Source organism: Sciurus vulgaris (assembly GCF_902686455.1).
Source record: "Sciurus vulgaris genome assembly, chromosome: 14".
Taxonomy (NCBI): Eukaryota; Metazoa; Chordata; class Mammalia; order Rodentia; family Sciuridae; genus Sciurus; species Sciurus vulgaris.
Window position 1 is genome coordinate 43235885 of NC_136475.1, and position 288358 is coordinate 43524242.

Sequence of the window (288358 nt, forward strand, 5' to 3'; positions counted from 1 at the left end):
TGTTCTTTTGGAAGATGTATGACTCTATGGCTTAGACCTGGGAAGTAATAACTGTGAAATCCTCCCATTGCCAAAGTAAATATCTACATGTTTTCCTGTCAAAATGCTCAGCATGTGAGTTCACTGTGCCTCAGTGAGGATGTTACTGCTACAGAAGCACTTATGCTATTCTTTCTTGATTTGCAGTCTCTTTTTTTCTCAATAGTATTCAAGTGTGTCAATATAAAGGATGTTTTCTAGTGTACTCAAGGCCTGATATTTGTAACATCAGGAAGCTATTCTTTTCCTTATCCTGAAGTCACTACATTAAGGATAGCAAGAGTTTCACCAGAGAGTGGGTGATGGGCTCTTTGCAGGACTAGCCTTGACCCTTTGGCTTTATTTCATGTAGATAGATAGATAGAGGAGAGATAGATAGATAGATAGATAGATAGATAGATAGATAGATAGATAGATAGATAGATATGATGATAGATAGATGATAGATAGATGATAGATAGATAGATAGAGATAGATAGATGATAAGAGATAGCAGAGGTATGGAATAAAGACCACATTTTTCAACCTCTCTTGCAACTAACTGTGTGATGGAATGTAAGTGATACTGCCGTAGGGTCTTTCAAGGATTTAAAGGAACTGAATCTGCTGGTATGCTCCCTTTTCATCCTTTGGGGCTTGAGAGCCTGTGTTAGCATGCTGGAATCATACAGAGATCAAGAAGACATGGTCCTAGCTGGGTATGGTGGTACATGTCTATAGTTCAGGACGGAACCCAAGAGATCAAGGTCAGACTGAGCAATGGCGCAAGTCCCATTTACAAGTAAATAAATGAATAGAGAAAAGAAAAAAGCAATGTGGCCCCCATCCTTGAGACATTTACTGTACAGTCACACTTTAGAGGTATAGAACTGCCAGAATGCTGAAGAAAAAGGAATGGGCCCTGAGTGAAGGACACTCAGAAGTCTTCACAAAGAAGGTATACCTAGGTTGGGCTTTAAAGAATGAATTGTAACAATACAAATTCAGATTTATTGGGGACTGTGTTAGTCAGCTTTTCATGGCTGGGATTGCAACACCCAACAAGAACAATTCAGAAGAGGAAAGTTTATTTTGGGTTATAGTTTCAGAGGCTCGGTCTATGATCAGCTGACTCCGTTGCTCTGAGCTCAAGGTGAGGCAGAACATCATGGTGGAGGTGAGTGGAAGAACTCTGCTCTTCCAGGGAGCAGAGGGAGGGAGGAGCCAGGGGGACAAGACACGATTCCCAAGGGCATGCCCCAGTGACCCATCTCCTCCAGCCACACACCCACCTGCCCACAGTTACCACCCAGCACAGAAATCCACTAAAATTGGGACAGACTGATCAGGTTACAGCTCTCATATTCTAATCATTTTACCTCTGAATACTCCTGCCTTAGCCCAGAAGTTTTTAGGAGACAGCTCATATCCAAACCATAACAGAAACTTACCATGTTCCAGGCTATGTGCAAATGCTTTACAGGCACTCTCTCATTTATTCTATGTGATAGCCCTGCAAGGTAGATACTACTGTTATCCCATTTTACAGATGAAGAAACTGAAGGACACAGAAGTTAAATGACTTGTCTGAGATTAGAGAGCTAGGAAGTGGCTGAGTAAAGGTCTGTGCCTTGAAGAATCTGGCCTCCCTAAACCTTCAGGGCTGGGAGGCTTGTATTGAGACAGAGAGATGAAAAGAAAAATGCAGTTACTAGATGTGAGCATGTCATCATCAGCAGTGGTCAGTGCTGCGACTCAATCCAACCTGGCTGTGAGGTAAAATTTAGGTCAGTATTTCCTGAAGGGTGTTTGCATATTTCATAGTGTATCAACCTTTTGATATACTGAACAAAGCAAAAAATTAAAAGATTTACATAGCTAGTTTTACTAATACATAAAGGTCCTGAGGAGATATTTGGTAAAGAAATGTGGTTAGTAATTTAACGGAAGCCGGGGTTTCTCAAACCTATCCAACACAGAATTCTTTTTTTTTTTTTTACTTTCTCTTACAAAAATTGAATGTAGTGGAGAAACTAAGAACATTGAGGCACTTATCTCCTCGCTTCAACAACCACCAGTATTCCAGCTTATGTATTTCATCTTTGCCCAGTTTTTTCCCCTTTCTTTTCTTGCTGAAGTATTTTAAAGGAAGAGCTAGATAGCATGTTATTCTACACTTATATATGCTGCTATGCATTATCAAAAAAGGGAGATATTTTCTTATGTAAAGTATCATTATCACTCCTATCGTAATTAAAGTATTTCCTTAATATACTTTAATACCCCACTTATAGTGCATGTCCATGATTACATAAAAAAACAGAGTTCCTTATTTATTTATTTGTTTTTTGATACTGAGGATTTAGCTCAGAGGTGCTAACTGAGCTACAACCCCATGTCTTTTTATTTTGAGACAGGGTCTTACTAAATTGCTGAGGCTGGCCTCAAACTTGCAATCCTTTGGCCTTGGCCTTCCAAATCACTGGGATTACAGGGGTGCACCACTACCCCCAGTTCAGACAGTTCAGAGGCCCTTTTAAAAATAAAGACCATGGAAATTCTTTCCTTTTTTTTTCTTGCACGGTACTGGAGATCAAACTTACAGCCTTGTGCTTGCGAGGAAAGCACTCTACCAGCTGAGCTATCTCCCCAGCCCTTCTTTTCTTATTATGTTGATTCAATTTCACAAGTAATCATGTACTAGAAAAACTTCCAATAGTTGATAGTTCTTTCCTGGGGCATAGTTAAGAAGTTAAAACTCTTCTAATAATTCAATTTGAAACATACAGGACATAGTTTGTATACCTTCAACCTCAAGATGTTTTTAGGCTCGCGAAAAGACTAAAAACTGACTCATACAACCTTTCTTTTTTTTATTTGATTTTCCAAACAGAAACAAAGTAGAATCCTTTTAGCATTCCAGGAACACATTCTGAGGCACACAGTTTGGGAAACTGATTTAGTTGAAAGAAAGCTTCACTGTACATGGATGCTATTATGGTTTGAATATGAGGTGTCCCCCAATAGCTCCTATGTTAATTCAGGAATAGTCATAGGTGCAATATTTAGATTATGAGAGCTGTAACCTAACTGATACATCCTAAACTGAATGGATTAACTGAGTAACTACAGGCAGGTGGGGCATGACTAGAGGAGGTAGGTCACTGGGGTAAGCCTTGGAAGGGTCCATCTTCCCTGCAGCCCTTTCCCCTCTCTCTTTGCTGCATGGATGCCATATGCTGAGCTGCTTTTCTCTGCCATACTCTTCCATTTTGATGCTCTGCCTTATTTCAGGCCCAGAGCCATGGAATCAGACAATCACAGACTGAAATCTCTGAAACCATGAACCCAAAATAATTTGTTCTTCCTCTAAGTAGTTCTTGTCAGGTATTTTGGTCACAGCAACAAAAAGCTGACTAACACAGAAATTGGTAAGAGAAAGTAGGGACACTGCTGTGACTAATCTGACCATATGGTTCAGAAGCCTTTGGGAATTGGTTTGCATAAGGACTTTGGAAAAGTCTGGAGATGCAGGCTGGAGAAGTCTTAGAACATTTTAAACAGAACTTAATGGGTGACTCTTGGGGGAACTCAGAAAACCAAAATGACAATAGAAATGCAGACAGCAAAGATTATGCTGATGTTTCAGAGGGAAATGAGGATTCTATTTGGAATGGATTAGAGGCCATTTGTGTTATACTCTGGCAAAAAAACTTGTCTGCATTTTGCCATGTTCTAAGACTTTATGTGAGGCTGAATTTAAAGGTGTTGTGGAGGCAATTTCAAGGCAGCACAGTATTCAGACAGTGGCATGGATATTGCTGGTAGTTTTTAGCTAGGTTTACTGTGAGATTTGGGAGCTGAAGAATGTTAAAAATTTGCAGTTTGGCCAGAAAAGGGCATGTAAAATTGGGACCAAGGAAGGTATGGTAGTTAAAGAGATTGCATCCACTACAAGGATGCTAAGTACTTTGCGCAGAGTCAATAAGCAAGATACCTCCAGGACATCTCAGGAATTTGCAAGACCACACCCATTGCAGGCTCAAGGGTACAGAAGTGAAAACTTTTAAGGGAACATGGGGGCACTCTTCTCACATAGGGGTGCCCAAAAAGTTGTTTCCCCAGGATTTATTTCACTATATTCAGCCATCCAAGCACTCAGAGATCATCACAACCTTGGTCCAAGGCATCCTGACACTGAGCTGGTTGCAGAACTTGGCATTGTCTATATGGTGCTGGTTGTGCAGGAATGCAGGATGCTGGAGTTAGGGAGTCATGGAGTCTCCCACGAAGATTTCAAATGAAGGCCTTGGAGGCCAGGCAAAATGTGGCAAGGTCAGAATCCCTGTGGGCTGACCCTGAAAGGGTAATTGGTGAAGCTATGAGGAGGAAAATAAACTACAGTGGAGTACCTCAGGATTAAGAGATACCAGTAATATGGACTGTCTACTGAGAAAAGCTGCTGATTGTGGATAGAAACAGGCTAAGAAAGAGACCATGGGCTCTGCAATTGGCAAGGCCAAAGGGGCAGGACTACCCAAACTCTTTGAAGAGAACATCTTGCCACCATGTGCCCAGAAACCAGAAATGGAGCCATAGGACTTGTTTGCCCCAGTGGGTTTTAGTTTTGTTTTGGTCCAATCCCTTCTTTGTAGGCCTCTATTCCTTCCTTTCAGAATGGTAATCTTTACTCTGTTTCATTGTATATTGATATATGTAATTTGATTTTTCCAGAGGTTCATCACTGAGAATTTGCCTTGAGTCTCAGATGAGATCTTAAACTTGGACTTTTGAACAATGCTGGAGCTGTTAAGACTGTGGGAACTCTTGGAGATGGACTGAATGCACTTAACATTATGAGATGGACATGAGCTTTTGAGGACCAGGAACAGAATGTTATGGTTTGGATATGAAGTGTCTCCCAAAATCTTCTGTGTTAATGCAGGAACAGTCAGAGGTGCAATGATTAGATTATAAGAACTGTGACCTAATCAGTAATGCTAGTTTGAATGGACTGTGTGGTAACTATATGTAGGTTGGGTGTGGCTGGAGAGGGTATGTCACTGGGGACAAGCCCTGAAAGGGTTCGTTTTTTTCAAGACCTCTTCCCCTCTCTCTCTGTTTCATGCCATCATGTCCTGTGCTACTTTCCTCTGCCACATTCTTCTGCCATTATGTTCTGCCTCACCTCTGGCCCACAGCAATGGAGTCTGTTCATCATGGACTGAAACCTCTGAAACTATGAACCCAAAATAAACTCTTCCTACTACAAGTTGTTCTCGTTGGGTATTTTGGTAGTAATGAAAAGCTGACTAACATAGGTGCTTTGGTATTTGATATTTATAGCTCTGGACTCTGTTTATGTAGGTTTTTCTTTTTTAAAGTCATCGCCTTCTAAAAAGAAGTCCTAGGACATCTGTAAAATTCACACACACACACACACACACACACACACACACACACTATTGAAAAATTTTTTAAAATATTTTTTTAGATGTTGATAGACCTTTATTTTATTCACTTATTTATATGTGGTGCAGAGAATCAAACCCAGTGCCTCAAACATGCTAGGCAAGCATTCTACCACTGAGCCATAACCCTAGCCCCACTAATTGCACATCTGAAAAACAGAAATACAGTTCTATAGTTAAAATCAGATCAAAACCATCTGAGGCAAGTGACTAGATTATTCTAGATCTATTTGAAGGAGATTAATCTAAAAGAAATACTTACAATATGGATCTTTAAAGTGACATAGTAATAAACCACACAGCACAGTAGCAATTTGGTTTCCCAGTAAATGAAAGCAACTAAAATAAACACATCATACCAGCACAGTGCCACCATAGTCTTCTAAATTAAAGAACAGGAGAAATGATTTTATTAATTGATGCTTCAATGGAAAGCTAAATATTTATATACCCCACTAGCACTGTATTCAAAACTTACAACAGCAAAACAGCCTATAGCAACCAAAATATTGATTGAGTCATAAAAACTTAAGGTTATTAACCCAAATATCTTCTTGCTTTGTATAAAACTAATTGTGAGGCCAGGGAATGAAATTTCTAAGACAATTAGCAGGAATAGGAACTTTAATGATTTTGTCTTATTGTATTGCATAAATAAATAGTAGCTGCCCAATCCAAGATAGTGAATGAGCTTCCTGTCAAGTCTCAGCTAATCAATTGCATTTCTCACTGTGAGCCCAGGTGATCCTTTACCTGAGGTTAGACCTGTGCATATCCAAATTTGATATTTTTGTTCCTAAAGTAGTATACATCCTCTGGCAAACATGGATATCTGATGATACATTGTTAGCAATAAAGTTTTGAGAAGGGAAACAAACAAAGTGTAAGTCATCAAACAATGAAATGTAACTCTAGTACCAGAGTCCTGTGTAGCCATTGGCTGGTTGACCCTGCAAGTCAAAGTCAAGTCAGTTTCCAGGTTAGCAAGGGAAGGTATGTTTGGAGGTGGAGTGGATTCTGTACTTACATGGTTTGTCTTCAGTGAGGATCCAGAAAACACTTCCCCACCTAAATCAGGACATATCCAGGTATGGTCTCATTAATTACTGTTGGACAAGATGAACAAGGAGGAGTTAGGGCTTCCAAGCAGACTTTCAACCTTGATTAGAGAGATTCCAGAAAGACAAATCATCAGAAATGGCAGTGAAGGAGGTGTCATCTGGAGGGTATGGTGACAAGCAAATGTTGGTAGTGCTAGCAGTCAGCAATAGGAAGCTCCGCACAGAACACAACAGACAAGTTATAGCAATCCAGAATCCTGGAATTGGTACCATTAAGAAATTCAGGAAAATAGTGGTGGGTTAGTAGGATCAAGGACTCATGCACAAGCCACAGAGAGGATTTACAGGTGTGTAGAGACCCAGATCACCAGAACAAGACACAAGTCCAATGTTTTAGCTAAGGTATAAACTAGGTGCTATAACAAAGAGGCCCACTATAACATGAATTTAATTATATAGTATTTTACCCAACACTCTCTTGGCTCTATGAGGTTCTCTGGGGCCACAGGAACCCATCCCCTGCATATAGCTTCTATCTTTGTAATCAAGATTATTGGCCCCAGCACTTGACCACAGCTGACTTACTGGTATCACAATGTGGGACAGAGATTATGAAGATAGCAAGAAACTTTATGCTATGGTCTAAATGTTTGTGTCGCTCCCTTATTTCATATGTTGAAATCTTAGCCCTCAAAGTAATGGTGCCAAAAGGTTGATTAGGGAACGGGGATGGGACCCTCATGAATGCCATTAGTGTCCTTACACAAGAGCCTGGAAAGAGACATCTTGCCCCCACCCCTGCATGAGGACACACTAGACACAGAATCTGTGGGCACTGTTCAGCTTCCAGAACTGTGTTGTTTATAAGCTATCCAGTTTATGGTATTTTGTTACAGGAGCCTGAATGGATTAAGATAGTTTATTTTGGTGAGAGTGTAGCTGCTGGTAGATCCTGTACTGCACATGTGTGAGGCTCTGGGATCAATACACAGACACACACTCACAAAAAAGGACATGAAGCAGAACCGTGTGAAACTGCACAGAAGAGTTCCTCCTTACCTCTTTCAACTTCTAGTGGCTGCTGCATTCCTTGGTTTGTGGCTCCTTGACTCCAGTCTCTGCCTCTGTGATCATATTGCCTGCTCCTCTTCTGTCTGTATATTCTCCCTTTACCTCTCTCTAATAATATTGTATTTTAGAGCCCATCCAGATATTCAGGATAATCTCCTCATCTAGAGAACCTTAACTTAATCATACCTGCAGAAATTCTTTTTACCAATTAAGGTAACATTTCAGGTTCCAGAGATTGGGACCTGAAATTTGGGGATGTCACTCTTCAGTCTACTAGGGTTACTCAGTTCCTAAGAGGAAGGACAAAATGGCTTCTGCAATACCCAATATAGAGAACTCTGCTTAACAGGTCCAGCCTCACCCCATGCTGAGGACCAAAGACAGTCTCCAGTGCTGCACTTTCCCTGTTGGTTTCTGAATTGGCATATGCCCTGGCTGCGGGGCAGAGTGAAGCAGGTGACCCTACCATAGGGAAAGGAGGGTCACTAAGCAAAGGCAATGGCAGCCAGGCATTCTGAACCATGAACAGTATCTGCTGCAGTGAGAAAACTCAGTGAATTACCCAGGATGTGCATGAGGTTCTTAGACAAATATGGAAGTTTCAAGGCCTTGGCCTTGAGAGAGATGATTTTTTTTTTTTTTTTTTTTTTTTGGTGCCAGAGATTGAACCCAGAGGTGCATAACCACTGAGTCACATCCCGCAGTCCTTTTTTGTATTTTATTAACAGACAGGGTCTCACAGAGTTGCTCAGGGCCTCACTAAATTGCTGAGGCTGGCTTTGAACTCTCAATCCTCCTGCCCCAGCCACCTGAGGCACTGGGATTATAGGCATGTGCCACCATACCTGGCTTGGCCTTGAGATAGAAAAGATGTCTTCCACCCCCAGGTCACTTACCCTCCTCACTCCTAACCCCCCAAAATACCAAGAAGTCTTGATGCCTGTTAGTGAAATAAGAAATCCCCTGTCACACTCTTCTCCAATTCTACTTCCCAGAATTAACCTCTCTTAAGTTGGATCCTTCCTGATTTGTCTTTTGTTTATAAACACACACACACACACACACACACACACACACACACACAGAAATAAAGGGCTTCTTTTTGCATGAATAGGATTATGCTGCATGTGTGTTTGATTTATTCACTTCATTTCACAGGCACTGTTGTTTGTCAATAATAATAAATTCAGTGCTCACAACACTCCAGGCAAAGTGTTGAGCCCTTTATACCTTTAGTTCATGTCACTGTCCCAACCACCTTATTTGGAGGTATTGTTTTTCTCTCTTAAAAGTGATGAAACAGTCACAGAGTACATAAATGACTTGCCCAAGGTCACACGGTGGGTGGCAGAGCTAGAACTGGAACTCAGATCACTGCTACCTAGATCTCAATTCTTGCTATATTCCTTTGTTATTTATTACATTTTCACCATAAACATCCTTGTAAGTCCTTGTCATTCAGTTCTCCCACTGGGGACCTGTTGAACCAGGTAAGTTCAACTTTTTAAAATAACTCGTTAATTAATTAATTAATTGTTGGTACAGGGGATTGAACTCAGGGTGCTTTGCCACTGAGCCACATTCCCAGTCCTATTTATTTATTTATTTACTTATTTATTTATTTATACCAGCGGTTGAACTCAGGGGCACTTGACCACTGAGCCATATCCCCAGCCCTATTTTGTATTATTATTTAGAGATAGGGTCTCACTGAGTTGCTTAGTACCTTGCTTGCGAACTCAAGATACTCCTGCCTCAGCCTTCTAAGCCACTGGGATTACAGGCATAAATTTTTATTTAAAATTTTAAGACAGGGTCTCACTAAGTTTCCTAGGCTGGTCTCAGATTTACAATCCTCCTGTCTCTGTCTCCCAAGCTGCTGTGCCTAACAAGTTCAACTTTTGTGTCACCACCTTTTAGACTTACTTGGAAACCAGCATAGTCTCACAGCTTCTGTGCTGCTGGCTATTTCCTGGAGCCCTGGGCCTCACTGCTCCAGCTGGCTTGTCCTGGGAAGGAACCCTCACTTCCATTCCTATGGATGTTCCTGCTCTGGTCTGGGCCCCTTGCCTACTCTTCTGCCACCAGATCTGTGTTCTAGTGAGTTTGGTCCCTGCTTAGATAAACTGGGTTAAAGACCTCAATTACTTCTTATTTCCTTGGTGCCGCTGCTTCTGGCACCTTTTTCCTGATAGCAGGTTGGAGGACTTTGGTTGTGGTTGGGGTTTTTTTGTTTTTGTTTTTGTTTTTTGTTTTTTGTTTTTTGTTTTCTGGTGCTGTTAGGAATTGAACCCTGGGCTTGACACAAACTAGGCAAGCATTCACTCACTGAGCTATATTCCCAGGACCCCTGATAGTGTTTTTTGACTTCTCCCTGGGCTTCTGGGTAGGCACTGTTTCCCTTCGGTGCTGCACCAAATAGAAAGTCTTTGGGTGATCAGCAGTAGTTAGTGTCAACCTTTCCTCCTATGTCACTTCCTCACCCCAGTTGACCTGGAGAAGGTAGCCAGGGCCTGCTATCAATGAGAATTCTGCTCCCCTTGTGGGCAGTCACTGTAGAAACAGATGAAATAGAGGGGCTACGTCCCCTTTCTGTCTGCTCCCATTCCTTAATGGAGCACTCAGAAGTGCTCAACTTCTGAGTGGCTCTGTCCCTCTCACTGTTCCTCTTGCCTCCCTTCCTACCATTAAAACTTTCTCTTGTGCAAGTGCAGGTAAAAATGGCTGATAATGTGACTCCAAGCCCAGTCTTCTGTCACCTCAAGGAGCACAAAGACCTGATGTGAGAATGAATGGCCCTGCTGACCAGTGTCATACACAGAAACTGACTGAGAACTTGAAGCTGGTGGGGCCTGACCCTTGGACTTTTGGAAGCTCAAGACTCTGCCCAGGGCAGGCTCAGATGAATGACTTGTAGGTGCGAGAGTTAAAGGCCTCAGCTGGCTCATTTCTCCTTCATGCAGCTGCTCCCGGGAAGCTTTGCTCGTGTGCCACACCCTCACCGGAGCCTGCCTCCCTGGTCAGTCTGGTTGCAGTCTTACTCTCTGACCTAGTTGCAACAGGCAGTTCCTCAGGCTCCACCAGCCTTAGGGCAAAAGATGCAAAGAAAATAAAGGGGTCCCCACGACAGTGGCCACAGACACTCATCCCAGGAGGAAGTCCAGGCAAGGTTCCTGGTGGCTCCTCATGGGCCTGTGGACCTTTATACATGCTCCCTCCATGAGTCTGGGCCCTGCTGCTTTGACCATTACAATCACTTGCATCCTTCTGCTCTATCCAGGGCTCTGCCCATGCTGCAGTCTCCCTAACTTGGTGGAGAGGCCGTTAATAGCAGGCAGCAGGGAGAGTGCCCCCAGGTCCTTGGTAAGTGGAGCTACCCACTCCAGCTGTCCTTCCTGCTTCTGCTTACCCCCCTGGGGACTTGCAGGGCTACACATCTGGCTGAGGGCCCAGCCCAGACTCCTCCTGCTCCTCCCACAAGCCAGCAATAATCTGTCTGTCTTCTGGTGTCTCCCTGCCTCTCAGAGGCTTTCATGCACTTGGCTTAAACCCCCTCTCAACACCCAGGTAACTCAAAGCATGGCCAGGATTGCCAAGAATTCTCATGACTGATATTTTCATGATTCCCTCCAGGTCCAGTTCCTGTAGTGCATGCCTTTGTTTCAACCACACTGGTCCAACCAGAAGCAAAGCTCAGACCTTCACTCGAGTCCACAAAGGCCTCTCACACCAAGCATTTTGGGAGCTTAGGTGCCTTTTCTGGGAATGTTGGCACCATGGGCAATGTTATCCTTGTTAGCACAAAATGACCAAGCAAGGTGCAAACTTCATAGATCAGCAAAGCCTTTATTCAGCAGTAGAGTCATGCATCTGGTGGACACACTTTCCTGATGGAAAATGAGCCACTGGATAAAGGAGGAATCTGTGCTTATATATGCTACACTGAGAGGTGATTAATTATTGACAGAGCTTGTCAGTTTGGGCACTCAGGAAATAGGTTGTGAGAATTTGAAATTTGTTTTTACTGGGCAATGTTTTTACTTGGGGAAGAATGGAGGGTCTGGGGGTCAGCATTCTGTGCTTATCTATTTCCCTTCAGAGTCCCATTGTACTATCACTAGGACACTGGGAAAGGATTTATTTGGGAAAGGATCAATGCTTTTGCTTCCTCCCAGAGACTGCCATTTTAGATTTGATGGATATCTCCTTCCCAGGGATTGTCTTGTCACTGGGTGGTGTTTGCTTCCCTCACAGGGATTGTCCTGTCACTGGGAAAGGATGTATTGGGAAAGGATCAATGCTATCAATGTTTTGGACTTCTTCCTCCCTCCCTCTTCCCAGGCCACACTATTTTGGGGTTTTTCATTTTCCATATCTTACAGTCTTGGCTTACCTTCTTTCTCTCTTCCTTTCAGACCCAAATGAGTCCCACTCCTTGTAGGAAAGCCATTTATTCTACATTTCTGGTAGATAAAACTATTGGGGTCACCTTCCACCCCAAGGGTTTATCAAAGGATTTGTCCTAAACAAATGGCAAACTCTCCCCAAGAATAGTGGTAAGTGAATATTCCATGACCCAGCCCTGGGCTTCAGAGATAAGGAAGTTCTTGCTCCCTCCACCCAGGGCTATAGCTCCCTGTTACAGTCCCAGGAGCAGCCATTCTGCAAGTCCGAAGAAACTGCAGTGTCACCTGGGCACTTGGGAAGGAGGAGAATTCTCAGATCCCACCCTCCAAGGCCTTCTGTCCCCATCTTTGGGGTGAGGACAAAGCCCTCTAGGTGAGCTTAACATGGGATCAAATTTGAGAACCATTGTCCTTGGACTCCCTGTGAGTCTTTCTCTCCCAGGATGAAACAGGTCCACTCTACCCATCACAGGACCAAGGGTGTTGTAGCTTGTCACTTTATACAAAATACTGTGGTCAACACCTATAAGTCCATGCCCAGTTTTGTATTGAGCCATGAACCAAACTGTTCTGTAAGTTGTCATGAGGAGCCAGCTATCCACACAAAATAGGTAACAGAAGTCCCTCCCAGTGGAAGTATTGTTTTAAGAGACCAAAAAAACTAAATGTAACAGCTCAGGCTTTGGGTAGGAGAGGGATTTTGGAGAGGCAGCATGGTTCCCCTGGCTATCTTGAAACCGTCATGTTGAGAGGGTTCCCTTGTTGCCAGAAAGGGGGTCCAGGCTGCCTGATGCTTCATGTGTCCAGTTTTGATCAATACATGCTAAATTCAGACTTCACTCACCACAAGTTTCCAGAACACAGACAGGGCTGGAGTGGGAGATAGATACTGTCATAAAGTAGCTTGAGAATAATTTCTAAAAGCTAGAATTTATCCTAAGAACAATGAGGTGCCATGGAAGACTTTTAGGCATAAGAGAGACATACCCAGATTTTAATGTGGGAGACAGGTCTGGCCTCTTTGCAAAACACAAATTGGGATTGGGATGGAACTGGGTGGGGTCAGAAAGAATGAATGCTGGGACATCAGATAGGGGAGCAGGTGAGAGGAATTCAGCAGTAGCTCAAATTGGGGTGTTGGCAGTGGTGAGAGGGAGAAGCATATGGATTACTGAAGACATTTAATAGGGAGGGAGAAGGAAAAAGAATCCACATGTAACAGTGTGCTAGCTGGGACATACACACTTGAAATTTAAAACAAAATAGCAACTTTATGAAGTCTATACTTTTATAGTTCTTATTTTTTATTTTTTAATTTTGACGCAGGGTCTCACTAAATTGCCCACGCTGGCCTTGAACTTGTAATCCTCCTGCCTCAGCCTCCAGAGTCACTGGGATTACAGACTTGTCACCATATCTTGCTATAGTTCACATGCTGCTAATAAGGAACGTAAGGTATACAGAAGCTAAATAATGTGCCCAAATAGTTCCTGAGTGGGTGAAGGTATGAGAAAGAAGGAGGAGGAGTGAAAGGTGACAATTTGGTGTCTGGCATGAGTATAGGGTGGATATTGGTGCCACTTCTTGAGATGGGAATGTAGGAGGAGAAGCAGGTTTTTCTGGGAGGGAGATAATGAGTTCTCCCTGGACTTGTTGGGTTCTAGAAGTGGAGATGTTCAGCCATAGTTCCTTAATGTTCTTGTTTAAAAAGCCCAGTGTGATGCAATTTAAACTTTTTTTTTTTTTTAGAAAGGGCTGTGGTGATAAAATGTTCAGGTACTGGAAGGGTGGGGTTTCAGTGATGTGGAATTCAGTGATGTGGATGATTTTTAGGGCTTTAGGATTGAGTCCAGCTTTGGGATTTTTTTTTAATCCCTGCATCAAGGAAGATAAAGCCTTTGTCTTTACATGAGTGCCACTTGGTGCATTTAATTGTCTTATTTTTCACATAAAACCCCTTCTTTGGAAAAGGATTCTTTACCCAAGAGACCAAAATGAATCAAGTAAATGTCTGTTTAGACAGTTTCTAAAAATCTGTAGTTTAACCCAAGAGACCCGAAAGTTTCCTGTCTCCTAGGTAAACAGCAATTAAATGGTATATTAAAATGTATATTATGTACCTGATTGGTCCACAGGGTAATTATGTATTTTAGGAATATTTTAAAACATGTGTCCTGCATCCCTCAGCACCATTTCAATTCATCAAGTAACTGTATACTTAGAACATATGTTCTGCATAGTAAGAGTCATTTTATAAACCCTCATTAAAGGGAACTAAACTAAAAGGCATCAGCTTTTCCAAAGTGTTTATGCCAACCAAATGTAGATACAGAGAAGCAGACCACAGAGGTAAATTGTCCACCATGGTGCCTCCCTACCTTTCCAGATGGTGCCTCAAGGGTGATACCAGACCAGGAAGAGCAAGCTTTGGAGCTCACTTGGACACCTTCTAAAGATAGCTTAGATGTTAGAAAAAGGAAAAAGGGAGAAGGGTTACAGCTCAAGCACAGGTTATAGCCCCCAGGGAAAAATTCACACTTCCCTAAAGAGAATGGAAAGCAGGTGTTCTGGCAGCTGGCTGGCAACTGAGAAGGAGAGGGCTAGGGTGCAGCATTCTCTGGCATGTTGTACAGCAGAGGTGCCCTGAGTTGAGAACTCGAGGGGGTACCCAGAAAAAGGAGTGGCAGGATCCCCTTGCAAGTCTCAAAGAGGATGTGTGGCTGCTGGCCGGAAGCTATTGGGCGCTCCTGGGCTCCCTGCGTGGGTCATTAACACCTGCCATGGCCTCCGAGCTCTCTTGGCCTCGCTGCTGTTCTCAGGAAGGTAACAATTTACAAAGCTCTTATTTTCCTAGTATTTCATCCTCTCAGTATTCAGAAAGTGCTGTTGGTATGTTAACTCTTGCAGCTCTAAGGGAACAGGGATCCACTAAGCATTCATTTTTCCCAGCCTGAGCATCTCTCGAAGTTGTTGGCCATTAAATAGAAGGAACTGACACCGCTTCAAAACTGAATGGAAAGGGAGGTTAGGCGCTTTCTGAGCCAGGGTAGGCATGACTGCATCATAACCATTTTGTCCCATTGTCCCAGGTGTGGGACACCTAGAAAAACTTAAACTTAGCAAGAAAATACCAGTTAGGGTAACTTTGAAATAATGATCATGTTTTTAGAGTTCTGTTCTTTTGAGAAGAGTAATAAGTAAATGATTAGAACACTTGAGGGGCTGGGGATATAGCTCAGTTTGTAGAGTGCTTGCCTGTCAAGCATCAAGGCCCTGGGTTCAATATCCAGCACTGCAAACACACATACACACACGCATGCACACACACACACACACACACACACACACACACACTTGAATATGTATATATTTCCATGTGTATATGAAAAAATATGTAAAGGATATGTAAGCTCTAGATTATGATTTCCAAACTATTTTAGTGCACCCATGTCAATTTCTTTGAAATAGTCACAGGATTAAAAACTTAGAACTGGATGGGTTAAAGGCCTGAAGAACTACCCAGGAGAAAGAAGTGCTTAGGAACTTATGATCCCACTTGGAAGCCTGTGGGGTGGGCAGGTGAAGAACTTAAGTGATTGGACAAAGACCACACCAGGCGAAGATGAGAAAGAAGCAAATCAGGAAAGAAAGAAAGAAAAGTAGGCAAACCGTAAGGTGAATAATAAGGAGGAACAAAGAGGAAGTAAGACCTGGAGAGGAATTTTTGAAAAAGGGAAGAAAGGAAAAGTAAAACTTTCAGAGGAAAAGCCAGGGCATGTCAAAGTCTGGGCTTTCCTGGGGTTAATCAACGATGTGCTCACTTCTGCCAGACATGGTGGGGTATGCCTGTAATCCCAGTGATTTGGGAGGCTGAGGCAGGAAGATCCCAGGTTCAAAGCTAATCTCAGCAATTTAGCAAGGCCTGAAGCAACTTAGTGAGATCTTGCCTCAACATAAAATAAAAAGGACTGGGGATGTGGTTCAGCAGTTAAGCACCCCTGGGTTCAATCCCCAGTTAAAAAATTTAAAAACAATATAATCCCTTCAGACCATTCTTTTTTCTCCATATCCAAAGAAGAAGAATTCACTCTGCCAGAAAAGATGGCGTTCCCCACTCCTTGTTTAATTGTGGTATAAGAACAGCTCCAGCAGTGGCTATTATCTGGGAACTGGGGAATTCTTTTGATGTTAGTTTTGGACACAGTCCTAATCAGTTTTAAAGTATGACACAGATACATTCTTCCAATGTTTAATGTCTGAAGTCATCGATGCTGCTGGACAAGGAAGGAAATGAGCTGTGTGATATGTCTAAGTGGGTTTTGGCACCGCCTTACAGACTTAAAAAATAACTCTGACCTCCAAACCTGATCAGGTCAGGCTGCCAAGTGGTCTTGGACTTTATAGTGGATCACATATTTATTATCAGCAGTGTTGTGACTATATTCGATGGGGAGCTAGAGGCTGACCTCACTTCATCATCTAATAATTATCATTTAATGAGCACATACTACATGTAAGCATTTCCATGGATGCTTTGCACTTATCATTCCTGATCCTTCCAATAACCTCACAAAGTAGGCTTTATCTGCATTATTTCACCAAGAGGGAATTCAGCTTAGCTTGGCCCCATAAGCACCTTTACTTTTTAGCACCTATGGAGCCACTTTAAAGTGAACTAAATTATGAGCTCATTCTTTGCAGGACATCAGTCCAATATCCATCCAGACAGTATTCCTCTCAGGAGATAAGCAGGTCAGCAGATGTGGGTAAATAGGTGAGGTGAAAGACCCTAGAAAGGCAATCCCGTTCCCAAGGTGCACCTGGTCATCTGCCATATACCTGAACTGCCAGATACTTTATGGAGTATGAGGGAATCCCTGTGTTCAAGGGGCTTATGGTTTTACTCAGGCAACAGTTATGAAACATCAGTCAGTTGAATGACAACTGTGTTTTGAGCATCCGTTCAGTGATATATTGGATAAAACCTATTCTAGCCCAGGATAGAGCAGAGAGTGACCAAAGCAGACCTAAGTTTTCACACTTGGGAGCTTACAGACAAACAAGACAGAGAGAAAAAAAACTAAAATATATAGCATGTCAGACAGTGACAGGGTAAAGAGACATGCAGAGAGGGTAAGGTGGACAGGAATTGAGGAGGTGTTTGCACTTTTACACAAGGTGGCCCGGGAAGGCTTTCATGAGGCTGTGATGCTGAGTAAAGCCCTGAGGCATGATCTGGGGAGAAGATTCCAGGCCCTAGAAATAGGAAGTGCAAAGAACCCGGGATAGGAGTGCTAGGGTGCTGTGGCAGTTGGAACAGGGGGAGCTAAGGAGAGGAGAGGAGAGACTGAGCTCAGAAAGGAGAGGTGGGGGAGGGCCAGGGCATGTAGGACCTTAGAGATCATGGAAAGGACTGTGGCTTTCCCAGAAAGAAATGAGAAGCCATCTAAAGGTTTTGAATGGAGGGGAAGATGATTTTAAATTTTTAATCAGCACACTCTGGCCATTGTGTTGAGAACAGACTTTATATAATTTTAGAAGAGAGTGAAGTCTGATACAGAAAGACCAGTTAAAAAATTCTAGAAGTGTATTGTCAGGGTTCTCCAGAGAAATGGAACCATTGGGAGATAACAACTAGCTAGCTTGCTAACTATAATTCATTATTCAGGACTGACTCACACTATTAAAGACTGAGAAGTTCCATGACCTGAATCTGCAAGCTGGAGACCCAGGAAAGCTAAGGTATAGTTTAGTCCAAGGCCAAAGGCCCAAGAACCAGGAGTACTGATGTCTAACGGCAGGAGGAGATGGATGTCCCAGTTCAAACATGTTCTATTCATGTTCTCAATGGATTGAATAATGTCCACCTACATTGCTGCAAGTGATCTGTTGGCTCAGTTCGCGTATTCAAATGCTAAACCATATGGTAACTCCCCCATAGACATACCCAGAAATGCCTCACCAGATATCTTGGCATTCCTTGACCCAGGCAGGTTGTCACAAAGAACTAACCATCACAGAAAGTAATCCAGGTCTCCAGTCCTTCTTCCCCTCCCATCTAACCCATTACTAAGACTTAATTGTTCCACCTTCATTCTCTTCTTGCCAATCTTTTTATTACCAACTTGCAGAACCTCTTCATCTTTCAGTATAAACATTGCCAGACATGTGGGAAGAGCCACCTCAGACCTGCCACTCATCCACCAAGAGTTCCTCCTCATCACTGCTAGGGGAATTACCTAAACAGGCTGAATATTATCTCTTTAGACAATACAGCTATATCGGATGCTGGGGAGATCAAAATATGGTAGTGAGGTAATTCCTGCCCTTGAGGCACTCACAGTCCAGTAGGAGAAATACCCAGAAGCAATGAGGTAGGATCAGGTGATATGTGCCACTCTGCTACTCCCTGAGGACAGAGGAAACCCTTAGTAAGGCCAAGAACAAAGAAGTTGGTTATATGATACTTGAAACTTAATGGATGAGAAACAATTTCTTGGTGGAAAAGACAGACATTAGAGATGAGAACAACTATTTGGGTACATTCATCCCAGTCCAGGAAGAGGGCTGACCTTCCTTTGGTAAAGTAGAAAGGACTAATCTCTGAGCACTGGATTCATATTAGCCCAAGTCACAATGATTGATACTTGAAATGATACTTGAAATTAAAAAAAAAAAAAACCTAGTTTTTTAAGAGCAGTTTCAAGTTCATGGCAAAATTGAGTGGGTACAGAGATTTTCCCATTTATACCTATCCTTACACATGCACATTCTCCACCCCATCCCCCATCAATATCCTGTACTACAGTGGTACTTTCATTACAAATAGTGTAGTTTTGATTTGCATTTCTCTTATTACTAAAGATTTTGAACATTTTTTCATATGTTTGTTGATTGCTTGTAGATCTTCTGTGAAGCATCTGTTCATTTCCTTAGCCCATTTGTTGATTGGATTATTTGTATTCTTCATGTAGAGTTTTTTGAGTTCTTTATAGATTCTGGAAATTAGTGCTCTATCTGAAGTATGAGTGACAAAGATATTCTCCCACTCTGTAGGCTCTCTCTTCACATTGCTGATAGTTTCCTTTGCTGAGAGAAAGCTATTTAGTTTGATTCTATCCCAGTTATTGATTCTTGCTTTTATTTCTTGTGCTAAGGGAGTCCTGTTAAGGAAGTCTGATCCTAAGCCAACAAGTTGAAGATTTGGACCTACTTTTTCTTCTATAACATGCAGGGTCTCTGGTCTGATTTCAAGGTCCTTGATCCATTTTGAGATGATTTTTGTGCAGGGTGAGAGATAGGGGTTTAGTTTCATTCTGTTGCATATGGATTTCCAGTTTTGCCAGCACCATGTGTTGAAGAGGCTATCTTTTCTCCATTGCACATTTTTGGCCCCTTTGTCTAGTATTAGAAAATTGTATTTATTTGGGTTCATGTCCACGTCCTCTATTCTGTACCATTGATCTTCCTGTCTATTTTGGTGCCAATACCATGCCGTTTTTGTTACTATTGCTTTGTAGTATAGTTGAAGTTCTGGTATTGTGATACCCCCTGTTTCATTCTTCCTGCTAAGGATTGCTTTAGCTATTCTGGGTTTCTTATTCTTCCAGATGAATTTCATGATTGCTTGCTCTATTTCTGTAAGGTACATCATTGGGATTTTAATTGGAATTGCATTGAATCTGTATAGCACTTTTGGTAGTATGGCCATTTTGACAATATTAATTCTGCCTATCCAAGAACATGGGAGATCTTTCCATCTTCCAAGGTCTTCCTCAATTTCTTTCTTCAATGTTTTGAAGTTTTCATTGTAGAGATCTATTACCTCTTTGGTTAGATTGATTCCCAAGTATTTTATTTTATTTGAGGCTATTGCAAATGGAGTTGTTTTCCTCATTTCCCTTTCAGCTGTTTCATCACTTGCATATAAAAATGCTGTAGATTTATGCGTGTTGATTTTATAGCCTGCTATTTTGCTGAATTCATTGATGAGGTCTAGAAGTTTTCTGGAAGAGTTTTTTGGATCCTCTAAATATAGAATCATGTCATCAGCAAATAGTGACAGCTTAAGTTCCTCTTTTCCTATTTGTATCTCTTTAATTTCTTTAGTCTGCCTAATTGCTCTGGCTAGAGTTTTGAGGACAATGTTGAATAGAAGTGGTGAAAGAGGACATCCCGGTCTTGTTCCCGTTTTTAAAGGGAATGCTTTCAGTTTTTCTCCATTAAGAATGATGTTGGCCATGGGCTTAGCATAAATAGCCTTTACAATATTCAGGTACATTCCTACTATTCCTATTTTTTCTAGTGTTTTGAGCATGAAGGGGTGTTGTATTTTTTTGAATGCTTTTTCTGCGTCAATTGAAATAACCATATGATTCTTATCCTTAAGTCTATTGACATGATGGATTATGTTTATTGATTTACAGATGTTAAACCATCCTTGCATTCCAGGGATGAACCCCACTTGATTGTGGTGAATGATTTTCTTAAGATGTTTTTGGATACGGTTTGCCAATATTTTGTTAAGTATCTTTGCATCTATATTCCTCAAGGATATTGGTCTAAAATTTTCTTTTCTTGATGTGTCTTTTCCTGGTTTGGGTATGTGGGTGATATTAGCTTCATAGAATGAGTTTGATAGGGTACCCTTCTTTTCTATTTCCTGGAATACTTTGAGAAGTATTGGAATGAGTTCTTCTTTGAAGGTCTTGTAGAACCCGGCTGAAAATCCATCTGGTCCTGGGCTTTTCTTGGATGGTAAGTTTTTAATGGCTTCTTCTATTTCATTGCTTGATATTGATCTGTTTAAATCGTGTATGTCCTCCTGGTTCAGTTTGGGAGGAGCATATGTCTCTAGAGATTTGTCAATGTCTTCGGTAGTTTCTATTTTGTTGGAATACAGATTTTCAAAGTAGCTTCTCATTATGTTATGTATCTCAGAGGTGTCTGTCGTGATATTTCCTTTTTCATCATGAATTTTAGTAATTTGAGTTTTCTCTTTCCTTCTCTTTGTTAGTGTGGCTAAGGGTTTGTCTATTTTGTTTAATTTCTCAAAGAACCAACTTTTAGTTTTGTCAATTTTTTGAATTGTTTCTTTTGTTTCAATTTCATTAATTTCAGCTCTGATTTTAATTATTTCCTGTCTTCTACTACTTTTGCTGTTTTTCTGTTCTTCTTTTTCTAGGGCATGTGTTTAGTTTTATAAGAAAATATTAAACCATCTTCCAAAATGGCTGTGCTAGTTTGCATTCACACCAGCAATGAATGAGAGGTCCCTCTGCTGCTCTACATCCTCACCAGCATTTGCTGTTGTTCAACTTGACTCTGTGTGTGTGTGTGTGTGTGTGTGTGTGTGTGTGTGTGTGTGTGTTGGTGATACTGGGGATTTAGCCCAGGGGTGCTCTTCCACTGAGCTATCCTCCCAGCCCTTTTTTATTTTTCATTCTGAGACAGGGTCACACTAAACTACTGAGGTTGGCCTTGAGCCTGCCATCCTCCTGCTTCAGCCTTCTGAGGAGCTGAGATTATAGGCACACACCACTGGGCCTGGATCAATGAATTTTAAATAAGAAATACCTCTGATGTTTTAAGATCAATTGCACAGTGTGGTGAATATAGCTAATAACTGAGTACATTTCAATATCAGTAACAAAGTAAAATACAAAAAAAATGCTAAATGTTTGGGGTGATGGATATGTTGATTAACTTGATTTTTTTCCAGTGCCAGGGATTGAACCTGGGGCCTCATGCATGCTAAATACCTGCTCTACCACTTAGCTAAGCCCCAACATAGTTAGGTTGATTTAATAATTCCACATTGTATTTTAAAAAATCATAACACCACTTTGTATCCATAAATATACACCAATATAATTTAATATGTGATAAAAATGTTTAATGTTTAAAAAAATAAGAAATGTTTATCCCTCATAAGCTGACCACAGTCTCAGTTTTGCTGGTCACTGGACATCTTTTCTCTGTGTTAACCTGCCTGGAAGCCACACAAAACCCAGCAGGTTGCTTGGCAAGCAGGGTGTCTGAGCAAGAGGGTACTCCTCCCCATTCACCCACATACTGGGACTTGAACCTGGGGCTCACACATGCAAGTACTTTACTACTGAGCTACATCTGAAGCCCTTTTTACTTTTTGAGACAACATCTTGATAAGTTGCCCCAGCTGGCCTCAAACTTGAAATCCTCCTGCTTTAGTCTCCCAATTGGCTGAGATTATAGGCATGTATCACTGCAAACGGCATTACATGAATACTTTCAATAGCTAGTATTGGTCTTGGTGGCCTGTGATCACCAAGTTTGACTGTGGCTGGCACTAAAAAAAAAAAAAAAAGACACTACTTTACTCCTTTCTAAACTTACCTTTGCTTCATCAATTCTCCTATGAGTCACTATTTTCTATGCAATGTACCATCAGATCTGGGCCTATTCCTGCTCTCTAAGGCAAAGATGCTTAGTCATTTTTGAACCATGAGCCTCTTTGTCAATCAAATGAAGAATTTCAGAACCCCCTTTTTGGATCACTTTTTAGAATAATATTTCAAGTGTTATGTATAAAGTTAAATTCATGAAATTACAAAGAAAGTAAAAAAAATAGATATTACCATGTAAAGTATGATATAGTAATATATTTGTTTCTTTACTAAAACATTAATTAAAATGACCAAATGGGAGCTGGGGGTGTGACTCAGTGGTAGAGCACTTGCCTAGCATATGTGGGGCCCTAGGTTTAACCCCTAGTAACACATATACACACACATAAGATTCTAATGAGCTGAAAAATTTCTATCACCTAGATATATTGCAGTAGTGATAACATCGTAGTGCACCACATTACTCACATTTGTGATGACGCTGGTGTAAACAAGTCTACCATGCTGACAGTCATACACAAGAATAGCATATGCAATTATATATAGTACATAATACTTAGTAATGATAATAAATGTTTGCTACCAGCTTATATATTTACTATGCTATATTTTTATCATTATTCTAGAGTGTACTCCTTCTGCTTATACATATTTTTTAGTAGCCTTGTATGTCTTGTATTTGCTGCTTCAAGAGGGCACATGAAGAGATTGACCTACATTATCTAGATTGTATATTGTGCTGTGAACAGAGGGATCCAAATGGCGGACTAGAGGGAAGCTGAGTTCCTTGTCACTCCATAACTATGGTTTCAAGCAGAGGATATCTGTTTCTCAGTGCGGCAGTCTTTGCTGCTTATCAATCCCCTGCTGTTTACTCTATTTGCCCACTGCGATCACCTGTAGTCTGCCAGCATATCAACTACTTTTCGAGTGCAGATTGCTCACTGGCACCTATCATTTGCCATTTGCCTACCTCTTACCTGCCCATCACCTGCCTTTCACCTACCCATTACCCACCACCCAAGGTCCACCTGCCGATCATCTGCCCGTAGCCAGCAGACCGAGCACAGACCACCAGGGGGTCTTCAGCTGTCTACTATTGCCTGGAAGTCCACTGTCACAAAACTTGCAGGTGTGATTACATGTGGCTGCCACCATTTTGAGACAATAGCCAGGACCTGCAGGACCGCCAGCCGGACTGACTGAGCCCCATCTCCAGGACCCCTCAACCAGACTAACCACACCCCGCCTCCAGGACTCCCAGCTGACCATGCCCACACCCCAAGCTGCAGCTCCCCATTTGCCAACACATTTGGAAGCTAGAACAGTCATCTTGGATTATCAGGTGGGGCAAATCCCATCCTGAGACACCTGCTGGAGACTGGAAGCTCATTGTCAGGTACCTCTCATGCATCAGGCTACTGAAGACTGTGAGATTTGAATACTGTATGACTCTTATAGTGTAGATATTTTTTTCTTTTCTTTTTTTTCTCCTTTTTGAAAAATTTTGTTTTTATTTCATTACTTTTCTTGTTCTATTTTCCTTTTGTTTACCTGTTTCCTCAGAGTCTCTTTCTCCCTTTTCTCATGCTAACAATCAACTTCTTTTGATTACATGTTCACTCTTTCTATGATCTAGAACTTCTATATATTCTTTTCCTATCCCACTAAGTTACATCCTACACACCTCCCCATCCTCTTTGTCCTCCATTAGAAACTGCAGACTTTATTGCAAATCTATTTGTTACACTATAGATAATAATTGAACTCTTTCTGATTATTATGACAATACTGTTAATATCTTCATAGGGGCTATTTGGTTCAGGGTTGCATATTGTCTGTACTAGGTGCTGCTAATATTGATCTCCCCCTTAAAGAAGAGTTTTTGGAAATCTACAGGGTCACTATAAGCCTACAGGGGGGAAACTGCAGTACCCCAGATTTGCCCTGCTAGAGGGGGAGAAGTGTGAAAAACATGAAAAAACAAGGGAAGAAAATGATCCAAAAAACCTAAATTCTATATTAATAGAATCCAGTGACAGCATGGTAGAAGAAATGTCAGAAAAGGAGTTCAGAATATACATAATTAAAATGATTCATGAAGCAAAGGATGAGATAAGAGAGCAAATGCAGGCAATGAATGATCACTCCAATAAACAGTTGAAAGAGCAACTGCAGGAAGCAAAAGATCATTTCAACAAAGACATAGAGATTCTAAAAAAAAGAAAGAAAGAAAGAAAGAAAGAAAAAAAGAAAGAAAGAAAACAGAAATCCTCAAAATGAAGGAAACAATAAACCAAATAAAAAACTCAATGGAAAACATTACCAACAGACAAGATCACTTGGAAGACAGAACCTTAGACAATGAAGACAAATTATTTAATCTTGTAAATAAAGTTGACCAAACAGAGAAGATGGTAAGAAATCATGAACAAAACCTCCAAGAACTATGGGACATCATGAAAAGACCAAATTTAAGAATTATCGGGATTGAGGAAGGCACAGAGATACAAACCAAAGGAATGAACAACTTATTCAATGAAATAATATCAGAAATTTTCCCAGATCTGAAGAATGAAATGGAAAATCAAATACAAGAGGCTTACAGAACACCAAATGCACAAAATCACAACAGATTTACATCAAGGCACATTATATTGAAAATGCCTAACATCCAAAATAAAGATAGGATTTTGAAGGCTGTGACAGAAAAGCATTATATTACATATAGGGGGAAACTAATACAGATATCAGCAGATTTCTCAGCCCAGACCTTAAAAACTAGAAGGGCTGGAACAACATATTTCAAGCTCTGAAAGAATGTGGTTGCCAACTAAGAATCCTATACCCAGCAAAACTAACCTTCAGATTTGAAGACAAAATAAAATCCTTCCATGATAAACAGAAGTTAAAAGAATCTACAAATAGAAAGCCAGCACTACAGAGTATTCTCAGCAAAATATTCCATGAGGAGGAAATGAAAAACAACAATGTAGGTCAACAAAGGGAGGAACTACCTTAAAGGAAGAACCAATCAAAGGAGAAACCAAGTCAAGTTAAAAAACAAAAATAAGCCCAAATGACTGGGAATACAAATCACACCTCAATAATAACCCTGAATGTTAATGGCCTAAGCTCATCAATCAAAAGACATAGACTGCCAGAATGGATTAAAAAGAAAGACCCAACAATATGCTGCCTTCAAAAGACTCATCTCATAGAAAATGACATCCACAGACAAAAGGTGGAAGGATGGGAAAAAATCTACCACACACACACACTCCATAAAAAAGTTTTCCATCCTTATTTCAGATAAAGTGGATGTCAAGCCAAAGTTAGTCAGAAGGGATAAAGAAGAACACTTCATACTGCTTAAGGGAACCATAAATCAGGAAGACATAAGGATCATAAATATTTATGCCCTCAACAATGGTGCATCCATGTACATCAAACAAATCCTTCTCGATTCCAGGAATCAAATAGACAACAACGCAATAATTCTGGGTGACTTTAACACACCACTATGTGTTGGATAGGTCTTCCAAACAAAAATTAAACAAAGAAACCATAGAACTTAATAACACAATCAATAACTTAGACTTAACAGATATATATAGAATATTCCATCCATCAATGAGTGAATATACTTTCTTCTCAGCAGCACATGGATCCTTCTCTAAAATAGACCATATGTTATGCCACAAAGCAGCCCTTGGTAAATGCAAAAAAATAGATACTACTTTGTGTTCTATCAGATCATAATGGAATGAAATTAGAAATCAATGACAAAATAAAAAGCAGAAATTACTCCAACACCTGGAGACTAAATAATATGTTATTGAATGAACAATGGATACTAGATCATATATTGTGATGTTTGCATAATGACAACATTACCTAGATTTGCGGGTTCTTTGTTTTCTTGTTTTTTTGTTTTTTTTGTACCAGGGATTGAACTCAGGGGCACTTGACCACTGAGTTACATCCCCAGCCCTATTTTGTATTTTATTTAGAGACAGAGTCTCACTGAGTTGCTTAGAGCCTCACTTTTGCTGAGGCTGGCTTTGAACTCATGATCCTCCTGCCTTAGCCTCCTTAGCAACTGGGATTACAGGCATGCACCACTGTGCCCAGTGTATGGCTATATTTCTATATGTAAAGTAGAGCTGGTATTTGTAACTGAGGGAGTAGGTAAAATGAAACAGAGTGTGGGCTAAACTGTCCCAGACCAAAGCAGAAGCTGGACCAAGAATAAGCAGACTAATGGGCACTATTGGCTGCACACAATAATCAAAGTGAAAGAAGATCAGAAGCCAAGATCAGATAAGAGTCCAAAAGGGCTCCTTGCACAAACCCAGCCTCCTTCAACTGTCTCCTGGGAAACCCAGATCCCCTGTACTTAAAAGAGGATGGTACCAACACCAGAGAAAAGAAATAGTCACTGGAGGTCAGATATTCTATGGCTAAGATGTGATGAACACCAGGGCAGAGTGAGAAGGTTCCCAAGCAGGAGTTCAAAGTGGGAAGGACAAAGGGTAAAGTAGAAAACAGGAGGCTGGGGTATAGTTCAGTCGTAGAGTGTGTGCTTAGCATGGGTCAGGCCCTAGGTTCAATCCCCAGAACCAGGGGGAAAAAAGTATAGAGCAGGGTTGTACTCTAGAAAGAGTAGACTACATACCACATCGCAAAGTTCAGTCACTGGGGTAAGAGTTCCCTGACAGGCAGGATTAGACAAGGGTTAAGCAGGAAGAAAGTGAAAGTTGTTTCAGATAACATGGTTTCCAACTTTTATCAAGGATGATGTGGACAGCTGGGTTTCTTTGCAGTTCCAGGTGAGGAGCAAGGGAGTCAGATGCCAGTTTACAGGTGGCACTGATATTCGGGTCTATCCCATATCACCAATTTTTTGTTATTCAAATGTATTAATAACTTAGTGAAGATTTATCCAAGTTCCACTTCCTCCCCCTCTTCCCACTTATTCTCACTTACCTACATTTTATACTTAGGAGCTCAGCCACTAAGAAAAGTGAGCTAGGAAAGTCTGTGAAACTCAAAATAGTTCATTTTACTACTATGCATATAAGCTGTGGATTAAAGCATCCCCTCCCAGGAGATTAAAATTCCAATAATAGCAAGAAATAAGATCTCATGATTTTCTTTAAGTTTCAATTGACATAATCTATGAAAGCATCATACCTAATACTGTTAATTATCAAGAATTAATAATTATAGAATAAAAGGATTGAAATACAATTACACATATAAATATAAACATATGCATGCATTTCAAATTTAGTATTATAGAAAGGGCATTAGAAATAGAAAGGTTTATTGTTGCCACATATTCCTATGGGTAAAAATGGAAAATATTATACATTGAAATCCACAAATGCTCAAAAGTCTAAATAAAAAATCATCATTTTATCTATTAAAAGCTAAAATGTAAGTTATTTTAAATAATAGACAAACAGATGGACAGATTAGTGTGGAAACCAAAGAAAAGCACTTAGATAGCTATTTATACTATCTATTTAAGCCAAAAGAAAGAAAATATTTCACTTACTCATTGCTAATTGGGTAGTATAAACAGTCAAATAGGGAATTTAGGCCAAAATTACCACACTGTAACCCAGGCTTTTTAATCTACTGGTCTTCATCAAACCAAAGTTACTAATTTCTCTCTCATATTATGCTGGGCAAATTGATTCAATTTCAAAACCAGGTCACCACGTCAACAGTTTTGAAATCAATTTTTATAATTTAATGGCTGATTTCTTCATAGTTCACCAAAACGCCAGCTCTTGACCTATTTATGTCTTTCACTTAAATACAATAAAAAGTTATAGAGAATTTAGAACCTATTGTCTTTTAAGTGCGTTAAATGAGGGTTAAAAAAAAATCTTTGATTATTCTACTCACTATCCACTGTTCAGAGACATAGCCCTATTGAAATGCCATTCATTCGTTTTTTCTTTTTTCTTTAATTTTTTTGTTTTGTTTTTGTTGTATAAAAGCATAAACGCTTAGAATTAAAGGGATTTAAAAAGTAAACTAGTCAGTACCAAAAAGGATTTTGGGGGTTGCAAGTGACAGAAAACAAACTTAAACCAGTTTAGGTTAAAAGGGGCAATCATTTGGAAGGACATCAATTAGAGTGTCTCATTTAACTGCAATCAAAGTAAGGAAACGTGGGTCTCAGAAAGACCTGCTCCAAATGCTACTAGAATGAACTTTTTTCTCTGCTTTACATTGCATGTTAGTGTCTTTGACTTTACTTAGTAAAAACGGGGATGTTAAATGGTCCCAAGCCCCAGTCTACAAAGACTCACCAAACCAGAGGTGCTGACCCTCTTTCTCTAATACCCCTTATGAGGAAGGACTCTGATTGTCCCAGCTTAGGTCAGGTGCAAGCAGGAAGGCAGAGTCATGTAAGGAAATGATGGTCCCAATAGTTGAGTTGCTGGAGAGAAACACTTCTCAGAAAAAACAGAGATGATAGAAAGCCCCCCTCTCCAAAAAAATGCTGTCTAATTCGTGCTATTCATTCTATGGATGTGGATATTTAGGCTCAAAGAACTTAAGTGACTTACTCAAGGCTACTGCTTGTATTTAAACTCAACTCTTCTGGCACCTAGTCCAATGCTTGGCTCTCTTCCCTATACTACTGTCCATTTTGGAATATTCATTTCAGGTCCTTTAGCCATAGGAAAGGCAGAGGGTAGGGTGGAGTGAGGTGCTGTGCTTAAACTTGTACCCAGTCTTTAGCTGGAGTTGTGAGTCTACCAGTCTTCCTGTTGTCTGATTTTGCTTTGCGGGGGAATGTACATCTGAAGTGGGAATCCCCCTGTTGCTCTCCTCCCTATCAGTCCCAGGAGGCTCACCCCATGTAAAGTTGGATGATTATCACAGCAACACCTTACACTGAAAGAAGCCTTAAGTGTGTCCCTGACTGTTCAAAGGCTTTGTGTTCATTTGCTCATTTAACCAGTAAAACAGCCATATGAGGGGGTGCTAACAGTATTATCATTCCCATTTTGCAGGTAAGAAGCTGAGGTCAACAGACAGGTTATGTCTAAAGTCATTGATTTGGGAAGGCAGGACTTGAACCCAGGGAGTCTCAATACAAGTCCTTGCTGTTAAATCCTGCAATTCTACTGCTTCCTCCTGGACAAACACCTCCCGCCTGTGGCTGCAGAGGCTGGGGCTACCCCAATGCCTGTGGATCTAAGTATTGCCTCCTCTCTGATGCTATTGCCAACCTGTTTCTGATCAAATGCACTCTCGAGTGCACCCTGTCTCTCGTTGGTGCTACAGTGTCTTACCCTGGGTCTGCCTCACCACTGCTGCTGCTGTGTCTGCCCCTGGTAGTGAACCTACCTCTTGCATCTGTAAAGAACCAACTATTCTGCTCCACATGGATGGAGGCTTTGCTCCCCAAACTTGATGGCACAGTTGAGAGTGCTATCAAGGAAACCCTGCTCTTCCTGGTTGACAGGTTTTCCTTAGAAGAACCTGAATTAAGTTCCACAGAGACAAAAGTAATTGTCATAGCACTCCCTGTGCCGGAGTGTAGAACTCCATAAAATAGACCTGGGTCCCTCTGATACCAGGGAGGGCACTTCAACTTTCCCTACCTCAGGAAAGTTTCCAGGCCCTCATGGTTGGGGGCAATGGTCATTTCCTGTTCAGAGGGGTCTGTAGTGTAGGCTTTGGAGCCAGATAAAGGTTTGGGTCCTGTTTGACTGCTCATTAGCCCTGTAACCTTAAGCAAGTAAGTTTGAGTCACTGCTATGTGCTTTGGTTTTTCTCATGTGTAGAATAAGGGTAGAAATATCTACTCAAAGTCTTATCATGAAGTTTAATGAGATACTATGTTAAAAAATTCATAACAGTGCCTAGCATCAAATAAATTTCAACAAGTGATAATTATTATCTTAGTCTTATCCCTCTTGCCTGGGTTCCTGATCTTTGAGCTCCCAGATCTTCACAATTATTTGAGGGGCTTGAGGGTGGCTTGTGGGAATAGGATTTCTTATGACATAGAGCTTGCTCTTGTAGCCCCTTTAATCTAAGCCCTGGCTAAAAAAGAACATTGGTAACTCACAAAGGCAGGTGAAAGTGGTGGCAGGGAGAGAGACCCTCCTCCTCAGTTGATGCCTACAAAGATATACCAGCCAGTACCCTGTCCTCCCATCTCTTGAGCAGGTGACTCTTCCTGTCCTGTTGCTACTGCTGTTTGTCTTCCTGTCATGGCTGCACTGCTTCATTTCTATCTGCTACCGCCTGCAGAGAAATGTGATTTGTGCTGTACAGGCCTTGCCCAGCCTGAGGGTCATCTCTGGCAAAGCAAAGTGCCTCCTGGAAAGGCATGCTGATTGCATAGCTCCCACTCCCAGCTCACCTCAGCCTTCACATCCATTCTCACATCTGAATATTTTAGTTACAAAAGGTATGCATTGGGTTAAAAATTTAACCATTCGTTTACCTGCTTTGCTTCAAGTCCCAAATCTAGGAACTATTTCTGATGTGTGTGGTTAATAAGGGGCTGTACTTGGTACTTTAGACCACACTCAGAGCAAAGTGGCCAATCATTCCACAGATGGGAACAATACAAAAAGATGACAAGAAGCCAGCACTTCATGGTTGAATGTATGATGCCAATATCCTGACTCAAACATTGTAAGATCAAAATGTTGTTTTAAAATAAGTGGAGGTTGTCAGATCCCTAGGAAGAGACCTCAGGTGACAATACTTACCCTCCCTGCTTTTCTTGCAAGTCTTTTTTTTTTTTTTTTTTTTTTTTTTTTTTTTTTGTAAGCAAGTACCTAAGTACCCAAGACAGTACAGAGGTTTGTGACTTCTTCAGCTAAGATGGCTTGACCTAAATATCTGTACAAAATCCAGCATGTCCTGGTTCCTTCCAAGTGAAACTACAGCACGTTTTGCTGAGACAGAATGCCATGAAATCTCTTCCCCACCCCCCTCCCCCGCCAAACCGTTGTGTCCTTAAGGAGACAGGACATATGGGCAGTAGTTTAAAAAAAAAAAAAATGCAGATGCGGTTACCTGTAACAGAAAAATATGGGAAGGAGGAATCGGAGGGTACAAATTATGAGAGATGGAAATTAAACTACTACATAGGAAAGGGCAGGGCGAACCCAAAGGAAGCGCCGATCAGAGGGAAGAAAGAATTGCAGGACCAAAAATAAAGAAAGAAAAAGTGCAAAGGGGAACAAAATGGCCCGTGGGATGGGGAGAGAGAGGACCGCAGAAAGAGTGGCCGCCGGGGTCAAGCTGGAAGGGCAGGCAGAGTGAGGCTGGAGCCTGGGTGGGGGAATCCCAGTACAATCTGTTTTTGAAAAGACGGGCCCGTGGAAATTCCAACAGTGACTTTACAGATGCAGATCTGAAATAGAAAAGAGCCCGAGTATACAGACGGAGTGCGTGTGTTTTAATCAACTGCTTCTGTCTCAACCAGAGGAAATTCTCCCGGCCTTGAGTTTAGACCTCAGTGATCTTCCACGTGGCTTCGGTAGTGCGGGCCGGCTGGCAGCCCCAGGCGGAGCCCTAGGGCGCGGCGAGAGGCGCGGGCACGCGCCGCGCGGGCCGCCCCTTGCGCTCCCTCGCATTGTCTGCGGGCCTGGGTGCAGCGGCTTCCCAGGAGCGCTCGGGTTATTGTTCTCCCTTCGCGGGCAGGGAGGAGGGTGGGACCCGGTGGCGGAAGCAGCCGGCGGATGCGGGCGGCGGCGGCCAGCTACCTTCCGAGCCCGGCGCCTCTGTCCTCGGCGCCCCGCCTCTCAGCTGTAGGCGGTGCGCCCCGAGTGGCTCTAAGGCCACCTCGAGGCTGGGTTCTGCAGGGCCGATGCTACCGCCCGACCCGCCGATCCCTTTCCCTAGGGAGGGAGTGGGCCGCGGCCGGGAACAGGAAGGCGGGACCAGCGTACCAGTACCGCGGTGTGGCTCCAGCGGACCGCCCTGGCGCTTTCAGCTCGGGGGAGGGACGCTGTGACGCACCCTCTAGGTATTAGAACACTTCACCTTCTATTTATAGGCACTCCTCCGACCTCAGACCTAGCTCGCCCTGGCGCTCCTTGCCTTCATCGTGAAGGAAAAATCCTACCTAGCATGGAAGAGCCTAATGCACAATGATAAGGAAGAATTCTGTTTTGTGCACCCCTGTGCAATCCCAAAGATTACTTGCAGGTCTAATGATCTCTCTTTGGCACAGGAATCCCTCAATTTTCTAAAGCTTTAAAACCTATACGATTTTATTTTACGTGCCTCCTAAATATGTCAAGTAAATTCGTCTCTTTTGAGTTCATGAAATAATTCTCCAAGAATTTCTTCAAGCTGGATAAGATGTAAACATTGAATTCAGGATATTTCCATCTAGCTTTCTGTCTGGTAGAATTCGGCAATTCTAAATGTAGAATTGATTCGGGAGAGGGAGTATATAAAGGGGAAGATCACACATTTCAAACAAAAGCAAAGTTTGTCAGGATTTTTTTTTTAAATATGCCTCTTAGATACTGACTTTATGCTTTTAGATGTACACTATTGATTTAATTATAGGAGGTTAAAAATAATTTTTATCTAGTCACAACATTTGCGGTAATTAAAACAGGAATTTTTTTAACTGTAATTTATTCTTTATAATGTGGTTGTTTGTACTGCACTCAACATAAAGAGGAAGGCTGATGATCATCTTTCATCTTGGTTTCCATTAGTTTCACTTTCCAAACGCCAGAAACTCCCGAGTCAACTGCCCTTTAGATTTAAGAAAAGGATTAAATATACATCCCTAGATACCGGCTTGTTTTTAAAAGTCTAGCTAACCATGGCTTGGTTCCCATGCGGGTAAATCTATAACCACAAAATGCAAGCAGAATAATATACAACATTCCTTTCTTGCTAACACCTCATCTAAAGGCTGGGGCCTGGGGTTGGGGAGGACGTTATTGGAGGTGTCTGTAATAACATGGTTTTGCTGTGGAGAGCAGTGTGCCCTAGCATCATATAAGTACTTAGAGAAGACCACTATAACAATTGTTACAGTACATTATAAATACCCATTTGATACTAGTACCCCATTAAGAACAATTTGGCAATTGCCATCATGTTTTAAAATGTACATACCCTAAAACCCAGAAATTTTGCTCCTTAGTTTATGCTACAGATGCAATATACACATGTAAAGTCTCTGGTTGTTATAATGCTTGTACTAGCAAAATGCTAGAAACAATATAAATGCCCTACAATTGTAGTACATCTTTATAATGAACTATTTTGTACGTAACCTTGAAGATTAAAGCAACTCCTTTTGTACCAACAGGGAAGTAACTGCAAGATTCACTGTTAAGTGGAAGAAGGAAAGTGCAGAAACAGCTGGCTTTGCCTGTAGTCCAGGTTACTGAGGAGGAGGAGAAAGGAGGATCTCTTGGGTTCAGTTCCAGGCCAGCCTGGACAATACAGCCAGATCATTATCTGAAAAAAAGAAAAAAGAAAAGTGCAGTAACAATATACACTACTATCATTTACTTTAGAAAAATAAGTACACATGTATATTTTAATTTGTAAATATATATACATATATATGTGTATACATATATACATATGAATGAAAATGGCAATAATATTTGCCTCATAGGAAGTAACTAGCCTGGTAGTAATGGAGGGAAACATTCTGTTTTCTATCTTTTTATATTTTAAAATGTTTCATAAGCATGCATCATCTATTAAAAATGTTAACTAAAAATACCTTTACATTTCTAAATTTTCCCATATATGATAGATCACTTTAATTTGTAGATGAATTAATCTTTGGAGGAAAATCTTTTGATTTCTTTTGCTTGACTATGATGGCCTGAGGGCACATTGTAGACACTCAGTGTAGAAATTTTGTTAGGTTTACTGTTATGTCAATGAAGTTTATTGGGAAAACAAAACCAAAACAAGCCAAGCTCTCTTCCTCAGTGCTCCTTGAAGAAGCCAGACCAAAACTACAAATCATCATAGAAAAGCTTTGCCCAAAGATTGCTAGAACTGTCTATCAGCATTTTAAAAAGAGGCCTGTTTCTCATATTTTTTCCTCTCTTCTTGTGGCATGTTTTGAATGGGAATAATGGTAGACTGAATATCCATTATAAAATGGTTACTTAAAGAGATTTATAACTCATCCATTTTACATTGCACCAGACTGCAACTTAAAGTCCTGCTTATCAGAATTATATTTCCTATAACAGCTTTCGGTACTATAAATCAAGCAGTGAGATTTCAAAATATTCCAGTGAGATTAGGTGTACAGAGTGTTTTTGCCTGTATCGCAAAAGGGAAAAAACACAAACATTGAGGTAGACAGATAGAAAAGGAGTGGGCATTGCCAGAGTTATGCTAATTATGAGCCAAATGGTTTGTTCTCAGTTCCATTATAGATGTTTCTTAAGTTTCTGCTGTTACTGGTCAGCAAAGCAACAGGAATAAGTACAGGATTGATGTTGCTGGAGTGGTTTCCTTCAGAGGACTCAGCAAGGATGTGATAAAAATGATGAAGAAGAGGAGGACCAGAGAGATCTTTGAACCACTGGAAATATTTTGGGTTCACCTATATATGAGCTAATTTTCACAGAAGACTTTTCCAGAGCTCAAAATAGAATTCTTATTGGAATGAGAAGAGGCTTACAGTGATCTCTTGAGTCACAGCTTGTGTTTGGGGTTGGGGTGTAAGGCTGTGCAATGCTTTTATCCCACTTTCTTAAGAACCATAAAGTTCCTGTGTGATGTTTCCCATCTTTGTATATCAACAGAGTGAACCACTTTCACGGTTTGTATGCTCTCAATGCACAGCTATACTATTATTTATAGAGAGCTTTTAAAAACATCAAGCCAGGATAACTTTGCTTTCTACTTTAGCTCAGCTGCTCTTTAAGCCACAACCTGGGAGGGGAGATATGATGTCCATATAATATTAAATGAAAATATATTATGAACATAATATTAGAATAAAACTGTCTGAATCTGCTGAATTGATCTCATGTAGTATGGTACTCACATGGGATATAGGGAAGAAGAAATCACAATGTTACTGTCCTTGGGGTATTGCTGCAATCTGAAGAGGACCCTGTGAGATACTCAGTAGCTACTTCTCCCTTCTCCCCTTCAACACCCTAGGCTTGATTGGAGGCATTAGTCCTGAAAGCTGGAAAAGTGTGCTGTCTACCTGCTGCTCAGGCTACTGGTGGACACTTTCAGAACAGAATGCTTCTCCAGCCCCTGGCTATGCATGGTTAGATGTATTGGCATCTCAATGCATTCTGCATTGCTGCTGGACTCAGTCCAGAAATAACCTTTCAGATAAATGTACTCCAGCAAGCTACTATAGAGCACAAGATTAAATTCTATAGGGAGTGAAGAAATCCAGTATTTTCCAAGAAGAACCTGTGTGTATTCCCTGTCTGCAAAACCTCAGACTAGAATGAGGTTAGGCAAAATTTCTTTTGGAATTGGCCAAAGATATATAGGCCTATATAATTTCTTGCATATGAAAAAGTATATAAAATCATGTACACAGTTTATAAAATCACAAATTTACACTTAAATGCCTACCACCCACTTTAAGAAATAGAATACTGCTATCCTTGAATAAGCCACTGTGTGCCCATTTCTAAACACATTTGCCTCCCAGACCCCACCCAGAACTATCTTCCTGTACTTTTCCTTATAGTTTTAATGCCCATACCTATATTGTAGAATAACATGGTGTTTAGTTTTGTCTACTTTTGAACTATGTATGGATTGAAACTTTGGTGACTTGCTTTTTAAATCATTTATTTATTTATTTATTTATTTATTTATTTATTTATTTATTTATTTATTTATGTGGCGCTGAGGTTTGAACCCAGAGATGCTCTACTACTGAGCTACACCCTCAGGCCTTTCTAGTTTTTATTTGGAGACAGGGTCTTGCTCAGTTGCCCAGGCTGGTCTCAAACTTTTTATCTTCCTGCCTTAGCTCCCAAGTAGCTGGGATTACGGCATGCACCACTGCCCGATGGTGACCTGCTTTCTTCATTCAACATTATTTTTTTTGAGCTCATCCAATCCCTTCCTTTCTCTTCCCATTATAATCCTCAAATGTAGATCTTTCTTAGATTCTTAAATTTATCTTCTGACTGGCTCTATTCACAAAATCTTTTCTACAGAACTCATTGTTCAAACTGCCACCAAATATTCACTGTATAAAGCAAAATTGAATTAAAAATTATTTTCTAGAACCATATGCAGTGATGAGAAGTGGTTACCATATATTGTTAAGTTTACATATATTTCAAATTGATTATGGACCTCATTTTTCTTCTTTCTTTCTTTCTTTCTTTCTTTCTTTTCTTTCTTTCTTTCTTGTGTGTGGTGCTGGAAATGGACTTATACATCCTAGGCAAGTGCTCTACCACTGAACTATATCCCCAGTCTCACCAAAATTGTAATGGTAGGGGTCTCTGGACAGTAGGATTATAGATAGTTTCTTTTTTTTTTTCTTTGTGATATTCTGTATTTTCCAAATTTACAACAGATTACATGAAGCTTTGTAAATGAGGTACAGGTCTTCCCTGATTTTATTTTCTCACCTCCCAGCTGTTTCTTGGATATGACCTTGTGGGGAGGCAGGAGTGTCAGGCACAGGCACAGGCACAGGCTTCAGAGTCTTTTTTCTCAGCGCCACATTCATTTCCAGAGCTCCTGGTTTTCTCACTCATCTCCAGTCTTGGGCTTCATTATCGAATCTGTGGCAGGGCAGCCTCTCCCTTCATCTCTTCTTTACAAAAACAGGGCCAGTGTCATAGGAGCATCCCTATGCCATTAGTCATACAGGGGGTCTCGTACTCAGAAAGGTACAGATTTTGTTTTATGCTCTGCTTGTGCTGACTTGAAAGTCTTAATTTCATTTTCACCTATGGTTTGTAGGTGTAGCCCACTGAGTCAGTAGAAAACAGGTGAGGGTTATGCATCAGATGTATACCTACTGTCCCTTGCTGTGTCGCCTGTGAGCACAGAATTCCAGTAGAGAGCTCCTCGTTGTTCCAAGTGTGCTTCATCTTGGAGTAAGTGGGGTGCTGTCACTTGAGTGGCCACACTCTCCATTCAAACTAGAGCTTGTTTTAGACATACACAAAGAAGGCAATGGCATTCAAAAAATGTGAATGACTGAGGAATCCTATCATATTCTCCCTCTCTCTGTCTCTCTTTTTTTTTTTTTTTTTTTTTTTTTTTTTTTGGCAGTGTTAGGGATCAAACTCAAGGCCTCATGCATACCAGGCAAGTGCTCTACCACTGAGCCATGTCCCCATAAATATCTTATGGTGATATTTCACTGTATTAACCAAAAACAAATTCTGGACATGAAGACATAGAAAGAAAGGGAAATATAGAGCAACCCCCAGTTCTTTTTCCTTTCAGGCCTTCCTTTCTCATCAGTAAATTGAAGGTAGTGGGTTAGGAGAATGCATATATATAAAGAAGTGAAATAAAAACCATAGAGTTAGTTATGAAGAATTTCCACTGCTCTGGCAAGAATAAAATATATAGGCACACACAAACTATGAAATATAAACTGGATAATACAGTGATTCTGCATATAAGTTAATGTTCTTATATTTACATTTAGTGGTATAGCACAATATAAAAATTTTATAGTATGTTCAATCAGAAAAATGAGAAATTATACTTCATTTATGTATGATTTTTCAAAATGCATAAATGTGTTCTACTTTCATATATAACTAATGAGAACAAATTTAAGTTTAAAAAAACAAAATTCAGGCTAATCATTTACAATTTCAATTTTTGTTTACTTAGAATGACAATAAACAATATTAAAGAACAAATGAAAAAACACACTGTGGAAAGTTGAGAGACAGATTGGAAGAAAACTTATGCATTCTAGTACTTAAAAGCATTTTTTGGGGGTCGGAGGCCTGGGCTACCTAAATTATATCTCTGGCAATGTCTCTAAATCTATTATTCTCATTGCGTTGTACCTCATGAAAACCTGTCTCTTTTCCCTAAAGTAATCATCTCTGCAGTGAATTCTTAAAGTCCATTTTGAAAATTGAAAGTCAAGAATCGACTTTAAATTTTACTATGGAATATCTTTAAGGAAATGGATAGGAGTATAAGAAATTCAGAGAAAACCACATTGGTTAATACCTTAAAATACTACCCCCAAATTAATTTTTTTTAAACTCTAGCAACTATAAATCCCTTGAAGGCCAGTGCTATCACTCTTCCCTATCCTCTTACCATGGTACTGTCCTTATTTCTTGAAATCAAGACTTGTCCTTTACCTCAATGAGTGTTTGTTCAAAGTTGAAAAAATAATTTTTTTTTTCTGGTACAGGGGATGGAACCCAGGCCACTCTACCACCTACTACATGCTCAGCCCTTTTTGTGTTATTTTGAGACAGAATCTTATTGAGTTGCCCAGGCTGGCCTTGAGCTTGTGATCCTCTTGCCTCAACCTTCTGAGTGACTGGAATTGTAGTTATGTACCACTGTACCAGGCTATTTAATCAAATTTTAAAAACTCTTTTTAACAGGCTATTGCAGTTCTCAAAGACCATCAAAAACTCCCTATTCTCTTATTCTATAAACTGAAATTTGTACCAAACATTTAAGGTTCTGTAATCTAGACTCAGTCTACTTTCCAAATACATCTTCCAAGTCTCTCTAGAACTCAGTAAGTAATTATTGATCAACTGTGGAATAACTGGTTACACAGCTCCCAGTAGTTTCAGAAACCACTTTATTATACTTTTGTCCCATGCCCCTGTGATGCTGGGAATCTAACCTCAGTCATGCTATTGAGCTATATCACCAGTCCTAGAAACTAGAGATAAATAAATCATCAGTCTTTGGGGGTTGTGTTTATGAAACTGATGGGGTTTTGTTGTTGTTGTTGTTGTTGCTTTATTTTGTTTTGTTTTTGACTTTGGGTACTAGGGATTGAACCCAGGGGCACTTAACCACTGAGTCACATCCCCAGCCCTTTTTTATATTTTATTTAGAGACAGGGTCTCACTAAGTTGCTTAGGACATCACTAAGTTGCCGAAGATGGCTTTGAACTCATGATCCTCCTGCCTCAACCTCCCAAGCCGCTGGGATTACAGTCATGTGCACGCTGGCTAAATTGATGTGGTTAATGCCCCAAACCGGAAGCTAAACCTAAGTGGCAATCATAAGAAATGTGACTCTGAGAGCAGCCATCTTTGCAGGATCACATCCAGGTTTCTATGGAATTTAGGGACCAAAAGCTAGTAGGAGGGTTGCCCAGAGCTGCTGCTTAGTCCACCAGGAAGGGGTCCAGGCAGCCACACCTCACTTACACCAGGTGCCTTCCTGCAGAAATCCCTACCTGGGTTCAGGCCTGTGCCTGCATATGGAAGTTTGAGGACCATGAAATCATAGCCATTACTAAGGGTTAGAATTTAGCATGCTAGTAATGAGCCATTAAAGAAAGCTCTGGGCAGACTCAGGCTTTTAAAGCAGTATAATCCAAGCAGGGGTTTTTGTGAGTATACCTTTGTGGGAAACGATTGTTATTTCAACATGTGGGCTGCAGAGCGACTCATAACCTAACAGGGCTGCAAGAAACTTGGAAAACCATCTGGTCCATATCCCTGTCTTTAGCTGGAAAATCCCTGAATCCTTTCAGAAAACTACCCATTTATTCCCAAACCTTTAAGTAACACCTTCCTGTGTTTATCAATCCTGATTTCAGGGAACTGCTTCTGATGTTCAGCCTGAATCTCTACAGATAATTCTTTTCATTTCATTCTCTTAATCAACTTAAAAGGACTTTGTGTCCACTGCTTGCTTATTGATACAAAGCTGATATTACAATTACGGGTACTGCTTCATCATTATGGTTATTATTAGCCCTGATGGCACACTAAGAGGTGTATAAAAAGATACAAGCAAACATATTTTTAGGTCAGTCTTGAAATAAATTTGTTTCCCCCGGCACCCCCACCCTCAGCTAGTGCTAGGGAGCAAATCCAGGGCCTAGTGCATGCCATGTAAGTGCTCTACCACTGAGCTGTATCCTTCCCAAGCCCAAACATAAAGCTTTCCAAAAATCCAGAAATTTCTAATTTGGAAATGGGGTAGTGGGAAGACAGGAGTGGCAGAGAGGCAAGACTGTTCCATATCTTGGTTTGTGACCCACTCATCAAGAACCTCACTCACAGTTCAGTTCAAAGCCAACCTCAGCAACTAAGCGATGCTCTAAGCAACTTAGTAGGACCCTGTCTCTAAATAAAATACAAAATAGGGCTGGGGATGTGGCTCAGTGGTTAAGTGCCCTGGGTTCAATCCCCAATACCAAAACAAAACAAAACAAAACAAAACAAAAAACCCACTCATTTCCCACCCAACCTGTGAAGGAAACTTAAAATCTGTTATTACCTGCTAAACTTGTGAAGAGGGCACAGGGAGCTGATGGCGATGCCATGCTGGTTGCATGAAAACCTGCCACAATTTCATGTGAGAAATAGAAGGAAATATTTGTCAGAATGAGTTGTAACAGTACCTTCCTTATCCTTTCCTGAAAATGTCCCTGCTAAGAGCAGAAATGAATAACACAGAAATGCAGCCTATAACAACAGGCAACCCAAGGCCTGGGGTTTATGTGATCTTTTCTTTTTTTCATTCAAAACATTTTGAAGATTTATCTATACTGCAAAATGTACACTTAGTACAGCACTTCCAGCAGCTGTGTTATTCCATGACACCCCTTCATTTTACTTACCCAGTGACTTGGTGACCTTAAGGTTGCCCTGATTGTGCTGCGACCTCAAGTGCTACTGCAAAGAACACCATAGATTGTGTCTGTTTATAGACCTGTGCAAGAGTTTCTTAGGGTTGTATATTTCTAGAAGTGGAACTGCTGGGTCATCAGCAAAAGACCTTCTACTTTTCATTAAGTATTGCCAGATAACGCTCCAAAATGACTTTACCAGAACTTAACCCTCAATAACAAAGCATGAGGCCTCTCTTCCTTCCTAGGCAACCCTTGGTATTTTCCAACTTTCACATTTCCGCCTATTTAATGGATATATAGAGGTGTCTTGTTTTAATATGCATTTATCTGATTATAAGTGAGGTTGGATATTTCTTCATCTCCTTGTTAGTCTCTCAAGGTTCCCTTCTATAAATTTGCCTGTTCATATGCTTTGGCAAGTTTTCTACTGCATTTCCTGGTTTTTGTTTTGTTTTGTTTTCTAAGGAATTTATAGGAATTCATCATTTAGTATGGATATTAGTCTTTTTTTGGTTTTAGCTTTTGGAAAATATCTTACTATCAACTTTCTCTTAATTTGTCTATGATGTTCTTTATTGAGCAGAAAACTGATTTTTGTGTCTTTCAATTTCATCATTCTTTTGGTTTTATAGTTTATGCTTTTAGAGACTTGTTTAAAACATTTTCCTATCCTAAGATTATAAAACTATTTTTCTATTTTTAAATTTCTACTAGCTTTAGAATTTTACTTTTTACTTTCTTTTGGCAGTACTGGAGATGAAAACCAAGACCTTGTGCATGCTAGGCAAGCACTGTACCACTGAGCTATACCACTAAGCCATCATTATTTTTATTTTATTCTTATTCATCATTATTTTTATTTTACTGGGTTCAATCCCCAGTACCAAGGTATGAGATGTGGATGCAAAAAACAAAAAAAATTTTTTTACAGTGAACCAATTTCTCCAACATTATTGTGAAACCAAACTTTTGTTAGATTGAATTATTATTCCCAATCCTTCCTATGCTGCTGACTACAGATTTACACACCTGTGCCTTTGCTATGGGATTTTGCACTATTGATGTTTGACTTGGCTGTATCTTACCTGGACAATGGAACATTAGTGAATATGACAGGAGCAGAGACATTAAATGTGTTTGAATGACTTGGCTTCACCTTTTGAGCTTCTGTTATTGCCAGAATGAGATATGGTGAAGACTTGAGCCTGACCTGCATCTTGGAGCCAAGCTCAGATAAACTCAGTGAGCCTAACTAAGCCTTGAAGAGCCCAGCTGAGATCAGCTGGATCTCAGTTCATATACAAATCCATCAGGGGTGGAGGGAGACAAGTGGTGGCAGTAAGCCACTGACATTTGAGGATTGTTTGTTATATAATATTATTATTGCAGTAAGCAATAACTGTCTATCTCAAATGATTTCCACATGGGTTTGTGGTGTCACTGTTACTGCATATCAAGTTCTTATAGGTAAACGGGTTGTTGCCAAGTTCTCTATTTTTGTTCTACTCTTCCATGTGTCTGTTACTGTAACTTATAGTATGTCTTAATATCTGGAGATCAAATCTCCTTTCTCTGATTTTTTTTTTTCAAAAATGGTCTGGTTGTGATGGAATTTATTCTTCCATATACATTGTAGAGTAAGTATAAATTGTTGGGCACAGTGTCACACACCTGTAATCCCCACAACTTGGGAGGCTAAGGCAGGAAGATTGCAAGTTCAAGGCCAGCCTCGGCAACCTAAGTAACTTTTGAGACCCTGTCTCAAAATAAAAAATAAAAAGGACTGGGGATGTAGCAGTAAAGCACCCTGGGTTCACTCTCCAGCAACACCCTGTCCCCCGAAAAGAATAAGTATAAATTCCCAAAATCTTGCTACAAGTTTGTTTTGCATTGAGTTTATGATTAAATTAATAGATAATTGATTTTTTTTTTTTTTCAGCTAGGCGGGTTGAACCTAGGGATGCTCTACCTCTGAGCTATATCTCCAATCCTTTTAATTTTTAAAATTTTGAGACAGGGTCTCACTAAGTTGCCAGGGCTGTCCTCAAACTTGTGATCCCCCTACCTCAGTCTCCTAAATCTATGGAATTACAAGTGTGCAACATCATACCTAACTCTTGTTATTTCTGATAACTTATTTTGGATACATTGGGTGTTTTCTATGGTTGATCATATTACAGCAAACAATCCTAGTTTTGTTTCCTTCTTTATACTTCTTTTATTTACTTTCTTCCTCCTTTAAAAAACATTATTCTCTTAGCTAGAACTTTCAGTAGTTTTATGTTAAACAACACTATTGTGATCTCACACTTAAATGCAATGTGTTTAAAGTTAACCCATTAAGTAATATCCTTGCTGTACATTTTGTTCCTTTATAAAGTTAATTTCCTTCTATTCCTACTTTTCAGAAAAAAAAGTCATAATTAATAAGAGATATACTTTCTCAAATGCTTTTTCTCTTAGTATTTTCTAGATAAATTACACTGATATTCTAGTGTTAAATCACAATTGCATTTCTAGAATAAACCCTATTTGATTGATTGTTTTTATGAGAGATGGCTAAATAGGTGGTGCATTAGTCACCTTCCCATCACTGTGATAAAATACCTGAGACAATCAACTTATAAGGAAGAAAAGTTCATTTTGACTCATATTTTCAGAAGTTTAAATCCATCGTCAGTTGGCCCATTTTGTGGGGGGATGACTTGAAGTGAGGCAGTAAGCACGGTGGGAGTACATGACAGAGCAAAGCAGTGCACATCATGGCCTTTGGAAAGCAAAAGAAAGAAAGAAGAGGGGCGGGGTTCTAATATTCCCTTCTAGGGCATGCCTTCAATGACTTTATTTCCTTTCACTGGCCCTTACCTCTAATGGTTCTACCATTTCCCAATAGTGCTATAAGCTAGGGACCCGGTTGTCAACACATGGGCTTTGCAGGGGATAGTAAAGATCTAAACCATAGAAGGTAGCTAGACGACAAATGCATTCTAATCTGAAGACAGGGAAATGAGTTTCAAAGTTTTTCCAAGCTCAATAGAGCAAGCATGTTTGATTCAGTTGGTTAATATTTTATTTATAATTTTTGCAACCATGTTCACAAGCAAAGTGGGACTATTCTTCTTTCCTTTTTCTTTTCTTTTTTCTTTTTTGGTACCAGGGATTGAACCTAGTGGTGCTTACCCACTGAGCAACATTCCTAGCCGGTTTTCATTTTTTATTTTGAGACAGGGTCTCAGTAAGTTACTTAGGGCCTCACTAAATTGCTGAGATTGGCTTTGAATTTGTGATCCCTCCTGTCTCATCCTTTCGAGTTGCTGGGATTACAGGTATGTGCCACTGTGTGTAGCTAAGCCTATTCCTTTCTTGAACTTTTTTTCAGATTCTGAGTCAAATTCTGCTGTGTGAGTGTGTGTGTGTGTGTGTGTGTGTGTGTGTGTGTGTGTGTTCCCCTGTGCTTCCTCTTTTTTACAATGGTTTTTTTCCTCATTTGTTTTGTAATTCAAATTGTGAGCTCATGTTTGCCCAGCATTTATATGTGGGAATTCTGTGAAGTTTGAGATGAATCCTTTATCTGTGATAAAGGATTTGCTTCTGCTTCCTGGTTCATAGGGTAGTACATATTCAAACCTGTTTGTAAGGAGCTTAAATAATCTAATTGAGGAGATCAGTTACAACCCTATAAGTTAAATAATAGTAAAGAGGAAAACTTTTATCACATCACTTTCATTTTATTTTAGATTCTATAAAATTTTACATGTAACTCACAATCACAATAGGTTAGAAAGTACAGATAAGCAAAAGGAAAAGTAGATAAAGTTGAATTGAATCCATCTTTTTTTTCTGACAAACACACTTAAGGTTCCTAGACTTTTCCTCAAGTTCCTATTTAAATGTCGTATGTGCATACTTTTGAGTCTCTCAATCAGATTGTAAGGTATTTGAGACAAAACAGATCTCATATAGTGCAAACGAGGCTTACAATCTTAGTATATCACTAGTTCTCACTCCACTGTTCAAAAGAAAAATTACAGTAACAATAGAAATTTAGTATTTGCATGGAGAAATTTACATTTTGAAATGCAGATCACATGTAGGGAAATTTTTACCTATGTGAACTTTGAGATCATAAACTAATTCACACACACACACACACTGAATCATACATAAAAATCAGCTGCAGTGATTCTTTTTAGGCTTATAATATTTTTATTTGACTTCCCTATACTTTTCAGTGTTATAGTTCCAAGGTATGCCCATGTCACTTGTGAAAGACAGTTTTCCAGCTTCATCCTCTTTTTTAGGAATCATCCCCCCCCACCACCTACTAGGCTTGTGTACAAGAAACATAGAGAAGGAAGTGATCACAAAAATGAGAAATAGAAGACACATGGAAACAAGGAGATAGAACAGAAGAGGAAGAAAAGAAGGAATAAATAGGTGTTCTCAAATAAAATATGTATTGTAGTATTTAAATATTTAAAATTTCAATATTTATTCAAGTCCCCTGGGTTATAGGTTAAGAAAGATGTCCAGGTACAATCTAAAGAAATGGATGACTCAGTAGGTCTGAGATCAGGCCCATAAACCTGGGTGGGTCTTACACATAATTTAAGAAATACTGGAATAGGGAGAGCACAGAATTAGAAAGTGACTCATGGTGGATTGGATTGACAAAGGGGCAACTTTTGCCACAAGATGCTAATTCTGGGTATTTGAGGATCCTCTGAAATATAATAGTGAATGTCTAGACTCAAAATTTTCTGTTATTACAGTACCCACCACAGTATATAAAATAATTCTTTCGCCAATTACTTTCCCTTGTCTACAAATGACCTCACAGAGGAAGAAATAAGAAAAGGACTTTCTAACTTGTATCATTAGCACATTCTCAAATGTAATACAGCAACCTACATTAGAAATGCTGCAGATTTTCCCCACATGAGGGATCTAGTTTGTTGTTATCACAGCACCCTGGCCAGAGGAACACTGTGCACCTTCTGTGGATCATCATGTTTTGGGGAGAGGACACTGGACTCTGCCCTGCAGAACTCCAGAGGAGTTTTAATACATGGAGGGACAATGTACACATAATCTGTGTGCTACAAGAAGTTTGTGCTATAGCTCACTTTCATAAGTGGATTTAGGACACAGAAATCTTAGTGCAGGGCTTAAATCAGAAGGTGGAGAGGTAAGGGTATCAGGTTTTGTGTCACAGCTAAGCCTGGAGGAAGGATCTGATCCTAAAGTGACATAATCGAGGCAAGCCCCCAAATGACTAGAGGAAAATCTTTTTAATACATCTCCTTTGAATTCCAGACCACTATAGGTTTCAGTTATATGGAAAAAAAATTACCTCACTCTCCTCAAGACCCTATATTAATCCTCCATCTCTCTAGTAGACTAGTATATGGAAAATGAATGTTGGGTATTCTGAGTAGATGGAAATAGGAATGCAATATCTGATTTGCCTTTCCTTAGTTTCTTGACAGAAAGCAATTATTTTTAAGCCTCGGGAGTGCACCTTGTAGCAAAGAAAGTGAGCTCTTGCCAGTGCTTTTGTGGGCATCTCTATTCGCCGTTTATTGGTGGTTGCATTTACTTCCAAGTACAAGTGTATGGAAAGGGTTAAGGTATGTGAAATAATTACTGGACAGTAACCAAGATATTGAGAAAGCCCACAGATCCTGGGAATGAGCAGTGAGACCTAGGAGTGGGTGCACCTGAGCATTGCCATCAGGGTTCAAGGTAAGGAAGTGGGAGAAAGCGGTGAGGGCGGGGGTAGGGAGGAAACTAAGGTACACGCATGCATTGAAAAATCAAAGCCCATACAGCTTCACTCATGCCAGGTTAAGGGCCTTTTCCAGAAACTCAATAAAGAAACAGTATGTTTTCAGGAGCTGTTTCAACCTGTCTACACCCTACTCTGACTTTTCCAGAAAACAGGCGAGGGACAAATGCCATTGCCAAGCTTCCCGTCTCCTCTGGTTTCCAGGCTCCTCAGATCCCAGAACACATCCCCACCGACTTCAGAGTTGTTTCCAAGAGTGGGCACGGCGTGGACATGGGGCCAACTTTGGATGTGATTCACTCCAAATCGGGTTATCCCCCGGGAGTGGGGTTTGGCCTCAGGGGCTCCGGGGCAGCGCCAGGCAGAGGCTGAGCAGCAGCAGCCAGCAGCAGCCTGCAAGCTGAGGAGCCAGCCTCCGCTGCCGCCTCCTGCTGCCGGCACGGAGTCGGCAGCACAGCCAGTCCCTATCGCTGTCACGCAGCCAGCAGCGCTGCCCCCCCCCCCCCCCCCCCGCGCGGCCCCAGCCCTCACACTGTTATTTGCGTGACTGACCCGAGCGGGGTGGGAGGGAGGACCTGGCTGGGGAGAGAGGGAGGGCGTGGGCCCGCCCGCTCCTTCCCTCTGGTTCCCTGAGGCAGCCCTCTCCTCCTCATTGGCCACGGGCGTACGTCCATCACCCCCACCGGCTCTCGGATTGGTAGAAGGAGCACTTCTGGAGCGAGGAGGGCAGAGTGACTCCACTGGTCTCCCGCGCCTTGTCTTTCCCTCCACCCCCCACTTCAACGTCCACCCACCTCTCCCCACCCCCCACTCCACTTCCCCCGCCCGGTTCGCGGCAGTGTCCTTAGAAGACTCATTGGGCCAGGGGCGAAGCCAGCCGCCTATCTAGCCGCACCATCATTGGTCGGTACCCATGCCTGTCGGAATGGTGGGCCTCGCCATTGGGCCGCTCTGCTCCGCTCCCCGCCCCGCAACGCCTCGCCCTCCCTGTAGCCTCCTCCCCTCGCGGTTCTCCCTCGGCCCCCTTACCCCGCCCGTCCCCGCCGCATCTCCCCTGTCCAGCTGGGCGGGGACTGCTGTACGACTCTGTAAAGTCTGTGAGTCACTGCACAACCCATCAATCCAATTAAATGTCTTGAGCGAGCTGAGCAGGCGGTGCTGCCGCCCGCTGCCGCTCGCCTCGCCGCGGCCGCCCCTGCTCGCAGCGCCCCTCTGATCCATGGCTGTCTGTCTGTACTTGTTACGGTGTAACATCCTCCTCCTCCTCCTTCTCCTCCTTCTCCTCCTTCTCCTCCTCCTCCTTGGGAGCCGCTGCAACTTCCCCTCAGCCAGTCTCCTCCTCTGCTTGGGGACTGCAAAGGCATGGGATAGACCCAGAGCCACTTCTCTCCTTCTCCCCACCAGCCCTTGCTCAGTTTCGCCCCTTTAAATTAAAGTCCGTTCCTCGCTCCTCGTCGTTTTAGAGATTTATTTGTCAGTCTATTATTTCCCCTGGTTTTCCTTTTCCTCGGCGGGGGCAAGGGTCGTCGGGGCCGGTGGGTTTATGCTAGGGAGGGGCGCTTCCCCACCCCACGCCCTCGATTTTTCCTCCTCCCTTTTCGGCCGTGACTTGGTTTCCCTGCTCCTTTCCGTTCCCACCCGTCGAACTCACCGTCCTGCACTCGAGTGACGCACCGACACCCCCCGCCCACAGCCCAGACGTCCCCTCCCTCGCTGCCACCCCGACCCGTCTCGGAGCTGGACAGGGTGCCGACTTCTTCGCGGAAGGGTGAGTACCGTGTAGGGGTTTTGGGGGGGAGGGGTGAGAATAAAACGTGGTAGCCGGTCCATTCTTGGGGAGGGCAGGGATCAGGTTGTGGGCTGGAGGCTCCTGGTCCGGCGTGGATTTGAGGTGGCGACTCCCTCCTTCCCTCGCTCCCTCTTCCCCCGCCCCTCGAGTCCTTATTCACTAGCCTTGCTGTATTTCTAGGTATTGCCAGACTTCCACCATCGGGGCATTATAATGCTTATACAATGATTGGTGGTGGCATGCTTTCTGTCTTTTGGATGCCTACTGAGTAGTAATAGCGATGTGATCCGATAGACTGTGACCTGCAAAAAGTGTAAAATGGCTAGTGGGTACATTTTCCTGTAAATCAAAGTTAACTTTTGTTCAGTAAAGGCAAAGCAAAGGTATTATTCATTTGAATGTGTGGTGATAGAGCAAGGAAAGACAGATTGCCTAGTGGCATCACTCACTTTTATTATTTTAAGATAATTTCGTGGTTCCCTTTTGAGAAAATATTAATTCAGTACTAAAGGTTATGAAGTCTTTGAACCTGTTGGAGGAAAGCAAGGTAAGATGGAAATTCTGTGTAACACTCCGTCTTTAGCTCCTTTCTATTCTAGGGAGGCATCACAGTACAGAATTTTGTATTTCCCAGTTATTGGATACAACGGAGTGTGTTAAGGAGAGATGAGAAATATGGATTGTTTCCTTTGATATCTATCTTTTGGTACTTGATTACTCTTTAAACAATGTTATTCTACAGATTTTTGTAAAATTTTAATTTGGCCTCTTGGTTATCAGCAGCTCAAAAGTACGAATACCTACCCATATGTGCTTTATGACAACCTTGTCCTATGTATCTTTAATATTTAGTGTGAGATAAAAGTATAAATTATGAGAATAGTTACTCTGAATTGGCTTCTGTGGTCACTGTTTAGAATTCAGCTGTTTTAAATTGGTATTCCTCTTTTTGAATCAAGTTCTGGGCTAGTTGTCCACAAGAGTCAAATTAGGCCAAACTAAACATGTTTTGAAATATTAAAGTACAGGAAAGGCCACTTAGTAGTTAATTCTCTCATTCTCTTTCAGACTAACCAGAATAAGTTGTTGCTAAATTTAATTTTAAAGAATAGACTGTTCCTGTACTGAAATCTGCCAAGTTGCTACAGAAAGATTTCTTTTTAAAGAGCAGAAATGTGTTTATGATCAGTCCAAAGTAGTAAAGTTGAAAAGTGACTTTCATGTAAATGCTGTCTTAAAGAAATGCTTGTCATAAACTCCAAATCTTTCAATGTGTTTCAGGAAGACTTATACAAAGCCTTTTTGAATTGTTTAATAAATTTCAGCATGTGACATTTTTCATGAGGGTAAGACTGAATCTTTGAAAGACCAGATAGCACAGGGGAGGTATGCTGCCTGAATTTGAATTCAGCCATCTCTCACTGGCTCTGTGACCTCGGACAAATTTCTAACATGATCTGTGCTGGTTTTTTCCTCTAAATAAGAGGGGAGACTCCTCTTTAAAGGGTTGCTATAAGAATTAATCAGAGTGGACAACATAGAGCACTGTGTTAGCTGCCTCATAAACATTATCATTCTCAGAGAGGGAGTCTAGTGTAGTGGCTAAGAATAGGGCCTTTGGAACCAGATTCTGCAGGTTCAAATCCCAGCATTTCTGCTTGACCTTGGTCAAATTAACCTTAGATTCTTCATCTGTAAAATGAGAATAATAGTAGCACCTGTTTCATAGGGTTATGGAGAGAGGTGTGGGCAGATTGAGTTAATATGTACAGATTTTAATAGCATTTGGTATATGTATCTTGCCCCATTTAGTTTTTTTTTTTTTTTTTTTTTTTTTCCCCCAGCACTGGGAATTGAACCCAGGGGGCTCTACTACTGACCCCAACCCTATTTTTTCTTTCTTTTCTTTTTTTTTTTTTTTTTTTTTTTGAAACAGGGTCTTGCTAAGTTCCTGGGGTTGGCCTCGAACTTTAGATACTCCTGCCTCAGTCTCCCAAGTAGCTGGGATTACAAGTACATGCCACTATGCCGGCCCAAATTTAGCTTTTTCATGTTCCTCAGTATATCTTGAAATATGAATGACTTTATTTTTTACAAGTAATTTTCTTGCAAAGATAAAGTATCATTGCTGTTAATAAAATAAGCAAAATTTAATCAATATGCCTGATGTTTGAACTAGAGTTTATCAGAGCCTTTAAGAAGTCTGATTATTGAATGAGTTGAGTTGATCACTAATTCATTTGAACTTGCATAATATAATGTACTACCTCTATTAAAATTATTGTATAGATCACACACTTGCTGTTATCTATAGTTTTCACCCCTACTAAACAGAAAGCTTTTTGAGGGTAACAGTAGTGTTTCAATCATGAGTTAATCTCTGTTGCCTAGCAAAGCTACTAGCACATAAAGAAGCTTAATGAATACTTGTGGAATTAAACAATGTTATTCTCAAATCATTTATGAGTAGCTGAATGAACATTATATGTGATATTGTGAAGAATACTGTTATTTATATTGTTAAATGGAATTTTCACTTTCTCAATTATTATTTTTGTAACTGTAAAATAAATGAGGGGATTCACAGTGTAATTTGTCCTTTACTAACCAACAGTTTTGGCTGGGCATGGTGGTCCACACCTGCAATCCCAGTGACTCTCAAGGCAGGAGGATGTAAAGTTGGAGGCCAGCCTCTGCAATTTAGTGAGATTCTGTCTCAGAGTAAAAATAAAAAGGTCTTCAGTATAATTCTGTGGCAGAGCATCCCTGGGTTCAATCCCCAGCATCACAAAAAATATAAACAAAATTTCATTTTGAAAAGTAAATTAAAAATTAGCTGAAAAGCACATCTACTATTTTTCTTTGTTGCCTGACATGACCATTTTTTAATTATGATTCTCTGATTCCCAAACTTTCTGTCATTAAGTTGAATGTTATTATTAATGTGAATTATACAAATTAGATTTTGAATGTCTAAACAGATGATATGATGTTATTTTCTCTGCTTCAGTCTCTTTAATAATAGAGACTTTTCAACCTAACACTAAAATAAAATACTATCATTTCCTTAAGTACTAGAGCCTTATTTTTCTTTCCATTCAAGAATTAAATTCTTTCTTTTGAATAGTCTTAATAGATAATTAGCTATTGGAATAGCTGAAATAAATAGTGTGATAGGATCATAAAAGAGGTGTATGTAATTAGTAAATAAAACACTTAAACTTTAAACTTTACCACACACTTAATACGCATTACACAATTGTGGAATATGCATTTTTTAAATAAGCAAAATTGATGGGGCCTACCACCTGCTTCCTTTATAGAATCATCCCGTTTTACTTGTCAATAAAATTCATTTTAATTACTGTGCCCTCAAAAGTTATAAAATATAAGAATTGTCTTTAATGAGAGAAAGGATCCTCAGGAACAAAATCTGAATACTTATCTACTCAGAAGTGTTATAGTGTTTCTTAACATTGTTAAAACTTCTAATATGTGAAACATTTGTTACAATGCTTGTAATTTTGAGCACATAGACCCTTGTTTATCCAAATCTTGTTATCCAGTTGAGTTGAATATATTGTATTTTCATTGTCTAAAACAATTGATTTTTAGAAAGCTTGCCCCTTTTTTGTTTGAATACTTTTAAAGCAGTTAATCAAAAGCAAAACTTAAAAAAAATAATTTATAGGCACTTAGAAACAACACTTAAGGATCTGGTCTGCAAAATGGAAAGTCTCATCTCAAGTTTTTCACTTGACACATTTTAGCATGACATTGTTTCCACAGCTCACCTCTCTTTCATTTAACTGTTTTAGTAAAGACATTTGGCTATTTATTAGGATTTTACAGACATTTATGATGTTTCCAACTTTATTGGGTTTGAGTGGGGTCTCACTGTGTTACCCAGGCAGGCCTGAGCTTCTGTGCTCAAGTGATCCTCTGTGCTCAAGTTATCCTCCTGCCTGGGTCTCCTGAGTAGCTGGCTAATGTTCCCAACTTTTAAAAATGCAGTATTCGTTGTGAAGCATTCTTTGGAAAGAAAAGAGGAGTAGAAATAATCTTTAGGGTTTGTGATTTCTATGCTGATAGTAGGAAAATGGATAGCTGTGTCAGATAGTGATGTAAAGGAGAGAAAAATAACATATGCATTGTCTAATGACATAGGCACATTGGCCTTCTACATTGAGTGACACTACGGATTATCATGTAACCTTGAGCATTACATTTCACCTCCTACATTCTCAATGATATTGTCCTGTCAGTGGGAAGAAGAAAGGTGGTTAATCCTGCTCTCACTCACAGAGGAAGTTATAGGAGTAAATTGTTTTTCTTAAAAAACATTTGGGAAGGACAAAATTCTTGTAAACACAAAGTAAACTTCATTTAGAAAATAGGTGCTTGTTCAGCATTATGTGAAAATTGTGATCTCTCAGATATTTATCTTCAGGGCATTCCTTTTGAGTTTAGATTTGAAGAGACTTCTTACTGATATGCTTAAGGTACCATTTAAAGAAGTAAGGAACTTTGCTTTAGTTGAATGGGGTATTAAATTTTAACACTCAGTTTTGGTGTATCCCAATTTTTAGCTGATGCTGATATTTTAAAAACATACTTTAGGTATCTGGGAAATAATACATTTTATCAAGTTAAAGTTTGTAAAATTTGTACTTTCATTGCAGGGGGAAAATGTGTAGATTTACTGGATTCCATTAGAAGTACATCCAAAGAGAAAAATTAATCGTCTTGTTTACTTTGTACCCTGAATACTTGAATACAGTGAAATATGCACATTTAAGAATATAGTAATTTGGAGGATTTAATTTATTCCAGTTAATTTTTTTTATTTAGAAAGGCAAGTGAAGGCACATGCAGAAAGCTTGCATTTTAAGAAATCATTTTTTTTTCTTTTATTCCTAAAAATGAGTGAGGAGTCTTTAAAATTTAAAAGTCTAAGACTTAGAGTTAGCACATTTATATAAATTCCTTTGAATTAAGCTTTACTTCTCTACAATTATTCACAAAATTATCACAACTTCATGATGTTATTCACTTTTTAAAGAGGAAATATAATTCTAGGGTACTCAGAGAAGGATGTATTAAAACAAGGCATATAAAATATTATTTATTCTAATATTAAGGATAGCAAATAGTGAGCCTCACATGTGAAATTTCTAAGCAGAGAACATTTTTTTTTTTTCTTTTTTTGGCAGGGGGTTGTTGCTGGAGCATGCTAAGCACACACTATACCACTGAACTCTCCCCTCAGCCTCCAGAAAGCAACTTTTAAAAATACTGTTCTTTTGTCCTTTTTGTTCAACAGTCAACCAACTGAGGCAGAACAATCTGATTTCTTCCCCACCTTTGGATCTAACATCCACATTATAATGTTTTGCACTGAATATTGACTTTTAACATATTAAATAAAATGACTAAAATAATCCACCCTCTTTCCTTTGTTCTAATGTCATTTTTCATTCTTCTTAATATTTCCATATGAGTTTGTCTTTTATTTTTATGTGACATCTCTCTTACTTTATTCTTGTTTTTTCCAAGAGTCATTTGGATTCTTTTTCATTGATGATATCAGGTTTATTTTGTCTTTGTTTTTTTTTGTTTGTTTGTTTGTTTGTTTTTGTGTGTGTGTGTGTGTGTGTGTTTAAGCTGTGGAGGGGCTTTTGTTTTATTTAAATCTATTTTATAAGATTGATGGAAAGCCTTCTATGTAGAAAAATTTTCTTTGCCTTATTTCAAAAGAAGGGTTCTAGTTCTCTCCTTTTGTCTGCACAAAATTTAAGGATCTACTTCATAAACCTAAAACCAAGTTTTAGCAATGCAAGGTGGTGTCAAGGGAAAACTCTAACATGTTTATTAATGACTGATTTTCTATTCATCCATTGTGTCTGAGGGGAAACCTACAGAATTTTTTCTGTCCAGGTTATCGTGAAATGTCTCAGACATCCAAGCTGTTTTTGCTCCATGCCAGGTGCCCTGGTGAGCTTCGGAGACTGTTTGTGATAACCATGGCCACCTGACCTCATGGGGGGTGGGCAGGGGAGGCTGACTGAGACCATCACATCAGACAGGATGAGCAGCTCCTTTTGTTTGTTTGTTTTGTTTTTAACTCTCTAAGCCAGACAGAACTTCAGACCATGTCCACTGTGAAGTTTTCCAGGGCTCTCCATTGTTGCTTGATTAATGGTTCCTTGTGAAGTAACCATCAGCTTTATTGTCTTCCATGGCTTCAACTCAAATGAAATGTATTCCTTTGGGTTAACTTTTGTGTTGATTTTAAGGGTTCTTTTTACACAGAAAATAAGAGTTTGGAAGTGTTTTTTGTTTTGTTTTGTTTTGTTTTGTTTGTCATGTGGGGATTGATGAGGGCCTCATACATGCCAGGCAAGTACACTACTGCTGAGCTACATCCTCAGTCCTGAATATATACCTTTTAAGCCAAAAAGATTTGTATAAAAATTCTGTGAGTCAAAAGTTTTTCTAAGGACCAAATCCTTTGATTTTTTTTTTTTTTTTTTTCCTGATACCAGGTATTGAACCTAGACACTTGACCACTGAACCACATGTCCAGCCCTTTTTACCTTGAGACAGAGTCTCACTAATGTGCTTTAGGACCTTGATAAATTGCTGAGGCTGGCTTTCAACTTGCAATCCTCCTGACTCAGTCTCCGGAGTCACTGGGATTACAGGCGTGCCCCAACAGGTCCTGCCTAAGATCATTTGATCTGGAGAATGTCTAGTAGTTTTTCAAAGTACATGATGTTATTCAAATATCTGTAGTAGAAAACCTTAAATTCCACTAAACATGGGCTGGGAATGTAGCTCAGTGGAAGAGTGCCTACCCAGCATTCCTAAGGTTGTGGGTTCTATCCCCAGTACTACACAAAAAAATTAATAATTTTTTTTCAGACAAATTGAAGCCTCCCTTTTTTTTTTTTTTTTTTTTTTTTGTGGTGGGTGGTGGTGGTGCCAGGGATTGAACTCAGGGGCACTCGACTATTGAGCCACATCCCCAGCCCTATTTCATATTTCATTTAGAGACAGGGTCCCACTGAGTTGCTTAGTACCTTGCTGTTGCTGAGGCTGACTTTAAACTCTCTATCCTCCTGTCTCAGCCTCCCAAGCTGCTGGGATTACAGGCATGTACCACCATGCCTGGCTGAATCCTCCTTTTGATTTAACTGTTCAGTTCTAATTTTTATTTTAACAACTCAAATATAAAATTAGATAAACTGCATTTTGGGGTTGATTAAGAGATTTTCTAGAAATCACACTTTATACATCCTGTGCCTCAGGGGAAAAGCTTGGTCTTTTGTGGCCCTGTATTTATTTTTGGCTTCTGTTCATTCACTCACTCAGTTAATTCAACAGATATTTATCAAGCATTTCCTACTATGTGCCAACTAGTCTTCCTAGGCACATGCAGTATCAGTGAGGAAAAGAAATGAATATTCCTGCCCTTTTGTGGTAATTATTTCCAAACTATTTCAGTGTGTGCAGAACTCGTTATCTACTTTTTGGAGTAGTCTTAATTAAACATTATATAATAATGATCTGAAAAAACATAAGAATTCTTTATATGGATTTTATGCTCTTTGACTTTTTATAAAAGGAATTCTAAATCCTTAAACAAAATTCCAATTGAGTGGATATTTTTAAAATTTGAATTTGAGTTGATATGTTAATATTGTCTACAGTTTCCACCAGAAATCATTAATCTTTACTTATGAACCTTGGAAAACCACACAGTGGTCATGGTCTGAAGTTTCTCCTAGGTTTTCTTTACACTTTTCAAATTGTTTTCTCCTGTTGCTTTGTTTCCTTTGCGACAGAGCCTAAAAAAAAAAAAAAAAAAAAAAAGTTAACCCTGAAAGTTGCACAATGGAAATGTAGTCATTTCTCCTACATTGCACAATTGACAAGGAAACCTTAACTTTGCTTTGTCTGTTGCACATGAAGAACTGATTTTTTGTTTCAGTGATTATACACATGTCCACAAATACAACCTTCAGTGTTCATTTCCAACTCAGACACTAAAGTGGATATACCTAAGTGTTTTTTTTAATGCAGTGCAAATACCATCAATATATTATCAAAGGATGATTTTCAATGTTTCATTTTTATTCATAAATACTTAATTCATGTCCCAAGTACTTAAGAGTATCAGAAATTAATAATAATACATGAAATTTGCTCATAATTTTACTCATGGTCCAGTTGGAGACAAAAGATCCCCATATGGAAATTAAATCTCTGACACTGGGCAGTATGTGATGTGGGAAGTCCAGTGTAGGCCACTACAATGAGCCAAGTCCTAGGTCAAGTGGACCTGCCTTCTAGAAGTTCTGGATGGACTTTAAAATCCTTCTTTTTAAATCTGAGAAAAGATGGAGCAGGAGATACCTAAGAATAGAATAGTCTTTAGCTACTGCAGTGGTTCAGCAGAGAAAGCAAGGAAAAGGGGATGGAGCAGACATCATGGCCATTTATTGCATTCACTACCTCCACTGGAAGCAGAACTGTACCTTTGAATAGATTATATAGACACAGTGTGAATACATTTTAGATTCTTGAGAAAAAAAAATTTATAGTTGGAGAAACCTCATCAATGAGGGCACTATGAACAAAGGGAGTTCTCTGAAAAATGAAAGGAACACTGGAAGAGGAGGAAAGAATTGGAGATAGGGACTTAACAGTTGCTGAAGTCACTTTCTTCCTCAGTTTCACCTAGAGCAGCCCTGCCTGCAAGATGGATATACTCTGGGCCTAATATAACACATTTTAGGAAGTCTGCATATATTACTGCAATATGTAGATACTCTCTTTCTAAATTGTTTTACCTTGGGATTAGCTGAAATTTCTACTACTGATATGTTTAAAATCTCAAACATAGTATTGTAGACTATGGCTTTTATTTATTTATTTATTTATTTTAGTATTCAGAAATGTTAAGGGTACATATGTTTTATATTTAAACCTACATCTTAGATAGGATAATGCAATATATGTTTGTCTCTTATATTTAAATCCAGGGAGAAAATATCTAAAGCCTCATGTTAATTTTATTTTTTAATGAAAGTATTTGTACTTTTACATAGAGACTTTTTGTTTTCTCTTCTTTTAATAACAACCTCTGTGAAGAGTTTCCTTTCCTAAAAACCATCTCTGCTAGGACCATCACTCAATCCATTAACTCACAAGATCACTTAGGATACTTTTGGAAATTATCTTGATTGCTATGATGGTTTCAAGGGTGTATATATATTACCCAAAGTTACCAAATTGTACAATATAAATGCATGCACTTATTGTATACCAATAAAACTTTTATAAAATCCACATATGTTGTAAGGTCTATTTTCATGATTAAAAATTTTTTTTCTATTACAAGAATTATGGTTTTTTTTAATTTTATTGTTTATTTCTTATTTTATTTAATTTTATCAAATCTTTATTCACCTACATCCCATACCCCATACACATTTATACATTTCAAGTAAGAAAGATAAATAGTACTGAGGAGGCCCATGTGCTGGCTGAAATTCAGATATTGGACCTTAGAGAGCTTTTTTCCATATGTAAGACTCACTAGAGTATCTTTAAGTAATCTGCACAGATTTGAATTTGGAGAATTAGAGTTGTATATTTATTCTTCATGGATTCCTTTCCTTATAGTTTAGCAGATTATGGCTCATTTTTAACATGGAGTAAAGAGCTTGATTTTAGTAAGACTTTTCTTTTTAAATGAGGACAGATGGCTTAATGCTTCTCTTTAAATATTGTTCCATTTTCTTTTTCTTTTTTTTTTTTTTTTTGGCATTTTTATAAATTAAGTTTTGGGCTGCTGGGTTCAGTGTCACATGTCACATGCATGTAAGCAGAAAGATTTTGAATTCAAGGCCAGCCTGGGCAATTTAGCAAGACCCTTTCTCAAAACAAACCAACCCCCTACATAAACAGTTTTGGCAAGTAAACTCTCTGAATAGATTTGTTTAGGGAAGAACTAAGTCTGATCCATTCTTCCTGCCCCTATGGTCTTTGAGCACAGCACAGAAGGCTTAATTTAAGTTTGTGATGGTTTAATATTAATTGAATATTTCTTATGTTACCCAATATACATTTCAGGTAAATTTCTTTATTGTTGGAATTAATGCCAATGTTAAGTTTAAAACATCGGCAATTTTTCATAAAAAAATGGTAGTCTAGAAAAATGATCTGAGTTGTGTTTCTAGAGTTGGAACTATCAGAATTTTAATGAGCTGTGACTCTAAAGCTCAACCTCTTTCTGCCATACCAGCAGGACACCTTAGAATTAGCAGTACCCAGGCCACAACTCAAGGATGAGGCTGTAGCTTCAGTACTTTAAAAAGTCCCCAAGTTTTTTAATGTGCAACCCACACTATACAGTGCTGTCTCCCACATCGTATTCCCCAACACAGAGACTTTTAAAATGTGAAGAAAACCTGAAAGAATAATTCAACAAACACCCATATTCCCTCTGCCTGGATTCAGTAATTATTAACCTTTTGCCATATTTGCTTTACAACTCGATCTTTCTCTTTCTCCATACATATACTTTTTGAAAGTACCAAGTGAAAGTAAGTTTCAGACATCATGACTCTTTACCATTGAATATTTCAGTGTGCAATTCCTGAGCCTAAGGACATTCTCCTATATAACCACAATACCATTTTGTATCTAAGAAAATTAATAATAATTTGGAATGCTTTTTTGAAAGTTCACTTTCATTTATTAAAGCCTAAGAGTCTATGCTGTACTAAAAATTAAATACATACAAAGTGAGAAGTTCTGCAGAATATGTAATTCTGAGAATCTTTGCTGAGATATGTGTTCGTGTTTGCAAGAAATGCCATTGCTTCAAGCATTCTGATGAGTCAGTGTGTTTTCTTACGGATGGTGAGGTAAGAGCCTTCTAGTTCTAATGTTATGTGATAATATCACAGGGAGATACATTGATCTGAGTTCACACCACACAGTGGTTTAGTGGAAAAGCCCAGTTTCAAGCCAGACCATGTTGGGTCAAATACTTGCTTGGTCACTTGCTGCAGGACACATTGGGGAAGTTAAATTCTTGTATCAGTTAAGAGGCTTTCAGAAACTGCCCTCACATTCACTGAAATCTTTAGGAAATTTATTCTGTTACAACAAATTCAGAGATATGATAGGCTCTAGGCTGGGTTAGTTCTATAGCTCAGGTTCTTAGCATCTTTCTGTCAATTCTGACTCCTTGTTGTCTCCAGATTCTGTTTTGGTTCCTTCTCCAGCTGGTTCATATCCATCCAGTAAGTATTCTAAGGAAATCAGAAATCTCTACACAGAGGATGACCATCTATCTTTCTGTCTAGGAATCTCTGCCCATCTCTGGACTGGTGACTGTCCTCAGAGGAGCATTCTGCCCTGCCCTAGTGTAGACTTGCCTGGATCCTCCCTAGAGCTGGGTTCTCTTAGGGAGAGGGGGAAATGGATGTGAGTATGCCAGTAAAAGTGCTGGTCCCTCCTCTCTCAGCCTATTTTCTTTGCTATAAAATGGGAACAGTGATATCTACCTCTATGACTATTACTAACATAAAATAGGTAACACAACAAAACAAAGCTTATGTTTAATAAATGCTAATTCCTATTCTTTCTTTTCTCCTTTCCATCTTATAGAAAATTCCATCTTCCTTTGACACACCTTGCACACTCCATACTGTAACCACCTGTAAATGACTCTTCCTCAAAGATGTCTCTTACCTGTCTTCTCCCCTTAGTATCTAGGGGATAGCATGTCATGTGAACTTTGCAGATTGGTCTGATACCTTCCATTAATCTTTCTTGGTCTACCATATTTTTTCTTGTGCATTTCAGCTTGGTAATATATCATTCCAAACCTGGGGAAGGGAAACTGTTAACTGTGTGTATGTATTTATCAGATCAAGTATGAGCAGAAATCTCTCCAATTTTACTATCCATAAAAACAGCAGACTTAATAGATTTCCCATCTATTAAAAGAAAAGCTCCACAACCCATGATAAAGTCAGCAGAACAGAATGCTGTTTGAAATATAGTAGCTTATCTGTCAGGATCAATCAGATCTTTGATATTTTGGGGAAGTCCAGGCTATTATCATGGTTTAGTTGCACTGGTTTCTCCAGAACTTCCTTTCTAAAAAGAATTGTGCCTAATTTTCCAGTGAGTCTTTTTTGAATGGTTTGATCTTGAACCTCCTCACGCTCACTGCAAGAGTCATCTTCCAAAGACATGTTTTTTAGAATGTGTGAACAATGGAGGGTCTTTGTTCAGGCTTGCCCTTTTCAAAACAGGTAAAGTGGATAGTCAGATCGTTTTTTTCCCCTGTGGTATTTCTAACCACTTCTGGAACACTTGTGATGTCCTATAAAATTGTCACAACCCAATTACATGGGACCATCTCCCCCAACCCTTTTTTTTTTTTTTTTTTTTTAATTTTCTTCTAAAACAATAAGATGCCTACACAACTCTAAGTAGAATATTTAGTTCCTGCCACCATCCATAGCAAGGGAATAGAAGAGTAAAAAGCCTGGTTCCTTTCTTGGCTTAGAAGATGCCCAATCCTGGCTTGTCCCTCTTCAGTTGCAGTTATTTTCACTTTGTCTTTAATTTTTAGATTTAGTATTGATGAAGTATGTATGAATCTCTTAAGCTCTGTGAAGACTGAAAATACGCAGATTTTGAGTGGTTCCAGCCATAATTCAACGCTCTGCTGACATGAATTGTTTCACTAGAGGAATGTTTTTAAGTGTGTGTTGATGTTTCTTATGTATCTCAAATGAAGGTTCTAGGTATGTTAAATTATAAAGCAGCACAATGAAAGCAAAACTCTGAAATAAATTGTTATTTTATGAAAGAAGCCAGAGAAGGAACATTTTGGCTATAATTTTAGTTAAAAGTCCTGGAGTTTTGAGAAGAAAAAAAGTTTGAAATTTGTATTGCATGTCCTTGAAGTACTATTAGTTACTTTTAAGAAGGATGAAACATGATTTTTAACTTGAGAAGCTTTGTTTCATTTGGGCAGATTTTTAATTTTAGTGCCTTGCAGAAAAGATTTGTGGGCAAGATTCCCTTTGCTATGTAACAAATGCTTTCACTGTTTAGCTGCGGCTTGCTAACAGAGGTTGAAATGAAAAGTGAAATGGTCGTTGTTTCTCATCTAATAACTGGATTTTATTTTTATTTCCATTCCCCAGTGTTAAAAAAAGAAATGAGGAAAAAAAAGCAAGGATCGAGATCCAAAAGCTCAAACTAAAATTTAATTTCCTAACTAGAATGAGGCTAGCTTTACCATGATGTGAAAGGCATATGTAGGAAACATTTGTTCATAGCCACACAGTTGACTATATGATTGCTGGGCTTCGTTCTTGGATCAGGTTGTATTCCTGTCTTCAGTCAAGCAGGTAGGAACCAAGTCTAAACTGTTGAAATGACTCAACTTCTTTCTTTCCTCCCTCTTAAGAAATATTTTGACTGTGCTTCTTGCCCCACTTCTTAGTCCACCTGAGAGAATAGAACATAGGTCTAAATGATACTGGGCCGGATAGCAATGAAGAGTTAAAATGTATTATCTGCCCATTAATACTGAGGGCTTTAATGATAAGTAGTTGTTGGGACTTTGTCTTTGCTTCTTTCTTCTTCCTTATTCTTCACTAGGAATTGAATCCAGGGCCACACACATGATAGGCAAGCACTCTGCCACTGAGCTACATCCCTAGCCCTATTTTTTTTATTTCATTTTGAGACAGGGTCTTGCTCAGTTGCCCAGACTGCCCTTAAACTGGTTATTCTCCTGTCTCAGCCTCCTAAGCAGCTGGGATTACAGGTCTGAGTCACTACCTCAGGCTTTTTGTTTGTTTGTTTGTTTGTTTTTATTCATTTGTTGGATTGCCATGCTGGGGATGGAACCCAGAGCTTTGCAATGTGCTAGGCAAGTGCTCTGTGACTGCCACACCCCATTCTATCTTTGCTTCTTTCTTAATTCTGTCATTTCTGGATTCTGTCTTGGAGCTTCTTCTGGGCAAGTTCTACAGCCTTAAGTTGTGTGCAGTGGATTCTAAGGAAAAACTGATTCTGTACCAGGTCCTTCATGGTTTTTATTTTTCTCCAAGGAGTTCTTTCTTTGGTTGAAAATCTCAGTGTGATTAATGAAAAACTGTTGAACAGCTAAGAAAAATATCAAATACAGTATCTTTAAAAAGTATTCAGAAAAGGAGCCAGGCACAGTGTTGCATGCCTGTAATCCCAGTGGTATGGGAGGCTGAGGCAGGAGGATCATGAGTTCAAAGCCAGCCTCAGCAATTTAGCAAGGTCCTATGCAACTCAGGGAGACCCTGTCTCTAAATAAAATACAAAAGAGGCCTGGGGATGTGGCTCAGCGATTAAGTGCCCCTGAGTTCAATCCCAGTTACAAAAAAAAAAAAAAAAAAAAAGTATTTGGAAAAGGGATTATATTTGGAGAATTATATTTGTTACTATTTCTGCAAGATCCAAATAACCTGGTGAAATATTCGGACTACAGTTCCATTTTGCTGTATTAAGCATTTTTCCATGCAGTATGCACATCTTCAGTGTGTTCTGTGACTGGCACTTGAGTTTTGAGAATGCTTTTATTGTTTTTAAATTAATTTGCAGCTGACCAAAAACAAAGGCTAGTTTGAGGATAATATTGAAATTGTGGTATGTTTGAGAAATTTGATTGTCAGAAAATATGTCTGTAATTTGTTGAGGTGCCTAGATATAAACTTAGCTTTACTGGGGATCAAGTCACAGATCCACCTCTCCTACCTTAGCATGAAGACAGGGGTACTTCTGTCTTCTTATCTCTATTGTGTTCCATTGCAACTAACTTCATATGTTGTCACTGAATGGTAAGTACACTAGCTTAACATGGGTTATGAATTTTTTATATTTTATATTTTTTATAATTTATTATATTTTGTAGTGTTTATGCATCCTAAGAACAGTATGATGAAAAATGAAGCCTTTTCTGTGAGCTAATTTAGGATTACTAACAGTTATAAAGGCACTTGGAGGGCTGGAGATACAGCTTGTGGTAGAGTGCATGCTTAGTATGTGTGAGGCCTGAACCATAAAAGAAGAAGGCATTTGACCACTCTTCTTTCTGTTTTGCTCACACATGATGATGAATAAAGGATGGGCCAAGAATTTTGTACTGGGGATCCTCTAGGAGACGTGCTTGTTGTTACCGCATTTTGTTTTGTGTGATCTACATCACTTCATATGATATTTGATGTGACGTGGGCTTCACATCTTTTAGGGAAACTGTAACATTTTAATATGGAATGCTTATACAAATAAGATTTTTAAAAGAATTTTTTTTGAGATGGGGTTCTTACTATGTTGCCCAGCCTGACCTTGAACTCTGGGGCTCAAGGGATTCTCCTGCCTTAGAGTCCAGAGTAGCTAGAACTATATAGTTCATGCCACTGTGCCTCTAAAAAAAAATAATAAATAATAAATAAATAGATAGATAGATTTCCTATATCTTAAAATAGAGGACTTTTCTTTGATTCTTCTGCTTCATCATATGTTAGTCATTTGTACACTTAACAGGTGTTGGTGTGAGAATTACTCTCTTAAAAGCTTTCGAGTTATTTTTCAGCCTAAATTGTGCACTATCCCTCCCTCTTACTCAGGAATACAAAATAAGATGCACTTTGGAATACTTATCCTTTAACTCTGAATACTGGATGCAGTATCATCGGTGCAAACTAGTATGTACCATTATGTGATGAGGAAAAAAAAACTGACATTTTTATGACTAAGAAAAAGTTTTTGGCAAAAAGAGGTTCTGTCCTGTTCAGTCAGTTGCTGAAATGGAACTAAGTCTTCTTTTATTAGGTGTGTCTTTGAAGTTGAAATGATTTAATGCTTATAGTCACCTGTGAGTGTTAGCTCAGGGAGTCTCTGGAACCCTTTGTGCTCCCAAAGAGGCTGTTTATGTAGCAAATGTGCAGTGAGCAAGTGTATTATGACTTTTCTAAATAGCATGCCATAGAGCAGGTGATATTTTGGTATACTGGAGTGCAGCAACTCAGCCAGGAGGTGTCAAGTGGAGACTCAGGCACTTAGTCAATGCAGTTATAAATTTCTACCCTTCACTTGCCCTATTTTCTCTATGTGAGTGTATAATTGCTTTATAACAATCCTGTCAATTTGACGAACAGAAAGGTCAACAAAAATAAAATCCAAGTGGTCAATTCCAGAGGGTTTTTTTTTTTTTTTTTTTCTTGCAGACTTTTTTTTTTTTTCTTTTGCGGTACTGGGGTTGGAATCCAGAGGCACTCTACCACCATGCTACATCCCCAATCTCCAGTGCTTCAATTTTAGAATTTTAAATAAGTTAAATAAAGGGAAATATTAAGAATGAGGATTACTATCAGTTTAGTTTCTCTTACTATTCCTCCAGCGGATTGCCTTCTCTGGCAAGTTAACTGCTTTACTTTAGGCCAAGTTTTATTCCTTTTAAAGAGAAAGTTCATGAACTTTGTACCTGCTCAGTATGTGTGAAGCTCTGCTCTACAATCAGTACTCTATAATCATTGATTCAGTGAAATTCCTGCGCATTTGAGACCTCCCTGACTGTGGACTCTTAATGCTCTTGCCACCATGTTGTTGTTGTTACTTTGCCCTTTACCACATGAAGCAGAGAAGCTGGTAACAGCCACTTTCAAATCTAAAACTACATCCATATTTTTCTACAAAGGGTTTTGGCATCCTTTCTTAGCATTCATGTTAAGGATAAGCCCAGGGATGGCCCTTCTGATTTCTTGAGGTGTTTAAAAATATGTGGTCAATGCTACTTGTTGGAACCAACCCTGGAAAAGTTGACCTGGTGCCATACTTTTTGTGCTACTGTTGTGTCTGACTATAAAATGAAGGAAGTGCTAATAACACTTCCTACTTGTTTAGCACGTTTTCCTCCCCAGCTCTCAGAGGAACTGGCCAATATCAGGCTTGATCTCCAGCCTCTGTTTCTGTTCTTTTCTAATTCCTGTCTTATAATGTTGTATGAGGTTTTCACTTGTTAGTTTCTTTTTTCTTATGTTCTCCTAAAGGTTAGAAGATAATATTTGCTGTTATCATCCCTATTTCTCAGATACTGAGAACAAGGCATGTCTCTGCTAAGTATTTGACCTGGGTTTATGCTGTAATCAGTCGCAGAGCCAATAGGAGAACTGGGCTTCATTTTATTACCAAGTCAGTTTCTCTCCTTTTCAACTACCCTTATAGGACCAAAGAAAACACATTTTCAGGTACCAAAAATATTTCCTGCATCTCTTCTTCAGTGTTCCAATGTTAGGATTTACACTAGATTTATTGTCTGAAGTAAAGTTTCATTGCCAGTTATAAACATGATCTGCTCCCATATTATTGCTGATCTGACTGCTGTCCCAGAAGGTGATGGATAGTTGAAGTAAGATTATAATAAATGCAGCCCCTATTTTCTTTTTGCCCTTCTAAATTTGATTTTATAGGTTGCTTTCTGCCAGGAAATTTCATGAATGGGCAAATTTTAATAAGCCAATTTTTTTCTCTTATAATAATAAATATACCAAAATCTTCCCCAAAGTGGATTTAGCTGAGTATGCTAATACTTGAGTGAGTCCTTTCTGAATTAATGGGTAGGAACAACTCCAATCACTCTTAAAATGATTTGTTCCTATAAAATGTGATTACTACATCTGAATATAGTTTATGCTTCAAAATATGTCATTCTTAGTTCTTTTCATTAGTGAATGTTGATAGAACTTGAGGATTCTGTAAAAACTAGGAGAATTGAATTTGAATTTCCGCTTTCAGAATCCTTTTTAAAAATCAAACTGAGGATGAAATTTCTGAGAGTGACATCCACCCTTCCAAATAACAAAAGTGAAAGTTGTGTTTTGGTCAATTTTTTTCATTTTTCTTAGTGAAAAGGTAAGAATCAAAGCGAGTGTGGTGTGTACCCAACCAAGCAGTTTTGTTGTTTTAGTGCCCTCCGCATGTGAACTGGTGCATGTACACACACACCACGCATAAAGAGTCCATTCTTGCTCACATGCGGCCACAGGAGGCTGGTCCCTGTGGTCCTGGACTCAGTGGAAATTGGCAGCCTTTCTCCTCTTGCAAACAACATCTTAATATCACCTCAGGCAGTGGTGATAGTGGACCCACTTCAGAGATTCTCAAGTGGCAGAAATGTGGAAGGGCCTGGCTTTGATCATCTTCTGTCACACTTGAGTAAACACAGGGCAGAGAAATTTGTTAATGTCAGAAGTACTCGGGTGGCCCTTTAAAACTGTTTTTAAAGTACAGTACTTACCCTGAATTTTCATATGTAATCCTAACAACAAACCTGTGAGATAAGCAAGAGAAATGTGGTTATTTCTATTTTTAAAATGTGCCAACCTAAGTCCAGGGAATTAAAAAATGTGGAATGACTGAAATTCAGGCCTTCCAAGCCGTTTTGTCTCTCTCTTCACTGTTAAATAACTTCTTTAGATTAGTAATTATTAATTGTTCTGTTCTGTTACTCCCTCTTCCATCTAAACTGTGTAGGATGATGATTTATGAGGGTTTTTTTTTTTTTTTTTTCCCATTCAAGACATCTGTGCATTAGTATCAGATAGTCTTGCTGCATTGGGGAACTCCTAGTCAATGAGACACCCCATTCCCCTGCCTCTGAGAGTCTTGGAAACATTTAGCATTAAGTCTACACTTACCAGCTTAATTGGGAAGATTTATTAGCAAGATGATTCTGTTGCTCATTTGGCTTCTGAAAGCTACATAAAATTGAGAGGATGAATGATTATAATTTTTGTTGTTAACTGGAGGAGACAAAAATCAACATGAAAGGACTATTTCATTTGTTAGAAATCAGAATTTTATTGGGGGAAGAGGGGAAAGTTGAAGAGCCACTGATTAAAATATAACTCATTTGTTATATAAAATAGTTCTCTTTCTCAAGTGCCCACTTCTGGTTCATTTTTAGGTAATTACAAAAGGTGAAAAAAGAACAATTACCTTCTAGGTTTTATACAGCTGCATGTATGGTTTGGGAATACTTCAGGTTGTAGTTAGTGCTTGGTTTTCTGTTTGTGACTCCGAGTTAATTTTTCAAGGTGACATTAAGAAAAAAAAAAAAAAAAAAAAAAGAATAGGCACAAGGAGCTGGCCATGTAGCTTAGTGGTAGAATATTTGCTTGGCATACTCGAGGTCCTGGGTTTGGTCCCCAGTGCTGCTGAAAATAAAACAAAAACAATTAGGCAGCAAAGGTGTTTAGGTTAAGTGTAGATTGACCACAGTAAATTACGCAGACCTTAACTTCTTTGCTGAAAGCCCAGACTCCCAACAAGCTTACCTAATTTTGAGGCATCTGTTTAGAATATGCAAATTATATACATTAAAAAAGCAAATATGATTTTAAAAAATAAACTCTTTTATTTTATTCTGTGCAATGGCTATCACCTAGGACCTTGAGCCCAGGATCCTGTACATGCCAAGCAAGCTCTACTACTGAGCAAACCCCTTGCCCCAAATAAACTGCTTTTAAAAAATGCACTCTGGCACATTTTAGGCACTCTAAAAGGAATTTTAAATAAAGCTGTGATGATCATAAGTTAACTATATTAACAATCTCAATAAACTAGCATCTATATAATATTTGACTAAAATATACCGAGAAAAAAGTACATTTGGGTGGGAAAAAACCATACTTTATTAAGTAACTTAAACCAAAAGGATATTTGTTTTGCTTTTTATTTCATTAAATGGAAGAAAAGTTTTGTCTTCAAAAGATGATACTACCAGTTCTTAAAAATTATAGTAGGCTGAAGGAATAGAGAAGTGCATAAAACCTGCTGCAACAAAGAAAACAAGTCACTGCCTTGTGATCTTTCACTTCTTTCTGTGACAAAGAAAAAGGAGCAAGTAACAGCTGCCAGCAAAAGTCTCTCACTTCTGCTCTGCCGCGAACGTCTCTAAGTCTGGGGCTGCCACGGGAGCAGAACAGAGTAGCCGGTGCAGCGGCTGTGCAGGCTGCTCAGGGAGCTGCCTCTGAAGGGAGTGGCCATGCAGTGAGCAGCCCGAGCAGCGAGCGCCTGCCGGAGGAATGCAGTGCAGAAAGCAGCCCCAGTGCTGGGTCTTCCCCATCCTTGACCTCAGGAGCCCACACTCACTGCTTACAGGAGTGGCAGCAGGGTTCCGCTCCAACCAGTTTAAGTTAAAAAGAAAAAGGAAAGATTCCCCAAGTGCCCCCGCTTGTCATTTTACAGCAGTGGATTTTCTCAGCCTTGTGTGAGGTTGTTTGTAATTGTAAACAAATAGTAGTAAGGGCGGAGGTCAGATGCTGGCTATTGAAGTGGGGAGGGCAGAAGGAAGCCAGGTTGGGCTTTGATTGGTAAACTATCTTGCTATCCATTCCACAGTGGATGCAACAAGAGCAGAAAACAAAGTAAAATTTTAACTTTAATTCTTCATGAAAGCTCTAACTTTTTGTTTTAACACTTCAGAGTTTGTTAAAAAAATACTTTTGGGGCAGAATCCTTACAAATAATCATAGCACCGTCAATTTGTATGGCACATTGTGTTTCTAAGTGCATAATTAGCATTATCCTGTTCAGCACCCAAAGCCACAACCACCTTGTGAAGTATTTATTGTCTTTCCCATTTTAAAAATGATAAACCAAAATTCTAGAGTTTAGGACTTATCTAAGGGCACACAGCTGGCATGCAGGACCGCTGTCCTGCTCCAGTATGCCCTTAACTGTGCTAGGAAGAGCACCTCAGTAGCATCTAACTTCTTCACCGCCTCTCACAGAAAGCCACAGTCCAGAAATCCACCTGAGTGATCATTTCATGTAGTTTACCATACAAACAAGTATCATCAAAGAGCTACTCCTTGATTTATTTTGACCTTAGTAATCAAATAAAGGAAGAGGAGCTTTGTTATTTCCTAAATATAATCAGAATGGTAGTGCAAAATGAATGGTACAGATCTTTGAGTTTTAATATACTTAAAAAAAAAAAAAAAAAAAAAAAAAAAAAAAACTGGAGTAAAGCCCTTCATAAAGAAAGTGAAACTTCAGTTAGTTACAGAGACTAGGGCCCACTTCCTCAGACTAGTCCAGTATGTTCTTTCAAAGGACACCTCCTTTAAGAGATCCCCCTCTCATCCCAGGGGCTAATTTGACTTGAGCTTTTGGCAGGCATTCCTGAGAGTCTATCCTGTGCAGCCAGCTCTGCAGGCATTTAGAATCCAGTAAGAAACTTAATCCAGGAGAAAATGCACCCAGGGTTAAATGTTCAGCCATTTAAAAGACTCAGAATGTCACCAATGATCCGAATTTGGTCTCAGTACTCTAGAAACATTAATGAAGAAGCCCTTTCTTATATATTCTTATATGGCCTCCCATTTGTATGAAAAATGATGATTTTGGCCACTTTGGAACTTTTAGAATAATGCCAACCAATCCTGAGAAACTTGTTATCACCAGTTTCTTTTTAGGCATTGTCCATAGATGTTTTAACTCAGAAAAGTATTTATTGTTCATGCCTTATTATCAAAGCTTTGCTAATAACATTTAACTCCTTGGAGTAGATTTTTCAAAGAGGTGATGGTGAACAAGCCACCTGCATTGTGGTCTTCCATGAGCACTGGTCATCTGAGAACCTAGAGGACGTTTCTGGATGTACCCATAAGCTGGACAGTCTAGAAGTCTGAATTGAAAGGGAATGCAGAATGGAGCACAATAATAATTAGTTTCATCATATGTAAGAGAGCACCTTACCCACGCACACTCATAGAATGCCTTATAGACCTAACTTGCACTAAATTAAACTTAACTTCCACAACAGTCATTTCCAAAGCTGAGCAAACTGCATTGTGTAAATGGGTCACTTGGAGCAATATTCTGCAAGGCATGCTCAGGATACACAAAAGCAGCTGGACTGTAAAATTCAAGAACAAACTAGCCTCTAGTAAAGCATGTATGGGAGGAAGTTGTGTTATAGTCTTAGAGGAAAAGAAGTTTCTCTTTAATTTAAAACATAGCATTCAATTTCCTAGTCTCTTGGCTCGGATTGTACTACCTCTGTCAGTTCCAGTTTTTTGCTTTTTAGCCAACCTATCTTTTTATTCTCTTATATTTCTGCATCTAAGTCCTGGAACCATGCTCAGTAGAACTTGATTATAATCAAATGGTCCTACCTTTGCACAGTTTTTCAGGGCCTAAGAACTTGATGGCATGATTTGGGATTAACTTTAAAAAAAAAAAGACACCCTTTTGAAAAAGCCCTCTGCAGTACCTTTTCACCAATGTGTCCCACTGACTTCAAATTAGTCCAAAGACAGAGGCAAAATATATATGGTGCAAATATGAGCTTTGCTAAAGCAACTTCAAGGATACTGCCTCTGCTTGCCATGTTTATCCCCAAATGTCCTTTGTTTCATTGTAGTTGTGAAGATCAAAATTGATCTTCAACAATTTTGTTTATATTTGTAATTTTTTAGGAATTAATTTTCTCTCTTACATGATCAGGCAGGGGCTGGTCTATAGATTTTAGGGCAAGAACCTATTTGTTGTTCATTGTAATTGAAAATTGTAATTCATTTATTCTGTCCCCAAGTTTGTAAGAGAAGAACAGGCATTGCATATTTCTTTGATTTAAAGTGTCAGAAACCTCTAAAAGTAATTTGGGAGAAAACTGAGACATAAAGGGTCTAAGAACATCTTGTCACAAAACTGTGGGAAGGGCAAGAATGCAGCTGACCCCAGTGTGGCTAGAACACTCTCCATCTTTCATCCCTGCCTCTTCTACATGTTTGACTCCCCATGGTGGACCATTTCTATCTGTAGTTTTTTTGTTTTGTTTCGTTTTGTTTTTTGTACCAGGGATTGAACCCAGGGGCATTTAACCACTGAGTCACATCCCCAGTCCCTTTTTTAATATTTAGGGACAGGGTCTCACTGAGTTACTCAGGGCCTTGATAAGTTGCTGAGGCTGGCTTTGAACTCGTGATCCTCCTGCCTCAGCCTCCCAAGGCACTGGGATTACAGGTGGGCACCACTGCACCTGACTTCTATCTGTAGCTTGAAATGTGGCCACCAGCAATTTATCATATAGCTTCTGTCATTGAAAGGTACCCTGGGCATCAAGTTAGCAAATCATAAGCAAGGAACTCATGATTAATATGGGTTAGTTGTCCCTCCCTGTGTTATTCAGCAGGGGTGAAGGAGGTGGGGTTGTGTAGAAACATGGTAACGTGGGTAAAACTCTCCAGCATGTATATTCAATACAACTTACCAGCCTCTAGTGCCTTTAAAAAGTTGGGCCAGAGCCGGGCATGGGGGCCCATGCCTGTAATCCTAGTGGCTTGGGAGACTGAGTCAGGAGGATCCAGAGTTTAAAGCCAGCCTCAGCAAAAGCAAAGCACTAAGCAACTCAATGAGACCCTGTCTCTAAATAAAATACAAAGTAGGGCTGGGGATGTGGCTCAGTGGTCGAGTGCCCCTGAGTTCAATCCCCGGTACTCCCCTCCTCCAAAAAAAAAAAAAAAAAAAAAAAAAAAAAAAAAAGTTGGCCAGAAACCCAAAGGAAGAAATAGGTTTTGCATTGAGGCATACATATTCACAAGTTTAACTGGAAAAAAAAAATATGAAGCAAAATTCAACCTCACTATGTTCCAGCTATTCTGATATTTTCTTTTATATTTCATTGTAGTTCATTTTTAAGTAATGCTAATTGTAACCTATCTCTTTGATTGCATGACTCATTAATGGATAATGTGTACAGTTTGAAAAATGCCGTGCAAGACATTAAATGTAGCAATTAAATTCATGTTCAAAAGATATTTGTGCACGGATATTTATTAAGTCATCTTGAAGAAATAGCTTACATTCTAGTAAGATGCTAGGGTCTCAGAGAGTAGCAAATATGTGATATAAATGCCCTTTCCAGTTCCCATAGAGGACATGCCAGCTTTTCCTACTGAGGGGTATTCTGGAGCCAGTCCCTTGACTCTCATAAAGTCAAGTAAAACAAGTGGCATATGTTATCAGCCCTACTCCCCCCAGTTTTGATTTACCTCTCACTGAAAAACACTGAAATCCTGTGGATCTAGAAAATTTCCCAACATTCTTTCAGTTCTCTCTTAAGTAAAACATCAACATGGTTTTCTTGACTGTTTTTATGGCTGCAGAAAATGCATCTTTGCTGATCATGGTTGTGCTGTAAAAGCATGACTGATATCTTCACCTTGCCAGGAGACTGTTGAAAAACTAAGATCCCGGGATTTTTTTCTTCTGTCAAAACGTTTGAATCTGTAGTCTTCCATCTCTTCAGTTGCACTGAAAGATTCACATAGAAAATTGGTAAGGATAGTACAGAATAACTTTTGAATGAGACAAGACAATGCAGAGAGGTAAAGTTTCCTTACTGCTGATAGCCAGAAGCCCATTGAGATCCTAAATGACCAATAAGCTTATAGTGCATCAACTCTAACTGTGAAATGCAAAGGAATGCAACTTTTTAAAAGATAAAAGTTAGGAATAAGGAAGGACTTCACAAACAAAAAGTACTGGCTTTGGAGGAAAAGATTGATACATTTGACTTCTGTTAATGAAATTCTATTCACCAAAAGAATGAAAAGTATAACACATATCACAGATGGACAGTTTATACTAAGAAATATAAAGAACTACTGATGGGAGTGTACACTGGTACCACATGTGAGCCAAAAGACTGGCAGTGTCTAGTAAACTAGGAGAAGATACCCCTACCATCCAGCAGCTTCATTACTGAGTTTACACCCGAAAGCAGCAGCCCCTCAAACTTCTGATCTCACTTTATGCTTGTTTTCCTTATATTTTTAATATTTTTGTGTGTGGTGCTGGGGATTGAACAAAGGGTCTTGCACATGCCAGGCAGGCACTCTACCACTGAGCTATATCCTCAATCCCTATATATCTTTAAATGTTATTGAGGACCTCAAAGAATTTACATTAATGTGGATTATATCTATTGATTTCTACCACATTAACAAATAGAAAAAAAATTAAATATCATTCATTTGGAAAACCAATTATACATTAACATAAATTTTTAAAAATTTTTTAATCTTGTTTTGTTTTGGGTTTCTGAGTATTAAAACCCCGGACCTTGAACATGCTAGGCAAGTGATCTATCACTAAGCTACACCTCTGGCACAAATAACTTATTTTTTATGAAAAAAAAAAAAAAAAACACTAAACTTTACCAAAACATAAAAACCTTGGTGGAAAGAGTCATGTTGTTTTACTGTTTTGCAAATGTCTTTACTCCCTGCTTTGATAGAAGACAGCTGGGTACTCATATCTGCTTTTTGTTCTATCAGTTGTGATGTATTGTTTGGTTGAAGCATATAAAGAAAATGGACTTCACAGATATGTAGTTGGAAAAAAGAGGAATATTTTTTTAAAATTTTCAAATAATTATGGACATTCTTCTTTTATACTCCACTCTTAACAAATAGCAGTCTGAGAGGTTGGTGGCAGTGTGAAAACTGAACTCATCAGTGCACCTTTTTTTTGGGGGGGGGTACTGGGGATTTAACCCAGGTCACTCTTCCATTAAGCTACATGCCTGGCCCTTTTTTATTTCATTTTGAGACAGGGTCTAGCCCAGTTGCCTAGGCTATCCTGAAACTTACTATCCTCCTGCCTCAGCCTTCCAAGTCTCTGGAATTACAGACATGCGTCACCACACCCGGCATCAATGCACTTATAATTTGTTACTTTACACATTGAATAGGTTTTTACTAATGAAAGATTAAGAAAGATCATACATTGATTGTTTGGAATACATTGGTTTACTGAATTATATGATCTTTACATGGTTCACATATTTCATTGTAAAATATTAAATTATCACATTCTTTAATTTTGCCACTGATTTAATCATAAAAACATTGTAAGTATTTGGATGCTGTCAAGCTAATAATGGCAGATAGAAGTTTTCCAAAATTCTAATTTTCACTTGAAAGCATGAATTTTTTTGCTGGCATTGGAGCTGTGATGGGCTCACTGTCTGCCAGATCCTGAAATCTGAATAACCATGGTTAGTCCCACAGTCCTGCTGTCAAGCAGAAAGGGTCTTGTGTGAGCTGTGTCTGCTCAGAGGCAAATAAGGCCCTACAGCTTTTCCTCAGGGAATGTGAGCCTCACCAATCAAGAGCTCTGTGTGCACGCCCATCTCTTCACACAGTGCTACAGACATGCTCAAGGGGGGAGAATCAGTAAAATAATGTTTCTCCTGCCTCACCAGGACATTTTGGAGGACACTGACATGTCCTCTAGGTGTGGAGGTGAGGGTGTGATGACTATCGCTGTGGCACTCTTTCCTTGGCAAGAGGCATCAGCAGTTCTACCATCCCCCATGTCATTAGTGAAAAAGGCAAAATACCTCAGAATTATTATGAAAATAGTGTGGCATTTGTGTGCCCTCTGAAAGGCTCTGGAGATCTCTTAGGGGTCCCGTGCAGCCCTCAGAACCCCACTTTGAGAACTGCCCTAGAGCATACCCTGCTCTTACATGGGACGCTGGTAATGTTGTCTATTTTGACCTGAGTAGGGCACATTTGTTCTAGAATTTAAAAATCTTTTCCTTTATATTTTTGCACTTTTCTGAAAGTCTATTATCCTTTTAAGTTTTGTTTTGAAATCCCACTTGCCCTGCCCACCCACCCTATAAGGCCTATGCTTTGAGTTTTTAAGCTGCATCATTAGCTCTGGTTTAGTGATGTGAAAACCACACTAAGAAGGGAAGAGCCATCCTCTGGTGTTTCCCCTCTTTGTAGTGTACATAGGGTTTATTTGTTGAACCTTTTCTCTTTTGGAGGCTGTGGTCCCACTGGTTATATTACAATTGAAGTAGGAACTCAGATAATTTTATGTGAATTTTTTGCCCTCATAGTTACTGACATGACCAATGATGAAACTTTTTTTTTTCAATCTAAAACTTTATATGTACTTAGTTATTTGAGACTCAGGAAACTTGCCATAAAAGCTGTCTACATATCATAATTTTCTGGAAGGGAACACAGTGAAGAGTGACTTGAGCAAGGACACAAAGTGGAGAGTAAAATTCTTAATTTCATTTCATGACTTTACTTTTATTAAATAATCACACTGTGTGGCTTAGTTAATAAGAAATAGTATGATTTTAGCACAACTGTATTACCTTATGGTCATGCTTTTAAAATTTTAGGACACTGTCTCATTTTATCTCTATCACACTGTGAATTAAGCATAAAGGTACTAATATTTCCATTTCATAGATAAGAAGACTGAGGCACAGGAAAGATCAGTGACTTACATATAGCTATTTAGTAGCAGAGCCAGGACTAGTCTAGACTTCATTCTAGAATCCACTCCCCCTAACCCCCCAAAGATAGTTGTAAGTAATTTAAGATAGCAGTCAAAATCTGGACCTTTTAGTTTTTGTGTCATTGGCCATCTTGCTGCAAGCCACATGTCCCCTCTTTGGGTCTGTATATACATGCATCAGCCTCATCCATTATGCTTCCTTATAGTCTGAGGCTTGGCATGAGAACATTCAGAAGACCACAAAGATTGCATTCAATTTCCATTTCATCTTTTAGAGATTGAGTCCATTGAGGTGTGCATTCTGTTTCTAAGTATAATCTTCAACATGCATGCTGGTACCATAAGCAGAAGGAGTGTTTAGTCTCCATTTATCAGTTGTCAAGATGACTGGAAGGTAGGGCTGATTAGCTTTCAGATGGACCTGATCTCCCAATAGGCATATCCCCTTGTTCCTCAGCATTGGTTCACATACCAGGGTTTGTGCATGCAGGAGTATATATGTACTAAGAGTAAAGAATTATTCCAGCATGGTTGCAATGGTTAGGCAAAAATTGTTGAGGTTCTGCAGGGTATGTGGAATGGTGTCCTCTAGAGTTCATTGATTTAAATGGATGTGTGGTCTTCACAAAAGCAGCCAAGAATCTCTGGCAACAGAGTGAGGAAATTAGAAGTAAGGCTCTTTTTATTGTTTATCTTTTTTAAAGTAAGATTTACCTTTACTAAATGTGTAGCATCCATCCCTGAATAAGTGAAAACATTTTTTGATATTATGGGGCTCATATTCCACAACCAGAATCTAGATATTCAGTGAATATTTTTCTCATTAAATTCTGCAAGAATATTATTTGTAATCATAAGGTCTTAATCCAAGTGTTTTCCAAGTGAACTATAACAGAAATCTAATAAATGAATCTGCTAATTGTGCTTTTCCTGATGCATTTCAAATAGGGCAGTCTAATTATAAGCAATCCCTACATACAAATGGCTGCTGCTCTTGCCCCAGTTTCCCCTTCTAACCAGGCCCAGATGCTGCAGCCAGAGAGGGTCAGAGTGGAGGAAGGAGGAGGGAAAATTACCGAAACAGTCACTGGAAGCAGATCCCAAGAACACAGCTATCTGGTCCTACTGTGGTACTTTCCTGCCTTCTAGCTCACTACCAGAGTTCTTTTTCTTTTTATCCTTGTCATGTGCCACTAAACAGAATAACTCATTAGGGGGTATCATGCATCTTCTTTAACACTGGCAAAGAGGTTATATTATAAAGCATAAGCTTTGGAGCCTGATCTTTGAACTTGAAATTGGGTGTTACCACTTCCCAACTCTGTGACCTTTGGGCAGATTGCTTCACCTTTACTGTCAAGTCTGTTTTGTCTTGTGTGAATGTGGATAATTATACCTGCCTCCCAGGGTTATCCTAAAGATTAAATTAAAACCTGTGTATATGGAGTGTCCATGACTCCATGCCTACATAGCAAGCTCTCACCAAACAGTAGCTCTTATGGCCTATGTGAACCAAGAAAAGATTCATTGATGACCATATGGTGTAAATTATTTTTATGACAATGTTTTTTTTTTTTTTTTCCCAAATACTTAACTCTACTTCCTGGAGGAACTGACATGGGGCAGGGGGAACAGTAGGGAACTTTCCCCATGGAAGTGCTAGGGAAAGGGCAGGCCAGGATGGGAAACTCAGAGATTTCAAGCTTCATGTGGACCTTGAAATGGAGAATCCTAAAGGTGGGAGTGGCTGGAAGAGATTGAAAAACAAAACACCATGCTTTAAGTCCTGCTCAACCAGTCAAATCTGAATCTCTAGGGTTGAGACCCCACGGCACCTGTAGTACCTCAGGTAACAGGTGTACAACCAGAGTTGGGAAGCTCTTGAGCTATGTGTATAGTAAGTATACTATTTAGGCCATCCTGGAACTCTACCCATTTTAACTTTTACACAAGAGGAAACTTTACACACACACACACATACGCACACCCACACACGAATACCACCCCACATGTATGTAGTCTTACCTTAACCAAAACTTTTTCCTTCATTGATTCAGCAATCATGGGAGTACAGAAGAGATGATACTGTCTATGTTTTGGGGATAGAGAGAGATTTATGCAGAAACAGCTACAGAAATGTCCAAGGTAGCATGAGGTGCCACCACCAAGTAGAGATGCAAATTAGGATAACAGGAGGAAGAACACAGTATTTTGTTAGTGCTGGCAGGGAAGGTTTCTGAAGGAGGTACCATTTGAGCAAAATCTTCAAGAACAGTTAGGGTTAAGGACAGTGAAAGTGAAGAGGGGACGGGCATTCCAGAGAGAGGGAATGTTTGAGGAAAGACTTGGAGATGACATCGCTTAGGGCTTATATGGAAAGTAATGAGTGGTTCTGGGTAATGGGAGCTGAGTATGTTAAGGGGATAAATTCTAAATTTAAAGAGGGAGCAGTATACAAACCAGATGGGGAGAGACCTGAGGTTCATGCTAAAGAATTTGGCAAACTGAAGCAGGAGAAGTTGAAGAAGAAAGTGATGTGGTGAGAGGAGAAAACTGTCTTTTTTAAAAATATTTTTTAGTTGTAGATAGACACAGTACCTTTATTTTATTTATTTATTTTTACATGGTGCTGAGGATTGAACCCAGTGCCTCACATGTGCTAGGCTAGTGCTCTACCACTGAGCCACAACCACAACCCCTCGAGAGAGAGAACTGTCTTCTAGGAAACTAATTCTGATGGTAACAGAGAAAGGAGTGAAAGTGCATATATTTTGATGGACTTATGTCTTCTCTGAAGAAAAGAGGCTATGTGAAGTCATGAAGGGACAGGTGGTGAAACATGAACAGTTGTGGTTGGGGCCACATCTAGAGAATGGGCATGGGAGGCAGGTTCTCATTCTTTAATTTGACCTGCCGTTATCCAGTGTCTACAAGTTATTCTGCAAGATCTGTATTAGCCCAATTCAAACCACTAGTTTGGGTTATTTCTAGAGATGCAAAGGTTCAGGGAAAAAGCTGGACAGTTTTTTTTTTTGAAAACTACCCATTGAGTCTAGAAAATTGGAAAAATTGTTCAAGGTAAGGTGTTTCCATTGCAACTTCCTCATAACTGTGATTCTTCCTAGATTATTTCTAGAATCATCTAGGCAATCACAACATTTCTCTGGAAACCATCTGAGCTCTTAACTTTCTTGAATCTCATTCTCCCTTTATCAGGCATTCTTTATCTAATGGCTAGATAAAACCAACTCTTTGGGAGAACGTAAGTGCATTTCCCCTTAGGAGTACAGAGTAATTCTTTATTTAGAAATAGGAAGAATTTTGTTGCAAACCAATCCATGCAACTGTGGGATTCTGATATCCAGAAATCAAGGAAGGAGTGTGGGTGTTCATTTGCCCTGTTAGCCCTGGACTCGGAGTCATGGGAAAGGAGAGTGATTTATACTATTTCCATCTAATATAAATGTTGAGGATGAGAATAAAGGCTAATGTTAGTGTTGCCTTAGAAATGAGACTAATTAGGCAGAAACTATATGTGGTAGAAGCTATAATCAGTGAGATTAAGGGGAGGGAGGTGGCTCTCCCTTAGGAAGTTTCCTCTGCTTTAAAGAAAGTAATGTCAATGTAAAGACAATAAAAAAGACAATAGAACAGCATTGAAATTTTTTATTTAAAAAAAATTGTAACCATTGAAATACTTTTTAACAATTTTTGTCATTTGCTTATTCCATGTATGCATGTTTTTAAATAATATATAATGCATGATATAAATAATACTCATATAATGCTGTATCCTGGAATATGCACTTAAAATATAACAATTGTTTTCTTATATTTCCATATAATTTTATGATAGAAATTTATTTGCTATTGTAAACATTCTATTTTATTTATAAATTATAATTTATCAAGTCATTCTCTAATGTCAGATTATTATATTCTTTCTTATTTTTAGGTCCTAGAGAAACACTGCATTTTGTTTCTTTTACATATGCCTTTTAGCTTTTATCCAATTGTTTCTACAGAATAGATTCCTAGAAGTGAATTTATTGAATCAAGGTTATAATATCTTTATAGTGAGCATCCAGTTCCTTCTGAAAATAAGTATTTCATCTTCCCAACACTCTTATGATAATAAACCTAGAAACTATGAAGCTTTCTTATTTTACAGTTTTTTAGTTTTTTTAATTACAAATTCTCTTAAATTTAGCCTCTCACAAATACATCTTCATCTATAATTTAAGTTAAATAATTCAATTCATTAATTTATAGTTCTCTAAATAAGCTATAGCCTTTATTATGTTTTTAAAAACCCTATAAATTATCTTCTCTTTTCTTCAATATTTCCAAAAAGCTTATATCGCTATTTGTTAAAGCTATAAATCCCTATAAAATTCTAGATTTTCTTTTCTTCACAATGTGCTAGGTCAATTAAATCATCTACATATTTAGTATGTCTCAGAATCATTTTTTTCACTTATAAGCTTATTAAAAAACTACTGCACTATGGATATGAAGGTGAAATTCACTGATATATTTGTATAGGTACATAGGAAAGTTTGGTCAGATTCATTCCACTGTTCCTCCCTTTTCCTATTCTTCCTACTTCCTCCTCAATCCCCTTCCTCTACTCCACTAATCTCTCTTCTATTTTCATGGAATTGCCACACACACACACACACACACACACACACACATTTTTTTTTTTTTTCTCAGTTTGTTCTAGCTTCTGCATATGAGAAAAACTTTGGACCCTTGACATAGCATGATGCTCTCCAATTCCCTCCATTTCAGCAAATGTCATAATTTTATTCTTCTTTTTGATTGAGTAAAACTCCATTGTGTATATATAGCACATTTTCCTTTATCCATTTGTCTGTTGATGGACATCTAGGTTGGTTCCATAGCTTACTTTAAAATTTTTGATATTTGTACACATAAAAGTTTGTGTCTTTTATTAATTTTTAAAATTTTTGATATTTGTACACATAAAAGTTTGTGTCTTTTATTAATTTTTAAAAGGAACTGCCCAATTTTTATTTAAGCTGATAAATATTGAATATCAAAGTATATTTTTTTATAAACTGAAAGTCATTTTGTGTTCAGGTGAGTCTTTTTTCCAAGGATTATTTTCTGTGCATCTGATGCATGGCTTTGTTAAAACTAAAATAAGCTTTGCCTTCTAGCCAGTTGGTCTCTGCCACATTTTTCTTTCCCCTCCAGTCCATTCTATTCATTACTCCCAGATTAATCTTCCTAAAACACTGCTTACTGAAAAAACTCACTGGAAACCTTAATTGACTCTCCATTTCTAGATGAATTGAACATAAACTTTTCACCTTAGTATTTAAAACCTATGACAGAACACGCCTTTGCAAACTTATGAGAACCCCTGGTAAGGACATCAGTACACCAGTGACTCTTCACCAGTGTCTACTAGTCAGACACCTCAAGGGGAGGACTGGCTGAAATCCCACTCCCCTTTTAAAGCTCCCCAGTTGAAGCACCACTAGCCTGGGTTGCTGAGCTTTAGTACTGCAAACAGGTAGACCCAGACGCACATGATGCTGCCTTTGGCCGGGACAGCTCCGTGCTCTCCAACATTAGTGCGGGCCTCTCTCAGCTTAGGCTTCTTCTGGCTGTGAAATGGGATCAAACGATGTCTTGTGAGAATAACTGCAATTATGCAAACAATAATAATTGGTACAGGGTAAGCACTAAACATGCTAACTGCTACTCTTGTGTAGAAATAATAGTAGTAATAAAATCACATGCTTCATTTTCAGTCAGATGTGGGCTCAGGTCACAACTCTGTTTTTCTTCTCTCTAGATCTTATCCAAATTGCCTAATTCTTTGACCCTCATCTACAAACAGGGCTAATAATAGGGTTACCTTATTTAATTCAAGACATAAAATCTTTAGCATATTGCTACTAATAGATACAAAATTATAACAACCGTTTTAGTATGTACCAGGCAGAGTTCTAAGCTCTTTATGCTTTAACTACATTTCCTGTCAACCCCATGAGTTGGTACCACTAATATCATCATTTTATGAGGAAGAAACTAAGACACAGAGAAGTTAAGTGATTTTCTCAAGGTCCCACAGCTAAAAGCCATAGATTTCAGATTCAGCCCATAGACTCCAGAGCCTACTATTAACCCGTGATATGGTGTGACTTCTCATTATTTTGTTGAATTGCATTATTATCAACTTCCTTTATTTCCACACCATCTCTCCTGTCAACACCAGCTCCCTTAGGACTGTGGGTAATTAATTCTTCTATATATCCCCTATAGTATCTAGCAAGTACTTCATATGTTGAAGACATTTAACAAATAAGTGCTCAGTTGAGCATAATAAACATCCATTTTTGACACCTGGTCACAAGTAAACTACTGCTGACTTTCCCTTCTAGGCAACTGTCTTCTGGCAGACAATGTTCTGTCCTCAAATTAGAGGGCTCTGATTTGCCCACTTAGCTACTTTCAGGAGCCTCTTCCCTCTGAGCTTTAAAAGTCTGTGTCCCCATGAGGGCTGAAAAAGGAGGAGGCCCAGGACTTGGAAGGAAGTCTGAAGTGCCAGGAAGCAGCCTAGTCTGCTATGATGGAAAGGAAGAGCCCAGGCCAGGTAAGAGAAGGTTCAGGGAAGGCAGGGTTAGCCTCAACCCTTCCTCTGTGACTGGGCTAGGAAGAAACCTTACTCCTAGGCTCTATGACAGCTAACCCCATGGACTGTATCATTCCAGGGAGTTGCTGCATTCTTTTCCTAAAGCCACAGCCCTGTTTCACTTGCTGTTTTCAGGGAGTCATTTCTGAGCTTTCTGTGACCTTGTGCATTCTACCTGCTCCATAAGAGTGCTACTATGTTTTTTCTTCCTGTTGCCACACTTTCTTCTATAGATTTCATGATTATTCCTTTAAAAAACCTTTTATTCTAGCTTTCCCCAAAGGAGAAATGTAGGTGTGCATCACCCTTTATTTTATTGCTTATATTTTGAAAATTTGGAGATTTGATCAGAATTCCTATCTTCCTGGGTAATCTGAAATTCTGCATTACAACTATGATTAATTTTCTTTGCTATTAAAACTTTGATTTATTTTTTTAAAACACTTTTTTCTTATTTCATATTTTTCTTATCACATCAATATATGTTCATTGTAGAAAACTATGTGAAACAAAGAAAATATATGTTAAAAATAAAAGCTAGGCTGCATTTTGCTAGATACTCACTTTGAACATTTTGATTATTGTGGTTCTTATGTTTTTTCAGTGAACACACACCTTTCATAAAGTTAGGATCCAACTGTGCATACTATATCTTAATTTTCTTATGATTTACACATATTCTTTGACTTGCTTAAAAATAATGGAAATGGATGAAAAGGAGACTTTATATAGTGCTGACAATCAGCATTAGGCATTTATTACTAAAGCATTTCTTAGGACCTAGGTAGCCTCTTGTTCAAACTCCACTTAGGTATTTGTCTCAGTTTTTCAAAGAAGACTTAAAAAAAAGAGAGAGAGAGAGAGAGAGAAAGAGAGAGAGAGAGAGAGAGAAAACTTGACAGGGAGTTTTGGGGTGTTTTGAGGTGGTTTCCTCTGTGGATGGCAGGAATTGGCCTTCACTCTGCCATTTGAGTCCTGCTGAGAAAACAAAGCTGGCTTTGGGCTGTGCACTACTGTATGTGGTACTTGATTCTATATGCCTTGGTTTTCCACATGCCTTGCCAAATTGGTTTCCTGACCATGACCTTGTAGTTCAGCATTTCCCCTTCCCTCCACTCGTTTCCTGCCTTCACTTTTGATCATTAAAACTTTTCTTTTTTCTTTTTTTTTCTCATGAATCCCATGGTAGTAATGTGGCAGTCAGATCTGCAGTCAGGAGACCTCACCCCTGGTTGCCTGAAATTCTTTATGGAAAAGTACATTTTACAGGTCTATGTTCAATGAATGTAATATGAAACCACCACACAGTATAAATATGTCTTTTTCTTTCTATTTTTCATAGCAGATTTTGGAACAGAACATTTTTTTCTTCATTAATTTTGGCATCAACTTTGTTCTGAAGTGTTTTCAACTCTTACCTGTGTGCATATGACTGTCCAGCCCTGACCTCTCCCCTCTGCTGCAGTTCTATATTTCTGTGTACTTTTAGAACATCTTCATTTAAGTATAGCATTGTCTGCTTTAAACTCAACCTGTCTTAAATGGACCTGATTATCTTGCATATAGATCTGCTTCAGCTGCCTTTTCTTCTTTTTCCCCCTTTCCTGAGGAACCCAATACTCTGAGTCCCCTGAAGTACTATTAGAATTGATAAGGGAAAACAGTAGGTGGCCAGATGCAAGGTGAGTATGTGGAACTTGACAACTTTCCAATCACTTTGAAGATATAATGAAATAAAACACCAATCACCTGGCTATTAAAATTATAAAATTTCCAGGAAAAAAAATTTAGTAGTAATTCTGTAAGATGCATATTACAAAATCACTTTTGCTGAAGGACTAAATACATAGGGAAGCATATATTTCCAGATGGGAAGGTATCAGTTCTCCCAAAAGAGATCTATAGATTTATGCCATTCCAACTAAAAGTACCAATGGCTTTTTTTTTTTTTTCTTTCTTTTTTTTTTTTTTTTGAGCCAGGGTCTCATTATATTGCCCAGGCTGGTCCAGAACTTGTGAGCTCAACTGAACCTCCTACCTCAGCCTCCTGAGTAGCTGGCACTAAAGGCATGTGCCACTGTGCCCAGCTTGGAATTTTTAATAGGATTTAGTAAGCTGATTCCATTAGCCCTCAAAGTTTGGAGTAGCCCCACCAAGTTTAAAAGCATACTGAAATCTAAAACATTATGGTGGGCTGGGGATGTAGTTCAGTTGTAGAGTACTTACCTAACATGGGGGAGGCCCTTCAATCCACAGCACCACCACCAAGAAAAAAAAAAAAAAAAGGACAAATAGATCATTAGAACAAAATAGAATCCAGAAAAAGACTTTAGAACTAAATGATAAATATAGCATTTAAAATTAGAAGGAAGTGGATGTACTGATTGGTAAATTAGGGGAGACACAGAAAACATTGGAAAGGCCTTCAGGTGCCAGTATGCATGGTGTATCTCTTGGAGAATGAAATCCCTATGACTGGAGAACAGGAGCTATGGGTGGCAGGGAGACATGATAAAGAGGTGAACAAGGGTCAGATTCATGTGTCCTAAAAAGTTTGGGCTTTTATTCAAGTACCTTATTCATCCTCAGGTTGGTAAGAACTGTTCTCTCATATTTTATTCTATGTTCTTTTATACTTTCTTTTATTACATTTAGATCTTTATCTGGAATTTATACCTGCTCATTTTATGAGGTAAGGATGCAACTTTCATTTTTCTGAACTAAATAGTCTGTTGTCTCAATTCCTCTCCCACAGATTTTAAATGCTGCTTTAAATGTCATCATATGTCAAATTATTTTCTGAGTTTGTTTATGGACTTTCTTCTGTCCTATAAATCTGTCTAGTCCCATGCCTAGGTTAAATGCACACCTTCATTAGTCATAAGCACTTGAGTGACACAGTCAGGTGTGTATTTGTAGAAAGATTGCCCTGGACAGATAGAATTGTGTTCCAGTAAAATTGAAGCAAGAGATAGTCTCTGCCTGAGCTGAGCTGAAGCAGCTGGGGTGGAATGGGCAGAACTTGATGCTTGCTAAGATAGAGTGAGTGTAGGGAGAGGCCTGAAGATCAGGATGATGCCCAGCTTTCTGACTTTGGAAACTGGATGGATGACAGAGATGTTTTTCACTGAGAGAAGAGGTGGACCAGATTTGAGGATATGCAGGGAGAAGAGTCTTTGCTCTTGTTTGGACATGTTGAACTTAAAATATCTATAAAAGTTCTCAGAGAAATAGTCTTAGGCAGTTAAATTTGTAACACTGAATCTCATTAAAGATCTGGGTAGAGAAGCATCATCATAGAGCCCACTGTTGACATCATGGAGCAAATGGAAGTGTACAGGGAGAGTATATAAGTGAACAGGGAAGGATGGCAGCCTGAGGAATACCTGAGGGAGTAGAGCCTCCAAGAGACTAGAAGGGGGAAAGGTGAGTGTAGTCAATTTAAGTTTGGCTGCAAAGAGAAGAAAGACTATGATACTTAAGGAATACATACAGTTGAATGGTTTTCTGAGGGTTTTTTGTTTTGTTTTGTTTTAGTGGAAAAGGTTTCAATATGTTTAGATGGGGAAAGTTCAAAAGAGGAAAAGGAAATAATTGATAGGTTCCTGGTTTCCAGGAAGGCTGAAAACAAGAGCCCCAGAGAGGTTGAGATGCAGAGAAAGAATATATGTGTAAGTCGCTTTATCAGGTTGAGGTCAAGTTAAAAGAAATGGCTTCTGTTTCTTCTGTGAAGCGGAGGGAGGGAAGATGTGGTAGAATGAGGGGACTGAGTAAAGTGCAGAGTTTGAAGTAGCTATTGTGGAGAATGGAGAGAGCCATTCACTGACATGGTATGATGTTTTTGAACACGTGGAATTTGAACTCAAGGCTGCAACATCTGTGCAAGGTTAGGGTCAGGAACTGAGGCTTGAGTTCAGGTTTAGATAGGGACATTTGGGATTATTAGATTCCTTAAATTAATGGTTCAGTGGTAAATGAACAATTGGCAGATAAAATGGAATCAGAGAGTTTCCAAGAAAGATATTGAAGAGGAATAGTAGGAGAAATACAAATATCCATCAAGTATGACATCATGGTGTCCAAGAGGTTCAAGTAGAAGGGTGAATCATGAGTGGAGTCAAAGTGGAAGAGTAGTGGGTTTGACCCTGGCTGCCCACTTGAATCACATGGGAAGCTTAAAGCAGGTGCCCATGTCTCTGCCAATCCAATACCAATTAAGTTAGAACCAGTGGTCAGGCCCTGGCATCAGTATTTTTCTTTGTACAACAAACTCAAATCTGTAAGTAGGATGGAAAATGAGGGAAAGAGACAGAGACAGACTGACAAAAAGTAATTAGACCTGGCAAGCAGATCATCAGTGTCTTCAGGGAGCGCAGTTACAGGAAAGCAGGTGAGATTAGGTTATTCCAATTTGTAGTGTGGAGCACAGGGTCGGGGAGAGCTGAATGAGGATAGAGTTTAATGGTGAGAGTAATTGGAGAGAACTGATGCTGCATGGCCCCCCATCTTTCTTATAAGGTTACATATTATTACCTACTACAGACTGAGTGGAGTGTGGATCTGTTTGAGAGTTTGTGGAGAGTGGGGAAAATGAAGCAGATGCTTCAGGAATACAAGAGACTGCAAAGCCACAGCAATGGCCCTGATGAGCAGGAATTGCATTCTGTAATTATCTGGCCTCTGTTAACTCTGTTATTGAAGTAAGGCACACAGTGCTAATGCATGTGGTGCAGTGATATCTACAGCAGGGGACAGGTTTTGAAGTTAGTATGTAAGGAAAAATTGCATTTGGACAGAATTGCTCAAATAAATCTCATAGGAAGGTGCACAGTGGGGACTGACATTCTATCCCCACAGAGAGCTGATTTTCCCCAGCTGCAATGGAATCATCTTCTTCAATTGAGCACAAGATGAAATAGTTGACTTGCATACAACTAATGTCATAAGAAAATGTGACTCTGCACTAAAATCACACTCAGCTTAATTAAATACTCTCATTAAGAAGAAATACTTGTGTCAATAAGAAGGGACACTTAAGAACTGAAATTGACTGAGAGTACAAAAGAATGTTTTTCATCTCTGACTTCTAGGCATACAATGAGTAAAACTGAGAATTGCCTGTACTACCTAAATAGTTATTTTCCAGCTTTCTTTTTTAAACTGGACACATGTAATTGAATTTGATTAAATTAAATGCATACTGATGTAGCTCACACCACTGTATTTTTATTTCTTGCTTGTCCAAAATTTTCTTTGAAAAAGTATGATATATTTGTTAAGAGTGTGGGCCCTGGCTTAGACCTTGTATGTGGGCTTGACTCATAGTATGTGTGACTGTGTTTGTGTTACTTCATCTCTCTTTTCCTCCAATTTCCCATCTATAAAGTAAGGATGAAAACAGTATCTACCTCATAGCTTTGTTCTGATGACCAAGTAAGTGCAAAGCACTCAATATTGTTAGAAGCTACTGTTTTAGTAATGGGGTGTGTTGATTTGTAAGTGTGATTTGATATTAGAATACAACTTACATCACAAGGTCAGACTTTTACTAGAGCTTAGGCTGTTGCTCGAAAAGATAATTTTGCCTTTCAAATGGAGCAGCAGATGAAAGAGTTGCTGGTGAAGTTTGGATATTTACCACTAAAGGGGGTGTGTGTGCTTATTTATGACTTAAAAAAAAGTGAACCTACCCAAAAGGGATCTCCCAAAACAGAACAAAACAAATATACCTATCAGACACAAAAATCATGATCTTTGGACTAAGATAAATAATAAGTGCATTGCAATATAGGAGATTCCTAATAAACATAAGATTGATGAATTGTTCCAAAACCAATGGTGCCCTATGTGTTCAAGGCAGACTCTTTTAGGTGAAGTGATATAATAAGTTTGCCAGATGTAGGTTTCATGAATTATGAGAGCAAAAGCAAGAAGGGGGCGGGGGAGAAGAGAGAGGAGTTTATTTTAAAAGAGCATCTCTATAGAAAAGGGGCAATGAAATGAAGTCTAATGATGTGTTGATGAAATGAAAGGGTGGCTAAAGATGAAGTGATAAAGTGGTAAAAAGAAAGCAGCTTCATTTTGATAGAGTGGGGGAAAACCCACTGATCTAAGATTAGAGCATTTTTAGTACTAGGCTTTTCATATCTGGTTTGTGCAGTGGTCCCTTTCAAATGTATAGTAATTACTGGCATAAACTTCTCATTACCACTTCTTTGAAGTATATCTGCCATGTTTGCAATTTTTTTTTAGAATAAAACCTGTAGCTGATAAACATGTCCACATTTAGAAATTGTCTCTGAAAAAATTATCACACTTTGACTCAGAAAATAATTAGATTAAGACGCTGAGCTCTTTGAAATAATTATACTACATAACCTATGTTTAATAGCACCTCAAAGAATTAAAATTCATTATTCTCCATGTTTTTAAAAAGTCAGAACCACAATGAGTTGAATGACAAAAAGTCATAAAACTTAAATTTTAGTTGGCTGGTTCCATGGCTATTCCATAGCATTACAGTACTGAAATAATTTATATCCTATAATCATATAATAACTAATATTTCTGGAGTATTTTTTGTGCCAGAAATTGACTAAATGCTTTACATTTATTAACTTCTTTAGTCATTGTAGCTCTGTGAAGTAGAGTTTATTGCTACCCTTACTTTATAGATGAAGAAACTGAGGCACAGAGAGGATAAGCCATCATAACTAGTATGTGGCAGAGCAAAGTCTGTATCTCTGTCGGCCACCAGGCCTTCAGCAGTGGGCTAGAGTGTTTATGCTTGAACAAAGATTCTGAGAATATTTTAATATGCTTGAACTTCCAGATTTCTTAATTTTTAAAGATGTGGGGAGAGTTTACAAAATTAACTTGAATTTATTGTAGTAATTATGGTACACTTGCAAAGAGTTGCCTGTTTTAAAGGAAAAATTCTTGAGAATGTAAGTTCTTCAGAATGTTATGGGTCACTGAAACAAGACTTCCAGCTGCTCTGGCTATATTCTTTACTATAGCAGGTCAATAGCATGGATGACATGACCTGTTCCTGTTATCAATACTGACTTCCACATTACATGTCAAGCATTTTACATACCACACTTTTTTTTTTTTTTTTTGGCATTACTAGGGGTTGAACCCATGAGTGCTCTACCACCAAACTATATCCCCAGCCCTTTACTTTTTTTCTTCTTTTTTTTTGAGACAGGATCTCACTAAGTTGCTCAGGCTGGCCTGGAACTTTCAATCCTCCTGCTTCAGCCTCCCAAGTCTTTGGGATTACAGGTGTGTGCTACCATGCCTGATTTACTTCCTACTTTTTAAATTTATTATATGTCTGAGAATCTGGGAATAGGTAGTGAGTGAAGATATTTGAGTTTGCAGCAAAATAAGAGATCTTTTGTGGTTTAGGACAAAAGAATTCCATTGCATTTTGGATGTGTTTTCAAGTGTTTTCTGACTGGGGAGAACTGATGCAATGGCCATTTGAACAACTCTTGGTGGCCTTGAGTAGTTCTTTCATAGTTCCTCAGATGCTTTTGCTTTTTGTGTGAAATTCAGAAGAGCATTATGTACAAGATAAAACAAGTGATTTTCTTAGGATGCTTCACCTGTGTAGCTGATCTAGTCTATATTTTTCTCTTGGGTTCTATACCTCTAGCATGAGAAAGGGAGCTTTTATTCCCTGTTAGCCCAACTTGGTAATATTTTAGGCTTACATTGCCATAAAGAATAGATTAAAATTATTTTACATCTTAACTGACTCCACATTAAATTTTACTCCTTTAGAAATTGCACTAATTCTTTGTATGTGCCTCTGTGTGTGGTTCTTATTAATATTTTGTCTAATTATAAAGATAATGTATGTTTGTGCAAGAGATCCAAATCATAAAAGTATATCCTACCTCCGCCAAGCCCTCTACTTGCTTAAAGAACAGGGAATAAAATCATACTACAGATACTATTTTGCTTTCTGTTATTTTCTGTCATAGAAGTCTTTCCATGTTTTGAATAGTAGTATAATATTCCAATGTGAAAGGATATATTATAATTTATTCAACAAACCATTTTCAGGCATGTGTTGCTTTTCATTTACACTCTTGTAAGCAGTGTGTTGCTGGGTGCATCACATACACTGACGTCTTCACACACTTTTTCATTTTCTTCCAAAGGCTAAGTCTGTTAGGAGTGACTTGCTGATTCTAGCAAAATGTACAATAAAACGTTTTTATAAGTTGCCAATTTGCTTCGGTGGCTGTACTGGTGTGAGCTCCTATTATCAGTGCGTGAGAAGGTCTATTTCATTATACCTAAATTTCTTCTTTCCTGATCTTATTTATTTATTATTTTAATAACTATCAAATACCTACTACATGCCAGGGGCTATCTTTCCAATGATAAATGATCCAGAAATGTTTTTCACCCTCTCAGAATTTGTTGATTTGAAAGATTAGAGTCTTTCTGGGTTTTTTGTTGTTATTGTTTTGATTTTGGTACTGAGTTTTGAACCACGGGTGCTTTGCTGCTAAGTTACATTCCTAGCCACCCCCTCCACATTTAAAAAAATTTTATTATTTGAGATAGACTCTTGCAAAGTTGCTGAGGGTCTCACTAAATTGCTGAGGTTGTCCTTGAACTTGCTGTCCTCCTACATTAACCTCCCAAGTGACTGGTTACAGGCGTGTACTATGGTGCCTGGCTGCTTTCTGGTTTATTTGGTTTGGGGGTTTTTTGCTTATTTCTTTTTAAATCTTCATTTGTTTTCTTCTCATTAATTTCAGTTTTTATGTGTATATTGACAAATAGTCATCTTTTGTGAATCGCATATTCATGTACTTGTTTTTCAGTTAAGTTTTTTTTTCTGATTTTATTATTATTTTTAGATTATTATATAGTCAGATTCTATCTTTCTAGGTAGGCCTCCTCCATCCTAAGATCATAAAATTTGTTTGCCATTGGACTAGCCAAGGTTCTTGGTTGCAAAAACAGAAACTGACTGTGGTCTACTTAAGCCAAAAATGGTATTGAGTGCTCTCAGCATTGCCAGGAAAACTGGAAACAAGGTGCTGGGGCCTGGACCAGAGAAGACGGAGTGGCAGTGATGGCTGGTAAGGCAAGCCTTCCCTGCCCCTGAACCTAGTGCTTCTCAAATAATAGTTTTAAGAAGACAGTTTTCCTACCGTTCTCATTGTTTTCAGGGTATCTTCCTTTTTAGGTGCATTATCCCCTAATGGTAGTAAAGACAGCCAGAACTAATAGTATTAACTATTTTAGATTCTGAGGCAGAAAACACTTCCTAGTAGATGGTTGGTCTCATTGGCCTGTTTTGGGACTTATGTGTCTGTGAACCAATCATTGTGGCAAGGGAGATGAAATGCTTTGATTGGACAGACAAAGGTCATATAGTCCCTGATGTTGGGAGTGCAATCAGCTGGACTGGAAAAAAAAGAGGGGAGGAACTTCTCAAATCAAAGTGGGGTGCTATTAGAAGAAGGGTAATAGATACAACAAAATCATTAACTATTGTCTGTGATCATGGTATCTGACATTTTTGATATTTGACTGGATTCTACAATCAGTAGTGCAAAATGCCACTTACTAATTTATTATTTTGGAAAATTAAAATGTAATTTTTATTGAATTATTATTTCTCAATATACATCAGTCACTAGGTAGAAGAAATAGTAAAATACTTATATAGAAAGTAAGTCTCACCCTTCATTTTTTAATCAGTTATACTGCATAAGAGAAAGTTGTTTGGAGGGGTTACTTTTTTGTTGTTGTTGTATACAAGGAACATGAATTCTTATGTGTGCAAGATTCATACATGTACATTTTACTAAAAGCCTATATATTTGTGAAATCCAATGTAGTGTTATAGGCATGTTTGTAGGTCTAGATAGTAGCATATACTAAGAAAGTCAAAATATAAAACTGAGAAAAAAAGGAACACCCTCAATCACATGCCATAAAAAGTTACTGCTATGTGTTATAAGGTAGTCCTGCAGTCATTCAAAACAGTTTCCCTTTTTGAGTCACCACTTGCTCATTGTATTTTCTCCCATGAATGTCAGTAATATGTCCTTTAGGAAACAAAAATATCAAGAAAACAATATAGTATATGAAAATATAGTATATGAAAGAAACATGCGTTTCAATCTGATCTTTTAAAATGTGACCTTAAGTGTGTCTCCCTATGTGAAAAGTGGTGTGATAACTATTACACAAATTTAGGGATTAAATTATATTGTTTACATAAAAACAGTATCTATTATTATTACAATTTAAAATTATTATTGGGGGAAATGTCATTATTTTGGAAAATCAATTTTGCCAGTTATGCAGAGGCAGTTGTATGTCTGAAAGCAATACACATTTCCGAATGTGTACTAGGATTTATTTATTTATTTATTCATGTATTTTTGTGGTTCTGGAGATGGAACCCAGGGCCAGGCAAGCCCTCTACCACTGAGCTACATTCCTAGCCCTGGGATTTTCTTTTTAATATCTGTAGATTGGGGATAGCTATGGTAAGCTCGTGGTAAGGCTGATTGACCCAACCAAGATAGGCTATGATCTGCTAGCTTGGATTTTTCTACAGTGTTCAAACTATGAGATGTGGTACTCTGCATTTTCAGGCGGAGCAGCCATGGCCCCAAATGCCTGGTCACTGCCCAGTGGTCTAGGCCCCCAGGAACTGAAGGAATCCTCTGTAGAGTTGCCCATTCTAGCCCAGCAGGCTTTGAACCTGGGGCCACACTATAATTTGATTAACACTTTCACTTATTGATGGTCTTGTTGTTTTGGCCCTTTGCAATTGAATGACTTAAACAAAGACTTTATCCTTCAGGCAAAGCATATATTTGTTGTCTAACTACAGAGTTTAGCATTGAATAATTTTATGACAGACCACATTTGGCATGCCTAGTTATTCAGGGAATTTTCAAAGAACCGTGGAGGGACTTTTTAGTCACACATCCTCTCTGTTCTTAGTCATCTATTCCTTTTATGGTAGTCATTAGCAAATATCTCTCAACCTCTTCTATAATGTTTAACAGTCAGTGTAAGCTCTCTGTAGTGTTGGCTGTTTTGAGCTCAATGTACTTAATTACAAGACAGTCAGCATATACTTGTGAAAACATAAACTAAATGTTGGTATAGTCTCCACATGGTTTCTTTTTCCAGAACCACATTAAACTATTTAGGCCATTAACGAATAGATTTTTCTCTTATATGCCATTTTGGGTATTGTCTCTCCTCCTCTTGTACCATTTACTTAAGTGTCATTGATTACATTCAGAATTAAGGAACAAGAGGACTGAAAGCCAGTGTGATTAGGAAGTTTGCTTTACTGCATAGGAAAACCGACATGTCTATATTCTGGGTCATCAGAAGCACCATTTGTGTTTAACTGCTTGACCCTGGTGGCCTGATCAAATTCCAGGATTGCACCATTGCATTGTACCTTCCCTAATACCTAGTAAATCTAGTTGTTTGGCTACCACCTAGTCTTCTTAACTGTTTAAAGTTGTTTTTAGGCTGTGCTCATGTTTTAAGAGTAGACCAGAAGAACTTCTTGTACCTTTTCTAAAAATTTAATAATTTTCACTCCAACTCCTTCTAGCCCTCTACTTTCTTCCCCAACTCATAGATACATTTCCCTAAACATATTCATCATGTGTCTTTTTTCATATACCTAGAAGACATTGGACTCATGGCTTTAAGTCAACACTGAAGGTAATAATTAAGGTAAGAAAACAAGGATTTGGGTTGATGAGTCAGGTAACTGGTAGGACCTTCCTCCGGATCTCCAGCGCAGTATTGTATTACAAAGTGCTCTAAATGTCATGCAGGCCCATGACTCAGCATATCCTGAGTGAAACTTCTTGTCTCTCCCCAGCCCCTGGCTTCCCCTTCTAAATTCTCTGTCATAGACTCTCTCCATCCTTTAATCAACTAACCTGGAACTCCTGCTCTCTTCACCACACTCTATACCCAGCCCTCAGCCCTTGCGGGGCACAGTAGACTGTGAGTCTCCTTATCTCCAGAGGCTCCCCCAGCAATAATGAGTAGGTGCACCATTCACCATAGTGTACTGTCCCAGGATCTCTGCTGATGACCCCAGCCCTCAACACACTTTGCTATTTCATTCCCTTGTCTTAATGAGCTCATTTTTGTGGTTGCCTTTCCTTGTTTGTACATGATGAAGTTTTATTCATCCTTTAAGCCCGACCCAAATGTTATCTCTTCCTTGGCCTCACTCGGCAGAAGTAATGGTGTTTCCTTTTGTGACTCCAGAGCTTATGCTTCTAACTGCTCTGCTATAGTGAGCCAGTAAATCTCTGTTGCTCTGGTAGTAGATGCCTGGGTTGAGATCCCAGCTGTCTGCTCACTGAAAAATTTTGGGTGATTGTGAAAATCTTCAAGCTCTCAGTTTCCATTTTTCATATTTGTAAAATGGACAGAAGCCTCTACCTCATGAGGTTGTTATTAGGATTAAGTGGCAGAAAAAAGTACTTAATGTTCAGGGTTATCTTTTTTTATATTATTATTTTTAGTTGTAATGAATATAATAACTTTGTTTTGTTTTGTTTTGTTTATGTGGAGCTGAGGATCGAACCTAGTGCCTCACACACATGAGGCAAGCACTCTGCCACTGAGCCACAACCCCAACCCTCAGGGTTATCTTATAAAGATGTACTTCTGAATATTTGAAAGATAAACTTCTTGTTGTGCTCTTTGCTGTGCTGTGCTCGCCCATCTTCCTCCTTTTTGCACTGTGAGAGCTTCCTGTGTAGCAGGCACTGTGCTAAGAACGTTCTTAGCAGTGTCTCTCTCAAGTACCTTAACAACTACCCTTGGAGCGAAATACTGTCTCATACATTAACCAAGGAGGAAACTAAGGCACAAAGAGGTTCAGTGCCTTATTTAGATGAGAGAAGAAACCAGAACTTGACCCTAGGCAGTCTGGCCACAGATCCCGTGTTCTCGACCACCACACAAGGTTACCTCATAGAGAATGCTTAATGCTTAATGTCTTCTGGACCAAGTTCTGGGAGATGACCTATTGAAAGAGATATGGGTAAGAAGTAAAAGAAATCATCAATCAATAGGCTAGACAAGTAAGAGAGCATTGATAATAGTCGTGACACCAGGGGTGATCAGGATTAGTGACTGGGGCTGGCTGGTCCTTTGCAGATGCATAAAACTGTTGAGTCGGAATGCTTCTGGATTGCAAACCCAAATTAAAATGTATTATGAGGAGGACTTCCTTTTCCTCCACAGTAGAGTCATCAGTACTGTTTCTACCCTCCTACCACAAATAACTAGAAACCTGGACAAAATGTGTGAAAGATCTATTTCAAACACTGGACAACAGGCAGTATGACTATGATTTCTCAGAGAGGGGAATGGGGCAAGTCCCTTGAGTCTGTGGCAGACACCAAGCTCTGCATGCCTACAGTCTAACTCCACATGACCAGGGTGTAGGTGGCCCCAAATCACCCTCAGTTTGGTGATTTTCTGGGAGACTCACGGGACTCAACATTTAGTCATACTCACAGCTAAGATTTGTTACAGTGGAAGAATACAAAGTGTACATGAGGTGGGTGAAGTCAGGAAACCAGGCACATGCTTCCAGGAGTCCTCTCCTGGCAGTGCTGCACAGGATACACTTAATTTCCCTAGCAACAAGTTTGACAACACATGTGAAATGTTGTCTACCAGGGAACCTTATTAGAGACACCATGCCAGAATTTTTATTAGGGACAGGCCTTCTAGGTTACCTCTATTCCGTGATTGCTAGTCTGCTATGAAATATCTGATTTATAATGTCTGCTGTGAAGATAAAAATAAAAAGGTCCAAGGATGTAGCTCAGCAGTAGCACCCAAGCACCAGGAGTGGGGCAAGGGACACAAGTGTGAAAATGGAAGATACATCAAAGATGCTAGTTCTAGAACTGAAAAATACAATGTCTGAAGTGAAAACTCCACTGGATGGGATTCAGAGCAGATTAGAAATCACAGAAAAAAGGTCAGTGAACTTGAAAACATAACCATAGAAACCGTCTAGTACAAAACATGGAGAAAAATAACTGCAAAAGATATGAACCTATAGATCCTCAGTGACCTGTGAGACATTGTAAGTGGTCTGATATGCATATAATTGAAGTTCTAAGGGTGAAGGGCAAAAATAAATTGAACAAAACAAAGGCCCCAAATGTTCAAATTTAATGAGAACTATAAACCCACAGACCTAAAGAAGCTAAATGAAACCAAAGCAGAATGAATACAAAGAAAACCACAGCAAGGCACAGCATAACCAAATTGCTGAAAACTAATGACAGTGACAAAATTCTTAAAAGAAACCAGTGGAAATAAGACACTTACATGTAAAGAATTAAAAACAGTTGTGAATGTTCTCACTGTTCTGATTTTTGTAATAATTAGAACAGGTTAAACATTTGCTATATTAAGTCCATACATGTGTCCCCAGACCTAATTCTTTCCCTGGTTCTGATTTTATAAATGCTGGTGATAAACCCAATCTAATTTATTATATGATCATTTTGTGTGACCATATAATGGCTAAAATTCTAGGTTATCTTGACCCACCTTAAGAAAAATGACAGTACAGCCAGTGTTAATAACTTGCAAATTGTCTAAAGAACATGTAGCCAAAGTAGGGAAATTTTGTTACTACTAATGCCATTAAATGTGTTGTAAAATTATTGTTTTTATTTTCTAAAAAAATAGAGTACTAAAAAAAAAAGGAATTAAACACAAGAATATCATGCATTCCACATCAGAAACCATAAAGCAGCTAACAATGGAGTATCATCTTTAAATGCTGAAGGGGTGGGGGGAAAGCCAATATAAAATTATATACCAGGTGAAAATATCCTTAAAAAATGAAGACAAAACAAAGACCTTTTGAAACTGACAAATGCTGAGAAAATTCATAGCCAGCAGATCCATATGCTGAGAAATATAATGGGAAACTTTTCAAGCTTAAGGAAGAAGATCCCAGATGGAAACTTCATGTATACAAAAGAATAAAGAGTACTAGATATGTTAATATATGGGTAAATACAAAAAAAACTCTGTTGTCCCTTTAAAAAATTTTTTTAAATCTCTTTAAATAGTAATTGACTGTTTAAAGCAAACATAATAGCATCACATTGTGAAGTTTATAATTTTCATACAAGTAAAATATATGACACCAATACCAAGAGTGGTTCTTACAGTATATGCAGAGTGGTCTAATGTCATTTGAAGGTATAATGTATTGAATTTAAAATGCAAGGCAGGCACAGTAGCACACAGCTGAACCCCACTTTAGGAGGATCACAAGTTCAAAGCCGGTGTCAGCAATTTAGTGAAGCCCTAAGCAACTTAGTGAGACCTTGTCTCAAAATAAAACATATAAAGGACTGGGGATGTGGTTCAGAGGTAAAGTGCCCCTGAGTTCAATCCCCAGTACCAAAAATAAATAAATAAGTAAAGGGATTATATCTGAATAATATCTGAGAAATTATCCAACCAACTACCCGGAAATTAAACTTCACACTTTTGAAACAGCACATAATATAAAGAAGAAATCACCAGGGAAAGTAGAAAAACTTTTGAATTGAATGAAAATGAAATCACAAGGGCTAGGGGATACAGCTCAGTGGTAGAGCACTTGCCTACCATGCTTTGAGGATCTGGGTTAGAGCCCTGAGCTGTGGGAAAAAAGGAAAAAAAGAAATGAAGAATGAATAAAATGAAAATGAAACCATAGCATATCAAAATTTGTAGGGTTCAGTCAAAGCAATGCTTGAGGGAAATTTATAGTTTTAAATGCATATACTGGAGAAGGAAAAAGACTCAAAAACAATGGTTTAAAGCCCTACCTGTAGAAACTGGAAAACCAAAACCAAAACAAACAAAAAAAACACAGCAAATGAAATCCAGAGTGAGTAGAAGGAAGACAATAAAGAGCGATCTAGAAAGTAGAAAAAAGGCAAACAGTACGAAATAACAAAAACAAAAACCAACTATGAAACTAAAAATTGACTCCTTGCAAAGAACAAAAAAATTGATTCTGATTCCTTTTATATTTTTGAAACACAATGTAGTATGCTGTTAAAATGAATTTTTAAGAACAAAAAAAGCTGAGTCCTTGGGCTAGGGGTATAGCTCAGTTGGTAGAGTGCCTGCCTTGCAAGCACAAAGCCCTGGGTTCAAACCCCAGCACCGCAAGAAGACAAAAAAAAAAAAAAGTCCTTAATCTGAAATCTATGACCTTGTTTTAAGATTTGGGTATTGAGCTATAATAAAACTTTTTCTTTGGTACTGGAGATTGAACCCAGGAGTGCTTACCACTGAGCTCCATCCCCAGACATATTTTGCTGTTGTTTTTGAGGCAGTGCCTCTCTATATTGCCCAAGTTGGCCTTGAACTTGTGATACTCCTTCCTCGGCCTCCCAAATAACTGGAATTACAGGTGAGTACCACCATGCCTGGCATAAAACACACTTAAGCAAGTGTGTTACAAGTTAAGTTATGATAAATAGTATTGATTTTTGTCTAAACATTTCAGAAAGTTTCTCCTGGAAGATAGCTATACTTATGGAAAAATCGTATTTGGAAAAAACCCATACAATTTCTGTGTCTTCAGTTTTGAACAAAACATTATGTAAAGCAGGTGATGAAAATTTAAGATCAAGGACCATAATACATGTTCTAGGAAAATCCAGTTAAAGATGTTGAAAAACACATATTGTGAATTTGTATATTCCATTTACAAGAAATGTGTTTTCGTAGCATGCATTACTGTGAGGTGGTATTCAGGTACCATAAAGTATAAAACAAACACCCATTAAAAGAAATTAAACTATGCAGAGACCAAACCACACCACCAATATACCACATGATGATATGCAATTTTAATAGCTGATCTCTTCAGTTATAAAACCATTGATAATCTCTGCATAATAGTTGTAGGTTATTCACAGTGATGGAATCTTATAATAAAGATGACATAAAGTCATCTTTATTTATAAGGAATCATTTTGTTCTTTTTTTCTTTCTTCTTCTTCTTTTTTTTTTTTTTTTTTTTTTTATTTGTGGTGCTGGGGACTGAATCCAGGGCCTCATGCTTGCAAGGCAAGCCACTCTACCAACTGAGCTATCTCCCCAGCCCCATCATTTTGTTCCTAATGAAAGCAATCTCAAATATTCAACTTTGATTTGTAAGATAATAAACTACTTAATTTTTCTGTTCAGCAAATAGTGAATACAAGCTTGAGAAAAAAATAAGATCAATTAAATTTCTCTTAATTTTTAGGATATTGAGTAAATTTACATTCTCTCTTAGCTTCTCACTCTGATTATTTAGTTCATGGATTATACAGATTTTCTGTTTGCTTATAAAATCTTAGAATCAGACAACTGCAGTTTACAGGAATCCTTTAACCCTGCAGCCCCACCTGGACTGTTTCCCTCCATTTTATTTTATTGATAAAATTCTTTCCAAATAATTTTTTAAAAATTCAGAAAAAAATCTCAGAATTAAATTATATAGTCCGGTCCCCCTCACCCCTGTTCCTTTAGCTTTTCATGTTTTCAAACACTTCACTGATTATGAGCCTTCCAGATACAGGAAGAAATGTTTCAAACCAAACCAGTTAGTTTGGCCATATTCTAATAGTGCTTTTTTCTAAAAGGTTTCTTCGTGCAGGGGATGGGAATGGGGGTGGAGGAAGGACATTCAATAATAAAGCGACTCAAACTGGGATTTTTGGATTATAGGTGGAACTCAGTTTCAGTTCTAATTTTTAATCTAGTCATCTCATAGTTTGCTTGTCAAAAGGAGTTCCTTTCTGGTTTTTTATTATCTTCCTTCTTAAGTCTGATCTGAATTTTCACCCCACGCAAAAGATTCAGAGTTAGTACACGGATAGGACAGACCCAAGAGAAACTTCATGAGGATTCGTTTTCCTGAGAGAACCTCGAAAAGGGGATTACGTAGGGAGAAACAGGAGACTTTTGATTGACCTGGGGAAGAACCAGTTTCAAGGGTAGGAATATCAGTCTTTCTGCCTGTTATAGCTTCAGCAACCGGGAATTCTCTAAGTGCTGTGAATCCCAGGGATTAAGTGTAACAGGGTGATCATTATCCGAATCGTTGCTAGGAATTGTTTGTATTCTCCTTTCCTATATGACATCCTCCCTACACATTTTTTAGTTCCTCATATTTGACAACTATTGCATCAGTTATATTTTTATAGTTCAAAATAAATCAAAATGTGTTATAGTTGTGATTCTAGTTTCTGTAATTTTCTCTCTTTTTACTGGCTACTATGAGGATTTGTTTTTGCTTGGGATTTTATTGACAAAGTGGTGGGAAACAAATACCAGGTAAAGTTGAATTTTAAGATTTATTGTGGCAGAGGACAAGGTCTAAAACTATCATAAATTATCAGAGAGATATAAAATGAATTGTAACATTCTAAACTCACTTTGATTTTCCTTTTGATTTGTTATAATCAGTTTTTCCCTTTCCTTAGTTCAAGTCCTCAATCCATGTGCTTCTTCCTCTTTGCTATTCCTGGGGGTCCCCTTCTGGCCAAAGCAGTTCTTGATTGTTTCTTCTCAGAACTGCATGTTCCCTACGTTTAAAGGGGGTGAGGGATTCCTAGAACTTCACTTTTCTTACTAAGATTTATTTGGCAGATAGCATTTTTAAAAAATGAATATTGTGAAATCTATAAATTTCCCAGTAAAGATCTGGGCTGTAAATAAATATATGTTGACTTGAATGAATTCCCATGCTTAGATTTAATGCAGAATCAAGAAATATAAGATTATTGGGAGTCCTCAGAAAGGGACCAATGGATCCCTCAGATGAAGGACAAAGATAACATGTACCCAGTGGTCTAGTATTATGCAAAAACTGACAAATGTGAGCTCTTAGATACCAAGTCACACTGGCTGAGAAGAGTGAATCTATTCACTTAACAAAACGTATCCAATACCTGGAGGGAGGTGCTATGAGGGAAGGGGATTCAAGGGTTAACAGGTGGAAGTTGCCTCCATCTTCCTAACATTGGCTTTCTAGGCCCCCTTAGAAAGCTTTTCCTTACCCAGAGGCAGCCATTCCTCTTCTGCCTCCCACTTTCCCTTGTTTTGTTTCTCAAGCCAGATCCAGAAGCTTTATTTGTTACGTTCAGTTACACCATTACCTTGGAGTTCATGTCACAGTATAATTATTAATATGTTCGTTTTCCAGGTTTGAGAGACTATTTTCTGTTTCCCCAATACATCACAGAATGATTGGAACATTGTTGGTGTCCATGTATACTGCCTCATTGAATAAGTGAAAAGTAGCAGTGCTACTTTTCCCTTTCCATGCTATGACATAGAAGGTGGTGAAGAGGTGAATTTTTGTAGAGGCTCAGGTTTGAGGGGTTCCGTTGTCTTGGGCCCTCCTTGGCTGCCATGCAGACTGAAAAACCAGCATCTCAACACACCTGTCCATTTTCTGGCACTTTGCACTCTCAACAGAAGCTCTTTGAAAGTTTTGGGGTCAGGAGATTGTCATTGGAGAAACTAGGGAGAGAGCAGAAGCCATAAGCAAGGGCAGAGCTGGAGGGCTGAAGGGCAGTCATTTGAGAATAAAGACTGAAAAAGAATCTAGGAATTTTAGCCAGTTGTCTAAAGGAGAAGCAACTTTTTAAAAATTCCTGCAAGTTAGCTTTGGAAGATGGGACTTTAACCTCTGAAAAGGCTGGTAATTTCTGTAAATGTTCCTCCTTTTTTTTTCTTTTCTATCCCTGGCCTGTCAAAGCACCAAGTGCAAAAAGCAGTTGGTTTTACAACTCTGGAATATACTAAAAGCCCTTCAATTGTACACTTTAAATGGATGAGTAATACAGTATGTGAATTCTTGCTCCATAATGCTGCGAAAATTTTCTTCCCTACTGTATTTAAGTTTTAAATAAATGAATCATGAAGAAGAAGAACAACAACAGCAACAAAAACAGTTGGTCTTCCTCAGTGCTCGAGAAAGAATATATACTTAGGGTGTTTGGAGTTACCAGGTTATGAATGAATTACTTATTTAAACATTTCCAAACCTTGAATATTTACAAATTTGATATTAGTACTACTTGTGAATTTTGTAACGTTTTTATAAATCTCACAGATAGAATTTCATCCTAAGTTATAATCAAGATACTATTTTATTTTGATAGAAAAGGAGTAATTAATATTTGTGGCTAAAAAAATAGAAAAAAAATTAATAAATATTTGTGGCTATATAATATCAGTTATTGCTTTGATATGAAATCATTAGTTCCAAAGATTGAAATAAAATTGATTATAAAGATTAATTTGCTAATGTCCAAATTATAGCTATAAACAAAGATATTTCTGGGGCTGTTTGTGGCTCAGTGGTAGAGTTCTTGGCTCGCATGTGTGAAGCACTGGGTTTGATTCTCAGCACCACATATAAATAAACAAATGAAATAAAGGTTCATCAACAACTTAAAAAAAAAAAAAAACAAAGCTATTTTCATACTCTGGGTCGTGTATTCCTTTTATTTTCACATAAACATTTCCTACAAATTTCTAGTATGTGTAAAAACTGCAAAATCATGAAACAAAATGCATTTGTGCTTTTTAATATTTTTTGTAATGTTTATGTTAGTTATCTGTTGCTACATAACGAATTACCTTAGAACTTAGCATCTTAAAACAACAAGCACTTATTATCTCCATTTCTGTTAGGTCAAGAGTTCAAGCACAGCTAATTGGGTGACTCTGCCATAGGGTATGCCAGTATCAGGCCTGGTCGCAGTCCCACCTGAAGGTTTGGAGGAGGGAGGGTCTACTTGTAAGCTTACTAACATGGTTGGAGTCAGGATTCAGTTCCTTATGGGCTGTTTAAATGAGGTCCTCAGTTGCTCAAGGGCTATTGGTGAGGTGACATGTGGACTTCTGCCTAGAGTAGCCAGCTGCCATCAGAGCAACCTAGACACCAAGATGGAGCTAGCAAGAAGGAAACTACAGTCTTTTTGTAAACCTAATCTTGAAAACAACACCCCATAACCTTTGTCACATCTGTTTGTTAGAAGTAAGTCACTAGGTGAGCCTATATTCAAGGGAAGGGAATTTCACAAGGGTATGAATACCAGGAGGCAAGAATAAGTGGGGTTCATCTTGGAGGCTGCCTACCATAGCATTTCTCTCAGGAAATTCTATGTAATAATGTATTTTAACTTAGATTTATTTATTTTTTATTAAGAATTTCATGGTAACTCTTGAAAATATTAGTGATTCTCAAAGATGTGACAGATAAAGGATTGGGGAAGATACCCTGGAACTATTACCATATCACCTTCTGTCTTGTTATTCCACTGCTCCTGGAGCTCTGCCTTTGTCCCCGGGTGGCTCAACATCCATTAAGATGGCCTTTGGAATGGAGCACAGCGGTGACACCTTTAAACCCAGCTACTTGGGAGTCTGAGGTAGCAGGATCTCTTGAGCCCAGGAGTTTAATGCCAGCCTGTGCAACATAGTGAAAGCTTGTCTCAAAGACAACAAAACAAAATGCAGCCATTAGAAAGGGGAAATGGGGATCAGAGGTGGCGGAGATGGACAACGAAGAATGTCAGAATGTCGTTGTTATAACCCATTTGCATGAACATATTCACATGGCCACACAAGAGGCTAGTTAATATGGTCTTTGGGCAGTTAAGGATTCAAGTAAAAATGATTATATTGTGATCTAAAGGGAGTATAAATATTGAGAGGAAAGCCAGAAGTCTTTGCCAAAGCAGCATTAAAGTGGATGTCACATGGCCACGCACTAATGCATTTTATTCAGAGGGGAGCAAAATCATGTCCTCACTCAGAGCCTCTTAGTCTTAATTTAGACAGAACTCTTATTAACTTGGTTATGGAGTTTCCCAAACCACTGCAGATTAAGAGGAAGTGTAGGGAGAGGCAGGCAATTTGACAGCTGCAAGGATTGAGAGCAGAATGTCCAGTAACAAATAAGGGTGTATGAAAGGCTGCGGCCAGAGCTAAGCTGGCAGTGCAGAGGAATTTGATATAGGGGCAAACAGTCCTGTGAACTCCAGTAGCCCGGAGGCATTGCCCATTTAACAACAGTGCCGCATAGTAAAATGCTTAGATTTAGTAATGATTTGGAGCCTTCCACTGTGGTTAAAAGAGAAAACATTTCTGCACTCTTAGAGTTAAGCTTCATCAATTATCTGGAATGCTCATCTATGTAGAACATTCTATAAAAATGTTTCTGTCAAATAAAGGAGAGGCCCCTCTACTCACAATGCTCTTCACCTTTATCTAATCATCACCATGTTATTTGTATAGGAAAATGCTTTCCAAGTTCCATTTCTGAAATCTAGGACTCATATTGTCTCTGAGCCTGTGGTGTTAGTAATTTCTTTGTTTTTAAAGAGAGTGTTTATACTCATCAGTTCCCAAATATTTGAAATTGTAAACAGAGCAATTACCCTCCTCACTTTCCACTCTTCACTATCCACACCTCGCCAACCTTAAAAGAGCTTAGAACTTTCTGACCATGCGGAAAGTGTTATTGAAGACATGATTGTCAAAGATTTCTCTAGCTCTCAGTCTTGCAAATGTTAACCTTGAATGTTCTTTGCTATTTTTCCATCTGGCAACCCTTCACTCATTTAAGACCCAAACCCGTTAACAAAATAAATTCTGTTATACATTGTCAATTAAAAAATGGTCAAAGATGGGTATATTGGCACATACCTGTGATCTCAGCTACATGGGAGGTTGAAGCAGGAGGAACCCAAGTTAGAGATCAGCTTTAGCAACTTAGGGAGAATCTATTAAAAAAAAAAAAAAAGTAAGAGACATAAAAAGGCATTTCACCAAAAAGGATATATATATATATATATATGCAAAAGGATATTCAACATCATTAGGGAAATGCAAATTTAAACTACAAAATACATACACACCTATCAGAATAGCTAAATTAAGAAATAATGAAAAGTGCAGGGCACAGTGGCACATGCCTATAATCCCAGAGATTAGGGAGGCTGAGGTGGGAAGATCACGAATTCAAAGCCAGCCTGGTCAATTTAGCAAGACCTTGTCTCAAAATAAAAATTAAAAGTACTGGGGCTTCAGCTCAGTGGTAGAGCAACACCGGTTCAATCCTCAGTACTGAAAAAAAAAAAAAAAAAAAAAAAAGTAGATAAGAATAATGAAATGCCAAAAGCTGACATGAGTGCAGAGTATCTGGGTCACAAACCCTTTGCAGGGAGGAGTGTGCAGGTACTCTGGAAAGCAACCTGGCAATTTCTTCAAAAACTAAACCTGCCATTGCCACATGACCCAACAATTGTACACTTGGACATTTATTCCAGAGAAATTAAAGCTTAAAGTCATACAGAAATCTGTATACAGATATTTATAGCAGCTTCATTCATTATAACCCCAATCTGGAAACAACCCAGAGCTCTTTAGGGAGTGAACGGTTTAACAAGCCATGGTCCATTCAGTACCACTCTGCAGTGAAAAGGAGCCAGCTAATGGTACCTGCTGCAGCCTGGAAGGATAATGCTGAGTGAAACAAGTCAGGTCCACAAGGTCGCATGATCTATTATGCCACATACATAACATTTTTTAAGTGACAGAATTGTAGAAATGGAGAATAAACTTGTGATTTCCAGTGGCTAAGGTGGGAGAGTTAGCATGAAGGAGGGATGCAGGCATGACTGGAGGAAAGCAACACAAGGGATTTGTGTGCTGATGGCTGAGTTCTAAATCCTGTCTTTGTCAATGTTGATGTCTTGTGCAGTTTTTTGAGATATTACCCTTGGGGGAAACTAGGTAAAGGGGACTTGGTGCTCTCACAACTGCATGTGAAAATACAGTGATCTTAAAATGTACTTAAATTATGAACTCTTTAGAACTCTATTGGACTGTGAACTCTATAAGGCAAGGGCTATCTGTATTTTCCCAGCAGCTAGCACATGCCTGACTTGGGGAAGATGCTTGAAAAGGTTTGTGGGCTGCTTTGGGGAAGAGAGGCTGAAGACCTGAATGGAATTGTCAGTACCTCTCAGAATGAAAAGCATCTCTGAACTGACCCATTCATTTAAACACTATCCATTGAGCATCCACCTTATGGTAGACATGGTTCTAAGTTCCGGTCTCTTTGTTCAGGCTGCTATAACAAAATACCACAGACTGAGGGGCTTAAACAGCAAACATTTACTTCTCACAGATCTGGAGACTGAAGTCTGACATCAGTGTCCAAATGGCTGGTTTCTTGGTGAGGGTTATGTCCTCTTGTGGCCTTTTTTGGTTCATGCACACACATAGAACTCTTGAGTCTCTCTTTTTGTAAAAACACAAATTCTACCACAAGTCTCCACCCTCAGGATCACAATTTAACCTAATCACTTCCCAGAGTCCCCATCTCTGAATACCATCACACTGGGGGTCGAGACTTCACCATATGAATTTTCAGGGGACATAAACATTCAGTCCTTAGCAGCTAGAAATATAGCAGTGGAGAAGAGCCTTCCTGCTTTCATGAAGCTTAGTTTGTGGCAAAAGACAATGAATAATAACACATAAATTATACAATATGTTAGGTGATAAATGCTTTGGAAAAAAATTTTAAGTTGTGTTTAGGGGTTGAGGATATGGAAAGGACTACAGGACAGGGTTTGAAGATAGAGAGACTGCCATGAGCAGATGACCCTACGTGGAGGCAGAAGGAACAGTCAGGAGGCTTTTAGGTAGAAACATGTCTAGCATATTCAAGGATGCAAAGTTGAAGGCGGAGCTGATGGAAAGAGAATGGGTGAGGGGAGTAGTTTTGTGATGAGAATTGAGGGACATTAAGAGTGGAGGTATCAAGCCTCGTGGGGGGTTCCTGAAGGCTTTGGAGTGGAAAAGTGGCATCACCTGATCTACATGTTAAAAAGAGTCACTTTGGCTCCTGAAGTGAGATTAGAGGAACAAGAGTAAGAGTAAGGAAGCCATACATACTTCAGAAGCTGTGTCTGAGCTCCTGATGCAAGAGGTGATGGTGACTTGGACCAGGGTAAGTAGCACTAGTTATGTCAAGTGACCCATTTGTGTTCAGGTTTTGAGGCAGAACCATAAGGATTTCCTGTCAGATTGGATGTGAGTAATCCATGAGAGCTTGGAATGGAGGACTTGGACAATGGCATTGTCATTAAGTTGGAATAGACTGCAGGGAAGCAGCTTTGGGGAAAAGTTGAGGGGCAGTTCAAGACATCTACATGGGGATGTTGGGTAGCTAGCTGGAGATGCGAGTCTGGAGTTCAGAGGAGATGGAATTCAGGCTGGAGATATGCATTTGGAAGTTGTCAACATCCACATGGTATTTAAAGCCTGGAAACTAGAAGAGATTTCCATGGGAGGAATATAGTGAAGAAGTCCTTGCCTTTAGAGTTTTAAAGGCAAGGTAGAGGGAGCTGAACCAACTGAGAGAGATGAGAGCCATCTATAGCCAGTGAAAACAGAAGAAAACCGGGACGGCAGAGTCCTGGGAGCCAGGTGGACAAAGTGTTTCCTGGAGGAGGAAGTGATCCTCCATGTGGGTAGGGCAACATAAGTTCTGAGAATTGGCCATGTAGGGGCAATTGGTGACTTTCACACATCACAAAACATTTTGGCCATTAAGCCAACTTATGTTCATTGCAAGGACAATATTCAATTTCAAAAGATTAATTTTAAAAAGGCATTTTTCAGTTCCTCAGAAAGTTAAATATAGAATTACAATATGATCCAGCAAATCTACTTTTAGGTATATACCCCAAAGAATTGAAAGTAGGAACTCAGACAGATGCTTGTGTGCCAGTGTTCAGATTAGCTTATTCACAGTAGCCAAAAGGTAGAAACAACCCAAATGTCCATCAAGAAATGAAAGGGTAAACAAAATGTGTTGTATACCTACAATGAAATATTAGTTGGCTTTAAAAAAAATGAAATTATGATTTAAGGTACAGCATGTATGAACCTAGAAACCATACAACATGAAATAAACCAGATACAAAAGGGCAAATATCATATGACTCCACTCATTTGAGGAACCTAGAATAGCCAAACTCAGAGAGACAGAAAGTAGAATAGAAGTTACCAGAGGCGGGGGTAGGAGGGACTGGAGAGTTATTGTTTAATCAATATAGAGTTTCTGTTTGGGGGGATGTTGTGCAACACTCTGAAGGAACTTCATGCCACTGAATTGCACACTGGGAAAAAAAGATTAAATAGTAAATATAAATACCACAATTGTAAAAACGTGTAGGGCTGGGAATGTAGCTCAGTGGTGGAGCACATGCTTAGAATGCATGAGGGCCCCAGGTTCAATCCCCAGCACAATAAAGAGAGGAGAGAGCATGCAAGAGAAGTGGAGATGCCAGAAAGGCTGTCCAAATGGAAATTGACAGCATAAATATATATGTGTATATGTGTGTCTATGTATGTTAGAATTGGAATCAATGAATAAGCAAAAGAACAGCCATCTTTCACTTGTTTCTGACCTAGGTTTGCTTTATGCTTTAGGCATCATCTGTGATGTGGCTTTACTTATAGAGCCTTTCGTATATGTTTGTTATAAGCCTTTCTGAATGGCTCAAACCTTAACCATTGCAGTTAAAGAAAACAGTATACCCTTATACAGGACATTTTAACAGAAGTCCAGGAGAAAAGTCAATGGCTACAGAGTGATGGAGCTAATTACAATTTTTAGAAAAGAGTACCGTTTTAAAATTATATATATTTAAAATATTGTGTATCTATATATCCCTTCATTCAGGAGAACTGTCTCTCATATAATGGCTTTCAAAAATAATGTTCTTTAAATGCACATGTAAATAATTTTCCTGCTAAAACCAACATTTCGACAATTGCACAGAGCTGACACGGAGAAAACCTTGAGTACTGGAAGGTTTTGTGGTGCAGCATATTTAATAACCGTGACAACTCAAGAATTTTAAGCAGACTCGCCTTCTTGTCTGGGATCTGTCGGCAGCATTGTGTCTCCGCTGGCAAGCCCCTCAATGTACTATTTCAGCCAAAATCGTGCTAATGATGGTCTACCAAAATTTTACAGAATATTTTTAAAGTCTCAATATTATCAGGATGAAAAACAACAACAAAAAAACTTTCCCCGTTTCTTTCAAAAACTGACACTCTAAAATATGTAGCAATTTTTTTAAAAAAATGGTCTAAAATTGCTTTACAGCCTTGATGAAACAAAGACTGGTGTGTTGGCGTGGCTGCAGGGAGCTCCGTGCTGCTTTTGTATGATTTCAGAGGTGAATTTAGATGGCTGGAAGATAGATGGGTGCCAGATGCAGTTTGACATAGATTCAGGCAGCTGCTCCTGGGCTAGGTTTCATTAGCTGGTAAGTGCGCCAGCAGAAGCAGCAGCGTGAGGCCCCAAATGACAGTGAGAACAGTAGAACAATACAATATTCACTAAGTGATTTTAATCTCAGAGATTGAATGTCACCCAATCAGTTTCCAGTTTTTAAAAAAACGACTTGTAGGAAGCCACAAGAGGGCCCAAGTCTTTGTCTGTTGGGGGAAAAGTTTGACTTTCTTTGTTTCTTGTTTTTGTTCATCAGCTTTAAAACAACAATAACAACAAATGCTCTCACCCCCATTTTGGTAACATTCAATTAAAACATCATGTCAACCTCACTAACACACATACTGCCATAAAACAAATGTATTCCTTATTGCAACCAAGAAAATATTCCTCAATAAATGAAACCCATGTTCGTTTATCTTAGGTGAAAGTCTCACATGAGCTTCCTGGGCCTCTTCCAACTCTAAAGTCCCTTCTCCCCAATCACTCTCACCTCTATTCCCCAAAGAAAGGCAGAGGTCTCCACACAAAGAGTAAACTTATTTGGGGACCATATGATCTGCATACACAGCTAGTGGTTAAAAATATGTACCCAACCACATAATTCTGAACTTAAAAACAAAAAAGTTCCAGTAAGGGATTTTTGTTCTGACTACTTGTGGGGTCATAAATAATTATGAAAATAATTCTAAACTTGCTTGATTTCAACTCATATGTTTTCTCAACTGAAAAAGGGAACTTTTACTCAGTATATTATTTAAATTTTACCAGACTTATCTTTGCTTCTCTGAAAAGAGAGCTAAGACTGTAATCCATCCATGACACAGCCATTCCAGGTGGGACAATTTTTTCATTGTAAGTGACAGAAAATAAATAATTGGTTGGACATGTACATATTTGAGAGCTGTACATACACACGACCTATGTTTTCATATTTAGTCTTCAGAAGCTAATGGAACCCCTCTCGCAGCTCTGTGGCATTGGAGGGTACTTTCATTCCCTCCAAATGTGTGTGCACTCCAGCCTTCTTAACAATGGGATTTGTATCTGCACTCAGAGAATAGCTTCCATTGTGTTGGATATTTTTTAGTATCTTGTTTAGTAACGTTGTACTATTCTTTTTTCTTTTTCTTTTTCTTTTTTTTTCCCTAATCCACAGGATGGCTCAAGATTTGGAGATGAGCTCTGATTGAGTTAGAGACTCTATGTTCAAGAGCAAGTTGTAATGTTGTTTAATAGCTATACAACACCCTTCTGAATTAGAATGTGTTCCAGACTTGAAAATGTTCCATTCCTGTTCTCTGAAAGTTTAATTTCCTTGGAGCAAAGCTCCCAATCTGTGAATGTATAGTTGAATTAAAGGGGATAATATCTTAGGTGATGTGAGACCTGTTTGTGTTCCCTGTCATGTACTCAGAGGGCTGCGGCTTCGGACCTCTGGATAGGAGGTGAATACCGGGTCTATAGAGAAGTGTTGGGTTGAGCATGCTTGGTCGTGATGGCCTAGAGTCAGATGTCATTTCTGCCCTCTGCCCTACTAGCCCCCGATGTACTGGGGATTAAACCCAGGGCCTGGTGCTCCAAAGGCAAGTGCTCCACCACCAAGCCACACCCCCAGCCCCAGAGGGCTTTTCTCTTGAACAGGCCTAGCTAACCTTTTTGTTTGTTTGTTTGTTTGTTTTTAGTGAGAACATCTTTTCTTAAGCTTTGCATTAGGGCCTAGCACAAAAGTAGGGTTGGCTACTTTTGAATTGCAGGGACAGAGGCACATTTGAATGCTAGTTAGTTGATGAGATTTACTCAATAAAAATGTCTTTTTCCTGCACTGCAGTCTGACCTAGTGTCTTAAGTGAGTGGAGCTGTGTCTAATCTCCAGTGTCCTGGGACGTATGTCACAGATCCTTCCTCAAATTCTTCTCTATTGGCTGCCCTCACAAGGCGAGGCAGAGTTCTCTGCCATCAACACCAGTGACACAGCACAGTGTGGAACTTTGTGAGCACTATGTCATTAAGTAGTTATTAACAGGATACCTACTGTTTATTGTTTTCAGAGGCCATGTTAAATTCTGTACTTATCTCGTTTAATCCCCACAGTGGCACCAGGTTGTAGTTACTAATTTTATCCCCTTTTTATAAGCGAGGAAGTTCAGGCCTAAGCAAACTGCCCAAAGTCAAATAGCCAACACTTAAAACTGTGTTCATCCCAGAAAATAGTTAACTCCAAAGCCAGTGTTCCCAGGCATGTGGAGAATATTAACTATAGCTTGTTAAATTACATGATTTTTGTATTTGTTTTTGAGGCACTGGGGATTGAACCCAGGGTTGCTTTACCACTGACCTACATCCCCAGTCCTTTTAGTTTTATTTTGACACAGGTTCTCCCTAAGTTGCCCAGGCTGGCCTTGAACTTGTGATCTTCCTGTCTCAGCCTCCCAAGCGAGACAGGAAGACTGGAATTTATTACAGGTATGAGCCACCACACCTGGCAAGTTACATGTTAAATAGTCAAAATACTCTATTTTATCCTTTGGTTTCTCTGCAAAAGAAACAAAAGGTAATGGCATAAAAGTGGCCAAACTCACAGTGAAGGCTTTTTCTGTTAATGTAGACAAGATGTTCTCTGACTAAGGGTGCCTTTATATAATCCTTTTATATTTACTGCAGCCGTGTGGCGTGCACTGTCCCTGAGGTGGGAGGGTGGGTTGGAGGTGGATGAACGTGCTCTGCTGGAGGCTCATGCAGTGCACAGTGGGGGCAGGAGGGCACCAGTGCCGTTCAGCAGGGCCCGGCTAATGTCCCATGGCCCCTCCCAGAGCTGCCCGTGGTGGCGTCCGGTGACTCATGGCACTTCAGGCTCCCAATGTGTCATGGGCATATGTGGGCTGAAACAGCACGAAAGCATAGTAGTCGTCTTGTAGAAATATAAATAAAAGTAAAATGAACCATCGAAATACCTACAGGTTTTCATACAGCAGCCAAATGCTGGTGAAATCTGCACTTTTGACGCTTTTTGTCTTTAAAGCTAATACTTCAGCTAAGCCTGTCTTAGCATTTTCTATTTAAGTATCTAAGATTCAGTCATAAAATTTCACTCTGAGCTAAAGCCGTTTATAGAAATGTAACTGGTATGTAGGCATATTAAAAAGATAGGCTATATTTTTAAACAAAAAATGTACTGAAGTTTTTCTGATCTCATGATGCTTGACAGGCAAAAAGACAGATCATCACACTTGAAGTTTCTGTCTGAGCTTGTTTTTAGAACTGTACTTTGGCAAAAAGTCTTCATTAGAAATAATAGTATAGTAATGTAAATTCAAAACTGAAAACTGGATCTTGAATCCAGTTTAGGATTCCAGTCTGGGATTTGCTGGATGGTGGCATCTTGAGAAAGTTTCTCTGAGCCTCAGTTCCTCAAATATAAAAAAAGAGTAGCTGGATCTTGGGGGTCTTGGGGCAGGTGGGGGGGCAAATAAAATAATACTGTCATTGTGCTTTGTAATCTGCACATGCTACACAAATTTAAAAAGTAATTATCTACCCTAAAGGTATTGTACTGTTTTCCCATACTCCCCAGTCACAGAGGGACTGATCTATCACCAGCCTTCATTCATGAAGGTGACAATATCAGTTTTGGTCTACCAAACAACATGGATTTATTGAGTTCTTGTGATGTTTGAGGGCTTCCTTCACATCAGCAGAACTTAAGTGTAGATTTACAACAGCCATGTTTTATACAGTGACTTATTTGTATAGCATACTAGCATTCTACACACATGAATTTTATGCATGCCTGAAATGTATCTCCTCAGGCACCCAAACTTATTTAACATAAGCTTGTTCAATACGAAACTTTCTTAGCCAGGCATTGGTGCTGCCCACCCAGAGTCCCAGCTACTCCGGAGGCTAAGGTAGGAGGATTGAGGCCAGCCTGGGAAACTTACTGAGACCCTGTCTTAGAGTAAAATAAAAAGGGCTGAGTAGCTCAGTGGTAGACCACTTGCCTAGCTTGTGGGAGGTTCTGGGTTCCATCCCTAGTAACACAGAACAACAACAAAAACCAAATTTCTGTCATTGTTGTCAATGTTACTAGAACATTTTTTTACAGACAGCATTGTGTGCAGTGCTACTCTTCATGATTCAGGATTATTTAAATTGCTAAAGTATTCTGTTAGAGTCCTTCAGGGTGGGGCTAGAGAAGGGCATGGTACTATTTGCCCCTGCTTTAAATGTTCCAAATCAGTAAATTATTTTTTGAGTTCTTTTATCAACGTTTTTAATCCCCTCTTCTAATTGTGGATTTTGTTGTTGTTATTGTTTTCTTGAGCATTGAACCCAGGGGATGCTTTACCACTGAGCTATATCCTCAGTCCTTTTTATCTTTTATTTTGAGACAGGCTCTCACTAAGTTGTGAGGCTGGTCTTGAACTTGTGATCCTCCTGCCTCAGCCTTCTGTGTCACTGGGATCACAGGTATGCACCACCACACTCGGCCTCCTGTTGTTACTGTTTATTTGGTTTTTGGCTTTTTGAGTTTTTTGTTTTATTGCTGTTTTCTTTGCTATTATTCTGTATTTGCCTCTTCATTCTCCCTCCTCTGTCTTTCATTTGGGGGAAAAAAACAACTATATTGAAATTTCTTTCAATTAAGAGTAAGTAGAGCTGGGCGCGGTGATGCACACCTGTAATCCTGGCTACTGAGGAGGTTGAGGCAGGAGGATTGCAAGTTCAAGGCCAGCCTGTGCTAGGAAGGCCCTGTCTCAAAATAACAAATAAAAATGGTTGGCGATGTTACTCAGTGGTTGAGCACCACCCCTGTGTCCAATCCCTAGTACGGGGGATCAGGGTTTAGGGGAGTGGGCACTCAGGGAATACATGTTAGTGTGTGAGGGTGAATGTAGGGACTTGGTGATATCTTTTGCTTCTCAAAAGCTTATCCTTGATGTTTTGCACGTTCTGAGTAACTGGAGGCTCTCTGGATGAACTCTTTTGTGCAACACCACCATTTACAGTCTACCTGAGTTTCCTCTAGTAATCACTGCTGATGTTGACTCAGCTCTTTACCAGTTGCGAAGTGCTTCCACACACATTGCCTACCTTTATCCTCAAATGATCATGAGAGATAAGGAGGACATGTGCTATTTTTATGTGTTATAGATAAGAAAACCAAAGGCATGGTTGGAGATTATTCAGTGGACCTTAGCCAGGGGTTGCAATTGAATCTCCCTGGGAGGTTTGCTCACCCATATGTGCTTGGGGCCTGGCCTGTTCTCATGTATTCTAATCCCATGGGTCTGGCAGGACCCATATTAGTATACTTTGGGAAAAAATTCCAAATAATTCTAATGTAAGTAGTTTCTCCAGATCTTATTAACCATCCTCCCCTCACCCACCTCTGCTCCCACTGGGAACAACTAGGTTAAGTATTTACAATCAGTAAGTGGTTTCATAAGAGGCTTTCACCTCCAGATTCCAGAAAAGTGGACTTTACCTGTGATTTTCTGTGCTTCCATAATCAACTGATGTGGTGATCGGAGTAATGTCCCCACCATGTTACTTGGTGAAGGGACGTTTTAAATGTGATTGAGTTACAGTTCTTGAGACAGGGAGATAGGCTACCTGGATTATCTTGCTAGGCTCCATGTAATTACAAGGGTCCTCATAAGAGGGAGGCAAGAGAATCAAAAGCAGAGGAAATGGAACAACAGAAGCAGTGGCTGGAATAATGTGCTTTGAAGATGCAGGAAGGGACATGGGCCAAGGAATGAAGGCACCTAGAAGCTGGAAAAGATAAGGACATTCTCCTTTGAAGCTCCAGAAGGAATGCAGCCTGACTGCACCTTGATTTTAGACTTCTGACCTCCAGAGCTATAAGAGAATAAGTTTTTGTCATAGATCATCAGTCCCTCTACTGAGAATATGCAGTTAAACATTAAGGGTATTTCAGTTGTCACTTCGTATTTGACTGAAGGTAAAAGCCAAAGTCATTGCATGGGCTTATCAGGTCCTCTGCAGCCTGCCCCCTCTCCTCCTATGCTTCCTCTCCTTCCACACTCTCTCCCCAACTCTTGCCCACATGGACATCTTCCAGCCCATAGGCAGGCCTCTTCCCTCTGCCTTGAAAGTTCTTCTGTCAGGTAGCTTGGCTTGTCTCCTCCCCTCCTTCAGGTCCTACTCAAATGTCATCTTCTTAGTGAGGTTGCTTTACACCATCACCCCACCTCCGCTTTAAAATCACATCCCCACCCCACACATAAATGCACAAAATCCCCATTCTCTTTTCCTGCTTTCTATTTCCCACAGCACTTAATTTCTAATATACCATATAATTTACTAATTTATTCTGCTGCCCACCCCCACTGAATGTAAAAACATGGACTTCAGTTTTGTGTTTTGTTCACAGCCATGTTCCCACCTCCTAGAACTTAGACACAGTGGGTATTCAATGAATATTTTTGAACAAATATGTTCTTTATGCACAGCCCTGATAAGTTCTCTAGGGCAAATTCCTAGAAATGAAATGACCACATTACAGGATATGGCCATTTAAAAAGGTTCTTGATACACACGACCAAAACCCTGTCCTTCCCAAGGTTGAATCAGTTCCTACTCCATCAGTAGCTATGAGACAACCTTGTCCACTGTACCCTCATCCATTTTTAAAACAACTCTGAACAGCATGGTGTTTGGGAACTCTATTTCTTTTAAATTCTTATTGCTTTGATTAATTAAATTCTTGTTTGCTTGTTCATGCATTTCCTCCTTTGGTGACCATTAGCTTGTGTCCATTGCCCATTTTTTAATTTGATTTCAGAGTTTTCTAATTTAGTATTGTTTTCCTAATTGAATCATAGGACTTCTTTAGGTTGTAGGGTTACTAAGTCTTTGCTGTCTGTGTTGCAAATATTTTTCCTAGTTTTTCATTTAAATTTTTTTCTTTTCTTTTTTTTTTTTTTTTTTTTTCTGCTACATAGTTTTTTGTTTTTTTGTTTTCCTAATGGAAAACAGTTTTTTCCTTATGGGTCTTTTGCTGTATGCCTGGAAAGGTCTTGTCTACCTCTAAGATCAATTATTCATCTGTGATTTCTTTTAGTTCTCTTAGGTTTATGCTTTTAAATGTTATTCTTTAATCTCTAGTATGTTATCATATTGTGTTCAAAACAGGAATCAAATGTCCAGTTTTCCTCTCTAAACAGTAATCATTGCACATGCTTTCCTTTCCTGTTTACAGAAAGGAATACGTATGAAATCTGTGTACTCTGCTCTGTTTAAAGAATTTTTATTTTTCTTATGCCAGAACATAATTTTTATTTATGTATTTATTTATTTTTATTTTTTATTTTTTGGAGTGATAGGAATTGAACCCTTGGCTTTGCTCATGCAAGGCAAGTGCTCTACCACAGAGTTATATCCCCAGCCTTTTTATTTTGAGAATCTCACTAAGTTTCTGAGGCTGGCCTTGAACTTGTGATTCTCCTGGCTCAGACTCTGGAGTAGCTGGGGTTATAGATGTGCACCTCCATGCCCAGCTCCAACTCTTCATATTACAGTTTTTAAGTATGTTTTATTGTCTTCTTTTGAATTTTATATTTTCCTCACCTGTTGGTTTTTCTAATAAATTTTAGGATAATTCTGTCAAGTTTAGAAGTAGATGTGGAATTAAGTTCTTAAAATAAAAATCTGGTCATTCCATCCTCCCATGGAAAATCTTTTGATGACTCCCCACAGTCTGCAAAATACAAAGTCTCTTTAATGTGCTTCCATAGCCTTCTAGGACTTGCTCCAGCCAAACTCTCCAGGTTTCTGTATTGCTACTCCCTGCCTGGAATTCACACTCCAGATCTGCACCAATATCGTATGCCATTCTCACCCCCTATCTTGGCTCCTACTGCTCCATATGCCTTTAGTGACCTTGATTAATGATGTAGGCTGACTCTGTTTTGCCCTAAAATCAGTTGGTCACCATCTGCCAGCCTCCTTCCACACTGGCCAGGCTCTGTGGAGTGTATGTTTTTGTCACCATGTAACCCTTGCAGCACATCCATGGATTAGTCTTCCCTGGAAACTCAGTAGAAACATCTCCTGTTCTGCTTTGGTGGTGATTGTTGTTTGTTTTGTTTTTTGTGGCACCTCACACATGCTACCACTGAGCCATACACCCAACGCCACTCTCACTCTGTATTTCTAGTCCCCACCTTATTCCCTGTCACACAGTGGGTGTTATAGATGGATTAGAGAATACTGAAGACTGAAAATAGGAAAATAGACTTTTGCAATAACGAAAGTGAAAGATAATTAGGGTCTTGATGAGGGCAATGGTAGAGAAATGGGACAGATCTGGAAAATATTGAAGAAAGAGAATTGACAGAATTTCATGTCTGGATGAATGTGAGGGTAGAGAGAAGGAAGATGCCGAGAATTAGATTTCCTACTTGAACACCAGGTGAACTTCACACAGGCATTCAAGAGGTGGAACAGATGTAAGAGGGATATGACTAGGACAATTGTAGATGGTCTGTGAGTTGGAGGTGTCTTTATGATAACCAGGGGAAATGTCCAGTAGGCAGTGGGATATAAATAGGCTAATCATAGTAGGCTTTTATTGTTCAAAGCAGGACCCTTTTGAGATTGAGACAGTATGCTATTAATAATTATGTCAGGACAGCAAGCATAAGCTAGGAATGACGCCAGTGCATACTGGTCTTCCCACGTGTGGTCTTCCTATAGATTCAAAGCTCAGGAAGAAAGTTCTGGAATGTTGTTAATGATTTGTGAGTCATTAGCATATAGGTGCCCTGAGAATAAGGGAGGTTGCCTAGGAGAGTTTATAGGATGAGAAGAGAAAAGGGAGCAAAGACAAAACCACTGCGAATAACAACATTTACATAGTGAGTATCAACTGGGAAATTAAAAAAAAAAAAAACACTACTCTCCCCAAATTTTCCTGAAGGTTCTGACATCCTAGGCTGTGGGTGTAGCTCAGTGGTAGAGTAGGAGAGCGTGTACCTAGCATGTGTGAGGCCCTGAGTTCAATCTCCAGTACCGTAAAAAAAAATAAAGGGGAAAAAAATCTAAACTACAGATTTATAAGGAGGACAGAGGAAGAAGAACTGGTAAAAAGACTCCAACTGGCCAGAGAGACAAGAGGCAGAAGACTCTAGTTCAACCCCAAAAAAATAACTGGAGGTGGACAATAATGTCCAGTGTGAGCAACAGACGCGTCAATTGGCCATGGTATTTAGAGGTTACTGTTGCCCTTTCTGGGGGTGCCCAGTACCATTGTCCCACATAGGCAGAGGAAGCCAGGGAACCATAAAGATGTAAAGGGAGGGCAAAGGCAAGAGCATTCCTGCAGCAGGAAAGCAGGGAGGATGGCTTCTTGTTCTAAAACGAAGACAGAGCCTATTACGTCTGTAATTTATTGACTGCAGGAAAAAGCTAGTAGAGAGGGCAGAGCTGAGTGTCCCAGGGAAGAGGGAAGAAATACCAGTCTGCAGTCACTCTGAAGCTATATTGCTGGGTGCCCTTCCCTTGTCAGAGCACCTGAGCTGTGCTATAGTTGCAACCAGTCAGTTCCAGTCTCAGTCAGAGCCACTTTGACTTTGGAAACCACCATCCAAATGTCTTCCTCTTTGGTTGCTTTGTAATCAACATTTTTTCTCCCTCTTTTTCTAAGACTTAAGGTGGGAGCCTTTGAAGAGATTATCAGTTTGTCTTCTAGCTGCATTGATTTGCTGAAACGTCTCTAGCACAATGCTGAGCATGCATCCGTCTAGATCTATGGATTGACATGCTGCATCCTTGTTGATAGATTTAGAAATATTTCTACAGGTGAACACTTGGCCTTACAACATGTATGAGTGTGTTTACATAGCATGGTATACATTGGACAGAAATGTAGGTTTTTAAAACCAAAAATTGATTAATTAATGTTGTTTTCTTGAGAAGCTCAATTTAAAAAAAAAAAAAGTTTCAATAGAAACTTCAGTTTTCTGATCTGCTATCTCTAAGAAGTTAGTTGTAAGATTAACCTCCTCACAGGGAAAACGGCACAGACACCAGCAGAAGGGTAAAAAATGTTGTATTGCTCTGCAAAGGCCCCAACATGCTCTGAAAAGTAAAGATTTCAGGCTCAATGTGCATGGAACAAAAGGCCGTTGTGAACTGTGTACAAGAGTTGGTGAGAGTTTGTATTCTGCCCCTTTTTTCTGTGGGAGTTATTTCCTGTTGTTGACTAGAGTTCTTTATTTAGAACCACCTAGCTTCAGAATGCCTGCTAGCTCACAGAAAAGAGTGTACTTAAAACATAGGCTTAGTTCAAGGCAATCTCTTTGAAAAAGAAAGTCACACTGCTCATGCACTGAGACTACATGATGTTCCCGAAGGTCAAGATCCTGATATCAAGAGAAGCAGTAAGAAAGAACGAAACTGTGCTTGGTGTAGCAGTGAGTGGTCAATGGGACATCCACCAGAGTGAAAGAAACTGCATGGAGAAAGTGTGCTTCCTTTTGTTTAAAAAACAACAATAGCAATAAAATTTTACGTTTTAGTGCTAAATGAGTTCTTTGGCATTTTAAGGAAGTAATCAAAAGCCTTCCATATTTTGTGAGGAAACTTTTATTCTGTCTAGCATGATAGAAGTTAGTCTAGCAGGTAAGAAATATGTCCCAAACACAGGCTTTAAGCCAATTATGCCTTTATTCTTGCCCTATCCAAAGGACTTCCTATTAAGAACTTTAGGTTACTTCAGCATTAACACTGGATTTTATAGTCTATTTTAACCACCATAGGTTCCAGGTGTATCAACTCACTGTCCATCTTGATGAACCTTAATTTTGCTTCAGGGACCTTGCTATTACAAGCATTCTTCTTCTATGTTTCCATGGGCATGAAAATAAGACTCCAAGTCTCTGGAGTTGGCCCTTCTCATCCCAGATTCCTAAAGAGAATTTAGCCTCAATGCCATAAGGGATCCACTGTAGGTAATGAATCAACCTTCTGTCCTATAAATCTAAAATGGTTCAAATGTTGGGCTGGAGCTAGAGACCTATAGCAGCTCTGTAGAGGGATTGTATGGAATCTCTTCCTAATTTCTGGGTTCCTCTGAGAGACTTGAGATCAACCATGATGTGGATATTTACACCAGAGACATCAGCAAGGCCACAAGTAAGAGTTTCCTCCCCATTTCCTAACCTGTTGTTAAGTATTTGCCAGCACACCACTGCTTTTAACTTCATACCATCCTTGGGAGAACTGAGGAAATAGCTCCCTGAATCGTTTTCTGTAGGGCTTATTTTCTCATGGAACCCTGTTGAGAATGTGCTGTGTGAATGTGGGCAGTGTGTGTGCATCTCCAGCTTTACTAAATCATGCCACACTTTGTCCAGAGCAGCCAACCAGCTTACACAGCTGCCAAGAATTCATCTACATTCTTCATGATCAGACTTTAGTTTTTGTCAATTTATTGCTGTAAAATATCTCTTTATAATTTTTGTTTTTCTTATTACTGATGAAGTTGAGTATCTTCATGTCTTTATTAGACATTTGAGTCTCCTCTTTTACTCATTTTTCTATTTGGTTTATTTGTCTTCTAAAAAAACTTAGAACTGAGTTCTTTATTAATTGGACTTATCTTTTGTTAATTCTGTGAATCACACGTATCATCTGACAATCTTTAGGTTGTCTTTAACTTGTTAATTGTATATTTTAATAGATGCTTAATTTTTAATGTAATCAAAGTTATTGACTTTTTTCTTTATAGTTTTTGTATTGGGTGTCTTTTTTCTTAATAGAGTTGCTGCAGGGAACAGAATTCCACTCAAAGGATTCAACTAAAGAGACTTTAGGGAAGAGACTTTTTACAGAGATGTGACCAAAGTTGAGGCTGGAACACCAATGATCCTAGGAAGCTATTACTGTCCTTCCTCCTGAAGGAAAAGGGAAGGAAATGGTGTTGCTAGGGTAAGCCCTACAGAAACTCAGTGGGAGCTGACATCTGGAGGAGGAGTTACCTAGCAGAAGCTATAGTTGAAGAGAGACGGGTACTACCAGGCAGAGGCCCAAAAGCAGGAAGGAATAGGTTGCCTCTCTCCCTTCTGACCCATTGATTTCCTTTTGGTGCCTTCTTTAGGGGAACTGATTGCAAACCAGTTGGCAAAGGAGCTCGGATGCGATGGTGCCTAGAGGTCCATATGTCAAGGCTCCAGGCAAAGCAGAAGCCAAGTAGAGAATGAATCTCAGGAGATGCAAAAGAATCAGCACACATTACTTGTCCCAAAGCCATAAATATATTTTCTTATATTTTTTTCTCCTAAAATTTTCAAGTTTTGTTTTACATATTTAGATTCTAGTGTACCCAAAGTATTATTTGGTCAATATTAGGTACCTAGATTTATTTTTCCTCCAGGTGACCCTGAACTATTTATTGAATAGTCCATTCATTATTTCCCCATCAACCTCTTGTTATATAGTTCCACATGTGTATGGGTCTGTGTCTACACTCTGAATTCTTTTCTATTGATCTGTTTGTCTATACCTATGCCAAGACCACTGTGCTTTAATTACTAGAGCTTTATAATAAGTTTTGCTGTCTGATAGTGTTAGGGGGATCTGAGGTGGCTGGATGGGGGCAGGGTATCAGGCAACCCACGCACCAAAGAGCAACCAATTAGAAGCCAACAGATTAAACCCTAATGGCGGCTCGTACCCGTCTGTCACTCAGCAGGATCTCCAGCCAATCCCAGAAGGACAGGGGTCCCAGCGGGGTCTCCGGCCAATCGCAGAAAGACACATCCACCCCTGAGCCTACCCGGCCTACCCCAGAGTACAAAAATGCCGCCTGTGGGAGGTGCAGCGCGACTTTTCCGACCCTTTACCTTGGTGGACCGGTGAATCTCGCCCGGCATCCCAATAAGGCTTTTTTTTTTTTTTTTTTTTTAGACGCTTTTGGTCTGATTCCTTTTGGCCAGCATCCGATCTTACAGATAGTACACATTTCCATCTTGTTCTTTAAACAATTATAGTTATCTTGGCCTTTTCTATTCTAGATGAATTTTAGGACTAGTTTAACAACTTTCATGAAAAAAATTATACACACACACACACACACACACACGCGCGCGCATTTTTTAAGGATATTGGGGATCAAACTCAGGATCATGTGCATGCTAGGCAAGTACACTACCACTGAGCTACATTCTAGGTCCCCAAAATTGGAATTTAAATTGGAATTACATTTCATTTATTGATGAATTTGGGGAGAACTGGCATTTTTAAAGGATTAAGTATTCTTGTCCATGAAATGCTATGGTTCTCCATTAATTCTGATCTTTTCATCTGATGGACTTTGGAAAGGTGTTTATTATCTAACTTTTCATTATTTGTTATAATGTGAAAATGGTAATCCTGAAATCTTTATCTTCGTGGCTGTTAATTTTTGTCATTAAAACTAAAAGCATTATGTCCAACAATTTTAAAGTGGTAACAAATCAGAATGGATTGTAAATGAATACCTGATTAATTAAAATTTTTCTCCATCCCCTTTGTAATTTGGGCTTTGGTTTCTTAAAGAAGTTAAGCAGAAATGCAAATGATGTTGCAATTACCATCAGTAGTCCTGCAGAAGCTATTTTTTTCTGCCTCTTCAAATCTGGATTGTGCTACAATCTGGGTAATAAGGCCAAATGAATCACTGTAGTCAAGGAATCTGGCATTTTTTAGGTGAGGTTTCTTTGACTTGATGTGACTCAGATGTATGATTTCTTTTATCTGGTCCATCTTTACATACAACTAAATAGACACATTATTTGAGCAAATTCAGGATCACAGCATGTACATGTGTTTGTAACAGGACAGAGCAGCACAAGCATCAATGCTATAGATGACATTTTTGAGTTATTTGCTACTCTCCTTTCTAAATTTGGTGTTACAGATTCAACTTCTGTTTTTAAAAAGGGAAGTTGTGTATGGATCATTCACACTATTATTATTTTCTCCTTAAAGCCAGTTTCTTTGGTAATTGCCCATTTAAGGAGCTTCATATGACCTAAACAAGATGTCTCTAAGAAAACAGTTTCGAAACAAATATTACTAAGCAAGGTTAAATCTTTTTTCACTTTTTAAAGCATGTTTAAAAGAAACAATTGAGTGGTTACACAAGTGACCCTAATGTGCTACTGGTGTCTATTAACTGCTTGTTTGGTTTCTTCCTAGTTGACTTCATCCTGTACATTACTGAAATTCTAAATATAAAAATTCATAAATTTTAAAATTAAAAATATACTTTTTAAATTTAAAGCAAAGAACTACTATTATTGGACAGTTAGTAATTTTGAAAAAGTCTTGTTTATTCTGGCAATAGGTTTCAAAAAGACAGTTCTACATCGGTGACTAAAAGAAAAGATAATGTCTATACTGTTTTGGCAAGTGATTACTTCTCCTTCTGAAAACTAAAAAAAAAAAAAAAAAAAAAAAAATTTAAAGTGTCAAAGAGTTGTGTGTTGTGTTTACATTTAAACTGTACCCTCTCTTCCCATGTTTATTTTCTAATGATACCTCATAGACTCAACGTAAAGGCATTTCCTGGAATCCATACACATTCCTGTCCTGAATTTTTTTAACTTCTCAAAATAGAATTTTTACAACTTGGGTTTCAAAAACTGGTTTGAATATATTATTTGCATTACAAAAATCATCATACTTCTCTCAGAGTTCCTCTTTACTCATAGGTGATTTAAAAAGACTCACAGTCTAGATAATCATGATAATGAACACAGGAATATGTATAGCAAAAACCAGAATTTAGTCTAGTTAGTCATATAAGTTTGCTTGATTTTGAAACAAAAAATACATCAGTCATTAGAGTAATGGTTTCGAAAAATATTTTTCTTATCATTTAGCCAAGGTTTCCTCAAAATTAATATTGGTTGATAATATTCATAACTTATTTGATTACTGACATTTTTATATGAAGACTCGAAGGTAACAGTGATAAATGACTATTTGAACCATTCAGATAATCACTTGAAAATTTAGATAAGCAAGTTCTTTTTTGTTTGTTTGTTTGTTTTATCTCAAGATTGATGGCCTAAGCTTATAGTTTGGTTTTCTCAATCCTCTGCTTTCTTTTTTACCCATGAATATGAAATGCTGTATTTTAAAATATTAATTGAGACTTAAATCTTAGAATAAGTAGAAAGAGAAAAATCTTCATTAAATAGTCCAGAATGGCGGAATTATGGCAATAATTTGGTATTTATCTGCAGAGTTGTTCTCCAAATAGTTAGGCTGTATAGATTAACTTTTGTTTTGTTTTAAGGTGCTGGGGATTGAATCCAGAGCCTCAGGCATGACCAGCAAGTACTCTATTGCTAAACTACACCCCCAGCCCATGATTAACTTTTAACAGTATTACTTTGTGAGTTCCCATTAGTCATTTTAACTATGTTAAACTCAAATGGCATGTTTTAGAAATGCTAAAAAGCGGTTATAATTATAATACTATATTACTTATTAGTGATCTTTCTAATTATGCAAGTTCTAAAAGGCTTGTTTGTAGTTATTTCTATGTATACAACATTGTGGAAAGGTAGTGAGAGGGAGATTTTAGCAGGAAAGATTAACCCCTTGAGTTGTAAAGCTGCTATAAGCTCTTCAGCATTCCTTAATGTCTTCATCATTCAGTGCTTCCTGAGTGAATATTTTGGACTGCTTACTGTGCCAGATACTGCTCCACAGGCTGGAGACAGAACGACAAGCAAGAACCACAATTCTATGAACCATGCTGGAAATGAGTGCAGGGCTAGAGGGTATGATGAACTTTATTTCTTTTTTGTTGTGGTGGTTGCAGGTTGTTCATTCTGTGGGTTAATATACGGGTCAAAACAAGACTGGAACAGGTGGGGCTGGGGGGTTTTGTGTAAGAAATAGAATTGTTGTTTTCCTCTGACCCCCATCTAGGATGGAGCAAGGTGGAGTGCAGCTGCCAACATGCCCTGCTCTCCTGTTGGTCCGAGCATGGTATTTGGTATTTGTCTGTAAACTCTTCACTCTTCCTGAGGGATTCCTACTCTTCTGCTGACACTCAGCAATCCACAAAAAAGCTCAGTGGATGTTAGACTGTGCAGCCTCTGGACCTTCTTCGTCCCTGAGAGTCAGCTTGATAAAGTGAAGAGCTCCGTTGGCAGGTCCTTCTGCCTAGTGAGACATGGGCAGGAGAACTGTCCTGCCTGTGACCCAGGGAGATGCTATGCAAACAAGCCATCCAGGCGAGGGGCTCTCTAGGTTGTCCTGCTGCTGCACCAACACTGGGGGGCAGTAGTTCAGAATTCATAGCCAGGTGACTTGAACCATAATGGGTAACAAATCCAGAAGAATATGGCTTGATTTTTTTCTTCTGGACATGACTTAAAAAAAAAAAAATTTTTTTTGAACAACATATCCTATTGAGGAAAGCACATTATCATTTCTATGTCTAATTCCTTTCATTTATAAATGTGTGAATGTAAACTTGGTTTTATATTCTTCCAAAGAATCTAAATATGTTAGAAAGCATTTTATCTCATTTGAGCCCTAATACTTCTTCAGAAGCTGCTAACTCTTGGAAAGACTCTAGAAATGTTCGAGTTTAAGCCCCTTTTTTCAGGTGCAGGAGCAGGCTCAGTGGTGCCCAGGATCTGATTCAACTTCCCTGTGGGCTATGGATGAGGGATTAGACCAGAAGCCACCTAGCTCAGCAGCCCTGTGCTCAACAATCCTGTGCTTGTTTCAGCAAAACCTTGCTAATCTGAAATCCATCACATAGAAGATGAAGAAACTAAAAAGTCATAGATTAATCATAATTTGGTAATTGATTTGTGCATGATCTTCACACTCCTAGTCCAGAATTCCTCATCTCACCAGGCTGTTTCTCAAAGACAGGAAAAGTCTGGAGGCTACACAGTTCTAGCATTCATTGGCATTTTCTGTGGAATTTAGAAACACTGAGTGTCTTTAAAAAAGATTGTTAACATTCAAGACCTGCAGATGGTTCATGGGCCTTTGTCTATAATGTAGAACCAATGTGTGGAGACTAGCAGGTAGTGTTGCGTCAGGGACTGGGAACCAGGGCACATTTTCCTGAAAAAATCTTAGTGCCCTTCCTGTCCTAATAGGAAGGGAATGTTGGAGTTATCCGTATCAACAAGAATGTCCTTTGAAAATGGAATAGGAAGGAGCTAATGCCTCAGAAGTCATCATGTCTAGTAATGATTAGAAGTGACTGATTAAAAATGCTAGGAAAAAGCCCAGTGCAGTGGTGAATGCCTGTAATCCCAGCTACTCAGGAAGCTGAGGCAGGAGGATGGCAAGTTAGTGAGATCCTATTGCAAAATAAAGGGCCAGGTGTAGATCATTGCCCAATACCAAGAAGATTTTTTTAAAAAGCTAGAAAAAATTTTTTTCTAAAAAACATTTCAATATTGTCATTAAAATTGTGCTCCAAGTTAATAAAAAGAGGAAAAGGCAGATTTCTAACAGAAAGAAACTCCCTTAAAACATAAGGAGTGGTTGTTACCCAGCAGTTCAGGACAATGTAGCAAGCTTTGCATAGGGGCTGTAGTTTTGATTGTGAGAATTGTGACTTTAGGGAGGAGCAGAAAAAAAAAAAAAAATCCTGACAAAAGTAGGTGGAAGAAGAGACAGAAATTTGAAGAAGTAGATGAGTTAACTTGAGCTGGCCATGGTGGTGCACACTGTAATCCCACTGACTAGGGAGGCTGAGACAGGAGAATCACAAGTTCAAGGCCAGCCTCAGCCACTTAGCTAGGCAGTAAGCAACTTAACAATACCCTATCTCAAAGTTAATAAGTAAATAAATAAATAAATAAATAAATAAATATTTAAATGACTGGGAATCTGGCTCAGTGGTTAAGTGACCCTGGGTTCAATCCCCAGTGCCAAAAAAAAAAAAAAAAGTTAACATTTCTTTGGTGCAATAAAGTTTCACATTTCTAGTACTTAGATCTGTCTGTGTCATCTTTATGAGGGTGTCAGTTTTCCCAGTCATGCTATCCTATAAAAACTTCTTGGTATTTTTTAAGTGATGTGACTTCCAGAATATAAAATTTATTTCAAGATTTCAGTTATTAGTGAATGGGAAGTCTACAGTTTGTATCTCTGTATTTTCCATGAAAAGATTATTTAGCCTAGCTGCTTCTATACAGTTTATTTAATAACTGAAACATTTATTCTATTTTCTTTTTGGCTATAAAACCAAGACTAATTTTTGCAAGGTATATAAATGGATGATTACTGGTATATTTCAGGTGGAGCCTGAAACACAGCATTTAATAAAGGCAAAAAAAAAAGTTTGAAACCTGTTTTAAAATGTTTGTTTCTTGGACTGGAAGAGTAGTTCAGTGATAGAACACTTGCTTAGCATGTGCCAAGGTTCAATCCTAGGTTCAATCCCCAGCGCTGTAAATAAATAAAGTCATCGTTTCTCAGTTTTTATATCCGACTTGTCCCTTGTTTCTTTGGTGCATACTAATTAAGTGCTAAAAGTGGCCTTCAGTTAGTATAGTAGTGTACTACTCTGCAAGATATAGAGGCACAGAAACTTTCAAAAGAGAAGCAGTGAAGTGTAAAATAGTACCCAGAACTATAAAGTGATGCCAAAAAAGAATTTCTCTGAAATTAGGCATTTAAAAAATTTACCATCACAATGATATGCTTATAAAAGGAATATTTATTTTCTCCCTAATTATATGTCTGATAGTTAAATGTGCATGACTGCCTTAATTTCTTATAACTGTTCTAAAGTTATGTGAAATTGAGAGGGAGAGCTGGGCACTGTGGCTCACGCCTGAATCCCACTGACTGGGGAAGCTAAAGCAGGAGGATCTCAAGTTCAAAGACTGCCTCTATAATTTAGTGAGATTCTGTCTCAAGATAAAAAAAAAAAAAAAAAGGCTAGGGATGTAGCTCAGTGGTAAAGTACCCCTGGGTTCAATACCCAGTACCACACACACACAAAAAAAAAAAAAAAAAAAAAAAAGAAAGAAATTGATTTAAAAACAATCTCTAAATTGTGAATGAAACCCCAAGAGGAGGATTATTTAAAATGTCCCAAAGAGTGAAAACCAAACATTTTGTTTGCTAGGAATAATACTTAAAAATAATAATAATAATAATGCCACTGAATAAGTATGTGTGAAAGTATAGGGAGGCCCTTCTTTATCCTCAAAGACTTGAATTTCCAGGGCGAGGCAGGGATTGCTATGCTGGCCTATGTGTGACTCAACCTGGGGGAAAGGAGGAGAGGAGGAAGGGACAGGGCTAACCACCTAGTGTTGGACTGCACTGGCAGCTGTTGAAGCTGCCACTATGCTTTGACTTGTTCTAAGACACCAGATTCTAAAAGTTGGGAAGTGGGAGTTGTATGTAACATGTATATTGATAAGATACTACAAAAATCAAAAGCATCAAAGAGGCAGAAACCATTTCACTCCAAAATTCAGGTTGCTTTCCTAAGAACTTAAAACTTTACTGAGCATACACACTATATATATATGTATATTTATATATATTTACACATAAATATATATATTTATTGATATGTCTGTTTATATACATATGTATATAAACATATGTATATATGTATGTTTATATACATATATGTTATATATACATATATGTATATATATCAAATTGTGTGTCCACTCTGGGGACGCAGAAGTGGTCAACTTTGATTTTAGTTCTTTTCTTTTGTACAGAAATGTTGTATTTGGGAAGCCATTACTAGAAGATATCCAAGTGTCACAAAAATTCTGCAAGTCTAACTTTCTGTTAACTTCAATTCATGAATAAAGTTTGAGTTCATTTTAATTCAACATAGCTAATGTCTCTGGCCTCCTACCATGATATCGCAGGAAGAGATTATTGCAGCTTCTATTTCAATGGCTTTTCCTTAAAGTGAGCACTGAAAGTATAAGTGAGTGGGTGGTTAGGAAACTGTTAGTAGTTAGTGTTGTCTCTAAAATGCAGAATTCTGGAAGTGAAAATATCTTGGCTCCCCAGCAAAATATTTGAATGTTATGCCACCCAGGCACAAAGTGAGTAAGACCTACAGAGCCCTGAGCACTACTTCTATGCTATTTAATTTTGAATGTCATTAAAATGAAACTTTCCAAAGTTTTTGGCATTGGTTGTACTTAATTAAACATCTGTATAAGATTTTGATTGTATTTAGGGTCCAGAAAAACCTTTTCCTCTTAAAGCTAGACCCATTGTCTCCTCTAACAACATTTCAACCAAGTTTAATCTCGATAAGATCATCAATCTGATTGATAACAAATCATTACAGAATAGTGTGAATAGGTCTAAATTTGTCTTAATGTTAACGACTTATAATCACCTTTATGTTAGATCTTAAAGCTTTATTATCCTTAAATGCAACTAGTATAGTGGACCATTAAACAGCAAAGTGATCTCAGAAGATATTGATTGGGGTAGCAGCCAAAATCTTAAAAGTGTCTAAATTACTTTTGTAACATCTTTATCACTGAAAGTGCATGTCATTTTTTAAATAATCATTAATTTTCCAATTGAGCTGTCTCCTTGGCCTCTTTTCCTTGTGCTCTTAAATTTGCACCCTTTAAGCATATACATGCATTTCCAAACTACTACTGTATAAATTTCCCTGCTAAATTTAAGTAGTTCACAGCATAAGATTTCTTAAGGGGAGGGAAAAGGCAATCAACAAGAAACTTGGGGGCAGAGGACCGCACCTCCGACCCCACTCCAAGCTTGGCTTTCCTCCGGCTGGCTGTCGGGTCTACACCGTGGCTCAGCCTGCCATATAACTCGCTTCTGTCGGGCTCCGAAAGTACTGTTGACTTGGTGACACATTTCGGGTGTCGGGCTGAAGCAACCGCGCGCAAAGGGCTTTCTGTCCCCAGCTCCATCTCTGCGGGCCACTCGTGCGTCCCGAGACGAGGACGTCGGGTGAGTGTCCGGCGGATCCGTGGATGCCTGCCTCAGTAACCCCGCGGGCAGCGTAGACGCAGTGCCCCGGGACAGATCTTCGCCCCTCGTCCCCTGCTGGGACCCTGCCCGCCCTACTGGCCGGCCCCAAGTTGCCGAATAGCTCGGATGCTTGTCATATTTGCGGTCGCGCGACTCAGCGGGTTGCGCGCGCGCTGCACTCGCCGCCGCCTTTGTCACCAGAGGCTTCGTCATTTGCCTATTTTCCAGAGTGTAGAGGGTTAATTGGTGGTAGTCGTGGCCCTCCGGCCAGAGTGTCTCCTATTCTCTCTCCTCCTCTTTAAACCTTCCCCTAAGAGAAAAAGGGCGCGCCGAGCGGAGGAGCGAGCTGTGGGCGGCGCTGCCGTCCGGGGCCCTGCGCTCCGCCTGCCCCTTCCTGCTGCTCGGGCTGCGGCGGCCGGGCTCCGCATTTATCGCGCCTCCCGGGACCGTCAGGGGAGGGTGGGGCGGGGCGAGGGCCGGGGGCGGGGCCGGGCGGTGGCGGGGCGGGGCCTGCGGAGCCCGGGGCCCGGAGCTCGCGGGAGGCTCGCTGGCCGCACGTCACTCCTGCACAGCGAGTGCTGGAGCACGAGCTGCCGCTCGCTCGGCCGGGCGCCCCCTCCGCCCGCCTCCCGCTTCCTCCTCGCTGCCTGCTGCCGCTGCTTCCACCATTGTATAATGATCCGGGCGCTCAGGCAAAGGACGCCGGAGTCTTAGCTTCGGTCTCGCCCCCTGCCCGTTTCCCGGCGCCACCCTCGGGCCCCCGCGGCGGGGCACTCCGCATGGAGAGGGAATAGCTTGAGGAGTGGGCGGAAACCCCTCCTGATGCGTTAGTTCCCAGGTGGAGCTGCATGTGGTAAGTTCTCCCCGCGCCGGGTTGGAGGGGAACCTCGGGTGCGCCGGGCTCTAGGGTGGGTGGGGGGCGGTGTTGGGACTCCGCCAGGGCCGGGAGAGCCGGGACGGGGGAGGAGGGGCCGGGTGCCTCCACAAGAGGGAACAGGGGCTGGAGCAGGTACGAGCAGGAGCGCTCCCTCCCTCCACCGCCTGCCCCGCACCCTCGGACCCCAGGAGCTAGGGCCGCGACCCCCGCGACCGCAGGCAGATCTGCTGGGGGAAGGGCAGGGGCCGGGCAGTCACCGACCGGGGTCAGGAGGGGGTCGGGAGCTGATGAGAACTGAACGGTGGGGAGGAGGGAGCCTGGAGCTGTCGCCTTTTACAGCTGGGATGTGTGTGCGTGTTGAGACGGTAGTGTTGTTGTGAACGTGCGAGACTTTTTTTTTTTTAAGGCTCAGATTGCTGGCGCGGAGGCTGCTTCACTTTGGAGTTCCGTGGCCGGGCTTTGCAACCAACTTGATATAGTGTATTTTTGTGAGTTTCCCGGTGTTTTTATATTAAAACATCCTCTCCACCTTCTTTTCGCCCTTGTCCAAGTGTATTGATTTAGGATCTGAATGTACAGTAAACTTATCGTCTCGTTGATTTTTAAATTAGAAATCTACAAGTCATCTTGGTGGTAACCGCCTATGACGGAGAGGGAGGGGGCTGAGGGGAGCCAGCTGTCCCAAGCCCTAGACTTTGTACCATTAAGAGAGGGGTGCCGTCAGAGGGCTATTGCATCGAGAGAAAATCCTGAATTATTTTTCTCGTTGGCCATAAGTTCTCTTACTTTCATCAGAACTAGTGGTATTAGATTCAGATGGGAGTTGTTTTTAAATTCACGAAAAGATCCGATATAGTTTTCTTAGAATAACTTTTTGCTTGCAAGCTAGGAGGTAGAAAGTAAGTTTTTACAGGCTCTGAATGGAGAAGGGCAGTCAATAGGGTGAGACATCTAGCCTCCGACATAAGCGGTTTTTATTTGAATCAAATTGGGTAGCCCCAGTCAGCCTTAAGGAATAGAGTGAATGTTTTCAAGCCTTGTTCATGAGGTATGCTTTTTGATTTCCCAACATGTGTTAAGAAATGTTTATAATGTGTGTAAAGAGCCTAGAAGTTGCAGTCACCAGTAGGATTACTGAGGCCCTAATGTTTTAAGTTGCTTTTTGTAGTAAGGCTTTTGGGTTCACTCAAGCTGGGGAGGGCCCTCTACCTGAGAACCTTGAGTTGTTTTGCTTATGGGGATAGTTGCTCAGCTCACCAGAAGGCTTGTCTCACCCTAGCAGCTCCCATTCCTTCCCCTTTTTATAGCAGTCTATTCTGAATTGAGTGTGCTGGGAGGATGAAAATACCCATCTTCAGATCTCAGCTTCTGGCATAAGTAAGAATAGCTTGTCCCTGGGTCCCTCCTTTCCTGTTCATTTTATCAATTTCATTTAAAAAAGAGATAGAGACAAATGTTTAGATTTCCTTTAGCTTCGTTGACTTTATTTAGAGGTTTTACATATAAGATAAAATTGGGGTGTTCAACATTGGAGTTAGGAAATAATTTAAAATAATTTTAAAATAATTTTTACTTCTTTCCCCACCTTCTAATTAAGCATGTATAACTACGTTGCTCTCAGGTGAGAAAATGGACAAAACTGATTGGATGCCCCCTCCCCCAGCCCTTAATACAGGGTGCTATTCCTTCACTGGGATAGGTAGGGGAGAGGGCTCACATATTATAATGCCAACCAAATATACCACAGGAGGTGTCCTAGGGAACAATTTTATTGTCAGGCCAGTGTCACAGCCTCTTAGGTAACAGCTGCTCAGGGTTGTTTCCATTAAAGAACTAAGAGAAGGATATTAACTTAGATTTAGAAAATCTTTACACTCCTATTTGCTGAATTGTCCCTCATTAAAGCTTTTTAAATTTAATTGAAGAGCTGAAATATAAGTCTGTCAGTTGTTACACACTAAAGTTTTAATAATTAGCATAGTAAAATAACATAGATTTCAATTTTTTAAATATTCACTCCAATTTATGTAATGACTGATAGCCATTTTTTAAAAATGTTCCAGAGTCAGTAAATGTTACACACTACAAGTATATTCCTCAAAATATTTTACCCTTTAGTTAACTGAGAAAGGTGAAAGTTGGGACAAATGTTTAGATGTTTCTTTTGCTGTGGCTTGTTTCTTGTTAAAGCACACTGATAAAAGTATGAACTTTATATTTCATTTATATCAGCAGAAGCAAGACCACTTTGTTAGTATTACATGCAAATAAAAATAGATGCAGTATTTAGGAAGGTGAACTTTAATTCACTTGCAGGAGTTTCAAAACTTTGTGGCTACAGAAATTTCATATTTACTCTCATGACATATTATTTAGAAGATAGCTCTAGTTGCAATAGTTTCTTGGTGAGAGAGAAAAAAATAGAGAGGTGTCTGTGTCTCTGATTACTGAGTCCAAAGATCAGGTGTATACTGAAGGCACCAGAGGGCAAGCTCCAGTTTAAGTGAAAAATGGCCTCACAGTAAGGGTAGCACCAGTGCTTATAGGTCTTTCCATTAATTAATTCTGACTAGCAGAACATGAAATCTAAAAATGCTTTTGGCCACTGCATATGTGCAAATCATATATTTTCTACCTATCATTGATTATTAGTCACTAAACAATTAATAGAAACCTACAGGCTGACATCTTTTTAAGAAGTGTGTGGATATTTAACTTGTTTTTTTGTTTGTTTGTTTTTGCAGGGCTGGGAATTGAACCTAGGGCCTCAAGAATGTTAGGCAAATGCTGTACACTGAACTATGTCCCCAGCCCCTTAATTTAGTGTTAATATTTTTGAAGGAAACAATAACTAACCAAAGTGGGCATGCCTTTTTCCCCCACTAATGGTTGTCTTAAATGACCAGTGCATTTGGTATTAAAGGCAAACTTCTGCCCTGTGTGCAGATGCTGGGAAACCCTTATGAACAGAACTGTCCCCTGGAGCGTCCATCACTCATTGTGTGGAGCTGTGTCTTTCTCCATTAGCACTGCGTGGCAGTTCATTCTTTGTATGAATCTGTGAATGGCATATGTCAGCTCAATAAAAGGACATTCCTATTCTGGCCAATAAATAGATGCTTTGTTTGGTTGTTCCCCCCACCCACCCCTTGAAGATCATGAGACAAACAAAAACATACTTGACTGTCTAAAAATTTTCTTGGCAATACATACAAGCTAAAATTTCAAAATAAAGACAGCACAGTATCTTTTAAAATATATGACAACACAGATACAAACTTGTCATTTCAACAAGTACTACATACAGACAGTGCAAACTCCCTTTTGAAAATTTAGCTGTCTTTGTGGTCTGAGGGGGTCCTAAAACTGGAAAGACTCAGTCTCCTTTCAGGATCCTCTTTCATCTGAACTTAGTTGGAAATACCTGCCAGGATTCACTGAAGCAAGTGCTGCATTTTGATTGATCTAGGGTAGAAGCACAGGATAATCTAAGCTGTATTCTACCCCCATGGCTGTTTTCAGTTCAGAGCAGAGTCTTGTCTGACCTCTTCTTCCACTTGCATGCTGTCTGGTAGAGCTGGCCCTGCCTCCCAAGAGGGACAGCAGAACTAGGGTCGAGTGTGCCTGGCCTGGCTATGGAGAGTGGACTGAGCTGTGTGTATGTGTGGGGGTGGGGGGCTGGAGGGAGGGGGCGGAGGACAGATCAGCTGCCACTGTGCAACTGCTATAGCAGGTCTGACTAGTTTGAGGTGCCCAAAGGCAGCTTTGTTTCTCTAGTAACTCTGGGGAGCAGCAAACTTAAGTTCTTTAATTCATGTCTGCATTACTGTCTTTTGGTCACTTTGCAAAAACCTGTAGCTTTACAGGGTTACTAATTAATTATAAGATTTTTTTTCTTGATTTAAAAACTTTCATAGGTGGTTAACTGAAAGGAAGAACCTAAACCAATATTTTTATTCTTCTAAGGGGTTTCCCATAAAATAGTGAGGGTGAAGGGATTCTGGCTATAGCAGAATACACACACACACACACACACACATATACACATATACATACATTACATATAATATTTACATAAAACATATAGATAATATATATATACACATGCACACTCATGGTTATAGTGGGTTGTGGGAACTCTCTGAACAAAAGGAAAAAGAACACTTGACTGTTGTAAGACAAATTCAATAGTCCCTTGCTGCAGATCAACCTTTAGCCCTTTGCTCTTCTCTTCTCTGGCTGACTGCTTATCATTCCAGGCCATGCTGCTGCTCCTGGGGCTTGGAGCAGGCCTGCTGGAGTACCCCACCCTTGTGTTGAGAAGCATTGCCCAAGTTAAACTCAGGGAATCTGAAAGTCCCAAGGTCATCTCTGCACCAGAACAGGTTTGCATACAATTCTAGCCACACGAATAAGATAGCAAGGCGGCAACTGTTTCAAACTAATCTTGTGTGAGTGGTTGTCCCATTCCCTGGTAGATGATACAGATTTGCTTTTCAGATTTCTTCCCTTTGTTGAGGGGGCATCTCCATGTCTGTCTCTGTGTCCTTCTAAATCTTGCATGGTGTCATAGAAAAGTCACCTGCCAGAGGATTTTAGGCACTATGATCTTCAGCCGAAGGATTTTTGCTCAGTCTCTCTGTCCGAAACCTGGTGATGGTCTATCTGAACAGTTTTTAATAAAAACACTGATTTTAAAAAATAGTTTCACCATATCAGAAATATAAAATAAGATCAATTTCACTTGGTAATGATTCTTAATGACAGTAGTTGGTTTACAAATTCAAAATGTGATTCTTCAGGTGGCCCCTTCTTTCTAGGAGCTAAAGCTCCCAAACAGGAAAGACAAATAGAATATTAGGAGAGGCTAGCTGGGTAGGTTAGAGGAAGGCTTTCCATAAAGATTCTTGGAAGAAATTAAAGTTGAAGTATTAACTATTTTCCTTAAAAATAAGTATTTATTACATTTAGTGTGGTACTCTGATTATTTTGATTGTACGTAGCTAAGTAGCTAAATAACTTTGCTTAAAGTTCAGTGAGTCATTCATTATCAATACACAGAAGTCCCTGGAAGAAATGCATTTTATCTCAAAACAGCCCAGAAGTAGTTACTCCTAAAAAGATAAATAAATAAAATAAAGACTGCCGTTATTTACAAAGTATCATTCACTGTCCTGGAGTTTAGTTTTATTCCTCATTGCCTTTTTCTACTGTGTGAATTTTTCAAGTATATAATACAAAATTTAAATTATCTTTGTAAAGCCTCATCAAGCCTACCCAATTCTTAATGGCAACTAAAATAAATAAACATTCTGAATATGTAAGTTACCTACATGGAACAGGTATTTGCATAATTGAATAGTTATTTCCTTCCTTTTACACATCTCTGGAGCATATTTCTATGATCCTATACCTCAAATTTTTGTACTCAGATGTCATGTTGCAGAAATGTGATATCTTTCTTTTAAGGAACCCAGATTTAAGCCATACAATATAGCGTTTCACCTTACTCAGTAGATAAAGATTTCTCTGGTTTTATTCTGCAGACCGCATGTGGGAGTTAAAAGGTGAAATTTATGTTGTATACATGAGGAATATTTTAAAGAATTTTTCATAGTAATAAGCTATCCAAATCGGAAAGTATGGTTGGTTTTTAATCTTTTTAAGCAAAAAGTGTCTCCTGGGGTTGCATGCATGATTTTTATTCATTGACAAGTAGTTGGCTAACGAAACCTGAAGGAAAACCTTTGGTTTTAACCTTAAGATGCAATTTTATTTTTCACAGAATTTTTTAAAATTACATTTACCTGTTGTAGTGCTGACTACTTTATATACTTGATGATCCTCTTTAAGAAACAAACAAAAACTGTCACTTTTGGCAAAGCCTTTGGTTTCTACCCTAAGCCGCCTTTATTTTCCCCTGACATTGTTTATTAAGGGTCTCTTGAGTGAGGGGAAAAACAAGGTATCTTTGGGGAAAAGATGCTTCAGGAGGGTTGAAACCAGAATCCCATCCATGCAATTATAAATACAGAAGAAAAAAATATTTTCATTATGCACGGGAATGGGGGGGTTACTGGGTGATGCTGGCTCATCTTTATGGACAGACAGTCCTATGGGGGAAAAGTCAAATCTGAGGACTTTCATTCAGAACACTAAAGATGTAGGTACTCCTGACAACCAAATTATCATGAAGTAGCTTTGTAATGTAAATAATTGTTCATAGTTACCAGTTTTCAAATGGAAAAATTGATACTAGTTCATCTGTTGTGAACATTATTACTGAATATACATACACATCATATAACCTGAACTTGTAATTTGAATAGGAAGAATTTCAGCAAGTAAATCAAGTAGTTAAACAGTCAGTTGCTTCATTATCTCCCTAAAGTTAACTGCATTGCATTTTACTGTCAAATACCTCCTTCCCATTGTCCTTTATGAAGGGTTTTCCCAAATAACTGCCTGAAGCAGAATCTGTTCAGTGTGGAGGTAATTTTACTGTTATTAAGAAGCAATAGGATTATTGAAGACTTCTACTAGTAAAATTCTTAGTACTGAACTTAGGAGATTTGTTGTGTGATTAGGAGCCCACACCTAGTGACTTGCATTTGTGTTTGTTTTTGTGTGTTTGTTCTCACTTCAGGAATCCTCCAGGGATCTTAACCATGGCTTTAGAAACATCATTGTTACTTATATACAGGCAACAACCTTTCCTACACAGTGTTTTCCAAAGTTTGAACCATAGCATAATATAATTTAGTTGGACTTGGCAAGGCTCCCAGCTTGCCTAACATCGCCCTGTGGATACCTATCTGGGACTGGTCTTTAAAATGTGCAGACTTTGAGAGCTTTGTAGACAGAAATTGCAGTGAAGCCGACTTCAGGGATGCCTTGTTGCTCTGCTGCGCCCCCTTGTGGCTGAATGTGACTCTTTCAGAGTTTACTGGCTTTCCTGCTTGTTTACACAGTGTTAGCAGCTTTCTTCTGTGCAGAAACACCTAACAAGTTAATATAATAGTTCTCACTGAGGGAGGGTGTAATTTTTTGTGTTTATTTTATTTTTTTATTTGCAAAATTTTTGAAGTATGTATTGATGTGTTGTACTTTTTAACTTTTTATTATGGAAAATTCCAAACATACTCAAAAGTAAAGGAAGAGTACAATACACTGCCTCGTACTTGTCACCCACTTCAACAGTTGTCAACATTTGTTGATCTTGTTTCATCTTCGTGGCCAATTTTTCTGAGTACTTTAAAGGCAATTTCAGACATCAGATCACATTGAGTATGTTTTTATTAAACAAAGTTCAGGCACTCAACTTTTCATTTGAATTAAGTGTGCCCTGCTTTTAGCCACAATCCTTAGGTAAAATAAAGTAATTGTTAGCACTTCCATTGTCCTTGGAAGGTGACAGGTGCCTTGGCTTCATTAGGGTTGGGATTGAAATCTAAAATTCCAGCTAGATAAAAACCATTAAGACAGGATATTAGAAACATTTTATACTACTTGACATTTAGGTTTTAAAAAACCTATTTTTCTTTTCATATATTTACCAACAAGGACATAATTTAGCCTCAAAAATGTTTCCTTGAAATATTCCCTTCCAGAATTTTATAGTTTACTAAATGCAATTAGAGTTAGTTAATATGTTAAAGCTTCTTCTTCCAGGAGGAAAGATTATATTTGACAAAGTATCAGCATTAGAAATTGTCTTCAATTTAATAGAGACATGTAAATAAAGGGAACGCTAGAATTTGTTAAAATGTGAACATTAAAAACAACCCCACACTATGAAAGTTGTTGTTTCTTATATTTACTTGAGATTAACCTCCTGGCTGAGCACAGCTTTTCTGCAGGCTTCAGATCACTGCAGGAAGGCCAGGAGGCTTTTGCTGGTGGCCCTGGTTCCAGGCAGGCTGGTGGGAGCACAAGCCGCAGTGGGAGGCGCCATCATCTATCGTGTCGGGTTACAGTCTCCTGGAGCAGGGGTAACTGGCTTGATCTAGTGACTGGCTTTATAATTACATTGCTGATTTGTTAGGGGAGGCTTTGTCTTACTTACCAATTAGCATGGATGTTACTGCAGGGACCTCTGAAGTCCTGGATGGGCTTAGGTTTAAAAAAAAAAAAAGAAAGAAAGAAAGAAAAAAAAGTTTCCTGATCCAGGCAGATCTTAGGATTTTTATCACCAGCCCCGCCCCATCTGTATAAATAAGCAGAGGTTCTCTCTCCATTGGAATTTTGTCTGTTGCTGTCATTCCCCTGGCCAGAGGCAGTCACTTTGGGGGTCTGAAGTCTAGCTTTAGGATGGGGATACCATCCCCTGCACCTGGCCACCCCCTCCTTGGGGGATGACAGTCACCACTCCCCAGCTGGAGTGCCAGGATACGGGGAGACCCTGCTGAGGTCTTCTGTTTCTTCCGCTTCCATTGCTGATCTTGCCAGCATCCTCAACCACCATGTCCTTTTCAAGGTGGTCTTTTTGTTCTGGCTGTGTTTTGCTGTTACTTGGAGGAAAAAAAGGTGTTAAAAGCTTAAACATCATCAGATTTCTCAGCCCAGCATGTTTTTCAAGGTGCAGTATTTTAAGTGAAAACTTGTCTAAGCAAACGAGGAGGCTGCTCCTGTCCAAGTAGGCTCTGACTTCTCCTTCCTGCCCCAGAGCCTAAGTGGCACAGAAGGACATAGGACTGTGGGCAGGCTCCTGATTGCTGGTGGGAGATGGCCTGCTGTCAGGGACAGAGGCTCTCCACTTGGACCACCTCCAAAGCAGATCCCAAGAACATCTGAAGGCAAGTAGGAAAGGGAGGAGAAAGGAGAGGCTATTCCATGTGTCAGAAATTTTCTCAAGGCAATTTCCAGCCTACCAACGAGACAGCCTTTCTTTGGCTCAGAAGTCTGTCACACCCACAATCTTGCCAGGGCCACTCCTTTCTTCCCTTACCCCCAAAGAAACTGAAAGGATATGTCTCCACTTAAAGGGCCTGGCACATGATGTCTTGAGGAGGCAACTGCTCTAACCTTGCGAGGCGCTTGTCACTCCTTTGTTTTTTCTTCTTCAGAAAAGGCAGTTCCACGTGGATTTCAGAGTAGAGGCCTTGCTTTTATGGTTTTTATCTTCAGCATTGGTGCTGCCAGGCTCTTCAGCAACTGATAATCACCCCAGGAGTCATATTGGACCGTGTGCTCAGGAGGTTAGGGAGATGATGTGAAATATGACCAACTCCCCGGAAGCCACATGCACCGCTAGGAATTGTAGACCCCATAGATTCGTTTTGCCTTGTAACTGACTTTTGAAATAAAATGTCACTTAGTTGTGAAGCTTCCTATACCTCTGAAAAGGGAATACTGAATTTTTAGTTGCTCTTATTTACTAGTCCAAAAAGATCAAGCTCTTGAAAATGTACATAAGGTATAAACCAACTTGGCCTTGAGGTATTTCACAGCAATGAATTCCTGGGTTCCCAGTCCATCCCATTCCAAGCTGGGTGTAGCAAGCATCCCTCTTCCAGGTGAGGGTGATGCTGAGCTCAGTCTTCTCTCTGTGAAGGACCAGGTGCCTCTACTCTGATTCCATTTTGGTCCTGCATCAGTCACACGTTCTCCAGTCATTGCCCCTCTTCAAAATTGGGACTCAGCTGTCAGTTTTTGCCCCCTCTTAAAGATCTTATGCAGCATTCATTCTCTTCTCTGGACACAGTAGAAATGTCTATTAGCGATGGAGGGTTTTCCTTCTATCTGGCATGACTTTTGCATCATTCTTGACTGGCAGAGTCAGAAAGCAAATCCTCCTTGTGGGCTGAGGAGGACTACCAGGCAGGCCTCCTACGGACCCCCACTGTGAAACCTTTCCCTAGGAGTCTTCAGCTGGGCCACTAGGAAGCCCTGGGGCCACAGGCTGGATGAGCCTGCATGTGAAAGCAGCATGTTTTGGTGGTTAGGTTGGGATGACAGAAGTGGTGATTTGGAAATATAGATTTCATATTCATTCCTTGTCATTTTATTTTATTTTGACAGATCAATAAGCCTAAAGGACAGTGATTTTTAAATTTTTTTTTAAATCAGGCATGGTGCCGCACACCTGTAATCCCAGCTACTCAGGAGACTGAGGCAGGAGGATTTCAGGTTCGAAGCCAGCCTCAGCAATTTAGCAAGGCTGTAAGCAACCTAACTAGACCCTGTCTCAAAAAATAGGACTGGAGATGTGGCTCAGTGGCTAAGCACCCTGGGTTCGATCCCCATTGTCACAACAATAATTAAAAATAAACATAGGGGGACTGGGATTGTGGCTTAGTGGTAAAGCACTTGCCTAGCATGTGTGAGACCCTGGGTTCAATTCTCAGCCCTGCATACAAATAAATAAATGTTCAACAACTAATAAAAATATTTTTAAAAAATTAAAAAATAAACATAGTTACTGTTCTGGTTCCTTTTTGAACCTTGGGCATAGGACCTCACTGCCATTCACTTTAAGATCACAGCAAGTATCATCTAGACCTCATGGGTCAGTAGGATCTAAATTTCAGTCTGAAAGGCTAAACTTTGTCATTCAGATTAAACTTAAACATCTTAATTGTGCATATAGTACTCTTTTTTAATATTAGTTGTCAAGCCAGGTACAGTGGCACATGCCTGTGGTTCCAGCTACTCAGGAGACTAGAGGATCATTTTTACCCAGGAGTTTGAGAACAGCATGGGCAACATAGCAAGGCCCTGTCTTTTAAAAATAATAATAATTATATATGCATGCGTGAGCCATCAGTTGCTATTTCAAAGAGACTGTTCATTCCTTTTTGTCCTCTTGCTTAGTGACAAATAGGGAAGACCTCTGGAATCAAGATTAACTGAGAAAAGATATTCTCAGACTTAAATGTAAGTGACCTGATGGGGAAAAGAGGAAACAGCAATTCTCAGAATCCTAAGATCCCTGGAAACTTGTTGGGAACCGTGGGCCAGCAGTCTGGGTTCACTAGGCCTCCAGGAGAGGCGGATCCTACCCAAGTGTGAGCATGGAAGCCCTTTTGTGGAGGGGCTCTCACAAAAGGGCTTCCCAGCTGCAGTTTTCCTGCCCATACTGTGTGCCACAGCCCTAGTGCACTCTGTGACCAGGGCCCCTATAAAGCTGTGCAGCTCTCCCCTCTCTCCTGCACTCTAGTCCATGCAGTTCACACAGAGGGACACATACCTGGCTCTGTTTTACAAGATTTCTCTGCTGTCCCTTTGTGTCTTTTCTCATTCTTTCCACTTACTGTTCATTTATTCAGCCACTATTGATGGGGCATCCTCTGTGTGTCAGGAACTGTCCTATGCTGAGAATTAGAGGTGAACAGAACAAACAGCCCGTGCCCTCATGGGGCTAACTGTGGAGGTGGGAGGCAAACATGAAGAGTTTAGCCCACCTTAAATACTAACTTCAATGAGGCCACAACGCCTATTTCCAGGGGTCTCCCCGGTTGGCTCCAGTCCATGGTAATTGTTAATTCCCTCCTGAGGGAGTCACTCAGGATCTGGAATTGCAGAAGGAAGAATATCCAGGTCAAACAGTCTCCTGATCCTCTGGCTCTTTCTCTGTGCAGGAAACTCCTAGTGACATTTGTTACTTTTTAGCTTTTGAGGGTAGGGTCCTTCCTAATGAAAAGGTATACCATCAAAGGCCAGGTCTGGTGTACAGAGAGTTCTATTCAGAACTAATCTTTCTGGGAAAGTTCATTTATTTTGCTACAAGTGAGTTTTTTTCCTTATCTTTAAGCAAACTTTGTTTGCTGCAGTGTGTGCTCAAGTTTGTTTTTAAAAATACAGGTGGGGCTGAGGGTGTAGCCCCGTGCTAGAGCACTTATCCCTAGCATATTTGAGGTTCTGGGTTCCTTTCCCAGCACTGCAAAAACTAAAAATACAGAAGAGTTAAGAAGTTGTTTCTAACAGGTTTACTGGGGAGTCAGAGTGTTTCATCTCAAATCCTGTAGTAAGAGTAAGTGAAAAAAATCAATAGAAAAGTGGCTGGGATTCGTTTGAGTTCCTTTTGGGATGTCAGAAGAGAGAGGGGAACAGCACTGGCCTGATTGCTTCATGTGGAGGGGGTCTCTAATCCACCCCAAAGCTCTGGGGCTTTGGGGACTTCGTCTGAAAAACTGGGTGGAAGATGTGAGGTTTGGACTTGGGTCTTCACATGCAGAAGGAAAGGAGTGGGTGACAGAGACCTGGGGTGGCCTGGGAAGCAAGGGAGTCACCAGACCGTCCTCTGGATGAACTTCAGGCCCATACTGCACAGCCAGACAAGGGGAACCCTCTTCCATAGTGTCCCTGAAAGCCCTTAATGAGCTCCTGCTCCTGCTTCATCTGCAAGCTGCTGCCTAGTGAGGCCTTTTGAAAGGTCACGTGCCTCTCCAACTGGGCTTAAAGAACTATTGTTATTTTCTCAGACTGCCTGAAGAGAAAGAGGTTTCTGAGGAGCTGGCGACCCTGGCCGTGGCCAGCCTGAGCCAGGCCCAGAGAGGCCAGGAGGGGCCCACGTGTCTGGCTTCGTGCTCTCTGGTTCTTGAGGGCATGTCTTGTCTTTTCTTTGAATTGTGCCCTGCCTAAGGAGGCGGTCGTTAACACAAGTCATGAGAATGGGAGTTCTCGCTGCCCTGCCCTTCAGGAGTTGGAGACCTCTCCTAACCTGGCTAATTGGAATGTTACTTTGACATATTAGGCAAACTTGGGGAAAGCTTTCTTTTTAAATAAAAATGTGGGGAATAGATTCGATTATGTTACACTTTTAGTCCTTTCTCAATGATTTAGAATTAGGATTAAAAATCAGGATCGTGTTCATTTTGCGATTTTAGTGGGTGTGTAAAGCTGGCTTTGCCTCTCCACACAGTAAGAAAATGAAGACAAACCTGCTTGGAGACACACTCTTATCAGGGGTCCTTATTTACACATTCCAAGAGCACCCAGGGTTCAATTTGTGTATCTGTTCCTGCTGACCAAGTGTTGCTTACAAGGGCCCTCCGCCCTCCCCGTTCAGGTAGTATTGCAGATGTCTTCTTACACATCTCCTAAATCGTTAGGATCATCACACAGCTCTGGCCAGCTGGATTTTTCTTACTGGAAACTAGGTGCTTCTCAATGGAAATCTCTCTGAAAGTATCTCCACAGATCTTTCATTATTGCGTGACCTTTGTGCTTCTTAAATATTTGAGTATGGTAGTTCAGTAATTATTTCTAGGGAAATATATCATTGAAAAATTACTATTGTTTATTCTGGTAACAAGTCTTTAAATTTAAATAGTTCTACATTGACGAGAAAAGAAAAATTTACACCCTCTTACCTAAGGTTACCTTTCCTCCAAAACTGCTAAAAATTCAAAGCGGCATTCTGTTTACTAATTTGTTTTTAGTTTTGTTTTGGTTTACATTTGAGGACAGTGCTTCTCAAACTTTTCTGTAGTGATAGACCATCTTTTTTTTTTTCCTCTCAGTCCTTCATGGACTTCACTAAAAGACAATAAAAATAACTACTTGAAAAGTGAGGTAAAAACAGAAAGATGTAAAAGATAGAAGCTCCTATTTTAAAATTAGATTTGCAGACATACAATTACTTTGTAATTTTACTGTAAAAGTTCCTAAATAAAACCATATCTCTACTTACCTCACTGTGGACTGGTGACAGTTCATACTGGCCCCATCTGTGGGCCACACTTTGAGAAACATTGTTTTAGAGAGTGCATGTGTGTATTTGTGTACTTACATATACATTTAAGTGTACTGGCCTGATAGCATTATAATGTAACATGGATCCGATAATAACTGCGAATTAAATGCACCCAGAAGCAAGGTTTTTTTTTTTTTTAACAAGTATTTAAATGCTTGAATTGTGAGGGAATATAAATATACAAAAATTGTGAATACAACTGTATGTCTCAAAACTCAGATGTCTGGTAACACTTTTTTTTTTTTTTTTTTTTTGCACTACTGGGAATCAAACCCAGGGTCCCATATATGCTAGGCAAGCACTCTACCACTAAGCTACATCCCCAATCTGGTAAGAGTTCTGATGTATAAAGTAGAAACTATTGTGCAAAGTGAAATGAAACCACCTCCACTCTGATTCACCCCCAAATTTCAGTGAGCACAGATACTTTAGATAGGAAATGGCCTATGCAAAGCAGATACACAAATGAGACTTAGCACTGAAAGATAGGAACTGTCTGTCATATGAAGCATTAGATAAGCCAGTTCTTACTATTGTACCTTCCTTGTCTCAGAGAACAGTTAATTACAGGATGGGTCTTTGGTCTTTTTGGTTCTAGTGATTGACAAGCCATTTTGTTCATGCCTACAGAATGAGGGGAAATGTTTCCCATACAAGTAACTCACATTCTTTGTTTGTAAGTATTAACAAATCTCAAGCTGATACTGATGTTGATAGATTGCAGCTGTGCCAACCTATCTGGTGACTGGGGCATTGGAAATCAGTCACTACACTTGGGATTATGTGCCAGGTTCTGTGGCTCCCTGTGTGTCTGTCTCAGGGGACAGCACAGCCTGGCCATCTTTTAAGCAAGTATTGGAAGGAAGTTCCTGTAAAGTTTCAGTGTCCCATTAGCCTTATCTCTTTAAGATGAGATTTGGAATTCAAAGAGGCTGATGAGTTGTAGGAGGAGAAATCCTCTTGGAGACCAGCCTTTGCTTGAATTGGGCTCCCCACAGGGCCTAGCGAGTGCCTGAGACAGCATGTTGATGAAGTGAGCTAGAAAAGAGTTGAACTAGGCATCTTCAGTCAGCTGAAGCAATTCAATAAAAGGTAAGTAGCATTAGGAAGAAAAATCAGATACCAAAAAATAGTTGCCTGGATATGAAGCTATCATAGATGTCACGTTGAGAAAGGAATCACAGGGTCCAGGTGTGAATGCTATACACCAGGCGAGGGAACACATCAGGGCCTGGCTTAATTAGACCAGGCATCTAGGTCTGGACAACAGGGGTTTGACGTCCTTGGTTGAATGGTTGGAAGTGAGATCTGAGGCACAGACTGCTGGACTTGAGATGGTTCTCTTCTGATGGTGGAGGTTATGAAAAGAGGTAATGACAGTGTGACCGCAGAGAGTTGGAAGGGTCACTGTCTAGAAGGTGACAACCAGTTGAAGACCAGTGTTCGGAAAGGGGTTTTAAAACTCAACCCATTATCAAGGCCTGATATGGGGACCTTGTTCATTTGAAGTGCATATGTATTTGTAGAATTACGGTAGATATTTTGTTGTGAAATGTCTCAAGTATCCAAACAGCAGTACCTATAATCCGAACAAATTACTTTAAAATTAATGCAGTTGCATTCAGATATGACCTTGTGCAGTGAAACTGAGCCAAGGAGAAACTTGGACTGGGAAACATACATTCTTCTACTTGATTCTAGAGTGAAAAGCAGCGGCCGCTCAGTCTCTGTGGTCATTTAACACAGGCCAAGTGCTTCACCACATGTCACCCAACAGGCAGGAAGCCTCTGATGCATAATGAGGAAGGAAAAAGCATTTTGAAAGCACACACAGTTCTACCAAAATTGTACACCTTCCCCCTTCTCTAACTTGTTTTTTTTTTTTTTTTTTTTTTAATCTTTCAAAATGTGTTGAAACAGTAATTCATGGCACCTATATCTGTTTAGGTCATAGTGTTGTAAGTGTTTTCTTGAGCTTTAAAAATAAATCCATTTGGGGAAGGGAAATTGAACCTGCATGATAATGTTAGGCATGCGAACACAAGCACATGAGCTGAGAAAGTCAAAAATCACGGTTTCCATGGTAACTCCTAACTTGTCTGTGTCATACACATTTCTCAAGAAATACATTTGCCAGACTACCTAGTGATAAAAATTGCTCTGCAGACATATGAGGGTAGATTTCCCAATTCTCTCTCCTTCTAAAAGGTCTTCCCTCAATTAATCCATCTGCTCTTCTAAATCACCCAGGCAAGAAACTAAAGTCCAAGTTCTGCCTTCTAAGTCAGCGTCTTTTCTTTCATGGTGGAAATTAGCCTTTGTGTGATTCATGCCATTTCCTGCCTTTCTCCTTTGCAGATATATGTTGGGTAAAGGAGGAAAACGGAAGTTTGATGAGCATGAAGATGGGCTGGAAGGCAAAATCGTGTCTCCCTCCGACGGTCCATCCAAGGTGTCTTACACCTTACAGCGCCAGACTATCTTCAACATTTCCCTTATGAAACTCTACAACCACAGGCCCCTGACAGAGCCCAGCTTGCAAAAGACCGTTTTAATTAACAACATGTTGAGGCGGATCCAGGAGGAACTCAAGCAGGAAGGCAGCCTGAGGCCCGGGTTCACCCCCTCCTCTCAGCCCAGCGACTCCCTGAGCGACAGCTACCGAGAGACCCCGCCTACCTTCAGCCACCTCACACCCCCTCCCGCTCACCCCTGCGACCTCGGAAGCACTACACCCCTGGAGGCCTGCCTCACCCCGGCCTCCCTGCTCGAGGACGACGATGACACTTTTTGCACTTCACAGGCTGTACAGTCCGCAGCTCCTACCAGACTCTCCCCTCCAGCCCTCCCGCTGGAAAAGGACAGCTTCTCCTCTGCCTTGGACGAGATCGAGGAGCTCTGTCCCACATCTACCTCCACAGAGGCCACCGTGGTAGCGACTGACAGCTTGAAAGGGACCTCCAGCGAGTCCAGCATCCAGAAACCCGAGGGGCCCCCAGAGGGCCGCACAGAGGACTCAAAACTGATGGACTCTCTGCCCGGGAATTTTGAAATTACAACATCCACAGGGTTCCTGACAGACTTGACCCTGGATGACATCTTGTTTGCGGACATTGACACGTCCATGTATGATTTTGATCCCTGCACATCTGCGTCGGGGGCAGCCTCAAAAATGGCCCCTGTGTCGGCAGATGACCTCCTCAAGACTCTGGCTCCTTACAGCAGTCAGCCCGTCACCCCGAGTCAGCCTTTCAAAATGGATCTCACAGAACTGGACCACATCATGGAGGTGCTCGTTGGGTCCTAATACCCGGGGACTCGGCCACTTGACCCCACCGCCATGCCCACCCAGACACTGCGAGCATTTCCCCACAACCCTGACAATTCTCCACACTGTGCATGCACCCTTGCCTGCCTTTTTCAGAGAAAAAGAAAATTTTACAAAAGGATCACACTAGTTTTTGCTTTGAGCAGAGTTGGAGTGCCTTCATCCAAGTATGACCACTTTTAATATGCTTTTTTGAGTGGTTCCTCAGAGACCTACTACCCCGGTATAGGAAAGAGTCCATTTGAAGACAGCGTTGCTAATGTTGAATGACAAACATAAACAGTTCGAGTGAAGCACAAGGATTAAGTTGGAAAAGCTGTAAATTGCATGTGCATATTTGTCTATTTTTTCTATAAGTTTTAATGCAAGAGGTAAAAAAAGAAAAAATATATATATTATTTAGATAATCTCAGTACCTTTCCTGGCATTTTTGCCCTGTATAGGTTGACTCGGCAATTCAGCCTTTTTAGAGGCATTAAGTACTCCTCGTAAGTGTTGCATTTACATGGCTGTTTAGAAAACTGCTGCCCAAATTTATTTTATATTTTTGTACAGATTCTGCAGTTTATGATATTGTTTTTCTAAAAACAAATGCTGTTTATACATATGAGATAGCTATTTTGATAGGATTTGCTCACATAGTTCCTGCAAACTTCAGATGTACAAGTTGCACTTGTACTTTTATAGAGTTGTAATGTTTTATATGTGTATGGTGCAAGAGAAAATTGGATCAAATCAATCTGCAGTTGATGTCCCCAAATGCAAACACACACAAACACACACACACACACACACACACACACACACACACACACAGTTTTAAGAAAGGGCCAAGTGATATCACCCAAATTTCACAAGCACCATCCCCCTGGCACAAACACCTGCCAGTACTGTGACTTCCAAAGCAGAGCCAGGTCTGCTCATCAAACTTGCATTAAGCAATTGGCGGGAGATGGCCATGGAACTTGGGGTTGGAGTGATGGTTCTCCTTAGCTTCCTCTGTGGAGGAACAGCTATCATCTTAGTTAAGAGTGTATTTATGCCAAGTTTGCGCATTTAATTGTTTTTATTTTTATTTTTTAATGAAAACCCAAATCGTTCCCTTTTTGGTCTAATTTTTATGATGAACCAGAAATTTTACACACAAAATTTTATGAAAAGCAACCAACCTCTTCATGGAGCTGAGCCGTATTGCAATGCTCAGGGCTCAGAAAGAAGAAATTCTTTCCAGAAGGCATCCATCATGTTGCTAAATTGTCTTTTCCAGCATCCCTTCCCTAGAGCTTTTGTTCCCTCTGTTGCTAAGAGCTGGAAATGGCATCCTCATGATCACCACAGTGAGCTTGGCGTGGCTCGCCTCACCTTGGCTGGCCGGGATGCACTCTTCCAACATCCGTGACTCTTAAAGCTGGAGTTCGTCACCTTGCATCATAGCATCCAGTCTTGTTGCTTTCTTAAATCAACTGCTAATTTAACTACACTTTACACGGCTGTTTTACCCAAATACACAGACAGGAATTTCTATGCATGTTTCCCCTCCTCCCCTATGCCCCCCCACCCCCAGGAGACCCTTAGGCAGCTTTTTATTCCTAGTGGTGTACATTTAATTTCAAAACATTTGCAATGTATCATGCTTGTTGCTGAGATTGTGGCCTTTCTGTTTCAGTTTTCTTTCTTCCAATGGTACTTTTAGCTGTTGAGTGCAGGTTACAACCTATATTGTTATGCAGGTGGCTTCTTTAGGAATAACTTTTATATTTATTTAAAAATTTTTAAATTATGGGATTTTGTTTTGTTATTGTTGTTGTTGTCGTCTTTGTTGTTGGTCATTTGTCAATATTCAGTCACCAATTCTGCTCACTTCTTGCCATGGATAAAATTGGGTCTCTCTGGCCAATTAAAGAAGACAACTTTAGAAAATGGCACTTTAAACAAGCCATAGATAGTTCTATTTTTATAATGCACATGGCAAAGCAAATATATTTGTGATGAAGGACCTGCTCATCTAAGCAAGAGATTCATGTATAATATGATTAAATCTTTCTGCCTTCTAATGTGCTTTTTCCCCCACTCAAATGTGTTTTAAAAGGCTAATTATCAACTCAGTAGAGCAGTGAGAAACTGATCAAATTGCAACTTGTTCTCCTACAAGCAGCCTCCACACACACCTCTTACTGCTACACATGTGTCATTTCCTTTGATATAGGACCAGGGACCATCTAATTAAGGTTAGGGTTGTTTTAGATGCTTCCAGTATCACCAAGCTTCCTTTTCTTGTAAGGAGACAAGCCTGCCCAGACTCTATGCTTTGTACAACCAGAGGACCCTGCAAACTGGCCACGTGTTGCCCACATCTACATACATAGACACACACAATAGTGTTGATTATACTGAACAATAACAGGATAAAGCAGTTGATTTGCCATTGTTAGAAATTGATTTACAGTAACTTAGAACAACTGTACTTTCGTTGGATTACCAAACCTTGTGTGTTTAAACAAATCCCATATGTTGGGCAACAGTTCAAATAAGCACAGAGAAGTGTTGCCCAAACTTGGTTCTCTGACTCTGGTGTATTTGTAAGACTAGGCTTCAAAATCAAAACAAAAACCCCCAACAACAGCAGGCAAGTGCTTTTTAACTCTGAAACCCTTGCTGTAAATTCTTGATGCTCATGGTCTAACAAAGATATACATGGGAAACCAGCGGCCCATTTTCAGAAAGAGCAAAGCCATCAAGAGTTCAAAGTGTCTTTGTGTCCTATTTTTACCAAGCGATGTCCCAACAGAAGAGTAGAAGCCTGAGTGGGATCTCCAAGTCTCAGTTCTAGTGCAGGACGTGCTTCCAAATGCCTCCTGGCAGCAGTTCCTTACCCTTTATGAAAGGCACCAAGTGGCATCCAGAGCCAGGCAGGCGGCTGGAGGTACCTTTTAGGAGAAAGATGGACTGGGTGGGGCTGGGGCTGGGAGAGGACAATTATTGACAGTGATGTGCAATGAAGTGACAAGATGAGAGCAGAATCATAAGAGCTTTGAATTTGAAGTGATTTTTTCCCCCATAAGTTATTTATTCCTTTTTTTTTCTGTGTAAATATATTTATTTTACTGTGGAGCTCTAACAACATCTGGATGATAATGTGCAGAATGTATGGTAGGAATGTATTCTCTTGTAGGAATGTAAATCTGTATTAAAAGGGGATCTAAGTCAGATCCCCGTGGGTCTTCTCATCAGATACACAGTCCACATTCACTTTTACTGTCTTCTCTAATATGGGTCTATTTGAAATATGCAAAAGGTATGGATGAGGAATGTTTTAATACCTCCAAATTTTTAAGAAAATCAAGCATCAAAGGGTTGATATTTTTAAAAGTTTCTTAGTAGCATTTTCTCTTGATGACAGAAGGTGCAACCACACGGGCACCCACATTCATACCAAAGGGTGAGAAATGGCCAGAGCCTCCTACACCCCTGAGTGTCTTTACCAATTGAACTTTTTATTGCCATAGCCCCTTGGAGTGCCCCCAACCACCCTGAGGTCAATCAAGGAAAATTTCTTAACTAAATAAGCTCCAAAGAGCCAAAGTATCAACTTACAGATCATTTTTAAAGCTTAAATTTAGTAACCACCTTTGCGGTAAACAATGAATTATAAATACCGCAGGGGCAGCCTTCTTAAGATGTAAAAGAAAAAAAAAAAAAAAAAAGACTCTACTTTGTGCAGCGATTGTTATTCTCTCTATGAATTGTCTTAATTTCAAAACCTTGCTGTTACAAATTGGACCTTTTTACCATTTTCTGAAAATACTGAAAAGAGCATATTTAACCTGTCCTGACTGTAAATGGTTAACTCCTGTAACTGCCCCGCATCCGCGTGGCAGCAAGGTGTGTGCATCCTGCTTTATGTACAATTGTTCTCAATGCTTCCAAGAATGAGTCTAAATGGTTCTTGAAAATTAGCCAGGATCAAATGCTGTTGCAGACAAAGCCAATAAAAAATTTTGGACTTCTTTTGGGGATAATAAGTTTGGAAGAGAAGTGCAGTCTACATGTACAAACAACCAAGATTTTGAAAAAGGTGTACATAGTGACATGTTTGGTGCATGGGTTTTGAGGAAGGCTTTTTGTCAAAAAGGAGGTGTGACCTTTCCCCACAGACCTGAGAGCTGTGCCTTTTCTATGCAATATTACAGACGTCACATCGGAACCCTGAGGGCTGTGTTCAATGTAGGTTCGGACTGTAATTGAAACAATTGGACAGATTAAATGTACATGGAAATGAGCAGTCTTACTTTTGTAGTTTTATATTATACAATAAACAGTTAAAAGATGGGAGATTTGTGTTTGCAGTTCTTTTAATTTTTTTTTTTTTTTTTTTTTTTTTTTTGTGGGGATGGTACTGATCGACCTCCTGCATGCTAGGGCAAGCACTCTACCCATTTGCCTGGCGTGGGATCATTTGTTCCCATTAACCTAGGGTCTGGTCCACACCGGCTCTCTGCCAGGGTTAGTGTTCTCTGTCTTCCTGAGCCACCTTTCTTTCCTGGTTCTTTCCAGATGTCGTTTTTGCCAGGGTTTGGCCCATGACCAGCTCTCCAAGCCTGTACCCAGTTCATTGCTGGCTTTCCTGAGGTCATCTAACCCACTCAGGAGTCTCAAAACTTGTTGCCAGCTCCTGCCTTGCTCCTGAACTCTGGACTTCAATGTCAAATTCTAGAATTTCCATCTCACAACGGGTCTTAAAATAGGCCTCTTTTTCCCATGGGGCTGAGCCTGCAGTCCTTACCCTGCTCCCAGGCATGTGGCCCCGCCCCAGTCTCTTTAGCCCTCTCCTACCTTCTCCTCTTCAGTCCTCCACACCCCACAGTGTTGTCCCTGCTTCCTAACTGGCCTCCAGGCTTGTTGACATTGCTGACATCCCTGACATTGAAGGTGACATGCCAAAAAGTAAGCAATGATTGTGCCCATTCTCCTGACCCTGATGCTACAGCCTGCACCCTCTCCGCCAGCCTCCAGGGGCTAGTGAGGCAGGTTCTGGGCACTCTTCCTTGGCAGCTGGGCCACCTTCGATGGAGTCATGGGATCCAGCTTACCTCCTCCAGGCTATTTGGGGCCACTAGACCAGCTGGATAGGAGCGAACTGGAAATTGTTGGAGGGGTTCCAGTACCTCCAAATGTGACTTCAATTTGACAATTAGATCTTTACAGAATTAAATGTTTTAGCATGAGGTTGTTAGTGTGGACCCTAACCTAATACAACCAGTGTCCTCATAAAAAGAAATCAAGACAAAGACAAACAGGGAGAAGGACCTGTGAGGATGGACGCAGAGGTCATGGGATGCTTCTACAAGTCAAGGAGCACCCAACAAACCCCTAGGAACTAGGAGAAAGGTATGGGACAGATTCTCCCTTACAGCCCTCAAGGAACCCACCCTGCTAACACTTTGCTCTTGGATTTCTAGCCTCTGAAAAAGGCTGAAGTTTCTATTGTGGGAATCACCCAGTTTGGGGTCCTTTTGTTTTTGTTTTTGGTACCAGGGATTGAACCCAGGGGCACTTTACCACTGAGCTAGATCCCTTTTGAGACAGGGTCTCACTGAGTTGCTGAGGTTAGTCTTAAAACTTTTGATCCTCCTGCCTCAGCCTCCTGAATTGCTTGGATTATAGGCGAGCACCACTGAACCTGGCTGGGGTCCTTTGTCATGGCAGCCCTTGCAAACTAATACAAGTAGGATGAGCCATTTAGAGATACCCAGTGGAGACTCTAGACAATTGCAAACAAGGATCCACTCTCAGGAGTGTAGTTTGTATCCAGAATTAAGAGCATGTACTATTCATTAATGATACAACTATGGGAAATCATTCAACCTCTGTGCTTACGGAGACAAGATAAAGTGATATCTCCTAAAGTCCTTTGAAAATGTTGGCAAGTTTTGAGTATTACTTCTCTCTTGCCTACAACTGTACCTGGCATATAGTAGGCACAAGATTTATTGAATCAGAAGGGGAGAAATCCTGTGATGTGCCCTTCCCTGTGGAACGAGAGAAGCACGGTGTTCGGCAGCATCCCTGTCTGGTCCAGGGTCCTCTCCCCACCTCCCTGTATGTGTGCCCCATTCCCAGCCCACAGCAGCACCTGCCTGTGACTTTGTCTTCTTCTTGTAGAATGCCCATCATTTGAAGACCAAGCTCAAATTCCTGTCCAGGAAGTCACCTCTGCAACCCTGCAGTCAAAACCTGTCTCTTGGGGTTAGGATTGTGACTTAGCAGTAGAGCACTCATCTAGCATGCATGAGGCCCTAGGTTCGATCCTCAGTGCCACATAAATGTAAAATAAAGGCATTGTGTCCACCTACAACCAAAAATGAAATTAAAAAAACAAAAAAAAAAAAAAAAAAAAAAAAAAAAAAAGTACTGCCTCTTTCTCTAAGCTCCTTCAGGCCTCTGCACCTCTGCAAATGCTCCTGCTGGTCCTGCAGTGTCTTCAGGTTAGCATCACACCATGGGTTTCCTCTGCCACCCTCCATGATTTTCTTTAAGAGCAGCAACCTTGTGATATTCCTCTTTGCCAGGGATCAGCACACCACAGCCTATTGACCAGGTCCTGTCTACTGCCTGTTGTTGTTAAAAAAAAAAAAAATCCTAGAACATGGTCATTCTCCCTTATCTGTGACTAGCCTGTGGCCACTGTCATGCCACGATGGCAGAGCTGCAGTTGAGACAACCACATGGCCCTCATAGCTGAAAGATTTACATTTCAGTTCTTTACAGAAAAAGTTTGCCAAACCCTGATATTTGCAGCCCACATGATTCTTAGAACACTCAAACCATTGATGGGACAGGCTCAGGGCTTTCATTGCTTAGGGACACACACCTCTGGAGAGAGGAATACAATGGGAGCCAAGGTCACCAAGTGCTGGAGGTAGTGATGTAAGGGCCTGAGGGGGCAGAGCAGTCAGGAAAGCCACACAGGAACAGACATCTTCAGAGAGCTCAGGACTTAGGAGAAGCCTTAGGTTGGGATGTTCTGCTCAAAAGGGCCAATTTCATACATGTGAAAATGAGGACCAGAGAGGGAAACAATTATGGTCTAAAGAAAATGAGCACTGGGGTTCAGATTTTGGCTTTGCAACCAGACCACAAGAGTTTGAATCCTGGCTCCATCACTGACAACCTGTAATGACAGGCACACTCCTGAACCTCTGTACCTTGCTCTCACATTTATAAAATGGACTGAATAATTGAGCTTATCTCATGGAATGCTGGGGATTAAATGAGTTGATACACGTAAACCGCTTAGAATGGTTCTAGGACATTAAAAAAAAAAAATGTCCACAAATGTTGGCTGTAACAAAAGTCAGTGGCTAAAATCTATGTCATTCTTGGGGTTGTGTTATAGGGTAGACCCTAAAGCAAAAACAGGTAACAATGCTGAAGGCATGCTTGGTCGGGGACACCGTGACTCCCTGATCCCATGCTTGTTTTCAAGGGGTCAGTTATTTTCTTACAGAGAATACTGCTGCATGCTCGTGTGGCCACCATTGCCTCTTCCATGTTTCAACATTCTTTTGTTCCTCTTGGAAGGTAACCGTTGACTGAATTACAAGTAATAGTCCCCAGGGCCACCACTTACTGTGTGTTCATATGTGCCTGACACCACTAAGTACTGGTGTGCTTGATTTTGTGAACCCTTCCAAGCCCAAGTCCCCTGAAGTTTTTCTTACCACCCCTGCTTTACAGAGGCAGGAATCCAGACTCAGAGAGGTTAAGCAGTTTCCCCCAAAGGTCACATAGCCGGCAAGTGGCAGAGCTGGTATCATGACCTGGGTCGCTCTCTTATAACCCCTTCAGGACACCACTGTCTTCAGCTTGAGGCAGTAGGATGAAAGGACAGATTATGTTCTAATGCAAGGGACCCTGCACAGTCATTCCACCTCTCTTCTTCATGAGGCCGTGTGGATATCTGGTAGCACACTGGCAGCATTGTCCTGAGAAGCAAGAGAAGGAAGGTGTCCAGGTGGGCCAGCAGTGAACCAGGAATTGAGACAGTTTTTCAGGACTGAATCTCCCCAGGCTTTCTTGTCCTGGCTCTGTGCGACCTTGGGCCAGTCACTTCCCTTTTGGGGTCTCAGGGACAAAAGTAGGAGGCAGGACATATGTGATTCTCCCTGACTGCCCTTTAGAATCACAGGAAGTGGGTCTCCAACAGCATTTCTGGGCATGGGGTATGGGTTTTAGGATTTTACAAAAGCTCTTGGAGGGGAGGAGAACTGCTGACCTAAGGTGCCAGCCCTTGAGGCATCTGGGATGGTGTGGCCTTGTGCACCACAGGGGAAGCACACAGGCTGGCTTTGTCCCTGGATCTGGGAACCCCCTCTGCAGCAGGCTGTCCCCCTACCCCCCCCTCGCCCCACAGGGCAGCCAAGCTGCCAGCTGCTAGCAAGTCCTATTGTTCAACAGTGACAAGAAATGGCTGCGGAGCACAGGCCGGAGAAAGGCTGGAGGCAGGGGGGAGGGGCGGGCAGGCTGGAAATGGGCTCCCAACCCTGGCTCCCCTGGGAGCTGGCCTGTTCGCCCCTCATGAAGTCCCCTCCCTCCTTAGGGTCGACTGGACAGGATGAGTGTGTGGGCAGAAGTGTGTGGCGCTGGTTTTGCATGTTGGTGGACGAGTCAGGCTGCCTGTGGAGAAGGATTGATGGTCACTTGTGTCCCAGCGGAGCGACTGAAGGCAGTGCCAGGTGGCTGAGCGCTTTGAAATTGAGTTCCAAGTCCATGGGGCCCATGCTCTTGTATGTTGTGCTGCTGGGGGCGGCTGGAGAGAGCCGGGTGATGGTGATGACCCTTGACATGGGTATCCAGCTTAATGATGTATGAAGCATTTCTTGAACATTCAGGGGTTTTTTTGTTTTGGTTTTGGTTTTTTAATTCTTGTGATGATTCCAGAAGGAGGCTGAGCAGGCCTGAGTGGGCTGGGTGCAGAGAGGGACACAAGACCACTGGGTATGGGACTAGAAGGATTTGACGCTGTCCTTCGTCACGCTCCAGCAATTTAACCCTGTGGCTTAAAGAAGCTGACTGGGGGTTTCATTATGAGGAGAGCAGGATCCATAGCTAGCCTCGGAGCAGGCCAGGTATTCTCTTAGAGCTCTTTAATAGGGACTCAGTGGGAACCAACGCCAGCTGGAGACTTGACTCTATCCTTTCTGTCCCTGGGAGCCTCCCTCCCTGAATCCTAAACACACACAGCTATGATTGAGAGGGCCAAAGAGGTTCAGCCATGGGGCAGCCACTGCCCTCCCATGGAGCCATCCCACACATTCCACCTAAGAGGAAGTTTGGCACTTGCTGGGTTAACCCAGCTTCAAGACAAGTTCCCAAGTTCAGGGTCCCTCTTCACCAGATTGCTGTCCCTAAGCCTTACCAGTGCAGAAGACCCCGCCCCCTCCCATGGACTCTCAGTCAGTGCCTCCCTGTCTCCCTTCTGTATTACCCTTTGAAAGTGAGCTCTGCTGTCACCCAGCAGCAGGGTCAGCCTGGGGATGTCTGATGCCACCGACCTCTGTGCCCTCTTGAGCTCAGAGTTTTCAGGATCTAGTGTGCTGAGCTCTTGCTCCTGGGTTTCCAGGCAGGCCTGGGAGTGCTGGGAGGCTCCAGGTTTGGTTTATTAAAGTCAGGGATCTGAGTCACCCACCAAGAGAGGCCCTAGGGATCCCTGTGGGGTGGCTCCCCCACTGGCCCTGGGGCTATCCCCTGAGTGCCTGGCTTCCCCCTGGAGACTGCCTGATCCCCTGGCTATAGGGTCTTTTGAGGTAGTGATTTCTGTTTCCAGATGGGCCTGAGTATCTCTGAGCATGTGCAGTTAACTTGCAGGTGTGTTGTGGAAAGGCTGGACAGAGGGGCTGTGGGTGCCAGGCCCTGGTGGAGGTGGGCTCTGAGGAAAAGCATTGGCCTGGGAGGAGGATAGAAGCCTGTGGCATGGTACTTTTGTTCTGAGTGGTCTGCAGATTGACTGGGGTGTAGACAGGGCTTGTTTGGGACCTCAAGTAAGGGCTGATGGGTCAGGTCAGGGCTGGGAGCCTCAGGGATATGGGAGTTGGGGAGACTACCTTTGTAAAGCACTTTCCCTCTGGGGCATTTGGCTGGCCCCCCTCTGGTCACCCTTTCGCTGATGCAGAAAGGGAAACCAGAGTCCAGAAAAGTAAGGCAAGTAGTTTGAGGGATCACAGCAGATAGTTGGGGAGCTGGGGTCTGCGTGTGCTTCAAGACTCTGCTCTGCACCTCATTGATACGCTGCCCAGCTGCCCATGGTCCCCAGGCCACATTGGGGGTCACTGTGGAGAGGCCACTAAGCAGAAAGCCTAGATATATCCCTGACTAGTTTGCAGCTGGCTCAGAGAAGAATGGGAGGTCAGGAATCCTTTCTGGTCCCCAGTTCCTAATCATCTGTATCCTTGGCCTGCTTGGCTTCTCAGCATGAGCACAGGGAAGAATAGGTCAGTCAAAAGATCTTTGGAAAAGAGAAGGGCTCACCACCACTGAGAACAGTCATTGCTGGTCATGAAAAACCAGAGGACAGAAAGGACCCATGAGATGGCTGCTGGCAGCAGGAAGATGGACTGGGCCACTGCAGGGGAGGGGGCCCTTGTGATGTGTGGGCTCTTCCGTTGAACGAAGCTTTCAGGCTCATCCTGGAGAGCTTGCATTGTGCACCTCGCACCAAAATCCTTGGAGTTACTCTTGACTCTCCCCTTTCCCACCCACATCTACTCTCAGCAGATCCCCAGCCCAGCTGCCACCAGAATTATCACAACAGCCCCCTACCTGGTCTACCACCTCCCACCCTTGTTTGCATCCTGCATCCTCAACAGAGCACCCAGAGTTATCCTTTGGAAATAAATGAGGACTGGGTGCGATAGTGCATACCTTTAATCCCAGCCACTGGGAAGGCTGAGGCAGGAGGATCACAGGTTTGAGGCCAGACTTAGCAATTTAGTGAAGCCCTAAGCAATTTAGGGAGAGGCTGTTTCAAAAAATAAAAAAGGTCTGGGAATGTAGCTCAGGGAACCCAAGTATCCCTGGGTTCAATCTCTAGTACCAGAAAAAGAAGGAAAAAAAAAAAAAAAAAAAAAAAAAAGAAGAAGAAGAAAAGAAAGGTCAAGGAAATAAAAATGAAAAATAAATATGAGCACTTGGGGATTCTGTGAGAATGCAGATTTTCATTCACCTAGTTGGGGTGGGCCTGGGGCTCTATTTCTAGCAAGTTCCCAGGTCATACTGATCAGGGAAACCACTGAGAAACCAAATGCCAACATGTTTCTCCTGCGCTCCAAGGATTCTTCTGCCTGCCTGCCTGCCTTTCTCCTTCTCTCTCTTTCTTTCTTTCCTCTTTTCTTTCTTTTTTCCAGTGTTGAAGATCAAACTCAGGGTCTGGTACATGCTGGGCAAGCTCCACCACTCTCCACTAAGCTACACCCCAGCCTCGGCCTGGCTTGCTTAGCTAAGACCCACAGTTCTTGTCGTGGCTTTTGTGGCCACCCCACACCTCTCCGAGTCCCATTCACTTGATTCCAGCCCCAACCCTCTTCAGCTCCTGGAGCACACTCAGCAGAGTCCTCGTCTGGGCTTCACGCATCCTGTCCCCTCTGCCTGCACACTCCTCCCTACAGGCCCCCTGGCTCCCTCCTGCCTGCCGTGCCTCTGGCTCTCAGGCCCCTGTCCTGCCATCCTTTTCTTCTGCTGTTTCCTCACGGCACACCTCCTGGTTAATTTGATCATTGTGTCTCCCTCAGGAAACTGTAAAGTCTGAAGGCTTGGGGGTGGGAGGAGTCTATAGTGTCTCCCTGCTGGGTGCTGGGTCTCCAGGCCAGGGCAAAGTACATCTGGCACCTGCCCTCTCTGTTATTTGCAACCTTGTTTCCCCACAGAAGGGCAGGGCACAGGGTTGAGGAACAGAAACAGTCATGGTAGATGTTTCTTCACCTCTACTTATGTCTGTGCCAGGCTAAGGGTTGTCCATGGAGTATCTCATTTAATCTTCACGACAGCAAGGTAGGCACTGTTGTTGCCACCCACTGGAGATTGGCCTCCTGCTCTGCTTGCTACCCCATAGGTCACTAGGGTCTCCCTCCCACCCTGGGTCAGGGACCTGACTTCCTTAGCCAACCCTGTCCTGTCCCAGAGCCAACACTTGGCAAACTACAAGGAGGAGAAGCTTCTAGCCTGCACCTCCTAAGGCCAAGGGACCAGGCTATGTCCCTGGGTCACCGAATGATCCAGCCCCTGCAACCAGGGACACTGTGAAGATTGGGAGGACTCACCTGGAGGAAGAAAGCCTGAAGACATCATATCAGGTGAGAGAATTGATGGACATAATGACGTGTGCTGCTCTTGTGAAAGATGTCCCTTTACCAGAAGAAGTTTTGTGCTGTCAGCCTGTGTGCCCCACCCCACCCCACTCCACGCCACATCCACCCACAGGCTGCAGCACTACTGTGGTCTCCATGATGTGACCTGTTTGCAACTAGTGTGGAGGGAGAAGAACTGCCAGCCCTGACCTGAAGGAAAGGGGAGTAGACACCAATGTTTTAAAAATTATTTTTTAAAAAATTTTTTACTAATAGATTTTATTTGTTTAGAGCATTCTTAGGTTTACAAAAAAACTGCCCCCCCCACAAAAAAAATGTACAATGTGGAGCTGGTAATGTAGCTCAGTGGTAGAGTGCATTCTAACTCACTGAGTTCCATCCCCAGTAACACAACACACACACACACACACACACACACACACACACACACACACAGGTGCCTCTCCCTCCCACTTCAGGGTTCCTCTATTACTAACATTTTGCATCAGTGTGTTACATTTGTGACTGTTGAGGAGCCAATAGTGATATATAATTATTAACTGAAGTTCACGCCATAACTCACTGTTGGTGTGATACATTCTGTGCATTTTAACAAATTTAATGACATGTGTCCACCATTATGATATCATACAGAATAGTTTCACTGTCCTGAAAATTCCCTGTATTCCATCTATTCATCCCTCACCTCTCCACCAGAATCCGGGCAACTTTGGACCTTTTCACTGTCTCCATGGTTTTGCCTTTTACAGAATGTCATACACTATAGTTGAAAGCATACAGCATGTAGCCTTTTCAGACTTAGCAATACACATTTAGGGTGCCTCTGTGTCTTTTCATGGTTTGATAGCTTTTGAGACCTGAATAATATTCCAATGTCTGTATGTACCACAAGCCAACATTTACTGTTAGTGTTTTGGATTTTAGTCATTCTAACAGACATGGAGTGGTATCTCATTATTGTTCTAATTTATGATATATATATATATATATATATGATATATATATATATGATATATATATATTTTTTTTTTTTTTTTTTTCTGTTTTGGTACTGGGGATTGAACACAGGGGCACTTAACTACTGAGACACATCCCCAGCCCTTTTAATTTTTTTTATTTTGAGACAGTCTCATTAAGTTGCCGAGGCTGGCTTTAAACTGACAATCCTCCTGTCCCAGCTTCCCGAGTCACTGTGATTACAGGTGTGCACCATGGTGCCCAGCTAATTTGCATTATCTCAATGAAATATTATATTGATTATGTTGAGCATAATTTTATATATTTACTGGTCATCTGTATGCCTTTGGTGAGGTCTCTATTTAAATCTTTGCCCATTTTTTAATTGGATTGTCAATTTTCTTATTGGAGTATTCTTTGTGTATTTTCAATACCAGTCTTTTTGCAGGTATGTATTCTGTAAAGACTTCTTCCTTCCTAGTCTGTGGCTTGTATTTTTATTCTCTTAACAATTTTTTTTTTTTTTTTTAGAGCAGAAGTTTTTTTTCAATTTTATTGATGTCCAACTTAGTTTTTCTTTCATGAACCTCAATTTTGGTGTTCTATTGAAAAAGTCATTCCCAAAACCAAGATTGCCTAGATTTTCTTCTATGTCATCTTGTAGAAGATTTGTAGTTCTGCATTTTATATTTAGGTTTATGATACATTTCAAGTTAATTTTTGTTCTTCTTTTTGTCATTTTTTAAAATTTGTTTTCTTTTATGGTATGAGCACATGGTCTAACAGTGAGCTACACTCCCACCCCTAGTTTCATTCAAAAAAATTTTTTTTCATTAAACACAGCTTTATTAAATTCATTTTTTATATGTAAGTCAATATATAACTTGTTTCAGCACTATTTGATGAAAAGACTTCTTCTCTATTGAACTGCTTTTGCTGTTTTATCAAACATTAGTTAGACTATACTTGTATGTGTGCATTTCTGGGCTATCTATTACCCAAAACCAAAAATTACAGGGCTAGGGATGTGGTTCTGTGGTACAGCACTTGCCTACCATACCTGAGGCCCTGGATTCAATCTTCAGTACCACAAAAAGAAAAAGAAAAAAACAATAAAGCAAATTTAGTTTAAAAATCTTAGTTTTATATGCAAATCTAAAATCAGAAAACATTTTATTCCATGAAATAAAATAAATGTTCCAATAAGGTAAACAGAAGAGATTGGTTTTATAGACAGAGAAGGGCTAAAGAAAGCAGAAACAAAATAATTTAAAAAGCAGACCAATCATTTCAAAGTTATTTTTCCTTGTAAGGTAGAGACCCAGATACAGAAAAACAGCGGGGGGGGGGGGGGGGGGGGGGGGGACAAACTGATAAGTTCAAGTTACAAATAAAAAGCAAAATGAATTTTATTATCATGCTGATTGAAGCTATCCTGGGAAACTTGGCTATTATCTCTCTCACTGCTTTACTCAGAAGGTAAGATAAGAACTTAGCTTCGGGGGTTGGGGTTATAGCTTAGTGGTACAGAGCTTACCTACCATGGATGAGGCACTGGGTTTGATCCTCAGCACCACATAAAAATAAATAAATAAAATAAAGGTATCATGTCTACCTACAACTAAATAAAATAAAATACAAGGTGATAAATTCTGAGTTAAAAAAAAAAAAAAACAAGGAGAACTTAGCTTTGGTAGAACTCTAATGTGAGTGATTCATTTTGATTTTTAGTCTGGTCTATTAGAGCCCAGTGCAGGCGCTTAGTTCAAAACAACAACCTCCTAAAATTTTTATTTAACAGTGTTCTGGTCTTCTTACCTATTTACATATCTGTTTTTCAATACCATGCTGTCTTGATCACTGTAACTTTATACAAGTGAGATTGGTAGTGTCGGTTCAACCTACTTTGTTTTTCTTAACTTCAATGTGTTAGCTATTCTGGGTCTTTGTTTCTCCACATAAACTTTAGAATCAGTTTGCTAATATCGACAAAATAACATGCTGGGATTTGGATTGTGATGATTGCATTGAATCTCTACATTGAATTGAAAAGAACTGATGTCAGAACAATATTGAGTCTTCCTATCCATGAACATGGACTATCTCTAATACTTAGATCTTTGCTTTCATTCATTCATGTTTTGTTATCTTCCTCAAATAGATTTTGTACATGCTTTGTTAAATTTATTTCTTATTCTGGGGTGCTAATGTAAATAGTTGTGTCCTTAATGTCAAGTTCCAAAAACATTCAAAATTTCAACATTCTAAACATAAATCAGGTTACCTCCTGGTTCTCCTGCCTCATTTTTCCCTCTAAACTTAAACTGTCAGCTCCTTACTTGACCAGACCTCGCCTCCAATCTCAGCTTTTCTACGTGCTCCCTCCCATAGTGCCATCATTGCACAAGCCTTTTCTGACCTGGGACCACCACTGCAAGCTCCATCCTGCCACAGAACTTTTGCACTGCTACCCCTAACTTTCTATTACTCCTCTCCAATTACTATGTTTATAAATCGAAAACAGTTAAATATCAGTGACAACATAGGGTTCTTCTACTCAATATGTCTCACTCCTTCTCATCCTCTAAGCCTCAGATCCTGTGCCACCTTCTCAGAGAGACCTTTTCTGGCCACCTGATGCCCATCTGAGCACATTACTGTTTTATTTTCTCCAGCATTTATCACCATCAGAAGTCATCTCATATATTCATTTTCTTCCTGGTTTCTTACCTTCTTTCCCTCCTCTAGCATTCAGGAGTATGTTCCTAACAGTAAAGACCTTGTCTTAGTAACAAGCCCCTGAGAGACCAATTGAGTTGTGGACCCCAGATATTTGTACCATCTTAAGGAAGGAGAAATCCACACACATACCTCGAAATTAATTGATGCCATATTTTCAACTAGATCTCTGGTTGGGGATGGAGACTGATTCACCTGACATAGAACAATAGGGAAATATGATATTTCTGCCCCTAAGTGTTGAGGACCTAATTAATAATCTTCATGATCAGGTCGTTAAACAGTAGCTTGGATTATTCAGAAAAAAAGAATTCTGTTGGAAGCAGAGGGGTCTAGGTGAGAAGTAGCTCTGCTCTGGCAATACCCATTTGTTTCTTTGGCTACTACTTCCTTCAGCCTATCCCATCCTCAACAACAGAATAGCTTTCCTTAAACCACACATTGTGTTCCTCCAGCTCCTTCTCTGACTCCTTAGTGCTCTAGGCAAATATTCAAACCCTTTCCAAAGTCTTTGAAGCTCAACTCTCTCCTGCCCCACTGACAGCTCCTGGAGTTCCCTGCAAAGGATCGGCTTCTTCCCTTTCTCCCTAATGAAATCCTGGTCATCTGGAGCTCGGATTAAGCCACACCTCTTTCAGGAACATTCCCTGTCCACATAAAATACAAGCTCCTGTGGTTCTCATGTTGGTGTCCAAGTTAGTTTGCTTATCACAGGGTTTCTACTGGACCCTGTTTCAGAGCTTAGGTTTGGAAGGATGGGGATTGAGTGCAGACTGAGTGCTGCTTTGGCTCTTGTGTGTGACTTATTGGAAGGGGAAGGAGAGGAACCTGAGGGTCCTCCCAGCTGGAAAGGACCTTTCTGGGTAATGTCTCCTCCATGATGGGGGTCAGAACCCCCAGAGCACGAAAGCTCAGGGAAGTTAATTGTGATTCCCTCGAAGGAGAAATCTATATAGCAGTTCCTCCTCCCCTGACTCCCCTCCCTGCTCATAAGTGTGGAACCAGCCGGTTTGACTCAAGTGGCAGGAAAAATGCCACCCCCCCGCCAAGCTGCTGCACATCTGTGCCCAGACAAAGCCAGCTAATAATCCTAGCCTTTGTGTGAGTGTTTGGGTGTTGAATTCCACTTGGATCTGCCGGCTTTTGGAAGGGGAGATTGGAGGGGATTTAGCGAGGACAAAAGGAACCCACTGAGTGGAATGGTGGGGCGGGGCAGCAGGGAAGCTAAGAAACCCAAGTGCATTCACTCCAAGCCTGGTCAGGCCTTCTGGGAGCCCAGCTTCAGCCAGAGCTGCCAGGCTCCAAGATTCCCAGGGTCTGAGTCACAAAAAGGGGTCCATTTCCCAGAAGAAAAACACCAGCTCCACCATCCTGACAGGGGCCTGCCTTCTACTGCAGATGCTGCTTGGGGCAGAGGCCCTGGCCTGACAGGGTCTGGGCACTGCTCCTTTCAGACTGGGAAGCCCATTGCCCAGACAAGTCAAAGGGTGGGAGTTAGTAAGAGAGAGAAAAAGAAGCCCAAAAGCTGAGGGAGCGTGTCCAGATCAGAGAGAGTGTGTTAAAGCTACCAGGGGTCCCCAGCTGAGATAACAGCGTGAAGGTGAGGACCTGAGCAAGAAGAGCTTCTTGCTCTCAGGTGTTCTCCCGTCCCTGGTCCGAGGCAAATCTCAGCATCCAGATAACACCATCTACACGAGTTCTAACTGGCTCAAGGATCAAACACTTAGAGTAGCCCAGGATGGGGTCACACTGTGTGTGTGCACGCATATGTGTGTGTTATAATGGCAGGCAGTTCTGTGTTGAAGACCTGCAGCCACGCAGGTGTTACTTGATTAAATTACTTAAAAGAAGCTCTGGTCTTGTTGCCAGATTGCTAGGCAAGCAGCCTGGGGTGTGAACTGAAACACCCTGATCTGCCCCTGTCCCTCCTACTTTGTTAATTGCATTTAAGACATGAAATTTCCCATCTACAGAGATGTGACTCCAAACTCACGGAGTTGTCAAGTCACACCAAGAAGAACAAATGATTTTAACTCTTTTTGGGTGTGGAGATACACACTCAAAGCTTTTCCCACCTTATCCTAGATGTGTGGTAGTATCATTTACCCACTGATTAAATAGTTAGCTAAACTATAACATTGTAAGACCAAATTCTGTGTTAGTTGCTGCAGGGCAGCCAATATAAAATGTGGTTCTAAATGGATGCTTGCATGGAGTTTAAAGAAGCTTCTGGGCTTTTTCAACTATTTTCTACTTAGTGTTAGCACACATGGATGTTTTGTTCTCTCTCTACCTTAATTAATTCTAGAAATGAAAGAGTCATTCATTTACTCACCTGCCACTCATTCAGGAACAGTGAAGGCAAGTCTGACCCAATGCTCTCCCAATTCCCTCTTGGACTTTGGGGAAGGGAGTTTGGGAATTAAGATGGGGGTGAGTTTCCTGGTGGGTTGGTGCAGGGAGACAACCTGTTGCTGTCAAGGCAGACTTTCTAAGGCCCTGGTCCCTATTCTGGATAGTGGGGTGATAGTAAATGGGATCAGCTCCTTTAGCTTCCAGATGGGGCTTTTTAGAAGACATAAAATCACTTCTGTTTGCCATTTTGCCAGAGGGCATCTGCATAGTTTTATGTGTTTTATTTTTTGTTTAGGTACCAGGGATTGAACTTAGGAGCACTCCATCACTGAGCCACATCCCCAGCCCTATTTTGTATTTTATTTTATTTAGAGACAGGGTCTCGCTGAGTTGTTTAGCACCTTATTTTTGCTGAGGCTGGCTTTGAGCTCACTATCCTCCTGCCTCAGCCTCCAGAACTACTGGAATTACTTATGTGGCACTGTGCCTGGTCATCTGCGTGTTTGATGAGGAGTCCCATGTGGCTGGGTGGAAAGCCCCAACCCTGAACTGCCTGGGCAGTTTTGCTCCAGTGGAGACTTTGCTCTGTACTTAGAGCTGGGCCACCTCTGTGCACAGCTTCCCTCTGTGCTGACAATGGGAGAGCCTGGAGGTGCCATGGAGTTGAAGGGATCCACAAGTAGAGATGGTTTGTATTCCCCAAGGTCATATCACTGTAAGGAAGGGCCAGGTGTAAATGAACAGTGGCAAGATGAGTTCTAAGGCCAGGAGCATCTCCTGCTCATCCCCTAGTGGATCACAGCAAAAGGAATTACTATGAACGGGAAGGGTCAAGAGAGGGTGAGGGGACATTTACAGGATGATCTGACAGGGCAGGTGGGGGAAGGGGCTAGGGTCAGAAGCACTAATCAAGTGGCCTCCCAAGCAGTTGGTCCAGACAGAGTCCTCCCAAGGCTCCGCTCTGCTGGGAACAGGTGGGCTTGAGGAGAGTCAGAATCTTCACCATCCAGAAGCTCCCTGTGTGCATTTGCCCACCCTGGAAGCAGGGAAGGATATGGTTTCCCAAATAAACAGCAACCAGAGTAGCATTTACTGAGTGTTCTGTGCTGGGCAATGTGCTACGTTTTTTTACATTGCATTATCTCAGTAAAACTCATAACAACCCAGGAGATCATCACTACTATTATTCTTGTTTGTAGCTGTGTACATGGAAAATTAGAGAAGCAGAGGTTCTTACCCAAAGTTATGTGTCTAAAGAGAGCTGGAGCCAGAACTTTAAAGTGGAGAATTCCTCAGACCCCTGGATTCTTCTTTACTTCCCCAGTTCTCCCTCCCCTACCCTTCATGTCTGACTGTGTGAAAAAGGACTGGAAAGGGAGAAAAAAAATCTAGTTTGAGCTTCTATTATAACAACGTGGTCAAACATGAGGTGGCTAGTCAGGAAATTATCTGGGGATTTCATTGCTCTAAGATGTTAACCATCTACTTCCAGAAGAAAACAGATTAGCCATCTTTGGAGAGTAAATATTTTATTTTTACTTTTTAAATTTCGTTTATTTATTGTGGTGCTGGAATTAAACCGAGGGCCTTGTGCATGCTAGGCAAGCATTCTACTATTGAACTGCATTCCTCTCCCAAAGCAAAATTTTTAAATTATTTTTTCTTTTTGCTTTTTTGTAGAAACAAGCTGGAAAATCCAGAGAAACAAAAATAAAAATACAAAATACCCTTGCACTACTCAAAGGTACTGGATGCTAATTTCTTTTTGCAAGATCCATCCTAAGTACATGGGCACATATACATTTCAGACTTTTTATTTTTTGAGGCAATATTATTATTATTTGGAAACTACTTTATTTCACTGATTAATTTATCTGAACATCTTCCCAAATCAGGACTTATTTATCCCCTATATCATATTCACTGCTTCCGTGATATTCTATTCTATGGCTGTACCATAATTCATTAAGTTAAACTAATGTTAGATATTTAGGAATTTTCAACTTTTTGTTCCCTGCTATGATAAACCATTAGTTAAATCTCAGTACATCCCTATCTAGAATCTTAATGTAAAACTAATGGGTCAAAAGGTGTGTGGTGTGTGCCCAGTTGCCCTCAAAAAAGATTATAGCTCTTTACTCTCAGAAAGTGTTTGAAACTCAACCTTCTCCCTGCCCCTCAATACACACACTCACACACATACACACCCTTGTTATGCCTGGGAATATTCTTTCATTAGGGGAAAAAAAGGTTGACAATTTGATACATGAAATGCTATCTCATTATTGTTTTATTTAGCATTTCTTTAATTATTAATCAGGGTCAACAGGTTTTCATGTGCCTATTAGCCATTTTTATTTTGGCTTTGTGAATGCTGTTCATGTCCTCTGTCCATTTTTCTATGGGATGTCCTATTTTTTAACACAGCTGTCTTATTTTAGGTGAGTGGTTCCCAGCCCTAGCATATTAGTCACCTGGAAGACTTAAAGACAGGGATGGAAGGAGAGAGAAAGAAAGGAAAGAAGGGAGTTTCAACCTAGGGTAAATATTGAGGGGGCCTAGACATCAGTAGTTTTGATCTTCTGTGCTTCTAATTTGAGCCACTATTATAAATTAGAGTTCTCCCACTGCCTAGCTCCAAATGCTTTCATTGCAGAATCTATTATCATTTCTTTGACACCCAGTTTTCTCTGATGAAAATGGGTGGCAGAACTGCAACCCCCCCCCCCCCCCTCCGGGCAAACTGTAAGTTCCACAGAATAGGCAGAGTTTCAGGAAACAGGGTGAGGTGCCCTGGTGGTCAGGCTTTCTGCCAAAGGGATGGAAAGAACTGAGAAGAGTTTACTCAGGCCTTGAGACTTCCCTGCAGACCTGTGAGCTGTAGGTGGAGGAGAAAGAAGCTGGGACTGTATAGGGTGCCTGCTTCTCTAGTGCAACCTCTGCAGATGCACAGTAATTTTGCCCTCTCTGGGGATTCCAGACTGAGGATTAGCATCTTGTCTGAGGGAAGTTTATCTCTTCCCAGATGCCAGCGTAAGACAGAGGAGGAGTTTGGGCCCAAGGAAAGAATTCAAGACAGAACCACCCTAAGGCTCTGAGATCTGAGCCCTCTTTAGTCTTGTGGAGGGGTGGATGACATTCTCAGACTTATTTGAATTCACTTGTGTTAAAATCCAAAGAATCTGCTTCCCTTTCTCTCCACTGAGACTCCACACTGATGCACATCTGATAGACAGGATGGGATGAAAATGTCTTTCAGGTGATTCAGTAGGGAAGGTCCCTGGAAACCCCAGGCTAGCTTGGTGCTCCTCCATGCAGATCTTTCCTGCGCGGCCACACCACAAGATGGAAAAAAACGTGTACTATAGCCTGGATCCCAGTCCACCTGATGCCAGTGTGTGAGCCTGAGCCTCAGTTTCTTCATCTGTGATACCTAGGCTTCCTAAAAGGACTGAAAAAGCAAAAGTGTGGTGTGTTGTGGATCCTCAGACAGAGCTTGGGGTGCTCTGTGGAGGTGCCTCTGCTCCAGTCAAGGCCCAGGGCCTCTCCATCCTCTTTTTCATCCCCAGTCACCTCCCACTTATTCCATAGCTCTGGACTCAGGAGGTAGCCCCTGCTAAATGGTCTCCCAGTCTCCAGCTCAGCAGACCCTCACCGGTGACCAGCCTTCCCTACCCCAGACTGTGTCCAACCTCCCAACCTCATCTCTCACCAGCTCTCCAAGAGCCCCAGGCTCCTGCACCAGCTCTCCACTGCCCAGACTTAACTTTAAATATTCCTTAAATTTGTTTGCAGTACTGAGGATTCAATCCAGAGCCTAGCACATGTCAGGGAAGTACTCTGCCTCTCATTACATCCCCAACCCTATTTTATTTCAGGTATTTCATTTTACTTTAAAGATAGGGTCTCACTAAGTTGCTCATGCTGACCTCCAACTTGGGGTCCTCCTGCCTCAGCCTCCAAGTAACTGAGGATATAGGCATGCGCCATCATGCCTGGCTATAGATTTGATTTTTAATGAGCACTTCATGCCAGGGAACATGCTCTATCTTCATTAGTTTATTAACTGATCATAGAACCCTTTTATTATCCCATTTCATAGATGAGGAAAGTGAGACTAGCTCAGTAGAATTTGCCTCAAGTCAAGGGCATATGAGGTCAGGACCACGGCTCTGACCCCAAAGTGTTCTACTGCTCAGGTTTTATATCATAGATACTGACCTTCTCATGTGACCCCAGGAAGCTTAAATTCCAGCAGATGTTGACTGCCTCCCTCTCCCCTCTTGCTGCCTTTTGCTCCCTTTTCAGCATTTAGTCTACCCTGCCTCAAATTGGGATTTTCTGTGAGTTCCTCCAGGGGAGAACATGTGTCTTTGTATCTTTTGTTGTAGCTGTTGGTAAAGGGGATTGAAACAGGGGCACTTAGCCACTAAGTCACACCCTCAGCCCTTTTATATTTTATTTAGAGGCAGGTTCTTGCTGAGTTGCTTAGGGCCTCACTAAATTGCTGAGTCTGGCTTTAATTCGAGATCTTCTTGTCTTGACCTCCTTGATTACAGGTGGGCACCATCACGCCAGGCTATCACTTGTTTTTTTGAGGCTGTGTCTGGCAATGTTATCTAGGTGGGCCCCAAACTCCTCTGTTCAAGAGATCCTACAGTTTTAGCCTCTTGTGCCACCTCACTTGCTCATCTTTTTTAAAAACTATAGTTTTTCTTTTGATGAAAACTATATATTTTGCACAAAGTAGGCATTATCCAAAATTTTGTTTTTGCCTTTCTTTCTTTTTTTCTTTTTTTGTACTGAAGATTGAATCCAGGGGTGCTCTAGCATTGAGCTACATCCCAAGCCCATTTTTTTATTTTGAGACTAGGTCTAGCTAAATTGCCCAGGCTGGCCTCAAACTTGCTATCCTCCTGCTTCAGTTTCCTGAGTTGCTGGGATTACCACTCCCATCCAAATGCCATTTTCTGACAAGTACTGCCTACTCACTATTTGAGCCACTGGAGCTCCTACAGTACCATTTTCTAGTCTGCTTTTTGCTTTAATGTCATATTCAATCCCCCATCTCAGGTATTCTTTGAAGATGGGATTTTTACTTTATGCTTTTGTGGTACTGAAGATTGAACCCAGACAGACCTTTGCACATGGTAGGCAAGTACTCTACTACTGAGCTGCACTCTCAATCCGGAAGAAAGGGATTTTTCATCTTTGTCTGTGTGTGGTGTTGGGGATCAAATATGGGGACTCAAACTCAGGCAAGCACTCTGCCAGTGAACTATATCTAGCACCCTAAAAATGGCTTTTTTGTTTGTTTGTTTGTTTGTTTGTTTGTAATGGGGATTGAACCTGGAGTGCTTAACCCCTCAGCCTTATCTCAGTCCTTTTTATTTTTTATTTAGAGACAGGGTGTCACTAAATTGCTTAGGGCCTTATTAAATTGCCCAGGTTGGCTTTGAACTTGTGATCCTTCCCAGCCCAGAGTTGCTGGGATTACAGGTATGGGCCACTGTGCCTGACCTCAAAATGGCACTGTCAATGGCAGCAGATTGTTCTCTCCTGTGATTGTGTCACTCTCTAAACCACTTTCATATTGTTGTTCATTTAAGATCTCTCTGATTGTTCTCACAAAGAAACTCCTACAGTGGAATCATTGGGATGCAAGCAGGAGGGATCTTTTCACAGCTCTGATGCAGCACAATTGGACCTGAACAAACACTTACTCTCTCAAATCCCCTTCCATCTTCACTGTGGGGGTCCTCACAGACCAGCCAGAAAACCCCATCCCTAGGGCCCCCTCATCCCTCTTCTCCTTTAAAGATTCAAGTCACCCCCTCATCTTTGATCTGGACTCCTCCATCAGATTTATCCCCTTGGGTTAAGAGCAGGATGGTTTAAAGTTTGTTGGCTACCAAATGGACTTCCACCAGGGAATTTTCGGTCTAAACCACTAGTTCTTAACTAACAATGGCCAGTAGGTTAACCTCTGTCACTTGGGCCACTAGAGACTTGGGTCTCAGGGTATGAGGCACATTATAGAGGTATACATATGTTAAATTTTACTGCAAAGATTACATAAAAATATTAAATATTCTGGGAAAAAGATAAAAATTCATGGTCACATCTTTTTAATTTTTTTCATGTTTTCTAGGTAAGGGCAGTAGTTCTTTTCCTATGCAATGAGAATAATCTTTTTGGGGGGAGGAGGAGTACCGGGGATTGAACTCAGGAGCATTCAACCACTGAGCCACATTCCCAGCCCTTTGTGTGTGTGTGTGCATGTGTGTGTGTGTGTGTGTGTGTGTGTGTGTGTGTGTGTGTGTATTTTATTTAGAGACAGGGTCTCACCGAGTTGCTTAATTAGCACCTTGCTGAGGCTATCTTTGAACTTGCATCCCTCCTGCCTCAGCCTTCTGAGTGGCTGGGATTACAAGCATTCACCACCTTCCCAGCTGAAAATAATCTTTAGTGAGCTCCAGATCAGTATCTTCAGATGTATCCAGCACCTTCTTGGGCAGATTCTTATTCAGCCTATGAAGGACAGGCATAGGGCAATGGCTCAGTCTCTGCAGGAGGCTGGATGTGTGAGTCCACCAGGTGCTGTGAGCACCCCCACCCCCAGGCCATCCCCCACTGAGTCAGAGTGCTTCTCCAGTTCCATTGTAAACAATTTGGGATTTAATCTAAACAGAGACTAAGTGGATCAATCCTTTGAGGATATTTGGTCAATTTTTACATTACTCCTGGTCATCCTCCAGGAAAGATCATTTTTATTAAGGAACTCCAGGGTTACCTTAGCAACAATTCTTCCTGTTTTACCCATGAGTAATCAGCAGGACACCCTGCTAATTGAGGGAACCAAGACAGGATCCCTGACTTTAAGGAGCACAGTCTAAACCTCCCAAACAATTTGGAGTTCCCGAGCAGAGGGTCTCAAACTTGGGTCCTTGAGAGGCGCCTGGAGGGCCTGGGGCACTCAACTGGCCTAGGAGATTCTGATCCAAGAGGTCTGGGCTGCCCAAGAGTTTGCATTTTTGAGCCCCGGGGCGGGGATGAGGGGTGCATAGGGCTACCGCTGGTCCTGGGACCACACTTTGAGGAGCGCTGTCCTGGGAGATCAGAAATGATCGCCAGGGACCGCGACCAGGGGAGACTGCCTGGGCTGGGATCGGAGGTGGGGAGGAGTGAATACCCGGTGCAGGAGGTGGTCGGCACAGAGGCGGTGGAGGCGCGGCTGCCAGGCCCGGGGAGCTGGACGGAGAAAGCTCTCAGGCCGTCTCAAGCGCCCGGGTGGGGCGGCGACACTGGGACTCGGAACGTTCCCCCGCACGGGTCTGGAAGTTGAGGCCTCCCGCAGGCCCTGACTTTCAGGTCCAGCCTCCCTGGCAGGTTTCTGGTTGCACCAGGGGAGCAGCGGAGTAACGCGAGGGGCCCCCTGGGGCTGCGGGAACTGTGGCCGGAGTGTACCCTGTCGAGGGCGGGGCAGGCCAGAATCCCGGAGTGTTCCCAGCAGCAAGTCCCTCCTGGCGACACCCCCTCCCCAGGCTTTTCAGTCTGCGCCTGGGGACAGAAGGAGAATTGGGAGCCCGTCGCGCAAGGGCAAGCGCTTTGAGGAGGGATGGCCTTCTGAAGTCTGTCACCTTCTTTCCCCCTGAATGTCTAGGCTGACAAGGTTCCGGCCTCCCATACACCTCCTCCTTCCCAGTTTCCTGTCATCAGAGCACAGGGCTCTCCTGTGTACAGAGAGGATAAAAGACTTCGAATGTACACCCCACCCCCAGCCCGCGGCCCCCAGGCACATTCAGAGCACTGGCCACCCTCTAGAGACTGGTTCTACCCTTAGCAGGTCCTCACAGCTGGTATCTTTCTAAAGCTTGTTTCACCTCCCTGACCTCAGTTTCTTCTTCTATAAAGCACCCCAGGTTAGATGGTGATGGTTTCTGAGGATCCTTCCACCTCCAGAGGACTTTAATGGCCACCTTAAACACCTTTGTGTAAGTGGCATAGGGTGGAACCCGTCTGGACCAGGGAGGAGAGACAGGCTGCAAGCTGTTGAAGTTGGGCAGAGGAAGGGAAGCTGGAGGCAGAAGAGGGGGCATTGAGGAGACCTTTGCCATTCACACTCCCTCCTCCCCCTGCAGTCCTGGCCTCCAAAAATATGCTGGAGGAACCCCAAGGGCCTATACCAAGGAAGGCCTCCAAGGGAATCCCCTCACTATCTGGGCGTGTGAGTTTAAAGAAATATGTTTGCCAGAGGATGAGGGAACAGAAAGGAACGTGCAGGCTCAACTGGAAAATCCAGCTAGGCAGGAGACAGGACTTCAAGTTCTGAGCAGAAAGTTCAGTAGCTTTCAGTCTGGGGTACACACATGCTTCTAAGACTTTGTGGAAATGACATTTTTGCACTTAAATTCACTTTTCTATAAATTTAGTCAACGTGTTCAAAGATGCTGGTTCTTAATTTACAAGATTGACAGCAGTTTTCAACACATTAACTCAAAGGCTTTCATGTCCTCCCCAATCTCCTTCCACAGAAAGGGAAGTTCCCACAAAATACCCAAATGGAGTTGGGTATAGTGACACACACCTGTAATTCCAATGACTCAGGAGACTGAGGCAGGAGGATCCCAAGTTCAAGGCCGGCCTCAGCAATTTAGATCCTGTCTCAAAATTTTAAAAGGAAAGAAAAGGATTAGGGGTGTAGCTCAGTGATGAAGTGCCCTTGGGTCTAATCCCAGTACCAAAAGAAAAATTTTTTAAAAAGCCAAATGGTTCAAGGAAGTATGTATATATAAAACATTTGAACCTTTGAGTAGCTTCTCTGAACCTCTAAGTAACTTAAAGATACGTGTATGTGGGTGTGTTTATTTACCCATTCACAGAATCCAGGTTAAAGTTTAAATAACCTGTAGGAAGAACAGGATACAGTTGGGTCCTGAATGCAATAGGAGTCTTTGATAGCTGCTCCAAAGTTTAACAATTTGAAGACTCACTGCAATTGTCCTCCAAAAATCTAGAGTAAAGGAATCTTTGAGTTTAACCTAATCCCTTTACTGTGCTGTGATCGGGAGAGCCTGAGTCAGGCACCTGCTTGTGGGCCAATCAGCAGGGCCTGGGGGCTGATCCATACAGGTTTTACCCACCCTGCAGTTTCCACACCAGCAGGGTTTGTGAGGCGACAGACAGTCCCAAGGATGACCTGGACAAGAAAGACTGGGTTGGCCTTGTCAGTTTCTCTCCACCCATATGAGGTGCTCTTTAGGGGCCACTTGAGACTTTGGTGCAGGAGAGAGAATAAGAGTGAGTATTAACTTTGAGTCCTGGGCTCCATCTCCACCTCTGGGACCATAAGCTACCTCTCCTGGGTTGCAGGCCCTAGAAGCAGGCTTGGCTATTCCCTGGCATCCAGGAGCTGCCCCTCATTTCCACTATCCACTGTTGACTCTTCCCTGGTCACTGTGTTTAGAGTGACCTCTTGCCCTCTGCTTGCCCAACTCTTCTCTGATTCTCAGTTCTCACGGTAGGAAATATGTAACCACAAGTTCACCTTGCGCAAGTTACTGGACTTCAGTGTTATCACCTGTAGCATGGAATAGTAGTAACTGGAGATATCAGGGGTGTCATGTAACTCAAACGAGATAACAGAGCTTCAGAGGTCCTAGGGCACTTGCATCTGGAGCTGGCTTCTCTAGGTTTAAATTCATTTTGCCATGGGCAAATTACTTACCCTCCCTGTACCTCAGTTTTACCATCTGTAAAGTGAAATGAGAATAATGGTACCTACTTCATAGTACTGTTGGGAGATTAGATGAGCAGCTATATGGAAAGTGTCATGAATGGAAACTGGCACTTATCACATGCTAGGTGAGAGCTAGCTACTGTGGTTACTACAGAGCCTAACACTGTGTGTGCATATAGGGAGTCCTCAAGAAATGATAAAAAAGAGTGAAATCCCAACCTGCCTCCTCCCATGGGCCTTGAATTCTCCAGGAGTCTGAACCTGGATGAGGTGGGGCAGAGTGATGTTGGACACAACTTTGTTGATTGCTATATCCCAAGAGCTGGCCGGTGCTATCTCTGTGCTTTTCTTTCTCTTCTTTGGGGGTGGAGATAGGGGGAACATGTTGCAAACTCCCTTGGGAAATGGATGACAGCTACAGACCCTCTTCCCAGAAAGGTCATCAGAAGCAAATAGTCACAGTACATTGTACACAGTTTCAGAGAGTTCCTGGTCCCCCATCTACCATCCTGAGATCCAGGGTAAGAAACCCCACTCTAGATGATATCTGTTGCATGTCTCATTTGTGGGTTTTGCCCAAAGAAACAAAAGCTAGCCCTCCTCCTTCCCTCATGGGTGGGTGGAGCTAGGTTCCCCTCACCCCTCCCCTGTCAGGCTCTCTGGCTCAGTGCCTACTCTAAGCCACAGCCCTTGGCAAGGCGTTGAATGCAGCACCTGTTCAGCATTTGAGACAAAAATAAATAAATAAAATAAAAAATAAAGGGTGGGGGGCCAGATCCAACTTAAAAAAAATCAGACAAAAGGAAACATCCTCCAAGTCAAGTGCCATAATTCACAGGGCTCTTATTTGCTGAGCAGAACTGAATGGTCAAGGGGCCTTGGACTCACCCTGAATCAAGTGATCCAGGAGTTGCCCAAACTCCAAGGGAGGAGAAGGCTGGGCAGCCTGGGGGCTGCCATATCAGACAGCTGGCAGGGAAGACTTGTTGTTCACCAACCAAGATGTGGGTTTTCCCCCTCTGAATGTTAAGTATCATTTCTGTACATGTTTCTGAGAAGATGATAACTCAAATAATGTCTGTTTGCTCGGGGTCAGTTATGTGTTTGTCCTGGGACTAATAACTGTGGGTCCCATCCATCCATCCATCCATCCATCCATCCATCCATCCATCCATTCATTCATTTGTTTGTCCATTTCTTCCAGGTTTATCTGGTTCCTTCTGTATACTCAAAGCAATTCCAGGCACTGGGGGTACAACAGGGAACATGGCAACAAGGTCTCTGTCCTAATAGAGTTCACAGTCCTGGCAAGAGGACAGAAAACACAACATGAACAGATTATGTTGCAGGGTGATGTGTGCTAAGAAGAAAACATGGCAGGCAGGCTCCGGGAGGCCTGGGGCCCTGTCTCAGCTTATGGCAGGAAAGGCTTCTTTAGCAGAGGCCAGAGGAGGGAGGGAGTCATGCAAAGTTCTGAGGAAGGTTCAATCAAGAGGCTCTCTCTACCAGGTGTCCATACCTGTTTGTTCGGACAGTCCAGCAGGAGTGATGACCAGCTGAACCATTCCCACTGCAGGGGTCCTTTGAATGACAAAGCCTCAGAATGCCCCCAAACTTACAGTCTTTACTGGTGGAGGAAATATAGGAGACAGAAGGACAAGCTAAATGACACCAGGAATAGACAATTAGATAAATTCAGAATGTGGGACATTCTATAAGACAACTGGCCTGATCTCTTAAAAAAAAAAAAAAAAAAAAAAGCAATGTAATGGTAATGAAGAAAATAGAAGGAGGGGAGACTATTCTAGGTTAAAAGAAACATACAAGCCAGGCGCAGTAGAACAAGCCTGTAATCCCAGCAATTTGGGAGACTCAGGCAGGATTCCAAGTTCGAGGCCAGTCTCAGCAACTCAGCCAGGTTCTAAACAACTCAGTGAGACCCTGTCTCAAAATAAAACATAAAAAGGGCTGAGCATGTGGCTCAGTGGTTAAGTGCCCTTGGGTTCAATCCCTGGTAGGAAAAAAAAACAGAAAAGAAAAAGAAACATAAGCAACTGGGTGCGTACCCTTGAGCAATCCCTGGTTTGAACAAGCATGCTATACAAGACATTTTAAGCACACTTTGGCAAACTCCACCATGGACTGAACTTCAAACAACTTTCAGAAATTATTAATTTTCTTGGTTGTGAGGATGGGACTGAGGTCAGGTAAGTGAATATCCCTTATTTTGGATATGATGTTGGAGTGTAGAGTGACATGTGATGATGTCCATTATTTATATAGAAAAATTTCAGCAAAGTAAGTAAGTAAATAAAATCTAGGATATCTGAGGGAGAAGAATGAGGTGCTCCAAGAGGCCTGGCAGCCTTCCTGGACTTGGTGAGGCATTGAGTGCTGGGCAATCCCGAGGTGTGCACCTTCTCTGCGGTTCCAAGGGAATGTGCCCCAGCACCCGGCCCTTAGTAGGTGCCTAATAAAAGTTGGATGAATGGATGGATGGGTTGTCTATTGGAATTCACTTCCCAGGGTGGTTTCTAGCCGAACCCCTTTCTTATGTGTTTACTTCCCACTGCCTTTAAGCCTTCCACAAGGCTGCTAAAAACACAGCTCCATTGTACATAAGACAGTTAAAAATGAAGGCAGATTGTCAAGGGTTCTTGACATAAATGGAAGTGCTGGGGAGGGATCTCTGAGGTCTCTCTGGGTGATTCCAGGAAACATGGTTGTCTCCCCAGCACCTCTGCAGCACCTCCTGGCAGGGCCACCTCCTTTAGCTTAATTACTTCAGTAGCCTCATCAATCAGGTTAAGGGTAGATTGCTCATATGACTTGATCACAAAGAGCTGGCCTGTTGCTTCCTCCTCATTTCAATCAGGTGTTGCATCTTAAACAACTATATGCCCTATAACTCTCCCCAGTCAAGCAAGATACATTGTAGGTGCTCCATAAGAGCCTGACATCCTGAATAATAATACCTAACATTTATCAAGCTCTTACTGTTTCCATGAGTCGGGTAAATGTTTAATATGAGTGCCGTGGTCTGAATGTTGGTGTTACCCCAAATTCCTAGGTAGACACCTAATCCCCAGGTGGTGGTATTAGGAGTGGAAGCATCTGGAGGTGAGGAGGTCATGAGGGTAGAGCCCTTGTGAAGGGGATTAGCACCTTCATAAATGAGGTCTGAGGGAGTTTGCCCATCGCTGCCTGTGAAGACAGAGCAAGAAGCCAGCATCTGTGTATCAGACACCTTCTCTAGACGCTGGTGTCTCAACCTTGTGCTTCCCAGACCCAGAACAGTGAGCAACACATTTCTGTTGTTTAAAAATTACCCAGTCTGAAGTATTTTGTTTTAGCAGCTCAAACGGACTAAGGAGACTATTTTGGCATTTCTTTATCTATTTGATACTGGGGATTGAACCCAGGGGTGCTTCCCCACCGATCCATATCCCCAGCCCTTTTAATTTTCTGTTTTGAGGTGGGCTATATGGCCTGTGCTTAATTTTCTGTTTTGAGACAGGGTCTTGCTAAGTTGCTTAGGGCCTCGCTAAGTTGCTGAGGCTGGCTTTAAACTTGAAATCCTCTAGCCTCAGCCTTCTGAACTGCTGGAATTGTAGACTACCGTGCCTTGCTATTTTGGCATTTCTTACTCCGCTTCCTGTCCCCATTTTACATACTGGTCTGCAAGTCTCACAACTAAAACGTGGCAGTGCCAGGGTTCAAACTTCACTGCCTCTTTCCTGCCTTTCCAGGAGCAACACTCGGGCCACATCTGTGGCCATCAAAGACTCAGGATTCCTTTGGTCCCGGGGCTAGTGCATAGTTGAGAACAGGGACCTAGAAAAGCCTTGAGTCACCAGGACCTGAGTGCTCCCTCAGAGAGGAAACCCAACTCCATTTAGGTTCTTTGTTCTCTACCAGGGTCCATGTTGAAATGATTTTCTAAAATAATAAATTTTCTAAAATTTCTTTCACAATCCTTCGTAAACACACCACTAGACAATGAAATCTCAGGCAGATTGGCAAGTGTCACCTTCATGGAAGTATCTAGGAGAATGCTTTCTCTCAATCCTTTTGGTACTAGGAATTGAACCCAGGGGTTTTCTAACCACTGATCTATACCACCAACCATTAATATTTTATTTTGAGACAGTGGCCGAGACTGGCCTCAAATTTGCTATCCTCCTGCCTCAGCCTCCCAAGTTGCTGGGATTGCAGGCATGTATTACTGTGCCTGGCTAGAAGTCACCTGTGGAGGTTATACCATAGTGGTAGTCACTCCCCTTCAGTGGGGAAAATGGTCTGGCTTCCTCATCAGTCATCAGGGAAAGGGACCCCTAGCAGGTACCCATCAACATCTGCCCTAAGCCCTTCACCTTTTCTTGTCTTTGCTCCTCTCTCAGAGCTGGGTTGCCCCTCTGTCTGTTTCCCTCAGTGGAGGTTGGTATTAGATAAATACCAGCTGTTACCAGTGGGTTCTGCCCAGATTTTCTACCCCTGAATGCATCCTTTCAACAGGTGTCTGGTGACACAGGGCCCATGAGGTCCTGTCTGCCTCACAGATGTTAGGTTCTAGCCACAAAACCAAAAAAATCTGGGGTGGGAAAGAAGTGTCCAGATTTCGCTGAAAATGAAGCTTTCCAGGGCTGCTGACTAAGGGATTTTCTTTCCAAACATCTGAAACAGCAAACAGATTGTAAATTAAGAGGGCGGTGCAAGATGTAGCTGAAGGAAGCAATACCTGTTTTCTGGGCTGGAGCTATGCTGTGCAGCCAGGTTGTTGGTAGCTCAGAAAGGTGACTTAAATTGGGATGGGGAGACAGGGCACAGGATGGAATGGGGGCACCAAGATGATTTTTAGGTTAATTGGGGAAAAGTTTCTGTCCTCTTCTTTGAGCCAAGGGAGAGCATTTTTTTCTGACAGGGCATGAACGCTGGTCTGGGCCATTCTCTTGAGCTGGTGAATTAATGATTCCCACCCAGGTCAAAGTTCAGGATCTCAAGGTAATTCAGCAAAAATGAAGCAAATTCTTTAATACTGTTCAGCACTCTGACTGATGCTTCCTGTGACCAAAGCATTAGTGAGGAGGTGGATAGTCCTTGGGAACACTTCTTTCCTTGACCAATTAAAAATACTAACTTCAGGAAAATGTCTCTTTTCAGCTGAGGAACCTCCTTCAGCCATGGCTTGAATTGATAATGAAAGGAGAGGCCCTGGGGCGCTTGCTTTGGGGTCTCAAACTTTGTCTAAGGACCCAAAAATGTGGTCACCCAAGTCCCTTTGAGAACTGCTTGGGACTGAGGGGCACCCTTACTGACTTCCTATAACCATCTACCCACTGGCACCTTTGAGGGACAGTCAGGGTGTGTTCCAGGTTTAGGAGTCTCTCCTATAGACCTGTGTATTTTTCAACCAGGGCCACTTGGTGGTGTGGACTGCAGAACTGTACCCCAGAAGTGACTAAGATCACAATTTCACCCTGCATCCAGTGCCTACTTGCTGTCTGTACAATGCAGGGCTTAAGGCAGAGATTAATACTGCATTTGGCAAAATGGAAACTCATGGAATTGTGGGGGCTACTTCAGAGCTCAGGGAATTGAGTCTGAGATTGATAGTTTTTTGCGGGGGCGGGGGGTGGAATTTTGGGCAGGGCTTGAGGTGGTGTTTACAGAATCTGCAGGCAAAGGCACAGTTCCTAGTTTCCCTGAGGGCTTCCTACATAAACTGGTTAAGGAACCATCAAGGTGAAAGTCTTGATCACTGTGCAGGGACAAATGTGAGCCAGACATAGCCCTGCTCCCAAGGAGCTCACAGTCTGAGGGAAAAAGCAGCAAAGTGGAGATTGGGAAGCCAGGTGACAGGTAATGTAAGAGCATCTGCAGAGAGGCTGCTACCCTGTGGTCAAGTATCAGGCTCTGTGGTCATCCAGACCTGGGGGCAAGGCTCTCCTGCTTTCTGGCTCTGTGACCTTGGGAAAATTCTAGAACATTCCTAGTCTTGGTTTCTTCACCTGGAAGACAGGGATAAGTACAGTGCAGGTGCCTCTTAGGGTAATTATGAGGACTGAGAGAATGTGAGGTCTAGTATCTGGCCTTGGGTAATGCTCTTAATGTAAGCTAGTTTTGGTATGCATGTTATACGGTCAGAGAGGTTTGTAAAATACTCTGGGAGCTGGAGGGCACCCTCTGTTCTGTGGGTGTGGCTCACATCATAAAGACTTCTGGAGGAAATGACCCTGGGAGGAGGGTGAGAATGGGTCTTCCTGAGAGAGAGACTAGCTTGGGCCAGTCCCAACAGAGTGTCTGGTAACCAGCAAGGAGCCCGTGCTGCAGAGAGGAGGCCGACCCTAGTGCCTAGCAGGACACCAAGAAGTTAAGACTCTGTCTGGTGAATAAGGGGTGCCATGAGGAATTTTACCAGGAAAAGAACATTCTGTTGATATAGCAGACAATTCTATTGGGAGGGAGAAAGGGAAAAGAAGTCATGTGGCAGCTGTTCAGTAGTCGGTAAGAGAAGAATGGGCCTGAATAGAGGAAATGAATATTTAAGAGGGATTGACATGATTAGGGGTGAGGAAGGGGAGGTGGCAAGAGTGAATGTGGGGTGTGGGCCAAGGAAGAATGGGCCTACTAAGGGCCAGCAGGGGTGCTGATGAGGTTTAGAGCATGTGCTCAACAGTGGGAGTCTCTAGGAAGTTTAGGCATGACTGGCCAGGGGCAGTTTAGTTCAAGGATTCTGTAGAGGAAACACTGTGTCGAAGCCAAGAGCAATCCCTTTTCTGAGGTGGACACAGGATGGAGATGTGAGGTCTTGTCCTGGTCACTCCTTGACCCTTTTGGTCTTTCATGACCCATGTCACTAACAGTCTCAAGAGAGAGACAGGGGAGAAAGGACCATGAATTCCCATCAAGAGACAAGTTCAAAGACTGAGGGTCAAAGGACCCAAGTTGACAATGTCATTCAGAGGTTAAGCAGGGTGAACCACCATTTTATACATTAAATTCTGGTTTTAAAAGTTGAATGAAAGGAGTAGGGTATTTTTATTGGTACATAGTGGTGGGATTTGTTGTTACATGTATACAATATAACAATATAATTTGGTCAATCTCCCTCCCTCCTCTCTCCTCACCTCTCTCCTTCTGGTCCCTTTCCTCTCTTCTAATGATCTCCCTTTACTTTTCATGAGATACCCCTGCCTTTTCCTTTTTCCTCTCTAGTTACCACATGTATGCGAAAACATAATGACCCTTGACTTTTTGAGTTTGGCGTATTTTGCTTAACATAATGGTCTCAGGTCCTGTTGGGACTAATGACACCTTAACTAACTCAGGCAATGACACCTTAACTAACTCAGGCTGACTCCTTACTCCCTGGCGAGTGAGCAAGATCAAGGCCTCAAAGGCAGTTTCAATAGTTAATGACGATAAATCGGACCACAGTCAGGGATTGGTTAACAGTTCCGCGAACGTGATCAGCTCATGCTTGCCATAGAGTCCTATGGGACTCTCACCTGCGTGAACCCCCCCATGCCTTGCTGACCCTTAAGTTGATTGGTTCCCGCCTAGCCCCCACCCTACATAAAAGCTGTGTGATTTCCTCAATAAACGAGATTCCTGCTGTGATGCGTGCGCTGGCAGACCTCCTGGCTCTGGTGTGTTTCCTTTGCCGCCGACACTCATCATCCTGCTTGGCCCCGTATTCCCCTCAGTCGGGCCCTCAGGAGGTACATTGGACCTTGTTGCCCAACAGGGAGCAACAAGGTCCCATTCATTTTCCTGCAAATGACACGATTTCATTTTTCTTTATGGCTGAATAAAACTCCATTGTATAGATATACCACATTTTCTTTATTCATCCATCTGTTGATGGGCACCTAGGCTGGCTCTGTAGTGTGGCTATTATGAATTGTGCTGCTACAGATGTGGGTATGCATAAATCACCAACGTATGATGTTTTTAATTCTTTAAGATAAATACTGAGGAGTGGTATAATTGGTTCATATGGTCGTTCCATGCCTAGTCTTTTAATTTTTTTTTTTTTATTTTTTGGTACCAGGTATTGAACCAGGGGCGCTTAACCACTGAGCCACATTCCCAGTCATGTTTGTGTTTTATTTTGAGACAGGTCTTGCTAAGTTGCTTAGGGCCTTGCTAAGTTGCTGAAGCCAGCTTTGAACTTGCAATTCTCCTGCTTTAGCCTCCTAAACCGCTGGGATTACAGGCAGGCACCACAGCCAGTGCCCGGCCCTTGCCTAGTCTTTTGAGGAAACTCCAGGCTGATTTCCATAGTGGTTGTACTAATTTGCCAACAGCCAGTAGGTGTTCCTTTTTCTCTGCATCCTCTCCAGCTGAGAATTGAACCTTGTGCATACGAGGTAAGCACTCTACCAACTGAGCTATATCCCCAGCCCTTGTTTGTAGTCTTGATGGCTGCCATTCTGACTCTATGAGATGACATCTCAGTGTAGTTTTGATTTGTATTTCCCTAATTACTAATGATGTTGGACATTTTTTCATATATTTGTTGGCCATTTGTATTTCTTTTGAGAATCATCTGATTCATTTGTCCATTTATTGAGTTGTTTTTTTCAGTGTTAAATTTTTTGAGTTCTTTATATATTCTAGATGTTAATACTGTCACATTCTTGTTTCTTTCGATGTGCAGTTTTTATATTTGATGCCATCCTATTTATTAACTCTTGGCATTATTTTCTGAGCTTTAGGGGTCCTATTGAGAAAGCCATTGCCTGTGCTTATATGCTGGAGTATTGACCCTGTGTTTTCTTTAGGAGTTGCATAGTTTCTGGTCTTTGATCCACTTTGAGTTGATTGTTGTGCAGGGTGAAATATAAAAGTCAGTTTCATTCTTCTACATATGGATAACCACTTTTTCCAGCACAATATGTTAAAGAGCCTATTGTTTCTCCACTGTATGTTTTTGGCACCTTTGTTAAGAATTAGATTACTGCAAGATGTGTGGGTTTGTTTCTTTTGTTCAATTGGTCTGTGTCTGTTTTTATGCCAGTTTTTAAAAATTGGTTCTTCTTATACATAGCAGTAGATTCCATTTTATAAAATTATACAAGCATATCTTATTCTAATTATGACTCCATTCTTGAGGGTGGGCATGATGGTGGGATTCACTTAGGTATTTTCATGTGTACATAAGAAACTTATTAGATTTATTCTACTGCCTTTCCTATTCCTTCCCTGCCTTTCATTTCCCTTTATCTAATCTAGTGAACCTCTTCCTCTCCCTTCCCCTTTATTGTGGTTTAGTTTACACCAGCAAAAACATTTGACCTTTGGTTTTTTTGGGATTGGCTTATTTCACTTAGCATGGTATCTCCAGATCCATCCATTTACTAGCAAGGTCATAAAGTCATTCTTCTTTATGACTGAGTAATATTCCATTGTATATATATACCACAATTTCTTTATCCATTCTTCTATTGATGGGCATCTAGGTTGGTTCCATAGCTTAGCTATTGTAAATTGTGTTGTTGTAAACATTGATATGGCTATGTCACTGTAGTATGCTGCTTTTAAATTCTTCAGATATATAAGCTGAGGAGTGGGATAATTGGTTCCATCCCTAGTCTTTTTGCAGAATCTTCATACCACTTTCCAGAGGGTTTGCACCAGTTTGCAGTCCCATCAGCCATATATGAGTGTTCCCCTTTCCCCACATCCTTGCTAACATATGTTGTTACTTGTACTCTTGATAAATGTCATTCTGACTGGAGTGAGGTGGAATCTCAGGTAGTTTTAATTTTCATTTCTCTAATCACTAGAGATGTTGAACTATAGCTCTGTAGTATAATTTGAAGTCAGGTATTGTGATGCCTCCAGCATTGCTTTTTTGGTTTAGGATTGCTTTGGCTTTCAAATGAATTTTTGAACTGTGTTTTTGTTTTAGTTTTTTTTTTTTTTTCCCTAGTTCCGTGAAGAATGTCATTGGTATTTTGGTGGGAATTGTTTTGAAATCTGTGTATTATTTTTGGTAGTATGGCCTTTTAAAAATATTTTTAGTTGTAGGTGCACACAATACCTTTATTTTGCTTATTTAGTTTTTTTATGTGGTGCTGGGGATCAAACCCAGTGCCTCACATGGGCTAGGCAAGCCCTCTGCCACTGAGATACAGCCCCTAGCCCAGCCATTTTAATAATAATGTTTCTGCTGATCCATGAGCATGGAAGGTCTTTCCATCTTCTTGTGTCTTCTTCAACTTCTTTCTTCAAATGTTGTGTGGTTTTTATTGTAGAGGTCTTTCACCTCCTCGGTTAGATTTTATTCCTAGGTTTTTTGGAAAAAAAAAATTTTTTAAGGCTATTGTGAATGAGATTTATTTCCCCATTCTTATGAGATTCATTGTTGGTGTATAGGAAAACTATTCATTTTTGTATGTAAATATTGTAATCTGCTACTTTGTTTAATGTTTATTGGTTATATCAGTCTTTGGTGAGATTTTTGGATCTTCTAGGTAAAGGATTATATAATCTACAAATACTGGTAATTTGACTTCTTCCTTTCCTACTTTTATTCCTTTTATTTCCTTCTCTGGCTAGAATTTCCAGCACTCTATGAAATAGGAGTGGTGAGAGTGCACATCCTTGACTTGTTCCAGATTTCAAAGGAAATGCTTTCAGTTTTTTCATCTCCAGCCTTTATGATGTTGGGGTATGTTCCTTCCATCTCTAGTTTCCTCAGTGTTTTTATCATGAATGGGTGTCAAATTTTGTTAAAAGCGTTCTCCTTATCTATTGAGATGAATAAGTGATTTTTGTTCTTAAATCCATTTGTGATGAATTACATTTATTTATTTGGGAATGTTAAACCATCCTTGTATCTCTAGTAAAACCAACGTGGTCATCATGTACAATCTTCTTAATATATTGTTCAGTCTGATTCACTAATATGCCAGGGACGCTGGTCTGTAGTTCTTTCTTCAATGTGTCCTTATCTGGTTCTGGTATGATTGTGATATTAGATTCATAGGATGAATTTGGAAGTATATGGAGCAGTTTTTGAAAAAAGTAAATTTAAAATAAAGTATTATGTAAAATATATGTGCTAGTCCTAGTCAAAGATGGTCCTAGATGAAAACCTTAAGGGCTACTTTAATATTCTGAAGATTAGGCCAGTTCTTTGATTTACTTCTGTCAGAAAGACACCTGTATTCTCCTATCATCCTTTGTCTTCATCATCAGTGACAGAGTACTGACCTGGATGAATCATGATAAAAAATTATTTACTGAATGCTTATCATGTGCCAGGGATGGTATGGGTTATCCTCTCATCTCCCATCCTGAGTGGACATCAATTTATCTTCTACTTGTTTTATCATCCCTACACTTCTTTTGGATCATGAGTCATGGAAATTTTTTAGTTGTCAATGGACTTTTACTTTATTTATATGTGCTGCTGAAAATCGAACCCAGTGCCTCACACATGCTGGTTCTGCCTCTGAGCTACAACCCCAGCCCCAGTCATGGAAAATTTTAAGCTACATGTATTTTTTTAGATCATCTATGGAAATGCTCAGGATAGTCCATGAGATGTCACAGGTGGAATAAACAATCAGGGTTTTTTCCTGCTCTTGTAATCTGTGGGCAAGATGAAGAAATGTGGGTGTTCTTGTGTTGAGAAGCCATAGGGCTTGGAGTCCTCCAGGCACACTGGGCAGACAGTTGCAGAGATTTTTACTGGTCCACATTTGTGCTGTTGATTTGGATCATGGAGGATATTAATCTGTAAATGACGAAGCTAAGGAGGAACCTGTACAGTAGATAGTACAGTGAAGAGTTGCTGAGATGGACAGTTGAGACACAGTAACATTGAAAAAGGAAAAATGGAAAACTCTGCTCTAAAAACTCAATGACAGCTGGCATGAGGGTACACATCTATAATCCCAGCAACTTGGGAGCTGAGGCAGGAGAATTTCAAGTTTGAGGGTAGCCTCTGAAATTTAGTGAGACTTGGTCTAAAAAAATAAAAAGGGCAGGAAATGTAGCTCAGTGGTAAAGTGCCCCTGGGTTCAAACCTCAGTGCCACCCAAACCAAAAAAATACCCCAAACCAAAACTCCATGACAAGTAGATGGCAGAGAAAATGTGACTTGACAGCAATTAGGGGGAAAAGTCTGCCTATATGAGGTAAAGAGTCAACATTATTACCATAAATAGTAATGCCAATTTAGGCTACATTAAAAAAGTGTCTGAGATAAACATGAATCCCATGCCAGTGGGAGGCGATATCTGGTCAAGTATGGGAAGCAATTTTTTTTTTTTTTGTACTGGGGCTTGAACCCAGGGATGCTCTACCACTGATCTACACCCCCAATCTTTTTTTGAGACAGGGTCTTGCTAAGTTGTTGAGAATTTTGCTAAGTTGCTGAGGCTGGCCTTGAACTTGCAATTCTCCTGCCTTGGCCTCCCAAGTTGCTGGGATTACAGGTATGCCTCACCACACCTGACTGATTTTAAGAGCAAGTTGGCAAACTGGACAATGTCCAGAGAATGATGTGTATGGGGAAAGGCCTGGTGGAAGGGAGAACGGGATAGTGTTTGTTGTTCAGCTATTTATGGAAAAGGGTTTAGACTTATCCCAAGCAGCTTGAGAAGGGGATGATAACTGGAACTAACAGGAAGTTATGGGGAACTGGGTTTCCATGCAAAATCTGAGCAATTAGTGCTGCCAACAAAGCTCTGGTGTGGGTGGTACCTTGCCAAGTCCTGAGCCAAGTGGAGTCCCTGTAAATGTTCAGGCAAAGGCTGAACTGATGACCTCGTCAGAGGAGGAGAGGTGTAGGAGGGTATAAACAAAAAGGCCAAGAGTTAGAAAACTGGGTTTGGTTTCTGCCTCTGGTTGATTATTTTAAAAGTTGATTTCTTTATTTAGGCTTTGATTTCTTCAGGTATGAGATTGGAATCAACTTTGGCTGTTTTGGTTGCAATGGAATACTTTAATCAATTCGAATGTTCCATTACCTCTCCTTCACCCCCAGCTGAATATATAAGCACAGTATGTTACTACAGGACACCCCATTCCCGAGGGTGCCTAGGCCTTCTGGCGTGCTTCTGTGGAGCTTCTGCAGTGATTTGAAAAGCAATGGACCAGTTGATTCTCCAGCCTTCTTAAATTTCTTCCTATCTTAGTTTGTGCTGGGGATTGAACTCTGGGCATTGTGTATATTAAGCGTGTGCTCTACCACTGAGTTACACCCTTAGCCCTGCCTTAGCTTTTGAGTCTATGATTATTCATTTATGGATGGAGCATTTGAAACTTGGAAAAGGGATTTATCTAAGATCTTCTAACTGATTAGTGGGAGAACTGTATTTAACACACAACTCCTATCTAATTCAGTGCTCCTTCTACCTTATATGCTTACTTCTACCCATTATTCACCTTACCCCAAGGTCCCAGTAAATCTTGGACTGCCCTTGATAGATTATTTTCCTCCTTGGAAAAGCAATAGGAAGGCATTGCCTACTCTGAGCAATGATCCTAGAATTCATTTCTCTGTAAGTCACTTTCTCAATTAAATACTGTTTATATGGGTTGAAAAGTGAAAGGTGCAGCCCAGACTTCTGCTTGCTCTATATTATCTGTTTTCTTCTTACTACCAGAATCCATCTGCTTTAAGACAGTCATCCAGAATAAAGGCATTTATTAGGCTCTTGCCACGACTAAGTTCTGGTCAATAGATTATAATTGGAAATACTGTCTCCTTTAGGGAAAGCATCCTGAACAGGAGAGAAGCCCTTTTTCACCCTTTCTTCCATGATGGCCAGATCCTGAACAACCACCTTGGACCATACAACAGACACCATATGTTGAGGATGGGGGACACAAAATTAAAACTCCAATCTCTGATCCTGTGAAGTCCCCTAGGCAGGTTTCCCCCAGTGTTTTACAGTATAGAAACTTCTATCATATTAGCCCACTATTACTATTTTCATCAGTTCTGTCACTGATTACAAGACAGCATTATTTCATACATCACTGAGAAAAAGAAACCACTGCCAAATTAAATAGACACTCCTTCCAAATGTATGACACATTCCAATTTCAGAGAAATTAAAATGTGACAAAAGGATGAGTCTTATTACATGAAAAGCAGTATTTGGCTTTTTGTTTCAGCCAAGCATAATCCTAACTGATTCAAAAACATGGCAAGTTCTAAATAAGAAACATAATAATCATGAAGAAAGAAGTTTCTCTGTAAGAAATGACTCTTCAAACAGGCGTGATGTGACTCAGTTTTGGGAAGTTTTCTCCTATGCTTCCCAGTCTGGTTTAGATTAATCTGGGGAATTATGTATGATCATTTGGATTTGGCCAGTAAATGGGGTGAGACCCTCTGGGTGAGTTGGTTTTAAGACATATAGGACATGAAGTTGATTGCTAAACCCATGTGTTATTTGGCCTATTGGGACTTCTACTCCTAGGCTTCTTCCCTTCCCCAACCCTGCGGGGTCTTTCTGGTTGACTCTGAGGCAGTGAGTAGCTGCTGCCAGAAGCAGTTGATGACCAAGAAAAGTGGGCAGATGACAGGAATTCCCTTAGCTGAGATGCCAGCAAAGCGCTTGAGGACCTTCCAGAATCAAGTGCTGAGTGCTTCCTGGAGTAATTTTAAACAGGGAGAACAGTTTTGAGCCTCAGTACTGAAGCACTGACTTTAACCTAAGACAATCCAGTATTGAGGTACCTATTGTGATAAAGGCAGCAAAGACCAATATGATAAAACAAAAAGGAAGCTTGATTTACTTAGAAAGTGTTTATAAGATGAATATGCATTCTATGAGTCACTGATTGTTTAAAGTAAGTTACTGTATTATTTAAATGATCCTTTCTCCTGTGACTACTCAGATCTATCAGGCTACAGGAATCTTCACGGGGTTTGCTACTGTTATGCTGTGGCTACCATGTCTACACATGTGACAAGTGTCTTACATCTTTTATCAATAAATAAATACATCAACCCCATGAGGTAGGTAGTATCATTCTTATGTTTAGAATTAATATAATTCAGGCTCAGAAGTTAACTTTCTTACAATTTCACAGTTAGTAAGTGGGTTCATTACAATTTAGTTGTCAGATACTATAGAAGCAGCTCTTTAAGCTTCAATTACTGACACGTGCAAAGTTCTGCTGAGGAATATTTTATCTTTTTCCATTCAAAAGCTTTTTCAGGCATTGGAAATGTGACTTTTCTGAAGAAAAGCCTTCTATGAAGAAGACTATTGTAGGGGAGTGGGGGAAATGACTGGAAGTAGAATCTTGTCACTCCAGGCAATAACCTGGCAACCCAGAAAATCTCTGACAATGATGGAGATGCAAGAGTTCTGCTATAATATTCTCAGAGTGGATAAGGTAGGCTGCCTATTGCTTATGAAATAGGTCATGTGACTTTTTTTTTTTTTGCTGATGCAACATCTAATAATCTAAAATTACTTTTTAGAAATCTGCTCACCTTAATTTCATTCATCTTTTTGGAAAGAAAAGAATTCCCTATAAATTTCTATTTAATTTTGCCAATATTCTGAAGACGACACGTTATAATGAATGATGGGTTTTTTTCCCAGAATCCCATATTGTACGTATATAAATAGCTAAGCTACTAAAAATACTGATCCAATTCTTATAAGCCAGATTTTAATTCTCATTTCAACAAAGCAGAAGTCCCCTAAATGATTTTCTTTGGATTAAAATACATTAATATTGGATAAAACCTCATATCCAAACACATTAAATTTTTCCTCAGATACCAAAGTTACACAGACACCAGGCTAAAATTTCTTTTAAATTATTTTATTTTTGTGTAAGCTAAAAGGAAATTTACACACTGAAATCTCAAAAGACCTTGGGCATGCACATTAACCTTGTTAGAGGTTCTTCTACATGTCTCTTTTTTTTCCATAGGAATTTCCCCAAACATTTAAAACCCATAGTTTTTACTGTATATACAGCCTAAACCATAGCAATCTATGATTATGTCATTTTACACTGTGCAAAATCCTCAAAAACTAGTGGTACGATAGAACAACAACAAAAAAATCAGTAACAAGTAAATTTCATTGTAAGACATTCATATAATTTGGTCCTTCTCCAAATCAAACTGATTTAAAACAGATACAATCTCTTTAAACCCCTCCAATCAAGTTCTGACAATGATCTATACCTATAACAAAAGAGCTATTGATGAAGTACCTTGCAGAAGGTTACACAGCAATATGCCAGATTGAAAAGATTAAAAAAGGGTCCAGAACTGATAACAAAAGCCAGATCTGAAACAAACCCATCACACACAAATGAAGTTAAACAGGGACTTTGGAGCTTATTTATGACAGCAAAAGTGATTCAACATATGATATGAAAAATTAAGAGGACATTTAACGCAATCTGAAAAGACTGAAGGGGATTTCAGACAGTGGAGCTTTGAGTTTTTAATTTTTTTATTTCAAAAGTTTTGTAAGAAGGACACCACCAGTGTATTTCACAAAGACATAAATGTATACACCCCAGCAACACAAAAAGAATAAATCTTCAAAAATGTTCACCCCCAATTATTTACATTTTTTTCTAATATAAATTTAGGACTTCAGTATGTAAATAAATATACATCACTATGTATACCTTTCTAGTGCGGCTTACCAACAAATCAGCTGAACTTGAATTTTCTTTAATTAGAGCAGGTATGCTTTTGATGGTAGGGAAGGAAGGAGGAGAGAAAGCATTTGAAACTGTCCAGTTCACATCAGTTATCAGTCTGCTTGATCCTGGGAGCTGGTGGAAGGTGTTAATGTGGCTGGGAACATCAACACCTTGGCATGCATGAATGTCAAGTCAGGTAGGCTGGCGATCACCTTGATAGCTTCTTCACTCAAGTGCTCTTCTCTTTTTGGTTTCCTATCAACAAATGAGAAAAGACAAGTGTGTTAATGGGACTTTGAAATAAGTCAAATGGAAGGAAATCCACTGTTATGGTTTGGACGTGAGGTGTCCCCTAAAAGCTCATGTGTTAGACAATGCAAGAAGGTTCAGAGGAGAAATGATTGGGTTTTGAGAGTCTTAACCCAATCAGTGAATTAATCCCCTGATGGAATTAACTGAGTGCTAACTGAAGTGTTAGGGTATGGCTGGAGGAAGTGGGAATTGGTGTAGCTTTGGGGTATATATTTGTATCTGGTGAATGGAGTCTCTCTCTCTGCCTGATCATCATATGACCTGCTTCCCTTTGCCACACTCTTCCGCCAGAATGCCTGCCTCACCCTTGAACCCTGAGGAACAGAGCCAGCCACTTATGGACTGAGACCTCTGAAACTGTGAATCCCTAAATAAACCTTTCCTCCTCTAGAGTTGTTCTGGTCAGGTCTTTCAGTTGCAGCAGGGAAAAAGCTGAGTAAAACATCCACTCTTTAGGTAGGCAGTTAGAAATCTTCAGGTACTTGACCATCTTTTCCTCTGCTAGTTCCTGAATATTATACTTTTGCATTCTGTGCTTCCTGCACCATATGCCAACTCTCTCATGAACACATGGCCTGTTTTTGTATGTTTATTAAACCCAGGCATGTACTTATGGATATTCACATGTACATGCATTCAGCTCATAGCTTATGGCTAAAAGCATCTACCCAGGCATAATTTTAACATGCTACTATACTGAAATACTGCCAAAGCCCTAAAAACATTTGGCCTGACTAGAGTCCAAACTGCCCCCTGTGAAACTACCAAAATTACCTTCACATAAAATGTGTATAGCACAAGCCATTGTCATTTTAACCTCAGGTTTCCTTCATCCCCAGTGGGGAGCCCTCAGCTAGCTGAGATGCAGGCAGGAACCCAGGGGCAGTCATTTCTGAATCTTATGGGTCTTGCACATGAAGTCTATTCTACTATACCACTCCAAACCCCATAAGAAATAACTGGTTTTGGGCTTAGAACAGATGTGAAAAACTCCTGAAGAGTCAGATGTCCAAGTGTAAGTAGCTCAAAATTGAGCACATGATTGCAAACCAAATTGCATTTTTTCCTGGGATGTCAAATATATTGAAGGAATAGTTACAGTCATACAGATTATTAATTTTAGGCCAAAGATGACAAAGATTAACAAAATGGATTCTAGAAAGCCCAATTTTCTTTTATAGAAAAGGACAGTTAGTACTCAGATATGACACAAGTTTTCTTTCACTTAAATATTTTATACTTGGACAGTGAGCATGAAGTAAAAAAATAGATGCAGGCCTTCATTTAATACCTAGATTTTTCTTTTACTACTTTTTTAAAATATATATTTTTTAGTTGTAGATAGACACAATACCTTTATTTTATTTTTATATGGTGCTGAGGATTGAACCCAGTGCCTCACATGTGCTAGGCAAGCACTCTACCACTGAGCTACAACCCAGCCCTGTTGTTACTACTCCTGAATGAAGGCTGAAATCAAAAGATTTTAAAGAATGAATGAAAAATCCAACAATAGACTTTTAGGTCCAAAGTTCTTCAACAGGGAAATAGCTTGAGGCGTATCAGTAGATCAACCACTGAACTAATTTCAAGGGTTTCTTAGAAAAACGTAATAGCAACCCAACATCATTTCTGATTAGTCTACATTTTCCATTGCACTTGAATGGTGGCATAACTATTTGATGGATGTTTGAGGAACTGGATATTTGCATCATTCCAATGTTCAATCGCCTACATTACTTTCTAGTTTCAATGTGAAAAATGGAAAAGATCAGCCTCTCACCAATGAATACTACCATCATTAATAATGCAGTCAGTCAAATGTCAGGTGTCTTCTCTGACATAACACCTATGATGCAGTCCATGCAAAATGTCTGCCCTGCATTCTGAAGCCTTTAGATGTAATTTCCAATGTATAGAAACTTGGGAGAATAGAGAATTTAGTAAAAACAACTTTAAGGAAGCAAACAGACAAATCCAAAGCTTAGAACATTCTGTAGGTCCACTGGACTAGTCTTTTTAACAAGCTAGTATTAACAGAAAACAAAATGGGGATATGCTAGGTTATGTGGGACTTAAGAGCCATGATATCCAGGTATAATAATCCTGAACCGCATATTGGTTTGTATAAAGCAGGATATTTTTGGAAAAACATGAATACAGTCTGGGTATTTTGTAAAATACTCACTGAAATTGGCAGATGTACATCACTGACTTTAAAGACTGACTCCATGATTCATTCAGGCTGGATTATGAAATCTCATTTTTGGGGCGTGGAACATAGCTCACTCTTGCCTAAGCATGCGCAAAGACCTGAGTTTGATCCCCATTTCATATGTACACAAAATACCATTTATGCTTTAAAACAGACATGTATGTGTATGCACATGGAAAAAGACTTGAAAGAATAACTTCCTATAATATCCCTTACTACTTCTGCAATAAAAAAGGCTATTTAAAACAACAAACTAAATTGCATGCAATTGGACTTCTCCATTTGTGGAGTGCAGCCAAAGAAGCAGCTTTTAACCAAGAAACTTTTGGTAATGATTATTCTAGGATTTGTATCAATTGTTTTATTTCAGAGGCACTATCAGGAGGCAATGAAGTTGTATTTTAAAATTTTAAAAAGCTTACATAATTTATAGTTTGTGCATTTATCTTAGTTATTATACATTTATATGAGCTAGTCTTCTTAGAATGTAAGAGAAAAGAAATTCTTGAGGAAGATTTGAAAATAGTTATATCATGACCTTTTCTCAAAGTTACAGGCTGTAACCCAATTTTGATCTATGTTCTTTCTAGCTAAGATCTGCCCTTTTTGTTAACAGAATACGATTGAGAGTCCAGAAAAAAGCATCTATAACAAAAAAAAAAAAAAAAAAAAAAAAAAAAAAAGCCAAGATTTTTCAATGGGGGAAAGAACAGTCTTTTCAAAATAAATGTTTTAGGACAATTGAATATCCACATGCAAAAAAATGAATGTGGAACCCCCCCTACCTCATATCATAGATGGAAATTAATTCAGTTGATCAAGGACTTAAGAGTTGAAACTATAAAACTCTTAGAAGAAAACCTACATGTAAATCTTCCTGACCTTGAATTAGGCAATGGTTTCTGAGACCTAAAGCATAAACAACAAAAGAAAAATCAAACATAAAAATTTGATTTCATCGAAGTTTAGAAACTTTGGTGCTTCGAAGGATACTATAGAAAAAGATGACCTACAGAATGGGAGACAGTACTTGCAATATATATACTTGATTAAAGTCTAACACTTGCAACAAAGAACTGTTACAAATTATCTAATGAAAGGATCTGAATAAATATTTCTCCAAAGAAAATATACAAATGGTCAATAAGCACATGAAAAGATGCTCAACATCATTAGCCCTCAGGAAATGCAAATGAAATGATAATAGAGTACTAAATGGCTCAAGTCTGAAATCCCACCTAGCTACTTGTGAGGAGGCAGGAGGCTAGCAAGTTCAGGGCCACCAGTCTCAGCAATTTAGTGAGATTCTGTCTCAAAATTTTAAAAATGAAAAGGGTGGCTGGGGATGTGGCTCAGTTATACAGTGTCCCTGGGTTCAATCCCCGGTACCATAAATTAAGCAAAACAATAGGATACCACTTAATACCCTCTGCGGTGGCTATACTTCAAATAACAAGTACTGGTGAGAATGGAGAAATTGAAACGTGCGTTCGCTGTTGGTGAGAATATAAAATAGTGCCATCAACTTTGGAAAACTTTGGCAGTTCCTCAAAAGTTTAAATATAAAATTACCATTTGACTCAGCAAATCCACTTGCCAGAGAATCTAAAAGATTGTCCATAAAAACCTTGTACACAAATGTTCATAGCAGCATTACTCGTAACATTCAAAAAGTAAAAAAAGGTGCTCACTCTGGCAGCACATATACTAAAAACATTGAAAACCACCAATTAATAAACAAAACATGTTTTTCCATACCACAGAATATTATACAGCCAGGCAGCCATAAAAAGGAATTAAATATTGACATATGCCACAACATGGATGAACTTAAAATTGTGAAGAAGTTAGACATATAAGGCCATATTATAGGATTCAATTCATAGGAAATAGAGTGGGCAAATCCATAGAGAGAAAGCAGACTAGAGGTTGCTAAGGGATGGGGGAAGAGTGGTATAGAAGTGTCTGCTAATGGGTACAGGGCATTTTTTGGGGGGGGAGGACATGATAAAAATATTCCAGAACTAGTTGTACAACCTTGTGAATATATGAAATCCTACTGAATTATATATCTTAAAGGTAGATTTTGTGGCATATGAAATATCAATAAAAAGGCAAAAAAAAAAATGTATCCCTTTGTAGTTAGTCTTTTGGCTTATATAATTCTCAGTTAGAGGTCTCTAATTAACCACTAGTCAGTCACCCACTGATTTAAGTTAAACAATTCTCTCCATATTAGGAAGGTAAAGAAGATGGAACTTTTTTTTTCTTTGGGTACTGGGGAATTGAACTCAGGGGCACTGGACCACTGAGCCACATCCCAGAACTATTTTTTGTATTTTCTTTAGAAGAGGGGCGCCTCGCTGCTGCTGAGACTAGCTTTGAATTTGTGATGCTCCTTCCTCAGTCTCCCGAGCTGCTGGGATTACAGATGTGTGCCACTGCACTTGGAAAGATTCAACTATTTTAAAGGTAAGAACCTGCATTCTTTAAAAATCTAAAGTGAGAAGTTCCTTTCACAACTTGTGTACTGAGAAGAGAAGAGCATGTGTGTGTTTACTTATTCAAAGGTTCTTAGAAAAGAGTGGGCTGTTGTTTGTTCCATGTCAAATTTCCTCTACCTCAATCACTTTCTTTCCTTCTCCTCTCTCTTTTTGTGGTACTGGGGACTGAACCCAGGGGCACTATCACTTAGCCATATCCCGAGTCCTTTTTCTTTTTTCTTTGAGACGGGGTGTTACTAAGTTACCTGGGTTGGCCTTGAACTTTCATTCCTCCTGCCTCAGTCTCCCAAGTAGCGGGGATTATGGGATGCTATGTCTGGCTTAACCACCGTTTCTTAACCCTTTCTTACTTGACAGGCCCTCACAAAGCTTTTTTGCTCTATTTTCTGTGTTTTGTCAATATGTGAGAAGATTTGTTGAACTTTTACTTTCTATATTTTATTCAAAACGAAAATAAAAAAACAAAACCTGAAAACAACCAAAATATTGAAAGTGCTTTCTGAAGTTATATATGCCACCTGCCTCTTCTTTGCACAATTAAAAACCACTCATGGAGACATGTTACAGTATAAGACCTTTAAATTCTAATAGTAAGAATTGGTATTTGTACTTCTCAGGTATGAATGGCCATGTATTTACTCATTTTCAAACAATATACATTCCTCAAAACAAAATACAAAATTGGACAGGAAAGTAATGCAATCCAACTATACTATTGCCTCCAGAATATACGTGGTAGTTTCAGTGCATTCTTCTAGATCAGAATAAGGGAAAAATGAGAACAACTTCTTAAAATGATAGGGGTCAGAAAAGTTCCCTAGTGTAGTTTTCAGGATGAGTTTTAAAAATTAGGAGAGCAAGCCAGCAATGTGGCTTAGAGCTCCTCCTAATGGTACAAAAGATGAATTATGAACATAGGGATTTCCAAAACTATTGCAGTTTAGGTAGTGAAACTGCAGGGGGGAAAATGTGAGCAAATAGTAGGGATGTCCCAGAAATAGGAAGGGAAAGCCCAGACAACAAAGGCATCAGGCTTCTGTTGTTTTTAAAGTCAGATTACATACATAGAAAAAAAAAAAAATCAATCAGAAATCTGTATAACAAGTTTCAACTTGAATGGTTTGTTTAGAAAGAGAAAGAAAAAAGGAAGCCCAAAGTCCACAGGAACTGCAGTTTACAAGTATGTTCATTTAATATGTGGCATACTACAATGACATGGGGCAATGAGAACAATGGAGAGACTGTGTGGACTTTAAAAAAGGACCCATATGTTACAAATCTGTTCTAGGGAAAAGTTAAGGGTATCTACAGTTATAAAATAATAATAGCTTTTCAAATTATATATAATAGTAGTAATATCTGTTGAATGAATGGAAATAAGCACACAATAAAGTTTAAAAGGCAATGGCCATTCAAGCTTAAATTTGAAGACAGCATTTATCATACAGAAAAAAAGGAAATAATCCATTTTCTATAAAAGAACTGACTTTAACTGGTAACTCTGAATTTAACATGGGAATGGCATGTATTTATTCAAGAGAAAACTTCTCTCAAAGTGGGCAAATAGCAGGTAAAAAGTTGATGAATTATGGATTTGGGAAGCAAAGCTGGCCTGCCAACCAACCAATATTGCTCTCACACTAGTGATTTCCTGGCTCATAATGATTACATTTCTATTAGGAACTGGCTTGTTCTTATGGTTAATAAGTCAAAGCAACAAATTATTCCAGTGTTTAATTATGTAAAACAAAAGTTTACCTAAATTCTGAACGTAAGGGCCAAGTGACAATCCTATGGTTCAAACTCTGGGATATAGCTTTTCTAAAGGCTATGCCCTTAAAGAGGCTCCAAAAAAGCTTGGTAAAGGAAGGTTTCATGTCCCAAATCAGAGATGCTGATCAGCAAAATTTTGGAAAATAAGAGTGGCTATTCTCTATCTTAGTCTGCAAATAAAAAGATCAGCCTATGTGACTTTAGAAGTTCCTAAAGATGATATTCTCAGTAATTATGAATTAAAATGTTTCTACAAAGGCCTCAATGAGAAAGATTCTCTACAAAGTGGGGTGGAGAAAGGAGAAAGAAAAATCACATTAGTCCTTTCTTATGAAATAACTCTGCTCTAATAAAATTCTTAAACATAATTTGATACTATTTTCTGGATTTAGGCATCTGTTGGCTTTTATAGATATAAAGTGAATTTTAATACAATATATTGAAAGCCTGCCAACTTACGTGCTTTTTCCCTTTGGTCTATTTTAACTCAGAATTCAAAATGAAGATTTAATTGCCCCTAACTTTTTACCTGGTAGATGTGCTTGTCTTCTCTACTGTGGACATGAGTCTTGCAAATGCATCAGTCACTTTGAGGCTTGAGGTGGAGATTTCCAGCTTAGAAGTTGTTAATTCATACAACTCTGGATCCACACCTTATAGTATAAAATGATAGTCAGTGATGGCAAGCTGCAGAGGTTACTCAATTAGCCACAATCCAAGATGCAAGAACGGTATTCTGTAAACATCTGAGCCTTTTATAAGCACAATATATCTTTAGAACACTGTAATATTGTGCTTATTTTTTAAATTAGAAATTTGACTTTTTTGGAGAATTTACGAAACAGAACCCACTCCCCCCCTCCCCCATCACCCTGTACTGGGGACTGAACCCAGGGATGCTCTAACACTGAGCTACAGCCTCAGTCCTTTTCAAGACGGGTCTCATTAAGCTTCAGAAACTAGCCTTGAATGTGCAATTCTCCTGCTTCAGCTTTCTGAATTGCTGCGATTTTAAGTGTGTACCACTGTAACTACCTTTAGAAAAATGTTTTTAAAATTCCACTTCAGAATACATTTACCTAATTTAATATAAAAATTTGTAGCAGATGCCTACATTTCTATTTTCCATAGAAAATGCCCTTTGTTTTGGATTAGTTGTGAAATAAGTTTGTTTTGGTGGCACCAGGGGCTTAACCCAGGGGTACTCTACAACTGAACTATAACCCCAGACCATTTAAATTTTTGTCTTGAGATAGACCTTGCTAAGTTGCTGAGGCTGGCTTCAAGCTTGTGATTCTCCTGCCTTAGTCTCTGGAATTACTCGGATTATAGATGTGCACCACTGCAACCGGCAAAAGTTTCAACATTTTATACATAGAACACACATGATTTGTTATATAATGCGACATTCCCAATTTTCAAATTGGCTTATTAACTTCCATTTTTAAAATGCTCTTTCCCCCCAACCTATTCTAACCAGTTTTTCTTCATTATTTTCTTCCACAGCAAAAGATTTGGAAGTAATATAAATTCTCAAACATGGTAAATGATTTGGTTAGTTTAGACGTGCTGGGCATGGTGGTGCATGCCTATGATCCCAGTGGCTTGGGAGGCTGAGGCAAGTTCAAAGCCAGCCTCAGTCACATAGCAAAACCCTGTCTCAAAATGAAAAATAAAAAAGGGTTGGGGATGTCGCTCAGTGGTTAAGCACCCTTGGGTTCAATACCTGGTTAAAAAAAAAAAAAAAATCTATCTGAGGACATGAACTATTATTCAGAGCATCAAATTACTAAACATACAGCACACTATTCTTTCTTTAGGTAAGAGGTGGGAAGGGTAAAATATTTTCAGAAAAAGCAAATAAAATCACAACTTTTTAAAATTGAAAGTTCTTATTTCCAGGGTTTATTGTATTTCAGTGTTCTCATATCTTTGGTAGTCAATGGTTCAAATATCTACAGTAAGTCAAAAGGAAGCTGAATTAGAGGGTTAGATTTACTGCAAAAATATACATAAAACCTCCCCCCAACTGAATTCACTAAAATTAACAATTTATTTTTTTTATATTTCCCATGTAATAGATGTATATTAAATAATGACTACAAAACACCAAGAAAAGTTAAACTATTTTAAATCCAAGGTAAACTTTGGATAAAGATGCCCAGATTAAAAAAGTTTTTAATCCTCTACTGTCCCTGGTATCAGCAAATTATGTGAGCAGAAACTTCAGGAGTTTCAGGGTATAACAGAAAAATAGATGTAAAAAGAAATGTTTTATATCTTGAATTTCATTTTTTCTTCTTCTTTTTTTTTTATTTGGAGACAGGGACTCAATATGTTCCTTAGGCTGCCTTGAACTCCTGGGCTAAAAACTGGGGACTACAGGTATACACCATTGTGCCCAATTTTTACTTATTTTTTTAAACAGGCCTCAAAGATCAGACAGAATTATAATACATTTATTTACAAGTTCCCTCCCCTCAGGATATTTCAAGGTTAAGAAAAAAGGATCAGAAATTGGCTTCTATTAACCAGCTCTGTAGATGACCAGCAGATTTAAACAGACCTCAGATGTTTACAGAAATTAAGCAAAAGCGGCTTCCACAGTTACCAAATCCAACAAGGGAGGAAGGCTATAGAAAATATAGGTTGACTCTCCCAAGTTCTTAATATTTCATTAAGGTACAGTTTAAAAATATACCTAGAAAGGACTTTTGTTTTTTCATAAGTATATAGATTGCAGTTAAAATGTAAAAAAGTAGAAATTATCTGCAAAGGACAAACTGCACTTCCTTCCTCTACTGGTAAAGGTTACATTCCAATCAACCACAAAGTTTAAGTGATGTCCAAGCATAATGCAGAAAAAACAACTGCATTCTGACTAGCAACAGAAAAGTGAGAGTAAAAACTTAGTTGAGTTTATAAAATACTGGATACTTAGCTGTCAAATAATAAAGTGGCAAATGAAAAAGAAAAAGATGACAAATCACCCCTTTCTCCAGCCCCAAATACCTTTTCCTCAAGTAAAAACACCAACCCTGCCCCCAAAACCACTCTAAAATCCGCAACCACCAATGGTTAATTTTTTTTTTTAAAGAAACAGGATAACTCCCTATTATATACTAGTAATTGGAGAGTAATTTTTTAACGCGTTTTTTTTAAATAGAACCTTAATGAAGCATAGTTTATTTACATTATTAAAGCTAGCCAACCAAATTCTATGCCAACCTCCTCAGAATCACACACAAAATAATTAATTGCAAAGCTAAGACAAAATGACTTTCCCAGAAACAAGTCAGAAAAAGTGCAAGCAAGTTGTAACATGGAATACTAAGGTCTTGGTACCTGTAGCTTGATGGTAAGTTTTAACAAAACCCAGTAACAATAAAAAGAAGTCGAAGCAAATTTATTATAATATTTATACAGCAGCTAGAGCATATTAAAAATATTGAACAGAAATATCTAAAAGGTTCTAAAGTAATGAGGATTGCATTTGACCTTGTTAATTTCACTTTCACTATAGCACTAAGCTTCTGAAACTGCTTACTTTTCTTGCAGCTATGAACACTGAGACTGAGTATTAGATCATTTCTATACTTCTTTATATGGCCAGTTTATTTGTGCTTCTATGAATTTTTTTAAATGAGTTTGAAATGTAAGTAAAAATTAAAACTAAATCAGGATTTTAGGCATCCAAAAGCAAAAGTGACCTCATTTAAACTTGATGACAAAATGAAGCTGAGAGCAAATTTAACATAGGACCCTGATGATTAATTCTTGGGAACAGAGTAATAAGGAAAGCAATATACAAGTTTTGGTTGCTTCCCCACCCCCATTAAGTATTATGAAATGTCAGGCACTCTAGCTTACCTAGGTCATTCCATAGATCAGATATATTTAGAAGTAATTTAAGTAAACAGTAAAATATCAGCTTTAAGTCAAAACCAGACACAGATTTTTTTTGTATGCTTCCAAAATGAACAAAAAAATTATATCCAGGGACTTAACAATTTGAGAAATCCTGTCATTATATACTAGAGGGCTTTGGAAATTCCCTGTGACAGGATCCCTACCAGATTTTTTAAAAATGGGGATCCTGGGTTCCTAGTTCACCCTTAGCTGATTGTCGTAACCTTCATCTCCTATCATGGTTCCTAAACTGTTGGAAGTTGGGTTATCTGATGAAATAGAACAAAACCAGCAAATTCTCAGGAACCAGGCTAGCTGTGAAACTGATCACTAGTGGTCACAAAGGGATCCTCACTATGCATTGAGGGCATTGGCATCTATATAGCACTCCAGTGGCTGCCTAGTATCAATGGGCATTGTCAACTAGGAATAACAAGGATTCATTAAAATCATATATAAACAAATATAAACATAAAAATGCCATTGTAAGTTTAATCCTTTATTCAGTTAAAAATGACAAAGTACATTAGTTCTTTGGTCAATGAACTGAACTTCTGCAGGGCTGAATATTAACAAGCACTTCAGTAAGTTTTAATTTCTAGCTTTTAGTATCTCATAGCAGTTGTTTTCTACTATTAAATTTGTTAACATTTTTTTTTCTTCCATGGAAAACCAACAGTAAACTTTTGATTTAAGAGCTATGATAAAAACAATAATAGTTCTATGTTGGACTGGGTGCTAACTCCATCATTCTGGAACCTTATTACATATTTTGCAGCACTAATAAACTAAAATGCTAGAATTTATAAAGGTTATGTTATTAGAGGTACTACAATGTAAAGTTTGAGTAATAAAATGTTCTTAAATCTGAAGTCTATTTTTTCAAGTAACTTTATGGAATATGCTTTAAAAAAATAAGCATACAAAATATCACATAAGTAGATACTTATGGGGGGAAAATCTTGCCTTTAACTGTCGAAGGACATTAGGGCTATATTATTGTTAGAAACTACCTCTAGCTCTGCATATTATACTCTGAAAAAGTTTTTTCTTAAAATATCTCACACAAGTCACTTGTAGTCAGATAACAGAAAATAACAACAGATAGATGAAAGAAATGTATTAAAAAGATATTATAGAGAATGCAGTCTACTTGTTTCCTTGTTTATAGGAAAGTCAAGTGTTGTGGTCATGCTTTTAGTAAATTAACTAGAATTGTGGTTTTAACACTCTGCTGACCTGGGATTGTGGTGCTGCTGCTAGAGCTACTGTCATCCACGGGCCCAAAGAAATCAAGGTTCAGAAGAGTGGAACCTCCACTAGCTTGAAATTCAGTGACCGTGTTGGTAGGCAGCCACACAGAAGGTAAGCCAAGGGAGGAGGGGTTATGTGTAAAAAGGGGTAAGACACACACTTGAACATGCAGGTTATAATTAGTAGTCATTACACATTTTAAAAAATAACATTAAAACAATGTGTACAGTATTAGTTTTTCATTACTAAGGACATTTCTAAAGTAACAATTTAATTCAATGTACACTTTTTCATGTACAATGTAAAGAACGTAACACTTAGTAAGGTTTTAGTTAGGAGTTCAGTTCTTTCAATCAAAACTAGAAGCCATACCAGAAAGACCGAGGGGAAAGTGTACCCGTTAAAGGGAAACAATACTTTAATCTCAACCCAACATTAAATCACTATACATGCCCAAATCAATCTTTTACGTTAGTAATATTGGTTTCTAATTAATGGAGTTTAAAAAAAAAAAATGACAAAGTTGTCAGTTGCAGGACAGGCACCATACATTAACTTAGTTTAAAATAAGATAATAAGGAATGTCATAACTGCCCTACCCTGATATGCAACCTCAAGCTGTACTGTTCCCCTTTAACTCTGAAACAGTAATCAGAAATAGTATACATTTTTAAAGATGTTGTTAATAAAAAGCATGATGATTTGACTAGACACCAGACAACAGCAAAAGGTGCATCCAGGCTTTCCTTCAGCACTTTTATTCAATTGGATGCTTTCCAGATATCCTAGGATCTCCACTATAAAGCAAAACTGATGGTGTTTTAGACGATGGCAATGACAACTGCCATTGAAATGATGATGACAGATATTCTGGACAAAGGCTCAAACTTAAGAAGCACAAGGTGCAGGAACAATTATACCTCAGGGTCCACTGAAAATGTGTGATGTGAATACTAGAAACTAGTATTGTGTGTTATTTTAAAGACCCCACATTACTAGAATAAATTATTCCATTTTCAGATTTTTCTTTAAAATTCATAAGCAAAACCAACACTTTCTGGAACTGCCTATTAGCATTTGGAGAAAATTTTAGAAAAGGATCATGAAAATCATTCATTTTTCATTTGCATGTAAGTGCTCTATAAAATATTAAATCTGAAAACTACTTTGAGTCAATAAATAGGGATCCACACATTGTTTTTGGTTAAATAATTGTGCTTTAAAGCAGCCTCTAGCCGTTAAGACTTCGCATTCAAGAAAATTCCATAAATTAAAACTACAGAAAAAATTTTGAAAGAAATCAGTCCTAGCTAAAATATCATTTAAGCTATCTAGATATCTGTAAAAAATAAAGCTTATTTTTGACCTAAGATAAAGAAGCTAAAATTGCTACTACTACCATAAATACTGTTGATAATAGTAACAGCTGGTTTCTTGAGCAATTTCTATTTAGAAAGAAAGCCTGAATTTCCAAAGATAAGTTATGTTCAAACAAAAAGGGAAATCAGCAGAGAGAAGTTTGTCTGAACTTTGTAGCTTTCTTAACTCTAGCTCTGGTGCTAGAGGCTCTACGGAGAGACGTACCATCTAAAGGGTTAGTAAGGCCACTGCTACTCCAGTCAAACTGGACGGGTGGTAGAGACTCCTAGAGTTGAAAACCAAAAAATCAAAATTAATCAGTACAGGTTGTAGCAATGTAAAGAATCCTTAATAAACAAAGCGAAATTAAAAACTATTACAGCAAGACCACAAGGCAACAAAATACCTGAAGATAAAAATTGGGGTAATTTACAATTTCAGAAGGTTACCTGCAAATATAATACAAACTGAAATTGCAGTTTATAGAGAGGACAGCTTACTGACATTAAAAAAAAGAAAAAAAATCACCTCAGAAATGGGGTTATCTTTACATTTTCAAACAATTTATGGACTGATTCTGTCAAACTTAGCTTGATTAATAAGAAAATATGAAAAAACTTCATGAATTTTTTTCATTAAAAAGTGATTAATTTATTTTAAATGACTAGTCATTTAAACTTTAATTCATAAAATATAGCATATTAGAGAAAGTACCATATTGAAAATGAGATCTGGGTTGTTCAAGATTAAGTAACCACTAAGAAACTAGTTGTATGACCTTTGTATAATTCAGTTAATTTAGTTGATCTCCCTACAAAATGAGAAGGTTCAAACTCCAAGGTCTCTAGTTCTTTACAATTTTCCACAAAAGAAATTATGAGTCAATAAATGGGACTTACATTTTTACTCAACTTCTGACTTAGCAATTACTTAACTGATATCAGAATTTAATTTTTAAGATAAGGCACTACAAAGAATTTTCATAACCTATTTGACTACTAGATTTTAAAGTTTCATAACTGCCAAATATAAAGGTAAAATAACCAAATGGTAAATATAAAATGGAAAGTAGTTCAAAAACATTTTTAAAATGAGTATTTCATTTTAAGAATATTCTTAAAAGGAAAACATTTTTTTTTTTGTTTGTTTCTCTAGTTTTGGGATGGTGTGGACAACTTTTAGAAACAACGTGTGTTTTTGTGGTTTTTTTTAGACTTTTAATATCGACATGTCATCTTTTTCTTTTTAAAAATATTCCTGGGTAGGTTTACCTACACTGTTCCCTGTAGGACAGAAGCCTGAGTACTGGAAATTTGGAATTTGGACTTTTGGAAAGTCTAATCTAATAATATTATAATTGTTTTGATATAATTGGGATACTATTGATAGGCAAATTAAGTATTTAATTTCCAAAAATCTGGTCTATTTTGAACGTTGAGGAAGAGAGTAAAAACCAAGTAAACATTAATATTAGAGGTTCCATGGATAAAAGATGGTTGGGAAGAGTACAGTGTGACTATGAAGGGGGTTCTTTATGGTGATGTATGTTGATTACAGTGGTGGTTACCTGAATCTACACATGTGATACAGAACTACATACACATATACCAATGTCACATTCCTGATTTGTACCTCAGGGAATAGGAGATTTCTCTGTGTTATCTTTGCAACATTCTGTGAATCTATAATTATTTCAAATAAGTTTTTTGTTTTTTTTTTTGAGGGGGTGGATACTGGGGATTGAACCCAGTGACACTCAGTCACTGAGCCACATCCCCAGCCCAATTTTGTATTTTATTTAGAGACAGGGTCTCATTGAGTTGCTTAGTGCTTTGCTTTTGCTGAGGCTGGCTCTGAACTCTCAATCCTCCTGCTTCAGCCTCCCGAGCTGCTGGGATTACAGGTCTGTACCACTACACCCAGCTCAAATAAGTTTTTTAAATGCTGTTAAAAGCTCAGTTTAAAACCTACCTGGCAAGATTAATAAACATTTAGAAAAGATCTTTTTGAGCTGATCCCAAAGCACAAAACTCTAAGCATTCTAGCAGGTTCAACTTATTCCTTTTTTGGATCGACAGGACCTTCTACTTATATTCAACAATGAATGGATGGACAAAACCTAGATAGGTGCAATAACAAAATTTCTGGATAAATGAAGCAAGCCCTTTTAACATGTCCTATCTAAATAACATCAAGGATCTGGGTGCTAAGAAATGTATCAGTAGTTTGCTGGAATATTAGCTTCCCACAGAGGTATATAGCATGTTGAGGATATAACCAAAATTATAAAAATGGGTATGAACATGAATCAACATTTAGTGGAAGTGAAAATAAAAAACTATGTAAGCAAAAAAAAAAAAAATGGCTACTGACATTTACAAGTAAGGCAACTCAAAGAAAGCACTATGATGAAGCATTTTAAAACAACTTGAAGCAATGTGGTATGAATGATTACTGCAGAGACAAAAGCACTAAGAAAACAAGTTCATTACAAAAAGAATGAATATGCAGAATGAAGACCGATTTGGATTTTAGTCCTAGTGGTATCACTAATGTATAATTTAGGGCAAGTCACTCAAGTTTTCAAATATTTTCGTACTGAAAAAATGGAGTATGGTATTAGATAATTTTTTCTTCTAGTTTTAAATTCTGATTCACAACTAAAATAGTCACATCAAGCAGTCCAAGAGAAGTTGTTGCTAGTTTGATTACTAGTTTGATTACTCCTTGTCAGAGATTTCACTCTATTGCAGTGAATGAAGTGTGGTTTAAGTATCTATTGAGAGGGTAATCAGTAATGGCAGCATGAATAGTGTGACCTTGAAATTCTGGGTGTAGTGGGGCAGGCATGTTAATCCCAGCAGCTCAGGAGGCTGAGGCAGCAGGATATGAGTTCAAAGCCAGCATGAGCAACTTAGTCAGGTCTTATGCAACTTGATGAGACCCTGCCTCAAAATAATACAAAAAAGGGTACCACCATTACACATGAACTGCCTTTTCAGGTAAAAGTATCTTAGAAAAAAAAATACCATTAATAATTATTAATAAGCATTTTAATTCCTCAAGAGATACAATGGTTACAAGAAATCAAAGCCAATCTGAAAACAAAAAAGTCCAACACAACCACATTCAACATGTATCAAAACGGACAGAATGGGAAGATTCAAAAGCACTGTCATAATGGGAATTATATTAACAGTGCTGTTTGAAGGGGTGGGAGAAAAAATGAGGTACTGAACAGATTTTTCTTGACATGTTTTGCTAAGCTTGTAGTACTACAGGATGGAGCTGTTTCATTTGGAAAAGATGATGACTGGGAAGATGTTAACAGTATTACTGCATGACCAAAAAATAAAAACTAAATTATATAGCATGCTAAAGACTAGTGGTAAGAAATACCATTTTATATAAGGAGAATCTTTACAATCCACTTCAGACGTTAACTATTTTGACCTGAATCAGAGGTGGAGCCAAGCAAGGGTCATAAAATTCAGTGGTGGAGGTCAGGCATCTTGGCACAGAATTATAAATTAACATGTGTTCTTTATTACATCATCTGGAATATGTTTTTAATCAAATCTAAATCAAATTATATATAAGATGACAAGCTGTGAGGTATAAATAAAATGAAATGCATGAGATCAAATCAATAAGGTGCAAAAATGACAAGCAACAGTTAACTCCAATAAAATATACAATAGCTTATGGGGCTGAACATGTGGAAGTGGTTGGATGGAGAAAGGAAGGAGGCAAGCAAAACTTAGCAATAAATGTCTCAGTAAGAAAGCTATATTTTCAGTAAATGTCCCAAGTAGTTACCTTCCTAATACCTCAACACTATAGAAATAAAATGTTGACAAAAGTAGAAGTGTAAATGTACTATGGGAAATGTAATTTTGTAATCTGCGTAGATAGGGCAGGCCTGTGATAGCAGATAGCCAGAGGGTACTATGAGGGAAATGAAAGGAAGTTAACTAAGATTCTATCTACTGAGATATTTTGCCTAAGCCACCCTGTCTGCTTGCCCAACCATCAATAAAGCCAGGCACTTGTACACATCAGGTTCCCTTGTCCATCAATTTTGTGCCACTAATTCGATGGGTTCAAACAGATGTTTAAAATCATGCCCAAGAATAAATCACAGTGGTATGCAGCAGTAACATTAGATGCTTCTTGAAACAGGTGAGATGTGGACCTATAACATCATTTTCTAAAGTATGTTCTTAAAAATACTGGTTCTACAGACGTTATGATTCCTTTCTCCCCTGCCACTATAAAAGGGTCCAAGGGTCAAGTAAATTTGAGAAATGATTTAGAATTAAATAGGATTATTTACTGTATGATTCTTCAGAATCTTTACTGTGTGTGTTGCTAGTTTCCAAGGGTGATTATGAAGGTATAAAAATTATTTCCCAAACTTATTTTACCCTGGAACCTTGCTTTAGGGGACCACTGCTTGAGATTTCTGTTCAATGGAACATACATTTTGGGCAAAGCTATCCAAAAGTATATTTTTGTGTTAAGATATCACTGAAGATGATATTTAAGCTTAAGAAATGATGTACATGGCAAGAACATGGTTTAGAAATGTTAATGTTCACTAACAAAACAATATTTAACCAGCACTGAGTTAGTTTCTAATTTGATGTGGGAAGAGTAAGCAAACCAAAAAGGCCCATTTTCTCTAGGTAGAGAGGGTAGATAGAGAGGGTAGACTTTAAAATAAGCATACTGGGCTGAAATAAAACCTGTGCTTAAATGTGCCAAAGAAGTAAAGCATAAGAAAGGTAAGACAGCTTTTGTTGCTTTCTAAAATTTCACAGGACTTCAAGACAGACCATAGCAGACTTGAAGAATTGGTATAAATGCAGTGTTTCTTATTGTTTTTTTTTTTTTTTTTTAAATTCAGCACTTACCAGATTTGAGTCAGTAATTATGATCATATAATATTCAAACTGCAATGGACTTTTGAGATCCCTTCTTCAAACTCTTCATTTTATAAATTAAGAGACTAACACTTGGACTGGCTTAAGAATTTATCCACAATTACCCTATTTTCATATTGTGCCTTTCTGCTTTTGAAAATTAGATAATTTGATCATTGTATTCCAAGGAATGCTAATTAACAATCAAAACCATGTCCATCATCAAATTGAAGTTGTACAGTAACGATAAAGTGCATGTGGACATGTGTCAATATATGCAAAACACATCTATATAAATGTGGATATTTTACCTGGAATTGATCAGATGTACATGTGTTCATCTCTGGTGTCAAGGTGGTTGTTTGACCAATGGAAGCGATTTTTTCTGCAGCAGAGAGTGGTTTTAATGGTTCCTTGGTGGGCTCTAACATGCCCTGAAAAAAGTATATTAGCCATTAATGAGTGGGTGAGGGAAAATCAATCCATAAACTTTTTTATAAAGTTACTATATTTCACTAAATAATCATCACCATTGCATAATCATTGCACCCTATTTTTTCAGTACAAAAACTGGTTTATAACTTTATGCTGTACATCACATAGTATAATTCATTTGACTTGCTGCTTAAAAGGTAAGCAGAGTTGCAATGCATACACCATTGATATATGAATGCACATTTGTCTTCTCATGCACTGTGAGCTGGGAACCTAGAATTCTCAGTGCACATGCATAGTCTGCATATTTCCAAAGCAAACTTGTGTAATTTATTTTGAGTGTTGCAGTATTATGGTAAACACATGAGTGGCATTAAAGATGGCATGAAAATGAAACCAATGATAGAAGTGCAGAATCTTTCAATGCAGAAGATTAAATTTTGTAGTCTATACTTTGCAACACTGTAGTAAATGTTCACAAGTGTAATATTTCAACTATAATACACAAATCAATAGCTAATGTGTTAACCTTTTTTTTTTTCCCAGAGCAGAAAAATATTTGCTAAACTGTTATGTAGAAATGATGTTCATTCAATTCACAACAGCCAAACTATGGAACCAGCTTAGGTGTCTGTCAGTGGATGAATTGATAAAGAAAATATGGTACATAGTCACAACGGGGTTTGTGCTCATCCATAAAGAAGAATTAAATTGTCATTTGCAGAAAAATGTATAGAACTTAAGAACATCATGTTAAGCACTGTAAGTCAAACTCAAAGTCAAGGGTTGTATGTTTTCTCTCATATGTACGAGCTAGACAGGAAAAAGGAAAAGGGGTGCGTGCTTTGGGTGAGAACTTCATAAAAACTGAAAGGAGATCAAAAGAGGAAAGGGACCACAGGAGGGTAAGGAGAAAAACTGTGGAATGATATTGATAAAATTATATCATGTGCATGTATGAATATGTAACAATGAATCCCACAATTATGTGTGTTGATTTGGACATTCAATCTTAACATATTCATGAGTATCATCAATGACAGTTTAGTAATACCAGCACTATTTTTTTTTTTTAAAGGAAAAAGCTTCACAAAATGATCACATCCTACTTTTTTGTGGGGGTGGATACTGGGGATTGAACTGAGGAGTACTTGACCACTGAGCCACATCCCAAGCCCTATTTTGTATTTTATTTAGAGACAGGGTCTCACTGAGTTGCTTAGAACCTCACTTTTGTTGAGGCTGGCTTTGAACTCATGATCCTCCTGCCTCAGCCTCCCAAGGTGCTGGGATTACAGGCATGCACCATTGTGCCTGGCCCTACTTTTTGAAGAAAAAAAAAATTGGCATAAAATCTACAATGGTGAATTAGTAGGAAGAACGAAGTTTACTTGGAAATCACTAAAGACATTCTGTTTACAGAAAATCTTGTAGCATTATAATGGGAACGACTTCACAATTGTAACTTTATAATCAAATGTTTTTGAAGCCAGATCTTATATTTTAAATCAGACATTTTAAAGAACATAGTTACTACTGTCACACAAAAGCATAGGTGCAACTTGGAATGATGGTGTGCAAGAATCCAACACTTGTTTATTTTCGGAGGGGGATACTGGGGATTGAACCCAGGAGTGCTTAACCACTGAGCCACATCCCCAGCTCTTTTAACATTTTATTAGAGACAAGGTCTTGCTGAGTTGCTAAGTGCACTGCTAAGTTGCTGAGACTGGCTTTGAACTTGAGATCCTACTGCCTCAGCCTCCCTGGTTGCTGGGATTACAGGCATGCGCCACTGCGCCCGCCCGGCAATCCAACACTTATGATGATTAAGAACAAAGTTATAGAAAAGGGCCACATTTGTGTGCCCGGAGAAGTGAGAGCCGATTCTGAAACACTCCATGCTATATAGTGAGGTCTACATCCTTTAATGTCAATTTAGAATTTAGTCTTGGACGCCAATGAGGTATTTGGTTTTGTTTTGTATATGCAGTGTTGGACTTAGAACCCAGGACCTTGTATATGCTAAGCACACATTCCACCACTGAGCTATACCCTCTACACAAGGGATATGAGTTAGTATTTAGTTTCTCAGACTGGCCTGGTAGAGGCAGTGCCATTTCAGAGGGGAAACCATCTTACATATTTCAGTGCCTTCATTACAAATCTTTGACAAAAAGACATTCTGAATGGGTTATAGAAACTGGGGGAAGGATGAGGTGCTGGATCAGTGCTTCGCATCAACAAAACAAAAAATGGATAATCCAGGCTACTGGCCTGAAGAGTGAAGCATCTATAAGAAATAATACTTGATAAGCTCCTATTTAACAATTAAAGGTTATATCCTGGCAAAAGTCATCCTTAACTGGGGAAGAAAAATCAAAGTTGCCAAGTCAGTAATGCTAGAATCTGTAAATTTCTAAAAACAGCTTTCAGAAGAACCCCACTTTCCTATAAACAGGGAATAAGCTAATGAAGGCAATTCACAGATTCAATTCTTAACAATAGTACATGCGAAAGGTCTTAATCTAGCAGCTAAAAAAATGAAAATAAGTTTATGGTCTAACTCAATACTATACTGGCTCTCTAAAGTGCTCTTATGCAAGAACAATATACATATGCCAAACAATTACTAGTGTAACCCAAGCTTCTATTTTAAACCATCACTTAAACCAGTTGTTTTCAAACTGTAGTCTCCAAACAGCAGTTTGAGTGTCACCTGGGAAGCTGTCAGATGTGCAAACTCTCAAGCCCTATACTCCAAAACTAAGAAACTGGAGGTGGTGCCTAACAATTTATGTATTAACAAGTCTTTCAAATGATTCTGATACACATTAAAAAGTTTGAGAAACAGTGAATTAAATGATGATTTCAGGTACTATTCCTCCAAATGAGATTCAAAGATTATTGAACATTTCATGTGAAATGTACCATGGGAAAAATTTAGGTATAATTAAAATTTGATATTAGAATATGTTTCTAAATGAATACCATCACAAATACGGAGAAAAGATACACTTATATGCACTAAATCAACTGTGAGAATAAGGCTTATAAAGTAAAATTAATAATAAAGGTGATAAGGTAGAAAATTAAAGCATAAAGGTTAGCTCTAACTCCTCTCACGCCCCAAATTACTGGCTAATGTGCTGAGGTTACATATAGGCAATAGGTTACTGCCTTCAGGATACTGAATGAAAGTTCCTACGAATGAAATTCCTAGTTCCTGCTCAGATCATGACAATCTAACAGCAACCACCTCTTGAGTGTGATTCTTTCAGGGGGGGAAAAAGCCAAATAGCCAAAAAGTTAAATATTCTGGATCCTATTGACCTACAGCAAAAGAGAGCATAGGGATAATCAAGCTATTTTTAAAGAACAAGATAACTACTTATGAAAGGCAAAAATTGGCAAGAAAGCTCAAGCACAGAAAAGAAAATTTCATTAAAAAAAGTGAAATTTTATAATTCAATATCAGTTAGTGTTTACTCATGGAAAAAACGATGGAGTCTAAAAGAGTCAAGTTCCATAGCAAATTCACTTTCACATGTGCATGGGGGTGGTAAAATTTAGATTCCATATCAAGTGTTAGTTTTTCATTCTTAAACATAGTATTTTTTTCCTTATTTTCAAGTTATTGGTTAACATAACTTAAAAATTTTGAGTTCGATAGAACATTTTTATTCACCAATAACTCAATGACACACCAAAAAACACAAACATCAATCTTTAAAATGTGATTGGGGCTATATAAGGAACAATGAACATGACTTAGTTTTCTGAGACTACTTGGCATATCTGAAAAAACAAAATTTAATACATTTAAAATATTAATAGAGATGCGTCTTGGTTCTTATTGTTTACTATAATTTGGTATTTCCAAGCTTTTATGTATATCCATTGCCTTAATATTGCATTATTTAAAATTAATAACAATTAGATTAAAAAAAAACTAAGTTTTCAGATGCTTCAGTTTCTAAAAGCAAGTTTAGAAGAGAGTCCTTCAAAGGTACATTTTAAAGTTATAAGCACTAGTATTACTAAAAATAATTTTCAATTTAAAAACAGTATAGGAAAGTTATGTTCAATTCATTCTACTGTCTTTCCTATTCCCAATCCTCCTCCCTTCTCCCTTCATTCCCCTTTGTCTAATCCATGAACTTCTATACTATGCTCATATAAGAATACAGGACCAGTGTAACTCCACATCATGTTCAACCACAAGAATGGGAACAAAATTGTAATGGGTCGCACCCCATGTATGTATAATATGTCAAAATACACCCTACCATGTATATCTAAAAACAAAAACAAAAAATAAAACTATAATTGAGTACAGAAAAATGTCCTGAGACAAAGACCAAGGGCTTTATGATATCAAAAAGGATATTTTGCATGTGTGTGTATAAACACTAAATGTCAACACTAAATGTCAACTTAGACTTCTGTCATTCTATGTAAGATGATTTTACAAAATAAAAGCAGTCACTACAAATATGTGCAGAGACACTTCCTGGTACTTACCAATCCTGCTGCATACATGGGCACTATAACAGGCTGCTTCTTATTGCCCGTGAAGAGCTAAAAACATGTGTTAGAGATAAAGAACAGATTTAGTCTCCAAAATATACTTACAATGCTTTATTATATATATTGTAAGTGATTAATTAAATAAATTGTTAAATTGCCCATATGGAGTTTTAAAAAATCTCCTAGTTTCAATTCTCTTTTTTTGGGGGGATCGGGGGGGTGGGGTGGTGGTAGCGGGATTGTACTCAGGGGCACTCAACCACTGAACCACATCCTCAGCCCTATTTTGTATCTTATTTAGAGATAGGGTCTCACTGAGGTGCTTAGTGCTTCACTTTTGCTGAGGCTGGTTTATAAATTCATGATCCTCTTGTCTCAGCCTCCCGAGCCACTGGAATTAAAGGTGAGTGCCACCTCACCCAGCTTCAATTCTCTCTTTTTATAGTTAAGGGAAAATACTGAAACAACTATTTTTAAAAATGAGAAATATTTCTTGGAGAAACATTTAGGTAGATAGATGTTTAAAAGTTGGCATACTTAAAATAAAGGAACATTTAAATAAACTAACATTTTTTCTGAGGAATTAGCTTATCATGGCTTGAACAGAAGTATAAAATTTAAAAATCATTTGAAAGAATTTTTCAAAGTACTAACAAACTCACAATGTTTCGGGTGTCTATTCCCAAGGAGCACAAAAGCTTTTTGTTGCTATGGGAGCCGCCCCACTGATATCTCAAGCCATGTGCATCATGGATATCCTGTAGTTCAGTCCACACATCCAGCAGTTCTCTGCAAAGACCGTAATAAAGCCACCAACAACAGGTTATTCAAAACTTATCACTATGAATTGTACTTTTAATATGACTAAGACACACTATACATTCCAATTTACCTTGTGTCTACATAAATACACGACAGTTATGTGAATGAAATCAAGAGCCAATACTTATTAGAAAAGTAATTAATTCATATGAAACAGTATGCCAGTAATGAGTAGAAATGTAGCCTTTTATTATAAAATCAAAAGAAATCACTCAGCATTTCACTACCTTAATATAGCTATTTAATATTTATGTTTTCTCCTTGACAAATCTTGATCTACAAATACACACTTGCAATTATATCATATCCATGCTTTTGCATTTTTCAGATTTTAAGCATTTCCTTGTTTACAAATGTACAGTAGTTCCTCTTTAACTGTGGCTTCACTTTTGAGATTTCAGTTACTCATGGTCAATTATGGTTGTAAAATATTAAAGGGGAAATTCTAGAAATAAATAATTCATAAATTTTATATTTGGTGCTGTTCTGAGCATTTATCTCATTTCACTTCATCATATAGTTATTGTATCATCTCACATCATTGTAAAAGGTGAGTTCAGTACAATAAAATATTTTGACCAAACAGGCACAGCTTTTATTACAATAATTGTTATAATTGTTCTATTTTATTATTATTATTTTAAATCTCTTATCATGCCTACCTTATAAATAAACCTTTACCATAGGTATGGATGTACAGGAAAAAAAACATAGTATATATAGGGAGTTTAGTATTTGAGGTTTCAGGCATCCATGGAGTTTTTGGAACATATCACCTGAGGATAAGGGTGGACTACTATGACTTTTTCAACTGCTGTGTAATGTTCTATTAGGTTGATGCACAATTATTTATTTAGTTACAACCCTATAGTTCTAAGGTTTTGTTTTGTTTTGTTTTGTTTTTTTGTGGTTATGAGGATTGAACCTAGGGATGCTCTACACCCCAGCCCTTTCATTTATTTTATTTTATTTTTTACTTTATAGGGACAAGGTCTTGCTAAATTGCCAAGGCTGTCCTCAAACTTGCAATCCTCCTGCTATAGACTCCTGAGTTGCTGGAATTACAGGTATGTACCACCATGCCAGGCTTGGTAAGTCGTTCTTACTGTTCAGTTTTTAGTAAGTTAATGACTATCTTCCTGTATCTTATGGTGTATGTATTATTGTATGGTTGTACAATTTCCTTGGAATAAATCATGTGGATACAGATGACTAAATGAATCCAAGAATACAAATTATCTCTATATGTAGCATTTAAAACATATATACAACTAAATATTTTTAAGATGCACAATATAAAACTTGTTTTTGTCCCTTCTTTTCTCAGAAATTATCCCAGAATAAAAACCAAGTAGCAAAACGTAATCTCAATCTTCCATGAAATAAAGGGACATTTAAATCCTATATTACAAATACTGAGATCACAGAGAGGGATGAAGGAGCTGTAACTGATTTAGTTAAATAGGAGTGACCTGCAGAAGGGGAGGATGCTTAAAGAGGCAGAGAAAGATAAAATGCAGAAGAACAGCCTAGGAATAAAACTTTAAAATTAAAATGAGAAAGTCAATCTAGACCCTTTAAGATCTAATAATTAACAGGAGTTCCCAAAACAGAAAATAGGCAATTGACGAGGTAATAAAAGAAATGCTCAATACTCAGTAGAAGTCTCTAAATTGAATGGTCCTTCCTTATGGTCAGTCCAATGAATGAAAAAAAGATTCTCATCAAGATACTTTGTTGTAAAATTTCAGAACTTCAGCAGCAAAAAAAAAAAAAAAAAAAAAGATCTCAAACTATTAATTCAATGTGAAAGTAGAATAAAATAAAATTCTGTCTCCCAGGTATTTTTACCCCCTCAGGAGGTTATTAGAAAATGTGCTCCACCAAAATGGGATCTGAGCAAAAGGAAGTCTCAAGAGAACACATGCATAAGAGGCCTAGACAGAAACCATTCTAGATATGAGGAAGATAACAGGGAGGAAGGAGAGCTCTGTGAGCTTCAGGGAAAAAAAAGGAAGGAAGGACAACCTGATAGTTTTGCTCACAAGTATATTGTACTAACAGGCTGCTGAAAGTTAGGGAAAGACTTAGTAAATGAGAAAGACAGGCAATAACAGGTGAAGTATTCCTTATAAGAAATGGCTGGGACCAGAAGTGTTTCAGATTTTAGAGATTTGCTTAGTTAGGCTTTACCAATTGTGCATCCCTTATCTGAAATGTTCCAAAATTGGAAACTTTTTCCTTTTTTTGAGATGGGACCACTGTGTTGAACAGCTGGCTCTGAATGTATGTAAATCCTATATTACAAATACTAAATGCTCAAGAGACCCTCCTGCTTTAGCCTCCTAAGTAGCTGGGATTAACATGAGTCACTTTTGTGCCCAGACAAAATTTTAGAGTATTTCATATTTTGGACTTTAGGATTATGGATGTTCAAAGTCCAAGAGAAAGTTGGGTAAAGGAAACAGGGGCTTAGCAGTGAACAAAATTTACTTGATCATACTAATAATTATAATAATGAAAATACCAAATAAGAAAAATAACCAAAAATCTAAGTATATCGGGAAGATGAAGGCAGAATGGCAGAGATAAGATCTAAAGTCTTATTTATTACACTAGGAAATAAAAAGATAATACATGATACTGACTGATTAAAGTACTGATTTACAATATCAAAAGAAATAGTTCAAAAATAGAGAAGCTGGGCTCAATGGCACACACCTATAACCCCAGTGGTTAGGAAGGCTAAGGCAGTAGGAGCACAAATTTGAGGTCAGCCTCAGCAACTTAATGAGGCCCTAAGCAACTTAGGCCCTGTCTTGAAATAAAATTTAAAAAACGGCTGGCGATGTGACTCAGTCAAGTGGTTAAGTGCCCCTGGGTTCAATCCCTGGTACCAACAAGAAAAGAAAGAAAGAAAGGAAACAAAACAAAACAAAACAAAAAAACCAGGTTTTTTGTTTTCATTATGTCTTTTTTTGGGGTGCTGGGGATTGAACACAGGGTGTCACACATGCTAGGCAAGTGCTCTACTGCTGAGCTACATCCCCAGCCCTTCATTACAAGTCTTTTAGCAAAACATGACTAAATTTCAACACATAACCTTTTAGATCCTTAACGCTATCAGAAAATTTTATAAATCAGAACAGCCAAACCACATGGTATCTAAAAACTGTCTGCTACTTACCCGCTTTCAGCTAAGGCCTCTCTCGTTTTTATTGGCAAGGTGCTTGTTTCCAGCAAGTGCTTCAGGGATATAACATTCTCTTCAGCATTAGGGACAAATATGGAAGGAAAACATGCTTCGAAAATTCGTTCCAGGCGGTTTAGTAAAGCTGTCTGCATCAAAATATCCCCAAAAAGTTTATTTACATTTCTCCAATTGTAATAATGTCTAGTACTATCATTAAAACAAATGCATATACCTTGTACACTACTGTAAAAAAGTGAGGGAAATCCGCCACTCAGGTACAAAAAACACATGTAATTACTCATAGAATAATCATTCTAAAGGATTACCTGAAGTAATCATGGTGATGATATAGCAGGTGACAAATATCGAAGTTTGAATAATGTGTCCAAAGCCAAACCGAAAATAAACAAAGAAAAACCAAACAGAATTCATATTCTTTCCACCATGAATGTACTCCAGATTTAGGAACAATGAGACTGTATACTTGTGAAAGTATTGTGCTATTACAGCAGATCACTATCTTTTTCTTGGACATAAACACTTGAATTATAAAATCCTTTCTGAAATATCTCTGCTGCTAATATGTATAAACAAAAGCAGGAAACAAAGTCTCAATCTTTACTGATTAGAAAATTAAAAACAATTTTCATTTTGGTGATCTGTATTATCTTCTAGACACTGTTTCTCTACTCTTCTTTGTTGCATGTGTATGTATATTTTAAAACAGAAACTATCTTATTTGCAAGTAAAATTTGAATATTCCATATTTTCACCTAAAGAATAAATTTCTTTGAAGTATTTTTTATTAATTCAAACTTATTGGATTTATTTAACTTTTTTTTTTGGGGGGGGAAGGGAGGTAACACCAGGCTTACCGCACATGTGCAACCTGTAGAAATATTCATTCCTATTTTCCTAACTGTATCGTAGACACAAGCAAGATATTTTCAAACTCTGCCCAATTCACTATTTAAACATCAAAGAGGAATACAAACTGTTAATGAGTTAAAACCAGCAGGAAGAGTAAGTGTACTATCCAGTCATTTAAAAAAAAAATGTGAATGCTTAATTTCTGTTGTCTAGTACAGTCAGGAGCCAAGAAAAATAAAAAAATAAAAAGGAAAAAATTTCATAAACACATTTTCCAAACCCAAATCTCTTTTGGAAGCTGAACCAGAACAAAAAAACTTAACAATGAATAATTAGTCTCTAGGTACTCTCCTGCTAATAACTCTACAAAAGTTACTCTGTCACCTTCATTATATTCATGTGTATGCTGGGAAAAGGTTTTCACTCTCAATTATGAACCCTAAAGTAAAGGGTAGATGCAAGATCCCAAGGCTTGTGAAACTTGAGTGTGTCAAGGGGACCCACAGAGGGAAGGGACAGACATTACTTTTAAAGGGATCAGATAACTTTCTAATTGGAAACCTGATAAGCATTGGCTCCTCCTGGACAAGGAAGGTAAATAAAAACTCACATATGGCCAATTTTTATTTCTCTTAAATTAAAATCTTTCTTCTATTCTGTTATCTTTTTATAGGGAGAGGGGAGAAAAAAAAGCTTATCACCTGGAGAAAGAAAAAACACATTAAATCAACTGGGCAATATTACAGATAACGTGTAATAGTGAATAAATTCTCAAATGAATGGAAAGTACTTGAGGAAAAGAAACATCACATTAATCACCTTAATTTACTTCTTCAACCTTTTCCCACAAAAGATGTAAATTACATGAACACCGTTAAGAAACGTTTCATACATCTTTAGAGTTAGAAAATTTGACTGCTTCAGATCCTTTGTTGAATGAGGTGGGGTCAGAGCTGTCAGTCTTTTCAATATAAAGCCAAAGAGTAAACATTTTGGGTTTTGAAGTCCATTGATAAACAAACATTGTGTGTTCCAATGAAACTTGTTTTTACAAAAATAGGCAGCACGGATTTGTCCCCTGGGTCATACTTTGTCAACCCCTGAAGTAGAGCAATAAGTAAATATCAAATAACCAGAATCCACTAACAGCATCACCAAGCAGCTAAAAGAATTAACAAAGATTTGATTAAATTAAATTTGTTCTGGCATTTTTACTTTAAAAAAGTGTATCAACTTCCAACTATCCATGAGACCAAGTTGATGGTAAGAGCATCCTGTAAAAATAATTTTCACTACTATCTTGTTCATGGCAACAAATGATGCCAAACTGCATTTATTACTAGTTAATTCCAGTAAGTAAATGGCTGATATAACACTTTGATAGAAGGCTGCAGACCCAGGGGCTTATAATTCACTTATAATCTGGACATAACCAGGTCTATCTACATCACAGGGGGAATGATGAATTAGGAAATGAATACTGGGCACCCAGTGTGTGTTAGAAGAGGCAACTTTAATCATTACTACTTTCTTACACAGATGATACTTTAACAGCAGCCTGCCCAGGAATAAAATAGAGTCAAAACTGGGCTCAAGATGCTGGGATGTAGCCCTGTGGTCTACACTTGCCTAGCATGTGTGATTGCCTTGAGTTCAGTCCCCAATACACACACACACACACACACACACACACACACACACACACAGAAAAATCAGCCCACCAAACACACACTAGACTCAAAATTCACTAAGAATGTTTCTCTAAGTCCCATTTAGCACTCTAAATCATAATGAAACTACTTGTTTCAGTCAATTAATTTCTACCATATTAGGATGTATCAAAAAATTAAATCAAAGTATTTTGCTTCCTTCCCAAGATCTTGCTGTTGAGTGTGTGGGAGAAAACATAGTTTTCGTTTTCAAGTATCTGTTCTTTAAGGAACCTCTTATTTAAAGAGAATCTGTAACTGCTACTCCAAGCAAGTAAGTGCTTGGATATTGGTGATAGAGTTATTGGCATTTGTGAGTTAAGTCTTGATTATATTATGAAACACAAAGTGTACAAAGCATACAGTAGGTGCATTTAAGAGTAATCTGCTTCCCCCAAAGCACGATAAAGCTAAAAGTTCAAAAATGTAATGGAATATCATCCCAAGTAACTTGATAAGTAGAACAGGTTACAAGAATACGACTAATATGATGCTCAGAAAAAGAGAAACTAATCTACCATAAAAAACAGTCTTCTGTGTCTTTCAAGAAAGATTTTCCATGAGACTGTAATCAGACAATAATAATAATAAAAAAAAACATTGTTACTTTGAGCATAAAATTTAGTATCTCACCAAACTAGTCAATAAAGTAAAATATTATACTTGGATTTGTTCTAATGTTTATGAATAAAAAGGAATTTTGTTTATATTACTTCTGTTGCTCTACAGACAAGTTTACTCCTGCTTTTGCTTCAATGAGAGCACTTTTAGTTTTTTTTAAGTCTGTAGCTAAATTACTTAGACAAAGATTACACTGAATAGTGACATTTATTAATATGTTCCAGTACATGAAGACTGTATTAGAGTAAAATTCCACAAAATTATATCTTATTATTTAGAATTAGTGATAAATTCTTACTGGCTGATCTCTGCTTTCCTTATACAGATAAGGCAGCAAATATAAAGCAAACAACATCAGTATAACCCATTTCAGGAAAGTGAAGAACTAAATTCAGCAAAAAATCAAAAGATGTTCTTTGAACATACTCAAACTGCAAAAGCCTGATTTGATGCATTATAGTTTTGTTTAATATTTACATAGTGCTTCCCATGAGCCAGGCATTATTCTAAATGCCTCACAAATATTAGCTCATTGAAGTTTCATAAGAACCATATAAGAAAGGTAACAATATTACTTCCATTTTCTGGATGAGAAAAATGGAGCACAGAGAGGTTAAATTAACTTGACTCTGGTCACATGCATATTAAATGGGGAGGATGAACCCTAACTCAGGAAGTGTAGTCTCAGAGTAGGTACTCTCAAACCACCTGTAGTTATGAAAGCAGTTCTAGAGGTTTAATTTCTGAAAATTACAGTAGTTTTTGAGGGAATGAACTATGTGTTATTTTTGAATCTCTAGTATTGAGGTTCCTGCACATGGTATGGGAATCCTAACTAAATCAAAGTGCATTGGGGGAAAAGGGGGTACAGGAAGCACTCCACTTTTGTTTAGGACTAGGGCATAACTGTTCTATTTATGAAAGTATATCTTATTATAAGCCATCTTAATCGTTCTTGTACATAGGCAGGACAGATTTATATAATGTATTGATAACTATAGTTGAATGCTTTCTATTTGCTATACTATGCTTAATGCTGTACATATAACACTTGAGGAATCTTCTAAAAGAAACCCCTCAGAAAAGTATTATTGTCTCCATATTACAGATAAGCCAATTGAAGCTCAGGGAGCTTAAGGTCATTAACCACAATTTTATTGTGTACAGCAAGAATGTGACCCAAAGTTTGACTTCAAGGCCTACATTCTTTTCACCAAATCATACTTTTACCCACTTTTTGTGGTCTTTCAAATATTTCCAGTCATTAGACAATGGATCCCCTGTTAAGTACTGTGATGATGATCATATTTTAAAAAGCAAATAATTTCATCTAACACAGTTGCAAACATTTACTGAACAGTAAGTGTTGGACTCTAAATGAACATGAAGGTAATAAGTGCACACACACTTAGCAGTCTAAATAATTAGCTAAGGCCACAATATTAACTAAATGGTACACTAAGTACAAAAACATTCACACAAATTACTCGAATTTTAAATATCTTTAACTTCAAAGTATAAAGAAGAGAAAAAGGGTCATTGATTCTCCCTTGAAACCATGAAATAAGGAAACTGGTGATGGGTTAGCTGAATACTAGTTTATGTAACTCAATCAAGTCATCCTACACACACAAGCACCAAATTCTAAATATGACAAACAGGAGTACACCTGGCTATTAAACACTTTAAGAACTGGGGCTCTGATAAATGTAGGGTTGAAAAATCAAATGCTCTTCAAGGCAGGTGCCAGACTCCCCTTTAATTTTCCCTTAGTATTCAATTAACTGTGAAACAAATTAACAGTCCAGCAGGTCTGCTACTTGGATTCATATGCATTTCTACCTATCAAAACCATTCTGAAAATGGTAACTATCCCAAAGCAGGATCTTTTTCTCTCAAAATAGCTTGAAAGGTGAATATGTTGCCAAGAGGCAGAACTAGAGGCACTGCTATACAAACTGAGTTGCCTCTCTCTTTCCACTCTTAACCAAACATACACTTAGCAACACTATTCCCTGCACCTTTGAGAACCGTTTTTCAAAAAGTTTCTGAGGTTATTCAGTAACAGTTAACATTTACTTAGCACTCACTATGTACAAAGTGCTCTCCTTAGCATCTTTACAGGCATAATTTCATTTATCCTCATAATGAGAGTTCTAAAGTGAGTACAATGATTATTCTTTATATGCTTTTCTTCCCCATTGTCCCAGGCACTGAACCCAGGAACTCATGTGTGCTAGGCAAACAGTCTACTACTGAACTCACCCCTTGCTGATAGTATTATTCTGTATATCTTAAGGCTCAGGAAAGTTGCTCATGCAAGTTACTCCAAATCCCTGGAACTAACATGACTACAGCACCTTCTTTTAATCACTATGCTATATGCCTAGGGTTCACAATATTTTTAGGGGTTCATGAAAATGTTTAGTATTTAATATTAATCATCTTTATTTCAAGTCATAAAATTGAATTTAAAAAATCTTTTATAGAGAAGGGGGCTCATGAAAAAGTCATAATGTAACCCTTGGCTATATCACATCTCCAAAGGTATCTCACTTTTACAGCTTTTCTCTTTTACCATTGTCTTATTTCTCCAAAATTATTTTTACTTTTTTGAAACCACATTAGATTTCATTTTTGAGAAGGGGGCGTGAGGTTTTGCTATATTATACCCAGCCCAGGCTCAAACTTGTAAACTTTCTACCTCAGCCTCCCAAGTGTAGCTGGGATTACAGCTGCGTGCCCTAGTACCCAGTTACCCAAAGGCTTAAATTAATCAAAGGGGGCAAAACATTATGCACAAATTCACTTTTACTCATTCCCAGTTCTGTTATCTTTCTATGTCTGGTGATAGGGAAGAAAGTCCTGTGGGATATAAGCAGCCATTTCATCTATTGGTGCAAATAAGCTATATTATGTAGTGCAACATTTCTCAAATGGTATACACAAGTCACAAATCGGTTGCAAGTTTTCCAAAAATCCTGAAAGCAATATATGGACATACGGTATTCTCTCTTGTGATGGTAATTTTATGTATCAACTTGACTAGCCCATGGGGTGCCCGGACCTTTGATCAAACATGTGAGTGTGCTTTTGGATGAGGATCAACATTTGGACTGGTAGACTGAATAAAGCAGACTATCCTCTCTAATGTGAGTGGGCCTTGCCCTATTAAAGACCTGAATAGAACAAAAACACTGAGTAAGAAGGAACTACTCCTTCCTGACTTTCTGAGTGGAGGCAACAATCTTTTCCTGCATTTGGACTCGTGAAAAATTGGCTCATCTTTTTTGGGGGGGTGGGGAGGTAGTGGGGATTTAACCCAGGGGTGCTTTACCACTGAGCCACATTCCTAGCCCTTTTTATTTTGACAGTTTTGCTTAGTTGCTTAGGGCCTTGCTAAGTTGGTGAGGTTGGTCTCAAACTTGTGATCCTCTTGCCTCAGCCTCTGGGATTATAGGTGTGCAACTCTGCACCTGACAAAAATTGGTCTTCTTAGGTCTAAAGGCTGATGGCTTTCAGAACTTAAACTATTGGCTTTCCTGGTTCTCAGGCCTTCAGAGCAGAATGGAACTATATTAGCCTATTGGGTCTCTAGCTTCCCCGCTGTATTTTGGGACTTCTCACTCTTAAATCAATTTATTCCTTCCTTCTCTCCACCCTCTCTGGCCCTCCCAATCCCATTTATTGGTTCTCTTTCTCTAGAAAACCTAATACCTCTCTATTTTATAAATGACTACATTTGATAAAAGTGTACACTTGATAAAAATGATAAAAGTGTGCCACAAATTTAATTCACCTTTCCAGAAGGATGCATAAAGACGGGCATCTAGAGTTCTAGATTCTGCTTCTTAGGCAACTCAAATGCCTGTCTCCTTTAAAGTATGTATTTAAAGCAACTGTTAAAATTCCTTCAACATGTGTCCAGTTAGTTTTCCTTTCTTGCTCAGGAATAGACATTGATTAATGCCAATAGTTTCAATATTGATAGCATCAGGTCTTGCACTTAAGTGGATATTTAGAAGAAACATAAAATCCACTGAGTAATCTTCCATTTAAGAGGATACCTTATGTCTTACCACTATTAAATATTAAGTAAGATATCAAGTATAATCTACACTTGTATACTTACAATTCCCAATTTCAAGCTATCTAAAAGTCACCAAGTTAAAAAAAGATGATTTGCTCTTTTTGGACAATTTCTAGATAAATCTAATAAGAGTATGTCTATCTACTTTGGAACTAAAGACCAGAATGTTGGAGCTGGGGCTGTAGCTCAGTGGCAGAGTGCTTGCCTAGCATGTATGAGGCACTGGGTTTGATCCTCAGCAGCACCACATAAAAATAAATAGATAAAATAGAAGTAGTCTGTCCATCTACCAAAAAAAAAAAAAAAAAAAAAAAACCAGAATGTCAAATTTTCTGAGGGAAAAATAGCAAAAGGAAATGCTATCCAAATACTTAAGGAAACCAAAGATCCTTAAGGCCAAAATCTTAAGTCTTAATTTCTTTACTTTGTTACTTGCTTCTGTTTCAATCATAAGTTCAAATGTTCACCCACAGAAGGGAAAACTAGCACACAATTTCAGGTAAATGATTAAATAAATGAAGTTGAAAATGTAAGATTGGTTACATTCAGTTAGAGAATGCAAACTTTCTGGTGGGAAAAAAAACTCAGTAACTTAATCTCAAAATAGCACAAACCAAAGAATAAGTGATTTTCTTCTTTTCCTTTTATGTGACATTCTTAGTTTTTAAACCTTTAACTTCTCAAGTAACATTCAGAGCAATAGTTAAAAAACTTATAAAAGTTCAGTGTTAAATGCAATGCTTATGACATTTAGCTCTTTTAACATACATCTAAGAAAAAGGCATCTTGGCTATTTTAATCAAGGTTTCTTTCTAAAGTATTAAAAGTCAAAAGAAAATGTTTAAATAACATCATAATTATCTTTAGGTGGAACAAAAAGACTTCTTTGAAAATAAGGAGGCTTTGTTGTGGTTGTTGTTTTTGTTTTTGTTTCATATCTTAGCCCAAAAAGTAAAGAACAGTTTTGACCTCTTTCTGATTTGTACTTTTTTTTTTTTTTTTTTTTTTTCAGTAATGGGGATTGGATCCAGGCTTCGAGTATGCGATACAAGTGCTCTACCACTGAACTACACCTCCGGTCTACTACTTGTCATTCATAACAATGTTAAAATATACTAGACCCTGAGTTCTCAGGAAAAAATTATTCACTAAAAGGAGACTACCTTTTTTCTCATGTATGGTTCTAAAAGTAAGGCTTAAACTCTCTGAGGTACACTGCACCGGCAGCTGTAAATTAATTTGACTAAGAACATTTTTTGAATTTGAAAAATTTATTCTTGATGGAATTTTCCCCACCTAAGTAACAAATAATTGCAATAAGCCAAGAGAAAGCTATATTTATTGAAACTTTAAGTTATGGTAGTTTAAGTTGAGATTCAAACTCAGATCTATCAGATTCCATGCTTTATTATCTCCTATATTCGGTTATCAAATTATAAATAAATAACTTCAATCAACTTGTATGATGCAAGAAACTGCTATTTAAAGTGGTCATATTTTAAAAATTCATTATCTGATGATGTTAAAAGTTCTAAGGCTACAAATTAAAGATCATTCAATACCAATGTCATCCTATACTCTAGTGAGATGAAACTAAGTAGGCAAACTGTTAGGTCAAAACCCAACAGTCTTCATTTTGCATTATAATTGGTTCACTTGTGTTTAAAATTCCAAGGTTCTGCCTCAATAATAAATTACTTGACAGGAATAATATACATTAGTCAAACCATGTAATAACTGAACTAGCAAAGTAGACAATTTAGACACCCAAAGTCAACTGAAAAATGATCAGCTATGTACATCAACTGGTAATAGCCTAATTTCCCTAATACCTTTTTTTAATTGGTTCTTTTTAGTTATACTTAATGTGTCAAAGGTATCAAACAATGATGTATAACCAGTTCAATTAACACACACTTTGAAATACCTCCAGTTGAAAATGGGTTTCTCAGCAAAAGATAACCAGAGAAATAAAGTTTGCAAACTGTGATCAATCAGTGATATATAGCAGTGATTTTTAAGGGAGTGCCCCCTTACCCATCCTAGGGCTGAGGAAAGGCAAAAGGATACAACTTAGGACTAGGGAACAACCTGGATGTAGAGCTACTCCTCTAGGGTCTATTATAGGAAAAGTAAATTTAATAAATCTTCTAAGCAAATAAATACAACCACAGTAAGTTAACCTACAGTCAATTCTTGTTTGAGAACTAACCTTAATTGATCTCACACCCTCAACCCAGGTCTTTCTGTAGCTGTCAAATGATTTAGTTCAAAACTGCCTTTTTTCCTAGTTCTTTTCCTATCCTTCAAGTCACTACAGTTTCAGCACAAAATGAGATTTCAAATTCTGCTTGCTCTCTCCTGCATTTGAAACTGTACTTAATACTCAGTAGGCTGAGGCAGGAAGATCACAAGTTCAAGTCCAGCCTCGGCAACTTAGCAAGACTATCTCAAAACAAAAAATAAAAGTTCAATACCCCTACTGCAAAAACAGAAACAAAACGACAAAAACAACCCCCTCAAAACTGTACCTCAAATCTTCTAAATCTTTGATGGACAAAATTAACAGCATTTTTTCCCTCTTCCTGAATCTTAAGAAAAAAAAAAATCTTCTAAATCTCAGCTTAACTTAAAAACAAATCATGTAAAGGTAAAAATAGGACTTACTGGAATAATTAGTTTATTAATATATTATTTTTTCATTGAAAATTTTTAATTGTTTCAACAAGTGTTAAGTGCTTGCTACATGCCATGTATTAGAGATAAGGTAAAAAAGAGTTACTGCCCTAAATGTCACCTTATATGCAAAATATTGCGAAGTCCTAGTTATTTTTTTCTCATTAGTAAATATTACTTCCCAACACACTCTTGCTTATCTATTTTCTGTTTCCCTTCTACTTCCCTTTTCTTCTTTAATGTTAGAAAACCTTCACAGAAGAGACTTAGCTTCTTTTGTTAACTGCTCTATCCCTGGGGCTAAGAACAGTGCTAGACAAGCTTACTGATAATTTTTTACACAGATAATATTTACACTCACCAAAAATCAAATGGGCAAATTTCAGTAACTATTACACACATCTTAATTTTTTTTGGTGGTACTTGAGATGGAACCCAGAGGGGCCCTACCATTAAGCTACATCCCCCAGGTCTTTTTTTTTGGGTGCTGGGGATCGAACCCAGGGCCTTGTGCTTACAAGGCAAGCACTCTACTGACTGAGCTATCTCCCCAGCCCCCTTCAGGTCTTTTAATTTTTTATTTCGAGGCAGGGTCTCCTTAAGTTGCTAAGGCTACCCTTGAATCTAGTGATCCTCCTGCTTCAGCCTTTCTGAATCCCTAGGATTATGGGCATGTGCCACTACAGTTAGCAAAACTGGCAAATTTCTGTAACTCTTAAGGAAACTCATTGGGATAAAAATCTTATCAAGTTTTATTACAGGACTATTTATAATTTCTCAAAGGGTTGTAAAAAGGTAACCAATCTACAAAGTGGGCAAACATTACATATTACATATAAAGAGATTCCTTTAACAGGTACTCAATTGAAAAAATATTTTTTAAAAAGCTGAATTGGAAGTCTTCACAGCAATTAATATATCATAAAAAATAGAGAAAACTAGTAAATACCTGAATGGAAGTGGCTGATTCCTGTAAATGGCCACTAGCAACTGCTTCTTTGGAAGTTGCTGAAGGGATACTGTGCATCTTGGGGGTTCCTGGAGTATCAACATTTTCATCTGTCCTATGTGACTGCCAGACTTCCTTTCGATGATAAGCTTCAGTAGCCTGCTGATCTCCAAAAGCAGCCCAGGAACAACCATCTTTTTGTTCATCCCCAAAAGCATTCCAATCTACAACTTGGCTAGGACCAGCTGAACTGAAGTCTGCAAAGTCATCAGAGTCTTGAAAAGCACTGCAGTCATCTTGAATATTTGGCACTGAATCAAAATCTCCAAACTCACTATCTTGCCCATTTTTCAGTTTTGAAACAGGTTCAGTGCCTGTTCCACTAGACTTTCTTGCCAACTGACATTCCTCTGATAAACTATCAGAAGTCTGCTTCATGTCTGAATTAGTAAATATCACTTCCTCCAGGCAAGAAACAGCATTTGTATCCCCAAATTCTCCAAAGTCATCACCCGGTTCACTAGAATGTGGAAAGTGCTCTGAGGACTCTTCAAAAGTGACATCACTCATTGAATCTTGAGTACCAGTGATGAAAGGTGGAGTGGTGCCACTGGCTGTGCCAAAGTCACCAAAATCATCCTCATTGGTATCATTGCAAGTCACAAATTCATTACTACTATCACCATTTTTTACACTTATGGAATCATCCAAAACATTCTCTTCTGTAGGACCAATGTTTGGGTTTTGGGAATTAGTAAACTTTCTACTTTCTTCTTTGGAAGAACCAACTTCATCAGCATCAAAAGTTTTAATAGAATCCATGCATAGGTCAGCATATTTCGAAGTAACTAAATGTAGTTTTTCCTCAGTTTTACATTGTTCTCTCCTAATGGCTTCTGAATTATCAGCTGAATCTACCAAACTCCAAACCTTTGACTGATTGCTTGAATTTAAAAAATCATCCTGTTGTAGCATTGCAAGGCCTTGTTTTTCAACACTGAAACTTCTGTTAGTTGCTATGCTTATTTCTGAAACACACACCTGATCCTTGCCATCAGTGTCTCCTTTATCATCAAAACTTTTAAGCAAAGACACTTCTTTTACAGAATTCAGTTCACTGACTCTGTTAATTTTGTTGTTTTCCTGAATGGTTAGAGCATCTCTCTCATTTAAAACTGCACATCTTATTTCTTCTAGTTGTATCCTTTCCTTTTTGGAAAATGTGGCAAAATCTGCAAATTCTTCAGCAGGACTAGGTGCAAAGTCTAAATTATACTCAGTGCTATGAGTGCTCAAAGGCTCTCGTCCCTTTGAATCAGCTACATTGTCCAGATCATCTGTTCCCTGAGGATTTACAGTTTCCAACCCTGCAAACCCATTTGTTAGAATCTCCAGACAAGGAGGCTTTTCACCATTGCAGTTCTCTAACTGCTTGTTTTGATGAACAACGTTCATATCAGTTCTAAAATCTCCTGGAGAGAAACTTTCAGGTGTTTCAACATTCTGTCTCTGCTCTATTACTTTGTTTAAATCTCCTGGACCTTCCATGCCATCAGTAGAAGTATCTAAAGTTTTAGATGAAATAATTTCTTTGCTGGTGGTACAAAGTAAAACATCAGACTGACCTTTCACAGGAGAAGAAAGTTCAGCAGTGATGTCCTTATCATTACCATTTTTAATGGACTTAAAGCTTGTAAGGCTATCTACGTCTTCTGAGAAATCATGAATTGGCATAAAATGGTTTGAAGATACAAACTCTTCCTTGGGACGAGTATAATCTGGTGTATCAAAATCAACAAACCCTATGCCAGAAGGGCTGACTTCTGAAAATCCACCGAATTCCCCAAATTCATCATCATCATCATCCTCTGCTCCATTGTCTAGAGGTGGTGGGGATGAAGAGTACATTCGAATGATGTCTGGCTCCATTGTTCAGTTGCTTTCTAATTAATTTATACCTGTAAAAAAAAATTTTTTTTGAGGGAAGAGATTACATATAATAAAGTCTTCCAAAATTCTCTCAAAGCTACTTTAAAACAATGCAAATTTATACTGCTCTATTTTGTATCTTTTAAAAAAATCTTTTCATTGTAGATGGACACAATATCTTTATGATATTCATTTAATTTTATGTGGTGCTGAGGATCGAACCCAGTGCCTGGAATGTGCTAAGCAAGCACTCTACCACTAAGCCACAACCCCAGCCCTCTATTTTGTATCATTTAAACTGTTTCTCTTAAGTGAGATTACATAGCTATAACATATTGGCAAAATATTTTTTTCTCTTTCAGCATACAATGTCACTGGGAGTACATTCCAGAAAATTTTGAATATACACCTTTAAAAGTACACCTAACAAAATGTTCTCTCAGGCCCTTGCTTATTCTGTTAATTTCTCTTTCAAATTCACTGGTGACTCAGTGCTTGCCTTATGGATTTGTATGAATTCTTTATATATTAAGACATGAAAACCCTCTAATTTCTACAAATACTTCCTTCACTTTACTTTTCAATGTTTATTTCTGAACCAAGGTTAACTTTTTAATACCCGAATTTTGAAGTAGTTTACGGCTCACAAGAACCTGCAAAAACAGGAGAGCTCTTGTATATTCTACCCAGCTTCTCTCAGTGGTAATAAACTACCATCACCAGATGCTCCTTGACTTATTATAGGTATATATCTCCAAAAACCCATCGTAAGTTAAAATTATCATAAAATAAAAATGCATTTAACACAACCAACTGAACATCACAGTTATTTCTGAGGCACGAACATAAATAAGCATTTAATACACCTACTGAACATCACAGCTTAGCAACACAGTGCATTGTAGGGCAACACATATGCTTGTGTGGCTGTTTGGGAGCTGTGGCTTGCTGTTGCTCATGAGAAAGTATCCTACTGCATATTGCCAGACCAGGAAAAAAAAATCAAAATTCAAAATTCCAACTACAACTTCTACTAAATGCATACTGCTTTCACATCATCATAAAGTGGAAAAATTTTAAGTCAAACTATCATAAATTGGGGACTGTTTGTACATGGTCGAACCAGGAAACAAATATCAGTATAATACTATTAGCTCAAGTATGGGTCTTGTTTGGACTTCCCTTGTTTTTTCTTTTTTGGTCCATATGTAGTTTTATGAAATGTTATCACGTATATAGATTAATCATCACTACAACTGGGAAAAGAACAGTTCAATGAATACAAAAAAACTCCCTCAGGTTGCCCCTTAATAGTTACACCTATCTTGTGGGGTGGTGATTCGTGAATATCCAAGAGAAATCAGTAGAGCAGAAGAAAGGGACCAGGGGAGAAAGAAGGGAAGCAAAGGGGCAATAACTGGGAAATGATACTGGACAAATACATTGTTATATTATGTGCATGTACAAATATGTAAAAATGAATCCCACCATTACTAAGTATAATTATAATGAACCAATAAAAATATGAAAAAAATTTCACCTTTGCTTGTATTTTAATCCTTGGCAATCATTGATCTATTCTCCATCATTATAATTTTGCTATGTCAAGAGTGCTATGTAAATAAAATTATATAATATGTAACTTTTTAAAAATAATTTGTAAATCTTTGAAGCTGGCTTTTTACATTTAGTTTTATGCCCTTGAGGGCTATCCATGTTGCTGCATGTATCAATAGTTCATTCCTTTTATTGCTAAGTAGCCTTCTATTGTACAGTTGTACCACAGGTTGTCTGTCTATTCACTTTATATAGGACATCTCAGTTGTTACAATATTTTTCTATTGCAAATAAGGATTCTATGAACATACATACAGATTACCATGTGAACTTAAGTTTTCATTTCTCCAAGACATATATCCAGGAGTGTGAATGCTGGGTCACATGGTATATTCAACTTCATAAAACTGCCAACCTGTTTCCCCAAGTTAATTTAATGGAGTCAAATCAAATGATATTTTCATTTGTAATTTTCCTCATTATTTTGCTATCATATAAGCTCAATATTTCATAAATATTCACTTTTATTTGCCTCTATAGTTTAACATTTATTTTTTAATATATCTAGAACTAGTTTGGTGTATGATGTAAAGTAAGGATCTGACTTTTTTCCTAAACAGTCAAGCAATAATCATAACCCCATTTGTTGAATACTACTCCCCCTACTCATTAATTTATGATGTCTTCTTTTTTATATATTTAATTCTTAAATGCAAGTTGTCAGGTTTATTCTGTTCCTCTGTATTGAGGTTACAAGTCAGACAACATTAGAAGCAATGGAAGGACACAACCAACCCAAGTCCTGAAATAAACTAGCCCATTAATAATGAACTGATACTACTTGAAACTCACAGTTGCCAAGTTTAGATACATGAGGAATATATCTGTTATAAAATGTAACCAGTTTCGCAAGCTAGAAAGCCAACTTTTTCCCAGCTCTTAGAATGAAGTTTCCTACCATGTTCAAGTTTTAGAGCAAAGGTACTTTTAAAAAATCATGAAATGTAATTTACAGATGAGGAAAATAAGCCTATTGGTGAGTAACTTTCCCAAAGTTCCTATATCTGCTTAGTGGAGAATGGCTTGGAATTTTGAAAAGTAGGACCTTTGAGATCAGTGATGGGTTCAGTCACTAAGAGTTATTCTGAATGAAATATCCAAGTCAGAAAAAAGAAAAAGACAAAATTGTAATATACCTACTTTAAATTATCTTCCTTATGAAATCAGCACCATAAAGAAATAACAGCTTTAGCTGAGCTAATCTTCTGCTGCTGATTTGAAAATGATAAAGAAATAAAAGATACACATAAGTCCTATTTTCTTTCTTTTGTCTAACATCCTGATAACTTTTCTTATGTTCAATGTCCAAGGTAATTTGATCTTTAACAGTTTCTCCCTAATTATCAAGTCCCTATTATTTAAACATACTCTGCCACTGTCAATGAGAATAGAGGGAAAGGAACTTCTGGACATATATACTGCTGTTGGGACTGTATACTTAAAAGGCCTCCAGAAGGCAATATGACTATACTACACAAACTCTTAAAATCTAAAACAAAACTTACGCAGTCATTAACAGCATGATTCCTTTTTCTAAAATTTAAAAAGCATTCATAATGATATGGACATGTCAAAAGGAAACGAAAGTCACACTGAAGGGGGGATCCTACTAGTCAAATCAGAGACAATTTAGTATTAAAATAAAGATGAACAAATTATAACCTACTGAATAAAATAATAATCTAAGTTCTCACAGATAAAAACATGGCAGTGAATAAACTGAAAGTTAGATGGGGAACAAGATAGTAGAACAGTTTCAAAGTGCTTCCCTACAATACACTTAATTACAAAGGGAAAAAGTATAACTTTACAGCAGTGAAGCCTGACACTACCTGAATCAAGTGATTAAGATGAATACTGAACTCATATAGCACCTGAAGAGATGTGATGAGAATAATACGGGACAAATTCTGGAATGTTCTTGTCAAAAATATATAAACTGAACTACTGAGGAAACAAACCCAAATGGACAGACAGGTACTCTACATACAAGTTGGCTTGTAATCATTAAAAGTATAAGGTCATGAAAGTCAAGGAAAGAAAGACTGAAGAACTGTTTCAGATTGATGATTAAAGAGACAACAGTAAATGCAACACTTGATTCTCAACCAGATCCTTTTCTATAAAGGTCACTGGGATGATTGTGAAACTTGAAGTCCAAGGATTAGACAGAAGCAATTTAATTTCTTGCTTCTGATGAGTTTGTGGTTATGTAAGAGAACAAACTAGATTATAGGAAACATACACTGAAATATTCGAGAGTGACAGGGCATTAGTTTGGCAATGCAGTCTCAAACTATTCCGGAAAAAATGTCATTTGTATTGAACTTGCAACTTTTTATAAGTTTGTGATTCAGAATAATTTTTTTTTAAATTAAATGCATTCAAGGAGAGTTGTATATCTGCATTTAAGTAGGTATGCTTTGTTACTTATGCAAATAATTTTTTTAAAATATGTGGCAAGATACATATAATATCTGCCATTTTTAAGTGTATACTTTAGTGGCATTAGGTACATTTCACATTGTGCAACCATCACCACCATCTGTCTCTAGAAATTCCTTTTTATCTTTTAAAATATCAAAATGTCTTCTGTACTCATTAAACAATAGTCCCCCAAGCTTATTTCACTTTGCATAAAGTCCTCAAAGTTCATCTTGTACTGCAGCATATCTCAGACTTTCACTCCTTTTTATGGCTGAATAAAACTCAATTATATATATTACCACAACATGTTTATTCATCAAAGGATACTCGGGATGCTTCCACCTTATGGCTATTGTGGATAATGCTACCATGAACATGGATGTATAATATACCTTGTTTTAAAACATTTTTATTTTGAAATAATAGATTAAAAGATCATTACAAAAATAGCATAGAGTACAGAAATGTTAATATCTTACATATCTCTGGTACTATTATGATTTAGATATGAGGTATCCCCCTAAAAAAGTCATGTGTGAGACAATGCAAGAATGTTCAGAGGTGAAATGATTAGATTATGAGAGCTATAACCTAATAAATGAATTAATCCACTAATATGGGTTAACTGCAGGCAGGTAGGGTGCAGCTGCAGGAGAATCACTGAGGGAGTGCCTTTGGGGTTTATATTTTGTTCCTGGTGAGTGGAGCTCTTTCTCTGCTTCTTGTTGCCTGTCCTGACTGCTTTTTCTTGTATGTCCTTCCACTGCAATGTTCTACCCCACCTTGTGCCCAGAGCAATGAAGTTGGCCATCTGTGGACTGAGATCACTGAAACTGTAAGCATCAAATAAACTTTTCTTCCTCTAGGTTGTTCTTGTCAGGTCTTTTGGTGACAGTCATGAAAAAATTAACAACAACAACAAAAAATTCAAGAGCAAAACCAGAAACTGACAATGTTGGTACATTAATATTAACATTACTGTTAATAGATCTTATTCAATTTTTATCTTTTTAAAAAAAGAACCTGCATTTATCTGTTTGGATGTTCTGTTCAACTTCATTCCCTGGAGACTGCATAACCAATCACCATTGTCAAGACACAGAACTGCCCCTACCTGCTCTCCATCCTTGTCGACTGGCAACCATTAATCTGTTCTCTAGCTCCACAGTTTTGTCACTTCAAGATTGCTATGTAATCATACAGTCAGTTTCTCTGTGAAGTTGACTTTTTTCACCCAGCACAATGCTCTTGAGGTCTATCCTGGTTGTTGCATCTATCAATAGGTCAGTCCTTTTTACTGCTGAGTACCTTTCTGCTATACAGAAGTACTAGTTTGTCCATTTAACCACTAAAGGACACAGGTTGTTTCCAGTATTTTACTATAAATAGTATATATAATAAAGATATTAAGACCATTCATGTTCAGGTTTTTGTGTAAATGTAAGTTGTTAGCTGAAATAAATGCTGAGTGTGACTGCTAGGCACCATGGTAAGTGCATGTTTAGTTTTATAAAAAGCTGCCAAATTATTTTCCAGAGTGTGTGTACCATCTTACATTCCTACAATACCTTATTTTTAAAGAACCATGTGTGATGTTTCTTTTTGGCAGAATCTGTTCATGGTAAAACTACAGATTTTTCTAAAATGTTGCCTTGTTTGAAAAATGGAATAATTTATTGGTTCAAGGCTTATTTCAAAATCAACTAATGCAAATATGAAATATGAATCAGAAAACTTGTAACCAAGGCAACAACACAGGAAGTAATTTCTCTTCCTCATGTACCTTGGCAAGGTACTCTATTTCCCCTTCTAGGTGACACAGGTTCTATCAGCCTTCCAGACTACAAACATTTGTACTTCTCAATACTGAGTCACCTATTGATAGGAATAACTTGGGGTTCTACATGTTCCTCTCCAGCAGGCCTTGGCTCTGATTCAACTCACCCTTCAGAAACCTAAGAGAATGCCAGTCTTTATAAGTTTTAGTCAACCATACAGTGTGGAGGAGGCTCAAGGGTTTCCAGAAAATTCCTCTGTGTCCAGCCTAACTCTACTTAAAAGAAGTTTTATGTTAATTGAAGTATTACTTGTATAATGAATTTACAAATTAAGTTTGACTTAGATAATCCACTTTTTTAAACACATAAAACGTGGGTTTTAAATAGCTATTTCTATTTAACAGAGGGGGGAAAAAAGGATGGATGAGCTACTTTAATACTGCGTCTGGCACACAGCAAACTCAATAACTGTTTCTTCATCCTTCAAGATGTCCCAATTTCTTTATAACCTGAACAAACGGATGTGTGTGCATGCATAAGGGGTTGTGGTTGAACTTGCTATTTTTATGCCTGCTTACTGCAAGACCTGTTAGAGGGGAGTAAACAAGTAACAAGGCTACTGCCTTGGCAGTCAGGGAGTAAAGCCATAATAAACACAAATATTTGATGCGAGGGTCTTATAACTGTGTAGTGAACAGGCTACTGCTAAAAGTGCTCAGAGCAGGAAGACAGAATCCGGACAAGCTTCCTGTACTTTGGAGATTTATCCATGGGAAATCACATCCTTATAAAAATGATTAAGAGAAAATCAGGTGAGTAATAGTATTTAAAAATGCAAGCTGAAGCAGACCTTCATAAATAGCGAATATCAAAGGGTTTTGGGTCCAAGAATTCTGTAGAAGATCTGATACAAAGGGTCAGAATAACAACAATCAGCAACAGACTTGAGTCCTAAACTAGATTAATAGCTAGGGTGGCAGAGCACACAATGGGTGAAGGTGATTCAGTATTAATCTTCCATCAGAAGAGAAGATGCACATAAGAACTTCTGGCTTCAAAAATGAAATGATCGGGCTGGGGACATAGCTCAGCTGGTAGAGTGTTTGCCTTGCAAGCATAAGGCCCTGGGTTCAAATCCCCAGCACTGTAAGAAAAGAAAAATGAAATGATCATGGAAAAGAGATGGTGAGGGGCTGGGGTTGTGGCTCAGTGGTAGAATGCTGGCTTAGCATGAGCAAGAGGCACTGGGTTCGATTCTCAGCACCACATAAAAAATAAATAAATGAAATAAAGATATTGTGTCCATCTACAACTAAAAATTAAAAAAAAAAAAAAAAGAAGAGATGGTGAGTCTGCTGGCTGAGAGCTGTGGAGTCAAGAGGCAAGAGGGGCTTGGGAAGGTGGAGGAAAGAAAGAGTCAACTATTATTTGACACTATATGGTGATTTAAAATAGTTTCTTAGGAACAAAGTTGGAGAACAAAGTGCCACGTATCAAGACTTGGTTTAAAGCCATATGTTCACATGATAACAAAAATATCATTTAGTGTGGTAAGGAAAAGGTGGACTTTTCAATAAATGAAACTAGATTAGCTGCTTATCCACACAGGGAAAAAGCTTTGATTCTACCTAATATAGAAATAAATACCTTTGATTCTATCTTATGTAAAAATAAACCCAGATAGATCATAGACCCAAACACTAAAAGGTAAAGAAATCAACCTCTCAGGAGACAAGATTATTTTCACCACCTTAAGGAAGTCAAAAAATGTTTTAAACAAGACACAGAAAAGCACTAACTGAAAAAAAGACTGATAAATTGGACTACATTAAAATTTAAAACTTCTTTTCATCAAAAGAACATCATTAAGAGAGTAAAAAGGCAAACCACTGTCTGGGATATTTGTAATAAATGTAATTGTTAAAGAACTCATATCCAGAATATGTAAAGAATTATTATCAATCCAATAGAAAAATGGCCAAAATATCTGAACAGGTATTTCATAAGAGGATATTCAAATGGCTGATAAGTATATGAAAAGTCATCAGGGGAATGCACATTAAGACCACAAGAGACCACTATGCACCCACTAGAATGGCTAAAATTAAAACAAAGTTATTCTAACCATAGCCACTTTGGCAAGGTGCAACTGGAATTCTCGTACTTTATCGATGATTGTGTAAACTGTTCTATGCATTTGGAAAACTTTTAGTAGTAGTATGTGGCATATTGTATGCATTCGATAATTCAGTAACCACATTTTAACTCTAAGCCTATGCCTCAAATAATATACCCATTAAAAATATAAGTCAATACTTGTTTAATTGCATAAACCTTCAATAAAGTTAACTTTATTGCTGATTTTTATAAATAATCCCTAGAACATAAGCAACTTATGTAAGTAAATTATATAATTTCATAGGCTTGAGTGGGCCTGATAACAAAACAAATCTGAAGCCCAAAATTGAATGACCAAGACCATAATCTCTAAGGCCCAGTCTGTTAATGGTAGTTTGGAAGAGGAATGGGAATATGCAACTTAGATATTCTTAAGTGTCTTGAAGTAAACTGGCTACAACTCTTACATAGTTACAGGAAAGACCATAAGAATAAAAAAAAATTATAAGAAGGTTGGAATGGAAAGAATTCTTTGTATGTAGGAAATATATATACGGTATTCCTTGAACATTCCTCAAAGAGATAGATAGTCTCTGACCTTTTTCTACCCTCTCTTATTCACACACAGTATTATCTACTATAAAGGTCTTTGAACTCTCATTGGTGGTGGTGGTATGGGTATTTCTAAGAGGCCCTCTAGCAATCTCCTAGAATCAAACACTGAGAGTTCCTTCTACACAAGCAAAAAGCTTACAGCCCATCCTGCTTACTCCAAACTTACTTTTATAGGGAATGAGGTAGCGATGGGGGCTACAATTAGGAAGGATGGTGATTAAGAAATGGGAAAAGAAAGACAACTTTATTTGAAGTTATATGACTGGTAGTACAAACTATCAGGTAATGGGTCACACACAAAAACAAATCACTATCTTTTTGCCAGAGGATGCCTAAGATTTACCATTAGTTACTTGTTAAATTATCTGTATAAGTTTAAAAAAGAAGAAGAAAGAGAACCTAGGCATGGTGGCACATCCCCTGTAATCCCAGTGACTCAGGAGGCTGAGGCAGGAAGATCCCAAGTGTGAGACCATCCTGGGAAACTTAGTAAGATCCTGTCTCAAAAAATTAAAAAAGGGTGGAGGGGTAGCTTGGTGGTGAGTGCCCCAGGGTTCAATCCCCAGTATCAATCAATACAACAAAGAAAATCTGTATTTTAGAAAAATTAATTAAAATGTCACATAAGCAATTAACATTGATTTGCATTACAAATGTTGCAGTAGTTCAAATTCTTCAAAATCTTATCTGTAATATCCTTATGAGAATTTGCAGATAATGTCAAAATGTACTATCAATGAATCTGCCCACCCAGCCTACATTTCTGTTTCGCTTAAGAATCATCTAAAAAAAAAAGAAAGAAAGAAAGAAAAGAAAAAGCCCAGAAAAGTCCTTCCTCTGAGCCACATTAAGTTTGGGATTTAGTTCACTTTTTAGTTTTGAATATATATTTAGAAGACCATGATGTCACTGTCACAAAAGTTTTCATGGCTCTGAATTTAAAATGATTTTTGTTCTCTCTTTTTGGGTGCATTGTTCTTGACATATTAGCCCTACAGGGGCCAACAAACACAGAGAGCCCCTAAAAATAAATGCTCTTAAAGAATTGAGAAAGGTTTTTGTTGTTTGTTTTTAGGACTACCATCCTTTCTTCAATACAAGCTGCAAATTTTAAAGCTACCTAATCCAACTTCCACAATTTCAAAGCTGATTTTGGGGGGGGGGGGTGGTACTGAGGATTAAACTCTAAGGTACTCTATCACTGAGCTATATCCCCAGCCTTTTATATTATTTATTTCTAATTTTGAAGTAGTATCTCACTAAATTGCCCAGCTGGCCCTGAACTTGCAATCTTCTTGCCTCTGCCTCCAGAGTAGCTAGGATTACAGGCTGCCACCATGCCCTGCTCACTGCTGAATATTTTTAAAAGATCTCATAATTAACTTGCCAACTTAAAAGCAAAAAACTTAGATATTATAGACATCAATTATAAGTCAGTATCAACTCATAATATGCAGTAATATTCAAGGTGTTTGTTAAACAAATATCTTCAATGTGTTTTCACTCCCCTGCTTATTCACAATATCAAGTTATTTACTGAGTGCTTGCTAGGTTTTAATATTATGTGAAAAGCAAATATGAATTATCTCATTTAATCCTTGTACTACCAAATGAAGTAGAAATTATCAGTTTTTTTTTTTTGTACCAAGAATTGAACTGAGGGGTACTCAACCACTGAGCTACATCCCCAGCCCTTTTTATATTTTATTTAGAGACAGGGTCTCACTGAGTTGCTTAGGGCCTCATTAAATTGCCCAAGCTCGCTTTGGCTTTGAACTTGTGATCCTTCTGCCTTGTAAGAAGTAAAAAGTGATCTCTCGAAGGTAGCATAACTAGTAAGTGGCCAGTTAATTACAAGCTAATCAAATATTTTATAAGTTACATAAAATACTGCAGAAATGACTAATACTAAGTACTAGAATTATAAGAATTCTCCCCAAAAGATTTTGGAATTGTTCAGAAAAAGGTTTTTCAAACTTCCACAGTAATTTGGAAGAAGAAAGATGATTTTTACACGATGAAGAAAGTATAATCAACAAAAATACCAAGAAGCAAATCTCTTATTTAATGCACATAGTATCAAATATGAACAAATAATAAAAAAATTGTTATTTTTAACCAGGAAAATATCTTTACACTTAAGCTGGTCACCCAAAGAAAGACAGATTGCTTACATTAGAGATTGTTTCACCTTTAACTTGTCATATCAACTGACCATATTTGACAGTTTACTAGCTATTTTCCCTGAAAGCTACTTCAACTTGAAGTTGATTAGATAAATTGACTACCTATTGATAAAAAGGACACCAAAACTAGTAGCAGTGAGGATATATATATTAGCCTTCACAAAACAATTTTTTCCTTAGTATGCTCTGCTCCAATTGTATAGCAGCAGAATAAATTAACCATTCTAATTCTCCACACTCATATCCCTGAAACTACAATGCAAATAGAATCTAAAATGCGAGAACTACTTTGATTTTAGGCCTCTTCACTAAAATCTTACTTACATCCACAATCTTGAACAGATAATCCCTGGACCACCTGCTTTTGGTCTCACTTGCTGCTCAGGGGCTATATGAATTTCTCTATCACCACTGATGCTTTCTTTTTAGCTCCTAAACGTTTAAGACTCTTTTATTCTTAAAACAAAAGTCCTCCTTTCTGTGTACTTTTTAGTTCTCACTACAGACCTTCTTAAAAGGTACCTGTCTGTTCACTATCTCTACTTCCTAACCTCCCACTTAATCCTCAACATTGCACACTCTGGCTTTCATCCTAGCACTCCACTGACACTGCTCCCACAAGTTAACTTTACTTGAGCTCAAAAGGCAGTGTGTATGGGCAAAGGCCTCTGTTTCAACTGTATCCTCAGAGCCTGGCTCACAGTAGGGACTGAATACATTATTATGGTTCTTCCTGGGCATTTATTCCACTGACTACTCTTGAATGAGCCCCTACCCCAACTAGATTTCAATAACCCTACCTCTGGTCTTTTAGTGCTCCACCAAAATTAACTTAGGAAATATACAAGTTCAAACAAGATAAGTGTGTTTTGAGGGGGAGTGTCCTAAAAAGTGATGAGCATGAAAGTAAACAAATGCCTTTGTGCTGTAGTACCTTATGTGAAAGTTGTGAAAAAACATTGCTTAAGGACAAAAATTTGTTGGTGTGTTAACAGACCTGCTAACATGAATATTTGCTTTGGTATGGGATAATTTCTTTGCATAAGTAGAGGTGTCAGCTTGTGTTACCAGAGTGTGATCCTACTTTAGAAGTCCAACTGATTTTCCCATGCCTTCTTCCTCTGCTCCCCAGCAACTTACCTTAAGCACTTCATGAAAAATTTCCCACAGAAGATTCTGCAGTCAGCTGACATGCTCTGAAAGAAATTTCTTGCTGTACAGTTTTAAATTACCATTCTAAACAAGACTGATGAGTTAAACTTCAAGAGCTCAGGGTATTCTGAGAAAGAAAAACAAACCAATTCCTAAATTTAAATCACAAACTACTTTGTGGGACTTTCAAAACTGAAGACACCACTCTAGTCTGTAACTAGAAGATGCACACCTTGGCATGTCCTTGGCAGCTACCCTTTATCTGATAGTGCTACTCTTCATGCAATTATAAGTACCTACCCTAAGAGCAACTCATCTGTTAGAAAAAGAAGCAATTACTAAAAGGGTATAAAAGTGCAACTGAATGCAGTTACAACTACCTGAGTTAACAGGCAATATCCTAGATACTATGACTCACAAACAAGGCCTTAAAATATGGCCTAGGGAACAGCAGTTTTATCTTACAAATTAAGTTTTTGCCAGGTACTGTTAGTTTTACCTTAATTTGTTCTCTGACCACACATCAATTAAGAAAAAAAGGTGACCTAAAGGCATGTGATGAGACAGAAGGAAAATAAACCACACTTAAAGAGTCATACATGATCCACAGACAAAAAAACCATTAACAACATTCTTGGTTTGTTGTTGTTGTTGTTGTTTTTGGTACTGGGGATTGTACTCAGGGGCACTTGACAAAGGAGCCACATCTCTGGCCCTATTTTGTATTTTATTTAGTGACAGGGTTTCCCTGAGTTGCTTAGTGCCTTGCTGTTGAAGAACCTGGCTTTGAACTCATGATCCTCATGCCTCAACCTCCTGAGCCCTGGGATTACAGGTATGCACCACACAGCCCACTCATAACAACATTCTTGAAGGGGATGATCATAAAAGAAAACTTTACCAAAACAATGCTCACGAATATCTATAGGTAATGTCATAAGTGGGTCAATCTGTACTGATAAACCCATGAAATTATGGAAGGAACTGAACCCTGGGCACTTAACCACTGAGCCACATTTCCAGCTTTTTTTATTTTTAGAAAGGGTCTCACTCAGGGTCTAGCTTAGTTGCTGAGGCCAGTCTCAAACTTGAAATTCCCTTGCCTCAGCCTCCTGAGTTGCTGGGATTATAGGCATGGTTGACCTCTTATTTTATTTTATTTAAAATTTTTTTTTTAGTTGTAAATGGACACAATACCTAGTAAATCATTATTTTATGTATTTATTTTTATGTGGTGCTGAGGATTGAACCCATGCCTCAAACATGCTATGCAAGCACTCTACCAGAGTTACAACTCCAGCCCCATGGCTGACCTTTTAATGGTGTTTTTGCTTGGTTTAAAGTTTTACTTTACTTTTTCTTGAAAGGTAAAAAGACTCTAAAGGCTAAAAGGAAAAAAATAGGTAACATTCATTATTTGCAACATACCAAATGTTTTGGTTAGAAATAATTTGAGAATTAGCTTGTCACAGAATTTTTCACACATTACCCTCCTTGTGATGCACAGAGGAAATATATCTTTCATTATGATCCAACATTAAGACATTAAAAAAAGGTTTCACCAAACAGTATTTACTGTTTTTTTTAAATTCTATTTCATTTTTTCTAAAAAGCTGATCATGATATTGAAATTGTATCAATTTGTAAATTGATATTATAAAATAATAGTTCTTAATCCAAAGTTTATAAGAGTAATCTCTTTCCTTCTGATCCAATTCTTCCAAATACAATTATTGCTATGATTGCTTCCAGCACACAAATAGAGGGTAATAGGGCTTCTTTCTATTTCTTTTTTGGTGGTACTGGGGTTTCTTTTAAAACAAAGAACTCCTCCTTGATCTGCAAAAAAAAAAAAAAAAAGTGCATACATAAATTACACTATTTTAAAGAACCAAGCAATGTAAGTGTTCTTTTCCTCTTTGCATAAAAGTAGTAAGTCATTATTTCTTTTCCTTCAGATTCACACTACCCTCAATCTAGAAAGCAAGACACTTAAAGGATGGAGCTTTTTAAAAAACAAGTTACATAAAATAAGAACATTTTGGCAAATTCTAATGATTTTCATTGTTTAGGTTTGCTAACATTAAAATTTTTCGTGCCATATCTACAATGTAAAAGATACTCTAAAAGATATTACTAGTGAGAGTATATATTGGCTTATACATTCTATAGCAATTTAGTAACACATCAAATTTTTAATGTGCATTCTTATAACTAAGCAATTTAATCTGCACGGATGTGTCCTACCATCCATGCAAGTATGCAAAGTTAGTTCATGCAAGTATAAAAAAAATATTTATTTCAGTGTTGTTTAATTTTTTTTAAAAAAGTAACTAAAACAATTTACCAATATGTAAGTGGGTAAAGAAAAAGTGCACCAATTAAAAGAGATAAAGCTATACTACTAATGGGGAAAGGTCTAAAAAGTATTTAAGAGAAAGCACCTTTTGGAAAAACATTTCTCTTTTGACCCTTTCTCCTACAATGGATCTGTTTCTTCCATATACCTCGTAACTATCAAATATGCTGTAGGCCACCGTTTCCCTGTATTCTTATCCTGGCAAAATCTCCAACTTTTGTTTTTATATGTTCATAATGCCCACACCTCTATCTGAAAGCTTCCTGATCTCCAGATCTCCCTACCCAAATGTCTTTTAAAAATATATTTACCTGGATGTCCCAGGGACATCTCACACTCTCCAACTGCAAACTGAAGTCAACCTCTACTCAAAAAACAACTAGAAACCATTTATTAAGCCTTCAGAACCCAGGAATGAAGTTTTCTATGAAGTCTGAGGAAGTGAGATCACTTATAATGGAGAAACAGGGTCAGTGAGACTGAATAATCTGTTCAGTCCCACAAAGAGTGATGTATAGAAAGTGGGGCTCTAACATTAAAGCCAGTGTTTATTATGTTATTAAACCTAATAACATAATCTCTGAATTAATCCTCCTTTTATTATACTGTCACATTTGTTTCCATGTTTTTCTCCCCTCTTAGGCTCTAAACTAATGGTTCTCAACCTTAGATTGCTTGCTTGCTATTTTTTATTAGAATGGATGAACTCTAACATCTGAATTTCTAAAAAGTTTCAAAGGTGGTACCAATGGTTAGCTAAGGTTAAGAATCACTGTGTTACACTCCAAGGGATCATATGAATATTTCTAAAACTGAAATGCTAAAATCATTGATATAGGCATATCAATGAGACAGTACTTCACCTTTAAAAAAGTGTTCCTTCATAATGATTGGACTACAAAAAAGTTGTGCTGTACATATTTATGTTAGAATTTAATTAAGAAATTTAATGTTATCAAGATTTCAAAAGCAAGGAGTTCCCGACATTAAATTTTCAATATATTTCTTAAAAATGAAACTTAGAAAATTTACTTAAAGGACTGAATTTAATTATTGCAACAATCCTTGAAATGTGATATTTCAAACATCTGTAGTTTGGGAGTATTTCATTTCAGAAATGTTTAATTACTACTTCTACTAACCAGGAATCTATGACAATATATTACTTTTTGAAGCTCAACTTATAAATATAATTTAAATATCATAGTATTCTTAGAAAAAATAAAACCATGTTTAAAAAATAAATGTTTCCCTTGCAAATGAACCTTAAGAGATGAATACATGAACTATAGCAACAACATATACTTTTCTCCATTTCCAGAAACCAAACTCATTGGTAATCTGATTGAAATATGAGATTTTTATTTCCACGTAACACTTGCACTGTGCTTCAAGTAAACTTCTGAAACCTAATAAGAGATAGCGATCATCTGCTGTTCCATTATGTTACGGGAAAATGAACCTGAAATATGGAAAAAAGTACAAGGAATGGTGACTTAACCAAAAGTAAAAAGTAATGAATATTCAAATAATCATGGGCTTCAGTTAAGAGAACGATTTGAATTTGATACTTGAAAAACTTGATAATATGTTTTTTTCAAGGAACAAAGATACTATTAAAAATAGTAAAAAGTACGCTGGGCACTGGGTGCACACCTGTAATCCTGGTTACTTGGGAAACTAAGACGGAAGGAAAGCAAGTTTGAGGCCAGCCTGGGCAATTTAGCAAGATTCTGTCTCGAAATTTAAAAAATAAAAGGAATGGGATGTAGCTCAGTGGTAGAGTATTCCTGGGTTTAACTGCAAAATAAATAAATTCATTAATAAAATAAAAACTTATGAGTTAAAGTATCTCAAGTTCATTAATAAATCTGTTAGCAACACAGGGTCTTTATATTTATTGCTAAGTTTCTTATTAGGTGTTTTATCTTTTTATCTGCTGCACTGTTTTAGCAAATACTGTTTACATAAATAAAAGATCTTAGAAGTTATATAGTTATACAGTACACCATCACATCATAAACAAAGTTGGGTAGAGTGACCTTTTCCTTTCCAATTCTCACGTCTCTGCTTTTCCTTACTAATTGTAAGGAATTGGCAATACTAATACCAGGTTTCACATTAATAGCAATGAGAGACATCTACTGTTCTGTCTTGGTGGAGATATTGACTTCTGTGTTGCTACAAATTTTATCAAATTAGAGAAGTATCCCATAATTCTCATTTTAAGTTGATTTGTTAAGAAAAAAGACCTGGTTTTAAAAATGCCTTTTCAGTATTTATAGAGGTAATTACATAATTTTTCCTTAGATCTATTAATGTAGCAAAAATACCAGTACCAATTTGTAACTGTCTTCAGTCTATCAGACAGTTAGGAAGACAAGTTAATTTTCTGCTGCAGGAAAAAGGTAAATATTTCAAAATTATCAAATAAGCATTATGTAAGATCTTATATCTTGCATAAGATTTTATAAGTAGTATGTAGTACTTACTACTTATTGAATCTTATTCCTTACTTTCACTTTTACACAAATAGGCTTCAATACAAACTTAAAAATTCTCGTATGTATTAAACACACTCAAATCAGTAGTATAGTCCACCCTCGATTTCCATAGTTTCCACGTCTACAAATTCAAACTGCAGATTGAAAAATATTTGGGAACAAAATGTGTCTGTATGGAACATGTGTCAACTTTTCTTATTATTATTTCCTAAACAATATAGTGTAACAACTATTTGAACAGTATTTATACTTTAATATGTATTATAAGTAATCTAGGGATGATTCAGGACATTTGGGAGGACTGCATAGTTTATATGCAAATACTACACCATTTCATATGAGGGACGTAAATACCCATGGATTTTCATATGGGTGGGTACCCTGGAATTAATTCTCCATGGATACTGAAGGACAAAAATATAAATTTTTCCAGGCTTCATCCAGTATCTCTTCTTACACAACATATCCCAAACAACCTCAATTTCATCTATCTAAAGTTTATAATTACCATATTCTAGGACTTCCAGATTTATCTCTACAGTCCAGTCAAGCCATTTCTCTACCAGACCTCCCTCCACTTGAAATCCTCGAAGACCTCCATTTAACAAGAAAGAGCTCAGGGGTCTGGGGATGTTGCTCAGAGGTAGAAAACCACACAGGAGGCCCTGAGTGTGCAACTCCCCACCAAAAACAAAAAACAAAAGAGAGAGAGAGAAACAGAGCTCAAACTCTCCTTCCTTATTATAACTTTGACCTCTTTCAGAATTCTGACTCAATGAATGCCCCCATCCCACCAACACCCAATTACTGAGCCAGAAACTTAAAGAGGCATCTTTGACAAATCTCCTCACCCTCCACTATCTCTAACAAATAATTTTACCTCATAAATCCCCCAATTCTGGAATATTTGTAGCTCTTTTCAGCTCCCCTAAGTCTACTCTGGTCTAAACTGCCATTATCATCCAGTCTCTCTAACTAGTATTCAATAGTGCCCAAGTCAGGCAATCTTTATAAAAGTAAAATCTTTTTTTTTTTTTTTTGGGGGGTGGGGTGGGGTGCTAGGGATTGAACCCAGAGGCACTTTACCACTGAGCTACATCCCCAGTGCTTTTTATTTTTTATTTTGAGGTAGGGTCTCACTAAGTTGCTTAGGGCTTTGCTAAGCTGCTGAGGCTGGCCTCAAACTAGCAACCTGAGTCAACCTCCCGCTGGGATTATAGACCTGCACCACCATGCTGGGCTAAAAGTCAAATCTTGTTATGTGGATTCTCTGCTTCTGATAAAAGACTTTTAATTTCTTTCTTTCTTTCTTCTCTTTTTGGCAGTACTGGGGACTGAATCCAGATGTGCTCTATCACTGAGTTATATCCCTACCCCTTTTCATTCTTTAGTTTGAGGCACGGTCTTGCCAAGTTGCCCATGCTGGCCTCAAGCTTGTGATCCTCCTGCCTCAGTCTCCCAAATTGCTGGAATTACAGGCATACACTGCTACACCCAGTTTGTTCTATCACTTTTTTTACCACCCATACTACTATTACTTTGATTCAAGTCCCTGTAATCCTAAAGCTCTATCACTGTAACCAACTCCTAACTGATCTTTCTGTTTCTATTCTTGCATTTCTATGGTCTATTTTCTATGTAGCAGTCAGAGATATTCTTTTGTTTTTGTGTGTCAGGGGGTGCTAGGCATGGAATCCAGGATCTCACTCATGCTAGACACATACTCTACCACTGAGCTGCACTTCCAGCCCCAGTAGATCCTTTTAAAGCATGAATTTTCTCATGCCTTTATTCAAAAACCCTGCAATGACTTCCCATCTCACACAGTAAAAAGACAAAGTCACTAAAATTTCTATAGTCTCCCACACTGAGCCCTCACTTTTCTTTATTCTAGCCACAATGGACTTCCCTGTCATAGGTCTTTGAATATTCTAGGCATACATCTATCTGCCTCTACCACTCTTCCCCTTATTCTCTTTACTTCCTTCAGGTCTTAAGTCCTCTCTAGTATCGCCCTATATAAAAAAGCCCTAACAATTCCTCACCTAATTCCCCCAATTAACTCTTTTTCTACATGATACTTAACATCCTCTGCCATTACTACTTTTTTTGTCCCACACACAAATATGCATGTGTGTGTATTCTCATGCATGCACCCACACAAAGAAAATGAAACTCTAAGAGGGCAGATTATTATTCTTATTTTTTTCACTTCAGTATCCCTAGTACCTAGAACAGGGCCTGATATATAGCAGGTGCTCAATAAATATCTGTGGTAAGAATGAAGGAAAGAAGATACCATAGTGTTAGCAGATACTTGGTTGAAATGATTTATGGTATACTATAAATATTTACATAAATAGAACTTGACAGTATAAATCTGATTTACTATGTAATCTTTCTCTGGGAATTATTCACTAATATAGTGCTGTAAATTAAGCTTTGAGCATACAGACCTTAATTTATTAGCAATTTATCTCTGAAAGTCTTACTTTTAAGTTAGTTATTTGGAATAGAGGTAATAGTGACTTAGGATAGGATGGAGTCTTAAATCTGCTTTCTTCATCTTTTATCTCACCTCCAGTTTTCCTCCCCACTGAATAGTTTCTGAACTTTTCTCTTTCCCAGGGAATAGGTCTAATTCACATATCTATGAGACCCCACCCTAGGCTAAGGCCAGAAATAGAAACTTGGAGTGTGATACAAGGCTGTTAGAGTTAGCAGTACTTAGAGGAAAACTCCGGTAAGTGAAGTCAATACTGAGGAATCCAGAGAAGCCAACAATTCTTAATTCAAATGTTTGCTAAGTTAGAAATTCCTGTATTTTAAAAGGAAGTGAACACGAAATAAAACTAATTCCTTCCCTGTTTCTTTTTTAAAATACACAATGCTGCCAGAATGCTATTTTATGTTTTAAATACCTAAACTTTTAATTTTATTATGAAGGATTTCAAGCATATAGTAAAGCTCAGGGGGAAAACAAATGATCAAGGGCCCACCATGCGGCTGTGTTAAATCTTAATCTTTTACCAAATCTGCTTTAGAATAAAGATAGTAAAGTTTGAAAATTGCTGGTCCTCTCCTAGAGCTTTTAACCCTCTCCAGTTCTCTAAAAGTAACTTTTATTACAACAAAGTTTATTAGTTCCATGCATGTTTTTAGATCTTGTTACATACTCCACAATTTACTATAAATATATGGTTCACATTCTGGCTCTGTCACTTACCAGTCATCTGACATTAAGTCAAGTTCTTTACTATCTCTGTGCTTTAGTGTCCTCTTTGAAAAATGGGAATAGCACCATCTACTACCTTATATGATTGTTGTGAGGACTAAACAAATATACTATACAGAAAGTATTTTTTTTTAAGTATCTTGCTGCGCTGGGTTATAGCACAGTGGCTAAGCACTTGCCTAGCATGCCCAGGCCTTGGGTTCACACCCTGGGACTATGAAGAAAAACAATAAAACAAACAAAAAACCAAAATGGAAAAGTATCTCGCCCATAGGAAGCAGTGTACCTCAGTGTTAGCATTTATCACACAAAGCTGCCAAAGGGTCTGTCATTGTGTGTATCTATATACACACAAACATACTGCTTGATGACAGATTAACTTCCAAAATAACACAGGTAAAATCCATACTGTCAAGATAGTTTCAAAAGTGGATTAAAATAAAAAATACTAAGTTCAGTCTGGAAAGGTTCACTAGCCTACATAAGGAGGAACTGAAAGTGCTAAGAACAGAGAAAAAAATAACTTTTTAAAAAAATTATAAATGGTAGGTAACATTAAATCAGAATATAAATATTTGGCCTGAATTCATGATGATTTAAAAATACCTAAATAGCCTCCTTTTATGAGATCTGGGCAGAGGGTTGGGAGAGAAGAGGCAACTCTCCTCAATAAGATGCTATTCAAAGGATTTTTTTTTTTTTGTCTGTTGAGGGAGGTATTTTAGATTCCACACAAAGTAAAACATTATTTGGCACTCAAATTTCACTACTTTTCTCGTTCAGCTCTTTACCAACCGTAAGCAAAACTAATTTGAATTTAAAATGATGTTTTATAATAGGATTGACCTAGATAATATGATTTTTCATAATGACAATTGGATTCTACAAAATTTATTAATGCATTATGGACACATTATCTTTGTTTTGACACAGGATTATTTTTAGTACAGTCTCTAGGTCAAAAGATCAGAATACATCAAAACTCGAGTGCCCTACATATTATCTGACTTCCAATGAATTTCTTTCAAAAGCTTTTTAATGACTTAAAAATACATCTGAGCTTTGTAGACCAATTGACATACCTAATTTGATACATACACAGAGGAACAACTGGATCTAATGAGCATCTAGTAGGTGACATTTACTGGGATAGAAGTTTTTATGAACAATCCATCTTTTAATTCATGTGAAATATCTCTATGGATAAAACTTAGAAGACTACTAAACAAATGTACTTCTGCAAAGTGCTAAAAATGACTACTACAAAACCAACACTTAATCTTGAACCACATAAAAAGCAGGTAAACTATGCTAATGATACCAACACAACAGGACAGAAACATTTGTTTCTCCCATAGTTTAGCATATATTTCTATGTCCAAGAGGTTAACTGAAAGTAACAATTAAATGTAACGTCAAGGAAAAACTTCCCTCCCCCCAAAACCCTCGGAGTATGAGAAGGTAGTCTGGAAGAGAAGATTTATGCCTTCGGAAAAGCTTACAAGCACCGTTATACTTTACTTCTCCCAAAGTGAGAACTTTGAAACGGAACAATTGCTTCTGTCTCACGCTTCCCTTACCCCCAACTCCAGTAATTTTTTTACATGTATGAGTCAGTGCTTTCCTCAGCCCCAACAGAAAATTCAGTGGGAAATCGAGCTATATAACTTAAATAAACCACCACCACCATCAACAAAACAAACTATTCTCACTACTTTCCTAATGGAAGAAGAACCCCAGAACCTCACCGCCGCTCACCCTCTGTCCCCCGCCCCAAGCAAGCCGCAACGCCTGCAAAGCCGGGCGCTTGAAGAATAATGGTCCAACTTTTCGAACGCAATCTGGAGAGAAGACGCAGGTTATTCCTTGAGGAGTGCAAGGAGAACGCAGAAAAGGTCCTCTCAGAAAGGAAGGCATGAGCTTTAGGGCTTTCTCTCTGCCCGTTGGACGGTTCGAAATCGGAGTGCTTCAGAGACCCTTGAAAGCAGTACACTTGGGTCGCGGCCGGCCTCAGGCCTCGGTGAGGCAGGCAGTGTTTACACCTGTCACGAGGGAGGGGGAGGGAGAAAGAGGAAGCCCGAGCGAAGCCTCAAACTTCTCAACAGCTCTCGAGAGGGAGCGGCCGGCGAGGAGCTGCAGGCAGGTAGAAACCAAGGGGCAGGGAGAGCCAGCGGCGGCCAGGGAGGGAACGGCTCACACTCCCTCGGCTCGTGCCCGGGATGGCAAGGAGGGTGCGGTGCGCTTCGGGCGCCGCCAGCGGCGTTCCCTCACCCGCCGCGGAAGGGAGCAGAGCCGGAGCCCGAAACCCGCAGGCCCGCAGAGCCGGCTCCATCCCCACAGCCCCGGCTCCGCGGCGGGCAGGGCCAAGGCGAGGGGCCGGCCGGTGGGCCGGGCCGGGTCTCCTCACCCTTTCCTCGGTGCGGACGGGGAAGCCGAGCGGCAGCGCTTACCTGGCTCGTCCGGGGCGGCCGCGATGGGCATGGCTCAGGGGCCCGGGGAGGAACTGACTCCCCGGGGAAGGACCGGCTATTCGGAGCTGGTGAGAGCGGAAGGCAGGCTGCTCCCAGCCCTGTCAGTGCAGCAGCGCCATGGACGCCCACCCGGAGTTTCAGCGCTGCCGCGGGACCCCCATCCCACTACCCTCCGCCCTCTTCCGCCGCCGCCGCCGCCGCCTCCTCCTCCTCCTCCTCCGCGGAGACCCCCCGCCCACTCCACACACTCTCCCATCATGCAGCGGGGGAACCGCTGCCGCTGAAACGTCACTTCCGGACGCAGGTGGCTAGGTCGGGGCCGGGCGCTGGTGGGCGCTGGGGGTGGGGGAAGACACTCTGGGGGAATTAGTGTCACAGAAAGCTTACCCTTGCGCAGGCGCCGTTGCGCTGACCGCCGGCCGCCATTTTGGGTGCGGGCAAATTGCCCTTTTCCTTTACTTCCTTGCGAGTCCTCGAAATGTGGGGGATAGACATCCTCCGCCCCAGCGGCGCTCCAAGCGAGGGACCGGCGCTCCTCTCAGCCGGTTAACGTTAACGTTCAGCTCAGGACCGAGTTAAGTCTCTCGCTCTCCAAATAAAATTGCAAAGGTTTGGAAATACAGAACCAGATCTTCTCCACCAGAAACCTTCTAGACAACATTTATCCGATTGCCCCTTTCGCCCCGAAAAGCAACTTTTTCATTCAGTCTAAATTGTTTCCTCTTTTTACGTAAGACAGCATGAGGAAGCTGTTATTTAATAAATAGCGAAGAAGTGATTGTTATAAACCGAATTTAAGATGAGAAACCAGCCTCTGAACTAACAAATCGTCTTCGACAAAATAATAATCCGGAATTTTGCTAACGGTTGGAAATGGTCGTTTTTCACATCAATATCAAATCAATATCTGCATTTAATCGCATTTCTGTAATAGAGGTCATAACCGATTGTTTCCATCATCGATCCTGAGCAGTTGATCCTTTGCTTTCTTGTAACCTTTCCCCCCTCCGTTATCATGATTAGTTCTTAAACACCAGCCACTGTAAAAATCAGACTGTGGGGTTATCGGATTATTATTGCCCTGGGTTCTACCCCGCAAATCAGGAGCCCTGCCGGGTCCTCATTCTGCCCACATTTGCTAAACCTCTACCTCTGCATCAGTAATTTGGATAATTTAAAATAGTTCCAAAACGCCAAGGCTCACAGCTATGCAGGGAAATAAGGATGAGAAAAACCCTTCAGTTACAGAAAAGTGCCCACCCCTTTGAGTAGAGGAATTATACAGTAGAATAATTATCAGTGGAAAGATAAAGACAATAGCTGTTTATCAAGGTTTATCCCGCCTCTGCAATGTTATAGACAAATTAACTTGGAGCTCTAAAACGCACCCGCATTTGTCTCTTTACAACTCAATTTCTCTAAGATACACGGAGACTGCATCACTTTAAACTGGAGTACCAATTGCTTTGTGGTTACGCCGGATTTTTTGTTATTGCTCAGTCACCGAAGTGAGAAAAATCTATAAGGCTTGTCAAATTTATTCCTATTGTATTTCGCCCCCTGCTGGTTTAGCTCATGTGCAAGCTTGAAGGAAAAAAAAAAAAAAAAGTTTATCATTATAAATGTTTACCAACCGGAAAGAAAAGAAACAAAAATATTTGTGTGTGTGTGTATGTGTGTGTGTGTGTGTGTGGAAATGAACTGATTTTAGACAAACATACTTGTTTTCATTTGATGACGGTAATAAATACATTGGAATAACAAAATACATTGTATTGACAAGCTCCTACAGCTGATTGTTCGCTAAGAAAATGTTTAAATAGTGAACTTTAAATAAGTTAGTGAATTTTAAAAGTTTAAAATAGCGAATTTAAATATCAAAACATTAATACCCTGATGTGGCGGCACACACCTGTAATTCCAGCTGTTCTGGAGGCTGAGGCAGGTGTATCTCAAGTTTGAGGCTAGCTTGGGCAACTTAGAGAGACACTGTTTCAAAAATAAAAAAAGGGTTGGGGATGTAGCTCAGTGGGAAACCGCTTCTGGGTAATTCCCAGTACCCTCCCATACACAAACACACACAATAGGAAAAAGAAAAAAAAAAAAAAAACAACAAATATTAAAGAGAAAACCCCGCTGTTGGGAAAATATCTTCCTGATTTCATATATAACAAGTGATTACAAAATGCTTTTTATCAGGTAAATGTAGAAACCAATTCTACCAACTTAAAAGCAACAATTAAAAAATCAGCTTCCAATTACTATGAAAATTGAGTAACTATTTGGCCAACTGACTTTATGAGTACAATCAACCAATCTGTAACTGATACTCTTAAGTGTAATTTTGAAGATAACATTTTAATACTTATAAAACTGTATTAAAAGGAAAGTCTGTGACTGTTTTTAAGATGGTTAACCTGTGGAAAATATGCTTATTAAAATTCATTGCATTTGGAGCCAATAATAGTATTGTTTTTGTTTACTTCTTAAGCATAACCATAATTGTATTAGCTGAGATTTGGTAACAAAAAGAGAAAAAAAAATAACCAATTATCATTTCTTGTATTTATTTCTAATTTTTCTTTTGTTTATATTTTTTACAATGTTATAATCCCAAAATAAGTAGGTTTGTATCCCTTTTTTCACCTAATGGTATGTTGTATTTCTTCATATTAGCATCTTATAAAAGTTCGATTTTAGTTGTCTACACAATAATTGAAGGAGTGGAAATACCATTATATATCTAGTTCCCTATTAGTGAATGTAAGGGATCCCATGAAAACCACACCAGACACGGGAAATCACATAAGGGAGTTTGTTAAGCAAACAAAGTGTCTCCCTGCAGGGTAAGAGAGGAAATGAAAGGGAACGAGAAAGGGCGCACTAGAGAGAGTGGAAAAGAAGGAGGATAGAGAAAAGATGGCGGGGTAGCTACTGTGAAGCAGTTGAATTCTGCTGGGCTAACAGGGGCCAAAAAATGGAGAAGGATACTTGCAAGCTGACTGATGAACCCATAGCTAGCTAGGATGTTCACAGACTGACAGTAGTTGTGTGTGTGTGTGGGGGGGCTGCTTTGTACATTACAATGAATATATTCCATTATTACAAACATTACTTTGATGAATATTTTGTACATGTGACTTTCTCCAATTTTCAGAATTTTTTCTTAATATAAAAATTACTGAACCAAAAGTCTATGAATGTACTATTAATGTTTTACCATATTCATATTATTTTCCAAAAAATTTGTCAATTTACATTGCCAGCAGTAATATAGGAATGTACTGATTTTAACATCTCGCCAGCAACAGCTAATAATTGAAAGAAAGAGAGAAAGAAAGAAAGAAAGAAAGAAAGAAAGAAAGAAAGAAAAGATTGACTAGATTAAAAAAATAAAAGAAACTTAATTTAGTATATTGTTAGAAATCAACAAATAAGCAAGAATGAAACCCCAGCAATGTAATGTTATGGAATAGGTCTATGAATAGGCTCTATTATCACTATGATTTTCTAAGTTACTTAACTTTTGCCTTGATTTTCTTGTGTGTCAAATGAGAGAAAGGAACTAGACCACAGGTTCTCAGAGGTATTTAGCAGCATATCTCCTTAAGAATATGGTCAAAGCTTTGACCTGTTCTGTAGAAAACATCCCCATAGACATTCAAATTTCTTGTATTCCTATAGCCATTCATGAAAGAAGGTCTGTAAACCACAGCTTAAGAAACCTACACCAGGTGATCACCATGGTCCTTTTTGTTTCTAAACACTTACCTATTTTACTTTATAACTCAGGAAAAAATTTCTGGCTAAACAAGTACTTTAAAAAAATTTTTTTTAAATCTTTAGTTGTAGATGGACACTATATTTATTTTTATGTGGTGCTGAGGATTGAACCCAGTCCCTTAAACGTGCAAGGGAAGTGCTCCACCACTGAGCAACAGCCCCAGCCCTAAATAAGTACTTTTTAATGGAAAAATAAATTGTGATATATTCATAAATCAATAACTTTTCAGTGTTTAAATAAACTAGAGCCATAGGTAATCAGTGTGGTTAGGTTATAAAAATAATGAAAGTAAACAGAGTTTCAAAATGAATAAAATATGATTTTTAAAGATAAGTCTGTTATTATTTATGGATATAGATTTTTATAGTAAAGCATAAAAATATAGTCGTGATGGGTACACACCAAATTTACTTGAATCTGTTTGCATCATGCAGTTCATTTGTAACTGTATGATGTTTTTTATCTTAAAAAAAAAAAAAAGAACTGAAGAAATATGTGAACCACATATGTGATTTACAATTTTCTGGAAACTGCAGTTCTTAAAAAAAGAAAAGAAAACAAGTGAAATTAGTTTTTATAATGTATTTCAGTTAGTGAAATATATCTAAAATATTTAACAGGCTGAGGTTCTGTGTTGCAATATCCTGAGTTGCTTCCCTCTGCCACATTCTTCCGCCTTGATGTTCATCCTCACCCAGCCTCCAGGAATGGAGTTGGCCTTCTATGAACTGATACCTCTGAAAGCATGATCCCCCAGATAAACTTTTCCTCCCATAATGGTTCTTGTCAGGTCTTTTGGTTACAGCAATGAATAAACTGACCAAAATAATAGTTATCTAGATATAATATCAACTTATGATTCCATCCTTATTTTTGTAATTGATTTTTGAAATTTAAATAACATTTAACTGAACTCTTTGCTGCCTTCAGCACTGTACTGAGGGACTAGAATAAAGAAGTAGGCCATAAACACAAATTTACGGTCAAAGAAGACAAAACCAATATGCCTGAAACCATCATCACCTTGAAAACTGATTCTATCAAATGGAGAACAATCAAGGTTGAGCTGCATAGGCCTGACAAGAAGAGTAACTTGAGTTCAGAGAAGAGGGAGAACTAACTGTTGGAGTAGCTGGGAAATGCTTTATTGCAGATATGTTTGCCCCATGTGTCATGTTGGCCCAATGCCCTCTCACAGCACCTGTCCTCTCTCATTAGGGGTATTCATAGTAAGTTTCTTTTGATTTTATGCTATTCCAGGGAAATATGACTTATCCAGGCACTGTTCTCGTGCTGTAAGTCCTGGATTTACTCAGGCTTCTTTGGGGCCTAGAATTGTGTGCCTTACTTAAAGAACTTAAGGACAGACCTCCCATGGTCATTTTTCAGGGGCCCACCACTTTTTCTTCAATATCTTTGGCATGTTCCATGACCCCATCCCAACTTTGAAGCTAATCTCATGGCTTTCCTTCCTCTGAGTTTTCATTGATGAAGCCCCATGAAGAATAGGAGTAGAACTTCACTGTGCCCCTTGGAAACTCCAACCAGATAAATACCGATGACCTGGAAGTTTTACCTTCCTGGAGCTGATACTCCTTCAAGACTGTCCCTCACACTCCTTTGCTGCAGGCAGGCCTGGGATGCCTGCATTCTGGCAACTTCTCCCCAATGTCAGAAAGAGAAGCAGGTTGATATCTGAACAGAGAATTAGCTTTAAAGTGGGATAGATCCAGTTCTGAGCCTCTGCAACAGCATAGAACTTTGCTGAGATCTTTCCTCAACTGCAAAAATCAAGATAGTACCCCTACCCCCACAGAGCTACTATCCAAATGAAATGAATATATGAAATATTCCAACATAAAGTCTGGTATTAGTCCCTCAGTGGACAACACTACTATCATGAATTGACTCTTCCCCCAAAACAGTGATTTTCAACTAGGGATGATTTTAACACAACAATCCTACTCCTCACCCCCCTGACTTGTGACATTTAGGAATGTCTGGGAATACTTTTGGTTGTCACAATTGAGGTGGAGGTGCAACTGACATCTAGTAAGTAGAGGCTAGGGATGCCTCTAAATACCCTATAATGCAGAGGACAGCTCTCTAGGATAAGGAATTACCCAAGCTCAAAATGCCAATATTGCCACGTTTGAGAAGCCTTGCTCCACAACATCCTGAATTTGCTGATATTATCTCTGCTAATTCTGTCTACTAAGGCTGCCAATTCTGGACCCCTGAAGTGTCTGCTGCTGCTCCCCAAACCTAAAATCACTCTATGAGCTACACAGCTACACTGGATTTTCAGAGACAGTCAGTGTAGAACTCCCTACAGCCATTTTGGGCCTCCACTAGTGTGACAGAGACAATACTTCCAGTGCCCTAGACTCTAGACCAGGCCCTAAATTTTTTAGCTCTGTAGGTCCCATGAAATAAATGTTGATGTATTGCTTTACCTATTAGGAAATGGGGCCAAACTTTGCCCAGATTAGGGCAGAAAATACCTGTGCAGAGCCGGCACGGGGAGTTTCCTTCTCTCTGGGGTTTGGTCCTCAGGTTGTGCAGGCACTTTGCATCCCTTCATTAACACCATCAAGTCTCTCCTCTTAGCTGAAGATTCAGGCCAAACCTGGCTTTTGCTTCTCTCCATACCTTTAGTCCTGTTGTAATCCTGTCTTAGATTATTTCATCTCATTCCAACTGAAATGCTATAAATTATTTTTGCTCCTCCCCAGTCCCAAACTAAAAGACAAAGACAATTGGACAGTCTCCTGATGTGATGCAAGAGGAAGCATACAAATCACAGTTGAAGAATGCATATCACAAATATATGGTATTTTTGCTAAATGTAATATCTTTAACCTGAATCTACATGTATTAGTCAGCTTTCGGTCATTAAGAAAAAATACTGGAGGAAAAATGAGATTTATTTTGGCTCAGGGTTTTAGAAGTTTCAGTCCATGACTGGCCAGCTCTGTTGCTATGGGACTTTGGCGAAACAGAACATCATGGCAGAAAAACATGGGGAAGGAAAGCTGCTAGCTCACAGCAGCCAGGAAATGGAGGGGGTGGGTGAGAAGTGAAAATATATACCCTTCCCAGGCACACCCCTAGTGACCTACTTCCTCCAATTAGGCCCTGCCACCTACAGTTTCCACCATCTCCCAATAATGCCATCAAATATGAATCCCTCAATTAACTAATCAATTATGAGGTCCAAGCCCCCACCATGCAATTACTTACAAAAATCCCTACCTCTGAATATTGCTGTGTTGGGGACCAAGCCTTTGACACTAGTCTTTAGAGGACACTTTATATCCAAATCACAACACTGTATAAGCCTTTAAATCTAGCTTTCAGTTTACAGGAAATACTGGAGAAACAAACAGCTCAACAAGAGAAGGCAGTACACAGATTAGTTTACAAGACAAATAACTCTGTCTCTTCTAGATTAAAAGAGACTTAAAAGAAATAATTAAATGCATACACAGTTTTTGATAGGATCCTCATTTGAGTAAGTCATTAAAATTTTTTTGTCAGTAATGGAACATGAATATGGATTGGCATTAAATACTCGGATTTATTATTAATTTTTGGATATAATATTAATAAAATTATGGGTATGTACAAAATTTTCTTATTTTTTGGGCTTGCCTGAAAATATCATGTCCATAGTTCATTTTTATATGGTTCAGGAAAAAAGCCCATATACATAGAGATGAAGTAAATATAGCAAAATGCTAGAGACTTTTGAATTGACTGGGTAGTAGATGTACTGGTGCCTATGTTACTATTCTATTTTCCTGCTACTTTAAGTATTTTCATAATGAGAAATAAATGAAAAGACTATTAAAAACTACCTGAGTGTAGAGATGAGGTATGGCTTTATTTGTTTCCAAATTATTACATTCCCCAGGCAATCATTTTCAAATACACATCTCCCACCCTGGAGCAACTCTTGTCAACAGTGATCTTGAAAAGGGTTTTAAAGATGTAGAAAAAAGAAAACAAGCAAGGACTGCAACTTCGGAATCAATTGTAATTAGTTTAAACCTTCTAATGTGCACAAATACAGTAGAATCACAACTCTGTTCAACAAGGAGCAGTTCTAATGCAGTGTTAGCAAGAGAACAGCAGGACTTATATTATCATAAGTAGTGCAACACTCAAATCCTCTCTCTAACTTTCCAGTATTGTTCCTTCAGGTTGGAATGCCCTTCTTTCTGTTTCTTACAGATGATGACCTGAACCCCATTCCTCTGTTTGAAAAAAAAAAAAAAATCAACTCCAACTTTGGAGTTTAGGTGGGAGGCAAAGCCTGACTCCTAGTATAAAAGCTGAAAATGCCAGTTAAGAGAATTAGAGATAGCTTTTTTTTTTTTTTTTTTTTTTTTTTTTTTTTGCCACACTCAGGGTGCTTTACCACTGAGCTACATTTCCAGTCATTTTTATTTTTTTATTTTGAGCCAGGGTCTTACCAAGTTGCTAGACTGGCCTTGAACATGCAATCCTCCTGCCTCAGCCTCCTGAGTCAATGAGAATGCTAGTGTGTACTACCATGTCCAGCTAGCTTCAATTTTTTTATGCTATTCTTTGTGTTACAGGGTGGGGCGTATCTCTCTTTTTTATGAGTGTGTGCTATCCTGTGGCCAGGTTTAGCTAATAAAATGAGTGGAAGCAATGCTACATAACTTCAGAATCACTAAGAGAGATGAAACTTCTGATTTCATTGCTTGGAATTTTCCTTCTTGGAAGGGAGGCACTATATAAAAAGTGTAACCACCTTCTAAGCATTGTGTTGTGGAAACCCAGTCTACATGCAGAGGCCCCACAAAGAAGAACCCACCTGCTCTGCCAACAGCCAGCCATGTCAGTGAGCCATCTTGGACATCTCAGGCACATAAGCTTTCAGCTGCTTTGATACACAGCCGATGCCACTTGGAGCAGAAGAACTGTCCAGATGAGACCAGGCAAAGTACAGAATATTGAGAAATACTAATGGTTATTGATATTTTAAGTCATGAAAGTGACTTGTTATGCAGCAATAGATAATAAAAACTAGCAGTTACCTGTTTTTTCTAGCTGTCCTATGTAAATCAGCTTTTTGTTGCTGTGGCAAAGTACCTGACAAGAAGAACTTAGAAAAGAAAGTTTATTTGGGCTTACAGTTTAAGAGTTCTCAGCCTGTAGTCAGCTGACCCCATTACTGTAGTCCTGTGCTGGACTCTCCATCATGGTGAAAAGGTGTGGCAGAGGAAAGCTGTTTACCTTATGGGGGTGGGGAAGGAGGGTGGGGGGAAAAGGGGCTGCGGAGAAGATGAACCCTTCCAGTGACCCACTTCCTCCAGTCACACCTCACCTGCCTATAATTACCACCCAGTTAGTTCATTTAAATTAGGAGAGACAGCTTACGTTATGGCTATCATAATCTAATCATCTCACCTCTGAATATTCCTGCATTAACACAGGAGATTTTGGGGGATACCTCCTATTCAAACCATAACTCTTCCTTTGTAGCTAGGTGTAGACATGTTACCTCTTCTGGGCCAAGAAGATGTCTGTGCCCCAGGCTTTGATTTAGGAGCTAATGACATAAAGAAGCAAGAACCACAGAGAATTTTTCTGATATTGCTATTCACATTTGCAGCAAGACTGAACTTCTGAGGCAGCTAGGGCTGATTGTTGAATGTCCAGGGCCGGTGGGCCAGCTTCAACAGCATCCCCACTAGACCAGATCTCTGGCATGATTTGGGGAGATGTTTCTAGCTGTGTTCCTTCAGAGCCTGATTTTTTAGTTATCCAGGAAACTCAGTGAACTACCTAACATTTTAATACATTTCTTTTCTATTTAATCAGTCACTGTTGATTTCTGTTTCTTACGACTAAGAACTCTGACAGACACTCCTCTTAAACTAGCTGCCTCCTATTTTTTCTTCGAGATAAAATCCAGAGCTCAAGAATCATTCCTTCTAAAAGCCTCGGTGACTTCCTACCTCCAAATGTGTTGCTCCTCTTCTAAGCCCATGTGTCATCTTGTCCTTATCTATACCATTGGTCTTATATACACTGCAATTTCCTTTCTTTCTTATTTTGCTTATTTTTTGTTGTTGTTGTTCTGTTTTGTTTTGTAGTACCACACACATGCTAGGCAAGTAAGTGTTCTACCATTGAGTTACATTCCCAGCCCTATACTTTGCAATTTCTAATTTCTAAACTGCCTCCCTCACTAAACTGATAACTTTAAAGGGAAAAAAAGCTATATTTTCATCTCTCTATCTCTAGTGTCAAACAGTGCTCATCTAACATTTGTCGGAGGAATAAGTAATTGAATGAACAAAATTGATGGTACGAAATTTATTTTAACAGTAATGTAAATGGGCATCATTTCAAAACTTTCATAGTCATTTACATTCTTGTCATAATAGAACATCAATAAGGTTATACTGACAATAAAAATAGAGAAAAATTTAAAACATCGCTTTTATAAAATACCACAGTAAGTTCTTTGGAAATTACCACTATCCATAATATTAATGGATTCCTTCTCAGCCTAACAACAGTTCCCCTTTTAGGCACTGCCAGAAAATTTTTCATTATTATTCCAACAATTATTTTTATTCTTTTTGATGTAAAAATGTTGAAAGTGTTAGTTTAAAAATCCAGTTAAATGATATTCACTAGAGAACTATATTTGGGAAGAAGAATTATAAAAGAAAAATCACTCTAGAAGAAAAAATACTAGGGAATGATATTAGCCAAATTATTTTATTATGTTATGTGCATGTACAAATATTTAACAACAAATCTCACCATTATGTACAACTATAATGTACCAATAAAAAACATGCCATAAAAGAAGTAAAACGATAATAGATACACATGATGGTGCTTTTAGCTTTATGATTTAGTGAAGTCTTGGCAAGCACATTCTCATTTGGGAAGAGCATGGTAGTAAAGGTGAGCGAAAATATTTGTATGATCAAAAATCCAGCTGCTAAATCTGGATTCATCTACTACTGCAGGATCTCTAGGCATGCAATGTTAACAGCTGGGTTGTTCAGAGTTCCATGAGTAATGGTGACATGTACTAAAACTTCAGAACTATTAAGACAAGGGGCTATTTATGGTCTTTTGCTTGCTAGCATGTTATTTAACCACTTGACAAATATTATCTAGTGTGTCAAGTCTTGATCTCAGGTGCTTTGAGAGCACAAAGATGAATAAGATACTACCTGTTCTCCAGGAGTTTGAGGCTACTATTAGGTACATGCAAAGTTTTTTGTCTATGTTTTACCTACTATACTCCAATAAAACAATTATTAAAACATAATTGTCTCTACCACATGGATCTATATGAGGCTATGGTGAAATGCTATAAATGAAACTCTGGACACAAGGGTTAGGATATAGTAAGTACCAGCAAATGTTAGTGCTGCTGGTGCTGGTGCTGCTGCTGTGGTTATTTCATGGTGTTATATCCCTATCAGACGGGAGATAGACCCAATTAACTGCATAGAGTTTGAGACACACAAGTCATGCCAAGAGAAGATGACATATCTCTGAATACTGGGATTCTCAGGATTCTGAGCATCAGGTGGATCAGTGTTCCAGGTATTGCAGTACCCTGCCTCCCTGTGGTTTACAAAGTAGTTCCTGTAATGCAGTGAGGCAGGGTTGAATCTTAGGTCATACACTAGGGAATTGGTGTTGGTGGTCCCAGCCCTCGGGAGCTTTTCTGAGCTTAACATGGTGTTTTTAACCTTCCATCAGGCTTACATATAGATGATGCTGAAATGTTTGTTGAATGAATGAGCGCATATGTCTCAAAAACACCAGCAGTACTAAGTATATGTTACTATCCATGGAAATAGGTTCCTTCTGAAAAAATGTGAGCACTGATCTTATAAAAGCACCTGCTAAGAGGATCCCAGTCATCTATTTTTTATAACACTCAACCTAGAAAAGTGTTATTGCACTACAGCTCTACCACAGATCAGCAATCCATATCTGCAGTCATGCAGATTCTAAATCTTTCAACCAGATAAGGCAACCACTTTCTGGTGGAGCATTTTTCAAGTTCCTTTGTAAGAGGGGGTCTATGGATTTCTCTTTTATGGATCACCTCTGAGCAGGCTGGCCACTTTTCCATCTGTTGGTTTATTTATTTTTGCCAGTCCAGTCTCCTCCAAATTCAACCTTGAAACTGCTTCCAGAATAATCATCTATATTACAAATCTAATTGTGTCGTTTATTACCAAAAATACTTCACTGGCTTCTCCCGGACTGCCTGTGTAATAAAAACAGAACTCTTTTGCTTAGTAAACAAGATCTTTCATAATTTGTCATCAGCTTCCTGTTGTGTTGCTGCTTCATGTGCACTCAATTGCTCAGATTTCCCTAAACATTTGTCAAGCACTCATCCATTTCCCCACTTGATCCCCTCTGTCTAGAACACCCTTCCCTTTCTACTATCTAATGACTACAAATCCTATAAGATTTGTTTATGTATCACCTACTTTGACTCACTGGTCTGAGAATGTACTTTTTCTATACCTGGGGCACACTGGTACCCATCATAGGTAACATAATAGATTTCTTGAGAACAAATAAAGGTAGGAAATAATGATCTTAAGATGACCAAAATTAAGCACACGTCACTAAGGTCCAGGGAACAGTTTATGCCACTCAAATTTTAACAAGATACCTGAGTATCTTGAAGAACCCCATTTGGTAGGTCTGGAAGCCATGCCAACAGCTCTGGAACACTGAAGAACAAGAGGTTACACTATCTAAAGGTCACCGTTCTAGGTGAAAGAAATTGTAAGTCCAACATATAGTCACTCTTGACAAGAGCCTGGCTCAGTTGGGGAGCTAGGCTACACACACAGAAAGGCAAACAAGGGTCAGATAATACTGTAAAATCCTCCTGCTCTTTCTAAGGTGCAAAGGATCATTATCTCTGATTTTGCTGTCTCTTTCTTAGGTTAACATAGCTGAAGGGACCAAACTATATATAACCAGAAATGTTCAAGACCATATATATTCATAAACAATGGAGACATTGATTTAAATGTTTCACAGTTCATTACACATTATGAGAAATTTTAGAAAATATCTGTCAATAACTCTCAGAAACAATTCCGACTCTTGTGCACAAGCAGTAAGTCCAAAAATATTCACTGCTGCTCTGTAACAGCAAAATAGTGTTTACAATCTAACTGTTCACCAATAGTGGATAAATGAAATGTGGTATTTAACACTAAATATATGTGAATCTTCATGGATAAAGTCAAATAAATCTCAAAAACAAGGTTAACTGAAAAAGAAAGCAAGTAGCCAGGCACAGTAGCACGAGTCCATAGTTCCAGCTACTCAGAAAACTGAAGCAGGAGCATCACTTGAGCCTAGGAGTTAGAAGTCAGCCTGGGCAACCTAGTGAGACTCCATCTCAAAAAACAAGTGAAAGCAAGTTGCTAAAGGATACGCATAGCATAAAATTGTCCATGTAAATTTAAACATAAAACAAAATGCAAACTATTTTACGATATGAAAGTGTACATGGGAAATATTACATACCAAACTTCAAGATAACAGAGGTCTCTAGAAAGGAAGGTAGGGCTTGAGAAGTTGGGTTTATCTCTGGGATGCAAGATAAGAGGAAGAGTAGAAGCTTAATAGGTAAAGTTTCCCCCATCCTTTAATGATGAGTATGGGTGGAGGAAAGATCTGTTATCCCAAGACTACACTCCAGACTGGGCATTTACCAAAGATGGATAACTTAATATTTCTCCAAAATGTGCTTTGTTTGGGCCCGTGTTTCAGGAGTCCTGATGTTCTTCCTCCCCTATGGTTTTCAAAGTAGTTCCTAGAGTAGGGTGAAGTGGGGTGAATCTTGGGCTGTACTCGGGTATGAAAGAGAAACTATCATCTCCACATACTCAGGAACAGGGGTGGGTGGTCCCCAGCCCTGGGCTGGTGAGCCCTCTTCTTCTTTTTGACAGTAAAGTTCTTATGAATAACAAGAATAACAAAGGCTTGCTTTTAAATTCCAAAGCTGACATCTTTTATAGCTTTGCAAAATTTGTTTGTAGTTTTTCATATTTTTACATTATATAATTAAAAATAAAAATTAAATTCTAAAAATGCCAAAAGTCAAGAAATATGTTTTACTAGATAATACATTATAATAGAATGCAATGCAGACAAAGGAAAGTGTGTCCTACCCCAACTCCATGATTCCTGTCCTCAGCAATTGCCACTGTTAGTACCTTGAAGATACATATATATGTATATGCATGTTCATAGACTTTTTGCCTATACAAATGCACATACACATTTTTAACAATAAAAGGATAAAACTGTCCTTTTTCTATTGGAAATATGTTGAGTACCTTTTCCCATGTAACTATATAAAAATTTATTCTAGACTTGATAGTGGCTGTGTTGTATTTCATTTAATACAAATACCTAATTAATTAAACAGTCCCCTTTTGGGGGGGGTATAGTTATGTGTCAATTTTAGATAATACAAAGAGCATTGCAACATTTCTCATAGTGAAACTTTGAGGACTTGTGCTTCTACTTCCTAGAATTGAAACTGCAAGATCAAAGGTATGTTCATTTTGGATGATCTGCACTCCAACTTCTTAAAATTAGGTGCAGCAAAAATGTCTTATGAGTGTTGAACTATGTAATTGACATACTATGGATCAAAGCAGAAAAACATGAAGTTAATCCTCAAAAGAGTCATAGTAGGTCTTATTATAATAAAGATATAAACATGCTATGGAATATGTCACTCAGAAAAGGGTTGACTATAATGTAGGCATAGAAAACAGTAGAAATAAATGCAACATTATTATCTTGTCTGATCTTACAGTTGTGAGAGTAAACTGGTCTTTTGCTATTGTGGAAAAGTAACCATTATTCTGTTATAGCCTGGTGATAGTCCAAATAACCTTCCCCATACTAAACTACCTTCTGGGGATAATCTGGTTTCTCAGAAAAGTTTGTCCCCAGAAAGTACAGAGAAGAAAACACCTGAATCTGGATCACTTGATATTATCTTTGTTGTTGTAAAGTAATTAATTGATTCTCTAGTCAATCTTTCATTAAGTGTGGTCAGCATAAGTCAGATTAGTGGGGTCTGGTCTACCCTAAGTGTCCATGAAAAGGCCTAAGAATGTAAAACTGCTCTATGAAGAAGAAGAATATGGAATCAAGTTATCACAAAACCCTGCTGCAAATATTAAATGTAGTAGTAATATTTCAGAAGTACTTTCTTTGAAATCAAGACTAAGACAAAGACATTTGCTATCACCTCGAGGTCCTAGCCAGCATGGTATGATAAGAAAAAATTTATAAAGATTGGGAGCCAAGTGCAGTGGTGTGTGCCTGTAATCCCAGTCATGTGGGAGGCTAAGGCAGTAGGCTTCAGAGTTCAAGGCCCACAGGACCCTGCCTCACACACACACACACACACACACACACACACACACACACACACACACAAAGCCTGGGGGACATAGTCAGAAAAACATAATCAGACACCGGGGGTGTAGCTCAGTAGTAGTGCTTATGTATCCTGTGTAAGGCCCTGTGTTTGAACCCCAGCACTGCCAAAACAAAAATGAATGTCAGATAATATTAATAGCTATATAGAACACCCCAGATACTCTATAGACAAATTTCTGGGGCTCAGCAAGTTCTCTGCATATAAGATTAACATGCAAAAATCTTTGAATTACTATAAAAAGCAATAGTAAGAAAATTTTACTTTAAATATGTATGTTATTTATAATAGCAACAAAAATATAAAAATTTGTTAGGATTCAAAGGGCAAGATCCTATGGAGAAAAATCGTAGAACTTTAGTGACATGCATTAAAACCAACTTAAAAAAGACATATTGTATTCACAGAAAGGAAAACTCGATATGTAAATTTATATATTTTGTGAATTTCCAATAAAAATCCAAATAGTTTCTTTCTTTCATATTTTTTTTTCTTTTTTTGGTATCAGAGATTGAATGCGGGGGTGCATTGCCACTGACCCACATCCCCAGCCTTTTACATTTTTTTTCTTTTGAGACAGGGTCTCACTAAGTTGCTTAGGGTCTCACTAAGTTGTCAAGGCTGGCTTTGGATTTGGGATCCTCCTGCCTCAGTCTCCCAAGCTACTGGGATTACAGGCCAGCACCACTGCTCCTGGCTCTTTCTTTTTGGTATAAAATTTAACAAACATGTTTAAAATTTATCTGGAAGAGCAAAGAGTCAAGGAAAAGTGCAAATTTGAAGAACAAGATGGGGTAATGTAATTTATAAAATTAAGCCCTAATATGAAGCTATAAATTTTAAGACAATATGCTCAGGGACATGCAAGTAAATCAGCAGAATGGTGCACCCAGAAACAGCAGCACAAATACAAAAACTTCATATAAAATGCAGCTGTCATTGCAGATCAGTGGTGAAAGAACAGACAATTGGATAAATGGTACTGGCAAAATTAGTTATTTGAATTTTTCATTCAGACATAAAATTAGAATCATATTTCATAATAGATGAGAAATAGATTCCAGATAGATTAAAAACCTGTGTGTGAAAAACAAAAGTTTTAAACTTTTGGGAAATATAATTTGACTACATTAAAATTTAAAGATTAATACTTCAATAATTTAAAAGACACCTTATCTTAAAAGTACAAAGATGCACCAAAAACCAAAAGGAGAGATTTGTAATGCATATGACAAAGTATTAATATTCAGAATATATAAAGAATTCCTATAGACAAACAGGAAAAAAGTAAACATCTCACTATAGAATGAACAAGGACTATTAACAAGTAATTTAAAGAAAATTGAAATGGCCAAAGACTTGAAAGGATTTTCAACTTTACTTATAGGAAAAAAAAAATAAACCACAGTAAGGTAAAATTTTAAAACCTCTTAGCTCAGCACATGTGCACACATCCCAAACCTATAGGACTGAATGTTAATAAAAATATGAAGTAACAGGAATTATATTTTTCCTGTTGGTGGGAATGTAAGTTAGTACAGTAATCCCCTTTTTTCCCAAGGGGGAGATATCCCAAGACCACCAGTGGATGTCTGAAACCAGGGATTGTATTGGGCCCTTTATGTACTATGTTTTGTTCTTACAGTAGATCTTAGCAACTTCAGTAGATTTTTTTTCTTAAGTCTGGAACTCTTACCTTTTCACTTAAAAGGAAACCATTCATGGTTTCCCTTTGGCATATCCAAATTGTCAGTGTCAATACTCTTGTGCTTTAGGGTCATTATTAAGTAAAATAAGGGTTACTGGAACAGAAACACTATGATGTCATGATAGTTGAGCTGATAACCAAGACACTACTAAGTGACTAGTGCATGGGTAATAAACACAACATGGATACACTGAATACAGGTGATTCATGACCTGGATGGAACTGGATTGCACAAGATTTCATCATACTACTTAGAATTGCATGCAGTTTAAACTTATGATTTGTTTATTTCTGAGATTTTCCATTTAATATTTTCAGATCATGGTTGACTATAACTAAAACCACAAAAGTAAACTGAGGATGAAGTGTGAGGGGGCTAAGGTACATCCACTTTAGAAAGCAATTTGCCAATATCCAATGAAGGAACTAGCACAACTGCAACTCTAATTTAGAAGTATATTCCAGAGAAAACCTTCCAAGTGAGCATAATGAGACAAGAACATGAATGTTGCTGGTAGCATCATTTGTAGGGACAAAAATTTGGAACCACAAAGGGGAATGAAGAGAAGGGAAGGGAGATGGTAATAGGGAAGACAGAATGAATTGGATGTAACTTTCCTATGTTCATATATGAATCTACCACCAGTGAAACTCTACATCATGTACAATCACAAGAATGGAATTCTAATTAGAATAAGTTACATTCCATGTATGAATAATATGTCAAAACATACCCTACTGTCATATATATCTAAAAAGAACAAATAAAGTTTGCAAAAGTAAAAAAAAAAAGTGGAAACAACTTATATGATTGTTCAGAATAGATAGGTTATATTAAAGTTACATAGTATGGAACAGCTAAAATAAATGAACTACATAGAGTTACCAGTATAAATGGGTATACAACTCTTAGATGCAATATTGAAGAAGTTACCAAAGGATACATATAATATTATACCATATATAAAATATCTGAAAGTCTACAGTATCATTTATCACTTAGAAACACACATATAAAAGCATGACAATGATACTGCCATTTATCAGTGACAAGTTCTGCTTCCTCAAATGTTGAAGTACAACACCAGAGAAGCATGCCAAGGCAAGCACATGAAGCCGGTTTTATTTAAAGGTACTAACACAGACTTCTTCCAAGAGGGAAAAGGGGGTCATGGCTGGTATTCTGGTATCCCAAGAAGTGAGAGTGTCCTGCAGCTTTTATAGATTAGAGTCTCCTTTGTTCTCCTGCTCTCTCCCCCTCTTATCTCTCTCCTTCCTTCCCAGGAGATGCCGGTGAGATGGCAAAAACAAAACAAAACAAAACAAAACAAAAAAACCAAAAAACTGAGAAGCAGATGGGCAGGGGGAAGGGCCAAATGGAGTGAATCAGGCAGGTAGGGGCTCAGGGGGCATTAATAAGCAGTTCCCTGTCTGTAGCCTTTTGGGTGGGGTAGTATAGGCAGGTAACCTTGGTGATCAAAAGGGCTCTGGAGACACTGACATTCCAATCTCCCAGGGGTGGTCTCCAACTTCCCAGACTCAGATGGCCTCCGTTCCTTGATTCGACCTGATCACCTATTATTTTGGCTTCAACAATACACTTGGAAATGAAGCACATCAAATTCAGATGATGATTTTTACTAGCTGTTGATCCAGGAAGGCAGTGTAATTATGAGAAGGTTGCACAAAAACCTTCTACTGTGTTTATACAATTTTACATCCTTAGACTTGATGGGGAGTATGCTCATTATACTACTCTCTATGCTTTTTTGAAATTTTTATCAAGAACAAAATAAGATAAGAATGTTTGGTTTGGCAGGAGCATGGAAGTGGAGGTGTGGTGGTGGGGTCAAATCAGGACTGTGGAAGCGGCTTTGGACCTGAGCAGCCACTGAGGAGTGTAGGCAGCAGCGTGGAGACCTGCACGGAAGGATGGTGATGAGTTAGGTGGATATTACATGATTTAAGGGGATACAATAGTGAATGGATTAAGCAGGAATGCAGAAGAAGGGACAGAGTCAATATCTAAGCATCATGGTGCCCCTATGGGCCTTCATTTACTCCTCAGACTCCTTTGCTAAGTGGCCTGGAGAGCTTCCATTATGAGAGGTGCTGGTGAGAGGGCAAAAGGTAGCAGGGAGAAGTATGTCTCCCACTCTGTTTCTGTGCTTTGAGTGGACTATCCAACAGAGACATTGCTTCCTTTATGCCCACCTCCCATGATAGCCCCTTTTTGGCTGAAGCCAGCTCTCCCCAGGCATCCCTGTTTCTAGGTCCTGGTAATAATTGGTTCCACCAGCCTAGAGGAGGAGATGGTTTCTAGTTGTCAGCACAGAATAACTGGTCCTCTGTGTTAAATATTCCCTATGGATCTCTGTCTGGACCCTGATTGGTCCAGATAATTTTGCAGATAATTTGCTTCATTTTCTATGGGAAATAGAGACACAGTGACAAAATGGTCAGGACTGTGGCTTCAGCTGGAAGAGCAGGAACTAGAGGCAGCTAGAGGTAACTGGAGATCTGACTAAGGCACTTTTTATTCACAAATGGTGGTAACTGCTGAGAGGACATGGTTTCCTCCAGGAAGATCAATAAGTATCCGCAGCCCAGGTAGGCCAACAATGACCCCTCCATTAAACCAGCTTTCTTGTTTGAGGAGGAACCCTGATTCTTCTATGGGAACAGACAGTACATTAGCATGGAATCAAACTATGAAATTGAAGCTTTTTAGAAGTCCTCTCTTTTAGTTATTGGTCCGCATTGTTTTAAAATAATTTTTGCGGTTATAAATTAAAATACATATATTATAAACAGTTTGGACAAAGACTATATTTAAATTTGAAATGACAACAACAGCATTTCCTCTTAGGAAGGGAATCAGTTTATATTAAGTAGAATCTGGGAAACAAATATTTCGTACCTGAAGTATTTTGTTTACTCAGTATTTATGTTGTAAATGTTCTGTTCTTTGCTGATAAGGAAGCTAAAGTGAGGACCTAATGAAGTAAACAAGAATTCTTTGTTAGCCAAACTGGAATGGTAATGAAGTTCTCAAATTAGAATAAATTTGTCTGTGTCCTGATATCCATCGTGGTGCGGATGTCTCTGTTGTCATTCGTTATAAAGGGATAGGATGCTGTCGTTGTCAAATGGCTTTTCTATGGAGACTTACCCATGTGAAATACAAACTTATAACACCTGTATGGACATAAAGACATATGCAAAGGCTTAGTCATGGAAGGCAGTACCGCAAGTGTGGCTGACAGTGATGCTTCCCAAATTACTGGTTATCCCTCACATGTGCCACAAGAAAAGTGACATTTAAAGCATCTTTTCTCCTCCTTTCCCACCTTTCTCTGGGTGTTTCTTCTTTAAGATCATATAGGGTGATCTCTGGTTTTGAAGGCTGCAAATACCAGCTTCATTATCTTCCTTTTGTAGTGATTTAAAAGTAAATAAATAGAAGTTCTTCTGACAATTTTTAGTCCTAAAACTCAGTGAAGGGTTTTGTGGTTTCCACAGTATGCTAAAAATATTCTGAGTTGAGACACTGGCTCTAGAAAGTGGTGATCATATCACAACCCAACAATGACAAAACATTCCCAAAGTAGTTCCTCTCCCTATGGCATTTGCTCTCTCTGTCTTGCTCAAAATTTGCCTCCTCTCAGACACCCTGCCCTAGGCTGGCTCTGGTTCTCTTCCTCCTCCCTTTCCACATCTAGACCAGTTCAGTGTGAAGTCTCAACCCAACCCAGCACGACCAGGGTCTTGGGCCTCTGCCATGCCATACAACCTCTTGTTTCCCAATCAAACCCTTGGGGGAATGTTTGATCTCAAGGCATCTATGTAGTTGTTGTATTCATTTTACAAAATTTTTTTTTTTTTTAACCAAAAAGTGTATTATGGCTGAGTGCAGTGGTGCACATCTGTAATCTCAGGAGGCTGAGGCAGAAGGATATCAAGTTCAAAGCCAACCTGGGCAAGTTAGCCAGAACCTGCTTCTAAATAAGTAAAAAAGGACTGAGGATATAGCTCAGCAGTAGAGCACACTGAGGTTCAATCCCTGGTACCACCCACATACAAAAAGTATCTTATGAACATTTCCCTCTATCCATTCACACATTGCTTTTCCCTTTTCTTGTGACTATATAGTATCTCCTAATGTGGTTGACTGTAACTTTTTTTCAAAACCAGTTTTCGTGCTGATTAACTGAAAGGTGTCTCTATGATGTTATGCTCTAACAAACAATGCTATGATTCCTTTATTGCATAATTTGGGGAGTGGTGCAGAAATTGGAAGGAAAGATGAATATATGTTTGGAAGAGATCGCAGGGTGGGCAAGCCTGGTTCAGGCTGTGAAATTCACTTGCGTTAGTCAGAAAGCACTTTCAGAGTGAAACTAAATTCCTGGAGATGGGCTGGGAGCAAAGACAACCAGTTTTAGGTGGCCACTGATTGTTAGGCAACCAATAATATCTATCAGTAATGCAGGATAAATAGGGCCTAGTATTTTTCTTAATGCTGTACTGGGGATTGAATTCAGGGCCTTGTGCTTGCTAGCAAGTATTCTATCACTGAACTAAAACTTCAGTTCAGAGACCCAAGGTTAGCACATCTCTTCCTGACCTAATGCTATGACTACTGACTCTTCTCTGCCTTGGTTCAGAAAAACAGCCTGAGACCAATTCATGGAGGGTCTTTAGTTTCATACCAAGAAGTTTATAGCAATAGGGAGGCAGTTAATGGATATGTTTGAGTTCAGACTTCAGTTCACAGCTCAAAAGTTGGCTTTGAAGCTACTCAAGGGTTCTTGGGAGAAAAACAGCACAATTAAAGAAAAGCTGACCTTGAGAAAAAACATCATGTATCACCTGGTTGTGTTAAATCTAATTATTTATCTTTATCTTACAGGAGTACTCTCCCATTCATTTAACTCCATATCCTTTGCACTTTTTAACTGTCCACAACCAATGTCCTCCGGGCACCCCCATCTGCTGATCAGCTGTGCTGATCTCTTCCCTTCTTGTTTGCTATGGTGGATTCATAATGCATACTTGTAGCATCCAGCAGAACTTCTAAAGATAAATGTGACTTGGTTCCCAAGCCTGACTTTTTCTAAATCATTTAACCTATGGTTATTAAAAAAAAAAAAAAAATTTCTTTATAACATTATCCCTTCAGTTATCATTTATTTGGAGATGGTTGTTTCCTTCAAGGCATTTCTGCGAACGGCAGAGTAATTTCAACAATCATAGCAAAATGTAATATGTTGTGCATATATTAAAGCTACACAGCTAATTGCAATCGAATACCAGCTCCCAAATAACAAAATACTGCAAATTCTTAATTTTTGTAGAGTACATTTGAGTCTCTTAATTTAATGAATTCTATCTTCTCTGCAGGGATGACCATGGAGGAAGGTTTTCATTCCTGTTCCTTCCATTGCTGCTCACCTGAGGTCAAAGCATGACTCTGTTTTCCAATCTTCCTCCAACCTCCACTCTGTTCTTGGGTTCCCCTTTGAGCAAGGGGCTTCTGGGGCTTCCCAGGCTGCACCATTCAATCTCTATTCTTAGGACCAAGTGAGGGTAACTATCCTAACCGCTTCCCAGCTGCTGCCATTTACTGAAAACTTGAACCCATGGAGTAACCCTTTGGGAGCTGAAAGGAGGCGCCACTTCAGCCTCCTGAGCAGCTGTGTTATTTATTTATTTATTTATTTTTTGTGGCGTTAGGGATTGAACCCAGGGCCTTGTGTTTGCGAGGCAAGCACTCTACCAACTGAGCTATCTCCCCAGCCCAGCTGTGTTTTTCTCTTTGTTTGTTGTTTTGTTTAGGGTTTTTTTTTGTTTGTTTGTTTTTTTTTTTTTTTTTTTGTATGTGTATGTGTGTGGTACTGGGGGTGAAACCCAAGGCCTCTTGCATGCTAGGCAAGTACTCTACCACTGAGCTGCACCCCCCAACCTTTATAACTTGTTTTTGGGACAAAATGCCAAGGCTGGGCTTGAACTTGTTGCCCTCCTGCCTGAGTTTCCTGAGCAGCTGGGATTACAGACATGTGTCACCAAGCCTGATTTGAATAAGGTTTGTAGATAATACTATTTTTCAGTATCAATTTCTTAATTTTAGCAATTTTACTATGGTTGTATAAGAGAATGTCCTTGTTTTTAGAAAATGCACACTGAAATATTTATTGGTAAAGAGTCATTGTTTCGGCAATTTATTCACAAATCTTTCAAAAAATTGTGCATATATATGTATATATATGTATATATATGTATATATATATATATAGAGAGAGAGAGAGAGAGATAGAGAGAGAGGAATTAAAAAAATTAAGTGTGGTAAAGTATGAACATCTGAGGAATTTAGAAAGAGAATATGGAAATTTTTTGTGCTGGTTTTGCAACTTGTTAGTCTGAAATTAGTTGGAAATATAGTTTAAAAACATCTCATAATAATAACACTAATATTTATTGAAGTCATTTGATACTTATCAAGGTCCTATTAAGTACTTTCCAAAGCATTTTGTATGTATAATATCTTTTAATCTTCACATTAATCTTGTGTGAAGGAAACTCTTATCTTCAAATCATAGCTGAGGAAGCAAGTTTAGAGAGGTTGAAAGAACTTGGCCAAAGTCATATTGTTAGCAATGGTAGAGCCATAATTGAAACAGAGCCTGTCTGATTCCAGGGCTCATGTGTAATGTATAAAGCTGCTCCCCCGCCATCAGGTTCAGTTATTGTCCCCGCCTCCCAACCACTTGTCAATCTGTGAACATCCTAGCTAGCTATTGGTTCATCAGTCAGCTTACAAGTATCCTTCTCTGATATTGGTCCCCTGTTAGCGCAGCGGAATTCAACTGTTTTACTATAGCTTCCCCGCCATCTTTTCCCCATTCTTCTTCTGTCTGTCCGACTCACTTTTCTCTATCCTCCTGGCTTTCCACTCTCTCTAGCATGTGCCCTTTCTTTTCCTTTCTCTTTTCCTCTCATTTCCTCTCTTACCCTGCAGGGAGACACTGTTTGCTTAATAAACTCCCTTATGTGATTTCCCGTGTCCGGCGTGGTTCCGTGGAAATTCCCTTACATCATGTATTTAAACTCTGTGTCACGTATATAATTACTGAAGATTGCTTAGATAAACAGCCACCTGACTGGGAAGTTCAGCTCTCTGGAAATGCTATCACATCATACAGATACCCCACGTGACTCTGACTGAGACTATATACATAGTTTCTAAACAAAGTTTTAAATCAGGGTAGGGAAGAGACATAATACTTCTTACATTTTCTGTCCTTGTCCTTCCTCAGATACAAAGGAAGAGGACACTTCCCAGTTCTTACAGTTAGGCAAGGCCATGTGACTAGTTCTAATCCATAAAATACAAGCAGAAGCGATGGGAGTCTCATCCAAGGTGAAGCACTCGAGGGCCAAGATCACCTCTCCAAGCTCTCTCTTCTTCTAAAATGACTATGAAGTCCACAGGTTGAAATGTCAGAGCCACAACATGGAACTAACCTGCATTCTGGAGTCATCTCATGGAGGAGAGAAACCTGGAAAAATTACCTCACACCTTGGGATTAGTATGGATGAGAAGTAAACTGACATTTAATGTAGAAAGCTACATTATTTTCTTTAAATCTAATAAAATTGAACCCTGAGTCCCCAGGTGGCAGGGCTAGAGGGAAATTCAATCTCAGTCACTATTAGAAATTCCTTTATTCAGAGTTAAACAAAGTCCTGAGGATCTTATCCAGAGCCAGATATTTAGAGGTGCCCCTGCAGTTCAGGGCATGCTGGTTACTGTAGATATAATCATTTTCCTAACCCACATGACTAGGGAGATAGCTCCCAGGCCCAGGTAGCTGCTGGACCACTTTGGGCATGAAAATAACAATAATGACTAACATTTACACAACACTACTAAGGTGCCAGGAACTTAGTGCTTTACACAAATAGTTTTGCATGAGTCAACTACTCTAGAACATTCTTTTCTCAGACAACTAAGAGTTTTCCCTCATCTCCTTCAGATATGGCCTTTCTCTGTGAGGCCTTTCCTGATGGCCTGTAACTGTGTTTTGTCCCCCACAACTTCCCCTTTTCCCCATTCCAATTTTGTCCCTGTTGCACTTTGTATCTTCTAACACATGATGCTATGTCATTTACTTACTAATAGGCATTTATGGCTCAGCATTTTTCATAGCAACAGGATTCCATGGTTTCTGTCTGCCTGTTTCCACTAGAATGTAAAATCTGTAAGAGTAGGGTCTTTATTTTTTTTATTTTGACTTCTGTCTCTCAATCACTTGAACAGTAGCTGGCATATGTAGTTCAATAAATATTTGTGGAATAAATAAATAATCATCGTTTTACAGATGAGGAAACTGAGACATTAAAGGAAAGTAACTACCATGTTACTTAGCCAGCACGTGTCAAATCCAAGTCATCTAATTTCTTTTCACCATTGTTGTGTGACCTGAATATCCACACACTCAGATGTGAGCTCCCTAGGCACAACTCCCAGCCACCCTTCCCAGAGCCCCTGCAATATCCCTGGGGCACTGGGAAAGCCCAGAATGTGGATCCCAATTGTCAACGAGTCCATGAATTTCCTTCTCCCTTCAGTTTAATGTCCTTCCTTTCCCTACACATACCTCATTCCCAGAATTCCTAATGTAATACCTTCATTGAGATTAATCTTTCATTTAGAAAAGAGTTTATCTTTCAGAACCACTAACTTTCCACTCCTCCTGAGGCCAAGAAACAGAGGGCTGGACACTTTCTTGGAATAAGGAAGTGATATGTCCAGAAAACAAAATAGAAGTAGCTCTTGAGTGTGTGTGTGTGTGTGTGTGTGTGTGTGTATGAGGGGGTGGAGAGAGGATCACTGTTTTTGTACCCCAACCTCCCCTTCCCATACCAGCTGTAAGATCCTGTCCTTCTCTTAATTCTGGTCCTAAAATCCAGCTACCAATACCTGCCAAAGTCCTTCTGAGTCGAACAGCCCTGCCCAAACTCACCTCTCCAGAGGTCAAGTGTGAAAAGGAACATCTTTTTATTATAGATTACTTCCTCCAGTGCTTCCTGAATCCATCCAGCTGCAGCAGTGTATTTGAGCTTACTGGGAAATGACTCCCCAACACTGGCTGAAAATTGTAATTTTCCCCTTGAGCTCCCCCACTTCCGCACACTGGCTTAGGAAAGTGTGGGAAAGTGTGTAGTGATGTTTTGAAACAAAGGAACATTGCAAAAATAAGTGGAAGGGAACAGAAAGACCTTCCATGGCCGAGTTAGCACCTCGTAGTGTGACTCCATAGACAGTGCTTGCACAATGAATTCCTCATTTCTCTGCTCTGAGACAAGGTGTGTATTCAAATTATAATCTCCTCCTGGGTATGGTGATGCACTCCTATAATCCCAGCTAGTAGGCAGGCTGAGGCAGGAGAATCACAGGTTTAAGGCTAGCCTCAGTAACTTAGTGAGGCCCTAAGCAACTCATGAGTCTCTGTCTCAAAATGAAAAATAAAAAGAGCTGGGGATGTAGCTCAGTGATCAAGCACCCCTAGGTTCAATCCCCAGTACCCAAAACAAACAAACAAACAAAAAACCCCAAAACCAAAAACAAACAAAACAGTAGGATCTCTTTGGGATCCAATGCTTTGATGATGTTCACAAACATACTTATATCATAAAGACATTATTTTCCCCTTCTTTTCTCCCCCTCCTTTTTCCATTCTAGAAAATCAACCTTTGTGAATATCATGTGAAGAGGGAGGCTGGGCCTTGCCTTCTTTGCAACCTGCTAAAGAGACCCTGGTGAGTGTCTGAAAAGACACCTGTGCCATAAGACCAGGTGGCGCGAGGGCTGTGTTTCCGGTCTTTCCAGTGACTTCCTATCTCTTTGTAATTGACAAGTATTTTCAGATGCTGGAGATTGATCTTAAAAAGACAAAATTTGTTGTGATCTCTTCACAGCTAGGTCCTTTGTGTTCCATCTCTGAGTGAGTGGCAGCTAGGACAATTGTGAGTAAAGGGAGCAAGCTGAAAGAACATGGCCCCTGAGGGGAGAAAGACAAGGCAAAGGGACTGCAGAACCTGTTAGGGGCCCAGAGCTCCACAATGACCCAGGACTGAACAGCTATGCAGAGCCTTGAAAACCAGAGTGGGCAGCTCTAAGGACTCTTATCGGCCTCCCTTTTCCTCTCATGCAATTGGGAGGATTTGGGGGAAATTCCCTGCCCAAATTGCCTTGGGCAAACCTCCAAGTTCTCTTCTGGGGAATGCAGTAGATTCCTCTGAAATGCTGTGGTTGAGGCTGATTGAGGCATGAGAAGCCAAGTCTTATGAAGCCATGCTATTTAGTAGGGTTCCCTGGGGTGGCCACACTGCTTTCTGGACCAGTGCCTCTCAAACTCAAGGGTGCCTCAAGCTCTCCTGCAGGGCTTGCTAAAGCACAGATTGCAGGGCCCGCCCCAGAGTTGTCTTTCAACTCTGTTAAGTTCCCAAATGATGCTCTTGCTCCTACTCTAGGATTCACATGCCGAGAAACACAGGTTGAGTCATCCCCTGCCCAGTGGATATAAGCCCTGGAGGATGTAGCTCATCTGGGCGGAGCACAGTCAACCAGAGTGGCAGCTTTGGGATGCCTAGCTTTCTCTCCCCCAGTAGGGGTCAGCCTGGTTCTGCCTCGGCCTAGGATGAGCCTGGCCAGGATAACTATAGAATTAACACTTGTTAAAATCCACCCATTTCCTGAATGGACCTGGGGCTCTTGGCTGGGCTTTCCTTTAGTCTGAGTGTTCCCAGCCTCAGCTGGCAAGGGTTTTACTACCAAAAAGAGAGCAGCTCTGATTATGCTGGCCTCCCAAAGACACAATGAATGTGTTTCATTCACCTTGGCATCCCCAGTCCTGGTGTCTGGCTTAGTGTCAGGGTCCAACAAATGTTCCACAAATGATCAAACTAGGAGCCTGAATATTTGTGCAAGAGCTAGTGAAAGAGAAGGGTAGAAAGTGATGGAATGAATTTTAAGCTTTGTCAGTCTAACAGACACACTGACCATTAGTTCTGAAAGCAGGAGTGCCTTCTGAAGCTGGGTGATTATAACATTTTCCAGTGAAACTACATAGGACCTCACAAGGGCTAAAGCATTGGGAGGGGCAGAAGCTGCAAAAGTCAACCAGCAGGGGGAGTCTCCACCTTCACAACTTAGCTCTGTAGAAAGGCACCCCTGGTTCCTCTCTTTGTATTGGAAAAAAAAAAAAAAAAAAAAATCATTACATTGCCTCAATCTTTTTGAAATAAGGTGAGAGTGAATATTCAATACCCAAAAAATTCCCAAGCTAAACAAAAGTTTTCTGTTTGTGAAGTACTCAGATAATTTGCTAAGTCCAGAATAGACTGCTCTAGATAACAACTCCCCATCAGGAAGCTGTGAGCAACAGACTTGCCCAGTAAGGAAGAGGAAGACATTTCAGGAACAAACAAGGAGCAACAGAACCTCTGAGAAAAGATTAGGCTGATTGTAAGGAGTATTTTCCTCCCCACTCTATCCTGAGGTCAGATTTGGACAGAGGGCTGAGGAGGAAGTGTCCGAGGACACGCACCCCACAGTTAGACCATCTATCCTGGCATACTCAGTTTTCCACTACCAAAAGATTTCCATACAGCCTCCAAATATTTAGAAGATGTGAAAGTACCACATGGATCCCACTATCAGTAGCAGATATTGGTTGGGTCTCTAAGGGTAGGGCTTGTACTGCTGCATTCCCACACTCTCTCAAAATTCCTATGGTGACCATGGGGTACAGTCAGGATGCAAGATAAGCTGTGGATGTAGGGCAGACAACTGCAGTTGATGCAGCTGGAGATCAACCTGCAATGGACCATTAGCAATGTATCCTGACGCCCATCCTGATAACGGAACACAGAATTAAAATCTTAGTATCATCAATTGGTATGTTTCACCAAACAGTTCTTCAAGCTTTTTTATCACCCTTTCTCCTAAACTGGCTCTCTTTCTGTATTGTCAGTTTGCTTTAGTAGTGTCATCATTCACACAGTCATCAAAACACAGAACCTTCAAGTCAATTTTCACTTCTACCCACGTTCATCCAGCCAAGAAATCCTGCTCATTTATCTCTTAAAGCATCTCCATCCTTTCTCCTCCAAGGGGTCTATTCAGGACTCATGTGGATAACCACCAGCCTCTGTCTCCTCTAATTTTATCCTCAACACATTCTAGATGGTCTAAAAATTATATCTCATCATGGAGCCCCTGGCTTAAAAGCCATTGATGTCTCCCTAAGTCCCTGTAGAAGAAAAGACTACAATACTTCCAGGGCAGGATATGAATAAGTGAATGAATGAAAACAATCAGATGGGGAAGAGAAAATAAGAGTAAGAGAGGTTTTGTTGTTGTTGTTGTTACTGTTGTTAATCTCATTCATTTGGGAGACCATGCACTGTGATCCAGTAAGCCCTACCATGCCCTGGAATTTAATTCCAATCAGTACAGGGGAATAAAAATTGTGTTTAAAATCTTTATTTCACTATTGACTTTGAAAACTTTTTACCACCCAGCCAGGTATACATCTTGTTTTCTTCCCCACTCTCCACAGAGGTTTCAAAAGCCCTTGCACTATTTCCCCAGATTTACACTAATAAGAAATGTGTAATTGTCTTCCCCCACTTGGCTTAGCAGACTGTCCCTCAGAAGTTCTTTTTGTAGTCAGCTAGTTGGGAACTTCCAGTGATCTCTTTTAGGCCTACCCAGTCGCTGGCTGGTGAAAAAATGTGGATTCAGAAGTGGGGAAATGCTTCCTCTTTGGACATAGTCATTGTCTTATACTCAGCTTAGAAAGGAATCTTTTCCTGAATGCTTGCATTTTTGTTTGTTTGTTTGTTTTTTATCCTTGCTGTGAAGGGATTGAACCCAGGGCCTCATGCATGCTCTGCACGTGCTCTACTACCAAGCTACACCCCCCCACTCCCTTGTCTAGCTTCTTCTAAAACTTTAGTTATTGTATTTTGTCCTTAATATCTGGACATATATCTTGGATGGGGCGGTAGGCCTTTGCTGCTATACTTGACCAGATCTGACAAGTAGCCACTTGTGGTGATCTTGATGCCCGTGACTTCAGTGTCTCAGAGATGAGGTGGGGAGGAGTTGGTTGTGTTTATGCACCCAGGCAACTGTCATATTTACTGTCTCTGGTCAGCTTCCAAACCAGTAGCACCCCACCCGTTAACACAAGCTCCATGGCTGGTTGCTGATGGGTTGGCCTGCCAGTTGTGAGCAGTTGTTTTAGCTTGAGCAATTGGTGGTTTCATCTGAGGAGCAGCTTTACAATCATACATGAGTTTCACCTGACAAAAGTCCCTTATGCTCAATGAAGCTGTAAAACTGAAATGTGTTGTGTATACTGATCAGACCATCTGCTCTTCTTCTTGAGAGACTATTTGCTCAATCCACTCGGAGTTCTTGAGCTCCTCTGTGTTTGACATAAATCTAGGCTTCAGGAACCTAAAGATATGGTATGGTGAGCCAGGAGTGATGGATATATGAGCAGGTAAATGAGATTTAGAATCATCAGGCTGGAAAGCTAGAAGGTTGGGGTAAAGTGTTTCAGGGACAGAGGAGGTAAAGGGTGGTTGGGGAAGGTTTACTGAATAGTTGATATTTGAGCTGGGTGTAAAAGTCAAGGAAGGACATTTTAAGAAAGTATGTGCCAGCTACTGTGCTTGGTGTTTTACCTGTATCGACTCATTACATCCTCGCAACAACCCTGTGAGAAGGGAACTATTATTACTCCCATTTTATAGGTGAGGAGGCAAAGACTTATGGAGGTTAAGTCACTTCCCTAAGGTGAGCAACTAGTAAGTGAGGAAGTGGGGTCTTGAGACATTGCCAGGTATATCATAAACACTCAGTGAACATCTAGGTATTATTATAATAATAATCATTGCATCCAGGGTTGCTGCCTCTAAAAACCTGCACCCTTGACTTCTGTGTTATCGTGGTTGCAACAGCATATTTGGACTTTCTGTGGAATCACTAGAGGCATTTTTGGTGGCATTCTTACAGTCCTAAGTTAAAAGAGAGAGCCTTGTTTAAATTTATTAAGTGCTATTTATGCTTTCTTTTAATCTCAAATTGTCTCTGCTTCAGAATTTGGTGACCTCAATTGTTCCTGGTATAATTGGAATTCCTCTACATAGCTGGAAGAAGACTGGCCCCAGCGAACATTAGACTTATATCATTCCATGCTAGTGATTTCAGATCAAAGAGAAAACTTCTCTTTCTTTATTTCAGTATATAGAAATCCCAGGAAAAGTCTCTGATTGGCCAACTTTGGGTCACATGGCTACTTTTTGGGCCAATCATTGTGCCGAGAGAATGTTATGATGATTCACCCACCTGGGCCTCATGCCGTATGGGATGCAGTGAGAGTGGTAGGTATTATGGAGGGAAGTCCCATCAGAATCATATGTGTCTTTATAGAGAAAGAATTGATTGTCCTTACCAAAAAGAAGGACTGTGAGGTAGTCAGCTTCTAGTATTGTCCCCAGTGATCACTGCCTCCTGCTATGTCGGTCTTCAGATAATCTTCCCTTGGAGATTCTTCCCTTGAATCTAGGCTAGACCTAGGGACTCACTTCTAATGAGTGAAATATGGGGAATATGTTGGCATGTCACTTCTGAGATTATTTTACTAAAGTCCATGATCTCTTCCTCACTTATTCTAATGAAGCCAGCTCCCACATTGTAAGTTGCTCTATGGAAAGGTCCATGAGAGGTACTAAGATTTTCCT

The 288358-nt window shown here is 39.2% G+C and overlaps 2 protein-coding genes and 1 long non-coding RNA gene across 10 annotated transcripts; 1 reads left to right on the plus strand and 2 right to left on the minus strand.

Annotated features, from left to right (window-relative positions):
* Window positions 1–32055: 32055 nt before the first annotated feature.
* LOC306643540 lies at window positions 32056–48136 on the minus strand. The gene is made up of 3 exons (XR_013758972.1): window positions 48042–48136; window positions 40870–40932; window positions 32056–33896 (listed from the first exon to the last, which is right to left on the minus strand). It is a non-coding gene; the product is annotated as an uncharacterized lncRNA (long non-coding RNA).
* On the plus strand, window positions 48097–153524 carry SERTAD2 (SERTA domain containing 2). Of its 3 annotated transcripts, none has more exons than XR_013758963.1 (2): window positions 48097–48780; window positions 54015–54246. XR_013758963.1 is itself a non-coding variant. In XM_079109733.1 (2 exons), exon 2 carries the CDS (start codon window positions 148227–148229, stop codon window positions 149169–149171), a length of 945 nt encoding a protein of 314 aa, XP_078965859.1. In that variant the 5' UTR covers window positions 48178–48780; window positions 148223–148226; the 3' UTR covers window positions 149172–153524. The 3 variants fall into 3 exon arrangements, 2 of the variants coding, with proteins under 2 accessions (XP_078965859.1, XP_078965858.1); XM_079109733.1 differs by lacking the exon at window positions 54015–54246 and adding an exon at window positions 148223–153524 and having other exon boundaries at window positions 48178–48780; XM_079109732.1 differs by lacking the exons at window positions 48097–48780; window positions 54015–54246 and adding exons at window positions 131822–132144; window positions 148223–153524.
* A 39609-nt stretch (window positions 153525–193133) lies between these two features.
* AFTPH (aftiphilin) lies at window positions 193134–256758 on the minus strand. Of its 6 annotated transcripts, none has more exons than XM_079110450.1 (11): window positions 256514–256758; window positions 234692–234725; window positions 232144–234101; window positions 221223–221374; window positions 217876–218002; window positions 217208–217264; window positions 212560–212682; window positions 207549–207609; window positions 205950–206033; window positions 201331–201454; window positions 193134–194252 (listed from the first exon to the last, which is right to left on the minus strand). In XM_079110450.1, the coding sequence occupies exons 3-11, from the start codon at window positions 234070–234072 to the stop codon at window positions 194108–194110; spliced, it is 2802 nt and encodes a 933-aa protein (XP_078966576.1). In that variant the 5' UTR covers window positions 234073–234101; window positions 234692–234725; window positions 256514–256758; the 3' UTR covers window positions 193134–194107. The 6 variants fall into 6 exon arrangements, 5 of the variants coding, with proteins under 5 accessions (XP_078966576.1, XP_078966575.1, XP_078966574.1 ...); XM_079110449.1 differs by lacking the exon at window positions 234692–234725 and adding an exon at window positions 245898–246009; XM_079110448.1 differs by lacking the exon at window positions 234692–234725 and having other exon boundaries at window positions 256514–256757.
* Between the last annotated feature and the right edge of the window lie 31600 nt (window positions 256759–288358).

Bases quoted from the DNA above. Each gene is read 5' to 3' on its own strand.
- SERTAD2 (XM_079109733.1), top strand. From the start codon at position 148,227: ATGTTGGGTAAAGGAGGAAAACGGAAGTTTGATGAGCATGAAGATGGG.
- AFTPH (XM_079110450.1), bottom strand. From the start codon at position 234,072: ATGGAGCCAGACATCATTCGAATGTACTCTTCATCCCCACCACCTCTA. The intron at 218,003-221,222 runs GTAAGTAGCAGA...CGGTCTTTGCAG, and splicing joins GAGGCCTTAGCTGAAAGCGG to AGAACTGCTGGATGTGTGGA. The intron at 207,610-212,559 runs GTAAAATATCCA...TTTCAACTCTAG, and splicing joins GTACATCTGATCAATTCCAG to GAGTCTCTACCACCCGTCCA.